The sequence below is a fragment of the Acipenser ruthenus genome, chromosome 29 (assembly GCF_902713425.1).
Source record: "Acipenser ruthenus chromosome 29, fAciRut3.2 maternal haplotype, whole genome shotgun sequence".
Taxonomy (NCBI): domain Eukaryota; kingdom Metazoa; phylum Chordata; class Actinopteri; order Acipenseriformes; family Acipenseridae; genus Acipenser; species Acipenser ruthenus.
Window position 1 is genome coordinate 476,883 of NC_081217.1, and position 286,604 is coordinate 763,486.

Below are 286,604 nucleotides of genomic sequence, written 5' to 3' on the forward strand. Positions count from 1 at the left end.
TGCTGTGCTGAGCTCCATGTGCAGAGACTGGCATTGATTTCTGATTGCAGTTGTGAACCTGGCACACATTGCAGCTGCTGTGCTCAACTCCATGTGCAGAGACTGGCATTGATCAGTGTGCAGCACCTCCAGCAGCAGGAGCTGCAAGAACGACTGCCTTGTCCAGGAACAGGAACCAGTCAGCCTGTTCCCTTCAAAAAATACATGAATATCTCCCGCCACGGCCCATTAAGCCAGACCAAGCAGAGATCTGATTCATCGCTGAAGTCATCAGTGAACAATATGCCTTCAGGACCTGGGGCTCGGGCGAAGGGTTTTTTGATTAAAGCGTCATTTGTTTTTTTGTGTGTGTGTGATGGAACAGAAAGCAGACCTGTTATACATTGCTCAAGGTTTGTCAGGGTAGCACCTCGTAAACCTTAATCAAGCAGTAAAACGTGTTTCAGCTGTCGACAGACTTGTGTTCTTCTGATCGCTGTGTGAATAATCCCAGACATGGCCACAGACTGTTTGCTTTTACTTGTGCTACTGACGATATATATATATATATATATATATATATATATATATATATATATATATATATATATATATATTGTAATAGATATGCATACAAGTTTTTATCATTGATATATTTTAGTTTATTTGCGACAGGGTTGACAATGCAAGTAGATATTCAGTGAGCACGCTGTTTTTTCCCTTCTTTTATTAATGTTCAGGATGTAAGCATGCTTTTTGGATTGCTGATCACTTAAAGGCATTAGCAGTGGCGGAGGTGCACAAGTCGCTCAAGTATGCAGGGTTATTCACTCCACATTATTGCTGTACAGCACACAAATCCACACACTCAGTTAAGAATTCAGTATTTCTTTTTACTGATCTGTATTATTATTATTATTATTATTATTATTATTATTATTATTATTATTATTAAGATTTACTTGTTTAAGATTTACTTCCAAGATTACATTGCATGATAAATGCTCATCTAATATGTAGTTAAACTGCATCGTTGTGTTCATAGTTTCTTTTTATAAATGTCTCATTAGGTACAGTGTTTATTGTAATGTACACAATCTTTGACATTAGTAACAGTAATGTTTTTTTTTTTTCTCACTTAAAAATATAATAATTCCAAATGTTGCCTGTGCATGAATGTCAGCATCACTGCTGTACAGTGCTGTAGTGACACATGCCATTTTCAAATGATTATTGAACTGGTGCTGCTGTGATAGTCTGAAGTGCTGGACTTGAATTCCCGATGGACGTCTTTGTGCTAGTTTTGTGATTTGGGTTTGGGGTGTTTCATTGAGGCAGGTTTGTACAGATTGCACTTTAGAACTGGAGCGAAGAGCCAGACTTCTTTGTGTTGTGAAATCTAATGAAGATTGAATGGAACTAAATGGAAACGACATTTTGAAATGAATGTTACATGCAATAGAAAGTTCACGTGCAGTATAATTACAGCTTTCCATTCACTATGTTTCAGTTGTTGATTTTTTTTGTGGGTGATACCAGTTAAAGTCACTGTTTAAAATATATATCTTTTTTTCTTTCATTTCTTTGATACAATGTTGGTTCTGGTTAACCTTCACTCATGGGCTGCTCTGGGGTCCCGCTGTGAGGGTTCTTGTTTTAAACACTAATGTGTTGGTTCATCAACGCTGAAGCTTGGATCTGTGTGTTCTAAGAACTACCTGGAATACCGCCAGCCAAATCGCATTCTTCAAGTTAAACAGCATGACTTCTGAGCAAAGCAACGACTCTCTCCACATGCGTGTCTTTAATAATATAAACCCAAATGTAATGTTTTACTGTAAAACTATAAGGAACCTTTTTTCAACGTTATAATGTTGCTCCTTATTAATTACAATGTATTTTTTTAAAAGAAAAAAGTATTATAAATAAATAAACATGGTGTGGGTTTTTATGGCGGTTTTTATTTTTTTATTTTTGGTTCTTGTACGGCTGCTACACATTTGAGGGAAAGAAAGAAAGAAAGAAAGAAAGAAAGAAAGAAAGAAAGAAAGAAAGTATACCGTCCCCTGGGTCCACGTCCGGAGAGGTTTCTAATAAATTCTGAGAAGCAACATTAATTACACGTTTTTACTGTTTGCCCTTTTTTTTATAGAATTTTCTTGTTCTCTGTGTTTTGTGGGATTCAGTCCAGCTCATTGTGGTCCAAACAAAAGCCAGAACAGCATGGAAATAAATCAGCAGAAATGAGCAGGGTGCTCACCCCTGTTATCATGAAGGATCCCGAGTGTGCAAAGACAGTTTCTTTCAACACATTGAAGTAAGTGTTGATATGTGTCTAATAGCAAAGTATCTGTGTTATTTATGGATCGTACTCTGTACTGTTTAATGAGATCCAAACAAATGAACTGTTCACAACAATGACGAAACAGCCACGCTGTTCTTCACAATGTAGAGAGTCCACTTACTTTCCATGCAATACCAACTGAATATTACACAACAGCACCATTTTAAACCACAGGCATTATGTTTTTATATATGGTTGGAATGGGATGCCTGCTTGCAATCCATGGTTCACATTACTACCCCACCCCACAAGCAAACACTCAGAGATAAAGAGACACAGAGACAGTACCACAGTAAGTTAATGCCACAACAATAAAACAAATCTATCGTGTCTGCTTTGTCTTGGTCACTATCATACTATTATTTGCTGCAAACTGGGTTCTGAGAAGCCATGAAAAGTTCTAGAAGTACTCAAGCATTCTAAGAATGTTCAGGGGACTCTCTCGGGCTTCTCTCCCTTCTCTCCCTTGCCTGACAGCACTGCCCTGTCCCTTGGTAACAGGAAGCAGCCCCACACTCCCACCTTCTCATTGACTGACAGGGTGGGCAGGAGGCTCCTTGTTCACTCCAGAAAGTCATTTCCTCTAAAGCAGTCCATGCACGATCTCAATGGTGTCTAGAAATCTAGAAACTACATGGCATCATTCCATGAGTTTCAAAGGTGTGGCTCACGCCTGTCAACATTTTCAAATTACGGCTATTTTGACCGAATCAGAATCAATTAAGTTGCAAAAAATGTCACACAGAATTCCGTTTCGGAGGCCAAGAAAAACAGGGACCAATAAAGAGCTCTCCCAGTTGTCATGACTGACGCGCTCCCCTCGTAAGATGCTTTGTGACAGGCAGTAACATATCATGGTTCCTTATGCTGGGACAGGGCTGGCTTCATTTAAACACATGGGTGTAATACTATAATGACCGTATCATACCCTTGAGAAAATCCACCCACAGCCATGTTTGTAGGAATGGCTATTATGACCAAACTCAGTACAGTATTTTCAAAATGTGGCTGCAGAGGCCTGTTTTGAAAGGTAATTGAGGCCAGAAACGTGTTAGTGGTGAACTCACTTTGCACTCTACAGGGAGGAGCTGTGCCTGATACCGCCATCTAGGGATAGCCAAGGAAAGTACATTCTGCACCTTTGTGGATGTGTCCATTGTGTTCTACCATGGGGGGGGGGTTAATCATGAAAATATACACAGCTGCAGGCATTACGGAGTTACAGAACTGGCCTCCATTAGGTTCTATTACTCTTCATATCGGTGCTCAATTATCCGTCATTAACAGATAACATCATGTTTGCCAAGCAAAAAAAATTAAAATAAGAAGCTTTACGATACAGATCTGGACTTCGGAGCCAATTTGGCCGAACATTTACAGACCAAGAAGCAGATTGCGGTTCCAAGTACCCCAAGGTACAAAGTTAGGGTGACTTTCACTTTTGTAATAATTCTCATTATCTTTTGTTGATTTTCGAATGCCTGTTTCTGAGCGAAAGATACGTATGTGCGTCAAATGGTTTGTATCCGCTTGTGTAGGCTTTATGAGGAAGTGGTTCAGGTAATGAGGTCATGGTTCAGTTGATGAGGTAATGGTTCAGGTGATGAGGTGATGGTTCAGGTGATGAGGTCATGGTTCAGGTGATGAGGTGATGGTTCAGGTGATGAGGAAATGGTTCAGGTGATGAGGTAATGGTTCAGGTGATGAGGTAATGGTTCAGGTGATGAGGTGATGGTTCAGGTGATGAGGTCATGGTTCAGGTGATGATGTAATGGTTCTGGTGATGAGGTAATGGTTCAGGTGATGAGGAAATGGTTCAGGTGATGAGGTAATGGTTCAGGTGATGAGGTAATGGTTCAGGTGATGAGGTAATGGTTCAGGTGATGAGGTCATTGTTTAGTTGCTGATTATAGAATTTCACAGGTTTAGTAATTGCACAGGTTTGCTGAATACTAATGACAAGACCTGCTCTCAGCGAATACCTGGTATCATTCAAAACCGTCTGTCAAATCAAATAGCTATTAAGGATGGTTAGCGGCACACTGACTGCATTAAGAACAATTAATGTCATTTCAAAAGCTGCCAAGCACTGTTCCATACATGTGGGATTTACATGTGGGTAAATCTTATCCAGTGCACAGATGGAGGCGCGATACTGTGCCTGACACTCCTCCGCACCAGATCTTAACCACTGTGCACAAGAGCCAGGCTCCATTACCTTTTGCCTGCAATACTTCATTTACACCACAGGGGTCAGTCTTGTACGGACTCCTCTTCCCCTGTGCCACATTTAGAACTTAAACAATTGCAGAGTACAGTGTGCTGAGCTGCCAGGGTGTGTGTGTCTTTCTCTGCATCCCCTCACACCAGTGCTGCTGTGTCCCACTGGCACTGCCGGTCAGGTTGATCTGAAGCAGCAGCAGCAGCAGCCTCTGCAGGGTGTCCTGGCACACTTGAGATGCATTGAGATATTGTAAAGACTGTATAGAAGTGTTGATTCCTTCTGGCACACAATCACTTCAGAAGGCACCAGAATACAGACGTTATCTATAGAGTGAAGACCCACAGGCTTTTTACTTCCATCTTACACTGAGTGTCTCTAATTACTGTCTATTTACATAGTGTCTATTTAGTACATACATGTGGACTTACACAGAATTACAATGTCAGTATGCATAGTTACAATGCACTGAATGTGGACATCTTTTTGCATGATATATGTAAGTACTATATGTAACTGTATCAGAAAAGGGTTAGGGTTAGGGTTAGGGTTTAGGGTTTAGGGTTAGGGTTAGGGTTAGGGTTAGGGTTAGATTGTAACTCTGCATAATAACCTTATGTGTAAGTGCACATGTATTTATGAAGTACTGGCTATGTAAATACACAGCTGTTAGTGACACTCAGTGTAAGATGTTACTGGATTCTTAGTCATGGTAAAAGGTGGAACCTGAGCTAATGTATGACAGTGGGTTTTAAAACACTGGTTATTATCACACATCTAATCTGTGGCAGAGAATAACTGCCCTCTTGTGGTGTCTTTAAATACTGCATCAGTGATTGTTTTAGTTCAGAATAGAGAGGGGTCTATTCGAATTCCAGACCAGCGTGTTCATTGCAGAGCTGCATTGAGCTGGTTCTGTCCCAGATTCATTCAGGGGAAAGATCAGCAGAAGACAGTGCAGAGAATGGTACATCAAACTCATGTGGGACATCAACCACACTATGAATTAAATATGTTTTTTTTCTCTTTCTGTGTCATTGATATTAATATTAGGACTCCCCTATAAAAAGTACTCATAAATATTAAATTAAAAACAGTCATTCATCGCACATCTTTTTAGTTATAAATGCTTCAGAAAATCTATTTTTTGATGCCATCTTTCTCTGGACTGACGCGTTTCTTCTGGCACCTCGCTCATCCTCCAGAGGCTGTGATGAGAAAAGTAGGTTACTGCTTCCTTCTTGGATATCTGTGTGTCTTCTCAAACCCCTCGAGGATACTCTGAGCAGGTCCTGATGCAGACACTACCGTCTTCCTGATTCAAAGTCTTGTTCGGCGACAAATACGAGTTGCAACATTTTTCAAAGGAGCACAAATTGAGTCTGTGATTTGAAAAAGGACAAAAGGAGCAGTGAAAAAAAAAAGCCAATTAATAATACATTACAGAAATATCTGAATCTTGATTTGTATTGTATTGCTAAAAATGCATGAACAGGGAAAAGAAAGCCATATAGATACATTTGTACATACTGTACGGTCAAGGACAGAATAGTCCAACACACCCTCCTCAGTCCCAGTCCAGGAATGGATGTTAGGACTTTTGAAATAAACCATACAGTAGTACTGAGATTTTATTTTCAAGATCGTTGCTGAAAATCAGGATGGCACCTACAAAATTTATAAAAACCAAAAAACAGTTTTGCAACAAATCCAAACGCCTATTAGATTGGGATGCAGGGAGGGACGACAGTGCAGGCACTGAGGCCCATCGTAGGGTCCTTGAATTAATTATCAGAGAAGAAGAAGAAGAAGAAGACAGAGACGGAGACGGAGAAGGAGACGGAGACAGGGCAGGAGCGAGCAGATCTCTGATCCAGCCCAGCTGAATAGATGCTCGTCCATCGAAGCAGTATTGCCTCACAGAGCTGGCAGGCAGTGACACAATGCAGAAAGCATGGGGGGATGTGGGCAGGATTACCCTGTATGGCAGCGTCAAGCTGAATATCTCTTCACTAATCCTCATTACACCTGTCTTCTTCACAAGTCTCAGGCAAGGACACATTCAGCACCATGAGATCATCTTTTTCAAACTCTTGGACTGGGAAAATCAGAATCTATTTTTGCTACTCTCGAGATCTCACTCAGAAGATAAAAGCTATGTGCTTTCCATTTTTAAAAATAGCATTGCCTCAGGCTTGGTTTATAATATGTGTCAATGTGATGGCTGGTCGTTCTTTATTTGGAGACTCAATCGCCACATTGTGCAGGACAGGCACCCGGCTCCATACTCCCTGTGATCAGGCTTGTGTTGGAGTGGTCACAGCGCACACCCGCAGTAAGAATGTAAAACACAATCGTACAGGAATCATTCATTCATTTGCACATGGACACATAGCAATGGAAAATGTTCCGTGTTGTGGAGGGAGAGGTCAGAGTGCACAGGATAAAAGAGGAGTGGAATCAAGCACGAAGGATCAAGCAGGTGTATCTGCACTGGATTCCTGGGCTGCTTCAGTACATGTGCCCAGTGCCACTATCCCTCCCTTAGCTTTTATACAGTCTAATACTGAATTCATTACAGACTCAATACTGCAGCAGTACAGTTGTTCTTATTACTGTTCCCTGCCTAATTGGCTCCAGGTCATAAGGCTGAATTGAAGCAAGATACACACATAATCAACCCATGTAATGGAAGAAGGTTGTGGAAAATAACACATTACACAAGGCAAACGAGTGTGAAGGAAAACAGCCCTGCATGTTGATATCAGACAGTAATGAGGAGCCGATGACCTGAGACTCCTGGCTTCCACACACACACACACGCTGAAGTTTCCATCACTGTGTTTGTGCCACATGACACGGCGTGACACGTGGCCACTTGTGGAACAGGGTGTGCATTAATCATCTCCCAAGGGAATGAGCCTTTTTATTTCCAAAACATAATAAAACATTTCATCCTATTGCAGCTGTCTCGGAGACATCAGACTCGATTCTAAAAGCAGCGGGACACACTTGCATGGCTTGTGCTCCACACAGTCACCTTGTCAACACAATGTGCATCCCAACATGCTTTATAGACTTCAGAACGCTCCGACTCCACTGGGCATGTTAATACAAAGGAAACGGCAATACTGCACTGCAGAAAGGGTTGTTTTAAACGCTGTCCAGCTCAGTGGAAACAGATCGAATACTGCCCAAGCAGAGGTGATACAAATAAACCCTTATTCAGAGAACCGTGCCCGTGCTGCGTGCAACCCTCTTCATGTGCAATCAGCTGTTCAGCAGTGTGCAGACATGTGATGCTTGCATCTGATGATGCTGATGTGGTGCAATGTCAAAACGTTATGGCTTTTTTGCTTCTTGTAATTTCTGCAGAGATCGTGTGAGAATAATTAGATTCCTGTACAAGCACTTTTATTATATGTTCCATGGGGAGGCTTTCAATAAACATTTATCAAGTCTGAGGCGTCTATTAGGAAACTGATGCATAATAACAGAAATGAAAGCCTCCAGACAGAGTCCCGAGATCTCATTTAACTTCACTATGAATGGCACCTCTAAGAGTGGAGACAGACCAGGTCATTAGAATGTAATAATAAATGCCATCTAATTTCAATGTGGTATTAAGAAGCCATCATTCTGCGCTTCCCCTGAGCGCAGCCCACGGACTCACATTCTTCATTGTTAACCCTGCTGCAGTAATTATTACTGTATTGGCATTTCTAAAAGTAATATCTGCTAATGGTGTGCTATAAATATTTCATCATTCATATCGCTAGTCGACATTATTCAAATTGAGACGTGAAACAAAAGAGGTTAGAATACGTTTTAAATCAAGCAGGGCTGCTTGCTTTCGCATGCGCGTTTGTCAGATTCTTTTTTCAAGTTGAACCATGAAAACTGTACTGGTTCCCAATGCATGTATGTGCTGATATAGCCACTTACCTTCCACCTACATCAGTATCTACTATATGCAGCATGAATTACTTGAGGGCTATACATTGCTTAAGCACTAAAGAGTCACACTCTGCTGCATGTCCTGTTTAAATATAGCCTATATTCTCTGTTTTCATGAAATGTTTCCAAGCAGCCGTCCAGGAGCACTAAAACGCATCATTTATATGATAAGCAGTCATATTGGGAGACAGCTCTATAAATCTAGAGCATGCGGAGAAGGATGACCTCCAGGTCAGCTCACACAGATCCTCTCTGCAGTAATCTGAGGCCTTTTCAATCACAGCTGACAGTAAAAATACTTTCTAGCTGTTCCAAGGAATCAGCTGCCATTTGCACCCAGTGGTAATTATTGGCACAAAGATGCATTCCTGCATCAGAGTAATCTGTCCTAAAGTAAACTCGACAGGGGAAAAGACTCCTCTCCCAACATCAAAGCTATAGGGCTTGTTTTAATACTGGAACCCTGTAAGAGGGTAGCTGGACGGTAAAGGCAAGCAGAGGGAATAGCAGAGGAAGGAGACGGGAGATTGCTGCTCTAAAAACTGCTTTAGCAACCAATTAAATGAATCAAAAAGGTTTCAACAAACACAGATTTAAATCAAGACCACACCCAAGCTGTGCAATCACAGTGCAGGACCTCAAGCACAGCCTGCTGGTCTCCAACACTCACTCCTCAGAGCTCAGCTCCTATTATACCATGTGACCAGGTGGAAGTGATCACAGTGCAGGACCTCAAGCACAGCCTGCTGGTCTCCTACACTCACTCCTCAGAGCTCAGCTCCTATTATACCATGTGACCAGGTGGAAGTGATCACAGTGCAGGACCTCAAGCACAGCCTGCTGGTCTCCTACACTCACTCCTCAGAGCTCAGCTCCTATTATACCATGTGACCAGGTGGAAGTGATCACAGTGCAGGACCTCAAGCACAGCCTGCTGGTCTCCTACACTCACTCCTCAGAGCTCAGCTCCTATTATACCATGTGACCAGGTGGAAGTGATCACAGTGCAGGACCTCAAGCACAGCCTGCTGGTCTCCTACACTCACTCCTCAGAGCTCAGCTCCTATTATACCATGTGACCAGGTGGAAGTGATCACAGTGCAGGACCTCAAGCACAGCCTGCTGGTCTCCTACACTCACTCCTCAGAGCTCAGCTCCTATTATACCATGTGACCAGGTGGAAGTGATCACAGTGCAGGACCTCAAGCACAGCCTGCTGGTCTCCTACACTCACTCCTCAGAGCTCAGCTCCTATTATACCATGTGACCAGGTGGAAGTGATCATCAAGCAATCAGTTAGCACCTGGCCACATTCTAAGCATGGTTTAGCAGGGAGGCGATTCTAACCTCAGCCCTGCTGTATTTAGCACATATCTTTTTCAATCAAAAACACACCCTGATCAGAGCGCAGTGCTTGCTGCTGTGAGTACTGGTTTTGTTTTTCACAGTAACATGTAGTCAATATGCTAAATGATCATTCAGTATAACAGAGAGTCTGATTGATCGGCCTTACGAAATGTATCCGCATGCTCATGTCTTGATGTGCCATTACTGTGTATATTGGGTCTCCTGATACTGATATTGAAAAATCCCCCTGCAGGCAATGCAATGTTTAAATGAAGGAATAAGAGACTCACCATTGATCTGGTGATGCTATTCCAGCCAGACCTGGGACTAATTGAAATCTATAGCGTGCTGAAAATTCCACAGGCATGTTTCCTTTGTCATGTCACCTATCACATCATTCATTTCCTAATCTTCTAAAAATACACTGACTTAGTGAGGCACGCTCTTTTCTCAGATTACCACTGACACAGACAAGCGCACGTTCACTGTAATGAGGGCTCATTCATATAGATATGTGTGTATATATATATATTGTGTCTTCATAGGTTTGTCATGTTTAAAACGCATGCGGTAACCCCAGTATTTTAACACCTCCATTCTGGAGGATGAATCTAACCTTTATGATTTATTTTTAGGGGTGATCTTACGGCTCTTAACTTAACAAATGCTGTAATCCTGTCATTGAAACTGGGTCATGTTGGTTTTAAAAGGTGCTTTTAAAGATGGGACTAGATGTCACTGTAAAGGAGATCAGGGTTTTTTGTTTTTTTTAGTATACCTTCTTTCTGTTAGTGTATAAGTTACACTAGGTTATATTATATATTTGCTATGTCTTTAGAGATGTGTTGTGAGCTGCTTTTAACCTGGATGATAAAATGCAATTTAAAGAACGTGTCCTGTGGTGACGACGTCAGCGAGCAATCCTCTATTGAACACAGCTGCGATATTCCCATATATTCAGAGGGAACAGGCCAGGAGGATTAAGAAGGCAGCAGCTGGGCTCAGGATTGGTTTTTTTTAATTGGAAACAATGTTTGCTTTGTGTGCTCGTGTGCCGTGTATGTTATTGTCACGCCGTCTCTGTTTATTTCCCCTCAGTGAACCAGGAAGAAGTTCCCTTGCAATGGATTTTTTTTTAAATCCATTTTCTTTTGCAGGGATTCCCATTACCATTTCAACCCATTCAGATTTTAGATCATACTTGGACAGCATGATAAGAGTTTTTATTGCTGAATATGTTTTAAAATGCAAGGGGTTTAGTATGACATTTGAATACAGAAATGCATTAACTACACACGGCTGTGTACAGCGGGCGCATTACAAAGGGTGGGGTAAGTTCTGTATGTTTCTATAGAAGTTCATTCACAGCAGTGCTATGAAATCTCTAACCCTCCCTCCCCCACCTCCCCCTACCCCCCCAACAGGAATGCCATGCCTGGTGTCAGTGACAACACATCCTACAGTATGTGCTCCTCTATTTAAAGACACTACACTGCCTGAAGGGCTGCAGAGGATTAGGATCGAGCCAGAGAGCGTCTCACACCTCCCAGCGAGCACCCCGATCCAGCAATGAGTTCAGCAGTGCAGGAGAACAGACCCCTCAGCAGGGCCGTAAGGAAGATCAAATGCGCTGCCATGGTGAGCAGCTTAGCCAAAAGCTGGCAAACATGGGCGGGCGAGCATTCGGGAAAGCAGGACTCAATCCCCAAGGGGTGGTTTCCCAGCTCTGTGACAGAAGAAAGAGGAGGAAAAGAGTCTGAGAAAACTGAAGCCAAGCCCTTTGTGGCACCCAGAGCTGAGACAGAGAAGAGTGCAGACCAGAGCGGAGCGAAGATCAGGACGGGCAGCGTCTCTAAAGGCATCAGACCCAAAAAGAGCGACTGCGGGAACGATCTGGTCAGTTTCATTGCAGGAAAAATAAACACCAACCAGATCGTGCCCAGCGAAACGAAACCGTTCCTGGGGAACATGTCGCCCACGCGCAGGAGGTACTGCGGCAGCCAGGCAGTCAGCACGATGAAGACTTGGAGGAAGGAGGAGGAGCAGGGCAAGCTGGGCTCCCGCAGCAGCAGCATAGACACCGAGGACAGCGGGTTGGGAGAGGAGGGGGGGTCCAGTGAAACCGACGATGAGAACAAGAATAAAGACAAGCCTGTAGGGGGAGTAGCAAGGAAAAGCACGAGACCCAAGGTGAGAGAAACCCGAAACATATCGAGAGAATCAAAACAGCCATTCATGGAAAAATAAAAATGAAATGTGGGGCAACTGTAGGAAAAAAAAACAGAGAATGTAAAACAAGCATCATTTTCGATGCAGAGATCTGTATATAAACAGTTCCCATGCCTTGTACTGTACGTCTACTATAGGAGCTAAGTTAGCATTAGGACATGTGTGCGAATGTCACTGTTTATAGTGTAATTAAAAAGGACAAAGTTAAGATATCCAGGAGGGACTGAAACAAGGGCTCAACTCAATGCCTCTCCTCCAATGTTAGTATCTTGGGCTGTGAAACACATACACTATATTAATCTTGGAAATTGAATTGTTTTTTTCAGATTAAGGTATCTACCATGGGAGACCTGAGAAGCAATTGGCAGAAGTGGTCAGAGCAACACAGTGAGCAACAGAAACTGAACCCCTTCAGCGAGGAGTTCAACTACGAGCACGCCATGGCCTGCCGCCTACTGAAGGGGGACCAGGGCTACGGGAGACCCAAGGAGGGGAGCAAGACCGCCGAGAGGGCTCGGAGAGCAGAGAGGCACATCCACAAAGAGATGGAGGAGATGTGCTTCATCATCCGAGACATGGGCGTCAAGTGCAAGGACGAGCGCGTCCGCATCACCTTCGGGGGGCTGTTCGACAGATACGTCAAGATCTCCGATAAAGTGGTGGGGATCCTGCTGAGATGCAGGAAGCACGGCATGGTTCAATTCGAGGGTGAGATGCTGTGGAAGGGGCAGGATGATGATGTCATCATCACCCTACTGGTGTAGAGTTTCTTTTTTTTTTTTGGTTTTGTAATGATGTTTGATTTTGCAATTTGTATTACGCCGATTGCTTGATGGTTGTTATTTTCTTTCAAAATGAAAGAATGGGAGTCTTCTTAAAGAAGGACATGTAGTATTTTGAAATACCGTTTAACTTGATTTTCTCTTTGTGTGTATGCTCCAGTCTGACGATTCATTTGTGATAGTTTGCACATTCATTTATTTGCGCTTCAGATGTTTTTTTAAATAAAAAGCAGGATATATTCTGTATATTAAGATGAGATCATTGTGACATTGTTTTAATCTTGTATGTGTACAATAAACTACTGAAACACATTTCCTTTCATATTGAACTTGAGCAATCCCATTGAGAAAGATGTTTCAAGGTTGTGCTTTTCACACATGTTGTGAGGGGCGGTCGCTCCTTCACAGTTCAGATCTTCAGATGACAGGATCTGCATTTCAGCTTTCGTTGTGTCAGAAGCATGCAGGCCCTTGTGGAACTGCTGAACTGCATTGCGATGCTAAAGCAAAACTATCCCTCAAATAGGCCACAATGTATTAAACATGCTGTGCGGTGTATTTATTTGTGGGACTAATAGCTATTACTAATACCTAGGAAACCCCAAACAGTATTTATGACCAAGGTAATCAAAAGAAACTAACCTGACACACCAGTACATTCTTCATTCTGTAGTGCTTCACCAGCCAATAACGTCCCACAATCCATTTAACAAGAGCACCCCAACAGGCAGGGAGGAGGTACTGCAGTTCTCTGGCGAAAGCTAACCACAGGCATCCAAAACACAGCAAAGAAATGGGAAAATCGATTCATCTTTTTATTATTAACAGTTGTAGTCGTTTACCAACAACATCAAATTGTGCATTATTCAGCTGTCACATCATTTAAAGAACACAATCTACTTGTAATAAATTATTACATCTGTGAGAAAATCTCTCCACTGGAAACTGCGGCATCCAACCAAATGTGTTGAACGCTGCTTACTGAGAGACACACACGTTTCATAGTAGCCATGTTTGATATGTACATACTAGCTTAAAGGAAGCTACAGCAGGGAGTCATGCCTCATCAACGCTTAGTTAAGTGCAACCAGCATCGCTGATTTGAAATCGAGTTTGCTTGCACCATCGCAAGTTTCTATCCGGAGTTTAAACTTGTTTCGTGAAGACCAATCACACTGCACAGTCCTCGGTTATTGGGCTTGTTCTAGGCATTCGTTCTCAGCATTGAGATACAAAAGTGTCCATTTTTTTAGTGATAATCCCCATGGCAGAATTAACATGACACCCTGCTGTCTGATAACAGAGAAAACACATACAGTAAACTAAGACGCAGAGTCAGTGTTTCAAACATTAGAATATCTTGTTCACAGTTGCAAGTGATTACAGTAGTGAAACGTATTATTATTATTATTATTATTATTATTATTATTATTATTATTATTATTATTATTATTATTATTATTATTATTGAACTGGCTGAGTTGTCTCAGTAGTCAGGGTTTACTGAAGTTCTCTGAGCCTGTTGTTTTATTGTATCTTAGGAAAAGGGAATCGCTTTGTCTTTCAATCGGTCCCTTCTACTGTATATCCACGTCTGCCAACAGGATTATTAATTGAAAGATTTAAAAAAAACCCTTTCGTCTGAACCATAAAGTAGCTCCTGAAATAAAATAAAGATACACCAAATAGTTATAAATTTCCAAGATTTACAAAATGTGTTCTTCCACCCACTAAACTATAGGATCATGACCAGCACATTTAAAAAGCACTGATAGGATCACGACCAGCACATTTAAAAAGCACTGAGAGTTCTGGCATGTACGGTACAGTGCTTTGCTTATCTTTGTTCAGAATACTGAAGTACAACCCAGCTAACTTTTATTTGTATCTTTCAATAATCTTATGTAAACAGGGTTCAGTTGCAAAGATCTTGCAGTGGCTAGTAAATCTCAACAGCGTGCATGCTTCCAGGACTTGGAATGTCGTTTTGTTGTTCCTCATCCATTCTAAAACTACTCTGTGTGGTTCTGTATACAGTATTGCAAGGAGAGGGCACTATCATACCAGTAGAAATGCTAAAATAGTAGATTCAGGTCACACTTGTCAGTCTAAGGTTGAGTCTTGAGCCCCTTTCACACTGGTATGCTCTACCCAGGTCAGAACCTACCCGGGTCAGGACCCGGTGTCATGCGGGTCGGGTACGCGATTCACACTGCGTTTGATAAAGCAGGGTTGACCTGGGTGACAGACGCAAGTACACAATGCGTGGATCAATGCCCCGGAAGCAGCTTGATACAGACGCTTCCATCCAAGCTTCTCTGGATTGAACCGTCGGCCCAAATGTTGATTAGAGCAAATGTTTCTTCATCCCTGCTGCAATCTAGCTCATGGTGTGTCTCAAGCAATAAAAATATGGCTAAACAGAATAAACAGAAATGTTCCTTGCGGAAGTGAAACCTTCACGCAGGCGTGGCTGTTTGTTATGTTGTCGGTTTCTGAGCGGCTGTCATGCATTTTGTCTCGCTCAACACCCGGTCAAACCGCGTCGACCCACATCCTGAGGTGGGTCGCTGGGACCAGGGTCAACCCGGGTACGACCCAGGTACGTGGTTTCACACTACGCGGGATTGTGACTCGGGTAGCCAGAGCCCAGGTCAGGACCTGGGTAGGAGTGCCAGTGTGAAAGGGGCTTTAGTGGCACTTCATTAAGACATTTTAACGAAACATTGTGAATTTCATTCAGTCCAAATAGTTTTGTTTTTTTAATTACTGGTACTATTTTTATAATTATTTTTAACATAAGGAAAATATTTCAGATGGCCTTACAACGACAGGTATATATATATATATATATATATATATATATATATATATATATATATTGGAACATTTCTCATCAGACAAGCTTAAAACTGGAATGTGTTTTTTTTTTAATTAGCAGCTCCTATATTACACTGACACCTAGCCCTTCCACATGCAGCCCGCTCCGTTCTAATGTAAGTGTTTGTCAAACACATTCAGAACTGCCAGAAGCCCGGGGTTATCTGGAGGGCACTGGAAATGATGATATAGAAGAAGAACCGCAATGTATTTATACACACACACAATATATATATATTCTATTTATAAATATGTCTCTGTTTAAATGTGCAAAACAACACTGGGTTACTCTAATAGGTAACAGAGCAGGGAAGTGCATCCCTTCTGACCCTAATGTGTATATATATATATATATATATATATATATATATATATATATATATATATATATACTGTATATACACATATATGTTGTCTCTTGAAAAGCTTTGGCACTTTGAAAACGCTACATACAGTTTCTCTAGAACAGTTTTGTTAAGTTAGTTTATTTGTTATTAACACTTTACGGAATGACTGGTAGTCATCTAATTTATAATTCTAAAGTGCTCCTGCCAGAATTTGAAGCCAGCACGTTAGACAAATGCGTCTGTTAAGATAAAACTCGCTCAACCTCTCCAAAAAATAGTGTAAGTGCTGATCGCAGGGTTACACAGTATAATACACATTATAACTTCTGTCTTTCAGAACAAGGAGTCCCAACACAGCGTGCAAACACAGAGTCCAGATCAACTGTAAGTGTGTGTGTGTGTGTGTGTGTGTGTGTGTGTGTGTGTGTGTGCAACCAGAGAGTACAGATCTACTGTGAGTGTGTGTGTGTGTGTGTGTGTGTGTGTGTGTGCAACCAGAGTACAGATCTACTGTAAGTGTGTGTGTGCAACCACAGAGTACATATCTACTGTAAGTGTGTGTGTGCAAACACAGAGTAGAGATCTACTGTAAATGTGTGTGTGTGTGTGTGTGTGTGTGTGTGTGTGTGTGTGTGCAACCACAGAGTACAGATCTACTGTAAGTGTGTGTGTGTGTGTGTGTGTGTGTGTGTGTGCAACCACAGAGTACATATCTACTGTAAGTGTGTGTGTGCAACCACAGAGTACATATCTACTGTAAGTGTGTGTGTGCAAACACAGAGTACATATCTACTGTAAGTGTGTGTGTGCAAACACAGAGTACATATCTACTGTAAGTGTGTGTGTGCAAACACAGAGTACAGATCTACTGTAAGTGTGTGTGTTTTTAAACTATGTGAAACTGTGATCCCTATGCTTTATTATATATATATACTGCATCACTTCTCGTAGTCTTTTCTCAATTCGTGGTTCGCAGTAATGCACATTGGTTTCTCTCCACCTTCTGAAAGTCTCATTCTCACATTCAATCTGATAGTTTTGTTATAGAAACCTTTCTGGTCTGCTGCTCACCGATCACTCTATAAAAGTGAGCGGTTGATGCAGCATTGCCAATGAAATCAGTAATGATACACCCCCACTCCCTCTCACCCCCTTCTCCCACACCCCAAAAACAACTACCTCTGTCATGCACTTCATCTGCTGCTCTCCTCAAACTACAATACAATTTGTCATGCTGTGCACTAGAGCTACAATCATGCATACCTAACGAAGTTCCGCATCTCAAAGCCTGTGTTTCTCATTCCATCCAAGAGTGTAAAGAAGAGAGTCTGGCTCAGTGCAGATGTGCCAGTAATTAAAGCATTCAAGGCTGCAAAGCGCCCCAGTGATAGCCTGTTTGTTTTTAACATTAATTTACCCTAACCCTCAATATCAATGCTAACACACGTTTCATTAGTCCAATAAAAGTAGCCACATGCTTTCTCATCTTTGCTTTCATTGTTAGAATGAACTGCTGTCTGATTCTGCAGCTTCACAGTACACAGTAAGAATGCACTGATAGCGTACCAATCTACAACAGAAAGGCGTTCCTGTGTCCATGGTGCTATGTGTTCAACACTGTGTAAATATCAAGGGTTCTGATGCAAGGAAACACCATGTATTGTTTTCTTCTTGTGATTCTGCCGCTAGAAAAGGTTATGCCTTTTTCTTTTTTTTAATTGTATTCTTCGTGGTCAGTTCAAGAAGTCTCCTCCATTCACTCAGCAGCAGCCACAGCCGCAGGTTAATGACACTTACTGGTAATTTGGCACAGGTATTCCAATGCAGTAAAAGCTGCTGTTGTACAGTGCAAGTCTTCAGGAACTAGCCAGGCTTTACAAGACACCGTATTTCTTGAAAGCTGTTTCAAGCTTTGGATGAAGCACTGCAATAAACATGTGTCTAATATCTTAAACATTGCGGCGCGTTTATAAATATCAATTAAGAAAAAAACACTAGTGACCTTATTTTTCCTATTTAAATACCATACATTTCCTGATATACCTTTCAACTTCTAATAACTCTTCAGCTTCATCCATTAATTAACAAGAATCACCCCTCTTCCAGATATGAACCTTCCCGTTAACAGCATCTGCGCTGTGAGGTAACAGCTCAGATGCTCAGAACTGCAAAGTGAACCTGGAGATTAAAATCACGTGACTCTGGTTACCACGCTGCTGCGGAGAGGCGGTACCAGTTACTTTGTTTTAGAGTCTGGGACCATTAGTCTTTGTCTTCTCTTCACACGCCGAAGGTGGCGTCGTTCCCCATTGCAATGGGGCCCTGGAGAATCTGATCAAGCATGCAGCGTGCTAAGGAACAGGACCTCCAGCACGGAAAGATAGAAACACATATAAAAAGCAGTGTTCTGCTTCTCTTGCGCTGTTATGACCTGTCACAGCAAGGGCTCTCGAGCGAGAGCTGTGAGGAGTGCCGGATTAACGGCGCCATCGTGGGGTCCACCATGGAGGAGGTGGGGAAGAGCTTGTACCAGCCGATGAGCATGCTGGACAAATCCAGCTCCTCCAGCAGCACGCGGGCCACGCCCAGGAAACACTTACGATCCATGCGGCTGTAGTTCCCCCACACGATCACCTGCAGGAAAACAAACAAACAAAGAAGAGAGGGTTAAGAAAAGAGCCCATGATAACCGACTAGATACAGGGCTAACTAAGATGCAGCTCAGAGCGAAATGTGACGCCAATGTCTTTCTCTGACATCTTGTGTTCCCACTGTCCAAGCTTCTCAAAGGGGGTCATATGTTGGCTGTGATACTGATTTACGTGGCTGAGGTTATGGATCGTCTATAACAAGAGTGGGTCCTGTTGGTGTGCTTTGCAGTCTGCTGTAATTACGTGTTTTTTAATATTATTTTTCTCCTGCTTTGCTTTCTTGTAAAATGATGTTTTTTGTATTGCAATGGGACATTTTGTTAAATGCACGAGGGGCTGCTAAAGGATCCAGTCATACCCACCTGCAAGACTTTCCCCTGAGGACTTTCAGAGAAGACCAGGACCTGGTTGTAAATGGGGTCTCGTGATTTGCGAGCACACTTTGTCTTCTTTTTTGCAACACAGATACCGTTTTCAAGAAGGTACACCTTAATATACGCAGCTGAAACCAGAAACAGATACCGTGTTTTAAACACAATGGCACACTTGTTATTGATGAATGACTCCAGGATATGCAGGGAGGGCTCCTCGTCTTGGTTTTGTGTTTTCTTTACCTGGTGATGTTTTGGAGCCCGGTTTGAGGGTCAGACCTCGTGCCTGAATAATCTCCACCTCCAGCTGGCCATTTCTCTCCATCAATCCAATTTCAACGTCCCCTGCAAAACCAGTGGAACACCCGTTACCATTGCTGATACACAATCGAGTCTGTTGTACCACACTGTGTATATGTTGATGTTATGATTTGATAGCATATGGAAATTGGGTAACACTTTACACTGTGTCTCTAATTACTGTGTATTTGCGTAGTAGTTACTTAGTAAATACATGTGTAATTACACATCATTGCAATATTATTGTGCATAGCTACAATGTACTTAATGTGCAAATCTTTGTGCAATCCATGTCTTACCCATTGATGGCGTAGCCAACGTCTGACGTCCAACAAACTGTGCCGGGCCCATTCCATCCAGGAAGTCACTGAACTGAGTGTCGGACGCAAGGCAAACCCCACTGTAATTCAGGCTGACAAACAAGAAAAAGGTCATGTATCTATCTATAGTATTATTCCCAGATAACTAAGAGGAGGAGCAAAGCCGTCCTTGCAAACAGCACAGTTTACACTTTATATATAAGAACCTGTGACACAAAGCTGCACATCATGTATTCATTTCCAACGTGCATTATTGCGCAGTGGAGTCTAAGAAGCTCCAGTCAGAGTAAATGGTGCAGAATCTGAGTGATTTGAGCTTGCTGTTCAATTTCTATCCCAGCATGGACAAAGGGAATGCTTGCAGACTTGACAATAGCACAGCTAATCTAGTCTTCTGGAGCTACAGTTTAGTCTGGCAGCTGCACAAGGAAAGGCATTGAGTTATGTTCACCATTGCCTAGTCTCTAAAGCGGAGGTATAAAAAATAAACCATCAGGATTAACTGATGTCTAATGTCAGCTGTAATACACAGTACCTAGACTCTCTGATCAGTTCTTCTCATTGTAATCAAGATGTATAAGTGAAATGGGTCTCCAGCCGGCTGCTTTGCACTCATTATAATCTCTTTAACTAACATGGCCAGCTTGTAAACAAGCACTTTGCAACCATCGTAAAACATTTCAATGGAACCTATTTAATTTACAACAACAGATTGTAAATTCTGTATATTTCCATTGACCCAATTAGCTACTTGCAATTTAAAAAGTATTTTTTATTCCTAATTTCACATTCAGCATGAATGTAACATTCTCTCTATGTATCTGTCCTCTTTCCTACTGTGTTTGTTCGTTCTTCTGGCTCTTGGCGGAGTTGGGTAAGGTAGATAATTAGTTTCTGTCTGTGTAAAGTTATGACCTCCTTTTTCGAATCTATTTTTAAAGCAGTGCTGGGACGGCCCTAGCCAGCTGCTGTGAGATCAGCAGAACGAGTCTCCTGAGAGCGACAGCACTGCTTCATCTATCTTATGTTCAAGCAGCTCATTCCTTTTCAATCCTTGTTGACTCTGTGATCCGCTGCAGTCATGTCATACACTCTGCAGCCCTTATCTCAAGACACAAATAAACGAGCGCTACCCGGCTCGGAGACCTCGAAGTTCTTGGTATAAAAATCGTGAAGCCTTGCTTTCTGGTGTGGTTGCCATGCATGGCAGATCATTACTGTGCTAGAGTGCTGCAACAGCTTCGCATATTTTGTGTGATCGGGTTCCTCTCTGTCTGAATGCTCAGTGCTATTTCATGCAAGTCCTTTTCACTTAAACCAGCAGGTAACACTTTACATGAAGTGTCTCTAATTAGTGTGTATTTACACAGCAGTTACTTAGTATGTGTACTAACACCTAATTGCAATGGCATTATGCATTGTTACAATGTACTTAATGTGTCAATCTTTTTGCATGATATATGTAAGTACACAACTGTATCAGAAAGGGGTTAGGGTTAGGGGGGCTAGAGCTAGGGCTAGGTTTAGAGTTATGGTTAGATCGTGCAATAAGCACATTGTAGCTGTGTATAATAACATTGTAATTACTCCTATGTAAATACACAGTGATTATAGACACTTGAAGTGTTAAGGCGCAGACTGACTCCTTGCTGTCGGGGGAATTCACTGGTAAGACACTAGCCAGGCTGTGAGAGGTTCTTTCTGTAATTGATTGTTCTCCGCAGGGAAGCCGAATGCAAGACTTACACTCGGTTTATTTCTGCCTCTACTCCTTGTCATGAATCGCTCCCCGGCACATTGTTTATTTAAATGTATTTACAATATGTATCCAGGAAGGAGATCTGCAGCACAGTGCCAAGGGTAGCAGCGTTCCAATGTCAAGAGCAGCAGAGATGTGTGTGTTAATAATGATGTACTGTACTATTCACAGAAGAGTCCTTTGAACCAAATACCACAAAACAAACATCACTATGATATATACAGCAAGTTACCAACGAAAAAAAACCCAAATTATCAAATGTATTTAATCATTTATAGAATGCATCCAAGCACACATTGGAGTATATTTTATATCATAGATGTATGTATTAATAAGTGGTTCAATAAGTCACCCCAGAGGAAAAACCCAGTCGTATTAATAGAGTTGTTTAAATGTAAGGCTAGTCAGATCATAAACCCCGCAATCTTCTCAGAACATTCATTATAAAGACTCCAGTGTTTGTGGGTTTTGGTCTCAGATGAAGTAGTTGTTTTCTTTTCTCTCCGTTACAGGAGCAGATTTATGACAGAGTCGCAGAGAGGCCCAGAAGGATGCTCTAAACGATCTTTCTTAGTGAGTAATTTAACTAAACTCTCTTCCATTGAGCATCCCTGAGAGGCCACGACAGTGAATCTGCCTCAGTGTGTTTGTGCATTTCCAGAGGAGAGAGGACTCTGTCAGTGTGCACTGTGCTCTGTACTGTTACCTACCCTTGACCTTCAAACTCCACACTCTCCTGGAGACCTTTAGGGAGTTCTTGGGCTAGATTCCCATAGCCATTTACTCCAAATACTCCCAGTCTGAAAGAAAAAACACCATTTACAATCTGGAACATGGAACAAACAGTTTTACACTATTAACAAGACCCCGAAATTAAATATCTAGTTTTTTTGGGGTTTGGTTTGGTAATTTTATGAGGCGTGTTTTCACTGTCTGAGAATCTAAAAGATATTTGCACTGCATGCATGTGTGTGCTGAGTGTGCTTTACTACACGTTGTAATGTTTTCACCATTGTTATCTTAGGGCATCATTCCATTTTTGATCTTACACGTAGAACATTTTTTTGTCCATTTTGTATTCTGCAGTCCTTATGACCTGAAGCCACATGTTCTCTGGCTCGTTCGATGTTACTATGATACATTTAACTAATCTTAAATAACACTAAACAATCTTAGCGTGTTTCTGCTCTCTCTCTCTCTCTCTCTCTCTCTCTCTCTCTCTCTCTCTCTCTCTCTCTCTCTCTCTCTCTCTCTCTGTCTCTCTCTTGTCATTTTGCAGAATTCCATCAAATATATTTTCAAGTTTCTTGCACAGTGCCCATCTTTGACTGCATTCAATATTGCTTAACACAGCAGTTTGCAGCTTTTTGCATTAACAACGCGTATTTCTTATTTTAGTTTTTTTTTTTTTTAATTACATTTTTGCACAAATGCATTCTGAGGAAACGTTACGATTTATCACCAACCTGCAGCTCAAAGCACCCCAGACTACAGTCTAGGAAATGTTTAAACCACAGCAGTGCTTGCATGGATAGACATATCGAGGGCAAGTGCAATGGGATTTAGTGTGGCTTTAAATGCACTTCCAGACACAGCTGCTGGCACGACTGGCAGAGGACCATCTAACTAACACCAGAACCGTGCATTGTAGTTTCAAATCTGTTCGATAAAATAGTGTTCTACTGAATACTGGCCCGTTTGTCTTGATCTTCTGAACACAAGAAAGCACAGGCCTGTGCAGCAGAGAGACACAAAACAGCTCCAGCTTGCTCCTCGCTGGCCTGGAATCAAACATGTAATTCTGTACTGAAAGATCGCTACCCTTGGGGGATAAACATGCCTGCTACTGTTTTCAACATGACAGTAACAGCCAAGACTCTTCACAACTGCTGCGAATGGAATTAAGCAGAACCAGAAACTGGCAAGAGCTAACGGGGCCAATTCACCATAAAAATGCATGTGTGTGCGTGCGTGTGTGTATGTGTGAGTGCGTGTGTGTGCGTGCGTGCGTGTGTGCATTTGTGTGCGTGCTTGTGTGTGTGTGCCTGTGTGTGTGTGCATATGTGTGTGTGTGTGCATATGTGTGTGTGTGTGCATGTGTGTGTGTGTGTGTGGGGGTGGGTGTAACTTCAAATTAATCAAACTCTTCTGCTTAATTATTTATCTCCCATAATTAAAACCCTGGATTTTACTCAGGGAAACAACAACGGCTCATTTCGCTCAGGCCCCCGGGGGCAGGTTCATCCGTAATGAGTTACACACAATCTGAAAGAGCAGCAGTGGAGGAATGTGAATGCAGGAACTCTCCACTTTAATTTTTACATCTACTAGAAGGTGCAATCAGCAACCAGACTGAGGGTGATCTCAAGATTCATTGCACTGGATCAGATAATGACATGGCCAGGGGATGCACCTCAGGTTATCTTTGCAGAGCGATGTGCACTACGCAGAACTACAGCAGGTGGCCACTGGGTGTCACTAGGGTAGAAATCTCTCTTGTCCTGCTTGGTGTTTCTCTGTGTGGTAGGGCTCAACACTACCCCTGGTGCTCATCTGTGGCATGACCTCAGACGGATCCTTTGTCCTCTGCCTTAAGCTGTTTAATCATTTTGACCAGAGCCGCTGACGGCATTGCCTGTTTTAAAAGACATGTAAGGTGAGGGCTGCAGCGTGCCAATCACAATCCTGCCCTCATCTCAAAGGTAAGGTTCAGCCTGCTCTATAAATACATCTCTGTGCTGTAATTGATACATGCAGGTAGGCAGTACATCACAACTCTGTCACTGTCTGTTTCTACAAGGTGCTACTCTTGTAACTATCGTATATAGGACAAGGACAGTGTGCAGCTTTCTGCATGTCTCCTCAGCAGCTATTTCAGTCCCAGTATCAAACTGATAGACTGCTTACATCACACTGCTACTGCATCAAATCTGACTGCCACCTCCATCAACTGCAACGAGAGTTCTGTATTGCATGTCAAATTAACCAATGTGCTTACAGTTCCCTTCCATCCTGCAATTTCTGAACAAGAGACCATTTCACAGTGGAGGTTTGACAGGCCGTCACTATTTCCTCTGAGTTCCTCACTCGGCTGTAGGACAAGAACAGCACTAGCAGTGGGGCTCCGTCACGGAGTGGGCACCAATTACTGGCCAGTCTTCAGTGACCAGTTACTAACTGGGATGGTGGGAGGTGTGGGGGGGGGGGGGGGCTAGCAATTCATTATTTTGCATACTTTTCCTTTGATTATATATTTCTAACTGATTGTAATTTCACTGGTAACACGCTGCCCGTATTGAGACTTAAAAATGTATTCTGACGGCCAGCTGTGCAGGAAAATGCTAATAACTTCATAACGCGGCTTATTGTTAACCCTGATTGCTGAGGGGTGAGTGTCATTGCCTGGAGAATATGGACACAGTGGTACATTACTGCTGTTTAACTCCCCTGGCGCAGAACGGCTGCTTTCAACAAGATGACAGCTTCAAGATAACGTGACCTGCGCGAGAAGGAGCGGAATGTCATTTAATCAAATCGTTCTTCACGGTTAAAAACGATTTTTACACATTTGATATTTCACCGGAAAAACAAGCCCCTGTACACAGCACAGGCAAAGGGCTCCTTGCTTTCCGTCTCAGCTCTCCCCTGGGGGTAAGTATGCGTTACCCAGGACTGCAGCTCAAAGCCAGGGGCTCACAGCAGGAGAGGAGTTCTGTAGCCTGGTGTTTACGGCTTCATTAAGCAGCAGTTAATGGAGTAGAAGAACGCAGCGTAAAGGAATATCCACCAAGCACTCCCACCTTTCACTTCCAGAGCTCGGCAACTCTACAAAATCAAACCACGCTGACCCTAACCCAACCCCAACCCTAACCTTGAGCAACCCCAGCCCTAACACCTAACCCTAACCCAACCCCAACCCTAACCTTGAGCAACCCCAGCCCTAACATCTAACCCTAACCCAACCCCAACCCTAACCTTGAGCAACCCCAGCCCTGACACCTAACCCTAACCCAACCCAAATCCCTTTTTATTCTGGGACAGCGATCTCAGTGATACAGTGCTGGAGAGGTATGTCAGGTCATTGTCATACGTACTTTCCCTCAGATCCGTAGCTGTTCATGCTGTCCTCGATGGACTCGTGGCTCGCTTGTCTGACTGTCCGGCTTGGCATCTCCACAGCGAGTCCCGTCTCGGTGCTGCGCTGAATACCCCCTCGGAGCTTCCGACCGTCCGCATCTGAGGAGCAAACAGAATCAGTCCAGAAACATGTAGAAACACACAGTACAGAGTGGGGTGAAGCAGTCTGGAGAGTTGATTTACCTGGATACCTGGCCAGAGAAACAAGGACAGCACAACACTGCCTGTCATGAACTCTGCAAAACCAAATGAATCAAATAAAATCCCGATGACATGTTTTAGTGGGAGCGGACAGCGGTCCAGTCAATTGACAAGCAGTTTGCTAGACTTCGGGACACTCCACACTGTGTTAATGGTTTCACGTGGCAGTCTGACGTGCTATTAACTCCTCTTGAGTTCTGAGTCTCATCCTTCTCCAGTCACGTGGGTCTGCTCTGTGACACGCTGCAGCTTGACTGTGTGAGACTTGCAGCAGACAAGTTTTTAAAAAATGACATGTTTTCACTTGGGGGAAAAAAAACACACACAGGTCTATTTCAAGACATCTGCGTTGATTGAATGTGTTTTTCCAGCTCCCGTTTCCCTTTGAAAATATTCACAGCACTGAATTCCAAGATAAATACAGAGGTGCGGATGTAGGGGTGAAAAGCGTTCCTCACCGGGTAGCTCTGGGAGCAGTCAGTCTCTGAGCTCAAAGCGTTCCTCACCGGGTAGCTCTGGGAGCAGTCAGTCTCTGAGCTCAAAGCATTCCTCCCCGGGTAGCTCTGGTAGCAGTCAGTCTCTGAGCTCAAAGCGTTCCTCCCCGGGTAGCTCTGGGAGCAGTCAGTCTCTGAGCTCAAAGCGTTCCTCCCCGGGTAACTCTGGGAGCAGTCAGTCTCTGAGCTCAAAGCGTTCCTCACCGGGTAGCTCTGGGAGCAGTCAGTCTCTGAGCTCAAAGCGTTCCTCACCGGGTAGCTCTGGGAGCAGTCAGTCTCTGAGCTCAAAGCGTTCCTCCCCGGGTAGCTCTGGGAGCATTCAGTCTCTGAGCTCAAAGCGTTCCTCACCGGGTAGCTCTGGTAGCAGTCAGTCTCTGAGCTCAAAGCGTTCCTCCCCGGGTAGCTCTGGGAGCAGTCAGTCTCTGAGCTCAAAGCGTTCCTCACCGGGTAACTCTGGGAGCAGTCAGTCTCTGAGCTCAAAGCGTTCCTCACCGGGTAGCTCTGGGAGCAGTCAGTCTCTGAGCTCAATCACTAATGCAGTCCCCCTGGAGCTGTGCCCAGCAGCAGCAGCACTGCCACAATACTGCATTCATACCTGAAGAACAACATGGCATTCTTGGGCTACTGTCTTACAGAAATTAAAAAAAAAAAAAAAAAAAAAAACATATTGCACCCCTTTCAATAAATGAACTGAAAGAACAGAAGTACAGCATATTACACGAGCTCTGTTCATTCTCCGTGTAGGAGACCCGACTGGCTGTTCTATCTCATCCAGCAGGGGGAGCTAGAGGCACTGGCTGGAAAGCGTCTTCCTCGGATTCTCACAAGGACCCTGCTGAACTGGACTGTCTCCAAGCCCACCGAGAAGGGGGGGGGGGGGGGGCGAGGACATTTCTCCTGGGCCCAACGCCTCGAAGGGGGCCCTTTTTTTTTTTTAAATATATATATATATATATATAAAATATTTGAAAAAAACTAGCCCTGCACAAGCCCCTTTGCTTTTGCGTTTAGGAGCGACAGACCCAAAGCCTTGCCTTCAAAGCCTTTCTTACCTTCAGCTTGTTTGAGCTCTCACAGACAGCGCAGCGATAACGAGAATCAACGTCTCAAACGAACACAGCAGGTACACTCAGTTAATTACAAAGGACAGCATGTCTGAGAGACGCACGCTAAACTGATCTTCCACGCCGCTGCTACAGAACAGCATCTCAAGTGCAGTCAGCCTCTGCTGAAATCTCCAAATGCCTGTTTGAAGTAAGAAAGACGCATCTGGCATTTTGATTACACAGAAGAGTAAAGGATACTAATCCGATAGAGAGACTCGACACCGCGGTGCCTGGACGGTTAAACAGACGGGGATAGTAGAGTGTTACATTATTAACTATGTAGTAAATGACAAACACATAGATTTCAATAGAAATAAGACAGTGTGTAGTTACCATGCCACCACAAAAGCCTATACCTCCGCTGTGTGTTTTCAAACACACGTTCCCTTTACACGCTCTGCTGGCTTAGAGCCCGTGCTGTCAAAATGGATCTTGACAATTCCGCAGTTTCACATTTTAGCATTTAACGGCGTAGACAGCTAGCCATATCTATGGGATTGTTAATGTAATTGCACGGGTCGCTAGTGGCAGATGGTTTTCTGTTGAATGGTCATTTGCGTGTCTTAATGAGCACATCATTATGAAGCGAGCGCATAGCGGTCGTCACGCTGATATAAGGCGCTAACTGGAAAGGATGAATCGAGCTGCTGTTTTTACCACTGCCTTCATCTGTCACTACTTTTTTTTTGGTTCGGGATGTGAAATTGTTTTGCTTTGCGAAATGTTCTAGGATTAACAGTATTAATCATGTATTCCTGTTCACATTTTGCTTGGAAAAGGAGAAGAGTTTTTTTTTTTTTTTTTTTTTTTTACGATATATTTTTTCCATGATAGCATTTACAGTAAACCGGGAGGTTGAAGTTTACCGCACAGGGGCTGGTTTTACTCAGAACAAAAGCAAGCTTCATGGTTTCAAAGCAGGTTGCAATCAGTGCCTCTCACTGATAGCGTGATTCATCGGAGCACATGATAACCAGCCTGCAGTCAGTGTGCTCTGTACATGTGGTAGTGCCAGCAGCACAGCTATAGAGATTGTAACGCAGCCTGCCTGATACTCAGGCTGTGTTCCCCAGGCTGTGTACTGTACTCTCTCTCTCTCTCTCTCTCTCTCTCTCTCTCTCTCTCTCTCTCTCTCTCTCTCTCTCTCTCTCTCTCTCTCTGGCTCTCTCTCTCACTCTCTCTCTCTCTGGCTCTCTCTCTCTCTCACTCTCTCTGGCTCTCTCTGTCTCTCTCTCTTCAAATATTTACTCAATGTAAATATCTACTGCAACAATGTTCTTGGTATGTTTTGTGCACTGGTATTTCTTTTGTCAATATTTTAGCTTTGGAATTTGCAGTATAAACGTACGGATCTAAAGCTGCTGCCAGCATTTCCGTGTGTTGCTAGTCTGCCTTAAATGGATTTGAAAAGGCATGGTGCTGTATATAGAAACGATTATAGAAAGGTGTCGATACGGCCTGGCCCATAGCTGGCTTGAAAAATGACAACTGAGTGCTGACAATATGCACTGCAGAATGAATCCTGCTAGGGTATAGCCAGGGCAGTGAATCCATTCACTCCCTGAGACCCAATGGGATGCCTCAGCTTAGTTCCCAGCAGAGTGCCCTTCCCTCATGGACATGTGTTTGTTTTTAATTGTCCACATTGTAATGTGATCAGCAGCCTGGATGAAACTGGTTTGCCACTGCTCTGTGCGTCTGTGAGGGGCAAAATAAATCATTTGGGCATTAAACCAAAAAAATGATCTGATCTGTGCGCAGTATGTTACGCAGGAACTCTATTTTAAGACAGTTAGCATGAGATATAGAGAGCCAATAACCAAGCTTTACTCAGCACAATCCAAACGCAATGACTGTGCGGCGACACAGGAAGTAATAACCTTAATATGAATCTGTATTATTGAACCAATTTCACCTGCCAAAGCAAGCCATCTACAGAATGCTACAGATATGAATCTTTCTTTGTCTTTTCTCTCTTTCTCTGGTCAGCATTTGTTCTTGCAAGTGGTGCTGGGGTTAGCATTGCAAAAGGTGCGATTGCTTATAATTACAAAGCCGTGGAAAAGCAGCTATTTTTATTTTTTTCATTTTTCAAGGGTGTTATGCAGCTGTTCACGCCACAGTCTGTGACAGGATATTGGCTTTGTACCTTTGCAGCCAGGGTTTTATAAATAGTGCTTTTCGATTCTGCTCAGCGGCAGAGCGCTGCTTGACAGCGTGGGAGTGCTAACAAGCACAAGCAGTTCTGAGACTTCCACTTCTCATGCGGGAGGTGTTAAAACCTGCAAATGCTTCTGCATGTGGAGGGAGCAGCACGCACTCGTCTCGACCACGATGAGAGACTCAAGGAGATCAGGAACTCGAATCACTCAGAACAAGAGCTCTTATCTGTTTCAGAGAATTTAAGAGAGGCGCTGGGTGTAGTGCTAATAACATGGCAATATGAAATATCAATAGTAATAATATTGATACCAGTCACTTTTCTAAAACCTTTTCGTTAATATTCATTTAGATCTGCATGTCATTTTGGTTCTGCGCCACGTCCATCCTTTCTGTTATGCTGGTGCACTTGAGCAGTCAGAAGTTGCTTTATATAAAATGAAATGGCTGCATTTCTGAACTATGTAGAACTATTACGTTTTGATTAAATCAAGGCAAACAATTCTTTACATACAGTGGTTTAAAAGTAAACGAGTGCTATTTCTCTGGTGCCTGGTTAGTGTCAGAATGGCAGCTTAGCTCCCTCCATTAACATCCATTACTGCTGATCCTGGCTGTACACCTGTTAGTGACCTGGCTTTAAACTGCACAATCTACTCTGAAGCTTACAAAGCATTTGAACAAATAAACAGAACATCTCATGCATTATGTCATTCCAAATAAAGCTTGCTGACTGAATCATAAATCCTGCTTTAAAACAGTCAGTTCACATGTCTTAAATGTAACTGGGCATATGGGTAGCAAGCCCAGCTGTGCTTTATTGAACCTGACTGCAGCCCAGTCAGACATCAGTGGAGATCAATTAGTATCGACTGGCTCTGGTTTCAGAAACTACAGACTCTTCATGTTATTCTGCTGGGAGACTCTAGTGATTTCAGCAGATCAAAATGTTAATATCCCTGTCATAAAACGAATTGTCTGGAACCAGATGTGTCCTGCATCCCGAACAACTGAGCAGAGAGTTTCTAATGTGCAATAACTGCTTATGTGTGTGTGTGTGCGTGTGTGTGTGTGTGCGTGCGTGTGTGTGTGCATGTGTGCGTGCATGTGTGCATGTGTGTGTGCATGTGTGCGTGTGTGTGCGTGCATGTGTGTGTGTGTGTGCGTGCGTGTGTGCATGTGTGTGTGTGTGCATGTGTGTGCGTGTGCGTGTGTGTGTGTGTGCGTGCGTGTGTGTGTGCGTGCATGTGTGTGTGTGCGTGCGTGTGAGTGTGCATGCATGTGTGCGTGTGCGTGTGTGTGTGCATGTGTGTGTGCATGTGTGTGTGTGTGCGTGCGTGTGTGTGCGTGTGTGTGCGTGTGTGCATGTGTGTGTGTGTGCGTGTGTGTGTGCATGCGTGTGTGTGTGTGCGTGCATGTGTGCGTGTGTGTGTGCATGTGTGCGTGTGTGCGTGCGTGTGTTTGGAAAATGTAAGTAAAGTTTTTATATTTCTGTTCGTTTGCAAATACAGTTGACACACTTGAAGACATTAGAACTAAAGATCTGTTTTTAAGTATAAAAACTTTATAAGCTGTCAAAAACAAAAGATGCCTTGACTCTTAAAAAAAAAAGATTGTATTGGAATCATAAATAGCTGTTTACAGTAATTGGAGCTGGCTCAAGGAGACTTTACTGAATCATAGTTTTTCAAAAGCTTACAATTCTTGGTTTGTGGTTTGGTTGTAAAAAATCTATGGTACAGTAAGGAATATATTCTGCCAGTGAACCAATATGAGGACATATGGAAGATGAAAATGCATGATAGCCTCATATGAGGATGTCATTTATTCCCCATATAAAGCAATGGGAGAAATATGAAAAAAATGTCAATGAAAAATATATTTATTGTGTGTCTAAAACTACTTTTTTTTCTATTTTCAATAATGTCATGCATGAAAGTGTTAATGCAAATAAAACTGTTCCAGAGTGAACCGTGCTTAACCAGGTCTGGACGTGTCTGAACTCCAGTGTTTAGACATGCTGTCCCTTTCATATTAAAACTGTTCCAGAGTGAACCGTGCTTAACTGGGTCTGGACGTGTCTGAACTCCAGTGTTTAGACATGCTGTCCCTTTCATATTAAAACTGTTCCAGAGTGAACCGTGCTTAACTAGGTCTGGACGTGTCTGAACTCCAGTGTTTAGACATGCTGTCCCTTTCATATTAAAACTGTTCCAGAGTGAACCGTGCTTAACTAGGTCTGGACGTGTCTGAACTCCAGTGTTTAGACATGCTGTCCCTTTCATACTAAAAGCAGAAACTTTTTTTTCAGCAGCATCTGGGTCATTCTGGCTCACGGGTCCCTGCTTAAAACATTTTTCATTTTCCGTTTTGTCTCTTTGCCCCAAGGGGCAGAGGAATGTGCCAGTTCGCCAACCACCCCATTGATCCATTTCAGAAACGATTCCCTTTCCATTAGAATGAGTGACAAGTAATTACTCCCTTTCTCATAAAGTGAATTGTGAATCCAAATGAATTGCTATTAAAAAATAAAACGCTAATGCAATGCAACATTCTGCTTGGTCAGAGCTGTGCTCAGTTTTCAGTCTTGGCCCCCTTCTTTAAATATTGTTCTTGGTCTATGCTGACCTCACTAAATCCACGACTGTGTCCAAGGTTAAATCCAACCACTGTCTTCCAAGTAACTGCTGTGTTCAGTGAAAGATGGCAGCTGTGCATATGGCTAATGCTTGATACTGTGGACACAGTTCATTCAAATACAAGAATGTGGATAGCACTTTATATCACTGGGCATGAACAGCATGTGTAATACGTGTGTAATGCAGGGCAGCAGTATGGAGTAGTGTTTAGGGCTCTGGACTCTTGACTGGAGGGTCGTGGGTTCAATCCCATGTGGGGGACACTGCTGCTGTACCCTTGAGCAAGGTACTTTACCTAGATTGCTCCAGTAAAAACCCAACTGTATAAATGGGTAATTGTATGTAAAAATAATGTGATATCTTGTAACAATTGTAAGTCGCCCTGGATAAGGGCGTCGGCTAATAATAATAATTATAATAATAATAATAATAATAATAATAATAATAATAATAATAATAATAATAATAATAATAATAATAATAACAACATGTAATACATGTGTAATGCACATGTAATACATGTGTAATAACTGGGTACTTACCAAGCGAATCCTGCTTCTCCACACTAAGTACTGTGTAATTACATGGAAAAGGCCTTGTTAAAGCAGCTTGTTGTAATCTATCTATCGATCGATAGATAGATAGATAGATAGATAGATAGATAGATAGATAGATAGATAGATAGATAGATAGATAGATAGATAGATATGGGCATTAGTTTGTTAAGTTTGTTAAGATTGTTGAGAAATAGAAATCATTCTGAAATATAGTTCTATTGCACTTAATACCCTCAATGTAATATCTAGGAGACAATTGTGTTTCACAAACCTCTGAAACGCATCTAAATACATTTAGAAACATAAATATATCCTGGATTTACCGGCATGTAAAACATGTTCCAGAATATATCCAGAGAAATGATCCCTGTGCATTATCTACGGAAGCAGGGCCAGCAGATGCATAGAAATCATTCTCATCATTCGTAACTGTGCACTGCAGACCCAGTGGATTCGCTTCAAAACCTGGCCATGTTGATGCAAGAGCCATCTTTCAATAAATCCCACTTTCCACTTTCCAACGTTACGCCCTGAAAGCAAAGCCATTCTCCTCGCCACAGCTCTCTGTCTCCTTCCAGCTCCCTGCAATGAGCAGTGCCGGCAGATGCAACGACAACAAAAACCCACCCGGAATTATGAATAGTAATGAAAAGCCCTCGTGTGGTAAATCAGGGCTCACAGTGCTAGCTTATTGTACAATACCTGCCTGATATGTTTTCATGGGTTTGTTCTGGTTAAGAGGGGTGTGCTCCACACAAACTTCATACATTAGCATTTACTATGAAGTTAGATCAATAGGGTTTACAGAATTGCATTGGAATTGCTTGCTATTTATTACAATACAGCTGTGATTTCCAATCAAATAATGATCCCACTTCCATGCATTTCACATGCTGTTTTGTTTTTATAAATGGTTTGTATTAGATTAAGATAAGCTGTTAAGTAGCTGTGTACAGTGATTGCTGCATTGTTCTCGTCCTTCAGTTTCTTATCCTGTGAAGCTGGAGATCGGGAGCAGCTGTGGGTCACCACACTGATCTGCACACTTTCCAAACAAGGCTGCCCAAATATGGCCAGATCTGCTCAGCTGTGGAATGCTGTTAGCCCTGGCAGTACCTGGGACAGGTCACACAAACACTGTGACCAGCACTAGACTGCAAAGGAAGCCGTGCCTCAGGCTGGCCCTGTCACATTTCACCACTGCTTCCCTTCCTTACACCCCAGGCTGTTCTTCATCATTTCCATTCAGGGTTAGTCAGTGGAGGGTCATTGGTGGAGCATTGGCATGGGGTTCTTAAACAGAACATCCAATGTGTTCCAGTGTTCCTTCCATGCCGACATTCTTTACCTGTGTTCTGCTGCACTTGCTACACTGTGAATATTCTGTATGTTATTTCCAATGGCAGGAAGAAAAGGAAACGGTGGCTCCGATGTGTCCTCATCGTGTTGGCTTCCCTGTCAAGCTGCCCCACAGACACTGGTATATACCAGGTGAGTGCTACCAGGATATGTACCAGGCAATAGCTAGCAGAGATCCACCCGTGTTTTCTTTAAAGGGATACCAGCCTTTTTACAAGATATACAATCAGTCAACGTTCAAACAAAGCTCCCCTGCGTCTGTGAAATAAACTCAAAGCCTTATGTAAAGAGAAACCAGATTGTTATTGATGTCAAGCATTAATAGTTTGAACACATCGCTAAACGACTCGACCTACTTACTGCTGAGTTCTTCAAATCATGGTTTCTCAAAGTGTATATATGTTTTCAAACCTGTAAAGCTTTGAAGGTTACAATATAACAAGACCTTACAGAAAGACGTTATCATGAAATATTGCATTCAGCGTAGCGCTCTCTCCACCCCACACACCTGCTTGCAGCAGTTATGAACGAGAGCATCTTTATAGTTTCACAGTATTCAGCATTCTCTATAATAGCACATCACTGTACTGCAACTGTGTTACTTATTAAACGCTGCTCCACACATAATGGGTTTTTACAGTTAAATAAATAACGGCATATCTGCCTCTTCATCTCTGTAATCACTGTAGGTTCAGTTTGTGATTTCACAGCATCTGCCTTTCTGTCAGTGCATAATTGGATTGGATGGGATAAATCCTCTCTCTCTCTAAAAAGCATGAATTGGTTTAGCATCGCAAAGCGCTTGGAACCAAAGAAGCTGCAAAAATCTGAATATCTGTTTTATTTCTCCATCCTCATCAGGTGGTGATCAAATCAGTAAATCTCTGTATTATAAAATCACAAGAAAGGCAAACACGCTGCACTCCGCTCTAATCTAAAAGCAGCGCTGTAGGAGGATATGTTAAATCATTCTGTCTAAATTAAAAGAAGAAAAGTTCAACCCTAAAGTGGATAAACAGGGCAAAGTATCCGACAGAAATTCACTGTGGACTACAAAAAATAAGACCAGACACAGCAAATATGTGATATGCTCCAACTCTGAGCTGCTTATTTTCCATCTTCTAAAGTGAATGATCGGCACACACACACACACGCACACACATTCACAAGTACACACTATCCAGACAGAGGCGCAGTCCTTACCCACGTCGTCCTCGTCGAAGGAGTTCATGCAGGGGAAGTAGATGGCGAGGGCTTCGAAGGACGCCGACAGACTGATCCGGCTCTGGGAGCGCTCCATGTACAAGCCCGGCGTTGGCGCCGGGTTGGGCGCCGGCTTTGCCAATCTAGCCGGCGCATTTTTCACGCGGAGCACGGCACGCGGCGTCTTGGCGGATTTGTACGGTCCCGCCGCAGGAGAAAAAAAAAAACAATCCTTCAAGAGGGAGAGAGATGCCTTCAGCACACCGCAGTGTTATATACTGAATGTAACAACACCAACAAATACAATAATAATTCCACCTTTTGTTTTTCTGTTCAAATCTTTGAGCCACAGCAGTAGTAGTAGATAGAGATACAGAAGGATAAAAGAAAGAGCACCATCAAATGGATTCCTTTAGCCTTCTGCAGGCAGCTGTTTGTTTTGCTGACATGCACAGGTGAAGCGCACACAGGCCAGGGTATTTCCTTCTGTTGCTGTGTAAAGTAAGGTGCTCCTTCCACTCTCTGAGCTGACTCTCGTGAAACACTCTCAGTATCTCCACAGCTTCTGCTTGTTTCTCAGCCCATTCACGAAGGAGACCTGGCTGGGGATGGGAGGGGAGGGGGCTTGCATGAAATCAGAACTGGGATTTTGCAGCCCACCAATCAGAGAGCCCTGCCAGAGGAGGGGTGGCTCTGTGCAAAGAGCCGAGCGAAACGCAGTGCTTTCAAATCTGCTCTCACATCATCCATCTATCTGCTGCAACTCTCTCTATCTCCCTGTAATACTCTACATTCGTATGACAAAATGTGACCGAGACATGAGTGAGGCAGGAGGGGGGAGAGGCAGAGAGAAGATGGAGTCAATGGATTGTAGTTAACTATTTTAGAGACTGCGGGGGAGTTGAAAACTGATTCAGTGATTCATCCATTACTTCTCACACACAAAAGTGTTTCTAATCATAGATGCACAGATATATTGTTTAGGAGCATTTGAGCCAGCAGGATAGGAATGCTGTCAGGATAGGAATGCTTCCAGGATAGGAATACTGTCAGGATAGGAATGCTTCCAGGATAGGAATACTGTCAGGATAGGAATGCTGTCAGGATAGGAATGCTTCCAGGATAGGAATACTGTCAGGATAGGAATGCTGTCAGGATAGGAATGCTGCCAGGATATGAGTTCTGTCACGATAGGAATGCTGTCACGATAGGAATGCTGTCAGGATAGGAATGCTGTCACGATAGGAATGCTGTCAGGATAGGAATGCTGTCACGATAGGAATGCTGTCAGGATATGAATGCTGTCAGGATAGGAATGCTGTCACAATAGGAATGCTGTCAGGATAGGAATACTGTCAGGATAGGAATGCTGTCAGGATAGGAATGCTGTCAGGATAGGAATGCTGTCACGATAGGAATGCTGTCACGATAGGAATGCTGTCAGGATAGGAATGCTGTCACGATAGGAATGCTGTCACAACAGGAATGCTGTCAGGTAACAATAAAGGTGCAAACGAGGGTTTATCGACATGTCTGGTAATAGCCTTTACATATCTTTGTATCAACACATGACTATCTGGGTTATCTATCTGTCTGTAAACTCTATCACATTGTGTTGTGGTTCAATACAAGGCATTGATAAAGCCTTTAGTCAAAAAAATTACCTGTTTCTTTTAATATTTCTACAAACCCACAGACCAAGTATGTAAGAACGATTGTCATCCCGTTCACTGCAGACAATTTGTCTTTATATATCTCTTGGTATAATTAGAAATCAATAAACTATTCAATCAAATCCTTGTTTTTTTGTCTCTGCATTAGGTAAAAGATTATGCATCGTTCTACTGCTGAGATACAGTTTGTTAATTCATTTGTTTTTATTCTTAATGCAATATATTTGAATTTTGCTGGAGATACAGATAAATAAAGCCGCCGGGTCCGTAGAAAGCGGGATTGACAGCTCTTGTTCTGAAAGATAATCGATGCACAGCTTGTTTGTCACGAGACGCAACTCAATCCCTCTCTGTGAAATCACTGGATTTCAACCCCAGCCTGCCCGTCTCACTCCTTTCTGCAGATTGCTGGCTTTTGTTTCAGCTGTGTTGTTCATAGCTAGTTGCTACTGGAAGTCTCCCCTCGTGCAATGAAGAGACAGCCAGGGGCGAGCGAACTGAAGGGCTAGGATGATCAGAGCGCTCCCTCCTGAGTACATATCCTGGGGAGATAGATATTCTGAATACAGAGTACAGAGTTATGTTAGCTGCAGATGGGTGTCATCAATGAAGAAATGAGGTAGAAGTGTCTTAGGTAGAATCTTTTGCTTTTTATCTTCTCCGAATATAATATTGATGTACATCATTACAAAGCAATATCCGGAACACCATCGCTTTCAATAAAGAATCCAGGTAATAATGATGTCTTTTCTTTTTCCGAATGTGGTTTCATGTGGAAGTTCATTCTATATATATAAATATGTGTCTACTGGTGTTAAACTGCTCAGTAGAGCTGTTCTGACACTTTCCATGAAGTGTCTCCAATTACTGTGTCTTTACATAGTCGTTACATAGTAAATACATGTGCACTGACACAACATTACAGTGTTATTATACACAGTTACAATGCAGGCAACGTGTAAATCTTTTTTGCATGATATATGTAAGTATCAGAAAAGGTTTAGGGTTAGGGTTAGGAGTAGGGTTATAGCATGCAAACATATTTACACATTTGTTCATTGTAACTCTGCATAATAGCATTGTGATTGTGGAAGCACACATGTATTTACTAAGTAACTACCATGTAAATACACAGTAAATAGAGACCCGTAATATAAAGTGCTGCTGCTGTTATAAAGCTGTTTCTACAAAAAAAAAAGCAAAAGATGCAGCACAGATATGAAATGCCTTTCGGTTGCTCTGTAGCGGTTGTCATGGCTACCCAGTGAAGCTGCTCTGGGCTCTGCAGTAGCACTGTTTCCATCCTGTGGTATTGCAGGAATGAATGGAAGGAGCATTCTTTACACCTTCAGCTTTCTTGATGAAAAAGCGCATGACTCATGAAGGCAGGGCACTAAATATAGCTCAGGACAGATACACGGTATGCTATATTCTAAATGAAAAACAACATACAGTGAAACTTCACTTCAAACTTGTAGAACCCTTCTCGTTCTCATTTGGATTACGAATTGTGACGCAAATGTCTAGAATGGAGCCCTGATTGGCTGAACAGTATTCCAAGCGGTGCTATTGTTAGACAGCTGGTCTCTGGAGAGAGCTCTTTAGTATGCTGACTCATTAAGGACAAAAATATACACAACAATGTCCGTGTCCACAATGAGCCACCTTACTTTAACCTCGTTGCAAAGCTCTTTTTTTTATACTCTTTTTCATTTTGAATCTCAATATGACACCAAGGCCTTATTGCCTAACAACGCACCTAGCAACACGACACACGCGCAGGTGTAAGCGCCTGAAGATAATTACAGAGTGCCAATAGGACCTTTTTTATCGTCTTGGTTCATATAATAAAAGTATCCGATCAGCTAAAGAATCATGGTGCTTACTGAGCTGGCCCTGACAGTTTGTCATGTCTCAGCTACATTCAAACTATCTGTCTTTATTCAGTCTACCTCCTTGCCAACAGCTCGGTACTGCAATAATGAATGATATCCTTGCTAGGCAGATCTGGCAGCGCATGTGTTGGCTCAGCGAGCTATAAATCACCACAGTCGAGCCACGTAGTTCCCATTCTATTTATACCTCACTGGCACCTGGAACAGCACACTGGGTCCTGAATGTGATGTTTCGTTCAAACAAAGACTTGGTTCACCATAAAGAGAGGGCTTGTGCGGGAATGTTGGCAGGAACTCCTGGAGAGCCACTTACAAAGTCATTGGTTCAGATCATGTTTTGGTGCCAACGTCCTGAAGGCATAAGCTGTTACAGTGCAGGCGCACACACTGTAAGTCCTGCTGTAAACAGAAAAACTAATTGCGTCTCGTGGATTATTATTAGGTAGGGAGGGAGCAGTTTGTTTTTTTGCTTTTAAACAGACATGCATGCCATTGTGAAGCACCTGCATCAGATCTCGCGAAGCACAATGCTGTCTTTGCAGGCAGTGTGCCCTAGTTTTTAAGTTTTCTCTGCAATTCCAAAATGTTGTTTTTTTAATGCAGTAAAGAACTTTGTCTGACTTCATTCATTTTCATTCAGTCTAGCTTTCGTTCAATCTAGCTTTCCAGAGACACGGTACGCAGAGGTAAAGTTCAGTATAGAAGGGTTTTAAATTCAAGGCTTATGGAAAGTTAACGCACGAGGTGAGTAGAGATACTTCATGATGAAGTATTGATAGCTGCCAGTAACTTGGTGTCCCTTTCTTTTGTTTATCCAATTCCTGTGTTTTTTGTTAGATTGCATCAAAGGTTTTTTTTTTTTTTTGCTGTAAGCTAAACTCAGCAGACATCAGCATACATATGTAACATTGTGGCTGACACATGTCAAAGCAAATACATCTCTTTATATTCATACCCCACCGTTACAGCATTTAATTTCCATCCCCGCAGCCCAGAATAAGTCAACACTCTGCCAGGACAAGTACCTTGAAGAAATCACTGGGACCAAAGATGGACTGCCGTCTCTTGAATCAACATAGAAACGAAAATATGTATGTATATACTTAGGCTTATAGGTATATAAGTTATTTGTATGTATAGGTACAGTAGACTCCGCGTATAGGAGCACCTCCTAAGAGCACACTTCACCTAAGAGAACACCTTGTGATGACACAGATGTTTCCCATTGTAAATGCTCTGCCTTAAAGAACAGGAACTTCACATAGAAATACACCTTCTTGGCACCGCTAGCGATTCGTTCACAACGGATACAGCGCTGTAACCCGATAAGTCATCATCATCAAACTTAAATTCAAATGTTAAATTCAATCTTTTCAATTGTGACACATGAGAGTGTCCTGAAGCACACTGATTGGTTTATTCAATCTTTCCAGAGCCGCTGTCATATCATTGCCTCGTCATTTTCCCGTTCTGGTGAGTTGCTTCACCATTCTGTTCCATCATTTTCCCGTTCTGGTGAGTTGCTTCACCATTCTGTTCCATCATTTTCCCGTTCTGGTGAGTTGCTTCACCATTCTGTTCCATCATTTTCCCGTTCTGGTGAGTTGCTTCACCATTCTGTTCCATCATTTTCCCGTTCTGGTGAGTTGCTTCACCATTCTGTTCCATCATTTTCCCGTTCTGGTGAGTTGCTTCACCATTCTGTTCCATCATTTTCCTGTTCTGGTGAGTTGCTTCACCATTCTGTTCCATCATTTTCCCGTTCTGGTGAGTTGCTTCACCATTCTGTTCCATCATTTTCCTGTTCTGGTGAGTTGCTTCACCATTCTGTTCCATCATTTTCCCGTTCTGGTGAGTTGCTTCACCATTCTGTTCCATCATTTTCCCGTTCTGGTGAGTTGCTTCACCATTCTATTCCATCATTTTCCCGTTCTGGTGAGTTGCTTCACCATTCTGTTCCATCATTTTGTGCGTGCCTTGACTATTGCTCCTGTACATGAATTCATAATTAATCTGGAGCCGCTGCTGCATTTTGTAGCTTGTTTAGGGGTGCTGTGTTAATTTACTTTGACAGTTAGTTTATTGTCGTTAGTTTGTCTGGTACTTTGTTATTATAGTTTATTAACACACAGTTGACTTTTGCTTTTCTCTTGTTCTGTTCATGTCATATGTTGATGCACGTGCGTCATGACAAGTAATGCATGTTTATTTATGAATTGATTCATATACATCAAGGTCTTAAAGAACACTTTGGCTTTGAGAACACGCCGCTTGCTTACCGAGGGGTGTTCTGTTAGATTGTTTAATGCCTGACATGGTAAATAAATGTTATTTATTCCTCTGTTTTGTGCACTTTGTCAATGTTGTTTTTTTAAAGTCCTGTATGAAGCACATGTCAAAGCAAGGGAGAGTGGCAGACTAAGCTGTTAGCTTGAATTGGCGCCTATTTAGACATTTTCAGATTAATGGAGCCAAAAGGACAGTGCTTGTACTGTAATGTAATTTCCTCATGTGGTAGAACACATACATGTAATTAAAATTCACATCAAATACAATGTGGCACGAATTATCATGCATACTTTAAACAAATACAGATCACATCATTGTACAGAGTCACACAGAATCACCGGGAGCTGACTTGACAATGGTACATTTACAGAATAATGTGAAATGATGCCAGCCCTCCTGAGCCACATCACTCAGATATTTGAGCGCTCCTTAAAGCCACACAATTTAATAAGTTCAACGAACACAAATTGATTTTCCTTGCGGCAGTCACACTGGCATAAATATGTATGGGTCTCTTAAACATCCTGGATGAGGCCCTTCCACTGGAATATATATATATATATATATATATATATATATATATATATATATATATATACAGAGAGAGAGAGAGAGAGAGAGAGAGAGAGAGAGAGAGAGAGAGAGAGAGAGAGAGAGAGAGTCAGAGTGAGTCAGAGTGAGTCAGGGATTGTTGAACCTAAGAAATCAATATAGTTTGTGATTTTACATCCCTGGCACAGTAAGACAGGCTTGTATCAATCCCAGCATGCCATCTGGTGTGCAATGGTAAATGTGCACACACATGCTGGTAAACTGTTATGAGTTTGTGATGCAGGATGCATGGGATCAGCTCAGATCTCTTACTGCACACATCCTGGTTTACAGGACGACCAGATACTCTCTCATCGCATCATCTCATAGCTGCTTTCTCCCTCACCTGTGAACATGCATTTGTAGAGCGAAGCAACTCTTTTTGTCCTGAACCATATTGCATTAAGAAAGACTCATTATATCTTGAGTGCATTACCGTACATTGATAGTGTTTTTATGTTATACTAGTGCTGTTACTTTCAGTGCGTTCCAATGCAGGGACTATTCACTCCCTGCCAGAAATACAAAATGTTTTTATCCACAGACTGTTTCCAAACCAACTAAGCTCTGTAAGTGATGTGTGCCAGCAGTAACACTTCCACTCAGTCCTGCAAAGCATCACACATTCTGCTGTGTTCTTAAAAGTGATTCGAATGTTATTAAAGATGATTCAAATGGTGTGTTGGCATGCTTGAATTACATACATTATTATTATTATTATTATTATTATTATTATTATTATTATTCTTATTATTATTATTATTATTATTCAAACCACTGAAAAAATATTTCTTAGTGATCCGAAGTACTGTCCTAATGGATAGTTTTGTCATAAACGTTATGATTCTCCTCAGTAAAGCTATCCTGAATCCCAATGCTAGGAGAAGGTCATTTTCATGAGCACTAAGGGGTGAGATAACACCTGTCTTCTGCTGCACGCTCAGCTAAGCAAACTGAGCAAACAACATTGTTCCCCTGCACACTGGGGCTTTAAAACAGATCTCAAAAATACAAGCAATTCTATAAAGCTGCTATTTAAAACCAGCACCGCGATCAAAGACACTTAATACTGCGTGCGTGTGTGTGTGTTTTGCATATGTTGCAGCATGAAAATGTTTTTTTTTTTTTTTTTGAATAGCATGTATTGACTCTTTGCACGCTTAGGATTCAAGCACTGAAAGGGACTAAAATCCATGTTTACAGATACAGTCCTTCCTTTCCTTCCTTCCTCTGACATGACATTTTAAAATGATAAGGGCAGTCATCTTGTAATGGTGCTGTGTGGGATTGTATTTGTGTCTGGCTGTTTCTCTACTGCCAGGATTTGGATTCATGAAGATGCTTTTGAATGTGACATGTCCTCAGTGTTGAAGCCTCTATTGATTCCATATGTAACTATCAGAAAAGGTTTAGGGTTAGGGTTAGGGTTAGGGCTAGGGTTAGGGCTAGGGTTAGGGTTAGGGTTAGGGGTTAGGGGTTAGGGTTAGGGGTTAGGGTTAGGGTTAGGGTTAGGTTTAGGGTTAGGGTTAGGGTTAGGGTTAGGGTTAGGGTTAGGGTTAGGGTTAGGGTTAGGGTTGTCTTCAGTAAGATGGTGTTCCTATTCCTTAGAGCAGAGGTTTGCAAATATTCTCCCCATCTAAAGAATGAGGTAAGGAGAAACAGTTTAGAGTTGAAAAGGAATGTTCTGTAAAAAACCCATGCAGGTCAAACTGTTTGTGACTCAACATGCACACCGGTAGAACACAAACAGGTTGCACGTTAACCCTAGCACTGATAAAGGAGATTCAATACTTCTTGTTCTTATTATGATCTGAGCAAACCAGTTAAACGCAGCTCACCATAATAAAGATATATATATATATAAAGCAGTGAATGCATGAGTGACTCAGACCATGAAGGCACAGTGGGAGCTGTATCTAAATGCAGCTCCTGACAGCCACTGAGCCTCTGTTTCCTATAGCTATTCTGGTGCAGGTTGGTGTTTGCAGTGGGAGTGCGGCTATATTAGTTTCATTGTGTTCTTTCCACCCACTGCAGGAAGATTCAGATCATCTTCTTACCTTGTGTGTGTGTTTTTTATTTTTAGTTCTGCCCTGGAACTCAAAAAGGAAAAGTGTATTTTATCATCTTAATAATGAAACCTAGCAGTATTGTATTTCAGGTTATACCATTTTCACATCACAATGTTTATAGAAAATATAAATATATTATTACCCGAACCCTAACCCTACACAGACTGCTAGGTGAAATACAACCGTACACAAACCAGCACATTTAAATACCAAACCCATACTTTTTTCGGCATGTTCTGAAATGTTTTATCAGAACAAAACATATACAATTTAAATAATAATAAAAAACAAAAACATAAGCAGCGTGTCTTCTGATCACAGGATGGTTTTGTTATTTGGAAAGATCTCATTTCTGGCTCCCTGGAGAGTCTTCATTTAACACACCACCAGGACGTTTCATTTCCTGATGACTGAGGAGCAGCGAGGAAACTGAAATGCAGGTTTACAGGCAGGGCGATGACCTCTGCACCCCCCTTGCTTCAATTACAGGCTCCTGGATGCGAATCTGTGGTTTAAAAATATATTGCTACCCATGCATATCCAAGCGCATTTCTCATTCTTAAAGGAAAAATAATTTCCCCATGTGGCTGCAAGGTTGAACACACACTTACTCTGATTCCAAGCACTTAATGCAGGTGTCACTGTAATGAGGTCTGCCACAAACACACTCTCTAATGCACCTCATTGGGGTGATTGAAGTTAGCTCTTATCTGATTGGTTTCAGATACACAACCCCCCCCCAGGGAAGCATTCTTCTCTCCACCAAGGCATCTTTCTTTGTCATCTGTATAATAGTGTTTAATGAGCTAGGTACATTTGATTTTTATTAGGTAAATAACTTCCTAGCTCTCTCCCTCCTGCTGTTACTGAATCTCATTTAGCACAGTGCTCGTCTCTTATCTGGACTGTGACAGGGTGACTGGTGGTCTGACGTCAGGCAGAAGCAGGAAGGGAAAAATTACTGACACCAGGGAGTATTGCAGGTAAAAGAAAGAATCGTCTGGCTCTCGTTTTTATTTGCAAAACAAAAATAAATAAAATATTTTAACAAAACAAATCCCGAACACAAAATATAAATAAAACACAGGTCAGGCTGGGCAGATTGTCTTCACTGTTCCTATGTCTATTATTCAGATTGTTTCGTTTTCTCTCCTCTCTCGTTCCTCCTCTGAACTCCCACCCCGAGTTGGAGAGCTGCAGGCTTTTTATAACAGGTGACCATCTCCCGATTAGCAACAAATTAAATCACCTAATTAATTCGGGAGATGGCCACCTTCTGCACGAGTTTACAAAAATAACAAACAAAACGGCTATGCAGTCCTAAACACATAATAATTATAAATACAAAACAATAACAAAACCTGCGGCGCTCGCCGTCATAAATATACAAAACATTACTAAATCATAATAAACACAAAACAATAATCTGCACAGGGGCGGAGGGGACTCCGTTCTAAACCAAAAATAAACAAAACAATGTGCAGGGCTGCTCGCCCTGTTACAAGGACAAATAAAGTGTTTCTTCATCAGGACCATTCTACAGTGCGGTGATATCAGGAATGCACTCACTCCACTGCAATGGAACACCAGACAAAAATAAATACATTCAGATTTTTATAATTAAAGTTAGGTAACACTTTGCATTAAGTGTCACTAACTACTGTGTATTTACATAGTAGTGACTTAATAAATACACATGCGCTTGCACATAATTGCAATGTTATCAGGCATAGTTACAATGTTAGTAATGTGTATATGTTTTTTTTTGCAAACCCTAACCCTTTTCTGATATAATTTGCATATATCTTGCAAAACGATATGCACATTAAGTACATTGTAACTATGCATAATAACATTGTAATTATTGTAGTTATTGTATTTTACTATGTAATTTGAGACCCTTTGTAAAGCGTTACCTAGAGTTTTATCCTTATAAACATTTAACACATAGTTTACCATGGTTTGCCATGTTTATTAATATGCTTTACTGTACTTCTCTGGGCTTCACCGTGCTTTCACGATGCTTTGTTACACTTTGCTATGCTTTTACTATGGATAACTTGAATCAGGGTAGTAAGATTTAAGGCTACGGTGCCATCCTTTACATGGTTTTATTCAGATGTAAGCTTGTGGTAGATACCATGTAGTTTTTAGAGCCTCATTTTGAAAGGTTTGAGAAAACCCATGCAACTGCTTTCTAAGCCCGCTCGAGACAAGTTGGCGCTCAGAGACTTGAAGAGCTTCTCTTCTCTCTTTTTTTCTTCTTTAGGCAGTATTTCAAACAAAGACTTAAATGGCTCTTGGAAGAGGTGTGTGGGTTTCCATGTACAGTATGATTCTGTGGAGGCCACGTCATAATGATTCAAACTGAGGAGCAGCACGCAGACTGGAAGGGTCTTGGATTACAGCCTTCTTTTCATTAGAAAGAAACATTTCCATCAAGAAGCCTCTGACGTAAAGAAATGCTGACTTTGCATGAATGATATTTATTAACCTGAGTGTTTTATAGATCAGTGAAGATGTTAGTATTATGCATGATGTGCTGGTACTGACAGCACTATCTCCAGGCATTTCATTGGGCACAGCGTTCCAAAAGAGTGTTTCTGTACAAGAGAAAGGCAATGAGACTCCATCTCCCTTTTAATAATTCAGTGATGATTTAACAGAAGAATGAAACAGCCAGCATGACCTATGGAAATGATCCATTTTAACTGCTGTCTTAGCACTGTCATTAGGTGATCCTGTCCTCAATAATAACAGTGGAGTCATAAAACACATTCACGCAATAAAATCATATTCAGGACTAAGAAAATAACATGAAGAATTGTTAGTATCGAGGAACTGTGCTATTGCATAAATCAAATCAGCTACAAAGCCTATTTATAATACATTATTCATGTCAACCACATATTTAGTGCCGGCAGAAATAGTTGTGCTCTGAATATAAACGTTACGTTTGACGCACACATACAGTATAATTCAGGGTTAAAACTTACCTTTTTAATTCAAACTTGACAGCACTGTTGGTTGGTTTAAAAACTACCCCCCAAAAACGTGCGTGGCATGCCACTGTAGGAACGCAGCCTGGTGATTCACTGCACACGAGCGTACAGAAATAGTGAAGGATAAAAACAGCTGCTGTACATAAAACACTAGGCTGTCTGACACTGACTGTGTCCCAGTTTCCAATGTGATGTGATATTCAAAAGAATTATCCTTAACCAATGCTAAACTACCTGAATTGAATTATTGGAGCTGGAAATTGACATAATACAGGATGCTTTATAGTAAGCGTTTTCAGAAATGTTTTATTTGTTTCTTGTCTGTAAAATAGCCCATGTTTTGTGTTGTTTTATTTCCTATTGATGTTTCTATTTCGTTTATTATTTAGCAGGTTTTCTTTCTAATTCCACTGTTCAAAACCAATGTACAATTTCAGAAAAGTGCAATTAAAAGCGGTGTGCAGTAACAGGGACTCCTAGAAGTGCAATCACACCAGGAACGAAGTGTATTTGTGATGAAATAAGAGGAGCTCTGAGAGGCCCTTCCAGCTGTAGTTGTGATTGATCATTTCCAGAGTGTCGAAGAGCAGCCGTTATGCCAGCACTCTGCATATCTCACATTACTTCACATTAAAAAGCCATGTTAGTAAATGTAGGTTATGTAGGTTGAAGCAGATATCCTCAATTCTCCTTAGTCTTCAATAGTATGTAGTGTTATGATGTGATTGCACATTAATACATCTTTATTTGCCAGTGCACAGCTAGTGTGTATCTGTGTTTTGACGGTATCCATGCTGATTATGAAGCATGACATTCACTTTCCTTTGTGGGCTTGCCTTTCCTGCCCCTTCCATCTCTGCCCACACTGAGTAAGTGGCTGCAGGTAGCTGTGAAAAATGAGCATCTCTCCATGGCTCCCCAGAACAGGGAGCAGGCTAACCTAGAAACAAGCCACACCTTCTGCTGTGGAGACATACTTTAAGAAGATGTGTTACATCACTGCCACCTTCAAACACAGAGTCAGAGGAACGCTGCTAACAAACCTCCACGCCAAGACCCTGCTGTCCCTGCTGTTTCGATTCCAACGAGCCAGACGCATTCCTGGTAAAATCATCCTTCATTTGGAAAATATCCTTTTGTGTTTTGCTGTAAAAACCGGGATTCCTGTTCTATTGCAATCAATGACCACAGGACAGCCAGGATGGTTTCACATTGCAGTGACCGCAGGGCAGCCAGGCTGGTTTCACATTGCAATGACCGCAGGGCAGCCAGGCTGGTTTCACATTGCAGTGACCGCAGGGCAGCCAGGCTGGTTTCACATTGCAGTGACCGCAGGGCAGCCAGGCTGGTTTCACATTGCAATGACCACGGGGCAGCCAGGCTGCTCAAAGATTTGGTCACCTTTAGGGGTTTGATCTTGTTTGTTCTTTCTCTTTTCTTTTCTTTTTCTTTCTGAAGTCTTGATTTCAATCCTGTAAATGGCCCCGTCATCGTAACTGATTACGTAGTAAGGTATTAATATTCCTACCACGAGTTCTGATTATAGTGAGTGCGTCTTTTAGAGTGCCCAGGAGAGATTTATTAGCCGAATTTGAAAGTGTGACATAAGAAATAGCGACAATTACAATCTTTCTTTTGCAAAACATCATTAAAGAACGAATCTTGCAGAAATGGCCTCTTAATTATATTCACTTAGTCACTGGCTGCTCTTTAAGGAGGCCACTTAACAAATTATTACATCTTCTGGGAAAACCATCAACTATGTATATGTCAGGTAAGGTTGTATTACAGCTTCTGCACACAATACAATGTGGATATACAGTAACACTATTTACCCTTCATATTAGCATTATATTGACAGTACACAATGGAGTAGCCGGGTTTTCAATGAGCCGGATCGCTGCGTGCGATAGCCCTTGTTTTGGGTTTGCATGCCCCAGAGGCTCATGATTGTCAGCTTGCAATAGGTTTTAAAGCAGGCGAAGCAAGTCTTGCAGTGAATCCTCTATACATTCAGGGAGTGGGTCAGTTATACAGAAAATCATGTAACCAGACTGCCTACTGGACAGTTAGCATTTTAATTGTATTAGAGTTCTCAGATTGATTATATGAAGTCGATTCTGAGTGTCATCCTATTAGAACTGAGTTGAGTTGACAGGATTATGAACTAGACCGGATTGTACGTGTCCATTGTGTAGATATTGATTGAGGGATCCTGCCTCAGTAGAGCTAGCTTCTTATTTAAGTATCAGTATATAAATAGATATATCATGATTTAATAGCTATAACTTCAATAAACAGGGGCTGTTACACAGTTATTTAAAATATGCAAATATGAAACAAGCAGAGGAAAACCAAACCAAATAAATGGGCACATTGTAACTGCAATGGCCTGATTGCTTCTCTTGTTTGTGCGAGCGTGATCTGTCATACATAATAAAAGAGCAGAGTCTGTATCACTGGAGAAAAACACCCATCAGCTTTGAAACCTTGTATCGTTTCCTCATTTTACACACAAGCCGTAATAATGAACCCATTCCTCAGCAGTCTCGATTACTGGAGCCCGAAAGCAATTTTCATCTCAGTCCTGTTGATGTGCTGAGTCCTAATTAGATTAAAAAGCTGTCGCCGTGATGGACGCAGATTGATCCTGCAAATAAACATTTCATTATTGCATCCTGTGAGCTCCGAAATGTGCAGGTGTAGTGCCATGCATAGGATAACATGCAGTGCGACTCTGAACATATTTTACAATCATATATAACACCACTGGATCATTCAAAATGCATGCTGTGGGGATGATATACCGCATGTAATGCATTCAGGATCTCCAGTAACTCCAGTAAAGGTGGACTCAATCAAATCCTACACTTACACAGTCCACTCAACACTACAATATCATTCCTGAACCCACAGGGCTATTTTTGCTTATGAAGTATGTATATATTTATTAATGCAATAATAGTGAATATTTTATGCCAAAAAAAAAAAAGTTTGAAGGCTTGAGGCATAACTTTTATATAGTAGATGGAAGTTCAGTAAGATCACATCTTTGTTATAGTAAGTAAGAATATGTTATACAGCTGGAATGTGGAGTTTTCTGCAAGGTGCAGAATGAGAAGAATCATTAAAAAATGAGGTAACACTTCAGAATTACAGTTTTATAAAGGAGACAGTTTTTAGCCACTTACTGTACTTTGAGATGTTTAAACATAATTCCGTCTATGGCTATTGCATGGTTATAAACCATCTATATTGCATTATTAACACTCTATAACACAGTTATTAAGCATATATTAAATATTTATAAAACATTTATAAAATATTAATAAGCAGCACCTTAATATAAAGTGTTACCAAAAATGAATCAATCAGAAAACACCCAATACTCCAAACATGTTAAGAATGTGCAGCTAGTGTTGAAATAAAGAGAAACAAGCTGCATATGAAATGCTTAACCTTCAGATCACTTTGATTAATGAGTCATTATCTCGGGTCTCAGAATGAAGCAGATTTCGAACCCCATATGGCTGAATGTCAGATAAAGTAATTATCTTCGAGAAAAACAGCTCTTCTTTCTGGGAAAACAGTGCTGAGAATGTTGCTTTGAAGGTCATTACCATCAGTGATGTGAAATGTTACTCCTCTCATAATAAAAGGCTTGGTTTGTAACAGGCTGTGAGGCACTGGCTCCCCGCCTGGTTGAAAAAGGAACGGCCTTTCAATCCAGTGGTATTTATAGACACACAATATTTCACATATTTCAAGCCACAATATTTCACATTTCAAGCCACGTTGACACACAATACACAGGCAGCGTTATTCAACAGAGGACTTCCATACAACTCATTGCGTTCCCTGTTGTAAAGACAAGGTACCTAACAATAACAACAAAAATGAAAAGAGAGAGAACCACGCGGCAGACATGAGTCACGATGAAAAACAAGGCAGCCTGCTGATGGATGTATTCAGGGAACTGAGACTGTTCTCTGGAAGTCATATCTTTCTGGTAAATTTCTCAAAGCAATACTAATAATGCAAGGCCCTGGCTGTGCTTCATGGAAACACTGCGTAAAACACCTTGGTATTTACAGAGCCTGTTTGCCAACCTGCCTATGATTTTGTGATTTCTCTTTTTTTAAAACAAAAACACGGAAATCATTTTCAGCTGTACCTTTCTTTAGCAGTGTGTGCTAGCATCAAGTGAAATAAAAAATATAACAGCATTAAAATAATATAGCATTAAGCACTATAAAGAATAGAAAAACACTTCAGCTACGTTCTAAAGGAAGTCCTTGTTTCACAGTTTCCTAGATTCCCAGTCACTCTCACGCGTCTGAATCGAGGAGCAGTGTATCCAGCTTGAAACTCTCCATTCACAGAAAGGCGTGTTCTGTTTGTCTTGTGTTCCAATCCCCTCCCTTCCCTGAAGAGTATTCGCTTTTTCAATCAGTGTTTCAGCCTTTTAAAAACATCACAAAACATTGATCCTTTCACATCAGTTAGCCTGCTTGGCTTGTCTCTCTCCCTGGGGATTTCTCTTAAGAGTTTGCGGGTCTCACTGCCTCAAAGAGAAGCCCCCAATTAACATTCAACAGAAGAGATGTGGATATGAAGATGAACGTGAGTTAACATTATTATACACCCAGCTTTACTAACAACACTCTATATAACCTCCAGTATCAGATCAGTGTGTGTGAGCAAATAGTATTCACTATCAGGTTTAATTAGCTATGTGCAATACCAAAAAGCTGCAACACTTTAATGTGCCTCTCATCTGGGCTCTGGAAAATAAGTGGAATCAGTAACGTCACTATCATATGATCTGTAAGATTAGTTTCATTTCATTAGTGTGACTCAGAATATTCTTATTTCCATTCAAGTCTATGAGATTTTCTCAGTTAATAGCTTTCCTCATGATGCATTATCTATTGCACAGCACCATTTTTTATCCCTGAATATTGAATAAGGAATTCTTTAAAAAACGTATTCAGCTAATTTCTGAAAATGAAATAACGTTTATTTTTAGCTATGGGTTTAAGTTCGAAAGTCACTTTCAACGTTAATAACTTGGCAGCTTTCCTCAAACTTTTTAAAGGGCTCTTTGATGGAGAAGATGAACAGCAGTGTGATTTCAGTCACGGTGCGGAAGCTATTAACTCCTTGACGTTTACAGCACCCTGGCTCACCAGTCCTTTCTGAACCCGATCACAGGGTTTAATATATATATATATATATAAATTAACCAATGCATTTACTGAAGAACTTGTCATGTCATATCTCATACCATCTTCCAACGTCTTGAACGAAACCCAAAATTAAATGAGAGTGATTTACAAAATTGCATTATTTAGGGGATGCTGAAAGCTCCTTCCCCCTGATCAGTTAGCTTGGGCTGTGACTGACTGTCAGTGTGATCTGCTCAGAGCTGGACTCTCTCTCAGCTTGGGTTCACTCTGTGATAAGTCGGACTCTCTGTGCTTCTGTCTTTTTATTTGTATTATTATTGTGGGATCAAGGCGTCCCGGCAGATCTAAGCTGAGGTCGAAGCTGGCTCTGTCAGAGGCGGTCACAGTGTTCTACTCCTGTACAATGCTGTAAAACACCTCAATCAAATTTTTAATGCTGCATTTTATGATCAAAACCGTTCATTCAGAACAAAGTTATGGTTCTCAGCGACTGAACCAACGTCAGCCTTAACCAATATCCTGACATAACAAAAGCAGCTTGTAGTTTGGGTGCAGGTGTATGTGTTGAGAGTTTAGATAGTTGTGAAGCTACTGGGACTGTCAGAATGAGATCCGGCCACGTACTGTAAACCCACATTTAAAAAAAAAAAAATTCTGTCTTCTTTTTTTGTTTGTTGTTGTGACATTCTAATCTCACTGCCTTGGAGAAAGTCAACAGCATTAAACACGGATTATCTCCAATCACATGCCAGCGAGTTCACTTATGTGCGATTTATCCTCCATGAAGTGACATTTTCACTGAATTGGGCACGGTTTGGCTGGCGGAGAGGACACTCAAAGACTAAAGCGTTTCAGATTAGTTCTGAGATATTGGCTACACGCTCCCTGTGCTACCTGACTAGCGGAAACATCGAGACATGCATCAGGCTAATGAGGGCTTCCAATGAACTGGCAGAAACAATACAGACACATTGAAATGGGAATCTGTTTAATAGCATGATACTCTAATCGTACCCAACAATGCTCCTGGTGCTTTTCTCCACTGGTTTGCCAGCGGATCGCTGCAGTAATATGAGAATGGCAACTGATTACCTCTGTTCATGCACGTGGTCAGGAAGCATGATGCATTGCTTCCAGCGTTAGTAATACTAATGGGTGTCTGCATTTCAGAGGGGCTCTCGTGCATCGTATATCCTGCGCTTCTTATTCCAGAACCTGCCCCAGAATCCAGCTGGAAATACCCAGTTACTTTCCTGGCTTTATCAGGGGATTGGAGCTGGGTTTCTGAGATTAGATTTCCGTTGACTGTTTTAAGTGTTGTTAATGTCTCAGAGAGCTGTGTATCTGAAATTCATCTACAGCACCGACTTTATTTATTTCAATGTTTGAAGGCTAACTTTGGTGTTTTTATGGGTTTTTTTTTACCACCTACTGCATGCAAAGCAAAAAAAATTATAGTTCTATCAACAGAAAAAGCTGCTGAATGCTTTTTGTCCTCTCCGCTGCAGGTATTAAGCCATTGAACAGCATGCCATTGTGTGTTTGAGAAAATGCTTTGTTTCAGAGCTGTAGAGATGCACAGCGGCGCGGTGACGCTCAGCCACTTGGAAATGTGCAGAACGACCGGCAGCTCCTGTACAGTTCTATCATCTGTTATGAGTGGCATGTCACATGGGTTGCATTGTCCTGTGGTGGAAACCATGTGCTCCACTCAGTAACTAGGCTGCACAATAAAAGGGCAATCAACACTCCACTCTGCTGCTGTGTTTGGGACCAGGGTCAGGATAGTGAGTATTGCTCTAGACAAAATTCTCTTTGTGATAAACTTGTGTACGTGCTGCTCTATAAAATGACCCTGCTGTCATGCAGGTGCTATACCTGGAAATGTTGCTCCTCTGTCTTGTGTATCCTGGTATATCCTGTGTATGTCTCAGTAACATGCTATGGTTATGTGGTTTTGCATCACAAGTATGTGCTGTTTTCTGTGCAATTTCATTGTTTAGCAGTTTCAATTAAATAGCATACAGTAGCAGAGAGTGCAGTACAGTGTCAATCATTAAGAACGAGTTTGTATTAGAAGCATTTACAATAGCACAATTCTGGGCAGGCTTTTTTTTGTTTTTTGTACCATATAAACAGTAGAACAATAATAACCAGCTAGGGTGGACAGGCGGACGGACGGACAGACTAATGGACATGATCAGAGCATAACCCCCCCACCGCCACCCCCCTCATATTTTTTTTAATAAGGACCCTAAAAAAATAATCAAAACTTAAAAGAACAGCCCATGCGGCTGGAGGTGCAGGAACAGGGCACACTGAACTCATTGAAATTCATGGGTGTGTGGAAACGATATTTTCAGACATTCATATTTTATGAACAGAAAATGAGCCACCTGGAGTGTCAACTCTTCAAAAGATATATTTCAGTGCACTATAGAGACACAGTTTGGATGCAGCGGATCAGTGTTGATGTGGTATTGTGGCGTTGCATGTGTGCAGTAAAGGAGAGTTTGACATTGTGAAAGCTGCTAATGATTTCAGCACCCCGCTGTCAGCAGCAGCAGGCGTTTTAGAATTCTCACAGCGGGAGTCATGCAGTACAAAACAGCCTCGTACTGGGAAAGGATGTTTACAGAGACTGGTCACTGTAAGTATAAACATGTGACGTCATTAACAGCGTGCTTGTGCAGTGAATCTGGAGACCATTGTGTGCGTCAAGAGGTTTTAATAGGGCAATAAATAGCGTTCTGTTAGAAGGCATACAATACCAAGCTTCCAGTAACACACTGAAGATCCACGGCTCTCTGGAGCAGCCAAACAAACCCCGTGTCTTTGAGATGAATTGATCTGTATCCCTCCCCAGTTCAGCCATTCATAATTGAGTTCCCTCTTGTTTTTCTATTCATTCCTGGATTTGAATCATACAGCATTGTGATACACCCCAAGCCGTCTATCATTCTCTCAATTTAATAAGCTGCTGTGCTTTGGTAAAGACTGTATTATGCTATACAGTAATGAAGGAGTTAAGCACACTGTTCAGATGGCCAGCATTTCACTGTACAGATCCTCCCTCAAGTGTATAGCTACTCTGTAGACTACGCTTCCTTTCTTATCTTGCGTTTTGGCAGGTTTTCATGTTGCTGATAGCTGTGCGGTCTGGAGGTCTTGGTAATATTTCAGTCTAGACAGTGACAGGGCCAGGAACAATGCTCTCTTGTTAACGCATTCCATTCCAACACGCAGAATTTGTGTAAGAAAATGACTTTCAGGTTCTGTGTGGCGTAGGTTAGCAAGCCCTATACTCATTTCAAATGACTTTCAGGTTCTGTGTGGCGTAGGTTAGCAAGCCCTATACTCAACTGATCTGTGGCTGTGCTTCGTTTCTGTGTCTCTCAGGACACTCATGGAGCTGGGCTGCGTAAGCTCTAGTTCACTCAGTACACGATGCCTTCACAATTAAAGTAGAAAATAAAATAAGGCAGACACCTTCGCTTTCCATATCCTACAAACAAAAATGACTTAAAGATACTGCTTTGGTCCATTTGGTCAAAAAGGGACAATGTGAATTGACTGACACATAAAGATTGCCGTTGTCATTTGCCATTTTGCTGCCCAGTCACAAGCTCTTTAAGTAAGCCCTCATCAACAACAACGATATGTGTGCCACTTCAGAGTCTTCAAGCCCTGGTTTCAGTGCCAGCTGTTTCATTTGATTCAGCAGCGTGTGAAAGGATCAAGTCAGGATGAAGAAATCAATCCCACTTTGACTCCACACAGGCAACAGCAGCAAAGGAGAAGAGTGTCTGCTTTCTGCTGGGTCCAGACTGGAAAATCAATCTTCAGATCGATGTATTTATTTAGAAGGAAGATATTTTCAAACTCGCGGTCTGCCTGTCTTCAGTAAGACTGTGTCTCTGAGTGAGAAGGGCTTCAGTATCGATTGATAAAATCAGCCAGTCTTGTGATAAATACGTTTTTAAACCTCCCGTCTAACCTGACTGTGGGTTTGTTAACAGGGATCACAAGCTCCCAATTGATTTAGCCACTTCACTTAATGTTATCATTTCATCAACATGCAGTGTGCACAATAATCTACACATTCTCCATAAAAAAAACAGCTTAAAGGAACTCAGCTTTGTTGCCTCCATATAACTCTATATGGAGGAAATCAACAGTAGGTGGTTGCTGCCCCTGTGCTATTGTAAGACAAGTACAAATGGATCTAGTAAACAGGCAATAAAGGAAAAAAACAATTGTAGAAAGTGCAGGATATTTTATTAAGTGAAACGTGAATTGAAATGAGATTTATTGAATTTATACTGGATTAATGGATTCATGAAAAGGTAATGGCTTGATAACGATGATCCTGTAAGGATAATGATGAACTTTGTAAACATTTTTGTTTTTCAATGCTGAATGAGTATTTCTCTGATGCTTAGTTCCAACAGAAAATGTACAAAGCCCAATTTGTCAAAGAGGGGTACATATACCATTCATCTTGAAAACCTTGAATTCTCATTCTAATTAATCAAGCTAATTATTTTTCTTTTGTGTAAAACTAGGTTAATTAAAAATTCCCTCATTTTAACTTCAACTTTGCTAATTAATCATATTTTTTTTTTTATCAGGACTGAACTTCTGTACAGTATGACCAGGATATTTAGCATCCTTTTGTGAATGTATAACAATTACAAAGAAAAATGTGACCCTGGCCTGGGGTGTGATGATGCAATGCTGCTCCTGTGAAGATGGGTCCCGCTCCTGCCCCTAGAGGCTGTAGATGCAGGTGCCACCCTGCTCCTTCGCTGTGGTAACGCAGACCGTCCGGGAGGGTAAGACTGTACAGTGTGAAGCGTTCTTATTCACTTGAGAGCATAATGCCAAAGCAGAGAAATCCAGATTTTTTTTCTCAAAGCTTACTTTCCTCCACAGGAATGAGATGTCTTCTCACTAATCTGCTTTGACACTGCTAACTAGACTACTCCCTTACCATTTTATTACGTTTCTCTCTCTGTTTGGCGGCTGCTGCTTTTGCTCCTTCGTGACGAGACAAGAGCGGATCTCAGAGGATCAGCCTGAACACGGCTAATTCATTATCTGCAGAAACACAGACTTGCTTAACTGTTGAAAGCTACCGGCCCTTTAACGTGTGTGTGTGAAAATAACCAGCAGAACAGAACACCGGCCGTCATGTTTTTGAAAATAACCAGCAGAACAGAACACTGGCCGTCATGTTTTTGAAAATAACCAGCAGAACAGAACACCGGCCGTCATGTTTATGAAAATAACCAGCAGAACAGAACACTGGCCGGCATGTTTTTGAAAATAACCAGCAGAACAGAACACTGGCCGGCATGTTTTTGAAAATAACCAGCAGAACAGAACACTGGCCGGCATGTTTTTGAAAATAACCAGCAGAACAGAACACCGGCCGGCATGTTTTTGAAAATAACCAGCAGAACAGAACACTGGCCGGCATGTTTTTGAAAATAACCAGCAGAACAGAACACTGGCCGTCATGTTTTTGAAAATAACCAGCAGAGCAGAACACTGGCCGGCATGTTTATGAAAATAACCAGCAGAACAGAACACTGGCCGGCATGTTTTTGAAAATAACCAGCAGAACAGAACACTGGCCGTCATGTTTTTGAAAATAACCAGCAGAGCAGAACACTGGCCGGCATGTTTATGAAAATAACCAGCAGAACAGAACACTGGCCGGCATGTTTTTGAAAATAACCAGCAGAACAGAACACTGGCCGGCATGTTTTTGAAAATAACCAGCAGAACAGAACACTGGCCGGCATGTTTATGAAAATAACCAGCAGAACAGAACACTGGCCGGCATGTTTTTGAAAATAACCAGCAGAACAGAACACTGGCCGGCATGTTTTTGAAAATAACCAGCAGAACAGAACACTGGCCGGCATGTTTTTGAAAATAACCAGCAGAACAGAACACCGGCCGGCATGTTTTTGAAAATAACCAGCAGAACAGAACACTGGCCGGCATGTTTTTGAAAATAACCAGCAGAACAGAACACTGGCCGTCATGTTTTTGAAAATAACCAGCAGAGCAGAACACTGGCCGGCATGTTTATGAAAATAACCAGCAGAACAGAACACTGGCCGGCATGTTTTTGAAAATAACCAGCAGAACAGAACACTGGCCGGCATGTTTTTGAAAATAACCAGCAGAACAGAACACTGGCCGGCATGTTTTTGAAAATAACCAGCAGAACAGAACACCGGCCGGCATGTTTTTGAAAATAACCAGCAGAACAGAACACTGGCCGGCATGTTTTTGAAAATAACCAGCAGAACAGAACACTGGCCGTCATGTTTTTGAAAATAACCAGCAGAGCAGAACACTGGCCGGCATGTTTATGAAAATAACCAGCAGAACAGAACACTGGCCGGCATGTTTTTGAAAATAACCAGCAGAACAGAACACTGGCCGGCATGTTTTTGAAAATAACCAGCAGAACAGAACACCGGCCGTCATGTTTATGAAAATAACCAGCAGAACAGAACACTGGCCGGCATGTTTTTGAAAATAACCAGCAGAACAGAACACTGGCCGGCATGTTTTTGAAAATAACCAGCAGAACAGAACACCGGCCGTCATGTTTATGAAAATAACCAGCAGAACAGAACACCGGCCGGCATGTTTTTGAAAATAACCAGCAGAACAGAACACCGGCCGTCATGTTTATGAAAATAACCAGCAGAACAGAACACCGGCCGGCATGTTTTTGAAAATAACCAGCAGAACAGAACACTGGCCGTCATGTTTTTGAAAATAACCAGCAGAACAGAACACTGGCCGTCATGTTTTTGAAAATAACCAGCAGAACAGAACACTGGCCGGCATGTTTTTGAAAATAACCAGCAGAGCAGAACACTGGCCGGCATGTTTTTGAAAATAACCAGCAGAGCAGAACACTGGCCGGCATGTTTTTGAAAATAACCAGCAGAACAGAACACTGGCCGGCATGTTTTTGAAAATAACCAGCAGAACAGAACACTGGCCGGCATGTTTTTGAAAATAACCAGCAGAACAGAACACTGGCCGGCATGTTTTTGAAAATAACCAGCAGAACAGAACACTGGCCGTCATGTTTTTGAAAATAACCAGCAGAACAGAACACTGGCCGGCATGTTTTTGAAAATAACCAGCAGAACAGAACACTGGCCGGCATGTTTTTGAAAATAACCAGCAGAGCAGAACACTGGCCGGCATGTTTTTGAAAATAACCAGCAGAGCAGAACACTGGCCGGCATGTTTTTGAAAATAACCAGCAGAACAGAACACTGGCCGGCATGTTTTTGAAAATAACCAGCAGAACAGAACACCGGCCGTCATGTTTTTGAAAATAACCAGCAGAACAGAACACCGGCCGTCATGTTTTTGAAAATAACCAGCAGAGCAGAACACTGGCCGGCATGTTTTTGAAAATAACCAGCAGAACAGAACACTGGCCGTCATGTTTTTGAAAATAACCAGCAGAACAGAACACTGGCCGGCATGTTTTTGAAAATAACCAGCAGAGCAGAACACCGGCCGTCATGTTTTTGAAAATAACCAGCAGAGCAGAACACTGGCCGGCATGTTTTTGAAAATAACCAGCAGAACAGAACACTGGCCGTCATGTTTTTGAAAATAACCAGCAGAACAGAACACTGGCCGGCATGTTTTTGAAAATAACCAGCAGAACAGAACACTGGCCGGCATGTTTTTGAAAATAACCAGCAGAACAGAACACTGGCCGGCATGTTTTTGAAAATAACCAGCAGAGCAGAACACCGGCCGTCATGTTTTTGAAAATAACCAGCAGAGCAGAACACTGGCCGGCATGTTTTTGAAAATAACCAGCAGAACAGAACACTGGCCGTCATGTTTTTGAAAATAACCAGCAGAACAGAACACTGGCCGGCATGTTTTTGAAAATAACCAGCAGAACAGAACACTGGCCGGCATGTTTTTGAAAATAACCAGCAGAACAGAACACTGGCCGTCATGTTTTTGAAAATAACCAGCAGAACAGAACACTGGCCGGCATGTTTTTGAAAATAACCAGCAGAACAGAACACTGGCCGGCATGTTTTTGAAAATAACCAGCAGAACAGAACACTGGCCGTCATGTTTTTGAAAATAACCAGCAGAACAGAACACTGGCCGGCATGTTTTTGAAAATAACCAGCAGAACAGAACACCGGCCGTCATGTTTTTGAAAATAACCAGCAGAACAGAACACTGGCCGGCATGTTTTTGAAAATAACCAGCAGAACAGAACACTGGCCGGCATGTTTTTGAAAATAACCAGCAGAACAGAACACTGGCCGTCATGTTTTTGAAAATAACCAGCAGAACAGAACACTGGCCGTCATGTTTTTGAAAATAACCAGCAGAACAGAACACTGGCCGGCATGTTTTTGAAAATAACCAGCAGAACAGAACACTGGCCGTCATAATTCTGAACGATACAAAGTAGAGCATGTACTTTAAAACCTTTTGAAATCCCTTTGTGTCATTGTAAACATACTCAGGCTACAGTACTTTCTCTTCAGCGACCAAAAGAAGAAAGAAAAATTATTTAAACAGAAATGGAAACATTAAAGGTCATAAGGTCAGCGACTGGTGTCACATGATCACCTGGGAGAAGCGCACAGAGCGATGGAACAGCACGCCTCTTCAATCACTGAAGTCTCATCCTGGCACCTGATTCGTCCTTTCGGAAGGACTGTAAGCCAGCACTGCGCTTTCTCTGCGTTCTGCATTAGCATTAGACACAATTAAAAGTGGTTCAGGGCTGAGCAAGGCAATTACATTAATGCTGATGCATTCCTATGGATATGAAATGACCTGGTTCTCTTTTTCTCTTTTTTGATCGGTAATGTAAGAACAGTGCCCTGCTTCAGTGAAGAGCTTTGAGTGCACATCTTATTGTAACGATGCTGAGGATCGATCCAGCGAGCTGCTGGCGTTGCATGCTGCTGCTGCGTCCTTTGTTTGCTGTAGCAGCAGGGCGTCCCATAGGAATACGTGGCTGTATTTTGAAACGGGTGTAATTCAGCAAAGCTCCATGCATAATTGTATACAGATACCCGCACTAATTGGCTAAATCATTACCATGCCCCAGTTTCTGCTAGAGTCACTATCAAACACACACACACACACACATCTTTTTCTAATATTAGGACTTGTTAGTGTGCTGCACAGTGCCGGGGGGGGGGGTGAAATGAGACGGGGGGGCATTGCCTCGACAATAGCAGCTCTTCCCTCGCTTTCAGCCTGCTTTGCACCCCTCTTTAAAAAGACTGTCAAAATGATGCAAACACTGTTTACTTTGTTTTATTTGACTAGTTCCGGCACTCTGTAGCTACACAGCTGGGATAAAGATCACTATTCCCCTGTATGAAGAGCATTGCTGGGTCTCCAGGTTGAAACACAGCCCTCAGACTCCCGTTCCCTGCCTTGTTGGGGTCCACCCTCCTCATGCATGCACTGGCCTCTTTTGATAACTGATATTTTTGAGCGTGCGACCCCAGAGCCACCTTCCACAATACAATGGATGAAATGTATTTAGCTGCCACAGCTGTGCAATACAGTACAATTCAAATATAAAGGGCCTTCATTTCTCAATGCGCTGTACAGCACTAAACAAACTGGCAGCTAGGAGCAATATATATATATTATGAGACAGTGTTTACACATGAGTCTGTATCAATTATAGGAAGCGTGTTTCAATCCAATTATAATGGAGAGTTTATTCTTTTTGTGAGGGTGAGTGTGTGTGCGTGTTTAGCACATTGGTGTCATAATAACCAGGCACACTGAGGTAGCAGGTTCCCCAAACAGTGCATGTGGGTCCAATTAAGTTCTAATGTTACACTTTTTAATTGAACCCTGTTACTTTATTCCGACTCTCTCCCCCAGTTCCTCCTGTGTAGAAGCCAGATCCTGCAAATGAAGAGGGATGCTCTCGGATCGCTGGGCTTGTGTTGTCACTTCCAATGCATGAACACATGATACATGACCTTGCTTTGCTGAAGCATATTAAAAAAGACTGCAAAAAAAAAAAAAAAAAAAAAGCACAGCTGAACAGCGGCAGGGAAGAAGCGTTGAATGTCCTCTTTCTGTTTGTTCCATTTTGAACGCCTCGTCCTTTCTGTTGAAAACATCCACGTTGTGTATGTTCTCAAGTGTGTGGTTAAATAACCTGTGTATTTAACACAAGTATATAGCAGGCAGGCATGCTTGAATAATACTGATTCAGAAAAGAAAAAAAGATTTGATTAGTGACAGTAATGATGTCGAAGCTCTTAACCTTTCATCGGGGATTTCATTGGTTTCATGTACTGTACACAGCGTCGCATCACCAGAGAGCATAATAGAAGAAATCATTAAAAATGAGAACGTGTTCAGTATACAGGACAACCTGAGACCTTAATCTGCACTAAGATGAAATGAAACGAGGCTCTGTCTGTGTCCTGTGTTTATCGGAGAAACCAAATGTTCTTTTACTTGCTGTTATATAAATGTAGGTCAGCTGGAGTTTAGCTGTTCACAAACCACAATTCACAGCGACTGATTCCTCCAGAGTTTTTAAAAAGACAAACATGTTTTCTGTATTGAATGCTACCTACCGCATATATTATACAGGGCAGCAACACTTGTACACTTTAGTGTACGTTTGCACAGTAGTTTTCCAGTGTATACCAGCTACTGTACTGCTCCACTGTTAAACGTGGCTCTTACTGTACTGGGTGTTACTGTACTGCTCCACTGTTAAACGTGGCTGTACTGCTCCATTGTTAAACGTGGCTGTACTGCTCCATTGTTAAATGTACCAGGTTTAGGCCAGTCTCCACTCATTTGTTTATGACTATTGCAATCAGCTGTAGAGTATTCAGTTATTTTTAATAATCGCTCCGTATTCTCAAAAGGATGTATTTTCTTGGTGGGATGTCAGCGGATTAGTGCGTCGCTATTCCCAATTAAAGAAATCTTACCTGAGGAGACCTTTCTGGCTATTTATCCAGACCTCCTATTCTAATAGAGCTTTAATTGCACATTCACAAGCAAGGTCTGTTTATTGAATCTGTGCTTCTCAGGAACATGGCACGTTGTACCTCTTGAGCACAGCTGTCCTCATAACATACAGAATGCAGCTTATGTAAGCTGCTTATCAAGAAGTTGAGCTGTGCAGAATGAAAATGCAGTTCAGTCAGTGTAACAGGATCGCTCTGCATGCTTGAATCCAATTCTGTTTCATTGTTAGAAGGAATTAGTTACAGTTATTAAAGTGCATGGCTTGGTGGTAATGTTATCCAAAAGATATAAATACTGTATTCACATTCCGTGCACAGCTCTACCACCTGCACAATGTTTCAATTTCAATATCTTGTTTATTTTCTTTCAATGCGTTCTTATGGGTCTCTTCATTTTGTGTGGTTTGCAATGATTACTGCCCTGCAGGACTGTCAGTGTGAAGCAGTGCCAGGTGGTATGAGGTGTTGAAAATGTGCACACACACTAGGCTTGATCAGAGTGCTGTAACATGCAGGAATGTGCAGTATTTAAATGCACACACACACTAGGCTTGATCAGAGTGCTGTAACGTGCAGGAATGTGCAGTATTTAAATGTGCACACACACTAGGCTTGATCAGAGTGCTGTAACATGCAGGAATGTGCAGTATTTGAATGTGCACACACACTAGGCTTGATCAGAGTGCTGTAACGTGCAGGAATGTGCAGTATTTAAATGTGCACACACACTAGGCTTGATCAGAGTGCTGTAACGTGCAGGAATGTGCAGTATTTAAATGTGCACACACACTAGGCTTGATCAGAGTGCTGTAACGTGCAGGAATGTGCAGTATTTAAATGTGCACACACACTAGGCTTGATCAGAGTGCTGTAACGTGCAGGAATGTGCAGTATTTAAATGTGCACACACACTAGGCTTGATCAGAGTGCTGTAACATGCAGGAATGTGCAGTATTTAAATGTGCACACACACTAGGCTTGATCAGAGTGCTGTAACGTGCAGGAATGTGCAGTATTTAAATGCACACACACACTAGGCTTGATCAGAGTGCTGTAACATGCAGGAATGTGCAGTATTTAAATGTGCACACACACTAGGCTTGATCAGAGTGCTGTAACGTGCAGGAATGTGCAGTATTTAAATGCACACACACACTAGGCTTGATCAGAGTGCTGTAACATGCAGGAATGTGCAGTATTTAAATGCGCACACACACTAGGCTTGATCAGAGTGCTGTAACGTGCAGGAATGTGCAGTATTTAAATGTGCACACACACTAGGCTTGATCAGAGTGCTGTAACATGCAGGAATGTGCAGTATTTAAATGTGCACACACACTAGGCTTGATCAGAGTGCTGTGAGATGCAGGAATGTGCAGTATTTAAATGTGCACACACACTAGGCTTGATCAGAGTGCTGTAACGTGCAGGAATGTGCAGTATTTAAATGTGCACACACACTAGGCTTGATCAGAGTGCTGTGAGATGCAGGAATGTGCAGTATTTAAATGTGCACACACACTAGGCTTCATCGGAGTAGTGTAACGTGCTTGAAGATTAACTGGGATCCTCCTCAGATTGACTGGGATTCTCCTCAGATTAACTGGGATCCTCCTCAGATTAACTGGGATCCTCATCAGATTAACTGTATCCTCCTAAAATTGACTGGGATCCTCCTCAGATTAACTGGGATCCTCCTCAGATTAATTAGGAGGCTGTGTGGTCCAGTGGTTAAAGAAAAGGGCTTGTAACGAGGAGGTCCCCGGTTCAAATCCCACCTCAGCCACTGACTCATTGTGTGACCCTGAGCAAGTCACTTAATCTCCTTGTGCTCCGTCTTTCGGGTGAGACGTAATTGTAAGTGACTCTGCAGCTGATCATAGTTCACACACCCTAGTCTCTGTAAGTCGCCTTGGATAAAGGCGTCTTCTAAATAAACAAATAATAATAATAACTGGCATCCTCCTCATATTGACTGGGATCCTCCTCAGACCAGGCTGGTTCAGTGTTTGTCTCTTTACCTCTGACTGATCGCTGCAAACCTGTCATTCGAGAGCCTCGGGTCATGATTCATGGTATTGATTTCTTTCTTTCACTTTCCTCTCCTCAGCACAGTTCAGCTTTCTCTTTCATAAGTGTTGTGACAAGGAGTCACCCAATATAACACAGAGGACTGAGTCAGTTCTTTATTATCACGCTTAATTTATTAGCACTTATTCTTATAAATGCCGTAGCTTTTTATTTTTAATGGTACTCAGAATGATGTTCGATTTATAGCACAGGAAAATATATGAATCTACAGAGGAGAGATATCACAAGCAGTGCTCCGGACTGGAGGAGCAGTCTTTTCTCTTAGGGGGTGAGGGAGGGAGCAGTTCAGTTTCCATGCCTGAAGCCTGCCCTGGACTGCTCTTCTTTGTGGAGTTTACTGTGACTTTGTTTCCACAGTGCAAAGACAGCAAAAGAAAACACAATTAGTCTCTCTGTCTTCCACAGGCAAATCCCCAGTAAATAAATCCTGCAGACAGCCGGGAGCACACGAGAGGAATGAGTGTCACTGCAGTTAATGAGCAATAAGACACCTCTGGTGAAGTGATGTGAACGCTGTGGTGTGAATGTTTATTATCAGGGCTGGTCAGTCACACTGAGGGAACCGGCAGCTCCTCAGGTCTGCTGGGAAGATAAAGTTTCTTTTGATGCTCAAATATAAGTGATACGTTTCTTTTGATGCTCAAATATAAGTGATACGTTTCTTTTGCAGTACATGTGAAAAGTCCTGTCAACCTCAGAGTTTGTCTTGTGGGATTGTATTGAGACAGTGGTGCTTTCAGGTAGTTAAGATAGTTATTGAAGCTTTCCTCCCCCTGGTGGACATATTTCACAACAGCCTGTCGAGTTCAGTGATCATAAATTACTGCTGGAGTATGCATCTCTGTATCATGCTTCAGCCTCAGTTCAGGACAAACAATTTCTAAATGCTAGACACAGCTGCCAAACAGCATTTAACTTCATCACAGTTTCTGTACCAGTTACAAAGAATCTCTTATAACATATGTGTCATGTGTCAACGCGCTGTGTGCACCATTAAAATAAGAGGACCTAAGTGGAGAAGCAGTATTTAAAACCGAAAGCAGCCATTGCTCCCATAAGATTGGGGGACATCAGGATAACAAAATTTATTTTCATATTTTTACATATTTATTATTTTCATGATGATGACGATGACGATGATGATGGTGATGATGGTGATGATGATGATGATGATGATCAGGACACACAGGCACTGGTCTGATACAGTTAAAAGAAGAAAGAGGAATTGCAGGAGCCAGGAAGATTCTCTGGGGATGTCTGTGTGCCTTCGTTCATGCAACCCTGTGCATAAAAGAGTCAGAGGAAAACAAGCTTCTATTGTACAAACTGCTGATGTGCAGCTGCTGTTGAAAAAGCTGAGTCCTGACAACAAGCACAGACAGGTACCTTACTGCAAGGGAGCCAGGATCAGAATCTGGGGGCTTTGCTCTGACCCTTGGGGGGTGAGAGCATTGTGTGTGTGTGTGTGTGCAGTGTGTGTGTGTGTGCAGTGTGTGTGTGTGTGTGTGTGTGTGTGTGTGTACAGTGTGTGTGTGTGCAGTGTGCAGTGTGTGTGCAGTGTGTGTACAGTGTGTGTGCAGTGTGTGCAGTGTGTGTGTGTGTACAGAGTGTGCAGTGTGTGTACAGTGTGTGCAGTGTGTGCAGTGTGTGGGGGGAGGGAGGGGGTTCTGTGTTTGAACTATTTACATGACATTGATGTTTTTCTTCTGTTCTTGAACTCCACCTGGTGGTCTCTATAGAACATTGCAATGGTATGAATTTTCAAGACAAAACAAGTAGAAAAGAGTTCAGTCTGGTTGTGGCAAGAGCTTGAGATTTCCATAGGCAGGCAATGAAAGAAGTATGCGTCAATCTGTGAGGAGAGCCTTCAACACACTGTTATCATTTACCTGGAAAAGCATTTTCATGTCACCCAAATGTTTATACAATTGTATGATGCTTCACAGTGCAGCCCTCATCACTGCCCACCTCACTTCAACTCCTTAACCTTGAACAGGGGTCAGACTCCATGACGACAGTGCAGCCCTCATCACTGCCCACCTCACTTCAACTCCTTAACCTTGAACAGGGGTCAGACTCCATGACGACAGTGCAGCCCTCATCACTGCCCACCTCACTTCAACTCCTTAACCTTGAACAGGGGTCAGGCTCCGTGACAACAGTGCAGCCCTCATCACTGCCCACCTCACTTCAACTCCTTAACCTTGAACAGGGGTCAGACTCCGTGACGACAGTGCAGCCCTCATCACTGCCCACCTCACTTCAACTCCTTAACCTTGAACAGGGGTCAGACTCCGTGACAACAGTGCAGCCCTCATCACTGCCCACCTCACTTCAACTCCTTAACCTTGAACAGGGGTCAGACTCCGTAACGACAGTGCAGCCCTCATCACTGCCCACCTCACTTCAACTCCTTAACCTTGAACAGGGGTCAGACTCCGTAACGACAGTGCAGCCATCATCACTGCCCACCTCACTTCAACTCCTTAACCTTGAACAGGGGTCAGACTCCATGACGACAGTGCAGCCCTCATCACTGCCCACCTCACTTCAACTCAGTGGGCAAGGAGGCTGTGTGGTCCAGTGGTTAGAAAAGGGCTTGTAACCAGGAGGTCCCCGGTTCAAATCCCACCTCAGCCACTGACTCATTGTGTGACCCTGAGCAAGTCACTTAACCTCCTTGTGCTCCGTCTTTCGGGTGAGATGTAATTGTAAGTGACTCTGCAGTTGATGCATAGTTCACACACCCTAGTCTCTGTAAGTCGCCTTGGATAAAGGCGTCTGCTAAATAAACAAATAATATAATATATATAATATAACTCCTTAACCTTGACTAGCAGTGAGGTCCGAGGCATCAGCAGAAATCCTGTGTGAGCTCTGTGTGCGAGAGGGATTTATACCAGCCATTTGGAGCGCATTCAGAATAAATACCCTATATATTATGTGATATATCATACTTTTAAAGCAGTGCAACCATATTTCTAACTCCAGGTATAAGAAGCTGTGCATCTGCCTGTCACCTCAGCACAGTCCCTCACTCATATAAGGCCTACTGTGGTTTTAATAATTTGATTGCATGAAAATGTTGTACAGCATCATCATTATTATTATTATTATTATTATTATTATTATTATTGTTGTTGTTGTTGTTGTTGTTGTTGTTGTTGTTTGGAAGCCAATAAGATTACTGTTTTATCATTTCCAAAAAAATACATCAATAAAAATAAAGTGATTAAACAATGCATGGAAATGTAAACCAGGCTGGAAAAAAAAAACAACATTAAAGGAATTTATAACAGTGTGTACCGAATGGTTTGGCTAATGGATACCCTGCTGATGCTCCTCCTAGTAACAGTAACCATAGTGATAATTTACGTCATGCTTTGGTTGGGTTACCATGGTTCTTGCTGACGAATTAGCCCCTGCAACCTGGCAGGAACATCCCCGTATTGCGGTTACTACAGTTACTGGCGGGGGAGGGGCGGGGTTTAGAGGAAGCGGAAGTGCCGGTGCAAGCGGAAGTGGTACTGCCCTGAAGATCCCGAAGAGCAAGACGGAGGACGGAGAAAGAGACTCCCAACGTCCAGAAATAAAAGCAGAAATAAAAGCGCATTAAATACGTGAGTTCCACTGCGTGTGACCTGCCTCACGACACCTGAACGTGTCGCGGCTGGGGTATTGGGGTTTAACATGAACACAAAGGGCGGTAATACCGTGTCTGAGGGAGGGGAGGGAAGAGGTGTCTATTGTGGTTTGGGCTCGGAGCAAGCACTTAGGCCGTGCAGTGAATATCACAGCCAGGAGCGGTTCCTGAAATTGATTAAACCGGGAGAGCCGGGCGATATTACAAGGAGAAGTCATACTGGTTTGGAATCTGAGCTCCAGGTGTTTCTAACGTGGGTATCTGGAGTGATCGTGCGGCGATTCTGATGACAACTTCGCGTATTAATGTCGGTGACAGCGCTTGAAAGACCGGGCCTATACTGTACAGCATAACGAGCAACAGTAAAAAAACAAATTTTAAAAAAATGCCACCGATGTGTAGCAGTCGGTAGAGTTAGGCACAGTCTAAGCTAGGTGGCGATTGCGGGGAGCCCTTTGGGGGGTTATATTTTAACTAGGGCAATATAGAAAAAAACGGGGCGTAAAAATATTTGAGTGCGGCATTACGAATTAGCATGACCACACAGGACTAAGGAAATTATATACCAGACTCGTCTTGTTTCCGAAATGAACGACGGTCTTTTAGTCGTCATCTCTTATTTTCTCGTAGGGATAATCGTATTATTAACTGCACCCTTTTTTAAATTTACCGATCAATTGTCAAATGTTTTATTTAATTAAAATAATAAAATGTACCAGTGATTCAATCAAATAGAAAATACGACTATTTATATTTGTTATACATTGTGGCGTGGAAAGCCTGATCTGGCGTGGCATTTTGCCTCACAGGATAGTGTACAATCTCTCAATCATGTGTCCACGGAGAAGTACTAACACGCTCATTTCTGCCGTGGCCTAGCTTTAAAATCCTTACTAAATTTGGATACGCTGGTTTTGTTTTTAGTCTGTCAGATTGCAAATGCAGATATCGCAGAACTGTCAAATATATATCTATAAATAAATATCGTTTGTTTAATTAATTATTATTGCTATTATTAATTCAGATTAATGTTAGTTAATATAAGTTTAGCACATTTATTCGAAGTTTACCGTTAATGTATCTGTTCATATCCTGTCCGGGGCATTTTAAAACCCTGCTGTCGTCTCAGCTGGTTTGTAAACCCCACATCGCTGGTAGTTTGACTGATCACACCTCAGATTAGTTGCCATCTTCGCCCATTTGACCGTTGCTACCGCATTACATACCTATGGACACAGTCCCTTGGTAGCTATTACTGTAGCTCCCTAGCATAGCGTGTTTTAAGATCTGCATGCATATCAGACATCAATCTCTTGACTTAAATTAACATAATAATCAGCCCTTCAAAAATATTTAAGACTACATTTTTGGACATTGGTGACAAGGATATATTTTGATATTTCAAATTTGAGTCATGAGTGACATGGACCAAATACCAATAAGACTACAAACTATACAACTAGAAATTAAATTAATAAAAAAGAGGATGCATATTTGAAGCACCATAGCAGATTATTTTCAATAAAAGGTCAGATTGGGAGCATACCAAGAAAGAGCTCATTTTAAAATTACATCGCAGGGTTCTTTTTAAATCTGAAAACTGATTTGGATGGATGGATGATATTGGCAAATTTGAATAATTTAAGTTCAGGGTAGTAAAGATTGATACATGCTATAAATAGAATAATAATGATCTATGCCTTTACATACATGCATGCATGGAGGGTAAAACAAAGAAATACAAGTATAAATAAACCTTATAGAAATGCAGAAACCCTTCGGGGGCCTTTCATTTGGGGGGGGGGGGGGGGGGGGAGCTTTATTCTGTTTAGTGATGTGTGCAATATTTAGAAAAACAATTAAAAAAAAATAAAAATGCAAGCAAAGATACAGCGTAATAGAACATGGTGGAAGGACCTTCTAAATCAGAAGTGTTCTGCCCTGGTGCTGGAGAGCTACAGGGTCTTCTGGGTTTTGTTTCAGCCGAGCTCTGTTACTTAATTGAACCGATTTGCTTAATTAGTCAAGATTAACACGTGTTCTAGTTTTTTAGTCATTGATGACCAGGGTTGGAGGCTCCCTGTTCTTGACACAGGTTGCTAACAGCAGCATCCGTAGCCAAGATAAAGGGTTTGTAAGAGATTGGTTTCTCTGTTCCTTTCAGTTCTGAGATGGATAAGAGTGATCTGGTACAGAAAGCTAAGCTGGCCGAGCAGGCAGAGCGCTATGATGACATGGCTGCTGCCATGAAGGCAGTGACTGAACAGGGGCACGAGCTCTCCAACGAGGAGAGGAACCTGCTGTCCGTCGCCTACAAGAACGTGGTGGGAGCCCGCCGCTCCTCCTGGAGAGTCATCTCCAGCATTGAACAAAAAACCGAGGGCAACGAGAAGAAACAGCAGATGGCCCGCGAGTACCGTGAGAAGATCGAGGCTGAGCTGCAGGATATCTGCAACGATGTGCTGGTGAGCTTGGAGAGAACCGCAGGAACATTGCACAGGATTATAGTGTAACAAGAAAGAGAACTGCAGTATAAAAAGAAAAAGGAAGGAAAGGCGTGGGAGGCGCATTTCAGGTTTTAATATCATCACACGAATGAGACCTCTGCTTTTCTTCTTCCTTTGGGTCATTTTGTTATTTGTATATATTCATTCATTCATTCATTGTTTTTCTCCTGATTTTTAGGGTCTTCTTGACAAGTACCTCATTGCCAATGCTACCCAGGCAGAAAGCAAGGTTTTCTACCTGAAAATGAAAGGGGATTATTACAGATATCTCTCTGAAGTGGCCTCCGGGGATTTGAAGAAGAGTAAGTATATAATGCATGATAACTGCGCTCCCTCGCTATTTCACCATCTATAGAACTAACGAAGGAGCACTGTGTGCTGGGGTGGTGTAATCCCAGCATCAGTTTTAACCTTGTTAAATGACATGGTGTTTGATTGAAGTGAACTAAAAATATCTTGTCATTCAGAGGAGTTCAAGCATGTCTTAGAAGTGGTTTATCCCGTACCACACTATGGTAGATTCTTATAATACAGTAAGCCTATTTTCACATGTTAAATGTTGTAGCTGTTAAAACCTATACTATTACAAGATTGTCATTGTTTTTAAATAGTAAGTGCTTGACGGTCAAGGCCGTTGCAGGGTTTGCTATAAACTTGTCTCCCTACCTTTATCTTATTATTGAAGCCACAGTTGAGAATTCTCAGCAGGCTTACCAGGAGGCCTTCGAGATCAGCAAGAAGGAGATGCAGCCCACACACCCGATCCGACTCGGGCTGGCTCTCAACTTCTCCGTGTTCTACTATGAAATCCTCAACTCTCCTGAGCAGGCCTGCAGCTTGGCAAAGACTGTGAGTACCGTTAGACAGCACATTACAGAAGGCTGTGAACACTTGCCAAAAAAAAAAAAAAAGTCAATGTGAAGTGCCATTGAAGCAGTCATTAGATTTGAATGGCACCCCCTCCTGTCTGTGCCATGCTATTGCAAGTCTTTAACTGCATGCTATGTAGAGCAGTGGAGTGGTAAGGCTGTCTTTCATTTCTGTAAATGTTTTTGTTTTCTAGTTGTGTTGAGGGTGAATGATAACTAAGATCCATTGGTAGTGTTTTTACATTGTGTATGTGTTTGGCAAGTTTACACTAGTGGTTCTTTTTTAGGCTTTTGATGAAGCAATTGCTGAACTGGATACCTTGAATGAGGATTCGTACAAAGACAGCACCCTGATCATGCAGCTACTAAGGGACAACCTCACTGTAAGTATTGTTTGTATCTCTAGGAAGTTGACCAAAGGTTCCAGCAGGTTAACAGCTTGTTTTGCTGATTGCGTTGTTAACAGCTGTAAAGTAATTCCAGCACATCTGTTTATGGGGATGGTAAGAATCGTGTAATGTAAATATCTGTCAGCGTGGGGAAAAGTTCTCCTATATTTACTTGGACAGCTTTAAAGCTGTCTTTATTATTCAGATTGTTACTGTTTAATGGATTCAGATAGATCAGCTCATAAATACAATACATTTTCAGTTCAGATGTCTATCTGTTCTTCATCAGTGCACTGTCCATGCCCTTCACCATTAATCCTATGGAATATTCATTGTGGAAATAACAGGTGGCCTGTTCATTACCCAAGCGACTAGCTATTGAGTTGTAAATAGATCCTGAATTTCTCACTGTGATTCAAATGCACGTTTCTAAATGTAGTTTTGCCCCTCAGTCTGCACACTCAGAACAGCTGTTTTATTTATCCCCTCCTGTCCAAACCATGTATTTAGCACTGCACAATTAAACTGACCTGACCCACTTGAATTTCTAGAACATGTGTTGCACTGTAACTTGTGTAATGTAACCTGGAAACTGTAGAACAAGGAGACCACACCCAGACGTGACACTCCAGACCACCGAGTCTGACCCTCTGACTTTAATCGTAGCACAGTTACATCTGATAGAGTACCCAGTCTGCAAACCACTAGCATATTCATGAAATACTGATATGAATGATGTTGTGTGTTAAACACAAGCCAACACCTATGTGGAGTTCACAGTGTTAAGGCATGTCCTTTTATATTTCTTATCCACTGGTTTCACAGACACTGATTAGCACTGTTGCTAAAGTTACTTTAGGTAAAGTAGTCCTGGATGGTAGTCCGGATCTGTGAAACCAAACGTAAAGTACTTGATAAAAATTCTGTTTGTATTTTTGAGGCGGGTATAATTGACTTGTCTCCAAGTCAAATATTGACCTGCAGCTTTCAACTGCAACTTGACACTCAGTGCTGGCATTTAATGTACATATAGTATGCAAAATAAAATGCAGCCATTGAGTGCATGAATACATTTTACTGCCATGGGTTTGGTAGCTTTGTAACATTTAATCATTTCTTTTTCCGTTCTCTAGCTGTGGACATCAGAAAACCAGGGAGATGAAGGGGATGCTGGCGAAGGAGAGAACTAATGGGTGCCACGCTTCACTGTCTATCCACTCCCACTCTTTATCTTACACACATCCAGCCCATCCTCTGCTCCACCAGGATCTTTCCCCTTCTGTATGACAAGCAGCATGAATTGTACCTGACCTATCAACTGTACCCTTCTCAGATCCCTCACTGGTTACAGGGTGACAACTCCAGTTGTTAGCAGGCTCACATCATCTTTTTGTTTTGTTTGTAAATTACACCAGGTCTTTACGTTGAGGCTTTTTTCTGTTTTAATTTTTTTTTTTTCATTTATTTTCTTTTGGAAGAACCTAGCAAGTTTGGCTTTATAGTGTTCATCAATTATTATTATTATTATTATTTTTTTTTTTTTTTGTTACATCAGTTTTTATAGTGTAAAATGTCGTGGCATTTGCAGGTTTTATTGGAAGGTAATTAAACAGCAGGTTTATTTTCACCAAACACTGTGATGCTTAGTTTTGTATTTTTAGTTTTTATTCTTTTGTCTTTTTTTTCTTTTTTTTTGGTTGTAAATCCCTTCTGGTTTATAAAATGCATGCATGGTTCTGTACTTGGGTAGCAGTACAGAGTACAATTCTGCTGTCGGCGCATACAGAAAGGTTTAAAAGGCTGTATTGTGACACTGAGAAATGTGCAGATTGCTGAGTGCTCATGTTCTCAATTTGATTTGACATGTTTTACAAAACGGGGGACCCCAGGTTTTGTCATTCTGGATGTGACAGTCTATAAAACACCCCATCAAGGCATGAACATCACAAAGAGTAACTTTTTAAAGGCGCTGTGGAGCATGTGCTGAGCGACCTGTCAGGGTACATGGAATTCAATTAAAGCTGCTGTCACCAGTGAAGTAAACAAGCTGCTCTTGTTGTTTTCTTCATTTTTATTTTTACCCTTGATGAGATTATTCGTTGTGGTTTTCAGTGATAGCAATTATGAAAAGTACATTTAAATGATTTAAATAAGTCTTATACAGTAACATTGTGAAGCTGCTTGCGTTTAGTAACAGTATAACCGTTTAACTAATTCCAGCCATGCTTTATTTGAAACACAATGATAAAGGCCTTATCCTGACAGCCTGAACGGACTAAAATGAGTTTGGATTCTTAAAAAGCTGAAAGTTAACCTGATTGCTAGGAAAGTGTCCCCTTTTTTATTTGTATTTTTTATTTTTTTTGTAATTGGATTCCTAGTGCAAGTCGGTTGCTAGACTGGTGTGGTCTCGAACAAAGACTATTTATTTGAATCCTGAACAGGCAAGAAATGGGCAAACCTATTTGACCACTGACTTGAACATGTGTTGAGTTTGGAATAGAAAGTCTTGAAAAACAAGGCAGTGAGCATTTCTTTAGTAATACCGTACCTGTCTGCTCCAAGTAAAGGATTAAAATGGATCTTTAACATCCTGTTGAACTTGAAAAGTTGAAATATTTAGTGTCACAATACCATGCCACCTCCATAACATTCCACTTAGATGTAGAATTCATGTGTCCGTCAGTCTCGTCTGCTGAAGACGATGTTTCATGCACTGAATAAAATCTCCCTTCTAGCTGAACAAATGGCAGTTCATATTCTATGCTTGATAAATGCAGTAGTGAATGTGGGACGGAGCCTGTCTGTATATCTGGTAGCTCTTTTTGCTTTGTTTTTACTGACCAGTATTCTGCCTAAAGTTTGCTTCTGTGACGGTTTTATCGGCTAGCGCGCACGTGGTTGTGAAAATAGTTTAGCTGAAAAAAAAAATTGAAAAACAACTACAAAAAAAAAAAAAATTTCAATACCTGGTTATTGACGTAATACTAGATTTGTGTATGTCTTTTAAAACCGTTCTAGTTTCACCTTACATGTAAATCAGGAAAGTGTAAAAGACAATTCAAAGTGAAATAAAATTTTATCAGTTCAGAATTTTCCTGCTTTCTCTTGTTAAAAAAGAAAATGTTTTAATTGTCGCTGTCACTAACATCTTTTAGAAAGCCAATGTCTTCAGAATATATTTGCTTCACTGATGTGTGTCTTAATTGGAATCAAATGGTGTTCAGACTTTGTCAGGTACATTTAAATGTACTAATAGTGGTGAACACCATCTACTGTGTATTTGCTGTCACAGTTCTTACATATATATGTCAAGTATCTCTTCCCTACAATGTATCTTTTTCAGTTGTAAAAAAATGAAGGAAAAAAAATTCTACAAGCACATTTTGATTCTTCATATTCTGTACAAGAGACTTCACATTTTATACAATGAACTCCTGTTATATCTGCATTAGTCTGATTGATAGAAGCAGCCTGGGTAAAGGTAAGCCTAACTACAGTGCAGACTGCAGAGATCTGGTTGCATCAGTTTTGCAGAATGACAGCTACAAAGGGATGGCTAGGCGAGGTCTTGTGCAACATCAGGATACCACAGCATGGTGTACCACTGTAGCTTGGCATTGCTGTTCTGCAGTATCTGAGTACTTACTGCCACGTGAAACCACACAACAAGCATGGCACAAACATACGGGTTTCTTGATCGTCATGCAACATCACAGGAAAGCACTGGAAATGACTGCTGCCAAGGTGTACCAGGGAAGTCCGAAGAACTTGACGTATAAGTAGGATTCGGTATAGGTCATGTTTTGGTATGGTGCTGCATAGAATGTATTGTGAAGGCCGTTTTTACCTGAGCTCTGTGTCCATTCACTCTGGCAGGGCAATGGTTTACCTGGGTGGTGAAAACGGAACAGTGGAACTTCGAGCTGCTATAAAGTCCCTTGAAGAGCAACACCTATTATCGAATGATATCTGGCCAAAATATATTGTTTGAGTATGAAACACTATTTTAAGATCAGATTTAATATTTCAAACACGTCAGTACCTAAAGATTGTATTAAATGTAACTGAAGGTAGCAAACTGAACCGCACTGAAATGAAGGGGTGATGTTTATAAATACAGTCAGTGGAAATTGCAACAGTTTAATCACATTTCAGAGGTAAAACTCGTTAAGAGAATGGAAATTGTCATGTAAATAAATAAAAAACTAAAACATTCAATTAAATTCAATTCACACCTTTATTTAACCAGGTAAAGACATACAATAGAGTTGATCATTGCAAATATTTTGACTCGATTGTGTCTTAAATCTACACGTTTACGCACATCTTCACGTTAAATTAACACACACACACACATATATATATATTCGTCAAGCCACATCAGCAAATTCTTATAAAACACGAACAGTTAATTAAACGTATTGAAATAGTCCATCTCCATGTATGACCGTACATCGGCACGCATTAATTTAAAATAAAAAGGCGTCCCTTTAAATGATTTGTTGGCTAATGGAACTGTTTATTTTCGAAGCGTGGGAGTGACCGAAGTCGTGAGCGGAAGGTTATAAATTAACGGAGGTAGAGGAGACTTGTTTGGGATTGGAGTGGAAGGGAAATGGCTTAAGTACAGGTAAATAAAATAAAATAAAAATTAAAAAAAATATATAAAAAAAATTAAAAAAGAAACAACTCCTCTTCAAGTGAAGCATACCCGAAGTTTATTCCCCCCTCCCCCGTCCCTAAACCTCATCCATTAGCAGGTAAGTTAAATCACAAGACTGTTTTGTATTGAAATCATGTGTTGTGTTTGTTTATAAGAAATAGTTTTAAATTCTATTCCAGCGTCGACTTTAATAAAATGTTTAACATCTTACGGTAACTTTATTAATATTGCTGTAAATACAAAACCCAGCTTATATAAAAATCAGTTTATCGGTTATTAACAATCACTAGACTAGACTGATTTTAACTTTTTGGTCAAGTTAATTTCTGTAACTTTTTTGTTTTGTTTTAGTTTACAATTATTTATTTCATAAAAACCGGGTCGGTATTGCATACATTATCGTAATTACACAAGTGAAAATGATGCATCTTCATACGCATAGTGTGTCAGTATTATAAAATAAATATATTTTTACGCCTGACTGACGCGAGCGTTTGGGGTGAAAGGCCCTTTCGTGTGATACGGTACAAGGTACACTCGTTTATTATGTTTGTTTGTTTGTTTGTTTGTTTGTTTGTTTGTTTGTTTGTTTGTTTGTTTTAAGAGTGAATTAATGAACTTATATTTCTGTATACCAAAAAAACAAATGCATTTTAATCGGTAACAGGAATGGAAATCTGGCACACGCTTATTCACTACGACCGTAGCGTCGTATCTAGTTCTGCTGTTCACAAGTTGAGCACGTCACGCTAATATTAATAAACCGTGTGCCGGGTGAAATGTACTTGTATGCTGCTGTGTATTCAGGCATAAACTAAGTTAAAACGTTAACATGACGCCTTCTCAGTGTCGACAGCGGCCCTGAATGTGACTGGATCATTGCAGCCGTTTCTTAACGCTGCCCTTGCATTTCCGTTGAGTGTGTTTATTACCAATGTGAGCAGTGTGTAGATACAGATACAGTCAGTGTAGGGTGTGTATTGGGGGTTACATTACGTTTACAAGTACAGTTTTGTGCATTACGGATCACTTGCAGCTTAACAGAAGAATACAACGTTAATTTGACTTGCCACTTTGTGGAAAAAACCAATTCATTTGGCAGGGGGTGAAGCCACACAGCAGCATGTCATCGCTTGAACTGAATCCGCTGTAGCAGTCAGTCCACCAGTGTTTTCCATTTTAACAGATTGCTATGGGCACCATGTGCTTATGACCCGCAGAACAGAACTCTCTCACATCAGTGATTCAACACCTTCCAAGGGTGGCAGTGTTGAAAACGCTTATCCCCACAGCAGAGCTGAAGACTCCAACTCCCTTTTATAATTCCCCCTGTACCAAACATGTACCAAGGCTGATATTCTTCAATCACTGATTAAAACTGATGTTTGTAATGCATTTTACATGGATTTTTCACACCCTATTTCATTGCAGTGGTTTATCAAAGTCTCATATTAGGTTATTTTTTTTTTTTTTTTTTAGGGGATAGGCGGTCAAGCCATATCCTTATAAAATAGTTTCAGATAAATGTAGTATCTAAGCAGTGTCTTAGTTCACTGCTTAAACATTTACAACACTTGTTGTTCAGGTGCGTGTGTGTGAATTCAGGACTGCCCCAGACACTTGATATTTTCACAGGACGTCCACCATGAACAGCAGTGGCCCCGGGTACCCCCTCGCCTCTCTGTACGTTGGAGACCTGCACGCTGATGTCACAGAAGCCATGCTGTACCAGAAGTTCTCTCCAGCTGGACCAATCATGTCGATCCGAGTTTGTCGTGACATCATTACCCGAAGATCCCTGGGATACGCCTACATCAACTTCCAGCAGCCAGCGGATGGCGAGTTCAAAGCTTATTAGTTTTTATAGGAAGAGACTTATTTTTATTACATGTTTTCCATATCCTTGGTGCTGTATATTTAACATAGTGCCTGGGGGTGGAAGGATTAATACAAACACTGTATGGTGGCAGGGGGGAGGGGTGAGGGTTCAAAAGATTACACAGAACAAGTCAATGTTTAGGAATCACTTTGTATTGCATACAAAAAAGCATTTGACACAGGAACTGCCAAATTGAGCTCTGGTGCTAGGGGCTTAGTTTAGACCACATGCTCCTTTAACATGTGGCCAGATTCAGTGTCAGACCCCTGGAGATTAAGAAAGGATGCATGTACAGTATGGCCCAGACCTTGTTTTTAATAATAATCATGTGTATGTTTGTGCTCTCTTCCCCAGCTGAATGCGCTTTGGACACGATGAATTATGAAGTCATTAAAGGCAGGCCGATCCGAATAATGTGGTCGCAGCGTGATCCGGGTCTGCGGAAGTCTGGAGTTGGGAATATATTCATTAAGAATATGGATGAATCCATCGACAACAAGGCTCTGTATGATACATTCTCTGCCTTCGGGAATATCTTGTCCTGCAAGGTAAGGGACCTCCAGAGAAGAGGCATTGTGTGTCGTGTGCGACAGGGTTTACAATGCAGCTCATCTACGATGTAGAACTGTGTTGTGTAGTGGAGCAGGAGGAGGGTTGAGAGCGCTGGATTGAGGTCTCTTCACAAGGTTTTTATTATAACCCCTGTAGGTGGATGATGTGTAGTGATGTGGAGCAGGAGGAGGGTTGAGAGCGCTGGATTGAGGTCTCGTCACAAGGTTTTTATTATAACCCTTGCAGGTGGATGATGTGGAGCAGGAGGAGGGTTGAGAGCACTGGATTGAGGTCTCTTCACAAGGTTTTTATTATAACCCTTGTAAGTGGATGATGTGTAGTGATGTGGAGCAGGAGGAGGGTTGAGAGCGCTGGATTGAGGTCTCGTCACAAGGTTTTTATTATAACCCTTGCAGGTGGATGATGTGGAGCAGGAGGAGGGTTGAGAGCACTGGATTGAGGTCTCTTCACAAGGTTTTTATTATAACCCTTGTAAGTGGATGATGTGTAGTGATGTGGAGCAGGAGGAGGGTTGAGAGCGCTGGATTGAGGTCTCTACACAAGGTTTTTATTATAACCCTTGTAGGTGGATGATGTGTTGTGATGTGGAGCAGGAGGAGGGTTGAGAGCGCTGGATTGAGGTCTCTTCACAAGGTTTTTATTATAACCCCTGTAGGTGGATGATGTGGAGCAGCAGGAGGAGGGTTGAGTGTGCTGCATTGAGGTCTCTTCACAAGGTTTTTATTATAACCCTTGTCGGTGGATGATGTGTAGTGATGTGGAGCAGGAGGAGGGTTGAGAGCGCTGGATTGAGATCTCTTAAAGGTTTTTATTATAACCCTTGTAGGTGGATGATGTGTAGTGATGTGGAGCAGGAGGAGGGTTGAGAGTGCTGGATTGAGGTCTCGTCACAAGGTTTTTATTATAACCCCTGTAGGTGGATGATGTGGAGCAGCAGGAGGAGGGTTGAGCGCTGGATTGAGGTCTCTTTACAAGGTTTTTATTATAACCCTTGTCGGTGGATGATGTGTAGTGATGTGGAGCAGGAGGAGGGTTGAGAGCGCTGGATTGAGATCTCTTAAAGGTTTTTATTATAACCCTTGTAGGTGGATGATGTGTTTTGGGATTCTCCAGGTTGGTAAAGGGTTGCTGTTGTAACTTTCTTTTTGACATATTACGGCTGCCATTTTGTTGTCCATGTGACTTTTTTTGGTTTCCAGATGGTAAATACCAAACACTTTGAGATGCTGGTTCATATTCTTTACACAGCTGTATTCTACGATTCTCCAGGTAAACATTGTGGGTATCGTACAAAAACAATGTAATTTGTGTCAGTAATTTTGCAGAGCTGCCACTCGCTCATGCTCCCAGTGTATGATGTGCATGTTTTAATTTGACATTTCCCCTGTGTCTTTGTGTTTTTGTAGGTAGTGTGTGATGAAAATGGATCGAAAGGGTATGGTTTTGTTCATTTTGAAACGCACGAAGCAGCGAACAGAGCCATTGAAACTATGAATGGAATGCTGCTCAATGATCGTAAAGTGTAGGTATTGGATGAAGCTGCTAATCAAGTTGGGAGACCTCTATCAAATCTGCAGTCGTAAGGATTTAAAATCTATGATCTTGCCTCCCTATTCGAATGATCACTGGCCCCTCTGCGTGGGAGCAGTAACACTAAATCAAGTGTATAATAATAAAAATAATAAAAATAATAAAAATAATAAAAATAATAAAAATAATAAAAAAAATAAAAATAATAAAAATAATAAAAATAATAAAAATAATAAAAATAATAAAAATAATAATAATAATAATAATAAAAATAATAATAATAAATTGGAGGTAAGAAACTGACTTTGAAACATTAGGTTATTGTAGACCAAAGTGGAGTTTAACATTAGTAGAATAAGAAGAGTTGTACAGCTGTATTAAAGGATCTGGAGATTCCCTCCTTGCTTATGAAAGGGTCTGGGGATTCCCTCCTTGCTTACAAAAGGGTCTGGGGATTCCCTCCTTGCTTATTAAAGTTATGAAACAATCGAAGGGCTGAGTATAGGAGTGTTGCACGGTGTCTCATGGATGTTTTGAGAACGGCACCTGGTGATTGCTCATGCATGCATTAGAGGCTACCTTGCCTTTCCACCTTCTAAATCACCTTTTAAAGTATAGGGAAGAATGTGGCTTACCGTGATGCCACTGCTGTACTCCGCCCTTCATGTGAAAGTACTGTAGAGTTGTTTTATATATAAAATGTTTCCAAGTCTTAACATCTTGTCTTTGCACAGCCTAGAGACAGGTAGAGAATTGGTGTCTGGCCTAGTAGACCATGTTTCCTGTTCAATGGGGAAAAATTGTGAAATGACCATACTTAGGTCAGTGGAAAATTAGGGTGTAAACAGGTAATTATATGCAAGTTAAGTTTTCTTGAAAGTAAGGTTAGATTAGTACTTTTTTTTTTTTATATATATATAATGTATGCACATCAGCACTCCATATAAGGCTTTGGGTCTGGGAGTAACTTGCCCTCTAACGCAGAGAGTAAAACGTAACACTACCTTGAAGTCATGTGTAATCTTGATAAATGCTGTACACTCTTTAATGGTATTGGGGTAGGCATTAAAAGAGCCTTCCGTTTGAACTGCAATGTTACTTTGAACTCCTGAACCACCACGCGTGTGTTCTACAAGGACTCTGCAAATTAATTACGTTACTTACATTTTAACATTCATTACACTCAGTGATCATGTTAGAATTTCAATATCAAGCCATACACAAATAGAATAAGGAAATGCATTAAGTTGTAAAACATTTTGTATATTATAGGCATCTTTTGCGGTTGCCTCTGATGGTTCCAGTTGGATTTGTAGCTGGACTGGGGGTTTAAGCTTCAACCTGTGTAGCGTTGAATTTCTTTTTCTTCCTGCGATTGGCTGCAAAGACAACAGAGCTAGCCAGAGATTGGATAATGTGTGTTGGGTTGGTTTTTCTTGTGTACAGTTTCCTAGTAACTGGCGACATTGTATTCTGGGAGACGTAGTTATTAGTGGAAGTTTCAGGGGAGGCAGACAAGCTGCAGCAAAATTGCTATGCGTATTTTTACGCATTCAATTTAAATTTAGTGCTTGTTTCTGAAACATATATATATATATATATATATATATATATATATATATATATATATATATATATATAATATATTTTATGCGTAAAAACAGCAGGTGCTTATCTGGACCGCTGATGCACATGAAACAGAATGGAAAACTAGAATTTGGTTACGTTTTGCAAAATATGACAGTAGTACGTGTTGAGAGATTTGTTGACCCGTTGTTTACAGTACCCCTAGTTTTAATGTCTTCACCGACGTTGATGTGCTTTTTTTAAATTTTATTCCTGCAGTTTCGTGGGTCATTTTAAATCCAGACGGGAGCGGGAGGCTGAATTCGGTGCGAAAGCCATGGAATTCACCAACGTGTACATCAAGAACTTTGGGGAGGACGTGAACGATGAGAAGCTGAGAGAAGTGTTTTCTCAATACGGTGAGATGGGGCTTCTGTTTCGATGCGTAACCACCGCCCCCCCCCCCCCCCCCCCCCCCCGCGTGTATCCTTATTGTGCTGTGTTTTGCAATTGTCTCCAGGAAGGACCTTGAGTGTGAGGGTGATGGTGGATGAGATGGGTCGTTCCAGGGGGTTCGGGTTTGTTAATTATGAGAATCATGAGGAAGCACAGAAGGTAAGGAGCTGTGAAATAGATACAGTGGGGTCATGGTGACAGTTGTAGTTTTGTGCTAATCTGAGTCTAAAACCAGGCACGAGTAAACGTTCCTCATAGATCCTGTTGTAATGCTTTGTCTGCGTCCTGCATGCCTGCACACAGTCTCTGGTTAATACCCCTGCTCCCCTGTTTTAAGGCTGTGGAGGGGATGAATGGAAAGGAATTGAACGGGCGGATCATTTATGTGGGCCGAGCTCAGAAGAGGCTGGAGCGTCAGGGTGAGCTGAAGCGCAAGTTTGATCAGATCAAGCAGGAGAGGATTCATCGATACCAGGTATGGAGGAGGAGTGCACCAGAGAGCCACGTTTCAAACCCCCTGACCCCTTTCTGAGGGACGTGGGATTTACCATCACTCCCTTTCCTAGGGTGTTAACCTCTACGTGAAGAATCTTGATGACGGAATAGATGACGAAAGACTGAGGAAAGAGTTTGCACCCTATGGTACTATCACGAGTGCAAAGGTAAAGGTATCCTATACAGAAATTTGTGTTCTTTGATTGTTTTAAGTGTTAAATACCCAAGCACAGATGCATGTTGATATACTTGTTATACATGTGTGAAATTAATACCTTCATCGTCAAAGGCTTTCAAATGTATAGGAAGCTGTTCAGTTTTTCATGCTGGATGTTCTGCATTCTGCAACGTTGGTAACAAGGAGAGTTTTTTTCAATTTGTTCGTTATGGTAACATTGATGTTTTCCAGTCCTTTTAAAACAGCTGTTTGCAGAATAGTGGCACTGGGTTCCTGAACCAATTTAACCCTCTTAAAACAAGATTCCACAGGAATACCTGTTTCGTAAAGGGTCCCGTATCCCTGAGAGCATGACAAAATGATTTGTGAAAAATCAAGAATTCACGTTGAACACTGCAACACGTTTTATTTTCTGCTCTGCATGGGGGTGGGAGTGGTGAAGACGTGGCACGTTGCGTTACACACACACACACATCTCCTATTCCAAGCTGAGTGATATGCATGTTTGTACGTATCTCCCATGCTGCTTTCATCGTTTCCAGGTGATGACAGACATAGGGCACAGTAAAGGGTTTGGATTCGTCTGCTTTTCCTCTCCCGAGGAGGCGACGAAGGCCGTCACGGAAATGAACGGACGCATCATCAGCGCCAAGCCGCTCTACGTGGCCTTGGCCCAGCGAAAGGAGGAACGGAAAGCAATCCTGACCAACCAGTACATGCAGAGACTGGCCAGCGTCCGAGCAATGCCCGGGCCGGTCGCTGGGTCCTACCAGTCTTCAGGGTACTTCATGTCTGCTGTTCCTCAGGTAACTGAGTGTGGAGAGGGTGCTGCTGCTGCTGTTCCACAGAGTGCTCTGCAGCCGGCTTTTACATGGATTCCACAAATAGTTCCCAAGAGATGCAATGTACTCAAGTTACTCCACTCTGGGAACGTAGCTAAAGAGAACGCGAGGACGACGGCTGGTGCTGTTGTGTTTAGAATAAGTTTACTTGCGTTTACATTAACATCTTATGGTGATTTCTCATTTCCAAAGAGAAGCCACTGTACTGTAGATTATGACCTGGTTTGTAAGTACATCCTACAGTACAGCATTGTGTGTAAAATGTAATAGCTTTCGCTGAAATGTTTTTACTTTTGCCTTTTAAATTGAGTGTAATTTGAGGAAACCTTTTTCATGTTTCCACAGCCCCAGAACAGGACTTTCTACGCTCCGAATACAGTCACTCCACTCAGACCGGCTCCTCGCTGGACCTCGCAGCCTCCCAGACCTCAAGGTGAGCCAGTCATGCTTTTTTAATAGTAGAATTAACTAAACAGAGTTTCTCACGTCCTTGTCCATGGCAGCAATGTAGCATTGTACTCCTTGGTCCAGGTTAACATTCAAAAGTAGATATGTCGTTGGTCTTATCTTTAGTAATTTAGCAAACAAAAAAATCAATATATTCCCTTTTCAACTTCCTCATGCAAGAGATTAAAAATGAAATGAAACAATCCCTGTTTGAATTCTGCATTGCAACACTGCTGGTAGGCTTGTGTGTGTACTATGAAATCAGTTGCTAAACTGGCTACGCCAATTGGTCCACCTGGGCTGATGCAGTTAGTTAGGCAGGTGTAGTGATGCTTCTACTCTGACTGACTCGTCTTCTCCTTCTAAACAGCAGCTTATCAAACAGCTCCTCCATTCTTAAGGTCTGCAGTTCCTAGGCGCCCTTCCACCCCAATCAGCACAATGAGGCAGGCATCCACCCAGGAACCCCGTGTGATGAGCAACATGCAGAGAATGGGTAAGTGAGCTCACACACGCACACGCACGCAGCATCCTTGAGTTCAGTGCAAAGAGGAAAAGGGTACCTGGTTTACTAACCTTTCATCCAATGCTTGCTCAAGTTCTTTAAGGTCACCATTTGGGCTTTATGCACACCAGATGGGTGGAGATGCAGGCGTATTTTGTTTGCTCATGCGTTTTGCATGTGTGTCACGGTCTCCATGTCTGTAAGCTAATATAGGTACCCAGACAGCCGGAGGACGCACTGCAACGCCTGGCCCAATGGTCCGAGGTGTGAACCAGTACAAGTATTCAACTGGAGTCAGGAATGTGCAGCCAGTCTTCGCCATGCCTCAGCCGCTTGCTGTGCAGCAGGTAACTTCTGTTTGCTGTATTGTCAAATCATTTTCTATCAAGTCATGTTTTTGTCTTGTTTTATATTTAAAAAAAAATAAAAATACAAAAATGCTTCACCTAATAAAATATTGAAGGCCAACCACTTACAGGTTAATTGACCTATTGGTTCTGTCTTGAATGTGACACACAAACATGCCCCATATGAATAGGAAAGCCCATCTTGCCAGGAAAGATGGGAGAGGTTTCAGGAGACACAAACACCAAACACTGGCAAGTTCTCCACTCTGTTTGTGTTGAGACCTCGAGTTCTGCTCCTGAGTGAAGCTCTGTTTCATTCCCTTTGTGTTGCAGGTAATGGAGTCAGCTGTTCACATGCGAGGACAGGAGCCCCTCACTGCGTCCATGCTGGCCTCGGCACCCCTGCAGGAGCAGAAGCAGATGCTGGGTATGTCTGTGAGATTAACCTTGTGATTTTGTGAACCTCAGTTTGCCTGAAGCGGGTTCATTCAGAAACGCTGCATCTACCTCTTACTGGTCAGATGCAGATTACTTGTGTCCTCTTTGTCTGATCCTGTTCCTGCTCCAGAGCAGCTGACAATACCAGCAAGCCCTTCTGCTTACATCACTTAGTTGATAAGATAGTTCCTTATAACAATTCAACATGTATGTTGATAGTCTGTGATTCTGAAAATGAGTGCTCAGTAACTCTTGTATTGTAGAGGATGCTCAGTGGAATACAAGCTATCCCAAGGCACAGGACCTGTAATAGTTTTAAATAGTGGCTTTATGCAGTCTGGCTCCAAGACAGACCTCTAAATTGACAGCAAGTTTCTTTTTTCGTAAACTGCTATGCAGTTTATATAAGGGGTCCAGGGACTGGGGGAGGTGGCGGCAGTGTTGTGATGCGGTTTGCCTTGTTTTCAGGGGAGCGCCTCTACCCTCTGATCCATGCAATGCACCCGGCCCTGGCTGGTAAAATCACAGGGATGCTGCTGGAGATCGATAACTCAGAGCTGCTGCACATGCTAGAGTCTCCTGAGTCTCTGCACACCAAGGTAAAGCCTGACCCTGGAAGAGATTGAAACCGCTAGGCTCTGCACACCACTAATTCTAAAAGCTGCTATGTGTGATTGGCTATAGCTTTTGTATGTTTTCTGTTGAGGTGGAGGAGGCAGTGGCTGTACTCCAGGCACACCAGGCTAAAGACATCTCCCCAAAGAAATAATGTGTGCAGTCCAGGTAAATTATAATGCTCTGTTTAAATTGTGTAACAAAGACCAATTGCATAACGCATTGTGAAGTGGTGGGAGAAAATAATTAGTTTTGCTTGATAGAATGCATCATGAGGCTGAGATGACATTTAAATGAGCTTGATGTATTGCATGGATGCAAACAGCTGAGCAAGAGTGTGCCAAAGCTTTGTGCTTTTATATAAGATTTGTTTAAAGTTCATGGCTGGATAACTTGCATGCTGGTTGGTAAACTAGTTGGAGAGCACTTCACTAGAAGATGCATGCATTCTCCCAGCGCAACAAAGAACCAAATAGAGTAGAAAACATGCTATAGATATATGTATTTGATTTGATATGTTTTTGTTTAACTGCAGGAATTTGCTACCTTTTGGGGAAAGATGCTTCACTGAAGAAAAAAGCACAAAAAAATAGTAAAAATAAAAACCTACAAAATTTATGTGAACTAGTCTTGCAAAGCAGTGTTTTTAGTTAACCGCTTGAATTGTTAAAGGCAAATGAAAATGCTGTTTACAAGAGCAGGTGTGTTAAATTTGTGCAAACTGATTTTGTTCCTGCAGAAAAATGTGAGTTGGCAGAACACTATGTCCTGGTTTATGTTTTGTTCTTGTGTGCATAAATAAAAAAATAAATAAACTTGGGTGGTGTCATGTACTTTTCAAATGGGCTGTGTACCTGTTTCTAGTTGCACAAAATCAGTTTCACTGGGTAAAACACTTTGCCTGGCATGCTCTAGGCTGTGAAAACTGACAAGGGCTGCTAGTGTAACCACAGAGTTAAGGAGAGCAATAATCTGTTTCACATGCTGGAGAGCAGAGATCTAACTCCACCATCCCAGCCCCTCGTAGACATTTGCACATGTCAGACTCTGCTTGAGAGGGGCGCAGCGGTGGGGGGTGTTCAGGACAGCACCCAGGTGTGCTCTGCTTGAGGGGCACAGCAGGGTGCAGCGGTGGGGGGTGTTCAGGACGGCACCCAGCTGTGTACACTTCACATAGATGCTGAGCTCCACACTTCCGTTTCAACAGTAGTTTATTGTATACAGAGAGCACAACTTTGAAAAGTAAACATACATTCATAGTTATACCTGAGTCTATGAATAGTGCAATACAGCTTTTTGGATGCAACATTACAGTACTTTGTCAAAATCGGTGTGGATTTAAATGTGTATATGGACCTAGTTACAAATGTTTTGAGTTGAGAGAGTCCCCCATTGACAAAGGACATCCCAAAATATCTTGGCAGATGTGCTTGGGACATTGAGAGTCAGAAAATATGTTCTGTCCAACATATTTTAAGCAAATGCTAGGATGTTTGTTAGCCAGAAAGATGTAAGTTTTAGTTGGGTTTTTACTTATTTTTTTTCTCATCCAACAAAATGGTTGGCTATCCTATTCATCGATGCTACTAAATTGGAGAACAGCACGGTATTTTTCACTGACACAGACATCTCTGGTTTGTATCCCTTCCTTGAGGATTTTCAACACATTCTGATTTATAACACCACCGATTTAGCCAGGCCGTTGAACACAAACCTGAAACGCTGCATCCACACTTTTTATGAATGCAGTAGGAAAGCATTTGAAAGCGCTGTTGCTATGTCTACAAAACCAAGTTGTGTTTTTGTATGCACTTAAATGCAAAAAATGTGACCCAAATGTAAACTTATCAAACATGCAAGCACAGAGTAGCAGTAACTGGAACGACAGAAATATCTAACAATTGCTGAGGCTCTTGAGTAATAAATACAGCTCCACCACATTCTTGACTCATACAAGGTTGCACTATGCAGTACATATTTAAGTATTGGATGACAGCCCTGCCACCAAGTGCTCTAAAATTTAACTACACAGCCGCTAAACGAGAAACAAAAAATCTTATCTAAACCAGTTGTACATGTTGCATGTACCCAGTCACTTGTACAATAAGACACTACTTCTGGATCTTTCGCACATCGTGGAGTAACTTCAGCGCAGTGACGTTCTTGGGCTCGGTCTTCAGCAAAGCATTCAGATCTGCAACGCAAGCTTTGTAATCCTGCAGAAAAGAAGAAACACTCAGGCTTGCATCTTAACAGAGCTCTTCAAACAGTAACTAGAAAAAAATAGGTTAGGGAAGCAGTAATCTGAGAAAAAAAAAATCAATCCCAGCAGCCTGTCAGAATCCTCAGACTGGTTTCACAGACCACGCTGATACTGGGCTACGTAACACTACCTTAGGTAGGATAGTCTTGGATTAGAGCTGTGAAACCAGCCGGCAATGTGTCCCCCTCAGTTTGGTATGTTGCAATGACGGCTTCAATGTGCTGAACAGGTGTGATCAGGTATTTGACGGCTGTGGAGAACCTATACAGAGGGTTTCTACACCAATAGGTTTTATTTATGCAAGACGAATCAAACTTGGAGAGCTGAAAAGCGGAATGAAGCTTCTTACTTTGAGTTCCTTGTGCGCCTGAGCTCTCCGGTACAATGCCTTGACATTTCCAGGGTCCAGCTTCAGGGCTTCTGCGCTGTCTGTTTTTGCTTCCTGGTACTTTTTTAATGACAAATGACAAAGAGCTCTACAATAAGAGAGAAAAAGAAAGTTTTCTTCATTGTTACCATAAAACATAAGCAACTTGAAATCATTGGAGAAAAACATCCCAAATATATTTCATCTGTCATGTGCGTGCATGTGCGTGTGTGTGTGTGCGTGTGTGTGTGTGCGTGCACGTGTGTGCGTGTGCATTGACTCCAGTCTGTGCAGCTTTTACTTTAATGCTATAGACTAGTTTAATTCCAGAAAGATTTACTTTAGATTTACTGTCCCTGCATCACTCCACATTCACCCATTGATGGGAGTTTGTGTGTTTGAAGACTGTCCAGGAAGCGCAGTGTGACTGTGCAGCAGATACACAACCTGAAGCGTGGTTTGCTAGTTTTGCTTTGAAAAGAGCCTTACCGGTTCGTGTACGTCGTCACCTCTTTGGGGTTCAGTTCGATGCTTTCAGTGTATTTTTCCACAGCCGCTTTGTGCTCCCCTTTCTTCACAAACGCATTTCCTTCCTCCTTCAGTGCATGGGCACGCTTTACGGCTTCAGCACTGGGAACTAAGGGCAGTAACATTACGGTCAGTAAAATACCCTTTGGCTCCTTCAACCACTAAGTAACTTTATCTTTCCTCCAACGTTAACATTTTGAAATACTAAAAGCGTGTCTTTTTCTCAGTGTCTTCAGTGTTGAATGGATTGAGAGGGCTGCTTTGTATCATGAATACTGAAGTATTATATTGTGCATTTCATCTGTGATTGTCTCTTGCTGTTTTTGATTCAGTCGGTTTCCAGATCACTGAAACAAAGGCAGCGCTGGTACCCTCTATTCTTTAAAGGAATCATTCACTGCCTTCTCTTACCTCGATCCACTTTCGCTGTGGTGCCATTTTGCTGTGCTGTAGAGATGCGATCACCTTGTGCTTTTGCACCAGCTTCAGCCAATCTCTCTCGATCCGATAGAGATATCGTAGGGATAGGGGGAAGTTTCTCTCGCCAACTTGGACCATCTTGTTCCGTTAAAGCCTGTGTCATTCTGAAGAGCATTCAAATGTACGATTAAAAGCATACTACTTACAAAAGATGGAAGCGAAGAAAACGACTGTGCTTTATAAATACACAGACACACAGTTGTAAGTAAACCGTACATTCCAAACCAAGCGGTAGCTCCAGTCGTTTTTACTGCATGTTTCTTACTGTGTTTTATTTCTTTCCATGCACCTGCTTACAAAATGCTGTGTCTGATGTACGTGTTTTTTGCCACGTACTTTTACATTCCATGACCGAATTAACAGCGCTCTTGGCGTGTTCCGGGATTATAAACTGGGTAAACATCACTGGCTTGGCAGGAATCGATACTCTCGACTCTGGACTTCAACTGGAATGCAATCTCATTGATTCCTGCTCGGTGCACTTTCACCTGCAGTTCATATCGTGCGGGAAGGGGAGGGAACTAATCAAGCTCCAGCCTAATTAGAATACGAGTGTAAAAAACAGAATGCACCGGACAGAGTCTCAAAGTGTGGATGCATGAACGACGAGAGACATTTCAGATAGCCTGCTCCCATCTGTATTGCACTTGCCTGTTTGTGCCATCGTGAGCAGCTTTGATTGTACAGTCTAACTGCAAGACAGTCTTGTAGTCAACATAAGCCAGCCTGTATCTCTCCAGTGCTTCGTAAGCAGCTGCACGTCTCAGTAATGGCTTTACTCCGAAGGGAACCAATTCCAAAGAGCTGCGGCAGAAAGATAAAAAAAAAAAACAAGAGGTGAAGGGTTGAACATATTAGGAGTGTTTCTGGCCCACACTCTGCTAACAGTAACACATATGTAGCCTTGCCAGACCATGGCTACGTTCACCCTAATGTGTGTGAAGCTGTCGTGCTGGTTTTCCAGCTTGCGTGTCTACGTTTGCTAAGCCATTCCACAGCTAACGAAGAATTGAATAAAAAGAAACCAGATCATCCTTAAATCAGTGTGCCCCTGTGCCATCTTTCAATGACTGTGCGATGATCAAGCTGATCTTCAGACATGGTCACAGGAGTTAAAAGCCCTGTTTTGCAAACAGACAGCCCCTACCCAGGAACCCTGTTCTCTGCTGCATGTGGTCAGTCTCATTGAGCAGGACTAGTGGAAACCCCCTCCACTCTGAGCTGCACGGAGCCCTGGATTCTGTATGGATGTGTATACTTACGCAGTACAGTCCTTCACACAGTCAGTGCAGTTACCCTCTTTCAGGAAGCACGCTGCTCGGTTTGAAAGCAGGACACTCAGCTCCTCCGGGCTGTTCGTACCTGGAAAAGATTGAACAAAAACAACTAACTGCACAGGCATGAGGTGAGGTATAGAAAAGGGGCAGCAGGCTGATCCTTGAGGTGCCCCTGTGGAGTGTGACGAGGGAGAGAAGCAGGCTGATCCTTGAGGTGCCCTTGTGGAGTGTGACGAGGGAGAGAAGCAGGCTGATCCTTGAGGTGCCCCTGTGGAGTGTGACGAGGGAGAGAAGCAGGCTGATCCTTGAGGTGCCCCTGTGGAGTGTGACGAGGGAGAGAAGCAGGCTGATCCTTGAGGTGCGCCTGTGGAGTGTGACGAGGGAGAGAAGAAGGCTGATCCTTGAGGTGCCCCTGTGGAGTGTGACGAGGGAGAGAGCATGCACAGCCAGCCAGCTGCATTGCACACAGTCCATACACTGAAGTGAGGAGCAGCTCTGGAATAAATACACACACCCCTCAGTAATGTGTGCTGTAGCGAACATACACAGCAAATGATACTCACACTGCTGAAGAGAATCCACCGACAAGCACCAGGGGGGCTCAACATGTTGAGAAGGTGACATGTTTATATTCATTCATTTAGAGGCGTTATGAAAAGTAACAGCAATGCCAGCAGTTAAACATGCTTCTTTACACTGCAGCCTATGACTGTGTTTACTACATAAAAACATGAACAACACACACAAAGAAGCAGCAATTACACAACAATACAAACTAACACGCAGGAGCAACTGGGCTATTTCAACAGAAGATAGAGGAATTAAAAAGCCATATGGGGTTTTTATATGAAGCGTGTTGCTATTATTATTATTATTATTATTATTATTATTAGGCCAATGGTACTGAAACGTTGTATTCACTGCAGTCAATTTGAGATCTATCTACAGAATACAGGAATGCAACACCCTGACCTCAATACCAGTGCCTGTGGATACAACTTAACACAGGCACAGAGGGGGTAGTATGTGCGCTTTTAGTACAGAGTTCAACCAAAATGCAATGTCAGCCGACACGAACAGAACCGAGCAAGGCGTGAACAAAATAGTCTAGCAAGAGACACCTCGCTGACTCACACAGCAAATACCAAGCCGCGTACCACGCAGGTCTGGAAACTGCTTACATGAACTTCAATTACAATGAAACAGCCATGTAGACAGTCTGTAGAAACCGGACAAACTCACCTGATTTCTGCAGAAGGGTGACGGCCTGTGTGTAAAACGAGGCCGCCTCCCCGTACTGCCCGTTTTTAAAGCACTCGTTCCCGGATTGTTTCAGCACGGGTACTGAAGCCGGCTGACAGCGACGCTTCGCTGGCATCTTCGCAGTTGTTGTGTGGTGCTTAATTAAATAAAAAGAAAAGACTGCCATTTTAATCTTTATTTGAATAAATGAAAGACACCCACGCAGAATCAAATCATTTTAAAAGCAATGCAAACAGAAAACCCGCTTACCCGTGTGTCGTCTTTAATGAAATGATACTGCACTCTCCACGATCAAGTATCGCTGTCTGTTTACCGGTTTTCTGTCTCCGCTGTATTAAAGTGATCCCCGTTTTGCGTTTCCCGTTTTACCACCAGCGGGAGTGTTTAACATTTCTGCCCATGAAAGTTCATTGCAAGATATTTTTGTCTTGTATATTTTTCGCAGTTAATTGCTGGTGTTTCATTCGCATGCCCTCGAGCTCATGGCGTCTGGGGCGGTCTCTGATTTATCTTCTTTTTAATCGTTTTAAGGTTCTGTTTCGGTTCTTAGTTTGCAGGACTCGTGTACTCGTTTCTATTTTAAACGCGCCCCCTCCACTGGCTCTTCTCTGAACTGCGCGCTCCCTGTTTTAATATCCCAGAGCCTCTCTGTGTACGCGCATTTTTGGAAAGTTCTGGAATTAAATGTGCAAGCCCATTTAACACAGAAACAGAATTGTTGATATCAAAAATGGAGGAGTACACGTTAAAAAAGGCTGGCCATTCGGTTGAGTTACAGTGCATTACAATGGTATTGTGCAAGGAAGTGTACATGTGGAAAAATATCATAAGGTGCTTGCTTGCACACACGGTAGATCCATTAATCCTCCATTCACAAGTTCAGCGCGTGGGGCACTGTGTGAGATTCTGTGCATGACATCATGTATTGCAGTACTATTTATGCATAATATAAAGTATTATGCATACAAATTTTATGCACAATATTTTATATTGAAAATTTAAAAAAATAAAAAAAATAAAAATTGAAAAAAATTGAAAAGCAGATAAAATAGCTTTTCATTTTTTTTAATTTAATTTTTTTTTATTTTTTTTTAATTTTTTTTCAGTCAATATGTAAAAAAAATATCCATTTAACCTGCATTATAATGAGCCCGCATTGTGTTTTCCTTTATGACGACTTAATTGTACAGTACTGCGTTGACTTGTCCTTTTCCGGCCACCATACAGATTTGAATAGATTTTGCAGTTGCGCGTTTTACTCGTTTTCTTCAGTGGTTTGGCCCTCTGCGGTGACAGTAGTTTCAGTCTCTCAGTGTGAGCGAGTTCCTGTGAAGGTCGTGTATTCGATACGGTGAGTCAAAACGTTTCCGTTTGACATTGGAATTTGTAACTAATTAAGTGTTTGTTAGAAATAATGCTATCTTTGATACAAAATTAAAAGCACTGTAAATATCAGTTCATATGGAGCGTTTTCTAGAGGGACGGCCTGTGTACTCTGTGTGTCATTTGTGAAGGCCAACCTAAAGCTTCGGATTAAATTAGCGTACGTGTCTGTGTGTCACAACAGTGTATTCAAAATCATAATCGCTCGATTCTTACTGACTTCTAATAGAAATATTAGCAGCATTTTAAAATGGAGCATTACACCACGATTGGTCGGTGGAGTTGCTGCAGTCTTTCCTGTGGTGCGTCGGGGTAACGGCATAGGGAAAGGGCATCTTGTTGTTGTGGTTAAGAACGAAGGGTTGACTTCATCATCTAAACATGCTATCACCGTCTGTCTTTCAAAACAACTTCATGTGAAACCCGATTCAATGATTAGATATCTCTGTTTGAACGCTGTCTGTATTGCGTATGAAAAGCAGGAAGCCAGTATTTTCAGGTGCTCTATAATAACAGTTGAAGTTGTTGTGTGTCTAAATGCATTCACTTGACTTTTCACAGAAACACCTACGTTGTGAGTTTCGACAGCAGGCTGGACCAAGGTCACTTATCTGTTGCAAAATGCACGAACCCTCTCAAAAGAATTTACAATGGCAGTAACGTGCATGTGTAACAAACAGACACACAAACGTATAACAAGGAGGCAGTGGATAATGTAGCAGGTGTATTGGGAAGGGTCGTGTCCATAAATAAAGTGTAGGCGGTTTTGTTTCCTAGATTAGCCGCAATGTCTGCAGGAACACTGGCTAAACCCGCAATGCGCGGTCTACTCGGTAAACGTCTACGATTCCACCTGGCTGTTGCTTTCACGCTGTCTTTGGCTGCAGCAGCAGGATTTAAGGTATGGTAACCCCGTTTTTATACTAGCATAACACATGGAGCCTTGTTTACAAAAGGATACATATATTGGGAGTGGGGGGTGATGGGTCCCTGTGAAATATTTGGGTAAATGACCACACACATCTCAGCCCCCTAAATAGGATCATTATTAAACATATGCAGCTTCACCCCTAGCACCTAAATCTGATCTGTAGAGATCACTTTCATCATAAGATCAGATGCTTCAGGGATTATAAACCATGAACAAAATGGGCATGTTCTTTTGCAACCAGTGTAGATTTTATTAAACTCACGTTTTCTACAGTAGTGTCATTAATTCTTATTTGTGTGCTTCAGTTTTCAGTAACAGAACCCAGGAAACAGGCGTACGCTGAGTTCTACAAGAACTATGATGCCATGAAGGAGTTTGAAGCAATGAGGGAGGCTGGTGTGTTTCAGAGTGTGCGGCCCAAAGGCCAGTAAAGAACCATTTTAAAGTAAGTGATTATTATTATTATTATTATTATTATTATTATTATTATTATTGTGGTGCATGCACACACATCGTTTTCTGTAAGATTATGAAGAGGACCTGGAGAACATTCTGGTAGAATTTCAAGCTTTAAAACAATAAGACAAAGCAACATTAAGAGGTTAATAAATGTGTCGTTTGAAACATTCCCATGTTTAAAATGGCAGTAAACGTGCCTTTTAAGGGTCTCTGCTTGCATTGAAGCCTTGATTAGCAGTCATTACGATTAGCATCCTGATGCAGTCCAGCCACCAGGAACGAATGCCGTCTAATCAGGGTTTCTGTTGCTTGAAAGAACCACGCTTGTGTTTATGAAGACTATGATGAAAATGCGAGGGTGATGTTTTAACACACAGTGGATAAGCTTGAATATGGACAATCAAAGCATGCCTCCTGGGCTGGTGTGTACGCATGTGTTTTGTTTAATGTTCAGTTTCATTTCTTTTTGTGTTTCAGGTGGAGCCCTTTGTTGTTGATTCCTGGTTTAAATTTCCAGCACCTTCACAAAATCCAGTAAGAAAGACATGTGAAGTAGACATGACTTGACCCTGGCCGTGTATTTCAGATGTGCTCTGATAACATGTAATAAACTGTTTCCTCACCGAGTGTCGTGTTTGGGTTTCATTTCACGTGATTTACTTGGAAAGGTACAGAAATGAGCTTGATCGTAGTTTTGTTTCATGCAGTAAACCAATGCATGCTAATCTTACTATTTCATGAAGCCTTTAACATAGCAAGCACTGGCAAAGCAGATAGAATAACAGAACACTTCAGGACTGTCTACAGGTGCACAATGAGATGCTGACACACGGCAAAGTCATGGAATTGGACATTCTGTCTTTCTATGTGAACATTGTTAAATGATGCCACATTTAAATGCCTAAAAGCAGTGGATTTTTCAAGGTTTACAAATGGGTGATTAAATTAGAGTTATATAGCACCTGAATAAACATGCACATATTCACTTACATGTAGAAGGGTTATATATTATTTATATAACACAAATAAATTATTCTGGAAATAAATATTGTCTTGATCAAAATGAAATTGGTATTTTTTTGCCTATGCTATGGTTCACACAACACCCCCTGGATGTTAGGAGATACTAATGTTGATGAAATACTTGTTAATATGTATTAGGGCAGCAGTGTGGAGTAGTGGTTAGGGCTCTGGACTCTGGACCAGAGGGTTGTGGGTTCAATCCCCAGTGGGGGACACTGCTGTTGTACCCTTGAGCAAGGTACTTTACCTAGATTGCTCCAGTAAAAAAAAAAAACAACTGTATATATGGGTAATTGTATGTAAAATAATGTGATATCTGTATAATGTGAAATAATGTATAATGTGATATCATGTGACAATTGTAAGTCGCCCTGGATAAGGGCGTCTGCTAAGAAATTAATAATAATAATAATAATAATAATAATAATATGGGCAGAGTCTGAGGTGAACTGTGCTTTCTAAAAGCATTCATGAGCAGCGCCTTCCTGTTTTCACTGCTCGTCTCAGCTGTCAGCACTGATAGCATTGAGGGAACTCCAGTATCAATGTGGAGGAGAGGGCAGTTCTGTAGGGTTCTACCTTCACAGAAGTAAGAAGGGAAAAGCTGAAGTAAGCAATGCTACAGGTTTAGTACTGAAGCAAAACAAGGGTCGGGCCAATGCATTGCAAAACCTTTAGCGACTGCAGCTCGAGGCTGGTCTGTTTCAGGTGATGCAGTAAATAGGGCTCGTATATATATGCGGGCACTTGCACTGTGCTCCGGTTTCAGGTGATGCAGTAAATAGGGCTCGTATATATATGCGGACACTTGCACTGTGCTCCGAGTCCGGCTCCTTTGTTCTCGGCTCAGTTGCATGTGCGTCCTGCGCTGGAGAGAGCCGCCCGCAGCAGCAGCAGCTGTAGGGTTACTGAGCGCTAGTCGGCCTGCCCGTCACTTTACTTCCTGTTTTCAATTGTCAGGAGGCGGAAGAAACGGAGAAAGAAGAAATACGAGTTGCGAGCGAAAAAAAAAAAAAGCAATCGGAGAAAAAGTGACGCTATCAAGAGACATGGAGATCAAACTGACCTAAGGAAGCGAAGCGGCGTAGCAGTTGCGTGTCCAGCTATCCAGTTAAAAGAATTATACAGCGGAGGAGAGCAGCGGAATTAAGCCGAGGAAACACGCACAGCCCGCTCAGAGAAACTCAAGTTTCAGGTCGACTCGGTTGAGGCTCCACACGAGGAAGCCAGAGCCATGGAGACGGTGCAAATGAGGAACAACCCGCGCAGGTACAACCATTGCAATGTTGTGAACACGTTATACCCAGACAGAGAGGCAGCGTTAAACTAACTGTACAGCGTGCGGTGCAGGAGGATTACACAAATACGAAGCTTAAAAGAGACGGGAGGTGCTGGCCGTGCAGCGACACAAACGAGGAAACTCCTCCTTCGGGGATTGCCACAGTGAATCGTTTCTGTGAAATTATTATCGTTATTATGATCTGATGGGACTGTCCGGGATTTTAATTTTAAATCTCCATCTAGACATAGTTACAGAAATCCCATTAATGTTTTATATATAATACGAACCGACGCTTACGTCTCCAGCACGTTAAGTTTAGCACAAACCAAATACGGAAATTAAGGCACACAGTGATATTTGTTATATTTTATTGGTAGGTAGAGATAACGCATGGCTTCTTCTGTTGCAGGCTGTATGTATGTATGTGTGTGTGTGTGTGTGTGTATTATATATATTTATCCCGCAGTTTTTCAGGACTGCCACCCTTACACACGCATGGATGCTCAGCCGAACAGTTTGGCTTGCATTTGTTCAGGGTCTGTGAGCTCGACACTGTGTTGACAAACCGGAAACGTGTTGCTGCGCTTTGCTGACGCTGCCAGCACAGGGTACCCGAGTGTAACATTCTGCCTTGCTGCCTGCCCCTTCCGAAGAATGAGGGGTTTGCTGTCTTCCCGTGAGAGAGACAGTGGTGCTGCACACCGCGGAACAGAATGAACCCAGGAGGAGGGAGGATAGTTAGCGTGCAGGCAGCAGCTCTGTCCCCTTAGCATTTCGGTTTGGCCTATCCGGAGGGCAGCTCGCAGCTCAGTGTTACTGTCTGCTTCGCTCTGTCTGCGTGTCCTTGCTTGTTTGCATTCTTTAGCAGTGGGCTACAGGTATGTATAGCTGACAGCAAGCAGTTTTTAATTTTTGCCCCAGTACATTTTGAGCGTTGTTTCCTCAGACATGCATTGAAGTTAATGAAGTATAACTAAACACAAAACCCATCTTTCAAAGTATCTGATGAAGTGACTTCACTGTAATCAAAGTAACCTGCCCTTTACCCACATGTCTGTCATCAGACGTGGGCTCCCTGTATGGATCCCTTTAGTAATAGCTTTTGCATAGATTGAAACGCTCTGTGAGTTTTTTTTTTTTTTTTTTCATGTATTATCCTGCATTGGCTTGCATTGTAATTTGTGGCTGCATGTTCTTTTTACCAGTGGCCCCTGATTAAATCATTGCTGTATCTAATCTCTGGCAGTTAGCTGGAGGGTATGAAGGCAGTGAGAGAAGTCCTGCGATGATCGCTTGCTTATCTGCTTCTCACAGTGCTGTGTGGTCACACGTCTTGGGTCACTAACAGGGACTGGCCCCGTGTTATCAAGGGCTTGCAGTTCTCCACGTTGTGTGGGCAGGATAAACAAAGCGCTCCTAACACAATGACCCAGAGCTGCCAGGGACACTGCAGTGAGTGGCAGGGATCCCCTCAAGTCTTCTGAAACATTGGGGTGCTGCAAAAACCCTCTCATTGTGACAATCCTCTGTTTCACAGGCAACTAAAGAAGCTAAGTGAGGACAGCTTAACTAAACAGCCAGAAGAAGTCTTTGACGTTTTGGAAAAGCTGGGAGAAGGGTAAGTTCTGTTTACAGTGCTGAATGAGATCTACTGTTCACCTGTTCTGTTTTAATCCAGGGCTCACTGTTCTGTATTGCTTTCCAACATTGTGCTCAAAAGGACCGGATTAGTGCCTGCTGTGTTAAATTATATATATATATATATATATATATAGGAAATCAAGAGACCGACTGTGAGGGTATAAACTACACCCCATTGAAGTGACACATCTGTGCACTGTGAGGGTATAAACTACACCCCATTGAAGTGACACACCTGTGCACTGTGAGGGTATAAACTACACCCCATTGAAGTGACACACCTGTGCACTGTGAGGGTATAAACTACACCCCATTGAAGTGACACACCTGTGCACTGTGAGGGTATAAACTACACCTCATTGAACTCTTGCATTCCAATGTGAAGATATAGAGCCCATTTCAGTGCTGTTTGAGTTCACTCCCCTGAGAGAGGAGGCGCCGTGTCACAGATGTGTTCACAGTCTCTTCCTGTTACACAACACCATCTTAGTGAGCTGCAAAGTGAAACTGTCCTGCTCAGCGAATAGGCTCTTTCACTGTGGAAGCTTCATCCAGTTTAAACCACTTTACACAGTGTAATCCAGAACAGGTTAAATATCCAGTTGAGAAAAAAAGAAGTGATGTGTGAAGTATAAAAAAGGGAAGTGATCATTGTTGTAGTTTGTGTGTTTGCGAGGTTCTCGTGGGTAAATAACTTGTGTAATGTCATCAATCACTTCTACAGAAAACCCTTTATATGCACTCAAGGGTTGATTTGATTGATACCCTGCAGCTGTCAGTTTTATAACACAGTTTACAGCAGAGGGGAATTGCCTTGGATTGCATTGGTCAGTTATCCATGGCTATCCTGAGAAAACTTTACGAATACGTGGCTTCAATCCCAGGGGATGGTTCCTTCATGAAAATGCTCTAAAAATCCACCAGAGGCTTATACTGCAGGTTGATCAAATCAACCCCATGGTATGTCTTATTACAAGACAGGGATGGAAATAAGACTCCTATTGCTTATCATTTACATTCCACATTTTACTACTAGCCACAGTGTATAGGTAACAAGCTCATCATTAAACACAGTTCAACCCAGGATGGATCAGACTGCTATATAAACAGGCTCTGTCATTGATCTCTCTCTCTTTCTCTCACTCTTTCTCTCCCTCGCTCGCTCTCTCTCCCTCCATCTCCCTCTCTCTCTCCCTTTCTCTCTCCCTTTCTCCCTCTCTCTCTCTCCCCCTCTCTTTCTCTCTCCCCTCTCTCCCTCTCTCCCCCTCTCCCTCTCTCCCCCTCTCCCTCTCTCCCCCTCTCTCCCTCTCTCTCCCCCTCTCTTGCTCGCTCTCTCTCCCCCTCCCTCTCTATCCCTCCCTCTCCCTCTCTCCCTCTTTCTCTCCCCCTCTCCCTCTCTCTCCCTCCCTCTCCCCCTCTCTCTCCCCTCTCCCTCTCTATCCTTCCTTCTCTCTCCCTCTTTCTCTCCCCCTCTCCCTCTCTCTCTCTCCCCCTCTCTCCCTCCCTCTCCCTCTCTATCCCTCCCTCTCCCTCTCTCTCTCCCCCTCTCCCTCTCTTTCTCTCTCGCTCTCTCCCTCTCTCTCTGTCCACACAGTGTTTGTATTGGTGTTTTTTTTCTTCTATCAGTGAATTGCCCCTGCTCTGTATATCGATGGACTGTCTTATCTAATGTGCATTTCCTCTGTTTCTAGGTCCTATGGCTGCGTCTTTAAAGCGAATTACAAAGAAACGGGTGAGATTGTAGCAATCAAGCAGGTTCCCGTGGAGTCAGACCTGCAGGAAATCATTAAGGAAATCTCTATCATGCAGCAGTGTAACAGGTAAGCAGAGCCTCTGAAATCTCTATCGTGCAGCAGTGTAACAGGGAAGCAGAGCCTCTGAAATCTCTATCGTGCAGCGGTGTAACAGGGAAGCAGAGCCTCTGAAATCTCTATCGTGCAGCAGTGTAACAGGGAAGCAGAGCCTCTGAAATCTCTATCGTGCAGCAGTGTAACAGGGAAGCAGAGCCTCTGAAATCTCTATCGTGCAGCAGTGTAACAGGGAAGCAGAGCCTCTGAAATCTCTATCATGCAGCAGTGTAACAGGGAAGCAGAGCCCCTGAAATCTCTATCATTATTATTCTTGTTATTATCATCATTGTGAAGCGGTTCAGCATGTATGGGTTTCATTTGTGCTGCTGTTTTTAATATAATGAAGCTGTCACTCTTCTTGTCCATGTTGCAGTCCTCATGTGGTGCGGTACTATGGAAGCTATTTTAAGAACACAGATTTGTGGATAGTTATGGAGTACTGTGGAGCAGGGTCTGTGTCGGACATAATCCGGCTGAGAAATAAAACGGTGAGTTCCTTTCTCGTGCCTGTGCTTGTGGATTTGTTAACAGCTGTTGTAGTCTGTTATTAAGTGATTTGCAGTGAGTGATACTGCCCTTTATAAGTTTCCATTTGGATGCTCATTGGGTAGTTTTCCTGGGGTTGTACTATGCATTTACCATCGATTTTGTCATGTTGTTAAATTTGCTTTACAGTGCCTCCCTGTGCTTTACCATGCTTTCACTGTGTTGCATTCCACTATGATTTCACTATGATAAAGTTTTATAAGGAAAGCTGAACATTAACATGACAAAGATATTCTTTCTCTCAAGTTAACCGAAGAGGAAATCGCCACAATATTACAGTCGACTCTCAAAGGACTCGAATACCTGCACTTCATGAGAAAAATCCACAGAGATATCAAAGCTGGGAATATCCTGCTGAACACAGAGGGACATGCTAAACTGGCAGATTTTGGTGTAGCAGGTCAGCTAACGGTAGGTACATCAAAGTGATCTCGTGACATGCAGATATATTCTAAGGTGCCTCTGTCCACATTGCTGTTTCAATTGTCAGTCGATTTGTTGGCTGGCACAAAACCTTTTTCCTGAGTGAAAACCTTCTTGTAAAAAGTGTGGCACGTCCGCGCTGTGCTGCGTACTGTGAGTCGGTGACACACTGTCTTTGTTTCCTAGGATACCATGGCTAAACGCAACACTGTGATAGGCACTCCGTTTTGGATGGCCCCTGAAGTCATTCAGGAGATCGGGTACAATTGTGTAGCGGACATCTGGTCCCTGGGAATAACCACCATAGAGATGGCAGAAGGAAAGCCTCCCTACGCAGATATTCATCCAATGAGAGTAAGTTTATTCAGCAGAAAGAAAGAGTTGACGAGGTTTCAGGGTGGCGTTAATCACAAAGATGTTTCTTTAAACGCATGAAAAGGTTTTGTGGCTCTGTCACAGCCGCTGAGCCAGGTTTGTGCAAAACAGCCTGACCGTGCCAGTGCTGGTTCTTAGTAGTTGTGAAACAGCCCGACCGCGCCAGTGCTGGTTCTTAATAGTTGTGAAACAGCCTGACCGCACCAGTGCTGGTTCTTAGTAGTTGTGAAACAGCCCGACCGCACCAGTGCTGGTTCTTAGTAGTTGTGAAACAGCCTGACCGCACCAGTGCTGGTTCTTAGTAGTTGTGAAACAGCCCGACCGCACCAGTGCTGGTTCTTAGTAGTTGTGAAACAGCCCGACCGCACCAGTGCTGGTTCTTAGTAGTTGTGAAACAGCCCGACCGCGCCAGTGCTGGTTCTTAGTAGTTGTGAAACAGCCTGACCGCACCTGTGCTGGTTCTTAGTAGTTGTGAAACAGCCCGACCGCACCTGTGCTGGTTCTTAGTAGTTGTGAAACAGCCCGACCGCACCTGTGCTGGTTCTTAGTAGTTGTGAAACAGCCCGACCGCACCAGTGCTGGTTCTTAGTAGTTGTGAAACAGCCCGACCGCACCAGTGCTGGTTCTTAGTAGTTGTGAAACAGCCCGACCGCACCAGTGCTGGTTCTTAGTAGTTGTGAAACAGCCCGACCGCACCAGTGCTGGTTCTTAGTAGTTGTGAAACAGCCCGACCGCACCAGTGCTGGTTCTTAGTAGTTGTGAAACAGCCCGACCGCACCAGTGCTGGTTCTTAGTAGTTGTGAAACAGCCCGACCGCGCCAGTGCTGGTTCTTAATAGTTGTGAAACAGCCTGACCGCACCAGTGCTGGTTCTTAGTAGTTGTGAAACAGCCCGACCGCACCAGTGCTGGTTCTTAGTAGTTGTGAAACAGCCTGACCGCACCAGTGCTGGTTCTTAGTAGTTGTGAAACAGCCCGACCGCACCAGTGCTGGTTCTTAGTAGTTGTGAAACAGCCCGACCGCACCAGTGCTGGTTCTTAGTAGTTGTGAAACAGCCCGACCGCGCCAGTGCTGGTTCTTAGTAGTTGTGAAACAGCCTGACCGCACCTGTGCTGGTTCTTAGTAGTTGTGAAACAGCCCGACCGCACCTGTGCTGGTTCTTAGTAGTTGTGAAACAGCCCGACCGCACCAGCGCTGGTTCTTAGTAGTTGTGAAACAGCCCGACCGCACCTGTGCTGGTTCTTAGTAGTTGTGAAACAGCCCGACCGCACCAGCGCTGGTTCTTAGTAGTTGTGAAACAGCCCGACCGCACCTGTGCTGGTTCTTAATAGTTGTGAAACAGCCCGACCGCACCAGTGCTGGTTCTTAGTAGTTGTGAAACAGCCCGACCGCACCAGTGCTGGTTCTTAGTAGTTGTGAAACAGCCCGACCGCACCAGTGCTGGTTCTTAGTAGTTGTGAAACAGCCCGACCGCACCAGTGCTGGTTCTTAGTAGTTGTGAAACAGCCCGACCGCACCAGTGCTGGTTCTTAGTAGTTGTGAAACAGCCCGACCGCACCTGTGCTGGTTCTTAGTAGTTGTGAAACAGCCCGACCGCACCTGTGCTGGTTCTTAGTAGTTGTGAAACAGCCCGACCGCACCAGTGCTGGTTCTTAGTAGTTGTGAAACAGCCCGACCGCACCAGCGCTGGTTCTTAGTAGTTGTGAAACAGCCCGACCGCACCAGCGCTGGTTCTTAGTAGTTGTGAAACAGCCCGACCGCACCAGCGCTGGTTCTTAGTAGTTGTGAAACAGCCCGACCGCACCAGCGCTGGTTCTTAGTAGTTGTGAAACAGCCCGACCGCACCAGCGCTGGTTCTTAGTAGTTGTGAAACAGCCCGACCGCACCAGCGCTGGTTCTTAGTAGTTGTGAAACAGCCCAACCGCACCAGCGCTGGTTCTTAGTAGTTGTGATTTCTTTCGCTTCTCCTCCTAGTTGTCACTGGCTAGTCCCTCTCTGATCCAGTGCTTGAACCACATGCAGGGTTCAGCCTTGCTCAGAGGAGCTGCTTCAGAGACGTGGGGTTTTATTGTGCGGGACCCCCACACCCAGCCAGGCTGTCAGCAGGACTGGTTTGTGTCATGAAGAGAGGGGTGGGGTAGGCAGGATCGTTTTATCATTGTGTGTGTGTTTGCAGTTGTTCATGTTCAGTGCTTTGTTTTAACAGGCGATTTTCATGATTCCTACAAACCCTCCTCCTACGTTTAGGAATCCGGAAACGTGGTCTGACAGCATGAATGATTTTGTGAAGCAGTGCCTTGTGAAGAACCCTGAAAACAGAGCAACAGCCACACAGCTGCTCCAGGTCAGACTGAGAATACAATACAATACAATACAATACAATACAATACAATACAATACAATAGAGCTGCTGCAGGTCAGACTGAGAATACAATACAATACAATACAATACAATACACTAGAGCTGCTGCAGGTCAGACTGATATACAAGACAATACAACACAATACAGTCTGTGTTTATATAGCACTCTTCATTAACAGAGTAATTCATTAACAGGTTATATAATGCATTCAAATCCAAGCTCAAGACAGCATTTCAAGAAGCTTCCACAGGCTTTATGTTTCCAGTCACACCAATTTGCTTTGTGTTTCCTCCTAGCACCCCTTTATAAAGAGTGCCAAACCCATCTCGATTCTCCGAGATCTGATCAATGACTCCATAGAGATCAAAATCAAGCAGGACGCTCAGCTCCGGGAGCAGGACCAAGATGATGAAGAGAACTCTGTGAGTCCTGAAATTCTTACTGTATCCAGGAGAGTAGGGCGGCCGTGTTGGAAGACACTGGCTCTGTGAGTCCTGGAATTCTTACTGTATCCAGGAGAGTAGGGCGGCCGTGTTGGAAGACACTGGCTCTGTGAGTCCTGGAATTCTTACTGTATCCAGGAGAGTAGGGCGGCCGTGTTGGAAGACACTGGCTATGTTCACCGTCATCCTTTATTTTACACCGTTTGCAATAGTTCAGGGCACTGTCGTCTTCAAAAGCTAGCTGTGTCCCGACTAACCTCCCAGACAGCGATGCAGTGGGAACCCAGCAAGGGCTGTGACTGAGTGCCTTCTATATCAGAGCAGTGCAGTCTACATTTCCAGGACCCCCTTGTAAATGAGGTACATCTCCCCTCGCAGGATGAAGAGGAGGTGGACTCGGGCACCATGGTGAGGGCGAGCTCGGGGTGCTCAGGGAAGTCGGACACCATGCGAGCGGCCGGCACGCTGAGCGAGGGCTCCAACACCATGATCCAGCACGACGGCACCATGGAGAGCCGCATGGGCACCATGGTGATCAACACTGAAGAGCAGGAGGAGGAGGAGGAGGAGGCGGGCACCATGAAGAGTACGTAGCAGTGCACGCTCGTTTCTTTATTTCTCTTCCTTTCTTTCTCTTTCATTTTTTATATATTTAATCCGTGTGCCATTAAAATAGGACTCCGATTGGGGACGAACTGAACAGTTTAAACGTTGCCCGGGGTAAAGACTGAACGTGTGTGTGTTCCTCAATTCCTTCACCCCATCATTCAGTGTACTGCCTCTATTGCAAACCTTGAAGATATTGCAGTGTATCCACAAGGTGGCCTCAGAGCCACACCTAATTAAATGCTGCTGTTTCTCTGGGAGCCGTGACTCCAGCAGAGGGAGTAAGAGGTTGAGATTTCCTAGAGAGAATTTAACACTAGCAGGACCTGCGCACATCACAGCACACTGATCCTACAGGCTATTGCATTAATAACAGGAACAGTGAGAGCTGGTTTAACACTAGCAGGACCTGCGCACATCACAGCACACTGATCCTACAGGCTATTGCATTAATAACAGGAACAGTGAGAGCTGGTTTAACACTAGCAGGACCTGCGCACATCACAGCACACTGATCCCACAGGCTATTGCATTAATAACAGGAACAGTGAGAGCTGGTTTAACACTAGCAGGACCTGCGCACATCACATCACACTGATCCTACAGGCTATTGCATTAATAACAGGAACAGTGAGAGCTGGTTTAACACTAGCAGGACCTGCGCACATCACAGCACACTGATCCCACAGGCTATTGCATTAATAACAGGAACAGTGAGAGCTGGTTTAACACTAGCAGGACCTGCGCACATCACAGCACACTGATCCCACAGGCTATTGCATTAATAACAGGAACAGTGAGAGCTGGTTTAACACTAGCAGGACCTGCGCACATCACAGCACACTGATCCCACAGGCTATTGCATTAATAACAGGAACAGTGAGAGCTGGTTTAACACTAGCAGGACCTGCGCACATCACAGCACACTGATCCTACAGGCTATTGCATTAATAACAGGAACAGTGAGAGCTGGTTTAACACTAGCAGGACCTGCGCACATCACAGCACACTGATCCCACAGGCTATTGCATTAATAACAGGAACAGTGAGAGCTGGTTTAACACTAGCAGGACCTGCGCACATCACAGCACACTGATCCCACAGGCTATTGCATTAATAACAGGAACAGTGAGAGCTGGTTTAACACTAGCAGGACCTGCGCACATCACAGCACACTGATCCCACAGGCTATTGCATTAATAACAGGAACAGTGAGAGCTGGTTTAACACTAGCAGGACCTGCGCACATCACATCACACTGATCCTACAGGCTATTGCATTAATAACAGGAACAGTGAGAGCTGGTTTAACACTAGCAGGACCTGCGCACATCACAGCACACTGATCCTACAGGCTATTGCATTAATAACAGGAACAGTGAGAGCTGGTTTAACACTAGCAGGACCTGCGCACATCACAGCACACTGATCCCACAGGCTATTGCATTAATAACAGGAACAGTGAGAGCTGGTTTAACACTAGCAGGACCTGCGCACATCACAGCACACTGATCCCACAGGCTATTGCATTAATAACAGGAACAGTGAGAGCTGGTTTAACACTAGCAGGACCTGCGCACATCACAGCACACTGATCCCACAGGCTATTGCATTAATAACAGGAACAGTGAGAGCTGGTTTAACACTAGCAGGACCTGCGCACATCACAGCACACTGATCCCACAGGCTATTGCATTAATAACAGGAACAGTGAGAGCTGGTTTAACACTAGCAGGACCTGCGCACATCACAGCACACTGATCCTACAGGCTATTGCATTAATAACAGGAACAGTGAGAGCTGGTTTAACACTAGCAGGACCTGCGCACATCACAGCACACTGATCCTACAGGCTATTGCATTAATAACAGGAACAGTGAGAGCTGGTTTAACACTAGCAGGACCTGCGCACATCACAGCACACTGATCCCACAGGCTATTGCATTAATAACAGGAACAGTGAGAGCTGGTTTAACACTAGCAGGACCTGCGCACATCACAGCACACTGATCCCACAGGCTATTGCATTAATAACAGGAACAGTGAAAGCTGGTTTAACACTAGCAGGACCTGCGCACATCACAGCACACTGATCCTACAGGCTATTGCATTAATAACAGGAACAGTGAGAGCTGGTTTAACACTAGCAGGACCTGCGCACATCACAGCACACTGATCCTACAGGCTATTGCATTAATAACAGGAACAGTGAGAGCTGGTTTAACACTAGCAGGACCTGCGCACATCACAGCACACTGATCCTACAGGCTATTGCATTAATAACAGGAACAGTGAGAGCTGGTTTAACACTAGCAGGACCTGCGCACATCACAGCACACTGATCCCACAGGCTATTGCATTAATAACAGGAACAGTGAGAGCTGGTTTAACACTAGCAGGACCTGCGCACATCACAGCACACTGATCCCACAGGCTATTGCATTAATAACAGGAACAGTGAGAGCTGGTTTAACACTAGCAGGACCTGCGCACATCACATCACAGCGCACTGATTCAAACCAAGCTGCTTATCAGCTGTTGGCAATATCAAGAAAGAGTGCAAAGTACCGCGACAGAGATCTTAAGAAAGCATAAAACCTTTCTAAAACAAGCTTGTGTCTTTATTAAAGGGATTGTGCTTTTTGTATGCGTCAATCTGAATTGTTTTCATTCCTGCTGCTGTTTTCTACAAAGTGTTCCTGTTTCCTTTAACGCAGGGAGAGACGAGACTATGCAGCCTGTGAAGCCCTCCTTCCTGGAGTACTTTGAGCAGAAGGAGAAGGAGATCCAAGCCAACAGCCACAGCAACAAAAGTGATCGAAGCAACAGCTCTTCAGAGGGCTGGAAAGTACCTCCGGAGGGAGACTTTGAAAATGTAAGTAACTTTATTATATTGAGTGAAACCCCAACACTGCCCACTGAGGTCCTGGGACAAGACAGCTATAATACACTCATGAGTATTTCTACATTATAAAACCACATGCATATTTTATATTGAGAGCAGTCTCAATGAGGCCAGTGCACACAAGGGGAGTGTGCATTTTGCATTTTAAAATATTTCATTCAAATGGAATACTTTTTCAAACAGGAGGTGTGTATACACATATACCAGACTATTCAAATTTAAATGATACATTTCATTTATCATTTACAATTGACTTTAGAATGCAAATAGTGCAGCACAGTCCCAATAGAGAATGATTATTCTTCAAATGTCTGTAGAGTGAAGATAAAAAGCTCCTTTAATGTATTTTCCAGACATGCTGGGTTTGAGTTTAGCATTCATCAGTCTTATCTGTGAAAGTGTGACGCTGGGAATGGAACAGAGCAGCGAGAGACTTCCTTTCACACGTTTGCTGGAGGATCCTTTCAGGGGGCGTGTTCATGAACTTCAGCAATGCTCTACATTGCTTGAAAGAAACCTCATTGTTTCTTAGAAAATGCAGGGGATTCAAACTCAAAATAAATATATAGTAAAATAATTTGATAACAAATAGCTGTTGCATGCAGTGAGAATGTGTAGGACCCAGTGTATTACTTTGAGTCTAGTACTGGCAGGCAGGACTGGATCCTGGGACCCGGGTGAAGAGAACTGGTGGACCTTCTTCTGCACATTAAAGGGCTGCGTCGCGTTCAGATACTGCCCAGTATAACACCTTTCGTTGCGCTTAGCAAAATGTATGCTGTTGCTGCTTCAAGTGTTCGATCAGTGCAAGTCCCTACTGCGTTTCAAAGTAGTTCAGTAATGCCCACGGCTGTTGATTTGCATTTTTCTAGGAGGAATTAGCTGCCAAATGCGACATTAAGTGAGGTTGTGAGGCATCTAAACAGGCCTGCTGTGTTCAGTGCTGTTCTGTGTTGAAGGGCAGGTCATTTACAAGTTGGGATTCAGGTTAATAATGCTGTAACGTAGAGAAAGCGCAGGTCGTTTACAAGTTGGCATTCAGCTGTATTTCTGTTGACGTTTTATTTTCCTTTGCTGAATCAACTAACTTCTGAGTATTTTGCAGAGCAATACATTTTTTTCAGAGTGTTTAGAGGTTTCACATGTAGTTTGAATCAGCTGAGGTTTGTTTGCGTCTGTCATTGCCCCCAAAGTAACAGTAATCCTGCACACCATTGCATTTGTATTTGTGCTTTCCTATGACCTTCTTTCTGTCTGACTTCTAGCATGGATGCATTCATTGAGCGGATCTTCATGTCCGTATCATTTATAAAATACTAGTTTTGATCAATGCATGTTTCACATTATTGAATAATGGCACGCCTGTTAGGAATGAATAAGGATTTGTATTTGGTGTGCTTGTCGTGGTCTTTGATTGAGATTCAGAGGAGCAGGGGCTGGAATGGACTGGCATACTTTATTTATCAGTCTAGTTTTACAGGGCTGGGGTACCTGGGTATCAGTCCAATTTTACAGGGCTGGAGTACCTGGGTATCAGTCCAGTTTTACAGGGCTGGGTTACCTGGGTATCAGTCCAGTTTTACAGGGATGGGTTACCTGGGTATCAGTCCAGTTTTACAGGGCCTGGAGTTCCTGGGTATCAGTCCAGTTTTACAGGGCTGGAGTACCTGGGTATCAGTCCAGTTTTACAGGGCTGGAGTACCTGGGTATCAGTCCAGTTTTACAGGGCTGGGGTACCTGGGTATCAGTTCAGTCTTATAGACTGTATTGGATTGTTGCTGGGGATGACTGCACACTAATTTTGAATGATGTGAACAGTGCTTGTCGTTGCAGACTCAGTGATTATAATGAACTGCTTGTTGTGTGTAAGGACCACAGTGTCAGTGGAGCTGCTCCCCTGTTGAAAAGCCTATTACTCTGGTGCTTGTGATTATTATAAGGCATCTGTCACTGCGTGCCTGAAAACATTCACTGTAGCAATGGGATCGTTTGTCTCGTTCACCACAGAAGCTGCAGCAGCAGCCCTGGATTAATAAAAGAAAAACCGCCAACAGGGAATCGCTGGTGTACGAGAACAGTTTTAGTTGTGTGTAAATTTACAAGTTTCATTTGAGCAGTCGTGCATTATTCATATAGTGTGTGTTTATGATTTTACATAATTGGTTCTTCATGAAGTTACACTGAATATGAATTAAGGATATAACAATAAATATGGAAACCAAACCAACTGAGTGTTCAATTGTAAATCTAAAAAAAACATTCTGTACAGGCAAGTGAGGCCGGTGTCTTCAGGGATGGGAATAAGACTCCCACTGCAGAGCCGTTTGATCCATTCCTGGTTTTACTATGAGTTTACTAAGACACACCTGAGCTTGTTATCCGTACACTGGGTCTAATCAAGCTTGTCTTATTGTCCTGTCGTCTTTGAGCCATGCGTTAGCAGCTTCAAACCCTGTCAGTGAATGTGTTGTGCTTGCAGATGAGAAGCTGGACCGTGGAGGACCTGCAGACCAGGCTGACCTCCCTCGACCCGATGATGGAGCAGGAAATCGAGGAGATCCGGCAGAGGTACCAGGCGAAGAGGCAGCCCATCCTCGACGCCATCGACGCCAAGAAACGCAGGCAGAAGAACTTCTGAGCTGTGTGTTTTGCTTTTGAAGGGGGGGGGAGGAATATGGACCATTCTTACTAGCGAGTTGTAAACAATATGCAAAGCAGTGACTCTGAACTCAATGGTTGCCTTTTGTTTAGTTTTTTGGGGGTTCTACATGTTTGTGCGTGCGTGTCTTTGTATTTTCTGCAAACATTTTTAAACTGCTGTTTCTTACTCCCAGGAGTAATCCCCATACATGTTTCTTTGTTCATGTGTGTTTCATCGATGCAGCTGCTGGTATAGCATGGTAATCCGTGGACGCGTGGACACTCACAACAGAGCTGTGTATATTTCTGATAGGGTGTAGATTTAGTGCACTGGGGTCTGTGCTTGTGTGTTCACAGTGACACATTCAAACTGAGCCTGCCAACTTCGCATCTCCAGTTATTGGCATTATTTTTTAATGTGTTGCAATAGCACCATGCACGTTTGGGGATAGCCAGACACAATGCAAGAAAAGCACACGCTGGGAGATTGTGGCTTGATTAGCACTGAAGCCGTTTCACTTACTTTTCTGCTGTCCTGTCCAGCTTCAAAGGGGTTAAGCGCTCTTTCCTCGGCAGTCGGCACAGGTTTCGACCGGTAGTTTATAAATATATTCTTTATAGGATAATGCTGATCCGCTGGGAGGCTGCTGCAGAGAAATGGATCTCATTTGTGGATACCCAGGTTTCTGAAGTGCTTCTGCCTCGGAGGGTTTTTGAAACGGACAGGGCAATAATTGAATAAGCAACAAAGACTAATGTAGGTGTGGACTGCTGTCTTCTGCCATGCTTACTGGATTGCTAAAACTATCCAAGGGGTTGTTGGGATCACACAGAACAGTAGATCTGGGAACAAAGGACTACTTCTTATTTATTTATTATTATTATTATTATTAAAGGTATCTGAACCTTTTCATACAAGGGATGATGGAGTCAGACCTTGAGCTGGTCTTTGTATCGTGCTGTTTGTATGTGTTGGTTTTTCACCACACTCAGACTCGTTTTCATGAGCTGTAAGTTATTAGGTATTATAGGTTTGTATTTACAGATTACACATTGAGTCTGTCTTTCTCCACTGTCCACTCCATCCTGAATTCTGGACTATGCAACCCGTGTCAAACTGCCTTACACAGCCTTCATTAGGTGTTTCGTGGTGCAGAAGTTTCTGTTTCAGTGGCCTTGACTTCTGTAATTTGTACTCTTTTTATATATCGGGATTCCTCTGTTTTTTCTTTCTGTGATTCAGCTCAGAGTACTGCTTCAGGGTTTTTTATTTTCTATCCAGTTCGAAAGTAGAAACATGTCTTTTTTACATGGCACCTGCTGTGGCTCTGCATGCGACTCTGTTTACTGCTCTGTGATTTGCTGAAACGTGAAGCTAAACTTGCACAATTGTTTGGATTCCTAGCACTGCCAGTCTGCCGTTTGGTCTTGCTAGGAACCCCTAACCGTCTCAAAGTGAAATGTTCTTAATTCGCTCTGATAATTACATCTGTTGACTTGCAAAGCAAACTGAAAAGTGAACCCCTTGCAGTGTTACTGGCATACATTAAGGTGTGCAAGAAGTGCTAGCTGCAAATATTCTGCTTCTTCATCATAGTTGTATGTATATAAAATACAGTGTCCTGAGATTGTATGTGTGTGTGAGCTAGAACTAGGGTCCGGTGCCTTTTCAGAGTGACGATTAAACAGCAGTTCAGTCTGAAACATTATACAATCTAATTTAGTATTTCCCCCAAATCTTTGATAAAACATTGAATTCAACGTTTACGTGAGTGCATTTCGTAAAAACTTCGACACGTGAGAATAAAATAGGGTACAGTTAGAATTGCGACTGAAATACATGTTTTTGTTATTCGCTTGATTGTTAATCATATTTATGGATAAACCTTGTTAATAATAATTACAGATATACCTGAAAGAAGCAATGGAATCATGCACGGCTGGTTAGAAAATCGATGCTGACTTTTATATTTTTATTTTTTTCCAAGGTTAAGGAAAATCTCAAAGCGGTCCATAATGTTTGCTGTGTCCTTGCTGCTGTCTTAAGTTACTGGCGTAAGGTTTCATTATTCTTTTATTAGCTGAAGTGGCTGGGTGCATGCATTTTTAATGCAAACGCATCTGAAAGCAAACCTCTCCCTGGAGATCCTGCCTGTTTCAGTCTCCCTCAGCTCAGGCGTCAGGCTTTGTTGCAGCAGTAGAGTGCGTGTGCACGTGTGCAGTGACGAGGCTTTTGCTTGTCTGGATCTGGTGGTAATAGATACTTCCTAGCCGGTGTGTTTAACTGCAGCTGGCCAGGGCTCTCTTTGGGATTGGCTATCAAAGGCATGAGCAGTGTTTTTTTGGGGGGGGGGGGGTGTGACACGGAGGAAGTCTCTCTTCTACACCGTTACCTCTTCATTCCCTGTATCGTACCTTCAGGGAAAAACACCAGCAGCACAAAAGCACTGAAGATGTTCAGAAAAAAAACATCAATACACTTGTTCTGCTCAAGATACTTTTATTTTTAATTTTACAGGTTGTTTTAATTGTAACTGCTGTATTTGTCATCGAAATGTATATACTTACAGTGTTTAAAATGATGTGTATTTTCTTCTCAAATTATCAATTTTGCATTCTTGCTCGTGGATTGTGTGTTTTTTTTTAAGAATGTATTTTCCTACGGCACTGAATAATAAAATAATAAAAATACACCTGGTGTCATAGTAGAATCTTTGTATAATCCTTTTATACCACTGGTGTGTCTCTGTCTCTCTGTCTTCTCTCTCTCTCTCTCTGTCTCCTCTCTCACTCTGTCTCTCTCTGTCTCCTCTCCTCTCTGTCTCCTCTCTCTCTGTCTCCTCTCCTCTCTCTCTGTCTCCTCTCCTCTCTATCTCCTCTCTCTGTCTCGGATCACCTGATCAATTATTAGAAATGCAGTCTGTAAGAAACATTTCACAGAAGTATGACTGGGCACGTACGTGCACGCGGTGGCTTCCGTTACTAAATAAATTGCATTTGGAAGGGCTTTTCATCATGCTTCCTCTCAAATCAAGCTTGGCCTCCCATTGCTCCCTTTACTGTGGAAGCAAACCCTTCCATTAGCTTATCCGAATGATCCTCAAACGAGTTGTCCAATTCTCACTCACTCGTCGGAATTCTGTGAGCACTATGTGAAGAGAGACGGGTTCAGCTGTATGTATTCACTTCTAATCGCTGCTTTAGGGCTCTGCACTGAGCCATCTCAATGTAACCACAGGAGCCATCGCAGGGACTCCAACGCTTCAATCTGGACCGGCTCTGCAAACTTTAAGCAGTGCTTTTGCTGCTCGTTCTGCAAAGCGTTATGATCACTCACACCCTATACATACAGAACACTGTATCTGTGGATCTTACTACAGATTTTACACGATAATAAAGGGCGCCGGTCCTTCTAGAAACACTGCGTCAATGCAAGCATGCTTTTATTTCTTTCCAGTGCTTTATTTGTGTTCAATCACAAATAAAGTCACTAACACTCCCTGCTAGGCTGTGCTCTCAGCTCACACAGCGGCACCTCCTCTAGCACGATATCCTGGATGCAATGCCAGCTCCTATAAAGAGAACCGAAGTGTGAATCCAATCCTCCAAACCCTCCTGGATATGAGCCGGCTCCTTCGCTGTGCCGATTTCAATTACAGACCAATAAACTGCGTCTGCAGTCATGGCTCCTGTGTGATGTGTCCTGTCAGCAGCTGCCTCCATCCCCTTGCTTGATAATAACATTTTGAATTAGATTTTCATAGGTCATAAAAAAGGAAAGAAAACAGACAACAAATTTACCTTCTTTCAAACAAACGAAGCAACAGCTTTGCCAGCAGTGGATTATAGAAGTATGTGCCAGTAGCTATAGCGTGTGTGCAAAAGCCCTTAAATATTTCAACCAAAATGCAAAATCTGTCCTTCTCAGCAGAACGAAGTGTTAAGCAGCATAAGAGCGGTTAGGATTCAGCGATTTGTAATGTTAGTCAACTTCAGTACACTGCAGATACCTTACTAAGTACTCTTCTAAAACTGTCAAAAGCACGCTGCCTAAAAACTGTCAAAAGCACGCTGCCTAAAAACTGTCAAAAGCATGCTGCCTAAAAACTGTCAAAAGCACGCTGCCTAGCAGTGAGCGAGTGGAGTCGAGTTCAAGATGAATAAAGACCATTCATGAACGGAGCTACAAAGCTGAGCCGCTGCTGCTGCTGCCGCTAGGGGAGGGGGGAGGCAGCCTCTCCCCTGCTCCTCCCCCAGTCGTCCCCCTCCTCCTCCTCCTCCAGTCCCTGGCTCTCCATCTCCATCTCCTCCGCCTCGGACTCGCCCTCCCCCGGCTCCAGCGGCTTCCTGTGTCCGTTCCTCACGGAGGCCTCCAGGGCCTTCTGCTTGCGGTAGAAGTGGGAGAACTTGTTGAAGATGATGGTGATGGGCAACGCCACCACCAGGGTGCCCCCCAGGATACAGCCCGAGGCGGCCAGCTTGCCAGCGACGGTGACTGGCACCACGTCTCCATAGCCTACCGTGGTCATGCTCACCGTGCCCCACCACCAGCATGCCGGGATGGTGTCCAGACCCACCTCCTCTTCATACTCCGCAGTGTATGCCATGCCGGAGAACACCGACACCCCCACTGCCAGGTACAGCAGCAAGCTCCCCACCTCCCGATAGCTGTGCTGTAACAAAACAACACCACCATCATCAGTATACTGACTCACACACACACACACACACAGAGTGACCTGAACTGATGGCACAGTGCCAAAGCAAAGGCAATGTATATATATATATATATGATATATGTACATTTTTTGGCACAAGAGTTAATCCTTCGTTTCCCTAAACACTGTTTAATTTACTGTATAGATCTATAAGGTTTGGCTTTCAATCTAGTTCAAGACACAAATGAAACAAGTTGAGAATCACTTCTTCTCTCCAGGTCCACATCACACAATGGAATAATGTTTTCACGCAGCGGGTGAGCCGGCTGGCTGGTTAGCTCTGTAGGTAGAGCAGAGGACTCTGATTCCCAGGTTAGTGGGTTCAAACCTGTGTTAGGAGCATGTGTTTTCCTTTCATTTTCAAAGACTTTGCCCTTTTTGAGAGACTCAGTTTTACAAAATGGGACAAGGTCTCAGTGGTCTTAAGCATAAAAATAATAATCTAAAGAGGTTGCTGCATGATCTTAAATGCAGTGCTCGACTGGTGCAGTGTGATACGTGCTGAGGTCCTGTCTTGTGTTTAACCTCGTTCCTGCAGATTACTGCACAGATCCCATTCCAGCTGCAGCATTCATAGAGGAGGATGGGCTGCTTTGCTGCCGTGGCTTATGAAAACATGACAAATACACCAGCTGCTTCCTCAGGCTGTCTGACAGCCTGAAACCCAGGTAAGACCTTTCAGCTGCACCATCGGGCTGTGATAGTTTATTATCTCACATAAGCACAGACATCACACCTCCAACTTGTTGTCTCTCCTGATCCTCAGAGACACATCCAGCGATGGCCTTGGCCTGTGCTCACTTCACAGGCTGGGACGCAGTGCACATATTTAATAGCACACAAGCGGAGGTCAGCGTCTCTTAAAAACGTTATTGACTCACAGACTATGTCAAGTTCAAGTAAATGTCAAAGGATGGATTACTCTGCCTGATTGCCGTGCAAACGATTGTCAATGAAGGAAAAATAATTGAACACATGGAGTATTGTATGCACTTCAAAATACAGGTAGATTAATACCTGCCGCTAGGCTTGGCTTGTACTTGCGTTACATTGTTTAATACAGGTAGATTAATACCCTCAGCTAGGCTTGGATTTTATTGTAACAGGTTCTAAAGGATACTGGTCTGTGTTCCTACCCTGTTCTAAATTGTTTAATTGAATCAATTAAACCTCCTTCCAGTCCCTGAAGTAGTTCATTGTATCCTTTTACCTGTTAAAGCTGGAGTGGAACGGAGTGATTGGACACTCCTGCTCTAAACTACTCAATAATGAGCAGGATCTCATATCACGAGTCTCAATTAATCTAGTCCTGTGAGCCTAATGTGTGTTTAACCACATTCAAGTCATTTATGTAAGCTTGGATCTCACTGATAACATAATAATCTGATCTATAACCATGCTGTGCCCATTTCTATGGACAGGTTATCAATAAATGACAGAGAGTTGAGTACTTGTTCCGGAAAGAGTTGTTTTTATCAATTATGGATTGGTTTGCTACGCAGACGTAGGCTGGGAGAAGATAATGATTGTCTACTAGACTAAAAAAAGTTTCTTCTTGACTGAAAAATCAATGTAACTTTAGGACTAGTGAGATCTAATAATAGTCAGAAAGCCTCATACCAGGAGTATCTTGCATGCATCTATTCTGTATACAGCAGGTAGTTTTTTTGTAATTTATTTTCATCTTCTAATGCATTTTTAAGTGCACTGAGACAATGTAACAGCCGCTACCTTATTGCCAATGATTCCACTTTGAGTGGGTGCATGTAATATGATTAAGCCAACAGACCTTAGAGGCATGGAAAGGTTTAATACATACTCCAGCAAAGTTTTTACAGAGAGGCTAAAAAAAAAGAAACACCAAGAACAGTCAACAACCTCGCTCACATTACCTTTAATGTAGCTCCCAGCGACCTCAGTCCAGTGGAGTGCCTCGCCAGCTTTAACACCCTGAATATTCTCATGAGCCGCAACACCTGGACCAGTTTCCCCAGGTTTCCCAGTTTCCCAGACTCGCTCCCCACAGCCAGGTCAAAGAGCAAGGTGAAGTAGATAGGAAGTACGGACACAAGGTCAATCAGGTTCAGCGGATTCAAAAAGAACTTCTTCCTGTTTGGTGCCAGGATCATGCGGGCCAAGACCTCAAAGCTGAACCAGCAGATGCAGAAGTACTCAAGGATCTGAAGAGTGCGGTCATCCAGCGCGGTCCCGTCCTCGTCAAACACCTGGTACTCAGGGAGGCTGTTGATGCACATGGTGGCTATAGAGGTGAGCACCACGCTGATGGAGATGAAGCTAAACAGCTTGCTGGGGATGGAATAGCCGGGGTTCTCCAAAGTCAACCAGAGGCGCTTGCGGACAGTTCCGCAGCGCATGTCCCGGAACAGCAGGATGTCCTTAGTCAGGTCTGAGATCTCGTCGACGGAGGTGTCTATGCTGCTCACGTCGCTCTCCTCGTCCCAGCTCTTGTCCCGGCTCTCCAGCTTGCGGTCCTGGTAGCGGTAGCTGCAGCAGCTGTCCAGGAAGAACTCGTTGATCCCCCAGTACTCGATCTCCTGGCAGAAGGAGAAGATGCACAGGTCCTCCACGATGTGAAGCTTCCCAGTCTGGTAGAAGTGGAGCACATAGGGAAAGAGGCCGGGGTTCCTGTCGAAGTAGAACTCCTTCTCCGTCATGTCGTAGTCATCGCAGATCTGCAGGATGGACTCCTCCGAGTCGCAGGACAGCAGCCGGCCCAGCCTGGTGTCTGGGAACTTCTTGAGGGTGCTGGAACAGAGGTTCCTCTTCAAGCCTCCCACATTGATGTTGAGGAGGTGATCCTCGGAGTGAGGGTCCCACACAGGGAGGGTTTCATTGACCATGGTCACCACATCCAGTGGAGGAGCTCAGTCAGCCTGCAATCGAACAGGACACATCAACAAGACAGGCCACTTCTTACCGTTCTGATGAAGACAAAAGAATCAAGGAACTGATCTGCAGAATGCAAATGATACATGTTGTTACTGCCTTTAACTGTGTAAATGAATTTGCTTTCAGATGGAATTTAACACGTGACAGGACCTCATGAGTCAGTATTTTTTTTTTTTTTGATGGCAATTGAATTTGTAATAAATGCACAGTTAAATTTGCTTGCAACACCTGCGTAATGCACCGTTTAGAGCTAGCAGTACATAGAGATGTCCTGCCATAGACAGGCGGCCATTCCAGGGTAGTTTTAACTGAGCATTAAAAAGAGAATCGCATGAATTAACAATACGTGTCACATTCTGAAAGCTGTATTATTATTATTATTATTATTATTATTATTATTATTATTATTATTATTATTATTATTATTATTATTATTATTATTATTATATAATTGTTAAAGACGTCTTTATTTCCATTTCATTTTTTTTTTTTTTTAATAAGCCATTTCGTAGATATTAATAAACCCCCCTTTCGGTTTTACAGCACTTTTCTATAAGTATTTGTTTAAAAGCCGGTTTTCACCCACTTCCCAGCACTCCGGCAGAAATTCTCCTGCTCGAGGAGAAAAAGTTTCTCAATAATTTAGCAGAGCGAGGGCTCGGAGTCCCGAGTCACTGATCTGGAAAATCACTACACACAAAAAGACACGACACCAGTTGCATGCTAAAAATACTACCGTTAAGAATGCAGCAACAACATGCCATCAACGAAAGGTCAGTATATGGATAATATAGACTACGCTTTGTTTTGTAATTTCTTCTTAAAAGCCACAAGAGATTATTAACCAGTGCAAAATACTACTACTACTACTACTAATAATAATAATAATAATAATGATAATAATAATAATAATAATAATAACAATTACAATTCTGTGTAGACAGCCGCGCCTGTTGATTCCATGCAGCAGTGTAGCTGCGGTATTAGACTGAGCTCTTGAAAAGGGTTCAAGCGTGCCATGCTACACTATTATCATGTACCTGGTTTCACGGCGCTTCAGTAGTAGTTGAATTTATTTAACACCCTGCAGCTCCGTATTCCATTCTTCAGTCAGGCTGGACGCGTAATTGTTAATATGCTGCTCATTCAAAGATGTTATTCTGTATCACAGGGTGAGTATCATTACCCACCTGAACGCGACCTCTTACGGTGTTTCAAAAGGCGCATCCTTTCTCCCCACGTCTATCCCATCTGAAGCTCGGAGGTCTGCCCTGTCAGTGCCAGTGATGATGAATTTAATAAGACTCTTATAAGAATGCGTGGAGTGCGAATTTAATAAAAGTAAGTGGTGAAAAAAAAATAAAGGTTTCGATTTTTTTTTTTTTTTTTTTTGTAGCACTTCAGTTGATTGCTAAGGACTTTCCTCCCAGTTTTGGTGAAAGTATCCTCCAGAAATGATTACGCGCACATCTCTCTCCTTTCATTATACGCTCACTCTGCACTTAATAATAATAATTCTCAGAGTAGCACACTGGATTTACACTGTTACGCATTAGGGACGGTCGCAATTTTCCATTACTCTCAGTTAGGGGACGTGTCGAATTTACTTTTTTTTTGCGCTCAGCTGTTTATCGAAATGTATTTCTGAATGGAAATGCTGTTTATGAAGTTTACCTTTAATGTATCACTGAATTATCTCTTTCACGTGAGCTAAACATATATTGCATATTCCTTAAAGCCCTGCAGTGCCAGTATGAATGCGGAGGATCTCTGTGACCTAATGTCTGAATTATCAAGTTACTGGGTTCAAAAATGATGTATTTCTGCTGCAGTTTATTAAGTTTGTAACAGTCTGTAAATCTGCTGAAGTAATTGATAGTGTAGTAGTAATTGTAATGTCAATATTGTAGCCTAGGTCTCTTGGAGGTATATTCTGAAAAGATTGTGTGAAGAATGTCAGTACCAAGTTTCATTGTAATTAAAGGAGCAGCTCTCAAGATTAAGATATAAACATTAAACAATATATACAATGTAATAATATATAGATGGACTTACATTGACAGCATGCTGAATGCTGTAAGTTCTTAAAGATCCCCACACCGAGACTGATCACAGTACAGGATGGCTCTGAAGATATAACCAAACAGATCAGTGTGGAATAGAGGCTGGGGCATACGAGGATGTACTGTGCATCCCTGGATCACCGAACATGGCAGGAAATGAGTGGGCTGTGTGAGTCTGGAGTGGAATGGGTTTGAAGTCATGATGTAAAGACCGCGGGTTTGAAAGGGTTAGCACAGAGAGCTGCAGCATGGCATGTTCACTCCCGACTTCTTCCCAGATGAGAGAGGAGGTCAGCCATGTGTAATGAAAGTCCTGACGTGGAGGAGGCGAGGAGGAGGGGGGGGTACATATTCTCCAAGTCTCTGCAATGGAGTTCAAACAGTGGCACACACGCACACACACACACACACACAGACACACACTCACTGACACACACAAACACACACACACACAGACATGCACGCACACACACACACACACACACACACACACACACACACACACACACACACACACACACACACACATGGATAAAGAGTTTTCTGTGAGATGAGGCTAGGATAAGCAAGACAGAAATCATCCCCCCCTGAGACAGACCCCACAATCTTATCTCTCAACCCTGTTGGAAATGCACCGGCTGTCTGAAATGAGTTCCGTGCCTTAACAAAAGAAAGCTGTGAAATATTGCCAAGGCCCTCACGAGAATGACGCTGGAGCTCTTTCTCAGACATGCCTCCACACAGGCCCGTTACGAAGGAGCTTTATATAACAGGCTCGTGATGAGGATACTGTGGTGTCCCGTCAGCATCTTCCTTCTTTCTTATTCTGTTGTGGTTCCATTGAGAAAAAGATATTCTGATGTGTACTGAAGAACAGATGGTTCTATTAACGTTGAGTCAACTTTCTTTTTGTCAGCTTGACGGTTTCTTGTAGTTGCTTAAATACATTTCTAATTCAATCAAGATTTGTATTTTTAAATTGAAAAGTGTTATATGCATGTACAAACAGATCAATGAATCAACGAGCAATAAATAAACGGATGCAGAAATGAATTCCAAATTCCTCTTTCTGTCTTCGATCATTTTCAGTTCCTGCTCTAGTTCCTTCTTCTTTTTGATCTTCTTCATAATTCATAAAATGTTCAGTACCCGTTTCAATAAGCCCCACCTGCCTGAAGTCAGAGTGAAATAAATCATTCATCTTTGTTTTTTCTTTTCCGCAGTTTCCTGTCAGAACTGAAGTTCTCAAACTCCATCTTTGTCTTGACTGTGGGATATTGCTTCTAGTCTTCCTGGGGTCTCTTATCTTCCCCAGTCATCCCAGTGAGGCTTGCATCTTCAGACAGCCTTTACATACAGGATACAATCAGATTCTCTTTCGGAATATAAATTTGGACTCCAGATCTTCAAACTGTATCTCTGAGGACGAGGGCAATTTCTTCCAACTCTGTAATCTAATCAAGAGTCACCAGCAGGCATGGAGAAGCGTGTAAGCAATGTGACCTGAGCAAATGGCAACATGAAATCAATTCATTAGGAGTATTGTTTACAGTAGGTTATAGATTTACAGGTAAAGGGTGAATTATATCAAAATGTCACTGTCATAATTCCATTATCAGAATAATTCGATTATCCCCTAGAAATATCTATAAAGTAAATGAAGGAAAGGTAATAAGTGAAATGGATTGACTGTGCCGTCTCTTATTAAAAAAACTTCTCAGAACACCGCCCTCTGCTGCCAGTTCTGTGGAATTGTTCACTTTTTTGAGATCCCTGAAGTCATTTCTGGAGCAATATTAGAAAAAAAACGGAAATATATTGCAAGGAGCATTTCCTTTTGCAAAATAAACTTCTGCTGCAGCTTAGATTCAAGAAGAAAGTAATAATCTGAGTCAACCTCTGCTACCAGTGCATGTCAAACTCAATGTGAAAGAAGCTGACTGTCCAACAAGCATGCTGTCTTATGATGACAGCCTATAGATACTAAAATTAGCGAAGGTTGTTGCTCTTCATCTAGTCATCCACAAATCCATAGCTTCATTAGCAATGAAGATCTGCTGCAGTGTGCATTAGCACAATGCCAGTGCTGGAAGACTCCTCCATTCTGACATGCACCCCAGGTTAAGATCCCTCGACTGGGCCCTTGGAAAAGGGACTATCAACAAGTCTTCAAACAGCAGCCAGACTCATCCCTCCCTCCACTCTGGACCTCCCAATGCATGTCGTCCTTCTGGCACCAGGAAAACCCATAGGGACATTAGGAATTAACCAAAATAAGCCACTGTTCCATTTTTAGATTGTACAGTGTGCACGCACCCCACAATGCATCTTCTAATCTCAAAGCAGTGTGACGTCCGTGACACTAGCAATCAGCCCGGGTTCGAGTCCCACCGCAGCCAGTAAGGAGCTGCACCATGACCTTGGTAGAGTCACGAGGTAACTTTGTTTCCACTGTAGCTCAGCCTGTCCTGCTCAATCGCATACAGACCAACATTTACTTTACAAAAGGACACACTTGCCCTTTTCACCAGTGGAAAATCATCATTTGTGTAAACAGTGAGAATTCAAATGATCCACATTGTATTATTATACCTGACCCTATCATTACAATATACTGTAGTGCTGTATATCCTCTAGATGATTTTTGTTTGTTAAATAATAACTCTAAACCTAATCTTTTTGATGTTCTTCTTGGACATTTGCAATGCAATATTTATAATGTAGAATAGCACTAACACTCATCTATTAAACTGTACAGAATCAGACTCTTTTCTGCACTAACATGTCATGCACTGAATACAACACAAGAGGGCAGTGCATGCTTAGAGAATACTCCCTTCCAATATTCTGCACTGGACACTGCAGGCAATGCATGCTTAGAGAATACTCCCTTCCAATATTCTGCACTGCACACTGCAGGCAAAAAAAAAGGTAAAGATCTGATAGGAATCAATCAACCAATCAATCACTCAATCAACGACTTGTGCATTGTTTTCTAAATGCTTTCCATGTGAATTGTAACTGATGAGCCAGTAACCTTTACTCTCCCATCCCCTGAAGTTTCCATGCCCTCCATTATGATCACAAGGGACTGCTCTTAATGCACAGACTATCAGAAGAGAGGGAGATCTTCAGGCTATCTACAAATCAAATAGGACATTGGCAGAGAGTGTCATTAACCCTAAAAGGATTTCTTTCTGTGCCGTTAAGGTGCAGTATACTGGGCCTGGGGGTCACAGATGTGCTCATGTCACCCCTGGATTATCCAGCCTGCCGAAAAGTAAAATCAGGACCAAAGGGGACTGGTTGAAAATGGTAGCGGCTGTAATTACATTTCTCATGTTTCATTTTACTAATATAGAGAAAGCTCTGATGGATAGCACTGTGAGTGCGTGGGATTTTTAGCTTTTGATGGTATTGATTTGAGCCTGGCAATGGATTATTTCTCTAATTAAACAGATGCTCTAACATCAGACGCCCCGTTTAGCCAGTGACTCACAGCCCCTCCTGAATGACATCCCCAGCATTTCTGAAGCAGCATGCTGGAGCACAGTGTTCATGATTAAACCATTCTAGAACCAGCACTTCTCAAAACTCCAGAGACTGCTGGGTGATACTAATGGGTGCGTCTGCCTGAGACTGTAGGCAGCAGACTGTCACAAAACTTCACAGAGAAGATATCATGCCACTTTGCTTTTTTATCTTTATGCCTCCCATCTTCATACGTTATTGAGCTCACTGCTTCTCTAATTAGTTGGATGTGATTCTTATTCAATGCTCATTTTTTACATCTCATAAAAGCATGTGAAATGCAAACAGTACAAAATGAAGAGATATTACGAACTACCCTGTGCAATAACTTTGTTTTTTCTAAAATTCAGTGAACCAAAAGAAAGTAAAATTCAGTTCTTCATTAGAGGTACCATATGACTCCATGTACACCAAGCCAGGTTGTGACAGTTCTGGCGTTTCAGCTCACATGGCAGTGCATTCGGGTACGTTTTACCTGTCTCAGGTACCTTTCACAGCAGGACTACACTTGCATTGCAATGTGAGTTGAAAAGCCTGAACTGTCCCAGACTGACAGCAGGGCTACCCTGCCACAGCCCTCCAGGGGGAGGACTGAAGTAGTACTCTCTACTCTGTACCACAGAGCTGATGCAGTGTGGAGGTTCCCAGAAGAATGGACAAGCCGCGAGTGTATCTCAGTGTGTCAGCGGAGCTGGGGTGAGGTTGAAGATTAGAGCCCAGTCAGTATGTGTTGTGATATTGTTTTTAATAGTAGCATAGCATCTCAACACTGCCAGTCTAACTGTCTTAATCCTGCTGGCATCACCCCCCTTTAAAAAATACATTACAATACATACACATTGCAAACAGGGCCGTTGGACTGTGTGTCTTCTGATGCTTCTTGCACTCGTTTATTTTAGGGGAATATAGTTATTAAGGGCGAAAGGGAGTATAGCCCCAGCAAGCTGCAGTGCAAATAAAAAAGCAATCTAGAATACAGAGACATTTCTAAAAGTATATGAAGCTGAGAAATCTATGCAGTGATAATGTCACTGATAATACAAATGCACTGTTGCTTATGGCTCCCCTCATGCAGTGCAAGCACCACAGCATCAGCCAGTCAGAGCTGTGCTTTCTGCAGTATGCCCTAGTAAAAGCACAGTGCAATCACCATTCAAACACAGACAGGCAAGGTTTGTCACAGAGAAGTGCAGTATCGAAAACTTGATAATCTGCAAAATGACACTGCATATTTATTACAATGAACTGTTATATGGGGATAAAACATGACAGGATAGTTTCTGTACCCCCAAATCATTATTAGCACAGTTTTTCTTTTCTAGAAGGAAAAATAGACCATTTGCAATGTTGTGAAATTATAAAACAAGAAACAAGGTAAAGGCTACTGACAAGCCACTAAATGAACTGCTGAGTCGAGCTGGCTGTACATCTTTACTGGGTGCAGCTTATATATATATATATATTAGGTGTTTACTATAGGGTGTTTAATATAAAGGTGTGTTATTTTTTTAGTTCGATCACATCCTCATAATAGTCCTCATGTTTAAAAAGCTCACGGTATGTGGTTATGGAATCTTTAGAGAATGCACAGTATGTGGTCCTACCTTTAGCAATGTCGATTTGCAGAACAGGTACCCCTTCAAGTGCTTTCTGAACTTCTCATCTCTGACACCGTAGATTATAGGACTTAGGAATCTTGGTAAAACATAGGCTATCAAATAATTAACAAACAGAATGACCGTGCGCTGTGCAGGAAATAAACCGAGCAAAACAACGTCTAACAATGGCATGACATATGAAAGCATACACATTAAGAACTGGACTCCGTGCAGCAGGATGGTGTTGCGAGCCTTTGCAGCAGATGCCTCGTCCGTGGTGGCTGCCTTCGCTGCAAACAAGACTCTGATGTAAGTGTAAATTAAAATAAGCCCAACACAAGACAAATATACAGAATTCGAAGCTTGTTTTTTATAAACTAGATATGGTGACCTGAAAATATTCAAACTGTAACACAGAAGAGAAGAGTGAAAAAACCCTATTGGTTGCATTGCAAGAAGAATAAACAAATCAGATGCTGGAGGAGCGAGACCTGCAGCCCAGATCACAGCAATGAGAATGTGTGTCCTGCGGACGGTGCAGATCTGAGAGTGACGCAAGGGGTTGCAGATGGCTACGTAACGCTCAATAGCCATCGCTGCGAGATTCAGAGGGGTGTTCATAGTGCTAACCTGAGCCATTAACAACAAAAAACAACAGACTGAGACGTTTATTGAACGGAATATATAACTGACAACATGCAGTGTCACTGCCAGAGTCAGCTGAAGTATATCATTGACCACCATGTGAATGAACAGCATGTAGCGTGGATTCTCATAAAACACTCTGTGTTTGAAGAACGTCATGACCAGAGTCCCGTTCACAGAATTGATGAAAAACCACAGAAACACCACAATGAAGTTTTTAATGAAGGCAGTGTGAAAAGCATCCCGATCTGGGGTGGCTGCAGAATCTGCCCAAGGAGTGATGGCAGTTGGAATATAGGATGAGTTCATGGCTTGTTCTTCGATATCACACAAACCGGAAGCTGAAAAACAGAAATTGAGTGTATTATGTATATGCAAAAACAATACAGATAATAACAGTGCTGTATGAATGAGAACCCAGGCCACATTTCATTGATGTACCATTACTGAACTAAAATACTTAATACTCTCTCTCTCTCTCTATCTATCTATCTATCTATCTATCTATCTATATACACACCCTACAAACTGCTGAACACTCAGTCAAAATATGTATAGCTTTAATGTTAGGAAAAAGACAAAAAATAATTATAACATCACTGGATCAAACATTATTTACGAATATTAAGTAATATTATAGAAACATTTGTAATAAAACTGTTTCCCCATTTTCTAAACCAGCTGGCAATCCCCTCTAAACAGCAGAACCCTGTTCTGCACAAGAATAGCCGCTGGGTTGTATAATATTATACTTGGGTTGGAAGAGTTCCCCTGATCATGGGACTGGTGTGGCAGTGCTGCTTGATCAAAAGCAAACTTCAAAGAGCATTGACCCCTGCAAGGAAGTATTTGGATAATTATTAGAAGGGTTTGTTTTTCTTTCACAAAATACTCCAAAGGGTCAGGGAAACACTTTCCATGAAGTGTCTCTATTGCTGTGTATTTACATAGCAGTTACTTAGTAAATACACGTGTGCTTACACATCATTACAATGTTGTTATGCATTGTTACAATGCACTCAATGTGCATCTCTTTTTGCACGATATATGTAAGTACACAATTGCATCAGAAAATGTTTAGAGTTGGAATTAGGGTTAGAGTTGGTTGGGGTTGGGGTTATGGTTATATTGTGTACAAAGATTTGCACATTAAGTACATTGTAACTATGCATTGTAATTATGTGTATGTACAGATTTCTTTCCTAAGTAACTACTATATAAATCCACAGTCATTAGAGACACTTAGTGTAAAGTGTTACCAGGGTCAGTTTACAGTAATGTTACTATCAGGCTAGGGTAAAATGACATTACATTATATTATATTGCAAACAGACAAGCAGGGTCTACTACGAGCTTTAAGCTGTAATTGAACCCCTTTTTCTTGGACACATGTACTGTTGTGCAATAGGATTTAAAGAAAAGCACTGAAACATATGGACTATCCCTGCAAATTTTCTCCTTGAAGTGGATTGTTTTTTATTTGTTTTTTCTGTCAAAAAGAAAGTTGGAAGAAAATGCTTCCATTTGAAATGACTGCATGGCTCGAATTCAAGAATGTGAAATAACAAAATATCACTCCCCTCCTTGCAGGAAACTTGCATTGGAGAATGTGAAATAACAAAATATCACTCACCTCCTTGCAGGTAACTTGCATTGGAGAATGTGAAATAACAAAATATCACTCCCCTCCTTGCAGGTAACTTGCATTCGAGAATGTGAAATAACAAAATATCACTCACCTTCTTGCAGGTAACTTGCATTGGAGAATGTGAAATAACAAAATATCACTCCCCTCCTTGCAGGTAACTTGCATTCGAGAATGTGAAATAACAAAATATCACTCCCCTCCTTGCAGGTAACTTGCATTCGAGAATGTGAAATAACAAAATATCACTCCCCTCCTTGCAGGTAACTTGCATTCGAGAATGTGAAATAACAAAGTGTCACTCACCTCCTTTCTTGCTTCACTTCGCTGTTCTGAAAACTACAGCTTTTAAATGCTGCAATGATCCCTTTTAGGACTGTGTGTGCAGATATATATATATCTATATATCAGTGTAATCAGTGCTGAGGGATCGCTATCATTCTCAATAGGGAATCTCAGGGGATTAACAATATGGCATCTCATTACACTGGTAAGCGCATGACATCAGTGGCCTGAAAACTTTTTTCTGTTTTTACACAAAGTTTCTGAAAGAGTTTGCATTGAGTTTTGCAGATTTACTTTTTAGAAAACAGTTGTTTGAAAATGCAGTATTTCAAACTGCGCTGAATGTAAGGTGAGCCACAGCAGCGTGCTTATCAGTATTTCAGATGCCTTGCTTGGATAATATTGAGGCTTTAATTAATATCTGTCTTACAATGAATACAATTAGCAAGACACTTACCTGACACAGTGTGTGTGTGTGTATATACACGCAGAGTCATTTAAATTTGAAAACCTCAAGAGCAAGGGCGTCTACATCAGTGTTGCGCAAAGTTTTTAAATGCTGCCCCCTTTTCAGCATACATTTTGTCGTCCCACCCCCCACCCCCCCCCCACCCCCACCCCCATATTAAAACGTTAGACTTTAACTTTATATTTTAACAGGTGTTTTTTCATGTAAATCGCATATTTTTTTCCTTAACCACAAAAAGTCCAGATTTAGCTAAATATATACGTGTATCACAAATTCAACATTTATAATCAGTCTAGGGTTTCTAACAAATAAATCAGTGAATTTCAATATGTTGTTTACACTTGGCAAGTCAACATTTAGCTAACATTTCTAACAAATAAATCCGTGATCGTCAAGGGCTCATTTGAAAGGTAAGAACTTGGCCTAATTAGCTGTCATTTATATATTTATTTAAAATGTTCTATCCTTTGAAACAACAAAATAATATATATATTTTTTTACAGAACTGCCCCTTTAGTCATAGTCGCACCCCTCTTAGTGACTCTCCACTCCCCCCGGGGGGGGGGGGAACGCCCTCCAGTTTGCACACCACTGGTCTAGATGACATGGTCAGCGGCTCACACACACCCACACTACTGACACTAGTGGTATGGTCCCACCCTGGAACAATACAGATAACGTGAATGCGCAGGACCAGATGAAACAAAAGTGTGCCATTCTCAGCTGACCAGGTCGCTACAATATATTGAACTTACTTTCATGAAGAGATGTTATTTACACCCCTATTAAATACACATAAAAAAAGAACTGGGTGAGATGCAAATGTATAAATATATATATACATTAAAAAAATATACATATCGTTTTTTTTTATTGTACCCAATTGTATTGTGCATTACTTGTAACCATATTGAAAAAAAGAAAAAAAAACATTCATTCAGATTACATTTTTTATTTTAATTAAAAATTAGGAAATGGAAAAATGAAAAGTAAACAAAAATGACTTTGTTGGTTGTCAAATGCAAGTAAAATATCACAACAAAATATCTATGAACAAATAGTATGCTAACACCTTATTGTGCAGTGTCGTGTACTTCACGGTCCCCGTTTCAAAAGTGAAGGAAGATGTTCATGTTCAAGGAGGTCTGAAACGACACCAAGCGTGCGACTAACCTCTCGGAACAATAACTGAACTGCGACTGTTTGTCTCTGAAACCTTCGATTTGCTTTTCCACTTCAGTGAACACATGTAGGAACTATAGCTCTTATACACTGCCAACAGTTACATACTGTACAAGAAGATGTTAAAAACTCTTATTTAAAAAGCATTGTCATCCTGATTATTATAGTTACACTTCGCTGTTCAGAACATATTGTCTCTCTGGAAGGGGATCACATCATAGTGTATTTAGAAATCTCCCATAATTAAGTTGCATTAGATAACTTTTTCATCAGTGTTTTGTTGTTGCTATAAACCTGTAACAAAAGAGCACGACACTTGCTGACACATCTGCTAAGGGTACAGTATTATTCTTTAAAAATGAAACAACAGAGAAGGGAATTCATTACCATTTTGTGGTGAATGTGAAATATCAGTAAGCCTAATCTTTATAGCTGATGGTTACAATTTCTTTGCTTGGTTTAACTTTTGCTGATGAACACAACTGGTACCCTGTGAAATGCTTTCTAAAATTCTCATCCCTCATCCCATAGATCACAGGACTTAAAGTTCTTGGTAAGATGTATACTAAGAAGAATCTAACATAGTGAAGGTCCAGGAGCCAACTGGAAGGCAACATCCAGAAGATATACTCAGTGAAGGGAGCTATGAATGTAAGCATGCTCAACATTAGCTGGATTCCATGGAGCAGGATGGTGTTCCGAGCCTTCTTAGCTGAAGACTTTTCAGACATGCTGGCTGACCTTGCTGCATAAACGATTCGGAGATATGTAAACACAATGACTAGCCAGACAACAGTGAAATATAATGTCTTGATGTATATTCTCTTATATACCTGAGCGGGACTCCTGAAGAAATTCTCCCGAATGCAGTAAACGGACGTCTTGAAGAAGCTCAGTGGCTCCACAGCGAAGACAATGAAGAGATCGCTCGTTCCGGGGATGAGCCCTATGAACCAGATCACAGCGATAGCCATGTACGTCCTGCGGAGGGTACAGATCTGAGCGTGCCGCAAGGGGTTACAGATTACAACGTAGCGCTCAAGAGCCATAACAGCTAGATTCAAAGGGGTGTTCAGGGTTGTGGTGACAGCAAGTATCAAGAAAAAATAACATATCGGGACCCCCATAAAAGGTGCAATCTCAAGCCAAATGTGCAAAACCAATGCAACACTCATCTCGAATATATCATTAAACACCATGTGAATGAACAAGACGTAGCGCGGGTTCTCATAAAACATGGGGTGTTTAAAGTAGGTGAAAACCAGCATGCCGTTGATGTAATTGGTTACGAGGTACATGAATATGCTGCAGGACATTTTAGTGATAGAATTTGTTTGCAAAAGGGTTTTCGTGAGGAAGAATTCTTCATCTTGTGTTAGGGTGTGATGAGTCAGAGAATCAGTCGTGTTCATGTTGCGTGCTTTTTTCTGATCAAAAGAAAAAAGAAAAAAAGGATTTTTAAAAAAGCACACCTTGAACCCTGCCCTGCAGAGTTGACGAGCACAAGAGCACGAGAGGAATTAGCAGTCAATTAGCAGTGCATTTCAATTAGGAGTGCATTTCAATTAGCAGTGCATTTCAATTAGCAGTGCATTTCAATTAGCAGTGCATTTCAATTAGCAGTGCATTTCTCTTTCTACCTAGTTTAAGAATCACTGAACTACTTTAAATGGTCAGATTGAAAGCCAACCCAAAATGATATAAAAGACGGTAGCACTTTACATGAAGTGCCTTGGATTACTGTGTATTTATATAGTAGTTACTGAGCAAATACAGGTGTGCTTACACATCATTACAATGTCATTATGCATAGTTATAATGTACTTAATGTGTAAATCGTTTTGCATGATATAACCCTAACTCTAACCCTAACCCTAACCCTAACCCTAACCCTAACCCTAACCCTAACCCCTAACCCTAACCCTAACTCTAACCCGAACTCTAACCCTAACCCTAACCCTAACCCTAACTCTTTACTGATACAATTATGTACTTGCATATGTTGTGCAAAAAGATGTCCACATTAAGTACATTGTAACTATGCATACTACATTGTAACTATGCATACTAACATTGTGTACGTACTAAGTAACTACTATGCAAATACACTGTGATTAGAGGCTCTTAATGTAAAGTGTAACCTGAAAGACATACCCGATGTTAGCAGGAGACTTGAACATGAGATGCCTGTGGAAAGAAAAAGAGTTTAAATATACATTTCATATTTTGATGAAGCCTTTTAAATGGTTTGAAAAACTTGCAGTGTTGCAGTCCATCAAAATATTGCTTTGAAACCACACACTGCAATGCAGAAATCAAAGCACACACTGCAATGCACAATCCAGAGTTTGTAAAAGTTTCATGCCTCTCTAGCATTTCCAGTAACCCTGACTCCTTGCTGTGTGTAATACAGAAGTAACTTGCCTCAGTGAAAGCTCTCACTGGTACAGGTTGCTCTGGGAGTGGAAGGGACATTGGGTTTATATAGAATTCCAGTCTGTTTTTAGTCATGATGTCATCGTGCATTACGTGCTGCTGGGCCTCAGGGAGACGAGGGAGTCTGGACGAAGCGCGCTCGGTGGGGTGGAGAGGATTGAGAGACCTCATTAATGGGCCAGTGATGAAGTTCATTGAAGTGTCACACGGAGCATGTGAAATGCGCTCTTCTTACCAAAGCATGTTTTTTTTTGTTCTCTGTGATACTGTAAGAGAAGCACCCTGTCTAACTTGATAGTCGCTTGTCTTACTTTGATTTCTGGCATTTCTTTTTTTTAAGCCATAAAATGGACTGCATCTGTTCAGTTTATGAAGATATTTCGTAGGGTGACCCAGCGTGCTGGTTTTACTGGGACAGTCCCCTTTACTCATCAACCATCCCGATGTCCCGACGTTTCCCCCAAAACTTTTAAAAAGTCCCAGTTTGCAACGGGACCATACAGCACGCCTTACATGACTGAGGTAAACAATCATCAATCATATTAAAGCATGGTTTGGGAGTGCTAGTTTTCATATCGGTTACTGTACTAAATTAAAAGAGTGCACGATGAGGGGAACAATAGCTGTACGTATGGTTATAACACAGAGTTAAACGTGGTCGTGACTTGCAAAGGGACAGTGCCGTGGTTGTGCAGCAGTGTGGCGGAGTGTCCCGCCCCTATTTATTATTATTTGTATTATTGTTTGCGGCGCGGATAACAGCGCCGCGTATTTCTTCTTATTTATAATTTAAAAACCCGTGAGGATGCGTGGCTGATCAGCTACTGATTATTTAACTAGCTGACAGTCACGCATCCTTACCAAACGCGTGCAGACTGTGGCCGAGGGGTAATAAAATAATTAACAGCTAGTTAACCCCTCGGTATAAGAACCTGCAGCTGTCCGTGCTGCAGGGTGGGGTGTACAGAGAGGAGGTACGGGGAGATAGAGAGGAGACAGAATTTAAAATAACAATTGCTAAAACGTGCTGGATTAGCCAGCACGACATACTTGTTTGTCTGTCTGGTTTGTTTGGCCCTCGTGCCTTTTTGTTCAGTATTTTGTTATTGTTTAAATCTTTTGTTTTGTTTATTTATTTATTAAACACGCTGAGCGCCGTAGCGTTCAGCTTCACCCGCCCATCCACTGTTTTGGTTTCTGTACTTCCTGTTGCAGGGAACCAAAACTGGATGGGCGGGTGAAGCTGAACGCTACGGCACTCAGCGTGTTTAATAAATAAATAAACAAAACAAAAGATTTAAACAATAACAAAACACTGAACAAAAAAGGCACAAGAGCCAAACAAACCAGACAGACAGACAAGTAAGTGACGTGCTGGCTAATCCAGCACGTTTTAGCAATTGTTATTTTTGTCTCCTCTCTATCTCCCCGTACCTCCTCTCTGACAAGAAGTGTAGCGGAAGGGTTACTGTGTGTTCAGTGTCTGTTTGCAAAGAGCATTGTGCTCTAACAATCAGCTGAAAACCAAAGATTTTTTATACGTTATATAAAAAATCTAATGATCGCATAACTTATACGTTATGCGATCATGAGATGTGTTAACTGAGGTATTACAATCAAATATCCTGTACCTCATGTTTGTGTGTGTGTGTGTGTGTGTGTGTGACTGTGTGTGTGTGTGTGTATGTGTGACTGTGTGTGTGTGTGTGTGTGTGTGTGTGTGCGTGTGTATGTGTGACTGTGTCTGTGTGCGTGAGTGTGTGTGTGTGTGTGTGTGTGTGTGAGACTGTGTGTGTATGTGTGTGTGTGTGTGTGTGTGTGTGTGTGTGTGTGTGTGTGAGACTGTGTGTTTTGAGACTGGCAGCAATCTTATTTCAGGCACAGTGGAACAGCCCGCTTGCCCATGTTGCTTCTCAGCTATCAGAGTTCCCCACTGCTCCCTGTTCCTGGGGCTCTCGTTCCTTCCTTTGAACCAATTCAGAACACGTCGCTGGTCCCCAGTGCCGCGTCGCTCTCTGCACCGTCTATGAACTTTTCTTTAACTTTTTGTTTTTGTGTATCACATCCCTGACTATAAGAGCAAGTAAACATAGAGCAGTGACATTTTGAAGTCTCTGCAGACCTGCACGTGGTGCGGCGCCGGAGGCATCATTATAGATCAGAATCATGTGTACCTCATCAGACCCGATGGGATCCACAAAGAGAAGGCAGTGATGGCAATCAGCAGCCATTAGCTACGCCAGTGAGAAACAAACAGCACTGAAGAAGACAGGCTGTGTGCACTAATGAGAGCTGAGCAGAGCTGCTGCAGGAGACCTCACTGCCCACTGGCTGTGTGCACTAATGAGAGCTGAGCAGAGCTGCTGCAGGAGACCTCACTGCCCACTGGCTGTGTGCACTAATGAGAACTGAGCAGAGCTGCTGCTGGAGACCTCACTGCCCACTGGCTGTGTGCACTAATGAGAGCTGAGCAGAGCTGCTGCAGGAGACCTCACTGCCCGCTGGCTGTGTGCACTAATGAGAGCTGAGCAGAGCTGCTGCTGGAGACCTCACTGCCCACTGGCTGTGTGCACTAATGAGAGCTGAGCAGAGCTGCTGCAGGAGACCTCACTGCCCACTGGCTGTGTGCACTAATGAGAACTGAGCAGAGCTGCTGCTGGAGACCTCACTGCCCGCTGGCTGTGTGCACTAATGAGAGCTGAGCAGAGCTGCTGCAGGAGACCTCACTGCCCGCTGGCTGTGTGTACTAATGAGAACTGAGCAGAGCTGCTGCAGGAGACCTCACTGCCCGCTGGCTGTGTGCACTAATGAGAGCTGAGCAGAGCTGCTGCAGGAGACCTCACTGCCCACTGGCTGTGTGCACTAATGAGAGCTGAGCAGAGCTGTTGCAGGAGACCTCACTGCCCACTGGCTGTGTGCACTATTGAGAACTGAGCAGAGCTGCTGCTGGAGACCTCACTGCCCGCTGGCTGTGTGCACTAATGAGAGCTGAGCAGAGCTGCTGCAGGAGACCTCACTGCCCGCTGGCTGTGTGCACTAATGAGAACTGAGCAGAGCTGCTGCTGGAGACCTCACTGCCCGCTGGCTGTGTGCACTAATGAGAGCTGAGCAGAGCTGCTGCAGGAGACCTCACTGCCCGCTGGCTGTGTGCACTAATGAGAGCTGAGCAGAGCTGCTGCAGGAGACCTCACTGCCCACTGGCTGTGTGCACTAATGAGAGCTGAGCAGAGCTGCTGCAGGAGACCTCACTGCCCGCTGGCTGTGTGCACTAATGAGAGCTGAGCAGAGCTGCTGCAGGAGACCTCACTGCCCACTGGCTGTGTGCACTAATGAGAACTGAGCAGAGCTGCTGCAGGAGACCTCACTGCCCACTGGCTGTGTGCACTAATGAGAACTGAGCAGAGCTGCTGCAGGAGACCTCACTGCCTACTGGCTGTGTGCACTAATGAGAACTGAGCAGAGCTGCTGCAGGAGACCTCACTGCCCACTGGCTGTGTGCACTAATGAGAGCTGAGCAGAGCTGCTGCAGGAGACCTCACTGCCCGCTGGCTGACACTGACACCTGGCCTTTTATTTGTGGTGCATTTCCAGCGCTCAGCATTGCAGAGAAATACTCACCTGTGAATAATTTTTCATTTAATTTTGTAAAACTCATTGTACAACATTGATTCATTTGTTAGGTCAAACTGGGGAATGCGATCCACACCATGCTGGGAAGGGGGTGTCCTTTGAAGTATGCAAGTGCTTTCTAAATCCACATACAGGGAGTGCAAGGCTGTAAGGCTGGGGCTAGGATTAATGTTAGGGTTAAAGTTAGGGTTAGATTTAAGGTTAATGTTAGGATTGGAGCGGCATTGAAGAACAGGCTAATGTTTTAGTAATGTATGAATTTGTTTCAGGGGAGAATGCATCAAAGATTTAGATTTAACATGACACACACACACACACACACATACACACATACACACACACACACACACACACACATATACAAACAACACACAGATACACACACACACACACACACATACACACATACACACACACACACACACACACACATATACAAACAACACACAGATACACACACACACACACACACACAGAGACACACACACACACATACACAAACACTAAACACACACACACACACACACATACACAGACACATATACAAACAACACACAGATACACACACACACACACATACACAAACACTAAACACACACACACACACACAGATACACACACACACACACACAGACACACACACACACATACACACACACACACACAGATACACAGATACACACACACACACACACACATATATTGGTTTCAAATAAAAACAGCACAAAAACACCAGAGCAAACAGGGTGGACTTTAAAATAATCTTCAACAGAAATGTAAATTCAAATTTAATATCAGCTGGAACAGCAAACATCAAGAAAGTGTGAAAGTGTTCTTTACATATTTGCACCTGTAACTGTCCTGGTTCCCCCGTCCCGTGTATTTGAACCTGGCTGTGTGTAGAGCATGAGTATTGTATGAGAAACGATTCTGAGATCTCGACAGGTGTGGCTCACTGCTGTCAATCGGGCTGATTTTCCATTCCAAGTGTGACAGGTGAAGAAACAGCTGCGTGGGTTTGTGATGATCGCTGCTTATCTTAGACTCTGTGGAGAGCAGCGATCCACACAAACCCCAGCAGCTGTTTCTTCACTCGTTACACTCTGAATGGTAAATTAACCCAATAAACCCCAGCGACCCTGGCCTGCAGAGAGCTCCATCCGATAATCGAATAATTATTATTATTATTATTTTTATTTCTTAGCAGACGCCCTTATCCAGGGCGACTTACAATTGTTACAAGATATCCCATTATACATTATTTCACATTATACAGATATCACATTATTTTACATACAATTACCCATTTATACAGTTGGGTTTTTACTGGAGCAATCTAGGTAAAGTACCTTGCTCAAGGGTACAACAGCAGTGTCCCCCACTGGGGATTGAACCCACAACCCTCCGGTCAAGAGTCCAGAGCCCTAACCACCACTCCACACTGCTGAATAATCCTTCAAGCAGGACTACTGTGTAAGTAACAAACATTACATTCATGAAGGAGAAGCCTGCACTGAACCATGCATATCACATGGTCATAATATGCATGGAATCCTAGCTATCACTTTTTTTTTTATTCTATATCACAAGCTGCATTGTTTTAGTTTTTTGTTGTGTAGTTATGCAAGTTGCATATATGTTCTAAATTCTGAACACATACATTTACTTTTTCAGAACCATACTGTTAAACTGGAACATCCTCATATTATCTTTCCAGAAGTGTAATCGGTCTAACTCGTTGGAGTTTACACACAAAGTAACCTTTAAGGTATTTTCGAAGCTTGTCATCTCTGACACCATAGACTACTGGACTCAGGAATCTAGGTAGAATATATATTACCAAATAATAAGCATATCGGATTTCTAAAACATGTTTTGGGAAAACACCAACCAGAGCCACCTCTAATACAGGCCTGACGTACGTCAGCATGCACATTAACAGCTGGACTCCGTGCAGCAGGATGGTGTTGCGAGCCTTTGCAGCAGAAGATCTGTCAGTGGTGGCTGCCCTTGCTGCAAACATGATCCTCAAATAAGTGTAAATTATAGTGAGAGAAACAAAAGAGAAGTACAAGATATCAAATGCCTGTCTTTTATAATATACTGCAGGTGCCCTAAACATATTACTATGAATACAGAAAATAGATGAGTGGAAAAAATCTACAGGTTCTATTGCTAAAGTAATAAACAGGTCTGTTATTGCAGGGACAGCACCTGCAACCCAGATCACAGCAATGAGAATGTGTGTCCTGCGGACGGTGCAGATCTGAGAGTGACGCAAGGGGTTGCAGATGGCTACGTAACGCTCAATAGCCATCGCTGCGAGACTCAGAGGGGTGTTCATATTGGTAAAGTAAGCAAGGAAAATAAGACTGAAGCAGACAAACACACTGATTCTGAAGAAAACATAACTCACAACAAATAAAGTCATTGCAACAGTCAGCTGAACAGCATCATTGATGACCATGTGGATGAACAGAATGTATCGCGGATCCTCGTAAAATACTTGATTTTTGAAGAACGTGAGGACCAGAGCCCCATTGATGTAACTGAGACACAGCCAGACAAACACAGTGATGATATTTTTAGCGAGGGCTGTGCTGAAAATGTCTCTGACTTGAATGGTTGCTGCATCTCCTCTGAAGGTCGTGTCAAACATTCCTTCAGTAGAGTTCATTTCCTTGGGATTGGTCTTCAGAAGAATAGAGACCTAGGAAGGGAAAATCATTTGATAAGCAGAGTTGTGTAGAAAAGACCATCAGTATCATCAATACTCCTATAATCAATACTACTGAGTAGATGAAGCCTTGTCCTAGAACACGTGTCCTGCTGGTGTCCATGCTGATCACTGGCTCTTTTATAAAAGCAGCAACAGATACCATTTTAAACAGGTACTTACTTATTTATGAAAAGGAATTCAGTGCGCACACACAGAAAAATAAAATTATATATATATATCTATATATATATATATCTATATATACTGTATATACTGAGTGCATGTAGTATCAAAGAACCACCAACCTCTTTCCAGTGAAACTGCATTGGTAATGTTAAGGAGGAAGAATCCAGGATATATATATGTTTGCAATGAGCCCCAATTGATTGTGATGTCATCGTTGAGAGGATGTGCCAAGGGGCTGATGCCCGCGGCTCAGGTAGCGGTTCGTGGCTGTGACATCGTGCAGCGCGCTTCACTGCAAGTCTCCAGAGCGCTAGGGCAGGGGCAGCTTGTACAGCACCCTCCAGACAGGGGATACACTTAGTGGAGCAGGTCCTTCAGCTCATTCAAATACAGATTGCATACAGCTGTTTCTTTTCTGCTGTGTGGAGAGCCACCTCTGTCACTCTTCCCACTGACAGCAGTCTGCCAGGCGGCTCCACCCACTCCTCTTGTGGCACTGAAGGGAAGACCAGCACTGTGGGGAGCAGGAGCTCGTGCTCTGGGGCCGAGCGCTCTGGCAGAACCCTGCCCAGGAACTGGGGGAGAGCTGCACTGAGGGAGGCCTGTAGGTCACTCAGGACCTTCTCCAGGAATCAGACTGACCTGAGATTAAGTGCTGGGGACAACTCCCTGCTGGCTTGCCATATAAAATGAATACAATCAATCAACTGAGCAAGCTTGCTAAAACCTGCTCTCCAAACCACGGAAGACAGATATACAGAACTGAAATGCCCTCATTTAAAAAGGGGGTTCAAAAACACTGTGTGCATTGGGACTGATCTAGTGATCTGTAAAATACTCCAGGCGTTGAGCAAGTTCTTATACAAACAGTCCAGCCCAGTGTCACTGAGCTGATCAGGGGATATTACAAACAGGTGTCAGTGGAGACCCTGTCCCCCTGCCCTGTGCACTGCCTGTCCAGTCAGGTTCTCCCTGAGCTGGTGCAGCAGGGGCTCCATAGAGAGGGAGTAGAGACTCTCTGAGAGAGCAGCTCTGCCGTATCCCCCTCTGCACAGGGCAAGGGCACTCAGGCCATTATTCACCTTCAGGAGACTAAACACAATGTAAAGGAGGCTTGCATGAGAAATAAAAACAGGGCCCAAACCAACTGCCTTAAAAAGGTATTAAAAACGCTGACAAAAAAAAACTTGTAACAAGATTTTAAATAAACAGAAAAGTAAGAGGGGGGAGAGAGAGGGAGAGAGAGGGAGAGAGTGTGGGAGAAGGAGAGAGAGAGAGAGAGAGAGGCAGAGAGAGAGAGAGAAGGAGAGGGCGAGAGAGAGAGGGAGGGAGAGAGAGGGAGGGAGGGAGAAGGAGAGGGAGAGAGAGAGAGGGAGGGAGAGGGAGAGGGAGAGAGAGAGAGGGAGGGAGAGGGAGAGGGAGAGGGAGAGGGAGAGGGAGAGAGAGAGAAAGAAAAAAACAAAAACGTAGTAAAGCGGTGGATAGCTGTGCTTGGGCACTGTTTTGACGTTTTGTTTAACCGTTCTGTATTGACCATGTTTTGTTTTGTTTGTGAATAAAAGGGATAGTTTTATGTTTTCTACTTTCCTGTGCTTTTGCTAGAAATATTGTTAGCACAGTATTTACTGAAATGCTGTATAGGAGTGTGTTTGCACCTCGATGCTCTTTAATCGAGTGTGCTGAAACACGAAGAAATGATTCACAGGCAGAAGCCACAGTTCTTCAAAATGCACTCTTTATTTGTGATGATTTTTCTTTTTTGTGACCCACAAGAATTTAGCACACACACACACACACACAAACACACACACACAAACACACACACACACACACACACACACAAACACACACACACACACACACACACACACACATGCACACACACAAACACACACACACACACAAACACACACACAAACACACACACACACACACACACACACAGATACACAAACACACACACACACACAGATACACAAGGACACACACACACACACACACAGATACACAAAGACATACACACACAGACAGACACACGCACACACACACACACGCATTGTATGAGAAACGATTTTGAGATCACGACAGGTGTGGCTCACTGCTGTCGATTGGGCTGATTTCCCATTCCAAGTGTGACAGGTGAAGAAACAGCTGGGTGGGTTTGTGATGATCGCTGCTTATCTTAGACTCTGTGGAGACCAGCGATCCACACAAACCCCAGCAGCTGTTTCTTCACTCGTTTCACTCTGAATGGTAAATTAACCCAATAAACCCCAGCGACCCTGGCCTGCAGAGAGCTCCATCCGATAATCGAATAATCCTTCAAGCAGGACTACTGTGTAAGTAACAAACATTACATTCATGAAGGAGAAGCCTGCACTGAACCATGCATATCACATGGTCATAATATGCATGGAATCCTAGCTATCACTTTTTTTTTTATTCTATATCACAAGCTGCATTGTTTTTGTTTTTTGTTGTGTAGTTATGCAAGTTGCATATATGTTCTAAATTCTGAACACATACATTTACTTTTTCAGAACCATACTGTTAAACTGGAACATCCTCATATTATCTTTCCAGAAGTGTAATCGGTCTAACTCGTTGGAGTTTACACACAAAGTAACCTTTAAGGTATTTTCGAAGCTTGTCATCTCTGACACCATAGACTACTGGACTCAGGAATCTAGGTAGAATATATATTACCAAATAATAAGCATATCGGATTTCTAAAACATGTTTTGGGAAAGCACCAACCAGAGCTACCTCTAATACAGGCCTGACGTACGTCAGCATGCACATTAACAGCTGGACTCCGTGCAGCAGGATGGTGTTGCGAGCCTTTGCAGCAGAAGATCTGTCAGTGGTGGCTGCCCTTGCTGCAAACATGATCCTCAAATAAGTGTAAATTATAGTGAGAGAAACAAAAGAGAAGTACAAGATATCAAATGCCTGACCTTTATAATATACTGCAGGTGCCCTAAACATATTACTATGAATACAGAAAATAGATGAGTGGAAAAAATCTACAGGTTCTGTGGCTAAAGTAATAAACAGGTCTGTTATTGCAGGGACAGCACCAGCAACCCAGATCACAGCAATGAGAATGTGTGTCCTGCGGACGGTGCAGATCTGAGAGTGACGCAAGGGGTTGCAGATGGCTATGTAACGCTCAATAGCCATCACTGCGAGATTCAAAGGAGTGTTCATAGTGGCAAAGTAAGCAACGAAAATAAGACTGAAGCAGACAAACACACTGATTCTGAAGAAAACATAACTCACAACAAATAAAGTCATTGCAACAGTCAGCTGAACAGCATCATTGATGACCATGTGGATGAACAGAATGTATCGCGGATCCTCGTAAAATACTTGGTTTTTGAAGAACGTGAGGACCAGAGCCCCGTTGATGTAACTGAGACACAGCCAGACAAACACAACGATGATATTTTTAGCGAGGGCTGTGCTGAAAATGTCTCTAACTTGAATGGTTGCTGCATCTCCTCTGAAGGTCGTGTCAAACATTCCTTCAGTAGAGTTCATTTCCTTGGGATTGGTCTTCAGAAGAATAGAGACCTAGGAAGGGAAAATCATTTGATAAGCAGAGTTGTGTAGAAAAGACCATCAGTATCATCAATACTCCTATAATCAATACTACTGAGTAGATGAAGCCTTGTCCTAGAACACGTGTCCTGCTGGTGTCCATGCTGATCACTGGCTCTTTTATAAAAGCAGCAACAGATACCATTTTAAACAGATACTTACTTATTTATGAAAAGGAATTCAGTGCGCACACACAGAAAAATAAAATTATATATATATATATCTATATATATATATATCTATATATACTGTATATACTGAGTGCATGTAGTATCAAAGAACCACCAACCTCTTTCCAGTGAAACTGCATTGGTAATGTTAAGGAGGAAGAATCCAGGATATATATATGTTTGCAATGAGCCCCAATTGATTGTGATGTCATCGTTGAGAGGATGTGCCAAGGGGCTGATGCCCGCGGCTCAGGTAGCGGTTCGTGGCTGTGACATCGTGCAGCGCGCTTCACTGCAAGTCTCCAGAGCGCTAGGGCAGGGGCAGCTTGTACAGCACCCTCCAGACAGGGGATACACTTAGTGGAGCAGGTCCTTCAGCTCATTCAAATACAGATTGCATACAGCTGTTTCTTTTCTGCTGTGTGGAGAGCCACCTCTGTCACTCTTCCCACTGACAGCAGTCTGCCAGGCGGCTCCACCCACTCCTCTTGTGGCACTGAAGGGAAGACCAGCACTGTGGGGAGCAGGAGCTCGTGCTCTGGGGCCGAGCGCTCTGGCAGAACCCTGCCCAGGAACTGGGGGAGAGCTGCACTGAGGGAGGCCTGTAGGTCACTCAGGACCTTCTCCAGGAATCAGACTGACCTGAGATTAAGTGCTGGGGACAACTCCCTGCTGGCTTGCCATATAAAATGAATACAATCAATCAACTGAGCAAGCTTGCTAAAACCTGCTCTCCAAACCACGGAAGACAGATATACAGAACTGAAATGCCCTCATTTAAAAAGGGGGTTCAAAAACACTGTGTGCATTGGGACTGATCTAGTGATCTGTAAAATACTCCAGGCGTTGAGCAAGTTCTTATACAAACAGTCCAGCCCAGTGTCACTGAGCTGATCAGGGGATATTACAAACAGGTGTCAGTGGAGACCCTGTCCCCCTGCCCTGTGCACTGCCTGTCCAGTCAGGTTCTCCCTGAGCTGGTGCAGCAGGGGCTCCATAGAGAGGGAGTAGAGACTCTCTGAGAGAGCAGCTCTGCCGTATCCCCCTCTGCACAGGGCAAGGGCACTCAGGCCATTATTCACCTTCAGGAGACTAAACACAATGTAAAGGAGGCTTGCATGAGAAATAAAAACAGGGCCCAAACCAACTGCCTTAAAAAGGTATTAAAAACGCTGACAAAAAAAAACTTGTAACAAGATTTTAAATAAACAGAAAAGTAAGAGGGGGGAGAGAGAGGGAGAGAGAGGGAGAGAGTGTGGGAGAAGGAGAGAGAGAGAGAGAGAGAGGCAGAGAGAGAGAGAGAAGGAGAGGGAGAGAGAGAGAGGGAGGGAGAGAGAGGGAGGGAGGGAGAAGGAGAGGGAGAGAGAGAGAGGGAGGGAGAGGGAGAGGGAGAGAGAGAGAGGGAGGGAGAGGGAGAGGGAGAGGGAGAGGGAGAGGGAGAGAGAGAGAAAGAAAAAAACAAAAACGTAGTAAAGCGGTGGATAGCTGTGCTTGGGCACTGTTTTGACGTTTTGTTTAACCGTTCTGTATTGACCATGTTTTGTTTTGTTTGTGAATAAAAGGGATAGTTTTATGTTTTCTACTTTCCTGTGCTTTTGCTAGAAATATTGTTAGCACAGTATTTACTGAAATGCTGTATAGGAGTGTGTTTGCACCTCGATGCTCTTTAATCGAGTGTGCTGAAACACGAAGAAATGATTCACAGGCAGAAGCCACAGTTCTTCAAAATGCACTCTTTATTTGTGATGATTTGTGATTCCTAAGCAAAGGAATAATTGAAACCTCCTGAAAAGTTTGCTTTGCTTTTAAATGAACATGTTCTGTTACTTTATGCCACCCGGCCTAAAACACAACTGAGATTTCAAACCTTTTACTTCCTCATTGACAGCATTCTCTTGATATGTTGTAAGATTTTGAAATACGATCATTTACAGAAACAATTGTTTAAAATGCATGAATCCTTTCATATATACACACATGCACGCTCACATATTATATTTTTAAATGGAAATATTATTTGGTAACACCTGCCCTTTGCACACAAAGTACTGTTTCAAGTACTTCCTAAAGTTCTGGTCCCTGACACCATAGACGATTGGGCTGAGAAATCTTGGCAAAATATATACTAATAAATAGATAATATAGAAGATATTGACATAGTGGCTTGGGAAAATAAACACCAGGGCTGACTGTAGTGGCTGAATCCCGTACGACAGCAAGCACATTAGCAGTTGGAGTCCATGCAGCAGGATGGTGTTGCGAGCCTTTGCAGCATCATTGTTAGCTGCCTTTGCTACAAACATGATCTTTAAATAAGTATAGATTACAGTGAGACAAACAAAGGAAAAATATATACCATCGAAAGCATGTCTTTTATAAGACAGGAAGGGAGCTCTAAAAACTGTATCACGCAGGCAGAACACAGATGAGTGGAAAAAACCTACAGGTTCTATTGCTAATGTAATAAACAGGTCTGTTATTGCAGGGACAGCACCTGCAACCGAGATCACAGCAATGAGAATGTGTGTCCTGCGGACGGTGCAGATCTGAGAGTGACGCAAGGGGTTGCAGATAGCTACGTAACGCTCAATAGCCATCGCTGCGAGACTCAGAGGGGTGTTCATAGTGGTAAAGACAGCAATTAATATAAAAAAGCTGCAGAAGGCGACATTAATTCTGAAGAAAACATAACTCACAACAAATAAAGTCAATGCAACAGTCAGCTGAACAGCATCATTGATGACCATGTGGATGAACAGAATGTATCGCGGATCCTCGTAAAATACTTGGTTTTTGAAGAACGTGAGGACCAGAGCCCCGTTGATGTAACTGAGACACAGCCAGACAAACACAACGATGATATTTTTAGCGAGGGCTGTGCTGAAAGTGTCTCTGACTTGAATGGTTGCTGCATCTCCTCTGAAGGTTGTGTCAAACGGTCCTGTAGTAGAGTTCATTTCTTGGGATTGGGCTTCAGGAGAAGAAAGGAAACCTGGACAGGGAAAATAATTTCATAAATAGTGTTGAAAAGACAATAAAGTTATCATCAATACCACTATAGTCAACCTTGGGACCTCCAAAGGGGTTTGCATGACAAGTATTATTTTACCTTAACTGTGTGCAGTGTTGAATGGATTTTGGTGAAATATTTAACACCCACCCGCTCAGCAAACACCCACCCACTCTGCAAACACCCACCCGCTCTGCAAACACCCACCCGCTCAGAAAACACCCACCCGCTCAGCAAACACCCACCCACTCTGCAAACACCCACTCACTCTGCAAACACCCACTTGCTCTGCAAACACCCACCCGCTCTGCAAACACCCACCTGCTCTGCAAACACCCACCCGCTCAGCAAACACCCACCCGCTCTGCAAACACCCACCCGCTCTGCAAACACCCACCCGCTCTGCAAACACCCACCCGCTCTGCAAACACCCACCCGCTCAGCAAACACCCACCCGCTCAGCAAACACCCACCCACTCTGCAAACACCCACTCGCTCTGCAAACACCCACTTGCTCTGCAAACACCCACCCGCTCTGCAAACACCCACCTGCTCTGCAAACACCCACTCGCTCTGCAAACACCCACCCGCTCTGCAAACACCCACCCTCTCTGCAAACACCCACTTGCTGGCTATTGCTCTGAGCAGAAACATTGTGAGGGCAGCTGCTGCTGGGCTTTGCCATGTCAGAAAAACACCCTTCTGGATTTGTCTTTTTTTCTTGGTGATCTGATATTTTAAAGACATATGTTTAGACGTGTGCTTTCAAATATCCACTGAATCTTACAGACTAGATTGTGTGTGCTGGAGTTACAGTCACAGAAATCTCTTGGAAGTACTCAAAGCTACTTACTCAAAATCTTCAGAAAGAAAGATCTTCAAATTAAAGAACGAAAAAAAGATAGAAAGAAGGAAAGAAAGAAACACCAATTACAGTTCTACAGAATGAGAAAAAGTGTTTTGTTGTAAAACTGTGCCAGCGCCGGTAGAGAGGAGCAAAAGTGAATTTCGTCATTTTAATTTTACATGATATAATTGTGCTGCGTATATATATATATATATATATATATATATATATATATATATGAAGACCAAAACATCATGAAATAAATACATTTTTTTAACATTTAAACATTTTGTGTACATTCATTTTTGTAGTTATACCTCCTTTCAAACCTACATGGCTCAACACAGAATGCCTTTTTTTTTTTGTTTTGGAAAAGAACCATTTTGAATACAGTTTCAAATTTAGATTTCTTTTCATCAAAAAGGTATTTTACGTTAACCCATTTAAATAAAACACGATAAATGAAACATAAAAAATAATTTATAATATCCAGCTTTCCAGGTTTACATCTCATTGACAAACAAACAACTCCAAACTGCAACAGAACAAGTGTCTCCGAGTGTGAGTGTTTGAGCTGGAGCGCATGTGCCTGTCCATGGCAGTGGAAGATCGCTTACCTCTATCCAGCACAAATCTCAAGTCTGAGGGAAGAATCCCAGCTTATAAATCTTTTCAATAGACCTAAATGTTTACGGCTGTCATGCTTGCTTTCAGGCTTATTATCAAGAGGTTTACAAATGAAGTCAACAAGACGCACTGGGAGTTACAATAAGAGCTCTTATTAAACATTAATGTCGACATATTTAACAGGGCTTGATTAAAAAGCGTTTCACTTTAGGAATGATGTTTAGCAATCTTATTAAAAGGCCATTCAAATACAATAAATTGGATCTCTTATGACTTAACATGTTACCATATTTCAGAAGTCATCAAGGGCCAAAAAATACATTTTAAAAAATGAATAACAAACTCATAATTTCCTCTGCTCTATAACCTACTGTAATAATGCACCCAGTAGGCTCCCAGTCCAATCAGAAAGGAGTCAGTAACGTACAGGTAGATGCTTATGTGCCAGCACACCTGAGATACACAAGACTGTGGCTTTTCAAATGACATCACTCACTCCACTTCTCACACAGCAGATGCTTTGGGTAAAACAAGCCCTCTACCGACCTCTGACCTCGGTACTCCTCCCTGGCTGCACTGGTTAGATCTCACTGGCTGATTCCCGTTGCTTGACTATCTCATTTCATTTGCCCAGTAACACTCTCCAGGCTGGGCTGCTGCTTGTGGTGCTGGGGGTGGCATCCACAAGGCAGGGTAGGGAGCTAAGCTTACACTCCAGTCAGTGATCAGGTTGCCTGGTTTTACGTTCCGGGCCCCCAGAATGCCCAATTAGCACTTCTATTAACCGACTAGCTAGCTGCATTACCAGAAAGCATTTCCAGCTTGTTTATCTGCATTGATCAGTGTTGGCTAAACCACAACCCCAGTGCATCCACTTCAACACGAGAGCACCACGCTGCCACCTAGAGGCGTGCCATGGTGAGCATTATTGCTTGGCCCACACCACCATATTACAGCACTCAATAGAAAACAGCACACTAAATGTCTTAGAAGCTGCACTTACAGGTTTCAGTCTTTACTGCGGTATTTTTGTGTGTTTTTAAAACACAAAAGTCATCGTATTTATCTTGCTATTAATTGTATTATTACTTGTACTGTGATACTTGAAATGTATTTGCTTACGATTGTAAGTCGCCCTGGATAAGGGCGTCTGCTAAGAAATAAATAATAATAATAAATAATAATAATAATTTTTTTATACTCTGCATTTACCATAGCTTACCCTGGTTTATTAATATGCTTTGCCAAACCTCGCTATTCTTTCCAATGCTTCTCTATGCTTTACCACGCTTTCACTGTGCTTTATTACGTTTTGCTATGCTTTAACTCTGGTAAACTTTTATAAGACGATAAAGACCAATTGGTTCACACTGTAGCAAGGAATGTCTTCCCATTAGACTGGTTCAGGAAAGACCTCCAGCCTGATTGCCTTCAGCCCTAGGCATACATATTTCTGTGTTTTATTCCTATTCTTTAAGTGACGGATTGGAGCCTTTTTCTTGTCCTGTTGATCTCTCCTCTGAACAAGAGTCCTGTAGTTATAGAAGTTAGGGGGTGTGGAGTTACATATGTACACATCAGTTATCAGCTTATATAGAGGTCGCTGTTTCTATTAAATGCAATACATTATGAGGCGTCATGTGGAATGTAGTTGTTAGCACAGATAGCTCTGCTTGGGTGCTGTTTTTGTTTTGCATTGGTTTGTATCTGCTGCTCCTGCTGCTATAGGGCAGCAGTGTGGAGTAGTGGTTAGGGCTCTGGACTCTTGACCGGAGGGTTGTGGGTTCAATCCCTGGTGGGTGACACTGCTGCTGTACCCTTGAGCAAGGTACTTTACCTAGATTGCTCCAGTAAAAACCCAACTGTATAAATGGGGAATTGTATGTAAAAATAATGTGATATCTTGTAACAATTGTAAGTCGCCCTGGATAAGGGCGTCTGCTAAGAAATAAATAATAATAATAATAATAATAGCCAGCTTCGACTGCCCCACCACATTTAGTTACCTTTTGTTTGCTTATTTTAAGCTCAATTTGTTATTTATTTTTTTATGACACTTTGGGCTGGGTTTTGAATGATTCAATTATAGAACAGATATAGAAAGAGGTTCAGACCACTTCCAAGCCTCTGCATTGCGTGTCTAAGTTGTTATGAGACATCACTGGTTATTATTGGTTGTGTGTTTCCTTTGTGAAAGAAATGTGCTAATGATGATTTGGGGTGAATAGCTTTGAGAATCCAGCCCTTTCTTTATATAGTATACCATTAAATGAAGCTAACATTTTGCCTCATCAGTGCACAGTGTCTAGATCACACTGTGCAAATAAATGATCCCCACAGTTGTAAGTTATTGTGATGTGTTTATTGATGTGAAACATTGCACTTTGAGGAAGGAGCTCTTGTGAGATGAGTTTAACCAAAGGGAAGTAGGAGGCTGGGGTTGCAGGAGGCAGGCGTTACAGCAATCACACAAACCCAATTCAAGCACATCCCAGAGCTTGCAAACTTCAGTCTGCAAGTGTCTGGTGACAGAGCATTCCAAATCAACACCACACTCAATGCAGGAGACTCTCAACTGAAATAAACCGCAGACCTTGAATTTGCAGGGTTGTCCTGAGTCTGCAGCAACAAAGTAAGATAACACACGATTATTCCACATTTCAATTTGGAAATCCACTGCTTGCAGGTAAATGTTACTTCTGAAGTCAATGCAAACGGTACATTGGCGCCCACAGCACGTGGTGCTTCATTCAAAGGCAATTACTGCTGAGGGTAATCTTCTAACCTTCTAGAAACCAGTTTTAAAGGGGGTTTGTGAACTGAAAACTCTACTTAGTTCATCAAAATGCACTTAAAAACACACAGTCCTTAACAAAACATGAGTTGAAACGGTCCTTAAAGTCTGTATGTACAATGCAGACGGGAAGACCCTGAAGACACTCCTGTGCAAAGGAGCTAACTATGGATTTCATAAACGTTGAATACACTCCCCCTGCTCCAGACTATTCTATGCATGAACCTGAGCTCTTTGTAATACAAATACTATAAAGAGATACTCTACTCAAAGTGTTTGACTTACAGAGCCAGTGCGAATGGGTGCGGAATTACCTGTCAACCGGCTGGACTTTTTGAGGTTTACATACAAAGTACCTTTTCAAGTATTTTCTAAACTTCTTGTCCCTGAGACCATAGATTATTGGACTCAGGAATCTTGGTAAAATGTAAACCACCAAATAAGTAACGTATCGACTATCGGAAATACGTCCTTGGAAAATATACAATAGAGCCAATTCTATGTGAGGTGTTACATACGTCAGCATGCACATTAACAGCTGGACTCCGTGCAGCAGGATGGTGTTGCGAGCCTTCGCAGCAGAAGATCTGTCAGTGGTGGCTGCCCTTGCTGCAAACATGATCCTCAAATAAGTGTAAATTATAGTGAGAGAAACAAAAGAGAAGTACAAGATATCAAATGCCTGACCTTTATAATATAATAAAGGTGACCTAAACATATTTCTATGAATACAGAAAATAGATGAGTGAAAAAAACTTAAAGATTCGGTTGCAAAAAAAACTACCCAGTCGAATAACAAAGGAGCGAGACCTGCAACCCAGATCAGAGCAATGAGAATGCATGTCCTGCGGACGGTGCAGATCTGAGAGTGACGCAAGGGGTTGCAGATGGCTACGTAACGCTCAATAGCCATCGCTGCAAGATTCAGAGGAGTGTTCATAGTTGCAAACAGAGCAAGCAATATCAGAACGCTGCAGAAGGAGACATTGATTTTGAAGAAAACATAACTTACAATGTATAAAGTCACTGTAACAGTCAGCTGAACAGCATCATTGATTACCATGTGAATAAACAGAATGTAGCGGGGCTCCTCGGAAAATATGGGGTTTCTGAAGAATGTGAGGACTACAGTGGCATTGATGTAACTGAGACACAGCCAGACAAACACAACAATGATATTCTTTGCCAGGGCTGTGTTAAATGAGTCCCTGGTTGGGTTATTTAACACGAAGGCTGTTTCAGGTGGAATTACAGTAGAGTTCATGTCTTGAGTCTTCGGAAGCCGGGAAAACTGAAAACGAGAAACAATTTGATTAATACAATTGTCCTAAAGTAGAACTGTGAAAAGCATAATCACTCTATCATAATGCTTCATTAAAGCACCCAGCCAGTAGAAAACAGGAACAACATGTATCTCGAGGAAAAAGCAATGCAAAAAAAGATCTTGAGATTATCTTGCATATCAGTGTGCTTTAAACAGGGCTAGATCAATCTGAATAGGGGGCATTGGGGACAGCCCAACCGAATTATAATAATTTTCTGTCTATTTCTTGCATCTATCAATAGCACCTGGATTTATATAAATATATAAATAGTCCCTTTCAATTGCCAAACAGCTTTTAGAAACCTTATAAGTGTTGAACGATGGAAAGACTTTGGTGGAATAATACCTACACATTCATCAAACATTTTGGTGTCTATTACTACGCAATAGCTGGTTATTGCTGTACATCTTAACAATTAGAAAAGACCCGCGATCTACAGAAAAACAAACGTGAAGATATTAATCAGTTAAATAAATATGGAAAGATCCCTTACCTCTGTCCTGGTCAATTGCGTTGCTGATGTTCTGGGAGGAAATAAATGAGGCTTATAAATATATTGATGTAACCTTCATTGATTGTGACGTCATCTTGCTCTGCCAGAATGATTTGCCTCTAACTGGTCTTTAGGGATTGGTAAAATGTCACACAAAGTCTCCTAAGGGTTCGCTTATTTTGAGGTCTCATTAAACCTTTTCAGGATTTATAATATATAACACACATCTGGAATTTATAGATGTGTGCTTATTTGGTTCTGTGTGCATATCTTAACCAGCCAGCTATTCAAGAAGTCCTGATTGCATGCCCACAGTGTGCTGTGCTTGGTTCTGTGTGCATATCTTAACCAGCCAGCTATTCAAGAAATCCTGCTTGCATGCTCACAGTGTGCTGTGCTTGGTTCTGTGTGCATACCTTAACCAGCCAGCTATTCAAGAAGTCCTGCTTGCATGCTCACAGTGTGCTGTGCTTGTTCAGGTGAGTTGGAACAGAGGAGTTAGTGATGTGAAAAGCTTATTAACTTATCAACAGACCTCAGTGAAATAAACACAGCACACTGCGAGTCATACTACATACTACTCTGTTCTCTCAAAGTCTTGGCAACTTCTTGAGCTCCATTATATTTTAGAAGATTGGATGTTTCAAAAACAGGGACTCAGACAGGGCAATCATACCTGCACAGAACAGACTCAGACAGGACAATCATACCTGAACAGAACAGAGACTCAGACAGGACAATCATACCTGCACAGAACAGAGACTCAGACAGGACAATCATACCTGCACAGAACAGAGACAGACAGGACAATCATACCTGCACAGAACAGAGACTCAGACAGGACAATCATACCTGCACAGGGAACTGTTACAGCATCCAGGCCCAGTTTTAAAACATTTGATCAAATCTAACCTGTAACCGTGACAGTCTGGGAGTGCAAGATTAAATATCTGTTATTGCATACTATATACAATGAGTGATTGACATCTATTAATACTCATTATAACATCTAAAGTTGTGCCCCCATGTTGCAATGCTATTTTTTTTTTTTTTTTTTAATTGAGCCAAACAGTTCACTCCCGAAGCATGTGCTACTGATACCAAATAAAACATTTCAGCTGTGAATTAATTTAATGAAAAGTATTGCTGTGTAGTAACCCCTGTGGACAGTGCTTGCTTGGTTGATGCAGTCTAGTATACTGACAAATGGGATGGCATTTTAAAGATGGCAAACCAGGACGGTAGGAAGCATTTTGAAAATGATAAGGCCATACCTCGTGAGTCAAACGCGATATATAGCCACGAAGCTAATAAAAGTGTGCCGGTCAGTACTGGGTTTCTTCTGTTAGAATGGCGATTTTATATAACAAATGACTCACAAAGAAATAAGGAGATTTATTGTTGCGAATTGTTATTTTGAAAACACTTCAAAATTGCGTTTATTATTTATTATCTATTTAATATTTTTATTATTTAATTTTTTATTCTCCTTTATTAACTGAACGCGATCGTCTCCCACTACAGTGTGTTTTGTGTTCCTTTTTGGAACTGTTTTGTTACATTATTTTTACGTTTAAGTTTTCGTACATTTTGTTTCACTTTAATTCTGTTCTCACTTCCATAGTTATCTAGTGAGAGTGACATTTCTATTCTGTTATAAAACCGGAATGCTGAAAAGCACACATGCAATAGCGTTTTTTAGAATATTCGCCAAGCGCTGTAAATGTCAATAAGGAAAGTGATATAAATAAGAAGAAATCACACAAGTCAGAACAACAACCTTTATTTTATATAGCGCCTTTCAAGAGGAAGCATCACAAAGCGCTGCACATCAGATTGCTTTCATACCAAATAAAATATCACTAAAACTATTTAAATAGGAACTCTTTGAACTCAGCCCTATTTCCTCCTGTTTGTCACTGTTTTCATTTCTGTAACTACACAAGTAGTTACACATATTATTATTTGTTTATTTAGCAGGCACCTTTATCCAAGGCAACTTACAGAGACTAGGGTGTGTGAATTATGCATCAGCTGCAGAGTCACTGACAATTATGTCTCACCTGAAAGACGGAGCACAAGGAGGTTAAGTGACTTGCTCAGGCTGAGGTGGGATTTGAACCAGGGACCTCTTGGTTATAAGCCCTTTTCTTTAACCACTGGACCACGCAACCTCCTATATCCATAGCCTGCTTCTGTCAAACAGTGTGTCCGTGCAATTTATTTGAAATGCTGTCTAGTTTAATTAATGAAATCCTTTTTATTATGGTATATAACAAAGATGCTATGTTTTTTAAAATAACTGATTAAATCGTGTTAAAAGGAAAGAGGGCATAGCTTTTCATATCTCTATAACTGTTCCCTTGATTCTCATTGGCAGTGGACAGTCTGTGATGTATTTACACACTGCAAGCTTTAAGTGTTCAGAGATTTGCTTGGAGAGCAGCAGAGGGAGCTGTGTTGGTTTGATGGGTGCATGACATGGATTTGTAAGAGAGGTATTGATAAGGAACAGCAACGGCATTTGTGGATTCTGTATGGAACTGCATGACCACATGGCATATTGGAACACTGAATTGGAAAACCCCCCACTTGAGGAGAAACATCTGGGGAACAGTGTGCCCTCACTGTGTGTTTGAGTGTGTCACGTCTTGGTTTATGGACAGTAATCCATTTATTATAATGGAAATGAGGCGTGAACGGGGAAATGAGTGACCAGAAGCACTTTTGTGAGCAATTTGATAAACTTTCAGACAATCCGCACATCATATTTACTTTATTGCAGCAACTTTATTATTCCAGATGAAACAAACACCCTTACAAAATCATGTAATTGTTCCAGTTTTAATAATAAAAAAAAGAAGGATCTACAATCGAATGTGCAGTAGAACATTCTTCTCATACAGAGTTATCTCAAGGTACAGATAATTAACAATAACAAATGAAACAGGTTCCTGTATTTCCAATGCTGCGTGTAGAATACCCCATGCATCCAGCTTCCTTAGTCTAGAGCTGAAAACAGTGAATTAAGATGTGACCTACCAATACGCATCTTATTCTCTTTCTTTAATTGTCAGTCCCACAATTACTGCAATCATTGTTCTGCGTCTCAATTTGCTGATGATATTGCTAATAAATAAAAGCATTGTTTCAGTTTGGGAGGTATGGAGCTTATCATGATGTCTGGTGATTGTTATTGGGGTGAAGCTGTCCATCTTTGATGGTCTTGCATAAAAAGTGTCTTTTCAGGTACTTTCTAAACATTTGATCTCTGACACCATAGGTCATGGGACTCAGGAACCTGGGCAGTACCTGAACTACCAAGTAAATAAAGTATCGTATTTCTAATGACTTCCCTGGAAAGATATATAAGAGACTGTATTCCAGAGTAGGTCCGATGTACGTTAGCATGCACAGTAACAGCTGGACCCCGTGCAGCAGGATGGTGTTGCGAGCCTTTGCAGCAGAAGTCGCGTCCGTGGTGGCTGCCTTCGCTGTAAACAGGATTCTGAAATAAGTGTACGTTAAAGTAAGCCAAACAAAAGCTAAGTAGACAGCATGTAAAATGCTTCTCTTCTGAACTAGATCAGGTGACCTGAAAACGTAATCGCGAGCGCAGAAAACAGATGAGTGGAAGAAGCTTAATGGCGCTGTTGCCAAAAGGATAAACACATCTGGCAATATGGAAACGGCACCTGCAACCCAGATCACAGCAATGAGAATGTGTGTCCTGCGGACCGTGCAGATCTGAGAGTGACGCAAGGGGTTGCAGATGGCTACGTAACGCTCAATAGCCATCGCTGCGAGACTCAGAGGAGTGTTCATACTGGCAAAGATGGCAACGGACAATAGAAAACAACAGAAGGAGGCATTGATTTTAAATAATATGTAACTCACTACAAATAATGTCACTGCAACAGTTAACTGAATAATATCATTGATTACCATGTGAATGAACAGGATGTATCGTGATGCCTCGTGAAACATTCGATTCTTAAAGAATGTGAAGACCAGAGTCCCGTTGATGTAGTTGATGAAAATGCACAGAAAAACAATAATGACATTTTTTGCGACGGCTGTGTCAAAAGTATCTCTGGTTTGAGCTGAGGCTCCGCTGCTGTTCAAGGTAGTGTCAGATGGGTCCTCAGTAGAGTTCATGTCTCGTGACTGCTCTTCAGAACACTCTGCCTGCAGGAGCAAAGAAATCAAAATCATTAAACTAGTTACTAGGAACTAGTGTTGTGCAAAATCAACCGTGCTTAAACATCACAAACTGTAAGCGCCTGGAATATTTACAGCTGCTTTAACAAAACACCTGCACATTTCTCCTGTGCTGTCTGTGTGACTTGTCCTGCTTCTTTCCACAATGATTTCCTCTAAACCAGTCACAGCTCTGCTGACCAGCCTGGGAAGGGTTAAAGCCTTTACATAGACGATTACTCTGCACTCGTTATCTTTGCTGAGGTCCTTTCACGTATGTGTTTTTACTTACGGTAGCTCAATTTGTTAAACAGCAAAAAAGATCACTTACCTCTTTTCAGGTTTCTTGCTTGGTTTCTTCCCTGTCTTCAAAGTTATATAGTCTCGTCTGCATCCAGGGAGCACTTATATATAGAATCCTAAGGCCCATGAGATCTTGTATTGGGTTTTCACTGTACAATATAGCTTTAAACATGTGAGTGTGTTGCTATTCCCATCCAGATAATAACATATATTGCTGATAATCCACATGTTTGAGGCTCATGGTAGACTAGAGGTAAATATAGTTTAAGACTTTGTGTGAAGAGCCTGTGTGATGCTGGAATATGTGTGTGTGTGGTGCGGGACTTTTGATGCATCTATCCGATTCAGGCTGGTGTTTTAAACCCTTATCTACTTCTCACTATTTTCATACTACTTTTGACATCACAGGGCCATATTCCAGCCTGGGACGGATCCCAACATGTGTATTAACATAACTGCTCTCAATCTTTTAGCTTTTTGCATATTTTGCAAAACCACTGCCCCTCACCTCTACACCCCTCCCTGCAATGTGAAGCACACATACTGGTGCATTGCTTCAAAACCACTGCCCCTCACCTCTACACCCCTCCTTGCAATGTGAAGCACACATACTGGTGCATTGCTTCAAAACCACTGCCCCTCACCTCTACACCCCTCCCTGCAATGTGAAGCACACATACTGGTGCATTGCTTCAAAACCACTCCCCCTCACCTCTACACCCCTCCCTGCAATGTGAAGCACACATACTGGTGCATTGCTTCAAAACCACTCCCCCTCACCTCTACACACTTCCCTGCAATGTGAAGCACACATACTGGTGCATTGCTTCAAAACAACTGCCCCTCACCTCTACACCCCTCCCTGCAATGTGAAGCACACATACTGGTGCATTGCTTCAAAACCACTGCCCCTCACCTCTACACCCCTCCCTGCAATGTGAAGCACACATACTGGTGCATTGCTTCAAAACCACTGCCCCTCACCTCTACACCCCTCCTTGCAATGTGAAGCACACATACAGGTGCATTGCCTCCTGCAGTACTGGCCTTTCCTGGAACTTGCTCTCTCCTGGCTCTCTCTTTGTACCCAGTGGCTGCATTGTGCAGGCGGTTGTTTTTACCAGCCTTTGATCTGATGAAGTTCACAGATGCACTGGGTGCCCTTTAACCCTTCCCACTGATATGTCACTGAAGTCAGAGGCCACAGTAACATAAACTACAAGATCTCTCTGTACAGTTAGGTTAAGGTGTAAACAGGGTGGATGTCCCTGACATCTCTGCTCCAGCTGTGGAGATCTCTCCGCCTAACCCTGCCATGTTGTCACTTAGCCACACCGTACAGCTCAATAAATAAGTAAACCAACATTAGTTTACAAGTTATTATCTATGTAGGTTTACTGCGTGTGTAACTTTTTACCCTTTTTATTTTCTAAGTTTTGCAATGCCGAATGTGGAAAACAGGTGGATACGAGAGACAATCTACCCAGCAGTTTGTTACTTTTTTTCTTAAAGTTATGAAGTTTTAGTCCAGGTTATTGCACCACTCTCTGTCTCTAATATCAGAGCAATCTTGGGCAAGTTGCTCAACAAAGGCTTTGGGATTCTCTGACATTTTGAACCCTCCGCAGAGGCTCTTCAGTAATGCACCAAAGACATCATTAATCAGAACATGCTCTCGTCTCCCTTCAGTCCTCATTAGATTGCAATGACAAAAGGTCAGGAATGACATCCAACCATCATAACATGTGTTTGGGAAAGAACAACTGGCAGTAGTGGGGCTGGTGAGGTATTCTTGTGGGCAACAGAATAAAGTTCACCTCGTTGAAGAACGAGCCCCGAGGGGAGGGGGGGAGGGAGGGGGGGCAGATGTTATCAATACTAGCCTGCATGCCTTTTACTGTTTACCGTTTGATTGCTCTTTTGCAGGTAAAAGCTGGGCTGCAGTATAATAGGTTTAAAAGTGACATTTTAAAACGGGCAGTTAATCAAAGGCTGGTCACAGAAAAATACATTCTGTACATCACTGCATCTTTCAATGCCACGTTTCAGTGTTTTTTGAAATATTTAGAAGATTAAGGAGCACTGTCCTATGGATTTAATAATACAAACTGCACACATGTAATCAGTCTCCTGTGTGTACCCTTTATAAAGTGATTAGGGCAGACTGCAGGCCTGTGTGTACCTTTTATAAAAAGATTAGGGTAGACTGCAGGCCTGTGTGTACCCTTTATAAAGTGATTAGGGCAGAATGCAGGCCTGTGTGTACCCTTTATAAAGTGATTAGGGCAGACTGCAGGCCTGTGTGTACCCTTTATAAAGTGATTAGAGCAGACTGCAGGCCTGTGCGTACCCTTTATAAAGTGATTAGAGCAGACTGCAGGCCTGTGTGTACCCTTTATAAAGTGATTAGGGCAGAATGCAGGCCTGTGTGTACCCTTTATAAAGTGATTAGGACAGACTGCAGGCCTGTGTGTACCCTTTATAAAGTGATTAGGGCAGACTGCAGGCCTGTGCGTACCCTTTATAAAGTGATTAGAGCAGACTGCAGGCCTGTGTGTACCCTTTATAAAGTGATTAGGACAGACTGCAGGCCTGTGTGTACCCTTTATAAAGTGATTAGAGCAGACTGCAGGCCTGTGTGTACCCTTTATAAAGTGATTAGGGCAGACTGCAGGCCTGTGTGTACCCTTTATAAAGTGAGTAGGGCAGACTGCAGATATAGACAGTGATATAGACAGATAGACAGTGATATAGACAGTAATAGAGACAGTGATATAGACAGTGATAGAGACAGATAGACAGTGATATAGACAGTGATAGAGACAGTGATATAGACAGCCCAGGACTGTGCTGTAACTAACCCAGCAGTGTCTGTCAGCAGGTACTCCTGAAAATGGTGCCATCTGCTGTTTGGATGTGAAAGTGATTCAATTCATTCAATCGTACAGAGCCGAGTTTAATGAAGCGATGTAAGAACAGTGCTGTATGTGCATCAGTGCAATACCAGAAGGGTACAGGTGCAATGCAGCACACAGAGGAAAGAGGGGCTCGCTGTCATGTTGTGAGTCAAACACTAATATTTCATGTCATGAGTGCCACATCTCTGAACAGCCTAATCCCAATTTGGTCATTGTGATTAATTGGTGAAGAATAATATTGCCACATATTAAATCCCAGAATTAACAAAAGAAGTGGAAAAGCATTTGTTTATTTAGTGCCAGAATACAGAAATGTTTAAAAATGGTCATTAAGCAATTTACAGCAAGTACATTTAACAGGGGCTTCAATCTGATTCCAAAGAATACATTCACAACAGACCACTCAGACACAGGCAATACAAAGTAAGGCACGCATGTGTTTATAGAAACAAAGTGATACTACAAGAAACTTAGTAAACCTCTTTGACAAGACAGTAAAGGGTTTGAAACAGCTTCTCCTCTGCTTTAGAGCTGTATTTCAATGAGCAGAATCTAGGATCTTGTTAAGACAACTTCAGAAATGCATGGACATTGAGCCTGGAGCACTGGAATGAGTCTCGGAGCAGGAATGGGCTGGTTTTCACTTCAAACAGGTAACCTGTTTCTGTAAAAACACCGATGTGCTGCCATAGATTCCAAACAAGACTGCCCTGATAATGTAAGCCCTTTACACTGTGTCTGGCATGAAGAAGAATACAAGCTGGTTTTAATCATACTTAATATTATCAGTTTAACTGGCTGAACAGCCAGTGTTGTCCTGGTAGTAATGTAAGTATATATATATATATATATATATATATATATATATAAACGCGTGTTTTCCACCTCTAATATATATTAGCGTGACACTGGAACAACATTTCACTTTGTTCCTTTCAGCATCCGTTTTGTCTGCTGCTTCACTCGCAGTTCATTGGGGACTGGGCGCTGTGCTGTATAGGTGAGGCTGCCCTGTACAGTGCATGCACAGTACTGTAATGTGAAGGAACACTCCGGTGCTCCGTAGAGCTGACAGGTTCACATGCTCTAATCTACTGCGGATGCTCTAGGCTTGTGTTGAAGCTTCAAATCTGACTTGTGGGGGCCTGAATGAAATCCAATTCCATGCCGCCCCCATGGCTGGAGTTAATAACGGCTATAGCATATGCCATGTTTTCTGATTTAATAAAGACTGGGGTCTGCTGGATTGATTCAAATATCTGAAAATCTAAATAACGTCAACTGTTTTTTTTTTTTTAATTTTTTTTTTTAATCATTCAAACAAGGGCCATGCCTGGCATATTAAAACAGGCTTTGCAAAAAACAAAACAACAGACATAAAGAGTGACGCAGGCACGCTGTTAAGGGCTCTGGATAGCGGTGGCATTTAGATCTGTTGCTGTTTACATCAGCTGGGGTGTTTAGCTTTCACTGCGGTCAATTATCCTGTGGTAATTGCGCTGCCTTGGGTATTACTGCCTAATTGGTACACAAGGAAAAGGTGTCGTGGGGCATTGCACACCTGCTCCTCTGTTCCAGGGGGTTGAACTGACGACAGGATAGTGTCAGGTGCCTGCTTCTTTACAGCACTGGCTTCAGGACTGCAGTCCTCAGTGATGAGGGGGGGTGGGGGGGGGGGGGGGCAGCTGCAGTCTCCTACAGTGCCCGACTGCTCTGGGCCCTCCTTCCTCCTTCCCTAGCTGCTAGGGTCTAGCATAGCTTGAGACACACGACCATAACATGCGGGGCATGACAGACCTCCTGCATGTTACACAACAGAACCTGATGGCATCTTTACTACATGTATAGTTTAAAGATCCGAGATAAAACATCAGATAAAAAGGAGAGGAAGAGGCGATGGAAGAGTAAACCAGCGACCTCTGTCTTTACAGTCAACACGATTTGATTTGCAAATGGGAAGGGAAAAAAAAATCTGAAAACACAAGTACTTAATATCTGTTTCCAATAATGTTTTACGGGACAGCTGATCCCCTCAGGTAAATACTGGTTGTATCGATTAGGAGAGTTCAAATGATGCTCAGAAGATCGTTGTTTGTTTTATTTGTATAGAAAGACAATAAATTACAATTTGGTTTTAAATAAGACAAAAGACTTGCAACAACATTACAACCGAAAAGACAAGGAGCTGCTTGATATCTAACTAACCTTTGTGGTGTTGCTGCTAATCAAACACTGCCAAAGTGAGTTCTGCATATACGTCTTTACATGTGAATAGGCGTTGTGTCACCAAAGCCATCTGGGTCCCCATGTAACACAGTGGGATATTCTTCATTCTTCTCAATGCATTTTTTTTTGTTATACAAGGAAAATGTATTTTACAAGTAGAACCCCCAAAGCCCCAAACACACACAGCTACGTGACTTGAGCACCCTAAAATGTCAAGGGATTTATTCTTCATTTCTTCGAGACAAGCTGGTTTTCCAATTCTTCCAGTCTGGCTGTCATCTGAGCAAGTGTTTGGGGTTAAGGAACTCACAGAGAAAACATGCATTATACATGAAGCATTACTCTTAATTCTGCATTGAAGGGTTGTTTCGGGTGCTTAGAGAACATTCACCAAGTATTTAGTATCAAGAACATTCCCTGTAAAAAAATTATAGGTGAGTGAAAGAGCACTAGAGGAGTGCTGACCGGGGTTTCAACCCTCTTATTAGCACGACTAGTATTTTCACTGACACCTCTTTTCTTCTGTTTAAAGAGCTGCTGTTTCGCTGTTTGTATTTTCTTTGCTTGTACAGTCTTTGGTTAGTTTTGGTTCTCAGTAATCTAGCAGGCAGCCCCTTTTAAACAGCCACTTACCTGTTTTGCACAGACAGTGTGAAGTACAGTAAAGGGTTATAGTTTCTGTCTCGGTTCAGTGTGGAAAGGATATGTCTTTGAGAGAGCTTCTCTAAAGCAGACGTGGTTCTTTCCTGGAACTCCAACAGGCTCTCACAGGCACACGGGTCTTTCACCTCGATTTCCCCGAGACTCTCCTCTGCAACAGCAAGGTGCATTTCAGGTACAAACCTTAAAGATCCACTATCATCATTTCCCACGCTTACCTGTGTGTAACAGGGCAGAGGCTGGGGGAGAACCAGCGACCTTGCACACCGCAAGCGAGCATCTTAACCACAATGCAAAAGAGCCGGGCTCGTCTGCATTCGTGGTTTAGAGCTTTAAACCTCCTCTCACCTCACCGACAGGACAGGACAGAACCCGTAACGGCAGAGCACCCCACCACACTGCCCGTCACATGAGTTTACACTTTGCTATGCTTTTAGCATTATTTAACCTTTTATAAGGGGCAGTATATAAAAAGGTAAAGTTTCTGGTGCACCTCCTCCCCACTTACAAGCAGAAAAAATGATGAATTGAGCTTTTTCTATGACAGGATAGTCAAGGTTTCAGTGTAGAATCTTAAAAGTGGCCAGTGGGTTGTTCTATCATGTCATAGTTCTTGTATGCTATAACAGCTTGCCGAGCGCCCTGACCTGCACAGGTGTTAAGTTTCAGGTTTTCTGCGATCTGGTTGATGGCTGTGAAGTCTGCTGTGTAGTAGAAATGTTTGTCTGCGGGTTCGGAGGCGATCTCCCGAAGCTCTGCCTCGACCGCTTTCCCAACGCCCACAGCATACATGGTGATGCCTGTGCAAACGAACACAAGCTGTTACTGATTTATTTTACCAGGAGAGCACTAACTCATTCAAAAACCTGCTAATTATAAACACACACACAGCACTGCAGTATAAACAATGTCACAGCTCATCCGTGAGGCTGGGGCTGATCTAGCAATCTTTTCACTGATTACATTTTTAATATAGGGTAAAAAAAAAAAAAAATTAAAAGAATTAGAAATATATATATTGTTGGATTAATTTTGGATTAGCTGGAAAACAAAAGTATAAATTACAAAAAATAAATCTAAAAAAACCCAGAGGCACCCCCTCAAATGACCTATAAATGAATGGAGAGAAAGAACCCCTCTTCTGCACAGTAGAATGAGTGCTATTTATTTCAGAAGTAATTTCTAAGTTCTGCTACACTGTAAGAACGAATACGAACATCGTATTCAGTCTTTCACTATTATAGTAACCCTTTGCGTTTCATTTGAATAAACAAACAGAAGAAGCTCGGACCTGCATCTTTGGCCCGTTTGGCCCACTCGGAGATGTTGTCCTGGGAGCGCCCGTCAGTGAAGACCAGGCCCACTCTGGGGATGTTTCTGGTGAGGGGTCTAGCCCCTTCAGCCTCCGAGAAGCTGTTCTCCACCATGTGCTTCAGGGCCAGCCCCGTCATGGTGCCCTTCTCCATGTACTGCACACCCAGGACGGCTGCCTTGATGTCCTCAGCGCTCTGGTACTGGCTGAGGGGGAACTCTGTGCGCACGCGGCTTGAGTACTGCACCAGCCCCACCCGGGTCCCACTGGCCGACACGTCCAGGGAGTCCACAACCTGGTTCACAAACTGCTTGACCAGCTCGAAGTTCTGCGGCCGCACGCTTTTGGAGCCGTCGATAATGAGGACTAAATCGATGTTAGCGGATCTGCAGGCTGGGACCAAAGAGACATTGAAAGCCAGTTTACCAGCAAGCCGTATTTCAATGCACCTCACAATGCGCACGCACACACACACACACACTAAAACCAACAAACAACGCCCGCTTCGTTTCACTGAAAAGACTTACTGCTGCAGGTCTTGCCATCCTCCTGCAGTGGCTGTCCCTCCGGGCAGACGCAGTGGTAGGAACCAGGGCTGCTGACACACTTGAACTCACAGCCATGGTCTACTGAGTTGCAAAGGTCATCGGCTGCAATTGAGAATTTTATTACTTACAGGGCACTGGTATTCATACACCTTTATACTGTAGATTTGTGCCATGAAGCCTTTACTTACAACAGAACAAGGTGACTGTAGAAGGCAGGCATGGCAATCGCTATTATTATTATTATTTATTTCTTAGCAGACGGCCTTATCCAGGGCAACTTACAATTGCAAGATATCACATTATTTTTACATACAATTACCCATTTATACAGTTGGGTTTTTACTGGAGCAATCTAGGTAAAGTACCTTGCTCAAGGGTACAGCAGCACCCACCGGGGATTGAACCCACAACCCTCCAGTCAAGAGTCCAGAGCCCTAACCACTACTCCACACTGCTGCTCTGCAGTATATACTCCAGCCCTGAACTGGTGCACTTCTTCTGTGTTGGAGGTTTGTATTTCAGTGTCAACCAGTGGCCTGGAGCTGTGCTGAGGCCACAGAAACTCATCTGGCACACAGCCTGGCATCTACAACTATCTGAGAGCAATTAACCTTGCTTAACACTGAACAGGGTTCTTTTACCATTATACTCTCCATTAGTGTTAGAGAGCTGGTGAAAAGACAGCTGTCACTACACTGCAGTTACCACACAGAATGCTGTACTGTGTCACAGTATGACCCTCATTCCAGCGGAATCACCGTGTAAGAACATTGCGATTTCCATTTTGAGTAGGAGTGTATTCAGTGTACAGCAGCAGTTCTTTCGTTGCTTAGCAGAAGTGATTATTTTTAAGTCTGAACTGTGGTTTACAGAAGAGTGTTCTGCCAGTGGGGATACAGTTTAAAGGCAGCGTATTAAAGGTTTTAGCTTACTTTCTGTACGTCCAAATATTAAGACAAGCGCCCTGTCATTTACACGTAACCACTTCCATCTGTCTCCAGGTAATAATGTGGATTCCAGATGAATCGATGGTACAGTTTGCCACAGATTCATTGGAAAATTATCAGACTAGAATCTGCATCTATGTAGGACAAGCTACTGAGTTGTCACACAGTTGTGCCCAAATGTTTTGCATCACTTTTTAGAATTAACTAATGTTGCTTCAGAAAGTCGAATGAAATATACTTTGTAGTTTCTTTGATTACATGATGTTAAATAAAAGATCTGAATTATGTTCATATAGTTTTTTATTATGTCTCCATTATGTCTCCATCCTAAAATTCTAGGTCATGCAAAACTTTTGTGAATAGCTGTAGATAGGAACCAGTTACCAAGTACTGTATCTGGGACCACCTAGACAGCAGGGGGCACCACTGACACAATCTAAACCTACTGCTGTACTTACAATGCACTGTCGCCACTCTGTAAACACTGCTGCACCCAGCACGGCTCTGTGCAGGTTAGTGGCAGCATGCATTGGTTAGGACCATGGGTTTTGAGAATGCCGTTCTGCAGCATCAGAAAGAGAGGCTGAGGGATCCACTGGAGGAATCAGAAAGTTAAAGGAGAATGTAAGGAATGTTTCGGCCTGTCTCTGCTACTCCCTCTAGTGGAAGCTATGTGAACAGGGGTCTGGAGTTCACTAGAAAGGGGTATACTCTTTCTGAATTTCAACTTACACTGGCAGGTTTTCCCATCATCCTGAAGTGTGTGTCCTTCATTACAGCGACAAAAGTAGCCGCTTAGGACACTGACACACTCGTGCTGACAGCTGTGGTTCCCAAACGAACAGTAGTCAATCACTGAAGGGAAAAAGAATGTGATGTTCACAAAACGAGCCATGGCTGTTTAATAAGAAGATCATGTAAGTGTATAGAGCCATATACTGAATGAATGAATGAATGAATGCATGTTATCAATGATTAACACACTGATACACAGAGAAGACAATCTATACCACTGACTCGTGGCAGATGGCAGTGCTACAAAGCACTCTGTATTTAACTATAAACCACAGGCACTTTTAACAAGGACTCTGTTATGGCAGGACACCGCATGGGGAGGTACATTCTTAACCCTTACATACATAACCCCGTTCCCAGGGTGACCCCAGGCGCCTCATTACAGAATGTCTGAAATGATTCAAATAAGTGAAACTCCATCCTGACATGAGGTGTGCTTTATTGCAATATGTGTGACGTTACTCCCTAGTGTTGTTATTAATATTGCTGTTAATATTTCTGTGAACAGCAGGATGAAACAGTACAATTAAATAGCATGGGGTTTTGCATCATCAATTCAGGAGTGGTTGCATTTTCGACATGCGTTGCATCATCCTGTGCAAACTATGATGCAATGCGATGCAATCCACACGGAAAGGATCTCCAGAGGCAGAAGCGAGGCACTTCCATATGGAAAGGGCTGCTCAGAGGTCGCTTACAACGGCACGGATCTGTGGCTTCATTTGCTAGGTGGCATTCTCTTCTGCAAGCTTCTAGACAGATTCACACTTAAACTGCAGCTCACTGTGATCTCAGTATCAGAATGTTCTCTCTTAGCACACATGTTATTGCAATCCTGTGCACACTTTGATGACGTTTCTGTTTATCCCTTAGGGTCCTCGGGGTCCCAGGCTATGCTGATGTATCGTAACAAGAAAAGCTCATGCATTTAAGAACTGAAGCAGGCATAAAGATAAGAGATCTGCACAAGGGTTGAACACCTGCTGAAGGCTAACTTTAAACGCGCATTGCAATGTCTTAGATACAAATCTGAAGGACCGTTTAAACTGCAGCACCCAGATCAGGCAGCGGTATTTAAATTGCAGTGTACAGCAGGCATGAGTGCACAGAACAGCTCAACAGCACTGTGACCAGACTGACTTGTGCATGTCTTCAGGTCCTGGTTGAGGTAATAGCTGGCTCTGCAGCGGCAGGAGTATGAACCAGGGGAGCTCACGCAAATGTGTTCACAGTCGTGCTGTCCTTCTGCGCAGAGGTCAATAGCTGTAATAGAGCAAGAGAGATTTCACATACAAAGTGCTGCAAAATCAGAGCCTCGTGCCTCCCCTTATATCCCCTGCACCCACTTCATAACAATGAGTGCAGCTTGCACAGTTGCATGTGGGATAAGGTTGTGCTCCATAAATAATATGTGGTGGACAGGGCCAGAATAAAGATTCAATTCAGCACACAGGACCTTCACTCATCACTTATCTGTATGTAACCAACACATTGATGCAAAGCGTATTCCTTTTGCCATTGCACTGGCGGCACACAACAGAAACAGACATTGAGCTTCGTTATCTTTATTTCTAGTCCCTTTTCTCTTGTCCTCATTGCACATTCGGGGATGCTTGCCCCACTGAAGCCTGGTGTTTTGCAAGGTACCCTGTGAGCAGGCTTGAGCTTTCTAAGTAGCATAACTTACCTGAGCATGTTTTGCCATCCTCGTTGAGTTTATATCCAGGGTTGCATTCACAGTGATACGATCCAGGAGTGCTCACACAGACATGCTCACAGCCGTGAGGCATCTCACTGCAGAGATCCAGACCTAGTGAATGGAAATGATCATTCAAATGACTTATTACTTCAGCACCACGAGTCCTGAAACACACGCCCACATGCAAACAGATCAGATGAAACAGAATACATGTTTCAAAACATCCTTAAGTGGAAGAGAACCAAATATAATCATTGAAAATAGAGGCGCAGCACCACAACACAAAACGTAGCTCAAATTTCCATTCTTTACTATTTAGAAATGTATACATTTGATCTTATTTTCATTGATTGAATTTTGGATGTTTGGGAAACTGATCTGGGATGTAGCACCCACTAATGGAAATAAGTGTATTACAAAACAGTGTGTGTGTGCGATGACAGCTCCGTGATCCGGACTTGTCTCTAAATATAATTCACGACAGGAGACAGACCATGCTGTTTTACCATATCTTCGACGGGATCGTCCCTATTGTGCTGTTGGTTATTTAGTTTCAGCGCCAGACCGTCCCTACTCCAACAATAACAAGGCTTTGTAAACCTTGTCTTCCTCTCGATTCCTCTGAGCCCCTCTCTGTACACAGAGCCTGACTCCCCCTTTGATGTTTGCAGCTTACCACAGAGCTTGTCTTGGAACTGCTTTCCGAACTGCTGGATGAGATCAAAGGACTCAACCAGGAAGACGTGCTCCTCGAGGGGCGGGGAGGCCATGGCCCTCAGTGAGTTCATGTCGGCCCTCTGCACTCCCACCGCATAGATCTCGATGCCCCTCTCCCGTGCCTGAGCCGCCACCTCAGCCACGCGGTCCTGCGGCCGGCCGTCTGTCACGATCACCGCCACCTTGGGTAAGTTCCTGCGGGCGCCCTCCTGCTCGCTGAAAGCCACGTTCATGGCATACTGGATGGCGAGGCCCGTCATGGTGCCCTGGGCCAGCGGGATGATCTTGTTGATGGCTTTCACCATGTCAGCTTTCTTGCTGAAGCTCTTGAGTGAGAAGATGTTCTGGAGCTGGCTGGAGTACTGGAACACCCCGACCTGCGTGGTGTTGGGGCCCACATCCAGAGCGTGGATGATATCGATCATGAACTTCCTCATTGTCTCAAACTCAAAGGGCCTCACGCTCCTGGAGCTGTCAATGATGAAGACCAGGTCCAGAGGGCCCGTCTTACACTTGTGATCTGCGGAGAGAACGGGACGCACAAAAAAGCTGTTACCTAATCCAGTGAGAAAAAAGCTATAAAATGCACTTCCACACACAGAACTAGTTTTGATTTCAATGTATATTTTATATCAGGTAGATGTTAGTTTATGAATGATAACTAGATCTTAATCTACATCACACCTGACACAGCACAGAATTGATTGCAAGTAATTTGCTATGCTTTACCATGGGTCCTTGCAGCCCTGAAGGATAAAAACCCCGACAACCTGAGCATTCAATATTGTCCCAAAGCAGGCCTCCAGTAGAGAACCATGGAGCTGAGCTTCCAGAGCTCTTTCTATTTGACGTGAATGACTGTGTTTTATCTTACCCGGTCTTCCTCGTCTGGCATCCAGGCTCACCATTAGGATGAACAAGAACGTTGCACAAAAAAACAGCAGCTTCATCCTGAAACCTTGGATTGGAGAGTCGTCGGGACGTTCTGGGACTTACTGCAGAGGAAACAAAACTCCATGTGATGCGCATGCCTGGCACATTCTTTCAGGGCTTTTCTTTCTATAAATCTTGCTCCAAACAAATAGCTCAAAATCACTGAGCTTCTTTGGGCACATCATGTGATTGCAAACTGGCAGTGGAGTGAGAAAGTCAGATTCATTCAGGAAGAAAGGAGACGCACTCACACTTTGGAGCTTTTGGAATATTATTTAACCCAGACCTCAAATAAAAAGATAATTGAAATGTTCCTAATGTGGGCCAGTCAAGCAGGGAAATAGATTGGAAGCCCTTAGGGGCTACGCCTACAGCCCGCTGCTCTTTTCACACCCATTAAATGAACTGTCGCTGGATATTTTTGTGATAGAAACTATTAATGTCAGGGATGCAGATCCGATTCTCAGTTTCCGTCTTGCGCTCGGCTAGGTTTCATAAATAAATAAACAAATAAATAAATATGTATCTGGACGTTTGAGATTAAACTATACAAAGTCAAGCATTCAGAATGGCTTCAGTGTTGGAGGTCAGCTAGGTTTATTATCCTCAGAAAAGTTTCCATTAGTAATGCAGCACAGTGAAAGCATGGCAAAGCACAGGGAAGCATTGTAAAGAACTGTGAGGTATACTGAAGCATATCAATCAACATGACAAACCAGGGCAAACTATGGTGAATGCATAGTATAATCATGGGAAATGCATGGAAAACCTGCAAAAACACTGTGCAAAAACACTGTGCTAAAATACTGTGCAAAAACACTGTGCTAAAACACTGTGCTAAAACACTGTGCAAAAACACTGTGCTAAAAAACTGTGCAAAAACCTGTGCAAAAACACTGTGCTAAAACACTGTGCTAAAACACTGTGCAAAAACACTGTGCTAAAACACTGTGCAAAAACACTGTGCTAAAATACTGTGCTAAAACACTGTGCTAAAATACGTGCTAAAACACTGTGCTAAAATACTGTGCTAAAGTTTATTCGACATCTAAACATTAGCGGTTCTCTCCTTTTCGAGTAATGCAAGGGAAGAATCAATTCTGCCCCACCTCGTATAACTGGTCTATATCTGTGCAGTGTGAAAACTACAGTGTTTTGAATATAGTTTCATTTTCCTGTGGTTCACAGCATTACAAAGTCGATGTGTTTCATGCTGCCGAGTCTCTGTGCCGCCACAGACACAGACATGTCTATTGTATCGAATTAAAAGCTATGTAAACCAACCATTGCTAATGTAGTCATATAAAACAGCCAGTGTGTGTGCTAGTCACCGCAAGATTAGTCAGGTTTAGTGGTGGTAGGAAAGAGATCTGCTGATTGGGGTGCAAATAATGGTTTCACTCAGCTTTCTGGAAACCCTGTGCATAATTCGATCCCTGTTTTGAGATTTTCACACTGAAACTAAAAACTTGCCCTGATTTTCAAAAGTACAAAGAGACTCCTTGTCCCCCTAGCCTTCACATACAGTCAGCCCTTCCGACCCCCAGCAGAAACCTGAGGTTTCGAAAGTACTGGCCACTCCCCTTGCTTAGGCTGGCATGGCAAAGATTAAACACTGGAATAAAGAAACTGTGCTAAAAGTAAAAGCAGATACAGGAATGCAGCAATAACTGCATTTGTATTACCTCTATTAAGCATTGATTTGAATATATATGTTATTCTTCATCTAACAAGTCTACAGTTAAACCTGAGTCAGTTTTGCACATTTGGAAGAGTAGAGGAAGAGACCCATTAGAACATGGCTTGACTCACTTCTGCACATTTTGGCACATCATAATATAAACAGTATTTGTGTAACTGGGTATCGTAAATCCACGATGTTAATGCGCAATGAGATTTGATGCTAGCTTTACAATACAAGCGAAACTTGAATAGCTGGCCGATGACTTTCAGCTCAATGTGTTTTAAAAGGCTTTAAAAACACATTCGATAATGAACAATGGTAAAGTTGGGTTTGAGACAGGAGTCCTCCTAAAACATGACAGGTTTATCGAATCAAAGACCTTTTGGTTTTGTTTTGTCCTCTGCATTTTCTGTTTGAATTTCTGGACCCTACTCTTTCAATTCTTCTCTCTATCTCTCCTGCAGTGTTTGTTTATGGGGGAGGTGTGAGAATCGTGCACCTGTACAGCAGGTGGAGATCAGAAAGACAAACAAAACGGGCTTCTGAGATAGAGCGAGAGGGAGAGAGAGAGAGAGAACGAGAGGGATAGAGAGAGAGGGACCTTGGATATGCACTCAACCCATCCTGACACAGGGACAAAAGGCTACTTGAACGGGCAGTGCTCAAAACACAGCTGAACCAATCCATCGTGTTGAGGAGTGAGATGCTCTGAGAAGGTGACAGCACTCCCCTGCCTCACAGAAAGCTCAGTTAAAAGGCTAGCTGTCCTAGGAAGGTGACCGTGCATCACAGGAGCTATGGAGCACGGCATGTATGTGACGAGTCAGCAGAGCACGGAGCTGCAGGACGAGCAGAGCAATGGGAAGAACAGTAAGTCGCAGTGCAATGTCTTTCCGTGCAGCGCTGGAGAACACTGGCCATGGGGAGATGTTCAAAAGTGGGTTTGGGGGGTTTGGGGTGAGAATAAAAGGTCATTGTCTTCTAGGCAGCAAAGCAACTCCAGGGTGCCATTATTATTTTTATAAAATGTTAAATAAATCTATCGGGGTTTCAGAACTAGGGATAAACAATTGAGAAGGTTGATTTAAGGATTCTGAAGTCTGAAGCCCACCTATGTTGTTTCTTACTGCAGTAAAACATCGCTGGTGTGTTATCATCTGGCTCATCAGTTCTCATCTAGTCCGTAGTAGCTGGTGGATCTCAGATCCTAAAGGACCCCAGTGATTCTGGATCAATAGCATGACTTGGTAATCCTTTCCACACCCTGACTAGCAGCGTCTCCTACCCTCTGTGCTAAGTCTGCCTCCAGTTCAATTCTGACTGTGTCCTCTGGCCCTGTTTTAAAGTTTTAGAAGCCTCCCTTTCACTGCAGTCTTTATTTCTATGTTCACAGTTTAATTACAACCTTTTAAAGAGCGTTCATGAATGTTAGAGGGTTTTTTGAAACAGGAAGAAAATACCTCGCTTTAGTGAATCAAAACTGGATTTAAATATGTTTGAACTAGTTTTGTGAGTGGATGATTAGTAGCCACGTCTAAACTGTTTCAATCATTTTTTTTATCAGCATTTGTTAATATAAATATAAAATATGAGTTGCCAGAAATCCGTCGGAGAGAGTTTCTCAGAGGGGATTTTTCTGGTTGTAAACTTTTAAATGCAAAGCGAGAAGCAGGCAGGCACGATGATGAAAGCTTCTCTCTCACAGCAGCAGTGCCCACTGTGAATCCCTCCCACTGCGGGACACACTGGCTTCCAGTTTACTGCTCTAACATTTTACACGCCATCAAAGAACAAACTGTGCTGACGCCAACTTCACTCAAACCAAAACAGCCCTTAAAACCTGAGCTTGTAAATGCGTGGTTTGCAACTGCAAAAAATGCAAACATACCAGATCTAGCTGTGCTTTCCAAACAGGTTGCTGCTGAAATGCTAGTTTGCGCACAAGTACTGTACGCCTATGTACAGTAAAGCTGGATTTCTCTAATGTGATCCCTTTCTAGTTAGCACATGACCAAGCATACCCAGTCCTTCACTGAGGGTCATGCAACACCTTCTGTGTGCACTTGAGGGGGTTGGAAGTGTACCGGTATTTAACGCTCCACTGACAATCTACGCTCTTTGACAGCGGCGCGCGATTATCTCATGTGATTTCCCACTTGGCACAGTCTCGGGTGCCGCAACTTTACCAGTCGCTTAACAATGCAATGACACTGTAATTGACATGGTCAGTTTGCTCCACAGCCAGACGTTACTGAATAACTGCAAGTTGTGTGCGTGTTCAAAGCATCCGCAGCTGTGGTCTGTGCTGGGACTTCGATACGGGATATTGTAAATGTATTCAATAAAATATCCAAGGACAGAAGAAAACAGAAGTGCAATGTTCAAAGGACAGGCAATAAAATGTTTTAATAGGCTAAAATACGTACATGTACCAGTAACAAATACTCAGAAATAATAATATAGCATTGTCACTAACTTTTTGTGTCGCCCCCAAAGTTGAAGCCCCACCGGACAGAACCGAAGACTACCCACCCGTGCTTCCCCTCTCCGGTTCTCTCACTCACCTGGGTCAAGTGGATCAGTCGGACAGTCGCTTCCGAATCCCGGATGAGCAGCTGAGCTCGTGCTGGTACAGGTATCTCTGAAGCGGCGTGCACGCACTTTAACTTCTTCAGAAGTACACAATGCTATGAAGCGTTATCCAAACCAGAGACATCCAAAGAATGGTTTGTGTTAGTCCAGTTTACTCCGGTATTATGAATGACTGATTGTTAAAATACACTGGCAATACAGAATCGTGAACTGTGAAGAAAGCCGAAGCAAATACGTGGAATTGTATCTGCAGGTTTGGTATCTCTTTAGCGTGCTCTGGTCCCGCACTGAATGAAGCGCAGGTATTTAATCTGGGGAAGGGGGTTCGAATTAAACCACTCCCCTTTGAAACGGGACAAACCGGGGGGAACGTTTAGGAAACGGGGGAGGGGGGGCTGAAACTTCAAAAACAAAAACGAGTGTTTTCTTGGAATAGGACAGGAAACGATTTTAAACACGTGTAGTGCAAGTATAGCTGTGTATTTATTTTTAAAAAGTTGGAAAACAAATCTATGCATTTTATAAATATGTATCATTTTGTTTTCCTAAATTGATTATCTACGATTTGTGTTTTGCTTTCTTTCACTACCATAAAAACGCAACATATGTGTAGCTACTGAGCGACTTAATAAAAATTATTATTATTATTATTATTATTATTATTATTATTATTATTATTATTATTATTATAATTATTATTATTAATAATAATAATAATAATAATAATAATAATAATAATAATAATAATAATAATAATAATTGCAGATGTTTTTCAGAAGAGAATGTGCTCTGTGTCGTTTTTAAAAAGTGCAATGGTGTTGCAGGCTATTAATTGACAGAAAGCTGTAAAACAGTCTTGTCTTATTACTGCATATCAGCATTGTAAAATACCAGGCTAGTCAGCGCTGGCGGTTTAACACGTGCACACCCTGACCGGCTTACCCGTTCCAGCTCAAGGCTTGTCCGAGCTGAACTGTTTTAGGTGCCCCGTCCCTGCACATTTTTCTACACCCCGTGTGAGAGATACCGAGGTAAATATAGCTACAGTCCCAATGACCCTGACAGCCTGCACCAGAACAGCATGGCAGTGACACATAACTCCAGGTCATGCACAGCGAAGGTCCATGTGAAATCATGCTCTGTTCGATCTCTCATTCTATCAGAGAATTATATACACTATATACACACACGCTGGCTAACTTCTTCAGGGCGTCCAAACAACAGCTTGTCAGACCGCTCTCCCCATCACGAGGCAGCGAGTAGTGGAAGGGGGCGTTCTTTTCTTTCTTTCTTTCTTTCTTTCTTTCTTTCTTTCTTTCTTTCTTTCTTTCTTTCTTTCTTTCTTTCTCTTTCTTTCTGTCTTTTCTTTTTTCTGTTACACGGTGGAATGAAGTGTTGTAATTACAATTGAAGGCATGTCTCGTCCTTTCGTGTTTACAACAGGTCCCGTGTACATTTGTACTTAGGTCTTATCATTTAGGATGTGCATAGCAATCGCTGTGCAGATCGAGGAGCAGAAGAGGTCTCTGACAGTGTTGCTGCCGCTGCGTGTTCAGCCCTTTCACTTTGTCTTTGTAATAGAACTTATGCAAATACCATATATTGGATTATTGATTGTATTATATTACTTTTTAAGTGCTTTTTTTGCATGTTGGTGATATACAGTATATATATAAGAACAAACTTATATCATTTTATATGAAGTGCAGTTCTACCAGTGCATCAAAAGTTCTGTTTAAGGTGAAAGTTTTGGGGTTTTTTGTCCATTGCTATCAGTGTACATGTCAAACAGGGGGTCTTCTCTGTGGGTGGTCTGCAGCTTATGGGTTATGCTCACAAACTATTGGATTGCCTGGCCTGGCATTCTGCCTGGATGCGCATTTCACAGGAAAGCAAATAGCTTGTGTGGCCTTAAATCCATAGCATGACAAATGTTGGTTTAAAGTTATGTGCAATACAGGGCTTGCTCTGCATAAACAATTCAAATACTTGCTTATTCGTATTTTATTGTAAAAAGAGAAAATTACAATTTTATTGTAATGACAGTGGTTTGAAAAATAATCCTTATATAGTCTACAGACAGCGGTGAGGCAGTTTGCATTGGGAACCTGGCTAACTGGATAAGCTTACCTACAGGTAACCATCCCGTTCCTTATATAGACACTGACTTGAAAACACTGAACGTGATGCAGCTTCACACGCAGTCAACCCTGCAGTCGTTTCTCTGGGGTAAGCAGTGCCCACAGTGAAGCGTTTCTGCTACCCGTGCTCTTCTGATTCCTGCAGTGTAGGGACGCCCTCATTCAGTGATTCAGTGATGTTTCTAATTGTGCAGGTCAATCCCTGTTCAGCCCGTATTGACCCGGGATTCCCTTCGGCAGTATCTGCAGGTCCGGCCAGACCAGACCGTGCTCATCCTGCATGCCAAGGTGGCTCAGAAATCATATGGCAGCGAAAAAAGGTATTGTATAGGCGAGCATGCGTTACCTGCTGGAGAAAACAGAACAAAGAAATGTGCACCGCAAGAGACTGTCTTAACCACGATGCAAAAGAGCCGGGCTCGTCTGCATTCGTGGTTACAGAGCTTTTAACCTCCTCTCACCTCACCGACAGGGGACAGAATCCGTAAGGGCAGAGCATCCCACAACACTGCCCCATTGCACAGGCATGGTATAATCATAGTTTGTCTGTTTGTTGTACAGTGCTGTATGTGTGTTCTGTATTGTATTAATGAGATGTGAAGACATTACAAGCTGGTTTCCTGCTCCCCGCAGGTTCTTCTGTCCGCCTCCATGCGTTTATCTCAGCGGGCCGGGATGGAAGCTGAAGCAAGAGGAGCTCAAAGGTAGCGGTGTTTTACACTGAGAGGCACGCAGCTTATATTCATGCAAGATGTCTATGGGATTACAGAATGACAAAGCAACCAAGAATGGGATTGAAACTCTCCGTGCTGTCCTTTGATTCTGTTTTCTCAAATTACGTTTCTGTTTAATATTTGATTGCGTTTCTGTTTTATATTTGATTGCGTTTCTGTTTGATTCGCTAGTGCAGTGCACTACTCAGAATGCATGAACTCCAAACGTTAACACCTGCAAGTGAGCTTCATAGGGACTAGATCTGCAATGTGATCTAGATCTGCAATCTAGATCTGCTATATAATGACATTTCATGAATGGTTCAGGACTTGATATCTCTCTACTCCGCTTGTGTTTGATATCTCTCTACTCTGCTTGTGTTTGATATCTCTTTACTCCTCTTGTTTCCAGCCAGTGGCTTGGGTGACTCTGCTTGCAAGCTGTGTGGCTACATGGGTCTGGACACAGCAGGCAGCAGCCAGATGGAAACATTGAAAATGAACTTTGAAGAGCAACCGGACTCAAAGGCAGGAGTTAAAAACAAAACGATAACAGACTGCAGAGCTTATCAGAACTCTTAGCCAGATCTGACCTTAACCCTAACCCTAAACCTAGCCCTAGCCCTAACCCTAAACCTAAACCTAACCATAGCCCTAGCCCTAACCCTAACCCTAACCCTAACCCTAACCCTAACCCTAACCCTAACCCTAACCCTAATCCTGGGTAAAGTAAATCAGTCGGTACACAATTTAGAAACATTCATCTACGAATACTTGTCAAGGTGTCAAATGAGACGTATATGTTGTCTAATAATGTAGTCATATGAAGTGAACTGCACATAAAATGGGCGCCTGTTAACATGAAATCAATCCGTTCTCTTTGCAGAGATTTGGTTGTGCAAAGACCCTGTATATCTCCGACACGGACAAAAGGAAACATTTCCGTCTGGTTTTAAAGCTCTTCTTCAGCAACGGCCAAGAAATCGGGTCCTTTTACAGCAAATTGATTAAAGTGATTTCCAAACCTTCCCAGAAAAAGCAATCCATGAAGAATGCAGACTGTAAGTATACATTCAGTTTAATAAACATAGCATTGTAACCCTTAACCCTTAACCCTTAACCCTAACCCTTAACCCTAACCGTTACTCTTGCTCTAACACTATCTCTGATCCTAACCATCCCAGATGATACCTAGGCAATTGCTACACTTAGTTTTTTATTTTGCATTTGTATTTAATCCTTTACTAAAATTGACAAAAAGAAGGTGCGTTTCTAAATATCCAGTAATGTCTGAGAACGTAATCTCTTCACTTCAAGGGAAGCCATGCTGTATGACAGCGTATTGGTTCAAGTTCAGCCATTCGTGTTCTGAACATAAACGAATCAAGCCGACCCTTTTACGTGATCTTCCACGCCAACGACCAGATGTGCAACGATGATGCAAAAATCACTCCACTACAACACACATTACCTACTGTATCGAGAGTTTTATTTCCACAAAAGAAGAAACAGAACTGTTTATAACACCATGCACCTTGCAAAACTGCACATCTGAAATGCTGTAATTTGGAAGTAGAACTGTATTACATAATTAAAGTGGAGCTCAACACTCTCCATAACTGAGGGCTCAATTAAACAGCCACTAACCAAGGTGAAGGGGGACTGTTTTGACCAGCTCCTCTCACACTAGCCAAAGTAAACCCTCCCAGATGCCAGGTTCCAGGTGCAGTGCGGACTTGGACTAGCACTCGTCCCCTCTGTCAGGACAAAGACTCGCAGCTCTGTTTGCGCTGGTTCTGTAGCACACAGACTCGAAACACAGGAAGCATTGATAAGACCAGCCCGACTAACTGAACTGTAATCTGCAGGCTTGTCTGTCAGGAGCTCTGTTCAGCGCTTTAAACAGAGTCTGTTTTGTTTCAGTGTGCATTTCTTCAGGATCAAAGGTTTCCCTCTTCAATCGGCTGCGTTCCCAGACCGTCAGCACCAGGTATCTGTCAGTGGAAGGAGAGGCCTTTGTAGCGAGTGCCAGACAGTGGGCAGCATTCACCATGTACCTTGGTATGATTCATCCGAAACGAATCCAACTCATCCAGTAATCCTGACCTTTCCTGATTGCTCTGCTGATAAAGCCTTTCTTCTTCTTCTTCTTCTTCTTCTTCTTCTTCTTCTTCTTCTTCTTCTTCTTCTTCTTCTTCTTTGCATTATTATTATTAGTATTAAATAACTTTTTGGAAAAACAAAAGCAAAAAACTCAACATGGGTTCAATTATATTTTGTGAACCATACACAAATAAGAAATGAGGATTCGTTTTCTCTTCCCTCTTGCTCCAGTGGATGACCAGGGCTCTGCCCGGGGAGATTACCCGATCCGGGATGGGTATATTTGCTATGGATGTGCAGTGAGACTGGTATGCACCAGCACTGGTGTGGCTCTGCCCACTATGGTAAGCACAGGAGTGAGTTATTTCTAATAAGGTCGAGTGTGTGTTGTTGCAAGTAAAACAGGTGCATGATGGCTGTCTACCAAAGTGATGTCTAAACCCCTGTACTAAACACGCACACTGGGGCAAGGTTTTAGTAGACCCCTTGTCTCAGCAATCTCATACCAGAGAGAGCACAAGCTAAACATCTTAGTGGTTTTTCACAGGTATTATTGCACAGTCAGCTTCTGCACGATTCTGTCACTTAACCCTCTCTGGCTTTGTGAAAAAACGCTTTGCAGTGGCAGTCTCAGGAGAGTGCTAATGGGCCTCTGGCTTTGGCAGACAGTTCTACCACTTGTATATTAACTTTTAATGCAGTTTGGGGTAAAAACCAGGGCTGCCTTGGAAGAAATGGATGTGGTTCATGGCTGGGACTATTGTTCACTTTTGCTAAGCCAGATGGGGTTAGCGCTAAAGGCTGGGGTTAGGGGTTTAGAGTTAGGGCTAGGATTAGGGTTAATGTACACATTAAGTACATTGTAACTATACATAATAACATTGTAATGCTGTGTAAGTTCACACGTATCTACTAAGTAATCAGGATGTAAATACACAGTAATTAGAGACACTTTGTGTGAAGTGTCACCCTAACTGCTAATAGGTGTGCTATCAGGGTTTAGTAGATCTCACTGAAATCACAGCCAGTGTCTGGAGCATGGTAACACCAGCAGATTAAACAGAGCAGCCCCTTGTGAACAAACGTTCAAAATAAAAGGTCCCAGCGACTGCTGTGTTTTTGCTTCGTTGACACAAGCTGCAGTGCTGACAGCTTTGCTAGGATTCTGGAACAAGAACAAATACTGATGCCCTGACCCGCTGACATTCTAGAACCCCCCTCTCTGTGGTTTCATCCCAGTGTTTGTTTATAGTGATGTCAGCACCTTAAGACTAGCTTCACAGAGTGGGGTATAGACGGCTTCAGCTGGTGTTAATGTTATGTCTAGGATGAGACAGGACTGCAGCCGGAAGCTGTGATGTGCATCATGAAACGCAAGCACACCGCTCCACATACACTGTATCTCTTGTGCACCCCACCCACGCTTCTGTATGTTATGTAAGAGCACCATAGAAAGTGCTGAAACAGGAGGATATGCTGCAGCTCTCTGCCAGCCCCAGTGTGGGTTTCCACAACAGTAATGGTGTGCGTGCTGATATTAATAATCACTGCAAGCTGCAGATAGAGATCTGGGGGCTGGCGTGGAATCTACAGTATCAGATGGGAACTCACAGGCATTCTGGAATCCAAAGGATAATCAGAATGGTTCTAATTTCATATTGCTAACCTGCCCTATTACTCATGTCACTCATGCCAGTAATGATACTGTGTGTCTGCAATTAGTAGATTACCTTCTATTTCCAGTTTTCGTGCAGCATAACTGAATAGCACGAAAGTGATGAGGAGCAGGTTTTGAAGTACACTGATGAAGGCATTCGCCGGTTTGTTTCAAGTTATGGATAAATCATCCTACATTGTAACAGGAAGCACATTATTCTATACACACGTGTGTCCTGGTAATGGGGATGTGGTGTCTCCGCAGGTAATCCGCAAGGTGAATAAACAGTACGCCAGTCTGGACGTGGATGAGCCCGTGTCCCAGCTCCATAAGTGTGCGTTCCAGTTCAAGGACAGCAACAGGATGTACTTGTGTCTGTCCAATGAGAAGATCATACAGTTTCAGGTATCGCTCTTCCAGTGCTTGTGATTGTTTTTGTAATTGGGTCTATTCATTTGATCTGTTCGGTAGCACTTATGTAAATGCTGCCACTATTTTAATCTTTAAAAGCAGGGGGGTTGTGAACAGCAGCCTCTCTAACAGTGAGTGTCAGTCTCTTATGTAAAACGCCAGGTTTGAGTCTATCTTTTAATATTTAAACAGCGGTGGTATTTAGATCTGCCCGTGCTTGGAGAGTTTTCATGGGACGGTGGACCTGAAATAGAAGTAGATTTAAAAGGTGCTCGTGCTTCCATGTCGTTTTCCATCAGAGGAAACAGGAGCACAAAGAGGCCATGTGAATCGACGTCTGAGCTGGGATGTGAACCCAGGATCTTCAGGCTTTAAGTTCGTAGCTCTAACCACCAGACCAGACCTCCTCCACCGCGCTATTGAAGTTCAGCTAAACAAAATGAAGTGTAAAGAAGAGTTAAAAATGTCCACTGACTACCTTAAAAACAAAGACATCCCGATATAGGCAGTGTGCTTTCACATGTAGGATTCTGCACTAGAATCTGCTGACTTCCTTCCATTCAACACAAACTACATGGGCAAGTGGGGTCTGGCAAAGAGAGCGCGAATCCTCAAAAAGGCCTGAGTCTAGACAGAGGAAGCAGCCAGGGTCCTGGTTCTAACCAAGGAATGAATGGTTTGGATCATGCAGATATAGTTTTTAACCATCGCTGCTTGATGGACCTGGAGGTTTTCTGTAAATGGAATTGAATAATCATTAAGATACAGCCCTCTAATTTAAACAAGGGGCTTCCGCAGCATCACCCAGCTAAGCGTGGTTCTGGTCCTTGCAGGCATCTCCTTGCCCAAAGGAGCCCAGTAAAGAGTTGCTCAGTGATGGCTCCTGTTGGACTATCATTGGAACAGAGACAGTGGAGTACACCTTCAGTGAGAGCCTGACGTGCAGCCAGAGAGCTGTGACCCCCTTCCCTGTCATTGGGAGCCTTGAGGTGAGAAATATATACAGAGAATATTGCAGGACTCCACTGGGTCACTGTTGGATGATGCTGGTCTCATACCTGCCCCAACATATTTCAGACATAATAATAATATATTCACATTAATAAATCATGCATTATATATACAGTATATATATATATATATATATATATATATATATATATATATATATATATATATACACACACACACACTTGTAAAGTAGTAGATGTCTCAATGTAGTTAATGACTGACGGTTGTTCAGAAAATGTATCATTTATATGATTTATCTCCAGTTTGTTTTGCATTGCATTGTAGACTGGCTCTCTTTATTAAACAACTCAGCCTTTTCTCGCGCAAAGACTGGCAGGTTGTTTCTGTGTTTATGAAAAGAATGTAAACGTGGCAGCTTTAGCGCTAATAAAAGACGATTGGGTATTATATCATTGTAAACCCAGCGGTCTGGTGGGTCTGGTTTATTGATTGACTAGGATTTACAAAGTAGCATAGACGTGTGTGTGTGTGTGTGTGGTTGCCATTTCCTTTGTTGTGAAGCAAACCAATTTCTTTTTCTTGAGACGTTCATGCCAGAAGCGACAATGCAATTAGAATGATACATCTACACAGAGAATACTAGAAGAATATTACTTTCTTATATCCAGCTAATTAAAGACTAAACAAACGCCCTGGCTAATGCACCTTCACCAGTGCAGATACACACTTGTTGGTTGTCATGGCTGACACCAAAGCAAATCAGTGCACGATGGTCTGCTAAACGAGCTGCAGAGACTTCCTCGCGTGGCTTTTTGCCGTCGCCAGTTAACACTGATTTTGCTGTGAGATCTCGCCTGTTTAATAGCTGCCCCCTTTTTCCAATGCTGAAGCTCAACGGCGGTGGAGACGTGGCCATGCTGGAGGTGCACGGTGAAAACTTCAGCCCAATTCTAAAGATCTGGTTTGGAGATGTAGAAGCAGAGACCATGTACAGGTAAGAATGGACATCCTACAGAACTGATTTAAATAAATATATATAATGCACCCTTTCAATACAGAACCGATCTGCCGTTTCGGGGGGTTATCTGTCAGACACCTCAATACTGCTCTGCAGTGTTGAAAGAATTTAATGCTAATATGGCTGTTGGAATTAACTGGATAATTCATAAGCCTTTAGCCTTATGAGTTTTTCACTTATTATTATTTTACAAAGTAAAACCATATGCTGCTGTGTGTAGGGCATGATTAGCATTGCCCTGTTTAGCATTAACCCTGACTAGCATGACCCTGGTTAGCATTAATCTTGGACTTGGTATAATCTAGGTAAAGTAATCCAGGACTAGAGCCAATCAGGGTCTGTGAACCTGGGGGGCAGCAGTGTGGAGTAGTGGTTAGGGCTCTGGACTCTTGACCGGAGGGTTGTGGGTTCAATCCCCAGTGGGGGACACTGCTGTTGTACCCTTGAGCAAGGTACTTTACCTAGATTGCTCCAGTAAAAACCCAACTGTATAAATGGGTAATTGTATGTAAAATAATGTGATATCTGTATAATGTGAAATAATGTATAATGTGATATCTTGTAACAATTGTAAGTCGCCCTGGATAAGGGCGTCTGCTAAGAAATAAATAATAATAATAATAATAACCTAACCGGATCATTAAAATAATGACATGATATATGTAGATATCTTCTTCTTCTTCTTCTTCTTCTTCTTCTTCTTCTTCTTCTTCCTCTTTTATTTTCATTTTCTCATACGCAGGAGTCCCAAGTCCCTGATATGCGTGGTGCCCGATATCTCTGTGTTCAGCAGGGAGTGGAGGTGGCTGAGACATTCCGTTACTGTCCCTGTGTCTCTGATCCGAAGTGATGGGCTCATCTACTCCAGCGCCTTCTCCTTCACCTACACACCCGAGCAGAGCGTCCTCCCTCGGCAGAGAGTGACCCCGGAGCTGCCCCCGGACTCGGACACCCTGCTGGACAGCATTCACCAGGAGTTCACACGGACCAACTTCCACCTGTTCATGCAGAGCTAGCACCGACAGGAGTGAATGCAAATACGAAAAAAGCAAAAAATAGAGGCTGAAATGATCACGCAGTCGTCTGTGCAACTGTACCTGATTGAAATGAAATGATCACGCTATCGTCTGTGCAGCTGTACCTGATTGAAATGAAATGATCACGCAGTCGTCTGTGCAGCTGTACCTGATTGAAATGAAATGATCACGCTATCGTCTGTGCAGCTGTACCTGATTGAAATGAAATGATCACGCAGTCGTCTGTGCAGCTGTACCTGATTGAAATGAAATGATCACGCTATCGTCTGTGCAGCTGTACCTGATTGAAATTAAATGATCAGGCTATCGTCTGTGCAGCTGTACCTGATTGAAATGAAATGATCACGCAGTCGTCTGTGCAGCTGTACCTGATTGAAATGAAATGATCACGCTATCGTCTGTGCAGCTGTACCTGATTGAAATGAAATGATCACGCAGTCGTCTGTGCAGCTGTACCTGATTGAAATTAAATGATCACGCAGTCGTCTGTGCAGCTGTACTTGATTGAAATGAAATGATCACGCTATCGTCTGTGCAGCTGTACCTGATTGAAATGAAATGATCACGCAGTCGTCTGTGCAGCTGTACCTGATTGAAATTAAATGATCACGCAGTCGTCTGTGCAGCTGTATCAGCCTGAAAAACATCCAAATAAAAGTTGTTCCATCACACCCAGCAGTAGAAACAGATGAGATCATATTTGTATTCATTCTTTCACTCGCAGGCTGTAAATGGGAACTCCTAAAACAGAATTAGGATCTGCAGGGCTGAGGTTCAGAGGTCGATTATCTGAAGTAATGGAGGTGTGTCTAATGATTGAGAATACCAAGTCCAGCGAGCTCAGAAACAGAAGCACCGCGACGTAGACCTTTTATTATGATTTTTTTTTGAGTTGCCAGCTTATCTCCCTTGTATTTACAGTATCCGCAGAGCAGGTTTTACCTAGGGTCACCAGATCTTCAAAGCTCAAAGCCGCAACACATTGTGAACTCATTGTCTAATTAAACCTGTTAAATATAGGCTGTTTAATGGCTTTTTAAAAAGCCATCCTCACACCCTCAGTATTATCTTTTTTTTTTCAAGCAGCTAGCTAATTTCATTACACTCCCAAGGTGTATAATTTGTGGCTAATTAGTTCAACTTGCCATATTGTGTTATATATGTATAATAATAATAATAATAATAATAATAATAATAATAATGAATTCTGTTCATCGTCATTAAAAATACATTTGCGTTTTGGTATTTCTTTCTTTTTTTACTCACTGGTGGGTTCGGATATTTATTGACGTTATTACTGAGGTTTATAAACACGCCATCCACCCCCCTCCCGTCCACAAGCATTTCCACTGACATTTTCTAACATGCTGTCCTTGTTCTTGGATGTTGGATCACTTGCGGTTTGTTAACGAAGTCTGAAATGTTGTGTAAGTCATCTGGAGCTTATTTAACACAATGCTGAAAAACATTTTTGTTGGATAAAAATGTTGGTAGTAAAGAGAGCGGATGAGGGTGAGGATGATTATAGACTCATGAGGAGTCTTCCTGGAACGCCTTCCCCTGTAGACTCGATATTTAACTCCTCGCTTGTCACACTGCTGCCATATTTACTTCATCGCAGACGTTTGTTATATTTATAAATGAGTTATAGTTTCAAGGGCATAACATTCAAATGTAATAATCTAATTTCACAAAACTTTAAAATACTCCAGATTAAATTAGAGGTATTATAAAAAAAAAAAACACTACATAAATACAAGTTAAATATGTAATTGTTACTACATCTAATTGTAATATAAACATTTAGCTAGCACTGCCCCGTGTATCTGGGATTGTCTCACAGAGACCAGCACTGAAATGTTAACAACACAAGCCAATGCACTTCCAATTTGCTCTGGAGAGAAACTGTAAAGTAAGAACTAAATCCGAAAAAACTGGAAATAATTCAGCCTAGCTGGCAATAGCTGATATTTGGAATAAAAATATTTGAGAAAGAGTCATTTAGTAAGTGGAGTTGAAATTCCTCAGAAGAAGCCAATTAGAAGTCGCAGAGTTATGTAGAACAGGCGCTGGAGACTTCATCACCTGCCTGAAACCATCTGAACCTGTTTAGAGACGTGATGGGATCAATGTGAGCTGCTACATTGTGTCCACTTACCCGTGCCTCTCAGTGCAATCCAGCATTAGGGATTTCTATTCAAACTGAAGGAGCTTGAAGAGTATTTTGGGTTCTTTTTTATTTCAATTGGTGTTTGATCATACTGGTGGAAACCTTTTAGTAGTGATGTTCATTAGCGGAAGCTAAATGTGTTGTAATTCTAAGTGCTTATTTAGTGACTGATTGTTCATTTAGCACATGCAGAATGAGAGCACTGTACTTTATAAGATCGACACACAACCATTCACAAAGGATTGCAGCCAGCCCATATGGATTCACAAGACTCACCCAGGCCTGATCCAAGGGGAATGCAAAGCAAACACACACTCTCTTGTTTTACCGTACTCAAGATCATTTCTATCAACGAGTCCTTCTTTGTTCGGTTTTAGTTTTTTGTTCACTCATCAGAGCCACTGCTTTGCTATAGAAATTGCTACAGACATACAGTAATCATTGCTGCCACCATCAGAGGTCTCTGTTTGTCTGTCTGACAGATAGCAACATCATTTAACAGGATTAGCATTTCCAGAGTTCTTCACTTTGCAGTATTATCTTGCTAATGATCTGGACAGGGATGGGGCTGTGAAGGGAGTGCAGTGGTTTTCTCAAGAGACAGGATGGGGCGCTGGGGTAAGCCCAAGCCTGTTAGAGAAGAATGGCAGCTCTACATGTTGTGAAGGACAGCGTAATGGAGTCCAGGTTTAAACAGACAGGAGTGGCCTTGTTTGGTTTGGCCGGGGACTGCAATGACCTCTGACTGCCCTGCATGTCTCTGCCTTTCATTTCCACTCAATGGGTTACTTTATCAGTTACAGGGAAAGAGGGAGAACAGACCATTACCTATTCTATCACTTAAGAGTCTGCAATGATCACAGAAATCAGGTTCCTCACAGCCAGCCGCAGTACTGCATCCAGTTAAAGTGGCACAAAATTATTGATGGATAATTGCTGGATCGATTTTAAGAAGTCGGTCTCCTAATATAGAGCTGGCTAAAGGATTGATCTGCCGTTTAAGAATACACTTTGAGGTATTAGCATGTACAGTAGAACTTGTCAAAGAGTCAGTGATCCTTAATGATCCCCAGAGTATTCCAGAGCATGGAGCCTGATCAAAAACAACTTGTTCTTTTGCATGAGGTTTATCACGGGGTCTCTTATCCTGATCAAACTCAGTCACTGTATATGGGGGTGCAAGTCTGCTGCTCTGCTCTTCTCTGTGGCTATCTGTCACACTGCAAAGTCAGGTACATGAGGAACACAATCCCTGACCTGCAAGGGGATATTAAGATAAGGTTGTGAAAACTTTACTGTAACTTGTTCCAAACCCCTGTCTCTAAGCCATCCCAGATTCTCAATCCCTCACACACACAGACAGACGTACTGTATGCAGAAGACCACAGTAGGATAGGATAGTGCGTTTGCCACAGAGAATTCCAGACATCTGCTTCTTATTTTTATTTTATTTGTATAAGTTTCCCGTTATATAAAATAAACATATGGCCAATGTTCCTGGCACTGCAGAGCTTCTTTGTCTGTGGACTGCATTGAAAGACTTCATTGATACTCACAAGATATTCGGGAAGTGGAAGGTCTGAGTTAATATTTCAAGTTTAAACACTAATAATTTCTGCCCCCTAGGCCTGGTCCGAAATGGAACCTCGTGTCTGGCTCCACGCTGTGTGGGGACAGTAATTTGCAGCGGGCTCACCCATGACCTTTGTCAACACTTCTTCTCCCAGAAGACCAATCCTGAAGCCGGGCTCCCAAACATCAGCTGAGGGTATAAAGGTTCCTCTGTCCTGCCTGGCAGTCAGTATCAAGCCCACTTTATTCTAGAATCTCATCACCCTCGGATCAAACCAAAAATGTGTTCTTTTATTTTTTAATAGTGAAACGGAGAAAGGTTCCTAAATACAGCACTCGGTTTACAAAGGTATCAGTTTAAAACGACACCATTGCCTAATTGCCTAAACAAATTTATTTTAGAATTATAAGGAAATATTGAAAATGCGTGTGCTGTTGCTTTAGTAAATGTCTAGCTTGGAGGATTTCCAAGAGCCTGTAGATCTGAAAGCAACAAGTTGCCTGAATTATAACAAAAAAAAGTGTTTTGCTATGAAACTAATTTACAAAAAGATATTTCTTTGTCTAATGCTGCATGTCATTTCAAACTGGAAATGCAATATTTATTGAGAATCGATAGCTGACACCATTATATATTCATATTTGTTTTATTATTACATGCCTAAGCAAAAAAGATAAAATCCTGTTGACAGCTGACGTTGCTATTTGACTCAGAGGACAATGCTTATGAGACTCACATCTAACCTCTGTACAAGTCGGCAAGTCACTTTGTATCTGGGAGGGGAAGGGCTCACACTTGCAGGGAGTGTGGAGTGAGTTTTAGATGCTTTTTTGTACACGTTCACTGTGCTTTACTATACTGGACCATGGTTAACCATGGTGTACTATAGTAAACATTTCTTAGAAACATCTATTATGGTATATCATGGTATTCTCATGGTCCAGTATATTAAAGAACAGTGAAAGCATTATAAATTCAGCATGGTAAAGTTTCATAAGGGTGTCATTCTGCAGAATCATTGCAGTGACTGCGGTTCCAAACCGGTGACATCGGAATGTAAAATCATAGCAAGGCTCCAGGCTAACGGGGTGTACGTTAAGCTCAGCTAAAGAGACTCTCGCTCAGCTTGCTTACACACAATTAAAAAAGCACGATTATTATTACATCTGTGTTTCTGTATCAGCGGCGTTGTTTTGTTAGGCATTTTCAATTTAGAGTTCAGAATTTAGTTTCAACCCTAATTTGTAACGCGTGCAGTACCGTGCCAATACATTCTAGTAGCTTTGAATAACACCATGTGTAGTATTCACACACTGAAGCTTTCCTAACATAATAATGACATGCATTCCTAGCTTAGCCCTCCACTCAGCAGGGTGATAAGTGCCTGTGCTTTCAGTAAGCCCCCTTTGAATGTCAGTTGAGGTCCCCCCTCCTCCTCTCCTCGCTCACACACTCACAGAGTGCTTATAGCAGAAAGCCCACAGTGCAGTACAGGGACTACAAGGAGGCACCTGTATGAAGGGTAAGGAATGCCACGTGCTTTGCAGTGTAGATTTCACCATTCCTGTTCCAATAGCCTCGTAGTACTACTGGTTTTTGTTCCTTCAACCATTTCTATCTGCAAACAGGATTAGAGATGTTAAACAGCATTGGCACAGAGCATGCTTTCAATATTTCTTTTTACACCCCACACGCAAAAAAGAAACAGCGTTCTTGTTTTCATGCTGTGCTTTTTAAACGCTATCAGCGATATCAATATGAATCTGCAGTTTATTTATTTAATGATAATAATGACATGAAGGTATGTTTCTAATGCCATGCACAACGGACAGACACACTGGAGTCTGATTTTTCTTCCCAGTACATTACTAAGGATGACAGTCAGTGTCTACCGAGCTTCCTAATCTGCTTTCTTAGTGTTGCTTTTGAAGCATATTTCTATTTTCTTTCCCAGACTGAACTGGGTTCCACTCAAGGTCAAACGGTTTTGTTTGCTTTGACAGAGTCACAGTTTTATTCAAGTTAATTACAGAAATTCTTTGAAATCAAACAGATGCTCTAATGGCAGTCTGCTGTTTTGCTCGAATGTATTGTTCTTTTCACAGGACATGGGAAATGCTAGAGGAAAAGAAAAAGCTAGCAACATATCTAGGGGCACATGTAATGGAAATAAAGCCAATGAGAGAGCAGACATGGACTTGACGGCATTGGTTTGCACTATTTTAAAATGTTAAATGTTTTTACAATTGGAATTGCTGTGTAGCCGAGGCAGGACTGTGGACGCTGCACAGGTACAGTACTCTACTGTTAGTGATCAGCTCCGGCACAATATCCAAGCCTCTCTGTGTTTCTAGAACACAGTGATATTAATAAAGAGAACCCTGTAATGACAGTTAAGAGTGTACAAATGATTCCCACTATTGAACACGGTTTGCATGTAGTAATATTTTTTTGTGCTGGGTTGTTGGCTCGGGGTGTTCTTTCTGTTTTCCTCAAACAACTTTTCCGCCCACCATTGTTTAGATTCACTGAATAGACACCTTTGTTGCAAACACATAGACAGACACAAAACAAAAAGAAAAACTTTCCTTGTCTGTATCGGCTTAATCAGCTAAGACTGAATGGGAAACAAGATGCTGCAAATTCAAAACCTTTCATGCACCAAACAGATTGTGAAGACTGCGTTCCGACCCATTGCTGCTTTATAATGTCCCTATAATTAGAACAGACTTTCCAATTCACCCTCTGAAGGACCATGTAGATGTGAAAAGGTGAAGAATGGAAACGTGTGTGTGTTTTGAATGTATTGGACTGAGAATACTGAGACATGCAACCTCAAAGTCTCTTAAACCAAAGCCACGTTGATTGAAATAATTAAAAAATATTTAAACAGATACCGTTCCCATGTTCCTTCCATCAACGGCATAATGTCAATTCAGATGGGGGTTCTTCTGAAATGCAGTCTGCATGCGGGGCGCAGAATCATTGAGTGCTGCAGCAGAAACAGGTACCTGCCAGTGGGACAGACGTGTACAGAGCAGTGCTTGAGCAAGCAAGCATGTGCAGGACAGAAGAAAGAGCACAGGAGCATGGGACTGAAAATAATACACAGAGACAAGATGTGCTTTAAAAGGGAAAACAAAGCGGGAGTCACGGAAACCGTGGAAACGCCTGCAGGAAGATGAAACAAGACCAGAGGTTCGAGTTAAAGAAAGAGCAGCCAGAGCTCTCTCTGCACGTCACTGTTCTTAGCATTCTCCAAATGGGCTGGTTCATTGTGGCCCTGTTTCACTCTGTTCTGACGATGGCTCTGGAGTCTCCAGGGCTGGGTGCCTCTATAACGATTAATATATCTGTGAACCCTGCAAGGCTGCTGATGAATTGCTTCCTCAGTTGTTGCACTAACCTGCAGCAATTTCACACTGAGGAGACATTTCACTTGCTGTGCTGTCTTAAAGTTTTACCTCAGGGTGCACCTTTCAGCCTGCAGCCAATCTGTTTACCACAGCCGTAAGAAAGCAGATATAAGGAGGTTATTTTCATTGTGAAGCTTCGTGGAAAGATTCCGGGCTGTAGACAGGCACTGTAACGTCTGAAGTGAGTTAAATAAAATAATTACAAATCTACTGGGAAAACACAGAGAGAAAACGTAAACATAATGTGTAGCCAGTAATCCCTCAGAAAAGCTCAGAGGGACAGGGATCAGGGTTAGGGTTCAGGGTTCAGGGTTCAGGGTTCAGGGTTCAGGGTTAGGGCTCAGGGTTCAGGGTTCAGGGTTCAGCACAGGAGCTGCAGCCTGCCCAGCACAGCAATGGAATCATACCTTCATTACAATGTAAGGAGAGGTTAAGATAACTGGCCTGGGGATTAACTAGTGACACTGAGTTTGCTTTTTAGGGATGATTCAGCATCAACAACATGGCTAAGCAACACGAGAAACATCTCCTTTTCCAAATGCTTCCTCTGCTCCTGGTTTCTGTAAAGCACTTCAAGTATTGGTTAGAGACCCTTTGAAGATTTGAAAGACTTAAATCAAGTGTCGTCCCGCCCCCCCACCCCCCCGCCCCAATTCACCTCTGTTCTGGCCTAAATAAATTCAGTGCATCCTGGGATAACTCTTCCGTTATACAAGTAGGTAAAACCGCTAAGAAACGTAGAAGAAAAGTGAAGTAGTCTCCATGCTTGAGTCTCTTTGAATTGTGGATGTAGTAGGGCAGCAGGATGTTTGTCCCGTGACTCGTTTGTTGTTTTTACTTAAGATCCAATCAGATTAAGAATGCTTTCACAGGCTTCGAAAAAAGAACATATTGTACCAGCTTTGCCAAATAAAACACAGATTGCTTCTACGACAAGCCATTTAGTGATTTAAAAAATAATAAATACAATAAATACAATTAAGCTGGTGTAGAACAGTAAATACTGAGTCAATAAATGTCAAAAAATAAATAAAAAGGTGTATTTTAAGCCCAGTCTGGTTGCTTGCAGTTTATCTTGGTCGATATCCCAGCTCTGAGATTATGTGGCTGCCCTGGTGAGATCTTTAGAGAAATCTAATAAAATGTGGAAATGACATCTGGTCTAGCAAACTGTGCTCATTAGACAGCAGTATTCAGGAAATGAAAAGCCATAAAAAACACTAATATAGAACCCCGGATATCTAATAACACAGGATCCCTATACACTTCATATGAAGTGTCTCTAATTGCTGTGTATTTACATAGCAGTTACTTAGTAAATACACATGTACTCATAATTACAATGTTATGCATTGTTACAATGTACATCTTTTTGCACGCTATAATCCTAACCCTAACAGTTTTCTGATACAATTCTGTACTTACATATATTGTGCAAAAAGATTTACACATTAAGTACTTTGTAACTACGCATACTAACATTGTAATTCTGTGTAAGATATTTCTTGGCTTTATTACATTGTAATTACAATTTGCAATCAGGCTTAATTGGGGTTGAGTTAGCTTGATTAAAGAGTGACACTCTAAATATATATATTAAAGTTAAAACAAATGGTCATTATTGAAAGCAACAGGCAATGACCCAGTCTTTTAACAAACACTGGGTAAACACATAAAAGTCTTTGGTGAATGCCAGGGCTGTTAAATCCATGACAAGGCTCTTATACTGCTATTGGTGTTGCAGGGTTTTCTTCGGGGATGAGTTAGCATTGAATCCACCAGTTCTTTTCTAATATTATTTGTACTGCAAACGAATATCTGTGGATTGGCTGACTTGAGCTTGGATGATGAGTCACTCTTTTGTAAACCTCAAATATGTACAAAAATGAATAACTCTATCATAATCTCTGTACTGTGTGCCCTGGGATACTGCATAGAAACATGAAGGAATGGGCATCTGAGGTCGAAGCAAGAAAGACTTTCACACGTGATTGGAATCGACATTTCCCATGGTATTCCTACATCAGACAAAAACATAGGAGAAATAAAAGTGGGCTCTTTTCCAGGAAGCCCAGGCTCTCTAAGCAGGCTCTGTTCAAACTGCATGTGTGCGTGATCCACTTTAGGAAGAGGCGTGGTCAGTGTCACCCTGAAGGCTATTCTTCAAACTGTACCCAGACACTTCAATACCCATAGCTCTAAATATTACAGCAGAACTTCCCAGTATAGCCCTGCAGTCTACCCAACTTGTATTGTAATATCTATTTAAACAGGAACACGCAAGGGCTTGGGGAAAATAAATTATATTGTACCCACCAATTATCCAAAACAGGATTAAACACGCTGGTGCTTATTTTCTTTATGCAATGCAAGCTTGCAACTCACACATACTGTCGTATTGTTTTTGTGAAAGATTGTGACTAACTTGCTTAGGAACGGAATTCAAACACAATTGCAGATTGTCTCGAGTAAGCTTTGTCCACAAATTTGCAGAATCAGCATTCAGAAACCCCCCTTCTAGTCTATCTAGCCTCACACCAAAAGAGAAGTTGCTTATTAAATGGCACAGAAAGAGCTTTGTTGGTAGGGTATGTACAGCGTAGCTTCCAAATACACCCGAGCCCCCTTGAGCCCACTCTCGGATAGGAATGAGGCGTTTCAACCTTGGCTTGGAGCTGCACTGACGCTCATTAAATCACATTCATTGTGACGCAAACAATGGCTGGCACTACAATGAGGTTAGAGTGTATTTCACTTGACATATCGGGTTCACTGAAACAAGCACTGCGGTCAGGCCCAGCGGAATAGGGATTAGAAGCTTAAAAAGACTATTCTGTGCTAAAAAGAAGCGAATTGCAGAAATAAAAAAAAATACATTCAAAAACACAAGACGCTGTTCTTGAGAACATTCAAACTGCAACAGAGAGCTGGTTTCCAGAGCTCGTCTCTAGTGGAGGCAGGGGGCGTTTGTGAATGTATATTGGGGTGATCAAGTATGGGGCTCTGGGGTGCTTGGAGAACCAAACCCAAACATAGGCTCCAAGGAAACAGTCTTCTCTGTATCACTGTAACTGCGTGTTCTAAACATGTTCAGGTACAGTACGTGTGTTGAGACAGACTAGCTGAGACAGACTAGCCGACTATCTACTGTATCTCTGAGACAGACACACTTCAGACAGACACACCTGAGACAGACACACCTGAGATAGACTAGCCGACTATCTACTGTATCTCTGAGACAGACACACTTGAGACAGACTAGCCGACTATCTACTGTATCTCTGAGACAGACACACCTGAGACAGACTAGCCGACTATCTACTGTATCTCTGAGACAGACACACTTCAGACAGACACACCTGAGACAGACACACCTGAGACAGACTAGCCGACTATCTACTGTATTTCTGAGAGACACACTTGAGACAGACTAGCCGACTATCTACTGTATCTCTGAGACAGACACACTTCAGACAGACACACCTGAGACAGACACACCTGAGACAGACTAGCCGACTATTTACTGTATCTCTGAGAGACACACTTGAGACAGACTAGCCGACTATCTACTGTATCTCTGAGACAGACACACTTCAGACAGACACACCTGAGACAGACACACCTGAGACAGACTAGCCGACTATCTACTGTATCTCTGAGACAGACACACCTGAGACAGACTAGCCGACTATCTACTGTATCTCTGAGAGACACACCTGAGACAGACTAGCCGACTATCGACTGTATCTCTGGCAAGCCAGGTCCCTTAAAACCTTTTGCAAACCACCAGCTGACTTGAAGCGTGACACTCTTGTCAATTTTTCTTCCCACAAGATTATGAAGTTTATTTTGCTTTGCTCAGACTTTACAACTGAGCTTTTAAGCTATGGTTTTGTTTTAATGCATAATTACATTTATACAGTATATTAAGAAATAATAATAATAATAATAATAATAATAATAATAATAATAATAATAATAATAATAAATGTATGGTTATTGATGTACCGTACATTATTAAGGCTCAAAATGAGCCGAAGCTGAACAGGTCATTAAATGTATCTGGAGTGGAGCCAGTTGCAATACATAGATAACAAGTGACAGGTGTTCAAGAGGCTGTCCCAGGAGAGTCCGCTGGTAATGAAATAAAGTGGATAAACAGGGACTAATTAGATTGAGGCGTGCTCCCTCTGAGCAAAGAGGCAACCTTTTTATTAGTGGTATTAATAATTACACAAGCTTACTCCCCAAGGACGGGTCTCAGCTGACTGTCTCAGGAATCCCTGTGGCTCTGCTGGGCCAGGCTTTTCATACTGACCCGGGTAAAAGAATCAGAGTGGCTCAGAGCTGCATGTGTGGGTCACTATTCATCTGATTACCCAGAGAAGCCAAGCCGGTGCTCCACAGCAGCTTTATTCACACACATGTTGTACCCTGTGCTGTGCAGGATTTCCACACATGACTCATGAAGATGTGACGGTTTACTGTAATTCATGAGTGAATTATAAAAGCAGTACACAGCAGTGATGTGTGTGTGTGCATTGCTTCAGGGTGTGCACTGACCCAAAGCCTGGAATGCAAGCCATATGGAACTGCGACTACTTGCAGCAGTGGGAGGTTATGAATACATCTTCAAGCTGCGCTGCAGCTCAGGGTGGAAATCAGGGTCCCCTTTCTATCCAGACTGAAAACGGGGTACCCTCTGCATCCAGACTGAAAACGGGGTACCCTCTGCATCCAGATTGTATGTTTATTATACTGGTAATATTTCACAAAAGATATGATAGAGAAGTCGTTTTTGAGGAAAATGAATGTACTGCTAAAGCGGGGAATACAAATAAACCATTGAGTACAGAACTGATGCATTCTTTCTTGAGTTAGACATAATGAATTTGACTCAAGGTACAGATTTCGGGTTTGTATACCCCTATTCATGAGAAAATACTATATATTTGATTAAACTAAGAGGCAGGATTCACCCGAAGCATATAGCGTCCTCGTTTTCCTCTGGTGGACAGTGCTATTCAATCAAGCTTTAAGGTTTAACATAATAAGGTAAACTTGCCAAATACTTCAACATTTGATAAGCAATTTTGATTTACAGAGAACGTCTGGATAAATTGACTCAATGTCTGGGTGTTTTCTGAGGCTGTGAAAAAGCTCTCCTCTGAATCATAAAACCCACACAAAGTCTTTCATTGCCTGGCCAGGGTTTTAGCTTCAGAAATGAAAAGAAAAAGACTGAAATGCTAACAGGAATGCTGCCAGCCCACTCCACTGCAGACTGTAGAGCAGCGTTACGAGGAAGAGAATTCCACAAGGACAGTAAGTGAACGCTGTAAAGAAAAGAGCACCGCTATGTTCTGTCAATACCACCTGGAGGAAGGGAGAAGGGGGCTCTTCAAGTTACCAGAAAGAGCTGGAGCAATGAAAAGGGTCTTTTCAAAAGCAGCGAGCCCCCTGCTGTGCAAGCTCTGAGCGTTTCTACACCTCAAGACCCCAAAGCTAAGTAACCCCTACACCTCACTTCTAGGAAACATGTATTTCAATAAATATGGTCTTCTTTTTTAAGACCTAAGTACCCTTAATACCAAGCACCACTGCCTTTCCCCTATACAGTAAAAGATTACTGTGGTATTTTTGCACAGTAGGTTTACAGTTTTTCCCCCATGCTGTTCCCATGGCTACTCTATGCATTTCCCATAGTTTACCCTGCTTTGCCATCCTTCACTATTATTCTTCACAATGCTTTCCTGTGCTTTACCATGCTTCCACTATGCTTTATTGCACTTTGCAATGCGTTTACTAGGGGACACTGTTATAAGGGTCATGCTGTTTTTATTTGTGATGATAATATATAAATAAGGCACCGCATTACATTTCAGAGGAATGTCAACTGTTGTGTTGTAACTAAAAGCTCAGTCAAATGACTGTGGAAATACAAATTATAAATAAATAAATGAGGGAATGAGAACAATGAACATAAGTGAGCTTCTTAGAAAATAATACAGTGAGTTTCACAACTCAGCTACTGTGAGTATGCATGAGAATGGAAGCCAGAGTGAACAGGGCTTCCCTTGTGGGTAGATCTATCACCATAGGGTTTGCATGACTGCAGCCCGTTTCCATAGACAGTGGGGTCCACAGTTCATTTTCTGTGCAATTAGAGTCTCCTTATTTCACAAATGCGCTGATCATGTTTGCCTGGCTAGACTTGCTATCCTATGCCCCAAGTGTTCTTTTTTCATATTGAATATATTCTGCACAGAGAAGTTAAGCTTTATCTTAATAATAATACTTTTCCTGCCAAACTAGCAGTGGATTAATAAAACAAAAAAGAGACAGCCGCTGCTTTTATTAAACAAAGTCTGAGAACTCAGTGCAGTGCAGAAGAGCAGGAGAGGAATATTGAATATTACACAAAGCTCTTTTTCAATCATTACATTTTGTTTTGAATAGATAAGAGTTTTCAGTAAATCATTCATCCGCTGTGTTTCCATCAGTTTAGAAAAAAACAGAGATCCCTGGGGAAGAAAAACGAGACAAACTGTGCATCAGTAAAGACGAGTCTCTGGAAGCTGAGATAAACTATAATGAAAAGTCGATGTGTGTTCATCAAATTCATTACAGTCTTTGACGGGTGTGGAGCTACATTAAATTGTGGCTCCTTGCCACTACAAACTGATAGGATCCCTTAAAACAAGTCATTCATTCAGTCAGGGGGGGGGAAATAAAAATAAACTCCCAGATTCATCCTGCTGATGCTGGCTGTCTAGTAGACCTGTCAGCATAACTCACAGAGCTCCATGCAGACAGGACTGATTGTTATAAACGATCCGGAGCTCTACAATCCTAACGCCTGTTTGATTAAACAGCAGTCCGACTGCAACACCAACTAAATGTATTCTAAAGATTTGTGTGTTGAGCTTCGCAAGGCCAAACAGACTCGTCTTTTATTTATAGTCATGTATTGAACTCCTCGAGGATACAAATGATTGGGAGTATAAATAAACAAACAGTGAACAGCAAAAAAAATAAATAAATAATCACCTTTAGCACTTTACATTGTGTCTCTAATTACTGTGTATTTACTTAGTAGTTACATAGTAAATACATGTGTTCTTACACATCACTGCAATGTTATTGTGCATAGTTACAATGTACTTGATGTGAAAATCTTTTTTGCATGCTATATGTAAGTACAGAATTGTATCAGAAAAGGGCAATCATATTGTTAGGGTAAAACCCCTGCCTTTTCGGGGCAGCAGTATGGAGTAGTGGTTAGGGCTCTGGACTCTTGACCGGAGGGTTGTGGGTTCAATCCCTGGTGGGTGACACTGCTGCTGTACCCTTGAGCAAGGTACTTTACCTAGATTGCTCCAGTCAAAACCCAACTGTATAAATGGGTAATTGTGTGTAAAAAAGAATGTAATTGTATGTAAAAATAATGTGATATCTTGTAACAATTGTAAGTCGCCCTGGATAAGGGCGTCTGCTAAGAAATAAATAATAATAATTTAATGACTTTATGTTCCTTTCATTCAAACGAATGACCTGTTTTGTTGGAAGTAGGTACTCAAAATGAAGCAGGAATGGCTGTGTGTGACGGCCTCTCAACACTGAAACAACAAATACTGAAGAGTTTCATAGCTGGGCTTTCACCCTAGATGACCCAACCCAGCGTAAAGCAAAGTGGAGACAAACATGTTCTGCTTCCCTGGAAAGACCCGTCCACTCGGAACCCTTTCATATCTACCACCTGATCTGTAAGGCTCAGTTAGGCACTGTACTCACCGTGCGGGGTCTACATGTGATCTACACCAGAACAACCCACAATGAGATGTGAAACCCACTTCTTATTTTGGAGGCTTTGCTGTCAGTACCTTTTTAATCTCTTTTGCTGAAAGAGCCTGCCCTGCTCTTCCAGTCTGGACCTCATTGCTATTGGATACATTGGGGGGTTTCATTGAAGCCGCAGCCCTCGCTATGGTTCATAACCTGTCAACGTTGTTTTCATTAACTAGTGGTGCGTCACAAGCACCTCTTTCTTCAGGAGCTTCGTGGAAAACACACACACATTACACGAAAGCACTCCTGAACCAAGCACTGTTCCAGTGTCCTGTATCAATCCATCACCTAGGTGCTCCAACAAGATCAATAGTCCAGCCCCACAGCCTCCCTTTCAATAGAAATATATCCTCTTTTAAACAAACTCCCGGCACGAGCAAAATACTGTAATTGTCCTCATGAATGCTCGCAGTGTATAAAGCGCTGAGCCGTTTCCATAAGTGGAGTAGTGACCCATTCTACAGGAGAGTTTATTTTCACACACATTTCCATTCCACGAGGCTCATGTTGAGTTTTCACTGCCCCTGGAATGTTGACAATGTCACAAGGGTTCAAGATTCCGTGCTACAAAGAGTCTTGAAACTCTGCAGAGCCAAAAAGAGCTCGGTTTGCAACAAATATAAAAAAAGAAAAGATTTCGAAAACAATAATTATACATGCATTATAGACTGGCTCTCGTGGACCCCCTTGACTAAGACGGCATTTGGCGTCATTATTAAAACCAAGCTATCCTTGTATCCTTTATAAAGGTCGGTGGATCCCACTGCAGAAACAGACATACATATACAAATAAGTACATCTGTATAATAACTGGAATGAATCCCATGACCACACTGACACTAATACCTCCATTTACTCAGAGTGCTTTTATTGGACAGGAGCCGAGAGTCCAGCAGGGACATTTTGGACTGGTACCAACAATAGAAACAAACAGGTTTTTAGTTGAATTTTTTTTTAATGTACATTTTTAAATATCTCTGCTTTTAAACCCTGGAGAGTGACTTCCTGAAAGGAAGTAGGAGATCTCAGCTAAAATACTGAGGGTCATCCATGAACGCTGTGTGATGTACTAGCATCAGGGACCCAGTTTAGAAACTGACTGAGCAACACGCACCAGTGTGGCAGAAAACAAGAAACAAGCGTTTAAATCACTTCAAACACACACACACACGCAGACACACACACACACACACACACACATATATATATATATATATATATATATATATTTGCATGTACATAAAAGGTTAAATGGTTCTGAAATAATAACATCTGTTTTAAAGGTATTCTCCATGTGCGCCTGTGCTGTGTTTGCCTTGCCACCATGGGGCACCTCATATCAACAGCACCCTGAATAAAGCCCAGCTCAACCTGCAGCCCGAGGAGAAAATCTAAAGCTACAAAAGCATCCACAGCAGCCTTTTTCACTTTTCTGCAAACCAGCATTTCTAGATCTGACCTTAGTCTTTTTTTAGGTGCATTTTTAATTTGCAAATTATTCTCCTCTTCTGGAGAACTGCTGGATCTGAGCATCTAACCCCAGTCCTGGCCTCCATCCGTTGTCTGCCAGTGCGGTTCAGGGTCGATTTTAAGATTTAACTTACAGGACACTTAATGATTTGGCTCCTAAATATCTTACAGAGCTCCTACATGTTTCTTCCCCCTCTCGTGCCTTGCGATCAGCTTATCTAAATCTTCTCATGGTTCCTAAAGCTAGGCTGCGGTCGACGGGTGACCAGGCTTTCTCTTGCTATGCCCCGCGCCTGTGGAACTCCCTGCCACTCATTGTAAGGGAGGCCCCTTCTCCTGATGTTTTTAAATCTGAAGACATACTTTTATACTAAAGCTTTTTAAATTATTATTTTTTTTCTTAATTGTATTGGTGTTGATTTTATTTTGCTTTGCTGGGTTTTTGTATTGTTACTGTTGTGCAGCGCCTTGAGATCTCTTGAAAGGCGCTTTATAAATTCAAAAAATTATTATTTTATATACATATATATATATATATATATATATATATATATATATATATATATATATATATATATATATATATATATATTTCTGGCAGGGAATATAAAGTGTGGTTTGAATTTAATAGAACAGTAATTGTAATGTATAAATCGAGTTTAAGAGAAGAAGCCCTGTATTCATAGCCAGTGTACTGTGGGCTGTACGGTAGCTTGCTTTGGATATGTTATATTGTACATTATGAGCCCTGAACAGAGAGGGTTTCTATCAGACACAGGGGCTCTGTGTGCTTCCAGTTTGATAGCATATCGAGGGTAAAGTCTTATCCCTCTGAGACCTGGCTGCAAAATCACTTTAGCGAGGGATATAGAGTGCATTATTCATCTTATACACTAGTCAATGTCCGTCTGTTTTCATTAAGTTCTTTCCTGATTTCTGTTTAATACCAGCGAATCTTAATTCAGGAATTGAAATAGTCATGCTTCGCTTCAGTTCATGGCTCTCTCTTGCTGAAGTGCAATGCAATGAATATGAAGATCAGATGGGAAAAGATTTATCTTTACATTCTGGCAATCAAAAAAACCTGGAATGTGTGAAAGTGCTATGGAATAGGAGTCTTGTTTCCACCCCAGGTGCAGTGAATACAGAGATGCTCCTAATAGACAGGGCTGTTACAGTGTGCTCTCAGCTCCTCGCCTCAATCTCATCTCCCCGCTATCATCACCGTCACCTAGAAAGACTCAAAGACCGTGATGACATCACAGCGTGCCAGAGTGTCGATGTGCTTCTAACACACTGCACTCTGGGAAATGACAGCTTTTAATATGCTTCTTTATTCCGTTCCATTATTCGCTTCTGCTAGGTTTGATTAAGCCCCTAAAATCCCCGCTGTCCTGCACCAGCTCTGTCAATCTGGATTAATGTCTGTGTGCCGAGGAGGAGGAATTTGTTCTGAAGGATCAACACAGATCCACTGTCCAGGGAACTTCTTCACAGCAAATATCACAAAGTGCTGAATAAATATATCACTTCCTTTACATCTTTCCAAATACTCTCCTTTATCCCAAACATTGAAATACTGTTGAACCTTTCAATCTGAAGAAGTGGGATTCATCTGGTAAACTGTATAGCTGTGCACCTTGATTGAATGACCATACAGTATGAAAGCAGCTTTTAGTCTGTGCTTCATGATGCTTTCTTTTTGTATTACTGCTCTGGGTGCATGCTCCTCTGTTTCTGGTGTACATTGCACAGTGAAGACATGCATATAGACATGCCTGCAAGTCATTTGTAATATTTTACACAAGTCTAATCTATGCATTCCCATGGATTTTTATAAATAAAGGTAGTCTTGTGGTTAAAAGGTGCTGCGATACTGGGAATGTGCTGCAAAGTGCTTACAAGGGCCCCTATAGAAGAGAAGAGTGCAGAACAGACATGACGCTCCTGGAACTATCACTTGTGTGTCATGTTTGTAATGCTAGGGTGTGACATTGAACAAAGGGCTGAAGCAGCTTCCACATCCCTCTCATTTACAACAAACAAGACAGGGGGATGCAGATACTTTGGGTTTCCTTGGGTTTCTTTTCAGGAAAGCGCATTCATCTTTTCAAACATAAAAGTCCTGTATTAGCTAAATGTGCACTGAAGAGTATTTTTAAAGACATTTCCAAGATCATGCAATGTTCTAATGTTCATTCCAAAATGTATGTGTGTGTATAGATAGATAGATAGATAGATAGATAGATAGATAGATAGACAGACAGACAGACAGACAGACAGACAGACAGACAGACAGACGAACAGACAGACAGACAGACAGACAGACAGACAGACAGACAGACAGACAGATAGATAGATAGATAGACAGACAGACAGACAGACTATCACTTGTGTGTCATGTTTGTAACAGACAGACAGACAGACAGGGAGGCAGGCAGGCAGACTGACAGACATAGACAGATAGATAGATAGATAGATAGATAGATAGATAGATAGATAGATAGATATGTGTGTATCTTGTTTAAACAAGCATGTCAGTTGAATTACAACCCAAGAGAAGCCTTTTCTAAAGAGAAGCTCAGCAATGCCAACCCCATGTTTACAGAACAGCTGGCCTTCCGACTGGCAGGAAACAGGCACCTGCTCAGGGCTGCGCCTGTAAAAGCAAAGAGATATTTGCTCAGCTCCCCAGGCAAACACTGAGAATACCTGCAGTGAGAGCCTGCACAGGTTCAGCGATTTAGTCTCCGTTTCATTCTGCTGAACGAAGTGCTTTCTGACATGGCAGGATAGTGTTTGATCCCTGCCTTCTACTGTACCTCATCTGAATCACTCTGACTTTAACCTCTGAAAATGAGAGGCACATTGTAATCTGCTTGTCACCAGAGGAATGTACAGGGACCTATGGGACAGCATGGCACACCTGCCATGTATAGCACACACTTTGTAACATCAATGCTCTATCCCTGACATGTTTTCTATAAAGCCGCTATATAAAAGCTGCACCTCCCTGTTTCAGTCACAGTCGGTGAGCCGTCAGTAGGTGACAGAAGGAGCTCACTTGGCAGGTGTTTCTGTAGCCTTAACAAATATACAAGGATGACTCTGGACTTTGCATAGATTTAAGCGTCCTCAACTTACCAGGAATTGGAGGAGCAGGAACCAAAGAAGGTTCTCACTACAGCCTGCAGACATTCTTTCAGTGTAAAAAGAGGCCAGTTAATGAAAACAGAGGTTTACATACAAGGTATGAGCGCCATCTATAGGAGAAGGAAAGAAACTTCAGCTAGCGCACAAACACGTGTGTGTATTCCCCCGTCCCCTTCCCTTTAAAAAAACTGCCAATCACAGCCACCTAATATATGCAAGTTTGTGCTTTTCATGACAATTGCATGACAACTACAAGTGCACATGCTTGTATTCATGGAAGTTAATAATAATAATAATAATAATAATAATAATAATAATAATAATAATAATAATATGCAATTAATTGCAGTTAGACAAGCAGACAAATTAATACCGTATACAGAAGAGCAGTGCCATCTGGCGACAGGGGGTTGAACCTCAGCACACAGAGGCTTGGCAAAGCTGGGTTATTGGGTTCCACGAGTATTAGTTCTGTTTGACTTGTAATAATGCATTTCACATGATTTACTTTATTTTACTTTATTTCAAATACTCTGGTCTAGTTCGTTATTAGACTCTATTCAAGGAAATGTAGCACAGAAAGCCACGACCTCAAAGTTTCGGGTTCCCTCGGTGCTCTGCCTTCGGATAAAAGCGGTGACGAATCCTCCCTAATCATGTGATAAGGATCAAACAGTTTCATTGACATCAGCGGTGGGGGTGCGTGCATGTGAATGACATCAGCAGTTTGTGCGTCGCTGCAAGTGTTTGTTTGCGTGTAAACAAGCTGAGGTCGGAATAGAAAAGTCTAGAAGTGCGGCTAAAAAAAAACAATACACATTTTATTATTTAAATATCCGCAGATATTTGTTTAGCAGGTGGCAGTCCTGCGAAATGATAAGCGAGTTAACGATAAGGGAGTAAGCGCTGGGCTGTTTGAAGGGCGCTCTGTAGAAAGAGTACGAGGGTATTCCCGTTTGGTTTCGGTTCGTTTCGGCCACGCTAGACCAGGCAGCGCTGTTGGAAACTCCCTGGATGTGTACGGGCCTAGTTCAACAGGGACCACAGCCCCAGCCGTGAGTCCGCGCTCTTCCAGTATTTCACTCTTATTTGTTTTATAATCTGTGTTGAATACGCGGCATATATATATATATATATATATATATATATATATATATATATAATGGTAGCACATATTACTCGTTTTTCTGTCTAGCGTTTCTGTTGTTGATTCTAATGTTGTGACCTAGTACTAGTCTAAAATAAGTGCCATTCGTTTCTCTGTTTATTTTTTTATTATTATTTCGGGACAAAGGTCGGTAACAACTATAAATGGCCATTTTAATATTTTTATTTAACACTTTTATGATTAGTCTTTAGAGAAATTAGCGGTAAAAACTCGAGATAAATCAGTAACTTGTGTGTGGCAAATTTGAGTTGCGATATATATATATATATATACACACACACACACATATATACATATATAAATGTGTGTGTGTGTGTGGTGTTTATGTACAGTACGTGTTGAATAGGAGATGGGTGGGGCAGTGTCTGTCATCTGATGAACTGGACCTGACGAATGTAATGGTTTGAATTGCTCTGGTAACTTTTTCAGCTGTTACCAAGCTGGCAGGAGCACGACGTTTTTGAAAATGGAATCTGAAGTGAAGGACGGAGAGGAGGAGAGTCTGCAGACTGCCTTCAAGAAGTTGAGAGTGGACGCTGAAGGGTTTGTAGAATGTTTCTCCATCACCTGTGGTCTCGGTCTCATCAGCCACAAATACAGGGAACCCCCTGCCCGCAATTGAGTCCACTTCAGCTGGAATGATCTCGATTTTATTTGCACAGATGTACCTATTGCAAGTTTTAAATAAACAGTAAAGCTCTAACAGAATTGATTGGATTATTAGTTCTTCAGCATAGTATAAGCATTACATTAAGGTGTATACTGGCACAAAAAAAGTGTTTAGGAGATTAACTTGGGGGGCGGGGGGCTCAGCGTGTGTATGAGGAGAAAAGTCTTTGGAGAGGATGAAAACCACACAGAAGAAAATTTAAGCAACACCATGCAAGTAACAGGTAGTTTTCCACCATCTCTCTGTTACAAGATTGGCACATACTGCATGCAGGTATTCTTCCCTGGCACATATTGCATGCAGGTATACTTCCCTGGTTTGAATAAAGCATGAATTCAAGCTGAGGGTTTGCGTTCTGTTTGTGTTTCCAGGTCTACCGCAGCAGTTAGAGTCTGTGAGTCAGCAAGTCAGAGAACATCAGCTCGGGCGAATGCAGAAGGAGCCAAACCGAAGGCGGTGTGTTCAAAAGAGAACTGGCACGGGTACGAGTACTGCTTTATTGTTATCTTTCACAGTTGTATTGATTGGAAACCAAACTGTACACATTTGAGTAATTTGTGTTTGTTTTAATACGCAAGTTAAGGGAGTCATTTTTGTAACCATTCCATAACACTGCAAGTAAATACGTCTGCGGGTTCTTGGAACATACTTTGCCATCCAAATGTGTTGGTAAATGTGTATCTGAAATATAATATGAGTAAAACATGTTAATCCTTGACTCGGTCTACGTGTTCATTTTTCTACTTGTTTTTAATTAATTAATTAGTCATTTAGCAGACGCTTTTTATTATTTATTTATTTAGCAGATGCTTTTATCCAAGGTGACTTAGAGACTAGGGTGTGTGAACCATGCATCGCAACTGCTGCTGCAGAGTCACTTAAAATAAGACCTCGGTTTTATGTCTCGTCTTAAACACTTCATTGAGGAACTTTAATACCTACAGTAATGTCGACAGTATAGATTTAAACGTAGTAAGAGGGAGGTTTTTGCATGTTCATGGGACAGATCAAAAGACAAGGCTAACTTTAAATCTTAGCGAAGTTACTAGCCTATTGCTACGTACAGTAAGATTTTGGTGTTTTGTTTCTAAGTGTATTTGTAAACGTCTTATTCATGAAACATTGGCAAAGCACCTGCTCGGTAGTTTCATGAAAAATAAAGTTATTGCACTCCCCCCAAGTTGATTTTAATGCAGTTATGTGTATAATAAACGGCAGAGTTTCAACTGAAGACTTTGACAAAATGAGGCATTGCACAGTTTCAGCACTGTTTGTTTTTTTTGCTCTTTTCACAATAGATGTGCAAGGAAGACATCAAGGGGAGCTGTTCGAAGCCAGCGCAGACGACGCTCAAAATCTCCCATCCTTCACCCTCCGAAATTCACCTACTGCAGTTCCAAAATGTCCCCACCTACCTGCCAGCTCAAACACAAAAGCCAGCCTGACCCTAACCAAGGATGCGTTTCCCTCAGAGCTCCTGCTAAAAAGGAGCTTTTATCTACAGGGAAATCCTCCCCAGTATTCGGTGCCACCGCTTACACACCGTACAATCTTCAGCCTGGGGGAGCTGCGGCTCCTGGAGAAATTGTCAAATCCACATCCACCTCCTCCGAAGACGATGAAGACGAAGGAACTCCGAAACAATCCACGCCGGGGAGCAGCCACCAGAAGGTCCGCTCTGAAAGTAAGCTCACTTCTAACTCCCCGTCTGACTTCCAGTCTCTGTCCAAGCTCAGCGAGGACAAGGACTGCTCCTGTCCCCAGAAAGAGTGCCAGTGCAAAAACTGGCAAGGCGTGGAGGTGTACTCCTTCACCGGCCTTCGAGACGTCATTTCTGAATGCGAGAGAAACATGGCAGCAGAGAGCGTTTCTCATAGTCCATCGCAAAGGAGAACTCGGAGCAGTACTGCAACGTCAGGGTCCCCGCGCTCCTGTTCAGAGCAAGCCAGGGCCTACGTGGACGACATAACAATTGAGGACCTTTCAGGTTATATGGAATACTACCTGTATATCCCTAAGAAAATGTCGCACATGGCAGAAATGATGTACACTTAGAATGGGGCTGGTTTGTGTGTGGGTTTTTTTTTTGTTTTTTTAATGGTTAAGCATGATAGTGTAAAAACAAGGCAACTAGAAGTTTACCTTTGTCATGCTGTTCTGATCAAGCTGCTTGTAATAAGCACTTCTCTCTTTTTTGTATCCTGTATTCTCAATCCCAGATGACACACAGAGTGACAAGATAGGTTTCAGTGAATCTAAGTTTTTTATTGATCCATTGTTGCAATGATAGTTTACATGATAAAGTTGCCAAAGTCCTCCCAGAGTATTACAGATATGATTTTTTTTTTATTCCTGTATTTAAAGCCAACATCAGAACGATGTTCCTGATGCCAAGGACATAGGGTTTCTGTGTGGGAGCTTCAATTTCACTGTGTTGATAATACATTGTTGACGTTGCATCTGCATAATATAACACTCATCGTTCTGACATGATAGCTTTTTTTTTGGGGGGGGGGGGTATGTGTTTAAATAGTGATTTTCATAGCCTCAGCATTATGAGATCCTGTTTAGAATATTTTTTATAATGTGTTTTGTTTGTTTGTTTGTTTGTTTTTTACATCAGATTCATGAGATTGTGTGGGCTTAGGCAAAAAAAAAAAAAAACTAAAAAAAAATACACAGTACATGTGCATTGTTTAATCAGATTTTTATTTACACCCAGATTGATTTGGTAATGCTGTTTTTTTACCTAGTCTGTCAATAGGTAAATATTATTTAATGCTGTGTCAACACAATTGTCTTAACAATTAGCATGTTGTGTTTTTTGGTTTTTTTTTTTTTCAATGAACTGTTGAAGTTGTCCAATCTGCTGAACTAATTGCCTTTCGGGAAATACCTTGACTTTTTTGTTGTCGTTGTTGCAATTCCATTAAATCTGTAATTTAAATCAATCGCTAACGGCTATGGATCCTTGCATACCAACAAAACAAATATACTCTGCAAATGAACAAGCAAGTGAAGTTGTTTTTTGTTTTTTTTCTAATTTAAAAGGTTTTAACCTGCCAGTCAGCTTTGCTCACATTTTGTTTTCTAGGTGAAGGAGTGAGTCTGGAGTATTAAAGCACAGGAGTCCCTGATAGGGCCAGACATCAGCTCCTTCAGAAGCACTTCTCTTCTAAGTCTTTAATTAAAAGTGGACTTCTTTCTTTAAACATGTGTTTCAGAGGCTGTGACTCTTCGTGCGGGATCTATTAAGGAGTATATTCACTTGCAGTCTGTTTTTTAACCAGATCCTACATCTTGAACTCTGTGGAAAGCGTTCTGTTCTTGTCGAAGCGCTGCTGTTTCTGCTGCTAACCTCTCATTTGATATGTCAGTTTATTTTCAACGCTATGTAAACTACTTACTAAAACCTAACGCTCTTTGATATGGAACAACTTGCCAACTGTGTTCCTCCCACCAGTCATTAATCAAAGTTATGTCAGATCTCATATCTTCCCTGTTAAGAAGGAAACTGACTGATGCAGTGTTCGTGTTAGGAACCTCTCAAACTAGACCGAGACCTAAACATTTTGTAAACTTTGATCTCTGATTGTCTTGTTTTTAAATGAGTCATTTCATTGAACGTAATTACACCTTTTATTGATGTGTTATCAGTAAACAGGCCCGGCCAGGGGGAAGGTATAGTCCTCATGAAAGTGCATTGCTGTAGTATTTCCTAGAAATTCAGTACCAGCACAGTATCAATTCTAGACACTGGGCTGTATAGGGCTTCTTGGAGAATTGGTCATTTTGTCAGTTGGTGTGAAAGGAAGTCGGTATTCTGAAAGGGAACTGTACCAGGAAACCATGGCTTTACTTGCTAGCAGAAAATAGAAGATTCAAATAGGGCTAAACAGCTTTACTGCTGAACATTGCTGCTTTTTCTCATCCTTGGTTCTTCGTTTTTTAAATATTAATTCAAGACAAAACAACACTACAGATAAACTGCTGCCTTGTGACTGCAGCAGCGTCATCTACAGCTTTCTCTTTGAAGTTTTTGCATATTCCAAATGGAAGTATGAAATCCAAGTAAAGTACTACTGGTGCTAGTGCTCTGGTAAGAGAGAGGAAACTTGATGGAAAAGCCTTGGGTTGCCTCACCCAATTCAGGTATATTTTTTTAAATGAGCAGTCAAATTTGAGCCTTTTCCATACCGGCAAGGTCCATCCCACTGACTACCGGGGTTTCTGCAGTTATTATTAGGAAAGTCCCTTAATGGTTATTTCCCAGTCAGAATGTGTTTTGGCATCTGTTCAGAGCAATGATAAACTGTCTGCATTAATTGATGCAATTCTAATGAATTCCATCCATCAGGGATTGACAGTTTCTGCAAACCTTATAAAATAGCTGCAAGCCATCTGCCTCTTAATGAGGGGGAGGGGGTTGTTTTTGAATTAGGATAGACACTTCAGAGGCATCTTCACAAACCAGGACCCAAGAAAGTTAGGCGCTTGTTAAAGGTTTTCACTTCATTGTGCGATAGGTGAGAACAAACTAAAAGCACTCCAAGATATGAAGTATACCTGGAGTTGTTTCTTACTGGTTTTTAATGAAATATAAAAAATAAAATAAAAAACTTGATCCCCATGAGACCTTTATTTAGCAGCCTGGAATTAATTTATTTACACTGTATAGATGCTAAACGATGCATTCGTTTATTTATTTACACTGTATAGATGCTAAATGATACATTTGTTTATTTATTTACACTGTATAGATGCTAAATGATGCATTTGTTTATTTACACTGTATAGATGCTAAACGATGCATTATCACACAAGCTAGCCGAATTAGTTAGCATAGCATTTACTGTCTGTACAGAATTGAACAAAGTGCAACGTGCAGATCCTAGAGAGCGGTCTTTTAAGCAAGTGCCTTAAACAGAAGGGCGAGAACAAGTGTGGAGATGCCACCACCTGGGAGCAGTGTCTGTGGTGTGCAGGCAGAGCATGAACTGTATTCACAATGTCTATTCTCCTCTGTTGATTTTGATGGGTGTTATCCACCCAACACTTTCAAGTTGCACAAGATAATAGAAGGGGCGCTCACTCGTAAGGGCTGCAGAAACAGCTGCACGAACGCCAGACCACCCACTCAAGTGACGCAACAGATTGGGGGGGGGGCTTTTGCTTCCAGAGCTTTTTTGGGGATGTGCCTGTTTGACATTCCTGCCCTTGATGTATCACCTTCTGGAAAAAAAGTGTGAATACGGGCAAATGCTCCTCGGAGACTCGTGTGTTTGTTCTGCACTCCTTGTCAAGCAGTGGGATCAGTGTGAAAGGCCCCCACTTCATAAAGGATGCCCTGGCTGTGTTGAGAACTCTGCTGCTCGCAGAGCAGTCGCTGCACAAGGCTGGATTTAAAGTGTGGTTGTATTATAACGCAGTATTGATGGCTTAGAATTTTAAAAAAACAAACTGCTTCTGATAACATTCATAAGCTTACAAATGCTCATTTTCTAAGGAAAGCTGATGCAGAAGATGAATGAATATATCAGATAGGGTTATCTCTGTTGCAATGCCTCCCGTTGGCATATTGCATGTTTGGCTGAGTATGTGCTTGCGTCGTTTGATTTTTGATGAGATCAAGATGTTTGTTGCTGCACTCCAGCCTTTTAGACTTTAATGCTGATGCTACTTTCTCATTATTGATGCAAGCCTCTCTATGCATGAGTGGTTCACAGTATAGGCTATTGCACATGAGGCATTTTTATGAAGTGCTGTTGGTGCCGTTTATTGAAAGGTCTGCACAGTTTTCTCCTTTGATATAGGAGCAGCATTTCAAAATGGATCACCGCTCTCTTGTTTACATTGTGAACTAGCCACTGCAGTTAAAAGACACTGCCCAGAAACCTGTTTGTTGTTTTTGTGCTTCTGACACAAGGCTTGTAATGCTATATAACTGCCACAGGGTGGAGCTAGTGGTTTTCCCAGATTCCACGACACGCACTTCTGTCTGTGCAAAGCAGATTCTTTTAACTACCCTGAGCTTTGCACAGGCCATTCTATTCTACAGGAGCATGTGACTGCCTGATAGCAATGAAAATAATGAGTGTGTCGTGTTCCATACCTTCTCTAGAGCGTGACATCATCAGCTCCTTTGGCGTGGGAAGATTCTGGTTGTTCCGAAGCTCTGTAATGTCTGGAAATAAACAGGTTTGTGTTTACAGTATAAGGACGCTTTCACTCGCCGTACGAAACACTGAGCCCTTTTATTATTTTGACCTTTGTTTAACAAGGTAGGGTTCAGATCAAGTTTCTCATTGTTACAATACCTGCCTTCATGCATTCCTTCATAATGCTTCCGTATATACACAATACCAACTGAAGCAGATTTCAAATGCACTCAGCTTTTCTTTCTAATAGTCACTGTAGTTGCTGTTTTTTTGGTTGTAGACAGGACAAAGCCAGGTTCTCAAAGAGACTGCTTGACTATTGAGTGTGGTCTTCTTTGTATTAGTGCTGCACTGTTGAGATGTGCCTGTGCTGGCCCTGCCTGCGGACACAAAGTGAATAAACTAAAGTGTGATTTTGTTATCCAGTGTTCAGCACTAACATGGGTAGCCTGATTGACAATTGATTGCTCTTCCTTGGCTTCTCCCTCTATTGCAGGCCTATGTGAGCTGGGCTATTTCCACTTCTCTGCAGCAGCTTGTAAAGAAAGCCTTGTCTTATTGTCTCCTCCTCCACCCAGCTTGAAAAGTACTGGCTCTGAAAGCAAAAAGATCAAGTTGGTACAAGTCATCATACCTGCGGGCATGTCTTTCGCTTTATTTACCAGAATCCGCAGCGCCCTTTCTTCTGGAAGCGCATACGTAATCTTGGCTTTTTCACAAACCCTGGCAGCCGTTGATGATAAGCTGAGTGTATTCATACATCAATCTTAAATAACGAGGCATAATACCGAGCTGTTGATTTATGTGTTTCTTTCAACTCGGCAGCAGAAAAGTTCCGCTCTTAAGAAGCTGGGCTCTGTGCCTGCAGATTATTGAGGGAACTTCCAGGGAGCTGCTTTGCCAGTTTTGTTGTCGTCTTTGTCTATTTTAAAGGCAATCGTGTCTCATTTATGTCAGTCTGATAATTGTTTAAAGATTTAAACAGTTGAAGACTCCCCAACCCCCCCGCCCCAGACACACATAAAACAAAACATATTTTTTGCCACTGAGCCTTTCAGTTCGTGAATGGTTTCCTGGCCTACTTTTATCACAATGACACGAATACAATAACTGTCCCAAATACTTCCCTAGCCTGTCTGATACACTTCAGAGCGTACCTGGGGAATGCCTCGGTGTGCCACAATAAACATGGAGTGCAGAAGAGGGAGGGTTTAAAGCCCACAACACAATATAGCTGCTGCCCTTTTGGTATTGCTGGCGTTTTATTAGAAGTGCAAACAGGCCACTTGCCGTACTGAAACATGTATGCAGCTATAACTATTCCATGCTGTTGTTTGCTGCACTTTTCATGCAAAGTGACTGCAGAGGTGGAACGTGAACATGAAGCAGCTTGATCACACTTCTTTAGCGTCTCCGCTTCGTTGACTGTGATGCAAAGATGATAAGCGACTGAACCCCTGTCCCAGTTCCAGTAGCTGTAACACTAGAGGGTAGATGTGAGTGAAACAATGCCATGTTCACTTAACATCATTTCATTTGTTACCTCCGCTGAATAAAATGGATTGTTATGGATAGCCTCTTGGAAGAATCCAGGAGTGCTTCGCTGGGGACAAAAAAAACACATTTTGTTCAGTTTTTTAAATTTAATTGAATCAAGTTCGGGGCTGGAAATATGACACCCGTTGCACAGCAGTTTGATCCATTCCTGGTTTTACTATGAGTCTGATAAAACACACCTGAGCTTGTGACTAAAAGCTAAACCTAGAAAGGATGACACAGCACTGCTATGCAATAGTAGTCTTATTTCCATCCCGAAAATTAATAAGGTCATTTTCTCTTCTAGCTTCAGAAGAAATGAGGTGCCGTAATAAAGCCTCGACTTTGCCACCCGCGTGTCATGAGTCCATCGCCACTCGTGTGATAAAACCTCTCCTGAAATGCTGAACCCCAGTGTGTCTCCCCCTCATCTCAAGCCCCTCCACTTGAATACAGCCTCACAAGCCACAACCATTGTTATCTTCCTTTAAAAAATAAAGACGGAATTCTCAAACGTTCTTTACATGTGTCTTCTGTTACTTAGAATGCCTAATGGAACTAAATTGCGCTGCTTGTAAACAACTGCTTTGTTGGGACCCAAGAGCAGGTAGTTTTCCATGACATCACGCTCTGTGCACTTAATTCACTGGTGTGAACAGCAGTTGGCAAATGATCCCCTTCTATGCTTGTGGCTGTTTGCATGTTTGTTTGGGGTTTTTGCAGTTGTAAAAGCTTGCAAAACCCTTGTTGCTCATAGAAAACAAGAGTGCTAGTATATTCATTGAGAAAACTATCAAATTATCATGAGTAACTTAAAATGAGAAAACTAAAACAAAACAAAGTGCCTCCCCCCTCTCCCCCCACCCACTATGAAAACATATTTAAACACATGTAAGGAACAACTCCACAATCTGGATAGTTAGCTGTGATTGCATACAGCCCAGGGAGTGCTGGACTGAAGTCAGGCCAAGTACTGCCACAGTCTGCAAATAACGGTTTCATTAAAGGGATGCGTTTCGTGGAAATAGATCTGCATCAAGGGTTGGGTTTACTCAAGCACATTTGCTGCTTTTTTATGAAAAGTTAAAAAGAACCCTTTTTTTTTTAAGATTATCTCGAGCCAACAAGCTGTGTGTATTTTCTTTCAGAATAAATAACAGTGCTAATGTCACATTGGATTGGATGGCTTTACCCCTACAGTTTGTAAAGGAATAAGTGCTGGATTATGTATTGATTTGCTGCTGTAGATTGAGCAGCCTACCATGACGCTCCACTCCAGTGTAACAGGTCACTGATGTGGAGAGGAAGTCGGGGAGGTGAAGGGTGAAGGGGAGCTGCATCCTGGAGTCAAACCTGCTGCTGTTTAAATGGATTAGAATGAGAGGTAAGGAAGGGCTTGGGAGCCAGGTAATGAACCGGCTGAAATGAAAGACTATTTCCTCTGCCTCCTTTCCTCATCTTTTTTTTTTTGGGAAGAGTCCAGATTCTTATTGCAAACGACGTCATCTGAAGCATTACAGCCGATTAGCAATCCACAGGAGAGCGACCGGCCCCTTCGTTAGCCTTTTCATGACCTCTCCTGTCTGATCCATGATGCAGAAGATGTGATGGTGCAGTGCAGGCATCCTCCTCTCTGTACCTGACTCCAGGGAAGGGGACACGTCTTGGAAACAGAATATATTAGACGACTATTTATAAAGCTCCATGCAAATGTCAGCCAAACACTGGCCCTGTATTTTGTATGAAGCCTGTTTCCTGTTCTCACCTGCTTGTCCATCAGTGTAATATCGTGCCTCCAGCCCTCCATTCACCGAGTGCCTATAATAGCTATCAATGCATTCTCATTGCATTCTCTGGGGCTCGCTGCAGCTATCCGGTTCCAAGCGGATTGCACTAACGGCAAAGCTGCATTCATAACCCGAGTCTGTAATACTAGCCCTTTGTAAAGAAAAGCAGCACAAGAGAAAGCACAGGCACAGCTGACAGGTGGCCCTCGTCACTTTAAATGTGATTATTATTATTATTATTTGTTTATTTAGCAGACGCCTTTATCCAAGGCGGTTTACAGAGACTAGGGTGTGTGAACTATGCATCAGCTGCAGAGTCACTTACAATTACGTCTCACCCGAAAGAAGGAGCACAAGGAGGTTAAGTGACTTTCTTAGGGTCACACAATGAGTCAGTGGCTGAGGTGGGATTTGAACCAGGGACCTCCTGGTTACAAGCCCTTTTCTTTAACCACTGGACCACGCAGCCTCCTGATTGCAGCTTAGCTGGGGACTGAAGCCCCAAGCCTGGCTTTGAAACGTGAAGCGAGAGGACTCTTAATGTGTAGGTACAGGGGTGACATCAGAAGGGGTTAGTAAGGGTGGTTCACTCAATCACAAAACAGAGACCAGGGCAATTTCACAATTTTCTGTGCCGCAATTCAATCAAACTACCACACACGGGTTTACATTACCAGCACACCTCTGCAGTGGAAATGAATGTGATGTAAATTGAATTGAAGGGCTCATCCCCTTCAGTCACTGTGTGTGTCATTGTACCATGTTAAGTTTCCTATCTATGTATCTATTTTTTTTAATGCATATATGTTTCAAAGTTGTGGCAGGCAACTTCTCGAACTCCGTGGAGTTCACACAGACTGTTTTCAAACGTCCCTCTACAACATGTTGGATCCACAGAGCCTGTCCTCTGTAACTCAATCAGTTTTTTATTTGAATTTGCTTTGACTGGAATGGGTGTGCTTGTGTGTGTGGAGGGGGGGGGAGGCAGATAACTTTAGTACGCTACTAAAAGGAAGCCAACCACCCCCTCCCCCCACAAAACAAAATCAGGCCAGTATTTGTTTAAGCTCTGTCAGGTTTAGCTAGTTTTATCTTGCTCACTGAGGTCAAAGTACCGCTCTCAAAGAGCAGGATGTTCCAGCCTGGCTGATGTCAATAATAACTAAAGAGATACACAGAAGAGCTAATATCTTCAAACAGACGCTTGATTCTCATTAATAATTGTATAGCTCACGGGCTCGTCTGCTGCACCACTGACTGTGAGCAGATGTGTCTGGACGTGTGTGTGTGTGTGTGTGTGTGTGTGTGTGATCCGCGTGGATCTGCAGATGTGCGGGTGTCTTTGTGTGGGTTTGGCCAGGCATAGTTATACAGAGCTTGTTTAAAATTACAAGTGCAGGCATGGGGCACGTTTGCATGCAGAGACTGGTTCTTCTCACTTTTATATATGCTGATATTTATTATGGCTCTGGTAGTTTTTCGTCTGCTAAATTCATGCTCCTTTTGTATTGCATTCAGCACAATTGGGTGCCCAGGGTGCAGTTCTGTCCCCGGGGTGGGGGGGTGGGGGGAGGGGGTTGCCTGGGGAGGTGGGAAAACTCAGCAGAATAAATCAAGTCCTGCAGTCAAACGGACTGAATAGGAGGAATGCCAAGCAGAGTGAGAAAGCATCCCCCTCTCCCCCTCCCTGCCCCCACTGAGACTTGGAATGCATTCCAGTTCTACTTCAGTGTCTTGAAAATGATAGTCGCCATAACAACCTGACCCTACGTCAGGCAACCTGGCTGCAGTTCATGCTCGAGCTGACAGGTGGCAGCACTAGCATCGGCCGTGCAGAGGTCAGCACCTAATACTGGCTGAGAGCTTTACCTCTGAATGTATAAAACATGAGCTGTCAAAACCCTTGCAAACGTTGCTTCTGCCCACTTATAAAGATGACAAAACATCATGTTGAACGAAATGCTGTCAGTAATTGCAAACAGCTGATGTGCTGCAGACTGTCGTTGACAGCTGTTGTGTCGGGCGTACTCCTTCTAAAAGCTGAAGGTGGTCAAACGTGCAACAAGCACGGCAAAGTCTAGTAAATCATAGTAAAAGCACGGTGTATCACTGGGGACAGTGCTAGAGAGTTGGAGAAGTCAAACTAAATCAGTACAAGCATTGTGTTCTTGATCGTCTCTGTGTCCCTTGTGCATTTCTTCTTTCAAACAGGGCAACGCTGGCATTAATGTTTATGTCATTGCCTATGCAGTTGCTCAGTGCTGGTGTGCTGGTGTGTATCCACCGCTGCCCTCTGTCTTTAGGACACTATTGTAAAGGACACCTTTGATCTCTGTAGTCCATGTCCCTGTTGTATGCATGCAGTTCCTCCTCTGGAGGAGTCCCTGCCTGAAGAGCTTTAAAAACATCTCTGCTCCATTTATGAGCCGTGGAAACATGCTGCTTTAAATAGCCCACATTAGACCAAATGGCTTCCATTCTGCTATTAATGGATGTGAGTTTGGAACACGCTACTTTAAATAGCCCACATTAGACCAAATGGCTTCCAATCTGCTATTAATGGATGTGAGTTTGGATTGCTATCAGTGTCGCTCTGTTGTCTTGATGTCTAAGGGGGGACTAGTCAATTCTATTATAAGCTTAGGAAATATTTACAATCGCTTCCTGATTTGGAAAATGCACGTCTCTGGGGACGTCTCTTAACTACAGGTGTGTTATTAACAGGTCGCTTGCTCGCTGCTCATATCTCTTCCAGCACTAAGAGTACAGTTAAAGTATTGAACAAGGTGTGGAAACACCCTCGCAACGCCTCAATAAGGTCATTTTGTGCAGTATGGGATGTTTCATGAACTTTCTGTAAATTCAACACAGAAATGGCTGGCATTGTGAAGTATGGGATATTTCATGAACTTTCTATTTGTTCTGAACGTGACTCGTCACAATGGGTGAATGGTAGAGCGGCTCTCAGGAATTTGTACTCCCCAAGGGGAAGATTAAGGCAACCAGCTGCCACCAAGTGACAGGTGTGACCATCCCATTACAAAGCTTTGGGAAGGGAAAAGGCACCTTAGTGATGTAATATACAGGGATTGTTCCAAGTTTATAATAGGCTCATACGGGCCAACGTTTACCCTGAAAGAAAAGATTGAACCCAAAACAATTGAGTTTCAAAATTGAATGTAGAAAAATGTCTCTGAAGTCGCCCACAATGAGTCTTTAATACTGTGCCATCAATGCCAAACAGGAAGGAATACCTGCGATACCAGACACCCGTGTGCTGCCAGTAAACAGTGTGTTCATCATCACAGTGTTTCTATATAAAGCAGCACTAGCAGGGTCTCAGTGAATTAACCCAAGCCTTTGTACAGCTCTCATAGGAATATCACAGACAGAGAGAGAGAGAGACATGCTGTTTCTCATCTTTAACTTTACTTCCACTATTTGGAATTCTTGTGGTACTTTATTCAAGTGCCCAACGTTTATCTCTGAAAAAAAAATTTAAAAATAAAAGCATAACACTTTTCCGTTTGCTCAGCTGTTTCTCTTTGAGAGATTTTAATCAGGAGCCGTCCATATCAGGAATGTGTGAGGCAGGAAGTCTTCAGATTACTGGCTTAACTCTGGGCATGAAGAGGGAGCTGAATTGAGAGTCATCATGAGGGAATCAGGAAAGCCACAAAAGAGAACGGATCCCACTGCAGCGACACAGCGTCCCAACCGCATTCCGAGATTCTGTCATCTCCCTTAAATGGACAAGACCAGGGGAAAGGTTAAGCATGGACAAAGAGAACATGTAGCATTGTGTTTTCCTTGGTTTGCTCTCCTGTCATTTATTACCTGCTGATGTGAATAAAAAACAACACCTGTGCTTGCATACCAGATTAACTGCTGGCTCTCCCGTCCTGCTGTGATGTTGATATTTCTTAGCAGTGTTACAAAGGTATTGCAAATGGTAAAGTTCTGTGTGTGCTGGTGTTCACTGCAGAGCACATTGCTGTAGAGGATCATAGCTTCTGCTTTACGTTTCCACATCAGACCCGCGTCCCTGACAGCGCTGGCCTCTTGAAACGATGCAGTACTCTGAGCCTCCAACCTGCGACAGCAGAGTGGCAGACTGTTCATTCTCGTCTCTGACAGTCTGGCCCTGAACCAGCGTGAAGGGAGTGTGTCCACTGGCAGTGCAGTGATCTGAGAAATCCACTCTGGTCATGTGAGCTGCTGAGAAACTGCCTGGCCCTCAGGTTAAAATGAACAAAATATGTATCATAGTTTGGCTAAGCTCTGAAACAATGTGTGGAATGTTTATTTTAATAAAAATTCCAGTTAAAAAAAAATCAAAAGGATTTGAAGGAAAGTAGATTGGCTGAATTTCTGGAGGCTTTCTGGTTGCTTCAGTGTCATTGCAGCGGCAGGATGTGCATTGGAATTGTGTTTATCATGCAAACACTGGAATGGCTTTGTTCTTTAGGCAGCTGAAGAACGTTTGGTTATCCAATCAAGTTATGAACAGCCACATGTTGTTTGTTTAATTTTTTTTTTTTAAATGAAGGTCCTGGGGTTACAAAAGTAATACTGTCTTTCTAAGTAGAAATACTTTGATTTGTTTTTCATAACAGCCTTTTCCAAAAAGTTGCTCGTATGAGAGTGTATTCAGAATGAAACTGAAGCTTGATCCCAAGGTAACTCAGAGAGGCCTTTTGAAACTTGACTGTTTGACAGTATTGAATAGAACCAGATTGAATCGGTTTCTGGGCAGAAGCATTTAACAGAAACATAAAGATGAAAGGGCTTCATTGAAAGAATGTGCACGAGGAACAGGTTTAAAAATGCTTGACATAGAAGTCATTACTGAAGTGTACACAAGCCTCTCTGCTCTCTATAGCAACACTATACCGCAAGCTGCAAAGTGATTTCAAATCCTTAGCAGCTAACAGCTGTGCCTATTTATATTGGAGGACGTGGAACAGAGCAGTACAATGCAAGACGCTCTGGTATTGCCATGTATAGGGGGATTCATAAATAACATGTCATAGGGGGAGAAAAGCAGGATTTCTTTTAAGGTACGCAGGTAGAGAGACATGGCTCTCAGGAACACATACAGTACAGTGCTGATGAGCTGGTACTGCAGCAGTGCTCAATCACACCTCAACAATATCCCATGGAGCTGTGAAGTTGCAACGTTTGCAAATGGAGGGAGTACTAATTTGTGTTTGCTCACACTGTGTGTGCAAGACTGGTAGAAAAAGAGTGCTTGGTTTGATCTCCGTTGTAGTTTCTGATGCAGTAATGTTCAGCAGCACTAGCTTGTTCCTGCGTTGTGTAGGCAGAAGCCAAGGTAATCCACCCCTCCCTGTCTCAATGTTGGTCTCTGAATTCCTCCAGTGCTTCCCTCCAGGGTCCACTTTGATACTTCCACCCTTGTATTAAATACAGTTCTGTCATGCATGAATCTGTGCTAGCTCTAGGCATGTTAATCGTGTTTCCCGGGGGACTGTTAGCTCAGTTTCAGTAAGGAATATCGGTTCCCTGTTCAGCGCGCTGATCTCTTGAGATGATTATTCACGCACATCAAAGCCTCCCCTGTTAGCCAGCTGAACTTCATTTTAGAAACCCGACCTGTTATAGAGCTCTACAGTCTGCTCAAGTTCAGTTTGTGTGACTTGCTTATTTCAGATGTTAAAAAAATGAGGTAATATAAGTATACTTTATATTTATTTATTATTATTTTTTATTTCTTAGCAGACGCCCTTATCCAGGGCGACTTACAATTGTTACAAGATATCACATTATTTTTTACAGACAATTACATTATTTTTTTACACATTATTTTTACATACAATTCCCCATTCCCCATAGTTAAAGTACCTTGCTCAAGGGTACAGCAACAGTGTCCCCCACCCTGGGATTGAACCCAAGACCCTCCAGTCAAGAGTCCAGAACCCTAACCACTACTCCACACTAAGTAGTGGTTCAGGGAGGGAACACGGAGCCACTGTGTGGCTTGGAAGTTGGTTTCAGGAGACTAGGTTTCAGGCCACTGATACAGCAACATTGCCTCAAACTTGGTCTCCTGAAACCAGGTTTCAAGCCACTGCTTCTGAAAAAAGCTGCTTCATGTTTCCTCAGCTTAGGTGAAGGTGACCGACAGAGACGTTATTTGCAGATTTCTTGCAGAAACGCATGTGTGACAGCAAAAGAAACGACAACGCACAGAAGAAAACCACGGGGCTCAAACCACATTCTCACTTCTATTCAAACACTGCTGTTAATACAGAACACAAAAAGAAGGAACTAGAAAGAAGAAGACAAGTTCAACAACAGCAGGATTATATTCAGCTGCTGCCGAGCGTCATAATGCTTATTCATAAAAGCAGAACCAGCGAAGTCTGTACATAGTTAGTATTGTTACGTCAATGAGTTTCTGAGGATATGAGAATGCTTTTGTGGAATAGGGCAGTTAATTAAACCACACACTTCCACATTCTCCACAACACTCCTCGCTGCCTCACACAGCAGGGCAGCTGCTGGGGTCCTGTGTGATTTTTCGAGGTGGGGAGAGAATATTTACTCTTCTGTACAGAATTGGTGGAGTTGTGCAGTACGTAACCCAAGCCTAACTCTCACAGGCTTTGATGGAGTTACACACACCAGTGTGAAGAGTTCAGCGTTCTCGTTTTTGTAACCGGCTCAGCAGGTTGCTGTCTCGCCGCTGGGTCACAGGGGTCACGTGTTGGGCTTGCCGTGTGTAGTTAGACGAGCGATATCCTTGCTGTATGCACTGACAAGGTGGTGTGTCATTTGGATGGGTGCTGGGGGCTGGTTATTGGAGGGCCAGTCTGTCTGATTGCACACCCAATCCCCAATCAGGCTTTTCTTTTTTTTTGTTTCTACAAATTGAGGCAGGATTTCCCGATTCAAAGGACAGACTTATTTATTCCACTGAATCTATAAAAGCTGCAGCAGAAATAGCACAACTTGTTGAGAGTTTAATATTAAGTGAAGCTGCAGCTCAGTCCCCAGAGGAAAGATTAGGATGGAATATCTGTTGTCTGTCTGTCGGTCTGTCTCTTTGTCTATCTGTCTGTCTGTCTGTCTGTCCGTGTCCGTGTCCGTGTCTGTGTCTGTCTCTCTGTCTCTGTCTGTCTGTCTGTCTGTCTGCCTGCCTGTCTGTTCACTTGGAGGTGATTATCAGAAATGTCAGGCTGGGTTTGTGTAAAACCTTTTTTTTCATCAATGTTAATAATTCAGTTGATGAAAGTTTCCCATTATTAGCTGTGTTTTTTTTTCTGTCCATTTCTGATCTGATCCCCATCCATCTCCGAGTGCAGAGTTGACAAGACTCAACATTGCTTTACAACCTGCCCCAGAGCCCAAGGTACTGAGACAACAACAGTGATCACCCGGAACTTTAAAACACCTCGATGAAGACAAACGCAACAATATTTATTCAAAACATGATTTGAATGCACAGAATTGTAAACACAATGGACAATGGGAGACAGTGTGGAGGTGGAGAAGGGGGGCTGGGGGTGCAGAAGTTGCTGAAGCTCTGTTGACTGACTGGAATTCTGGTAAATATCCTGAGGGAAGCAGGGCTGGGAAAGTGACGTAGGGCTGGAGCCCTCTCTCCTACAAAGCTATGCTTTAATAAGCAGCATGTATTGTCTGAGCAACTGCAGCACATCCATTATGAAATTAAAAAAAGAAAAAAAAGTGATTTGGTGATGCTGTCTTTGCAATTCATTACCTGAAGTTCTGTGCATATTAACTGGTATTTAAAATCTGAACAGCCACTCGTTTGTCTGTTTAATATCCAAAGAGGTCACAAAGAAGAAGAGACGTGCTTTGTTTGGTTTGTAAACGCAACACCTCACTGCAACTCGACACCCTGGAACTGAACACCCAGCCACCAGCTCCAGCACAGAGTATAACATTACCACATTGCTTTCTTAGACTTCGTGATAAATGAGCCCGATTGTTAGCTGATAAAGAGGCTCCAGTCCCAGTAAGATGATCTGTAACGACTTCCTTTTTCAACAAAAGATTTACCACCAGCGTATTGTTAGAAATGTAACATTTCAGAAAATGTTCTGTTCATCCATTCTCTGAGAACTGACAAGAATTTTTTTTTTTTTTTTGTCAAATGCAGTAACTGTATGTAAGTAGTTCTGTAAATAGACACCACCAATACAGTTTATTTAAAGAGAAGTCAGTCAGTAAATAAATAATGTGGCGGTTGAATTCATTTCTTCCTTGATTACTTCCAGTTGGTGTGCACTGATAACCAGATACATATCAGAGCTGTAATCAGGCCAAGAGCTATTTCCCTGCTTTAATTAGCTCAGCTCCCTTTCCATGGCTTTGTGTAGTGGAACATTTCCTTTGTGATGCGTTCTCTTCACTTCAATAGTCCCTGCAGGTATACCTGTGTGGGCCAGCTCTCTCTGCCATGCTGGTGTGCAGCAGTTAGATGTGCACTCAGCATCAATAGTCTCTTCAGGTATACCTGTGTGGGCCAGCTCTCTCTGCATGCTGGTGTGCAGCAGTTAGATGTGCACTCAGCATCAATAGTCCCTGGAGGTATACCTGTGTGGGCCAGCTCTCTCTGCCATGCTGGTGTGCAGCAGTTAGATGTGCACTCAGCATACCTTGTGCCACTCTGCTTTACTGGCACTGCAATGGGGAGGAGAGGGCTGCTTTATAATGCTGTTCCTTCAGAGGAATGGAACATGTCATTGAGAAAGACTAAACGTTTGTCCTTGAACTTTTCAACTTTCTTTTAGTATGTCTAAATCCAGCACTGTTGGATGTTTAATAGTCATGGAATATAAATACATTACCATTGAAGTCAATTAAATCATTTTAAATGATTTTAAAAGAAGAAGAATTATCTATCTTGCAGTACCCGAAGGCCAGTTTGAAAAGGAATGTCTTACAGTCTGGAGCAGACTGCCCATCCGCATTTCAGGAAATGCCTTCCATTCCAGTCTAATTCACGCCCCTTCCATGGAAGCCTGGGACTTCCTGTGCCTGTGCAGCCTGTTGAAGCTTCACCCCATCGAGGAGGCCCGCCGCACGCTCCTGCTTGGGACACTGGACCGTTTGTCTTCCAGTGTGCCTGCCCAGGGCATTTCCCTTCACCCCTGCCCTAGCCTCAAGATACTCCCTAGTGGATTGGAGAGGAGCAGGCTCCTGATCATGCTCATGTTGGGTTGGGATGGGAATGTTGATTCATTTCATTTCAGCTGCAATATATATATATATATAAGATGAACACTTTGGAGTTAGCATTAGGATTGGTCCTTTGCTCTTCCCCACTCTTTGGTGTCAAGTTGCAAGTCATTTGTATTTTCTTAAATCAATCGAAATGTCCCATGCAACTGAACCTGTGCAAAAACCGAAATATAAAAGACAAAATACAAGCTGCCTCAGCTAAGAGTGCTCTTGACCAGCAACACTGCATTAATGTGACCAAAGTGAGACAGAAATGCTAGCATCAGCATCACAGCTCTGCAAGCCAGCACACTCCCACCTCAAGACTGACACAGTGTTTTGTGAATGACTAAATGCATTTCACTTGGACCTGAATTCCAGATTCTAACCCAGGAGGTAAAACGCAGGATGGTCTTGAGCATCAGCCCGCTGCATCTCCTTGTCAAAGAGATCCCACCCCTCTTCCCCCGATTCCCCGTGTCTGTCTCTTCTTCTCTTGTTTGTCAATTACCAGTAATTACTCTCTGGCCCCAAACAGTGAAACAAGCCTGACATGCTCTGAAGTTTCAACGTTGCAGGTGATTGTGCTTATTCACACGCCGCTGCTAATTGCTTCACATCATCCTGAGCGTAGTGAGGTGTGAAGACAGCTCCTTCAGCTACAGAAAGGGAGGCTCCTGCAGTCCGGCCGCATTCTCAAAGGGAAGCAAAACATGTGCAGCTATGAATGGAGACGAGCATGCTTCAAAGAGAAAGGGGTTTGTCATTCAGAGACCAGGTGAGGCTAATCCAATGCACTGCACCGGCTGTTTACAGGAAGGGAAGACTCTTCCGTGATGCTTGGCCAAGCTTTACCATGATTTAACTGGGCTTTAGTACTATTTTAGGTTTTTTTTACTCTGGTAAACTCCAGTACCTATATCCACAATAAAAGTATTACTTCTCCAAACAATGCGTTATCTTAAAAGAAGAAGTAGAAGAGGATTGCTGGAACGAGTGTTTGCTGTGTTACTCAGCAGCTGGCAATGAAAACTGAATACTGCTTGCCTACCATAATCCACTTCATTAAGAGCTTGATATCACTCTGCGTTTCTGGGAGCTCACTTCCTTGTACGTCTGATATGAGCCAGCTCTGTATTTATTTTAATATCATGAGGTTGTTCTGTGCTCTGCTTATCAATTGGGTGTGGCTGGTATGTTTTTAAGTCTTGGCCCAAGTTAATTCATTTGGTGCATGGATGGTGTTTCCTAATTGCAAAGGGCAGAGTGTGTGATTACCTGCAACGTGTGCAGATTCTGTGAGTCAGGACTGATATAGAACTTGTACTGGAGTCCAGGGGTTGGGTTCATGACATACAGTATTTCCACAGTTTATACTTTATATAACTTTTCAGACTGTCAGCCCAGCTGCAGCCTGAGCTACCCCACCTTGCATTGCCATGCTGTTGAACTAAAGCAATAGCCCTGTATAAATGGTTATGGTATTTACAAAATCGCAGGAGCTACGCTCCATTAAGGAGCAGCCCACGTCATAGAAAGGTCGCAGTGCTAGGCAGGTAGACAGATGCCCACCCTGCTGACTCCAGAAGCACATGCTGTCTGTTTATGGCAGGAAATTCTTGCAACACGGTTCAGAGCAGTTCTCTGAAAACCAGTGTGGTATTTACAGCTGCATGTGAAAGTAGCTGTAATCAAGGAAAAATGTAAGTCTCCGTCCAAAACACATTGTTACGAAGCTGAAGAGGAGAGTCAGACAGTAGTGCACTTATTGAGGGAAAGGGATGGGGTTCTATAGTGGTTTCTCTTGTCAACAGAAATAAATGATCTCTTCCACAGCTTAGGAATGTATTGATTTGACAAAGAAAACATGTTTTGTATGTTTGGTGCTTTGTAACTGTGGGAGACGAGAGATGAGACAGAGTCTGTTTTGTGGTCTGATTCGAGCAGTGCCATTTGTGTTTGGATAACCACGCTGTAATCGCACTGTAGTTACACAGAACAGGTAACAGCAAGTTTTATTGCAAAATAAAGTCTGCTGTAATTCCATCGTGGTTACATGTGTTGGTTGTGTGTTTATAATTATAATCACACATGCAATTACACTTCGAGACACACTTAATAAATCGATACAGAGTTTAGGTTTAACCATATAAGAAAACAAACATCCTGTGTAAAAACACTGGTCGAGGATCTGTACTGTGCGTCTGCCCACCAGTACACCACACTGATTTCTCTTCTTCAAAGAAAGTACAATGCTCTTCGTATTAGAGATGAATAATTGCTTTTAATTGCGATGTCTTTGAGAACGGTGCCTAACGAGAGTGGTTTGAACATGCATCTGATGGAGTGGCGCCAACAGGATCATTAACAGGAACATGGCAGATTTCACTTTCAAGAGAGGTGCATAAAAACATTACGTAAGACATCTAATGCAGGGGTATCAGCGCATGGGATGTTTACAGATCAGTGTTTTTAGCTGAAGCTCTGTGTGTCTGCTGTTTGATTCCCCCCCTCCCCCCATTATATATACACTGCTCTCCAGGAGGTGTGGGGATAGCAAGGAGAGGCTTCAAGCGCAGAGGATTCATATTGAAAATGGCTGAATGCTGCAGGAGCAAACTGCTGCCAAACTATATTGCTAAGAAGCCCTAATCGATCGGTGTTGGTGCCGAGGCTGCTGCATTGGCTGAAGAGATGCACTTGCAGGTGTGCTACACACCCAGGGCTGGCTGTAACCCTGCAGGGGATGACCATAATGAACCTGTTACATTCACATAGGAGCACGACACACTCGCTCTGCTGGGAAGGGGACGCTTTTCTCAGAGTGAGGTTTATGCTCACCCCTTTCTGTGAAAAGCGGCATGTGTCTGTGCTTGAATTCCTGTCACTAAACAGCCGAGGAGGGTTGTGAAGCGAGTTCTGATTGGCTGAGAAGGACGAGATGTTTCATGTGGTCTTTGGGTTCTTGTAAATGATTCTTATCATGAGGTGAGCGAGCGCTGCTATATTGTTTTAAAAGAGAAAGGAAGTGAAGATGACCCTGTCTGCTCTTGAGTGAGGTGGGGAGTAGGGGATCAAGCAGTGGAAACACGTGCAGTACAATCTTTAACATGCACTGTGTTCATGTTGCTTATCTAAAAGACAGCAGCTCCAGCACAGCCTGTTAGTGGATTAAATGTGCGGGCTACGCGATGCTGCATGTAGGGTTTAGCCTTCTAGCACAGCAGCTCAAAAGTCATGTCCATACAGCTGCCCTTGATCAGACTACTGCATAGGAAATGTGACGGCATTGCCAGCGGTCAGAAAAATAGATCGGATTTAAAAGGAACAGCATTTGGTTTGTTGTAATTATTGTAACCCTTTAAGTTACAAAGGGACACATGTGTCCCACAAAAATACAATGGTGCTAACTTTCTTATTTTTGGTGAGGTGCACGAAACAGTGTTTAAAATGTACTGACAGGCTGGATCTGGTCGTCCAAATTGTCAGCTTCCTCCCCGTGATACTTGAGTCACACTCAGAAGAAAAGAAAAAAGAATTCCTTGTGTGCCTGAAAGGGTTCAAGAATTTTAAAGCATTTAAAAAGAAAATATTTCTAATGTATGTACTGTGTGTGTGTGTGTGTGTGTGTATATATATATATATATATATATATATATATATATATATATATATATATATATATATATATATATATATATATGCAATAATTATTTTAGTTCAGTCTTAGGAACAGTGTGTAACATAATATGTAGTTTGAGATACACATTTTAAAGCGTATTTATATGCCAAGATTATAAAAATAACAAGATCCGTCTCCTTGCAGAATCCTGATTATTAAAACCTTTGCATTCTGTTATAATTGTACATTACATAAAAAAAACTAAAACAAACTGAGACAGCTCTTTATTCTTCCTGGCAGGTGAAATGCACAGAGGTGCAGCTTGCTGTGACGCATTGTTTTTTGGCTCTGATAATGAATTGTTTAATTCAAGTTATCGTGCTTTCTTTGTGCCTTCCCTTGTGAAGGGTAACCAGGGTAGTTTTCAAATGCTTTTCCTGTGGTCATACCATGCATTTCCTGTAGTTTACCACGGTTTGCTGTGCTTTTTAATATGATTTACCACAGCTCTACAGGCTTTACAATGTGTACCTATGCCTTGCAATGCTTTCAGTGTGCTCTACTACACTTAGCTATTTATCTTGCTATGTGAAACTTTTCGAAGGGTTGTTTCCTGTTCCTGACCCCCTGTTTAATATAAGCCAGTGCAAACTCTGGGTGTTCTGCACACATGTTGCTTTCCTCCTCTGTTAGGTCATTCAATCTGTGGCTGCTGCCCTGAGGGGGGTCTCTGTTAATGAGTTCAAGCTCACCCTCAGCACAGGCTTCCTGGATAAACAGTATGGTGTAATAAAGGAATAGGAAAATAAATAAATAAACCCAAACAGCGTAATCGTGTGATCACTTCTCCAGATGACACGCTGGTGAATCACCATAACAAGCCCTTTGGTCTTGGACAGAGAAAGACACTAATTAATAGGAGCGTAATTGCAATCCTTCCGCCTCATATTATTGGTGATACTTAACGATAAGCGTGTTCTCCGAAGGAGGTAGAATTTTAACCATGATGATCTCAAACCAGGACCTGACAAACTGGGTTAACCGTGCCCGCTCATTCCAGATCAAACTGCATCCAATTGTTTATGTGCAGCCTGCAGCCGTGCAGCCTCACTGCACACAGGGATACACAGTGCGGTACGCAGAATATACACAGTGCGGTACACAGAATATACACAGTGCGGTACACAGAATATACACAGTGCGGTACACAGAATATACACAGTGCGGTACACAGAATATACACAGTGCGGCACACAGAATATACACAGTGCGGTACACAGAATATACACAGTGCGGTACACAGAATATACACAGTGCGGCACACAGAATATACACAGTGCAGTACACAGAATATACACAGTGCAGTACACAGAATATACACAGTGCGGTACGCAGAATATACACAGTGCGGTACGCAGAATATACACAGTGCAGTACACAGAATATACACAGTGCGGTACACAGAATATACACAGTGCGGTACACAGAATATACACAGTGCGGTACACAGAATATACACAGTGCGGCACACAGAATATACACAGTGCGGTACACAGAATATACACAGTGCGGTACACAGAATATACACAGTGCGGCACACAGAATATACACAGTGCAGTACACAGAATATACACAGTGTGGTACACAGAATATACACAGTGCGGTACACAGAATATACACAGTGCAGCACTCTGGTTGAAGGGGAAGGTATATCAATCTGGACAGCTCATCCTCAACAGTAACGTTTTACATACGCGTACAGTATACAAAGCTGGCTTCTAATGTATTAGAACTATTCGTTTCAGTATAACCCCTCATAGGTGGATACGTACTGATAGATGAATATCTCCCCTCCACTGTGCTGGAAGGGCTACTTTATTTAAGGTCAAGCCATGCTGACCAAGCCCACTGTACTGTAGTATTAAAAGTGTCTGGGTGGCTGTGCTCTCGTCTCGTGTTTATTGCTGAAATTGCCTTGGCAGCCTATGCCAGGAGGTATGACAGAGATCTGGTCTCAGCGCAGTCAGCTGCAATGGTTGCATTTGTGGAGTCTCTGCCTGCTCTGCTGGAGCCAGTGAAGGTCCTGATCTGATCTTGTGTTCCCCTCCACTAGCAGCACGCAGAGGACTTGTTGACACAGCGCTGAGCCCTGATTGAACGCGGGGGTGAACTTGGAAAAAGCTCACCCGTGGTGGTAGTTATAAATAAACAAGATCGCTTTGGCTGCAGGTACTTGCTGTTGCTACCCACCGTGTTTGTACAGGCTCCACAGTAAATATAAACTCCAGCTATCCAGCTAAACAAACATCACCTGTGTGCTGATGGCGTGTAACATGATAGCGCTGCCGGCCAATCGGGTCGCAGCTCTGGAAGCCTCCCGCTCCATGCTGGGGCTCGTTTGTGTTCAAGCTTCCCCCAGAGCATATAGGACTCGTTCACTAGAGCAGCACTCAGGAACCTGGCATGCACTGCTATTCATCCATCAGAGATAGCCTATCATTAAAGCTCTCCTTGAGAAACAGCAATATCTGAGCATACTGTGATGAATAACACGGGATAGTTTAACGTTTTAGTGTAAGGCTGTGTAATAAACAATCATACATCTGCCCCTGTGCAGGCTCTTCCATGCCGTGGGTTTGGTGCATGTTTTATTAAAGGTCAGTTCCACCGTATTTCGTAATAAACAAAAAGGTATATCATATACCCAGCGACATGCATGGCAAACCCCTCAGGACAGGTATGGAAAAGATGTGCTAAACATAAAGCAGGGTTGATGTGTAACAGAAGCATAGTAAACTGTGCAAGCGCTGTGCAAATTCACCTTGCAGACTTCATAAGAGCAATGCTGTCGCTCATGCTCCCTCCCGTTCAGTACTGCACTTCCCCACGCTGTGTGCTGCATCCACTCCAGCCGCTTCGATTCTGCTTTCTTGTTTTGCTATTAAACTTAATGTAAACCCATTTTAGTCCTGAACCAGTAATTTAAACCTATTACGCAATGTCCATTTAACCTCTGACTTTGCATGGCTTCCCATTGCGCAATGTTTGTCCTTCATTGCTAAATCTGATTTTTTTTTCTTGAAAACTGTTGAAATCGAGGGGTTTACAGTATGTGACAAACCCATTTAAACAGTGACTCAGTAACTGTATGTCACTCACACGCCTCTATTACTGACACTGTAAATGATTGCAGTAATACCAGGAAACTAGACTGCTCTGACGTGGTAAATACAATAAGAGTTTGACTCTAAATGATTATATGGTTCATACTGTGGGCTGTTCCACAAGAGTCCACAAGAGTCCCAGAGATGGCTAACTGGATCCAAGTCAAAGTGCGTGATAAAACTTGGGTCAGAAGCACATTTTCTGCTCGTGTGGATTCCTGATTCAATCCTGTTGACAGTCTGATCTGGGGAGATTTTAAGCAGAGATCATGTGAGATTATTTATTACCTAACTACCAGGAAACAGGAAATTGTGGCAATCCAGAAGATTCTGTGTAAGCTGTCTCCTGGAATAAGGCTTCCTAAAGAAAATATTTAAGTGTAAACATTTCTGAGTAAAATGACACACACACACACACACACTCATGCACACACACACACACACACACACACACACACACACACACACACACACACACACACACACTCATGCACACACACACACACACACACACACACACACACTCATGCACACACACACACACACACACACACACACACACACTCATGCACACACACACACACACACACACACACACTCATGCACACACACACACACACACACACACACACACACACACACACACACACACACACAGAACTACAGTGATAACTCTATTGCCAGCTGCTTCTCTTCATGCTCAGTGTTAGTCCCAAGGCATTGCATTGTAATACACCCCCCACCCCTGTGTCTGTACATAATTCACTTGCTCAATAGATCTATTTTCAATAAATAAATGACTGGCTGTTATTTGATTGAAAGTGATTGTTTTCATGAGCTCAGCCTCCACCCATTCCCTATCCCCCATGACTCTCACGATAACAATGCACTGATTGTAACTGCACCCAGGAGAAGAGATAACTGAGCAGAGATAACATTCATTTGGACAAGATGTGCAGTTACTGCTCTGAGTAATAAGTGAGTCAAAACAGCAGCTGCAGGGTCTGCATGTAGCATTAACAGAGGTTACTGTGAAGAAGAGTTCAGGCTCCCACGTGCATGGGGAAGTGAAAGGGAAGCACACACACAAGCAGGCAGCAGGACAGCCATCACAGCGCAGCACTGGCTTCAGAGCCAGGCACCTGCTTCAGACTGGAATAATTGAGAGCCGACAACCGTAGTGTGGTTGGGAGCTGTCAGATTTCTAAGCCTGGTTTCGAAGCTCAGCCAACATGGAGCTCTCCCTGCACTCATACAGAGACTCCGACAGAGACTCCGACAGAGACTCAGATAGAGACTCTCCCTGCACTCATACAGAGACTCAGACAGAGACTCTCCCTGCACTCATACAGAGACTCATACAGAGACTCTCCCTGCACTCATACAGAGACTCCGACAGAGACTCCGACAGAGACTCAGACAGAGACTCTCCCTGCACTCATACAGAGACTCAGACAGAGACTCTCCCTGCACTCATACAGAGACTCAGACTGAGACTCTCCCTGCACTCATACAGAGACTCATACAGAGACTCTCCCTGCACTCATACAGAGACTCATACAGAGACTCAGACAGAGACTCAGACAGAGACTCAGACAGAGACTCTCCCTGCACTCATACAGAGACTCCGACAGAGACTCAGACAGAGACTCTCCCTGCACTCATACAGAGACTCAGACAGAGACTCTCCCTGCACTCATACAGAGACTCAGACAGAGACTCATACAGAGACTCTCCCTGCGGCCTGCAGTGGCAGTTCAGTGGGTGTTTAACGCTGAACTCCGGTGTTTACATCAGTCTCGTTTGCCGTGTGGAAATCCCCACAGCATACACCCAGGTGTTCACAGCCAAGACATTTGAAATCTGTGTTATTAAGGAACTAGGTTTATCGAACCTTCTCGGAATACACAGCAGGTATGCTTTTTATGTTTTTATTTCCTTCATGTAAAACAAGGTTTATCACCTGGTCAGCTGGGGAAGTTCAGGTTTTTTTCAAACTCACATCACAAAGCACTCAGTGATGACAACCTTTTTTTTTTTTTAATCGGATAATAAAAACATCAAGCATTTAGTTAACCAGAACAGACCCAGCTTAAGCAAAAGAAATCAGCAGGTTTAGGTCAAGGTACGACCACAGATGAGGTGAAATCTGCGGCCTTCAGCTAACCCTGCAAGAACACAGACACCAGGCTGACCCCAGCATTCCAGAATAGGAACCCTGGAACAAACACTAGAACATCCAGACCTGAAATGCCTTCAGAGTGAGATGTGTTTGCGTTCGTTACGATTATGAAATGTACTTTAGATACATCAGCACATGGAGAACATACTGCATCATGAATAAACCTTCAACCCTTGTGATGGTAGCCTCTGCCCTCTGGTTTAATGTGTAACGCATGAACTGTCGTCTGCAAAGACATTCAACTGCAGTGTTGTAGGGGCAATGCAGGTCTGCAAAACAACAACAAAGGAGCATTTGAATGTTCTCTGCACTATCCGACACCCTCTCCCATCCCGTTGAGGCCAGTCTCCTTGTCACAGTCCATTCCCCGCCCTGCGTCCCAGGTTCTAGATTCCTGAGTGAGGACATGTGCACTGCCCCCCCTCCCCCAGGTCTAGATTCCTGAGTGAGGACATGTGCACTGCCTCCCCCCCTCCACCAGGTCTAGATTCCTGAGCGAGGACATGTGCACTGCCCCCCCCCCCAGGTCTAGATTCCTGAGCGAGGACATGTGCACTGCCCCCCCTCCCCCAGGTCTAGATTCCTGAGCGAGGACATGTGCACTGCCCACCCTCCCCCGAGGTCTATGTTCCTGAGCGAGGACATGTGCACTGCCTCCCCCCCTCCCCCAGGTCTAGATTCCTGAGCGAGGACAAACTGAACGAACACTGCAGCATTCCACACGAGTCACTTATTAACAGCAGATCGACGCTCATGTCAGCAGTAGCAGCAACAGCAGCTAGTGTTCAGATCGCGTGATCCATTTACACAGCAAGCAAGCCTGGCTGTACAGAGCTTATGAACACACATGCTGTACTGGGCTTGTCTTCCCCTGAAAACCTGTCCTCACGCCAGCATTAGCTTCCATCTTGGTGTATCCAGAGACTTTTTACAGGACGCAGATTTCCTTGGTGAGGTCCCTGATGTTGCAGCAGTGCACTTGGGTAATGAGCGAGGGAGCGCTCTGGGAGAACGGCTGTGGATTAGTGGTGTTCTCCAGGTTATTTGTGGGGAGGGAAAGGAGGATTTCGTGGTACATTTCCTCAACACAGGAAAAGGAGGTGGTCAGTTGTTTCAGTCATTGTGGAACCCTGGAGCGGGTATCAAATATATACATCTCTCTATATATCCATTCAATATTTCAGCTTTAACTGTATCACTATAGAGCCGGGAACTATTTATTTTAAATAAACTTTGCTGAAGGGAAAGTGTATTGAAAAATATAAATTGGTTTTATTAGTATAAAATGGAACCCAGTTAGACAGTTTCCCCCCTATTGCATGTAGATTCAGAATTCAATGGAACAAGAAAAACAGAAACTGGGAGCCCAGATGTCTCAGTTCCAATAAGAATCGGCTTAATATACCCTCAATGCACGTGACCCATTCTTAAAAAAAAAAAAAAAAAACCACACACACACGCCACAAACAGAAGTGGAGTAAACAGATCTTTAATAAAACATCAGAAATCAAATATGATTACAGTATGTACAGAAGAGAAAAAAAAAAACAATCAAAAAAAAAAACAGAGGGCAAGACAACACATCTCCATCAGAGAGTGGACAGGACGGGACGCCAGTATTTACATGCACATGTATCCCAACACAAACATTACGGTACCTTCTGTACCAAAATATATAGCTTTAAATCGACAGGTATGTGACTGGAAAAACCATTTAGCTTCATGATTCGGTCTAAAGGGATTAAGGCCCCTTTTCTTTTGTTCTTTTTAAATGGTTTAAATTGTGCAGCATGCATCAGGGATACACTGGCTGCAGTTAGCAGGGTTAGTTTATGGGAGAGAAAACAAAAGAAACAGTTTCCTCTCCTGTATTGTGCTTGTAAGTAGAGAAGGACAGCTCAGTCTTTCAGTAATAAGGTTAGCAAGACCAACGAGGCTGCCTGTTAGATAAAATAACCAACACAGATTTAAACTGAGAAATATTCACTTGCCCATTTTTGGGGCGACAACCTGTTGAAAACGACCAGCTTAAAAATAAAAAAAAAAAAAGTTTGAAGCTGTTAACATGTATGATTCTCTCTCATAAAACGGCCACAGCCAATATGAACAAATATTTCTAAAAAGACACCAATAAATAATAGCTGGTCTAAAAATCCCTGCCAAAAAAAATATATATATCTGTTGAAAGCACTCATCTCAGAGTTACTTTATAGTACCAGAATATGTACCAGGATATCAGAAACACGCTACATTTCAACAACCAGATTGAACGGCTGCTGATAAGCGCGGTTAGTTTAACAAGGAGTCAGTAACATGCGGGCAGGCTTTCTGAGGTTAACCCTTGACCTCCCAAAACAATATTGCAAGACCCTGCACTCCTGAATGAATGCGAGGTGCGCGTTTGAGTCACATCACTACAGAGTAGTGTTTCATGTCCGGTTTGAAACAGCAGCAGGTTTGCCATGCACATGGCACACGGGTCATTTTTAAAAGCAAAAATTAAATACAAAATAATAATAAAGCCCTGAAGTTATATTTTCTTTCCTTCTACAAAATATACTGCTTACAGTAACGGTTAAAATGAAATAAACTTTTACAATATAAAAACTGTTATAAAACTATTTCTGAACATTTGAAAAAGAGAGTATATAAAATTTAACACATGTACAACAACTTAGAGAGGGGGTGTAAAGCAATACTCCCCCCACTGAAAAACAAAAAAAGGCAATACAATAATTTTGAATAGTTAAATTAATAGAAAACAATATTTATTTTGGAAATTTCTACAAACCTAAAAACAGCACAGCATTTCTATTCAAATACAGAAGCAGACGAGCACTCCCAGGGTACACTCCACAAGAGACTGTAGTCAACCCAGGGAGGCTTACAACAAACTCAATTCAAAGCAGCTGTGAAATATGCAGCCAAAACATTTGCAACATTGACATTAAAAAAAGAATTTGGCTTTCGTTAACGTGAAGCATTTGGTATACGGTGTCTGTTGAGACCCTGCTCCGAGTCGCCTCGAGGAATGAAGGTCCGTTTCCTTCAAGAAACAAACACTAGTAGCACTGTCCAACAGCACCAGAGCTGGGTCTTTGATTTGGTCTAACACCAGGGCTAACTCCCGACAATTTCATAGTTCTTTTGCATCATATTAGTGTCAAAATAAAGTTGCTGTAAAAAACAAAACACAAAACAAAAAGGGCCTAAAAACGACTGATCTAAGACTTGGTGCATTAAACCTCACCTCTGGGCATTCTTTAAAAACATGTTCTTTATCCAATACTTTTACACGCCCCCTAACCCCACCCCGACCCTCGAGTGGCTGCAGTAGCAACAGCCCCAACAACAACACCCTTCTTCAGGTCACTTCTGTTTCACAATTCTACTGAAGCTTGTGGGTTCTCTTTTGTTGTAGTTCTTGTTTGATCTCCTGCAATCTATTTGAATTGTTCTAAGCATGACCAAGTCTGAAGTTTGTTGCTTTAGGCATACACGTAGCAGAGAAAGTCTTTCCCGCGCGCTGGAGGCCCCGCTGGTATGAAGTCCATACCGGGCTCTATGCGTAGATCTCGGCTGTGGGGGCTTTCGTGTAGATGGGCTTCTTGGCGAGCTCGTAGCTCCCTTCATCCTTCTTCTTCATGCGGTAGATGAGGAGGAGGACGAGGAGGACGGCGAAGACCAGGCCAACGGCACCCCCAGCGATCAGAGCTGCAAAAGGAGACAAAAGGGAAACGCTTACATTTCCTGAGCAACACCAACAGAAACACGATTCAAATGGCAGGCGTTTCAAGTATCGGGGCCAGATCCATTTGGGTAACTTTGTCTGGATCCTAAACACAATCCCATGCATTTGTTACAGTATGTATGCATGAATTGGATTTGTTACAGTGCATATAACACTGCTTGCCCATAGCTGTTTGCCATTTCAGGAGCCACCTTACATTTTTTTTTTTTTTTTTTTTATAAATAAAGATGCTGCATTGAAAGAAAGGACAGCAATTACCTGCTAAGACCTCTGTTCTTTGAAACATGCTCTCGTTTGAAGTGCTTGCCATGAGCACGTTGGTGTCAACGTCATCCCTGGGCGCCTTGCTCCTCACCCCCACCTCGTTCTGGGACACCAGCTCCTTCTCATCCACCTCGTTCTTCTTGCCGACAGTCCTCTCGTCTTCAGGGATTCTGTTGCTGTTAAGGTCCGGCTGCTCAAAAGAACACACAAAGAAAGTGTTGACACAGGCCTGCATACATACAATAAAAACACAAGGACCATTTAAGAGCCATGATCTTTTAAAAAAGGTTCTCTTCAACATGCTTTAGTTCACTCATGAACTCACCTGAGACTTTGAAACCACGTCATTGTAGTCTTTGGGATTCTCAATTACAACTTCCTCTTCCTCCTCCTCCTCATCATCATCTACAGAAAAAAAAAAAAAAAAAAAAAAGTTAGGAGATGAGCTTCACAAACTCTCCTTAATTGCATTCTTCGGCATACCGATGTAAACGGCGATTTGAATCAGAGTTTTGCACATAGAAATAGATGAAGAAAAGTATTACACATTCAGACACACGTCGTTCTAAGGGAGCGAGTGAGGTTTACCTTCATCGCCGGAACCAGAGACCTCGTAGTCCTCGTCGTCTTCGTCATCCTCATCATCGTAAGTGTCGAGCTCATCCTTGTTCATGAAGCCGAAGTCAGAGCTGTTGGGAAAGTCGCCAGAGGAGACATCGACGTCTTCACCTGATTTCTGATCAGAAGGGACCCATGTTTCTGTCTCCCTCACCTGCTGATCAGAAACAAAACAGAAAAGAAAAAATAGAGAAGTTTAGAGATCTTTCCGATGTCACAAAGTGTATCATGTCACCCTCTCAAACACAAAGAGGTAGAATAGCATTATCCATTGCAGCGATTGCGTGCGAATTGCATTTGCATTAGCATTAGTAAATGCAGGGCGACTATTCAAGAGCAAGCTATTCTTGTCCCTGTGAGAGTTACCACGCTGGGCTGTGTTAACAAGCTTCTCAAATCCTCAGGAGCCAGTTAACGTCATGCTTTCTAGTCCGAAAAGGAAGGAGAGGTCACTGCGGGTCAGGCAGGGACAGGAAGTAAATCAGGGTAACCTTTAACTCTCACATCTGTTACACAGGAATCATGGGCTCAGGAAACAGGAAATGGAACGGCGATGCTGTCCAGGCCAGGCAGTAATGACGGTGTCATGTGAGCAGAAGGAATGCTAGTATGTGCTATTGGAGGGGAAGACTTCCTAATGCACACAAGATGTGGGAAGGGGCAGGTTTGTGGTTGATGTATGAAAGTATTTGGGGAAAAGAATAAATCTAGGATCTAGAAAATCAGAAAAGATATGGGATACAGGATTCAAAAAACACTCAATATACTGGTTTTTCAAATCTTGTAACAACTCTACAGCACATGTACACCCCCCACACACCACTTTCTCTAGTAAGAATACAGGTTGTTAGCTTAGCAGTTCTCAGCCCCCGCTTCCCCCAGTCAGCGTTGCATTAATGCCAGATTAGTCAGTGCTGTGTTTCTTCACTGTCGGGAGAGACGAAAACCTTGAAAGTGATATTTCCTTCCACATATTTGTCGTGTTCATCTCAGGACAGGCAGAGGGTAAATACAACTCCCTGTACACTGAACCTCCTCCTCAAACAGAATGAAGTTATGAGTGGGGATAGAGCCCCGTCTCTCCCCTGATCACATTACCATGCTCAGCGTGTTTGCAGCTTCAAGATTGGCATTATCAGCAAGCTTGTGAACAAGGAGATTAAACCAGAGACAAAGATACGTTGTTCACAACAAAGAGAATTCCAAAAGGTACACTTGAGCAGAAACTGTTTGGTTCCAGGTATTCGTTCACAGTGCGTAATTCGATAGGATCACCGGATTGTTTAGGTGGAGATTGCTTATAGAGACAAGTCAACTGTACTCTTGAATGGCCCCTGGCTTGGGTTTTGGAAGTATCTGCTCCCTCTCCACTTACAATGAGCAAGCGCTCATTACACTACAATCAACCAACCCAACACGAATGACTGAGACGACACAACAGCAGTTAGCACACTTCTCTCTGCCATTTGCTTTACAATCACATCCCCGCTTGGTTTGCAACCTGCTTGCATCGAGTTCAATGGTTTCACTGTCCTTTATTGAAAGATGAAGTGTGTGGGTTAATTTACTGCTCTGCTGTTCTGAGTGGAGTGCCCAGCCCAGCTTCAAACAACTTGGCTTTTTTTTTTTTTTTTTATATACACCAAATGTAATGCAAGAATAGTGATAAATAAATAAACAAATAAAGACCAAAGCTACGCCACCCATCTTCCATGTGAAGACATCCAGTAGCTGGCTGCAGACGACACACCAAATGGAGGAATGCAAAAACAGGCTAGAGTCAACGGTTCTCAAACCCCTCCTGGTTTTGTTTCTTTGTAAATCCCTTGTTTAAAACCCTGGTTTCACTCTATTCGCTGCCTGAGTCTCCTGGTTTACACGCACGTGCCCATCTGCTTTACTCACTGCTTGCTCCATTCGTAAACACCTCCCTAGGCAAGCAGCATGACTCACAGATCCTTTGTGACTCACCAACATTCGAAACTCAGAGGGTGTCTGCTTAAACAAAGACACAGAGCTGGAGACGGGGTCTGTTAATCTTTCACAAGTGTGAAAGCCAGAATGAGTAAGATCATTAGAAATAGGACTCTGATAACTCCCCTTTGTCCCAATCACACACAATGCATAAAACAGAGCTGCCCTTTGCATGTTTTCCCCAGATACATCCTTATCAACCCTTTCTACAGGGAAACAAACTTGTGGGTAGAGCACTTATCTGAGCCACAACTAAAAGCAAAACAAAGATAAATCAACAGACTCCCATCATTAGAGCGCATGGAAGGAGTCTTGCATTTTTAATGAAGATTACTGGCCCTTAATTGCGCACCTAAGACAATGACAGAGGGTTTTAACAATCTTGTGAAAAGGAAGTGCTCCTTCAGTCTGAAACAGAAGGGTTATTGTAAATTGCCAACTAAGCAGGCGTCAAATTCAGTGCTCAAGAGTTTTTTAAAAAGACACACATTCCTGCTTGCAGTAACTTTAATGAAAGTGCTTTCAAATTATTTCGCAAGTGGAACTAAACTCTGTTTCACTGTATCATGTTGCTGGTCCCTTGCTGGAAGAGCACACACTTGTTCCTGGCTGGCTTTTCCATTTCACAGACACACCATGTTTCAGGCCCGACTCCCCGCACATCTGGGAACTTCCCTGAAATATCTACTTATTCTGATAGAATCTCCCCAGTGCCTCCGAGACGGAACACATCTGGAGGCCCTTCCTGCTTTGCTACGTCAGAATCAGGGAAGGGAACATCCTGTTATACAGGTTGAGACTGGTTAAAAAAAAAAAAGAGGCTCATTAAAATCAATTCACTTCATCCAATTTACTGGAGGACATTCAAAACGTGCACGCATACACATGCCAAGTTTTTTGGGGATGTACACAAATTTCAAATGATTTGAAAAAAAAAAAAAAAATTCAGGACATTTCAGACAAAAGCCTTTTGCCCGACACGTCCCATGAGAAGTAATTTAGCACCGCAGTTATACCTCCTTTCAAAAGACATACCTATATACATTTACTTGAATGGTCTGGACATATATACATACATTTGACTTGCTCTTGCGTTTCTGTTTTGTGGTCTATCCTTGGGAAAGCCTGAGCACAGGCTGCATGGAGAGACAGGCTTTAGATCACTCGGCCCCCCTCAGACCCGCTGATTGCCTGTGGAACAGTGCAGGGTGAATCTGAGCAGACTGCACTCCTCCCCTGAGCTCACAGCATACAGGCATTCAGGACCATTGTTACACAGTCTACCTCATGTTTAGGAACTTTGAAAAAACGAATTGGAGATTTTCACTATTTCATTGTTTTGAAGTTTTAAAAAGCTTTGCATGAACGCTATTGAGGTTGAGAAGTTGCCCGGCCAGAATGTTGAAGAAAAAAAAAAAAAAAAAAAAAGGGGAGATATATATCTATAAATGCACACATTATAAAAACAGAAACTTGACATGGTACATTTATACATACATTAGTCACTGAAGGCGATAGCTTTTTAAATTGGGGATTTTCTAAGAGAAAGACACCTCAGCTCTTTTGCCCTTACTCTGCAATACTGTATATCTTGCGTGGGAGTCGCTTCACACAAGCGACCTGAAACATGACATCCTGCCTACATCTATTCCTCCTCCAGCGACGGCTGTGGTTTATCTTGTAAAGTCCGCGACCGAGGGGATTTACATGAAAGAGAATTCACTCGCCTGCCCTGTACTTCCCCGTCCCCCGTTTCCTCTATTCTTATTAATTCAGCTACAGCGTACCAAGCCATTTCACTCTTTCTGATAACCCATTCGATTCTAATGACATTGCAAAGAAAGAAACAGACACACGTTTGCAGCGCAGGAGTGTAAGCGCGACGCAGCCCTGCTGTAACAGAAGTACTGCTCTGTTACTGTCAAGCTGGACGGCACATGCTTTTTGTTCAGGGGGGCCACCCGGGGCGCACTCTTCCACCATTGTAAGCCTTTTGAGATGTAAATAACCCCCCAACCATCAGGTGAAAGTCTTTGTTTAACGTCAAGAAGCAGGAATAGCAATTGGGATTTAAATGCAAAGTACATTTGGGGAAGCTGTTAAAAGACATCCTCAAAAAAAACATGGAAGGGTAAGACTTTAGGAACTGGACACACTGGAACACGCAAACTTCAAGAGGGTCCTATTCAATGAACACGAATCAAGGAGCTTGTTTATAGGACACACACACACACACACACACACACACACACACACACACACACAGTGGTGTGTTCACTTCCACAGAGCCTGAACCTTCATCTCTCTGGGGCTGGCTCTGTCTGCTGTAACATCACAATGCATGTGTGCGGCCCTCCTCTCCAGCACAAATGTTTAGCATGCCCCCCTCTACAGTACCAGGCAATACCACTTCCAGTCATGATCCATTAATCCCAAACTGCGGTCTTAACACAAAATAAAATTAACACAGCTGCTAAAAAGCATGTGGTTTCTGTGCACCAGCCCCAACAAACAAGTCTTACAAAACACCAGAGGGATACCGTCCCAACATGCAAATCCGTCCCATCTGCCTTGTAGATTCAAACATCTGCTATCTGGAGGATAATGACCCTGGACTCTCATCCCATCACTTATAGTATTTACAGCACTAGTAGAAGCACCCGACTCATTTTACTGAAGGGAATAAAAACGGTTTACTGCATTATTCGAGATTAATAAATGGTTAAGCATTTAAATCTTTGCCAAGTAGAAAAGATGTGTAGCAACCACCACAAACCCTGCATTCCAGGCTGATATACAGATTATAAAAAAACCCATTTAGTTATATACTCTATTTCCAGGAATCGAGACGAATGCAGAGAACAGGTTTGTTTGCTCCACAACATGTAATAAAAGTTCTCCAAATGCCGTTCAAGCAGCCACAGCACAATTGCCCAGCCGAGCTGTTCTGTACTCGGGAAGCACATTGCTGTCCTTCCTGGACAAACTTAATTACATCAGCTGCTCCCTCCCCTGCTGGCACTGGAACCAATTGGATTTAGCACACATATTGTATCTTCAGTGGATAAACGGTTCACCTCTGCAATAAAACGCAGCCTCTGGTTTTCAGACTCTCTGCATGGGATCATCGCAACCTCTTTGAGTTGCCTGGCCGTCGCAGGGTTATTTACAGGCCAGTCTTCATAGCAGCTCCTCTCTTTGTTTCACTTGTTCTAGCCTTTTCACAGAGGAGGGCCTTTGATTTAGTTCCAAAGAGGTTTTAAAATAAAGTTGCGATGTTTGAAACTGCAAGGTCGAAGCTATGTAGGTCTGATTGGAGAGGTTGGCAAGTATTCATTAAAAATAAAAAAAAACCTACAAGATAAAAGCAAGTAGCACAAGAAACTTGGGGAAAACTTTGGCGAGACGTCTGAACAACAAATGAATACCTTCCTATAATTATTACAATATGTTTGTCAAAATATGTCAAGCCCTTGGACTATTTGCTTTACCTAGAAAGATTATCTCTCCTCTCTTGTGGAGATCTGACTTCATACTGTGGAGATGAGCTGCAGCTTAGAACACAAATACAAGAGGAATGCCTTGAACCCCCTGCAAGGCATGGTACCCCCCCAGCCGTAGCGCCCCAATCCTGTTGCATAGCAACAACGGTCTGCTTACTCTGGACCTCAAGCAGCAGCAGGGGACAGCAACAGGAACCTACATTCAAACACATTAAGATATACATTCTTTCAATGCTCGGGTCAGAAAGAAACACTGAAGTGTGGAGATGAAAGGGTCCTGGAGGAGAACTCAGGGTTGAAGGCATCCAGCAACAACTGAAGGTGTTTATTTCAGGGGAATCTGTGGAGCATGCTGTGGGGTAGGGACCTGCTTTCCTGGGGGCATCTGACCCAGAACACTGGCTTCAGTATCCCCTTCCTTGGGCTTGGTTCTCTCCATTGGCTACGCCTGGGTGGCTGATGAATACAAGTCCAAGGACTGGGCAGTAATACAACTCCAGGATCCTCTGAAACAGAGCTTTCATTTTCTAGGCTTTGAAACAGTCAAAATGTTCATCTTGGGACGTATTTAACTTTCTTTAGTTCTTCTAAATGCAGCACTAAGGCGCGTTCAAGAATCACAGACCACTTTCTGGACTAGAAAGTCTTCACTCCAAATCATTATTTCGCACAAGTTTCTGAAGTAGAAAGAAGTCAAACAGTTTCATTCAGAGGCTGGTAAAGAGTCACAGGTTGCTTCTTGTCCCCTCGCAGTGTTTAAGACGTGATTAAACTTTGTGTTGTTCATAATTCAAGGTTATGTGCTGCAGTGCGTCTCTCCCCAGAATGGGCTGTACTACAACATTCCTGGCTTTTTTCTTGTGTTCTGAAAATAGAAACTTTCTAGAACAAAACCTCCCAAGGCAAATCCTCTTCATGGGAAAACAAAATCAAAGCATAAAAAAAGATCAGGCGATATTTGAACACCAAGCCTCCCTCAGAAAAGGCACTAGGTCCTACATTAAAATAAGCGAGGGCAAGTACAGTCCTGGTCCCCATTCATGTACGGTATGACCACAGTTTATTCTGTTTGTTTCTGGGTGAATTGCCTTCAACTTTTCTAATCGCTATTAAGACACCATCACCTCCCACTTCAAAAATAAGCCCCCAATGCTAGCATTCCTGCTGTAAATGGGATTTTATAGCCCAGTGGACAGCAATGCTGCAACCTTTATTACACCCTGGTGAAAAGTATTTATCATGTTCTCCCTGCAGCCTTTCACTGGCATTGAACTCTGCCCAGCAAGCAGAACACGCACACACGCACGCACACACACACTCATCGACTGCAAAGGATTTCAAGCATCAATCTCAAGGCCTGCATTCCACTGGGGCATGTGAAATAGCACAGCGCCTACCGAGAGCAACGGGCAACATCTTGAAGGTCAAAGAGGGAGTGAAAAGAAGGGGGCTTTCCCCATTATGACTTGACATTAAAAACACACCTAGAACGATTTGAGACAAGCACAGGAGAGGAAAACTTAAAAAAGTGAAGGAGGAGGAGGAGGAGCAGGAGAGCCGATCGGATGATGATCGGGTGGAGCAGTCTTGCATTGCTGATGTTTAAGACACAGCTAGCTGGGGTTTGGGGGGGTTACTGCAAGGGGGCGAACACAAAAAGTCAGACTGATTATTCAAATGTTTGAGAGACCGTTCCTGTATACAAGAAAGGCAAATCGACCACCTCATTGATGAAAATAAATCAAATGGAGAGGGGGAAAAAAAGAAAGAAAGAAAGAAACTCGGACCATTTACATCCGTTCGAGTGTGAGAAATCCCTAAAGGGGTCCGGTAGAGGTCTGCAAAGGTCACATTCCACAGGAATGTGATTTAGAAAGAAATCCAAGGGGAAGAAAATGGAAGGAGAAAAGTCTCTCTGCATGGTTCTGAGGGATACCACAGACTACTCCCGGCAAAACATTTTCTTGAAATTTCAGTGAATCCAAACCCCAAAGCTGCTTTTTATGTGACAACCCCTTTCCAGAAGAAATAACAGTTGAAGAAAACCCTGAAACAACTTCAGTGGACTACTGTCTCCTAGAATGTGTTCACAGTCCAGTAAATAAATGACTGTGTATTCTTCAGATGTAAAAGTCTGTGTTCTCAGTCCTTATGGGGCTGCTATGTGTATTACTGAATGTATCCTCAGCTCCCACAGCACAGGGACGATCTCCAGAGTGCTAAATCCATTCTGAAACCAGGCCAGGCCTCGATAAGCCCGTCACATTCAATAGCAGATTAGGCTCTGAACCCCATCTGACAGCACACCTATCCCAAGGGCATAATGAAAGCTGCAGCTTCATTGCTTTCGTCCCCGGGCAGAGCCAGCCACAAGCCATCAGGTTCCACTCCCAAACATTCCTAAATAACAACCACGTCCCAACTGTCACACGCTCACGTCTCTCTCCGATCTGTTCGCAGTGCTGTTCTCAGACGCAATATAACCTGTGGGTCAGTCTGTTTAATGGCACTAGCACCATATGACAAAATTATGAGAATGTAATTCAATTGCCTTCACTAAGAAGAAAATACCCCGACCCCCTCCTCATCTTCTGTTGACTTTCAAATGTAATCCAAAAATGCTATTTCACAATAGTACAGAGAGTCCAAAAGGGAAAATGGGATTATCAGAAATGTCTCCGTTTCTCAGAACAGAAACACACACACACAAACAAACAAACAAACAATACAACCAGGTATAATTAAAATCACCCAACATGTTAAAAAGGAAAAGTCGGGATTTCCAAATATGGTAACCACTGCCTCACATTACATCACAAACGCGTCACAGCCTAAAGAATGCATATTAATTACATGATCCTTCTCTCAATGTACCCCCAACCCGCAAAAAACACACACTTTATAATGTACCCCCAACCCGCAAAAAACACACACTTTATAATGTACCCCCAACCCGCAAAAAACACACACTTTATAATGTACCCCTTGTTCATATATTTAAAGATGTTAGACCGGTTTCTAATAATCAAAAAGCTACATTTTCAGGGTACGCTTCCGATCATGAATGTAAAATGCTAGTCTCTCTCCCTCCCTATTTTTCCCCCTCAGTATGGGGATGAATCTTCGTATGCATTATTATATAACACTCAGCTTAATTAAATAGCGTTAATGTTTCAGTATGGAGTCAATAGTTCACCCTCAGTGTCTATACGCATTCCACACACAGTGAAGAGACGGAATCACAAGTTACAAACAATGTAACAAACTTCCCAAAACAGCAACAAACAGGAGCACACATGTAGCAAACCTCAAAGCCAGCGGTGTGCAGTTGTGTGTGGAAGGTTTTAGGTGTTCACAGTGCAGTATTAACGTCATGTTTCGTTGTGCGGTTATCCTCTTTATTGCTGCTGGGACAGTCAGCATGTTTGTGTAACTATGCTGCTCCCTCGGTCTGAATATCTCGATCAAAACTATTAAACTAGTGGGAATTAAATTTTAAAAAAAGACAGACAATCTAAAATAAAATCGCAAACACATGCTACACAAATGTTTAGATACACATTTCAGTGTCAGAGTATTTCAGTTTGTCGTATACAACTTGAAACTAGCCTGTTTTCTCCTGTTACAAACTGTTGCGATTTTCACTTTAACCAAGAGGACCACCTTTGAGAAGCCAAAACAAAGCACAGCTTGAGGCGAATTCACTGTAGTTAATGATCAAATATATATATACATATATACATACATACTGTACTTACCGATTCAGTGTAAACCGATGCCAGGAAAAATAAGACGAGAAGTGCGCAGAGTTTTTGCATTTTCCAAAAATGTTATGTAATCAGCAACAAACAAAAAAAAATTCCTTTGCCTTCTTTTTAAACAAACACAAATAAACTATAATGTTAAAGGTCGCCAGATGCGTGTTTGTCTACACTGTGGTTTATTTCAGAGTTATTGTTGTTGTTGTTTTTTTCTTAGTTCTTCTAGTTTAACTTGTGAGATATTCCTCGAGTCTTCGTGGCTGGCTTGCTTGCTGTGTTTCTTCCTTGATCATTCATGCACAGTTTAAAAGCACACGAGACCTCTTTGAGTTTTATACACTCCCTCCTCCTCTGAAACGGACCAATCAGCGCACGCTCAAAACTGGAAACGCCCACTTTCTCAACGCGGTGTTTCTGTTTCAAGTTCCAGTGCTCATTTTCCATACGACACGAAGTAACTATCTCGATTAAAAAAAAAAAAACACAAACGTTTCTTTTACAAGACGCCGGTTTTAAATTTCGAGGTTTCTTTAAACATTGATGTAGGGTTTTTGATGTTGTGTAGTCTGTACCATCAGCTTCATATTGATAAAAAATATATAATATAAAGCACTGATCAATTATAAAAACTGACAATAGCAAATTTGTATAGTTTATATTTGAACATAATCAATGCGTATGGTGTTTGATCTCCCTTGTTAATTACATTTCCATGTTGAATATGTTTGTTTTGATCAAAGAGGAAGTTCACTATAATAATACATCGAGCAGCTTCGTGCTTTCAAATTTTCTCTTTTGCTTTCCGTTTTGTGTCTAGCACAAAAAAAGCCGAACAGCCGCAGTTTTTCCCCGGTTGTAAATATTTACATCCGTGTAAAAAAAGTTTTCGTGCCCGAGGGAAAACAACAGTTACATTTTTTTTTTCGAGGAAAAACCATAATGACGTGACCTTCCGGAAAGTGTTCTGTGCAAGTCGAGTCTCGAAAGGAGAGTGGAAAGGATGATGCGGAACAAAAGCTTCCTCCCAGCATTAATAAAAACCGAACTGTTGCCTCACACTTTCTATACGTTTAATATTAGAGAAACAGTCGTGTTTCACTTGTAATCGGTCTATCTAACTTCACTGTATTGAGCTCTTACGGCTTTAACAGTGTACTAGGCTGCTGGTCAAACAGAAATAAACTATTATATGTTTACAATACTGTTATTAATAATATGTTGTGTTTTGTCTTGTGGTTTTATTATTTTTTTTAATAATGAATTAAATGATATGACGAAGAAAAACAGAAATAAACAATTTCAACAGATTTATTTCAATGAATTTCAGTGTTTGAGAGCGATGCTCCGGGTAACACACACGCACACACACACGTACACACACAGGCACACTCACAGACACGTCACATCATTTTTCCTGATTCAGGGAAAGCACTCTTAGGCTGGCAGACTGACTCACTCTCTGGCTCACTGCAGTCAGGGTGTTCATGATAACACATGGCATTTTGAGGTGGCTGGGAGGCAGTTTATTTATTTATTTTTACTGTGGGACAGCCCCACTTAGATCACATATGGAAATGATTAATCCTCATGATCTCTCAAGGTCTGTAAAGTTCATGTTCACTGTGTTCCAGCCGCTGGGATGCTGAATCCCACAACACACAGTTGTATTGTTCATTCATTTCCTCTCACTTTGCACCCGGGTTCGAATCTCGCTCGGGTCACAGCAGTGCAGTGAGTTTGGTGCTCCCTGATGAAACTGGTCCACATCACAAAACAAACAGCATTCAGCTGAAGTCAGTGTTGTGCAATATTTGATCTCCCAGAGCTGCAGGATGTTGCAATGAAGACGTCAGTTATGAGCTGTACATCCCTCTGGCCTTGTCGTCTGTCTGCTTGTTTTTCACAGGCGGTGAAGTGGGTGTGACACTGTATAATTGTATCACATTTGACAATAGTAGATGTATATCAAAAACCTCCAATCCACTGCCCTGAACAATGGCTGTCAAGATTAAATAGTATGGCTGAGATCGATCAAGTGTAAGCTAATCAACAGCCTCAGTCAAGTGAGGAGGATCAAATGGGTCTGGTATCAAAGGATGAGGCTCTCCAAGCAGCAAGCAGCCATTAGCCTGTGGATTGTGTGCAAATGTAGTGTGAAGTGTGGGACAGAGCATCAAACACCGTCCAAAGAGACAGGGAGTGACCCGTCAGACATGATCACATCCTCAGCCATGGGAGAAAGCAATCAGCTCTGTGATGTTCTCAAGAGCACACGTTTAACATTGAATAACGCAACCGAAGGACGGTACCTCCTTCAGCACAAGGACTTCACTTACAGTGGCACTGAAGTGTCTGGACTGCCCCCTAGCCCAGTGAGAAGAGTGCTGCCTGCTGACTTTGTGATCTGGTATAGCCACTGTGCAGCATTACAGAGTGTGACACGTTTCTACACATGGTACGCTAACTCCACAACAGAGGCACAGAGCCTACCCTCACCAGGCACCCCTGTTACTCACAACAGCACTCCAACAAAGTGCCTGGGGAGTTCTGGAAACACAGTGACTCTTTAAAAAAAGTACAAAGAGGAAGAGGAAAGAGGAAGGTGTTTTTATTTTTTAAATCTAGGCGAGGAATTTCCATGCCGATGACGTGACCGTGTCTGAATAGAAGGTCTGGGACTTTATAGAGGTAACTTCCTGATTTTGTTTAACTGTTCATCTGTACCATGCTCTCCAGGGCGCTAACTCAAAACCAGCTTGATCTGCACCTCGACAGACTGCGAGATTTCGATTTAATAACCTGCCCCAGTGACTCGTTGAGGGCTGGGTAAATCAAACGACAAAGCAAGTCTCACAATCCAGATCTGTTTGTCAAAGAGCAGTCCCTGGAGCAGAGAGAGCTAATCTAATTGGTGACAATAGCGGTTTAATAATATTGCTTAGACTCGTCTTTAAGGATTTCTCGAACAGCATGGCATCAGATTCTCCCCGGGGCTTTCCTCCGCTCCTGCATGAAGTGTGTGGTATTCCAGGTGTGTGTGTCAGGTAGAAGTGGTTTGGAATGGTCTTGCCACACATTAAGGTCATTCATTTCGCAGTTACATTTTCCTTTGGTTTCGGATTCCCGTTTCTAATAAGCAGTGGCATGAAACCCACACATTGCTGGCACTCCCTCCAGCATCACCCTTCCCAAGAAAACAGAACTAGTAACCGCACCCCTGTGATGATTATTGGAAAAGCAATGTGCTTATTGTTAAAAATATTTTTAGCAGGGATGGGAATTTAAGAAAAAAAAAAGGATTACTGTCACTGAAGCCTTCAAAAAGTTGAGTGCAGTATTCTATGGCAAATGCATGCACAAGTCTGTAAAGCACAGGAAAACATGGCAAATCACAAGACCAGGGTTAAAGCTGATCTCATCTGAAGAGCACGCTTGATGTAGTTTATAGAAACCGACTTTAATAGCTTAGCAAAGCTGCAGAATACAATTTCAGCTTTGCCTTTCTTATTTAAAAATAAATAAATAACGGCTGCACTATATTCCAAATTAAGTTGAATTTTATTCGACTGTTTGTTGAAAAGTGCAAATTACTGCAGTTGATGTTACATTTCTACAAAAACTGCAAATTTGCAGAAATGGGGCAGTCGGTTCCAGAAATGGGGCTAATTTCCAAAAAACGAGGCTTCGATTCTAACATCGTCTTCTTGTTGCTTGTCTCTCTGTGTGTCACATGACAGCGTGTTTGAAGCCATGGATGACTGTATAATCAATACAACAAGCATTTATACAGCACCTTTCCTGTCAAGTGTTAGCAAACGGAGGGTCCAGCCGAAGATATTCTGTTTATTATTATCAACAGAGAATCCTTGGCACAGCTCCAGCGTTGTGTAATAAACACATTGAATTAATACAGCGAGCCAACCCAAAAGAAAACAAAACTGCTCATTCTAAGAAAAAAGAGACAAAAGACAAAGATCAAGCAGACATTTCACATTTCAGTTCTGGACCCAAGGCATGTGAATCAGCATGGGGCGTGGAGCCCTGTGCGTGTGCCTGGAGAACATTGCATTCCCTGGGTAACCAGCATCCAAACCCATGACCCGCGCTTACATTGGTAGCATAGCAGAACTTTACGTCTTCACTGATCACAGGACACTTTCTGAACTGTTTGTACCGCACACTGTTTCATCATGCTTGGAACTGTGTGACAGCGACGGAGGCAGGAATGTGTGTTTCCAGCACCCTCTCATTCACCCGAGTCTCTGTGATGATGTGGTGGTTTGAGCATAAGGTTTGGCCAGGCAGCTGTGTGAACCCATGTGGAACTGACATGTGCTCCTCACATGAGATACAGGGTGCAGGTACTCAGTGTGTGCTGTATGGAGAGCGCTGTGCAATGAGATACAGGGTGCAGGTACTCAGTGTGTGCTGTATGGAGAGCTCTGTGCAATGAGATACGGGGTGCAGGTACTCAGTGTGTGCTGTATGGAGAGCGCTGTGTAATGAGATACAGGGTGCAGGTACTCAGTGTGTGCTGTATGGAGAGCGCTGTGCAATGAGATACAGGGTGCAGGTACTCAGTGTGTGCTGTATGGAGAGCGCTGTGCAATGAGATACGGGGTGCAGGTACTCAGTGTGTGCTGTATGGAGAGCGCTGTGCAATGAGATACGGGGTGCAGGTACTCAGTGTGTGCTGTATGGAGAGCGCTGTGCAATGAGATACAGGGTGCAGGTACTCAGTGTGTGCTGTATGGAGAGCGCTGTGCAATGAGATACAGGGTGCAGGTACTCAGTGTGTGCTGTATGGAGAGCGCTGTGCAATGAGATACGGGGTGCAGGTACTCAGTGTGTGCTGTATGGAGAGCGCTGTGCAATGAGATACAGGGTGCAGGTACTCAGTGTGTGCTGTATGGAGAGCGCTGTGCAATGAGATACAGGGTGCAGGTACTCAGTGTGTGCTGTATGGACAGCGCTGTGCAATATGGGGTGCAGGTACTCAGTAGGAGGACTTGTAAAGCTTTACCCTGCTTTATACTGCATTGCACTTTTCAGTTAAACCACTCTTATTTCTGCCCGTGTTTGTATTAGTTCATGTCAGGCTTTTTTCCAGTTATATGTCACATACTGTAGACTGTTTCTCCGCATTGATAAATAAATCCGAGCGTGACATATTCCCACCTGCTGTTTGAAGTCCAGGGGTCGGGTACAGACTCCTCTTCAATTACACATGCACTAAACTCAGCAGACACAGCCTGTGCAATGGAAAGAAAAGGAGATGTATAAATAGCCCTTGATAAACAGGGTTACATTGTCAATAGCACACAGCCATCCTGGAAATTCCCACCACTCTCAACCAGAGAGCCGGGACAGTGACATCTAGTGGTTATACAGAGAAAAACAACTTGATTTTCCAAACTTGGTGAAGTGGACTTTGAGTAAATATGCACTCAATATAATCCATTTCATAGGTATAAATCCACTATGTTTTTATATTTCAACTTCATAAGCTGTTTCAGAGTAGTATATTCTTTAACTGTAAATGCTTGTAGATGTACTGTAATACACACACACACACACACACACACACACACACACACTCACACACACACACACACTGACACACACACACAGCCCACACCCCCTTTTTGTAGCCCCTGCTCTAATCAAATTAAAATCTAATGCTCACAATAAGATTTACATGAAGTCGAGACACACTTTGAACGGTAAACATTTTTACAGAAAGGTAATGTGTATCGATCCCCAGGTGTGACCAGTGTTAAACAAACATGCCAGGCACAGCTTACACCTGTCAGTATAGAGGCTGAACCCTGCCTTTAGTGTGTGTGTGTGTGTGCGTGTGCGTGTGTGTGTGTGTGTGTGTGTGTGTGTGTGTGTCGCTATGCAGCTGCCTTGTCCCAGGTGTGGACTGCAGGCTATTTGAAGGCAGGATCTGGCTGCTCATGTGCATACCTGGGTGATTTTGAAAGGCATGGCTGCAGTTTCGCACGGTTATACCATGTGTTTACCATGCCTTGCTGTGGTTAGCATGATGTTTTCAACATGCTTCTATTCTTACTGTGGTTTGCATTGTGTGCATGTGCTTTACAGTGAGTCTGTTGTGTTTGTCAGCACTTTGCTGTGCCACTTTCATAATGATGTTACAATAAGCAAACGCTAGTAAAATAACACTGAGCAGGGGAATGCAGGAGCACCCTTCTGTTTTTGATAATACATTAACATTAGAAACTGGGGCAGACATTGCACTGCAGCAAAACCACAGTGAATCTGCTTGGGTGGCTCCCTTTAATCGTGGCACGATATGGCTGAAAGAGAGTGTCTGTGAGACATGAACATGCAGATGTGCAGCAAGCATGCCTTTAGGAATCAGTACACAGAGAGAGATCCCCGTCTTCCATCAGCAATGTGCGCTAAGCATGAGAGATAACAGTTCTGAAGAGCGCTGGAAACCATATTTACCATGACGGGCTCTGCTTTCTGGTGCTTATAAAATGATTTGATTTCACTAGCTGTGTTTCAACCTGAAGCACAGTTTGTTGACTGGTCGGCACGAACTGTTCTGGGATCGTCCTCACTTTGAGTAGATTGCGTCGTCGTTTACACAGATTATAACTGGTATATTCCTCATTGGAGCACTGAACAGCAAGCTGGCAGTCTGATAATCACTTCGAGGTTAGGCTTACGTTTAAAGAATTCTTCATTTCGCCAAACAAAACATGAACAGCTCCCTCTGGTGGTAAAGGCTTAATAAAGCGCTCCATTTTATCGCACTTCCTGCTTTTGCAACAGTAATACGTAGGCTGGACTTTCCAAGACCTTACCTTATCAGAAGACATTGCAGTTCGTTAGCATTGCCAAAGGCGGCTTTATCAATAGTGACATAACCCACCACCGCCTCAGCCCCCCCAGCCCAAGACTGTTTGCCTCTTTATCATTTCTAGAAGCCAGACAGATACACTTCTACACGCTTCTATTGCCGTAGTCAACTGCATAACACTGCATAACTGAGCTGAGATTGGAAGATTCCCTGTTAGAACAGGACGCGCTGAACTGACCATTTCCTCCACCAGGTGGCGACAAACCCCCAGGAATGAACAGAGCAAAGCCGTTGCTGACAGTGTTTATTTTACTCAAATACAATAAACAAAGAAAAAAAAAATACTGACGGTCAGTATTGTCCCACTGTGTTGAAATCAACCCATTTCAGAGTAGAAAGTCCTATTAGGAATCACAGTGTAGTGTTTTATTTGTAGTTCTACACTGAAAGATACGGTAAATGCATAGCATGAGTATAGCATGGGAAACTGAAACCCGACTGTGAGAATGTACCGCGGTAAACTTTTAAAAGCTACTTCACCAGGTTGAATTGGCTGGAGGTTCACCAGCTTCCTCCTCTATTTTTCTTTAGATTCGCATTGTATATGAGGTTACAGCGCCCCCGTGTCTTCCCTCCTTGCTTCGTCTGGTTTGAAATCTGTTCGGGGTTCATGGCGATTTGGAGTACACGTCTCTTTAAGAATCAACCCCGGAGTGCGTTTGTAAAACGCTTCTTCTCCAGCACGCCATCCTTCACCTGACTGGCTAACCTTCAATCCTCTGCTCGTTATTTTCATTGATTTCACTGAATCCAATAAAAGCGGGCCTGTCAGTTCAGCTGCAGCGATGTCAGGTAACAAGTACTTAACGGCCTCAACCCAGCAAGCCACAGTCCATAAATCCAGCCGTGCCGGTAAGGGTGCCTCCAGTGGGAATACGTCATCACTTCATTAGGCTTCATCAGTCGTTTTGGATGTTCTTTGAATGTTTACCTGACCAGAACTGCACCTTGCGATCGTGTACCTCTTTAATAGAATGTCTCTGGGTAGCTCATAAATACAGCCAGGGCAGTCCTGGTTGTACACTTGCAGAGGGCTGGAGGGTACCTGCAGGTTATTAGTTTCAATAGTAAATGAAAGCGAAGCCCGGGGGAGCACTGGAGCAAGCCTCTAAAAACATGCAGGCACACGCACCAGCAAACACTTCTCAGGGAATTCACGGGCCGCACATGTTTCTTGTTAAAAGTTTATAACCCTGTTGCCACTCGGCAGCACGGGGTTTCTGTTTCTTGTTTCTTTAAAGGCTACTTCGCCTGTAAGGAGTATGTATTTCTATTAAAAAAAAAAATACAAAAATAAAGAAAGAAATTAAATCGATCCTCTCCTGCATATAGTCATAGTATTCCAATGTGTGTTTGTTTGTGTTTGTTTGTTTGTTTGTGTTTGTTTGTGTTTGTTTGTGTGTGTTTGTTTGTGTGTGTTTGTTTGTGTGTGTTTGTTTGTGTGTGTTTGTGTTTGTGTGTTTCTGTTTGTTTGTGTGTGTTTATTTGTGTGTTTCTTTGTTTCTGTTTGTTTGTGTGTGTTTGTTTGTGTTTATTTGTGTGTGTTTGTTTGTGTGTTTCTGTTTGTGTGTTTCTGTTTGTTTGCGTGTCTCTTTGTTGGCTTGTTTCTTTGTTGGCTTCATGCACAAGCCTTGGTATGGTCTCACAGTGGTGTGAGATACTACAAGCTGACAGCCCATTGCACTGACGTACGGCATCATATCAGGACCTGTGTGCAGCCCTATTGGAATAGCTAGGTGCTGGAGGTATTCCTTTCCATCAGCCTTCACAGTGAGTGTCCTCATTGTATCTGAGATATCACCAAGCCATTTAGTATTCCTTCATTGTATTACCCTACCCCCTGGTCCTCAAAGCTGTGCCCACCAGAGTGTGTCCACGCTGGCAGCTGACCTAGTCTGTGACACTGCAACACTAACTCAAGTGATCCACAAAGGGAGCTTCAAACAGTCAGCACCCGTGGAGCTCCGGTGGGCTGCAGTCACTGATGCCAACGTCTTGAACCCCGCTATGATAGCATGGTTCAGGGGGAGTCACAGCCCCAGTGCTAGCTCTCTTTCTTCAGGTTAACACCTCCCCACCTCCCACTTCTCTACCTCTGCAGCAGCCCCATGGCTTATATATGTGGGGGTCTCCGATCGCCTTCAAATATCTATTAGGCAATCGTCTCACTAAGCGCAGCGGGCAACAGGTCAAATATTGCATCAATGCTCTGCTGTCATTTCTAAGTCTTCCATTGTCCATGTTATTCACAGATCTCCTGTTCTAGTAGATGTTGTTGTGTTTGTCTTGAACTCCTGCAGTGATTACCGTGTCGTTTCTCCTGTGCAAGCGCAAGCCAGCCCCAGACTCAGTGTGAACTCAGGATGACTGTTGTGAAAAATACAGTCAGTGGGAAAACGGATCAGACAAACCAGTAACACAAGAGGATGCCCAGAATGACTGGAGGTCCCCCCACAGCGCACCATTAAAGGTAATTAGCACGTCCAGAAGGAGGTACTCTTGACAGGCGTTTACGTTAGCGAGGGGCGTGTTTGTGGTGCTTTCTTCACACTTTGGTATTTTCCGATTCTCAGACCTTTGAAAGAACCACTGTCTCTTTAAATCCACGAAACCCAATCCCAAAGAAAAATAAGCGCTGCCCCAGGAATATATTAATCTGGTAGTGATATAAAGAAAGCAACCGGAGCTGGTAATTGCGTTGGTATTTGTTCAGCTGCATGGAGCCTCTGCGTGTAGTTAGCAGTGTCACAGCTCAGCTCCTGTTTTCTGTCAGGATTGACAGCTCCGTGTACGAGCCATGCATTAATGATAGGGCCGAGCTGCTCTGACATTAGTTTTTAAATTACCAGTGTAACGTTTGTTCACTGCAGGCTCCCCTTTTTTGTTTGAAAGAGAATCCAAAATATTTGATTAAAATTAAAACTTCACAGATCTCAGAGGAAAAACAATGACATCATTTTTTTTCGCAAAACTCCAAAGTGGTGCATGGATATAATTCTCATTAGTAATTGAATCTGCCCTGCCTTCTTCCTCCCCGCCAGCTCATGCTGTAGCCATTAGAGTCAAAACAGGCAGCTTTTTACATCCTTCAAATATTTGACTTGTATACAACATTGCTTACCAGCTTGGGTTATCAAATCTATCTATCTATCTATCTATCTAGCTAGCTAGCTAGCTAGCTAGCTATCGACCCATATGAACAAGCGACCACGCACACCTCAAGCGAGCATCTTAACCACTACACAAAAAGGCTGGTTTGCATGAGCAGGTACAAAGCTTTTAACCTCCTCTCACCAGCAGGGGTCAGTGCGTCACACCACACTGTCCGCTACACTGGCCACCCCCTTGCACTTTGGAGTGAGCAGACCTCACAGAGTCTGGTCTGTGTCTACCAGCCTGCCATTCACAATGCATGCAGGGGGGGAGCATCATCTCAAACTGGGACAACTTGTTTTACCTTGCTGCTGCTGGTTCATGATCCTGAGCAAGCAGGGAGAAAGAAGGGAAAGAAAAAATGAAAGGGGGATGGATTAGCAGTACCTTGAAACATTGGTGTGCTAGTAATTATTAGTACGTCTTCAGTTTCATTCATGTGTTTCACTAATGAGGTCGCTCTCAAATGGATTTTTGTCCGGCTGCACCAGTTCTCAGCACATTTGGTTTATTTTCTCGTCTTAAATCTAATGGTTAATACCTGTACGTTTCCAGAATAATATTGTGCCTGGCAAAGCTCTATAGAAAATATATCCCTTGCTAAAATAAACCCAAACACAGGCCGTTCACTCAGTAATTTCAAGGTTATGTGTTCAGAACTGAGCCAACGCAAGGCTAGCTCTGCTGCTACCTGCAGCCCCTGCAAGCTCCTGCACCCCAAGACCAGAAGCTCACCCCAGGGATTACTTGCAGGATGACGCTGCTCATTGGAAACAGTGAAGGTCTGCGTGATTCAGGACCCCAGAATTATTTACACAGCCCGAGAAAAGCGACGATTGCATTTTATAAATTAAAGTCAATATTATTTTGTGTTCCGATCTGCGGTTTTGCCTCAAGTTGAGGATATGGTCATTCAGAAGGAGATGGAAAAAAACAGGTGAAATCCGACAGAACATTAAGCGATATTCATAGCAGAAAAATGATATTTCCATCAACGAATGGGCCATGGCTGCACAGGAACCCACAAGCACGTAAAACACACACCGGGAATCTGAGGGCGGCAGGCGAGAGAGCGGCTCGCAGGATGCTGGGTTTTGCTTTTTTTTAATGTTTTAAAATAAGACTGTTGCTATAAATGAAACCAAAGGACAGGACTCGAATCCTGGATCAGGTTAAAAAGCCCATCCTGATTGTGAGCGGAATGCAAACCCAGTCTGAAACTGGATCCAGAGCACATGGCTTTTTACAGGTGGAGACAGTCAATGTGTGTCCAGACACGCTTACTGGATAAATCAAAGCAAAGGGACGCAGGCTGAAGCGACGAGATCACACGTACATAACGTGGTAAATGCAATGCTTTACCATTCCTTTAGCTCCTGTGCTCATCAGTGTGTTTCTGGCCCACTCTGCACATTTTAAAAGCTTAAACTGTGTGGTTTCCGAGCTTGCCAGACGTGCACACATACATAAATACATCTATGTATAGACACGAGCAATCGAGGGAGTCTGTGCCAGGTTATACATGCGCCGTGCCTAAACAAAGAAACATGAAACAAAATGCACTTTTTACTCGTGAAACGTGACACCAGATCATGCTAAACCACAGCAAGTGCTCTAATTAAATTCAGGGACAATAAAATATATATACCATTACCGTTATATATGAAACTGCAAAGTTTGAAAAGGGATTATAAGGAAGATCAAGACCAGTAAAAGCTGCTTTCTCTTGCCATTTCAAAGTCCTGATTGAATCTTTTGCATTTGATGTGTTGTGATTAGCTTGCTGACTATCAAACCTGTTTAGCTGTCTCTCATGAGCACTGTGAATATCACAAGCGCTTGTAGCCACACATTTAGAACCCTTTATCTACAGGTCTGCCTCAAGCAACAGTCTCGGGGTGCAGTACAGATTGGATACTTTGGTAACAGTCTCGGGGTGCAGTACAGATTGGATACTTTGGTAACAGTCTCGGGGTGCAGTACAGATTGGATACTTTGGTAACAGTCTCGGGGTGCAGTACAGATTGGATACTTTGGTAACAGTCTCGGGGTGCAGTACAGATTGGATACTTTGGTAACAGTCTCGGGGTGCAGTACAGATTGGATACTTTGGTAACAGTCTCGGGGTGCGGTACAGATTGGATACTTTGGTAACAGTCTCGGGGTGCGGTACAGATTGGATACTTTGGTAACAGTCTCGGGGTGCGGTACAGATTGGATACTTTGGTAACAGTCTCGGGGTGCAGTACAGATTGGCAGCAGTGTGGAGTAGCGGTTAGGGCTCTGGACTCTTGACCGGAGGGTCGTGGGTTCAATCCAAGGTGGGGGACACTGCTGCTGTACCCTTGAGCAAGGTACTTTACCTAGATTGCTCCAGTAAAAACCCAACTGTATAAATGGGTAACTGTATGTAAAAATAATGTGATATCTTGTAACAGTTGTAAGTTGCCCTGGATAAGGGTGTCTGCTAAGAAATAAATAATAATAATAATTGCATACTTTGTCGGCGACGGAATACTTCTGGGGCCTGTGTAATAAAGCACAGAGAGGTATGAGAAAGCATGCTAAAAATACATGACAAACCATGGTAAACTATGGTAAAGGGTGAGTCAACACATTACAGAAAGCATAAGATACAGTAATAATTAGAGGTCAATGAGCCCAACTTCAAGAAGAACAGTTATTCAGAAAGGAACCTGTAGGGGTCGCTGGTGCACAGATGAAGACGTGCCTCAGTAATGAACAGTTACACACTCTTTATTTCTGTGTCAGTGTTGAACAACAACAAAGAAAGCTGTGCCGCAGATATTTATTCATTTGCTTCATGAAAAGGAAAAATGTGTTCAAGGCTTCCTGCGGGTCTGTTTTAATGGATGTTGTTAATATGTGTGACATGCTTGATAAATGTTACTGATAAACTTATTGAAACACTACCTTTAAATGAACAGCACCATTCCAATATTCATGACTGTGTTAACGGTTCAGTCAATCTAGCATTGGTCTCTGAATCTGGGAAAGGGTGTGACATTAGTGCACAACACATTTCAATTCATCAGGTTTAATTCACCTTCTTCAACATTACATGACAAGGGGAGTCGCTTTACTATTCACCTTGAAAGGGATTCCAAATCCTGCCATCCTGTCGAAACACCACACAGTACAGTTTGGATAAAATAAAACATCACAAAGGCTCCCATTGACAATTTAGCAACAGCATCTTGGAGTCGAGACGCTTGATTCGCTTGAGGTCAAACTCAGAGCGGCAGCGACACTTGCTAAAACGGACTTATTTACTAAAAAAGCAGGATCTTAAAACTGTGACCGAAGCACAATAGTTCAAACCAGAGGAGAGCTGCAATAAAGTGTGAATCCCATGGTTTACCTTGACCGTCTCAATGCGGTCCTGTGACAGACACGTCTCAGCTTTCCACTGCCTAAGTGATTCAGAAGCCTCCGAATGCTCACCGTTTATAATCTAATACCTTTACTTGCTGCAGGCACTCAAGAGGCATTTTCCATAACATCTCATTAAATGGCTCCATGCTTTCTTTCTGGAGTAACTTGGCCAAACAGCCGAACCTGAGTGTTCCTGACAAGAAGACATTCTCTGAACAATGTTCCAACATGGCAATGTTCAAAGTAAAAAAATAAAGGAAGGTTTCTGCTTGTGCCAGTACCGTATGGAGTAAACAGCAAGCTGGAACAGATTCCCGTTTGGGTTGTGCCGCTCCACAAGAGCAGAACACAATCTGCCGTGCTCACCTCACACACTTTCCACTGGAGTGTTTCTCCAGTGGTACGCAGTGGGTATTCATCGCTGCATGTGGGCAGACACCACACTCCCAACGCTCTGCCTGCTCCGGGGATTCCAGTACCCTCTGCATGTCTTCCCCAGGACTGTGTACAGGCATACACCAGGGGAATTGGGTTTACGAAGAGCCAAAATACTTGATAACCACTAAACATGACAAGAGCAGGAGGCATGATAATAGAGCATGACTGCCTGAGCTTTCCAATATTAAATATCCAAACAATGGCAAGGCAGCATTTGAAATGAAATATGTTGCTCGTTCAATTGCCAGTTAGAGATTTCCAAAATCCAATTGAGGGCGCCAGGAATGATTAATGGCATGCATTCAAATTGCATTTTCTTTTCGGACAAAAGAGTTACTGAAATGTAATACATATGTACAGTTTCAGGTTTTTTTTTATTATTATTTTTTTTTTTTTTTTGGAAAAGCATTCGCTGTGGAATATGTTTTAGATTTCTGCCTAATGATCTGTGGTGATAAAAACAAACGAGAAGGGTTTAGTATAACACTTTCTTCAGAGGACTAGTTTCATTCAGAAGAAGGATCTCTCCCACGTTCAAAAAATATGATACCTGGCATTCGATTCCTGCTGTCTTCTGAAGGTGTGGAGCTGGAAAGGTGTGTTATAAGACAGGGCTATTGGTTGTCTGCTTTTTGTATCACTGAATCTATACCCACTGCAGTGCCATTGTGCAGCTAACTAACATGTATCTCTTGTGCCAAGCAAATAGGTGATTGGGATTGTTCCAGCTACCCCTCACTCCAGCCTAACCCTAACCCCTCACTCCAAAGCACAATGTCCTGGCAAAGATGTCCTGCCAGCAAAGCTAGCATTGAGATCCCACAGGATGTTTCACACCTTCAGTTGTGAAGGTGGAGTCCCGTTTCTGGTGCTCTGCACTGCAGTGACAAACCGGGGTTTCCCTTTAGAAACGTTTTGGGAACTGGTGGCTCATTACGTAAGTACAGCTCTCGCTCTCTCTCTTTCTTTTCTCTCTCTTGCTCCCTCCCTCTCTCTCTCCCTCTCTTTTTGCTGTCACTCTCTCTTTTCACTCTCTCTCTCTTTTCTCTCTCTCGCTCCCTCTCTCTCTTTTTGCTCTCGCTCTCTCTCTTTTCTCTCTCTCTTTTCTCTCCCTCCCTCCCTCCCTCTCTCTCTCTCTCTCTCTCTCAATAACCTGCACTTCATCCATGTATCTGATGCACCAGTCCCCAGACAGAGTCTGTGGTATTGGAGGTGCAATCCACTGAGATGAGCTGCACAACCAAGCTCCCTCCGACAGATGTCAAGCATAACAGGCACAGCCCAGCAGACACTTCAGAAGAGATCTCATTAAATGAGCATCCCACTCACGAATTACCCTCTCAAGGGAGCTGTTTAAGGTTTGCTGGACAGGACGGGCATTGCATTGCAAAGCCAAGATCGGAAACTAGAGAAAGGGTTTATAGCAACAAAAATCAAACAGAAAACAGGGGAGAATAACACAAAAAATATTTAAACCATGCACAGGATAAGATGTAATTATTTAAAAACAAAAAAAATAGCTGTGGAGAAATGGACTTTATGCAATATAATATTTCCTCTCTAGAATGGGTCTGGTATTTGCTACAGTAGCACACTCCTGGTTGAACTGCAATGCTTTGGCAGAGACCACCACCTCAGACCAGTCAACACTCACTGGTTTGGATCGGGGGCCCACACAAGGAATTTACAAAGCCCATGCAATGATTACATTAAGGCTTAAGGCTGAAAGAAATGACAGTAAACCTCAAAACAGTCACCTAGCTTTACAGGGGGCTGCAGGAAACCTGGTGAAATCTGCCAGTTTTTTTAACAGTAATTTCTGGCAGATGTAATGAGTTCATTCTGTTATATTTATGACAAGAGTGAGAGTAGGAGACTTAATAGCACTGTAAATCCATGCACTGGGGGGTTACCTCTGGGAACTTAACCAAACAGAGATAATGAGCTCTCCCAGCCTAGCCCGTCATAACCATGGGCAATTCTAAATGCCACTGAGCTGTCAGCAGCACATGTCACGGATCCTGCATGGTGGCAACAGATAGCGCACATGCATGTTTCTAATTGTCGCTTATATAGTATGCCACTTCTCAAAACGCCTGTCTGCTCACAGTGTAAGTGTCTGACGGATGTGTGCGTCTGTGTGTTTGTAATCATAGAGGATGGGTCCAAGGCAGTGGTCTGATCCAGTCCAGGTTTTTGCTCCAAACATGTTCTAAGGTAGTTAATTGAAGCTGCTAAGAGGCAATGAACTAATTTAGGACCTGGTTGGAATAAAGACCAGGACTGGAATAGATCTCTAGGGCCAGAGTTGAGCACCACTGGTCCAAGGCATTCGCATCTGGGTTGCTGGCAGGTCAGAAGCCATCTAGAGCCCAAGCTGCAATCGAGGACAAACCTGGCCACCATTTGAAATCCTGATACAAAGCACATAGCAGTTCTAAAGAGAATCTTTGGGCTTGCTCAGGAACCCAATTTCATTTGGGTGCTATGAAGACCCATTCTTACACACACGTATCCCTGAAGGGTCCAAATAGAACGATTATGGTCCAGTAATAAGTGCAATGTTGTTCATTTATGTCCAGATTGTTAATATGCTTCTCATTGATTTGAAACGTGCTTCACTTTAATAATATAGTGAATGGTATATTGCGTCTGATATATTATGCAGACTATAGTAGGCTATGCAGTGCATCACTTCACACCGCGAAGGTTAAAAAAACGCAAACCGAGCGCTTTTAAGAGACACACTGATTTATTACAATGCGATTAAGACACTGAAAGACTTCTAGTCTAAACTTTGCCATTGAATGTATTAAGATTATTTTATTTTTAAATAAGATAGCGCTATTGCGTATTTAATAGTTATAGATGACAATGCGATCAAACAAAATAATAATAATAATAATAATAATAATAATAATAATAATAATAATAATAATAATAATAATAATAATAGCCTCATTGCATCAGTAAACATGCTTGTGGTATCTGGGACGGGTTTCTTCTGTTCAGTATCCATCATTTAAAGGAGCTGTAAAAGGCACGTGTGAAACTTTTATTTTTTAAATCAATCAAGTAATAAGTCAAGCAAAGCGGCTTCTTTAAATGACGTAATTCAAGGAATTGGTCCTTGTGACTTGTTTCCTATGGTGCATGACTCACAACAGTGGAAAGTAAAGAAGATTTTAAAAGAAATATATTGCACTTAAATGAGTTTGGACAGCATGACATCAGAGAGTAATTAAAGTGTTTTTTGTTGGAATTCAATTTCCAATTCCTGAGTTCAGGTTTGTAAGGATTTCTGAGCACCTGCAGCGTTCTGTGTGTGAAGTATTTTCACTGGAATTGATTCAAAACTTTTTGCAAAAAAAAAAAAAAAAAAAAAAAAAGCTTTTTTTTTTTTTTTTTTTTTACACAGAGGCAGCATTACGCCATTCTTCCCTCTTGGAAAACTGGGATTTAAAGAAGTCTCCTTCAAGATACGACGCAGAATTGCAGGAGAAAAAGGAAAGTCAAGTTTCTCTTTTCAATGCACAAAAAAAAACGGTTCGGCATTGATCTCTTTACTGGGAAACGGAGGACTGAACAAGTGACACGCGTTTCACTATGGGACTGGATTGTGGAGCTGAGAACAACGATTTGGAAAGTTTGATAGTCCAAAGAAAACTTCATTCGGGTTTGAAGTTGTGGTTTTGCAAACTTGTTGATGTTTTTTTATTCCAAACGGCAACAACCTCTGGAGATTGTTCTCTTGGTCAGAGTCAAAGGAAGCTCAGAGGATGAAAATATTGAAACGTCTCCCTCTTTTACTCGGGTGCTGGACTCTGCTCTATCTGGGTCTAGCCCCAGTGGTAGTGAGCCACACTGGGACGGCGCACAGCAGCCCTGACGGCAGACAAGAGGCGAGCAGAAGCGCGAGGAAAGAAGGCACCCTGCAGTCTAGAGCAAGGGGTCCCGCGACGCCTGTGGTTGGGGGCCATGGCATGGGGAACCGGTCACCGTCAAACGGGGCTAAGATCACTCAAATTAGAACGGGAGCCCCTTTGATTCGGGGCGAGACAGACAAGACAGCCGCCCTGGTCGTGTCATCTCCAGGTGGGCACAGTGTAAGCGGGACCGGGCGCGCCGGAGGGGCGATAGACCTGGGAAGGAAAGAAGCCGCGCGTTCTTGGGTGCCTGGAGCGGCGGCCAGGACGGGGAGCGCCTCAGTAAGAACGGCAGCCCCACACGTTGGCACCCAAGAAGCCAGGATACCTTCCCTGGGCAGCAGGGTCGGGGAGGCGGCTAAAACCGAGACCGAGGCTTCAAGATCTGGGGGGCAGAAAACTGTTAGCCGAAAGGCAGTTGCCCCGCTTGCGCAAAGGAAGTCCAAAGATACTACTGGACAGGCTAAAATCGTCAAGGACGCCTCCAAGCACCCGCTAGTTACACCTCACGACTACATGCTTTCACTGTATAGGACTCTGTCTGCAGCAGAGACAACGGGGACCAACAGCAGTGCGCTGCACGAGGCTGGACTGGCGAACACCATCACCAGTTTCGTGGACAAAGGACAAGGTAGGGTACTCGCGCCTTCTCTTGTGCGCTTGTGTGCACCGTATAGTGTGCGTTATTATTATTATTATTATTATTATTATTATTATTATTATTATTATTATTATTATTATTATTAGTATAGTTTTGTTTTACAGGTGTACAATGCTCTGCACATTCATTTTCATGAATGCTTTAACAGTGATCCTACCGCTTGTATATGAGATAATGAAGCATCATGCACCTCAATGCTTTACTCTATAGACGTAACAGGCAGTTGTTGGTTTCGTAATGTTTTTTATTTATTTATTTTTATCTTTTGGAATTAGAAAGCGTCATCATATTTCGGTTTGTATTGACCCTGGCAGAATAACGCGGTGTGGTAAAACGAAGCTCGATTCGGAGCTCTTGGATAAAATAAACATAAGTCATTACTAGTAACATCGTAACGAGACTTTACAATGAGATGTTTATCTGTATGTAAATTTATGACATTTTACAAAAATAAATCAATACATAATAATAAAAACATTTTAAAGCATACCAAAAGTTAATTAATTAAATGTAAATCTCATGGAACAGATTGTAGTGTTTATTTTAAATATTGTACAGTTGCTTTACACTATACACACAGACGCACAACCGTTACCATAATAAAGAATACAGAGTATTATACAAACTAAAATGTGTCTATAATCTGTTGCGTGCGGCTTATGTTTAATTGCTGTACGTTTATGATTAAATGTTTCTGCAACTGTTACCGGCTTGACAAAATTGAATTTAAAACGTTTCAGAAGATGTTTCTTTTTTTTTTTTTTTTTGGTCTTTTATGTGTGACCGAGCAAGTCTGCTCCTGAAACTGAGTGTAGCCAGACTTTTTTTTTTGCACAATCTTTGCCTATACAAGGTCAAAACTATACAGAAGCTATGAAAAAAAAAGGCCATCAAGATGCTCGGATATATTGTGAAAAGAGTTGAATTTAAATCAAGGGAAGTAATGTTAAAACTTTACAATGCATTAGTAAGACTATCTAGAATACTGTGTTCAGTTCTGGTCACCTCGCTACAAAAGGATATTGCTGCTCTAGAAAGAGTGCAAAGAAGAGCGACCAGAATTATCCCGGGTTTAAAAGGCATGTCCTATACAGACAGGCTAAAATAATTTAATCTATTCAGTCTTGAACAAAGAATACGATGCGGCAATCTGATTCAAGCATTCAAAATCCTAAAAGGTATTGACAATGTCGACCCAGGGGACTTTTTCGACCTGAAAAAAGAAACAAGGACCAGGGGTCACAAATGGAGATTAGATAATAGATAATAGATTCAGAACAGAAAATAGGAGGCGCTTTTTTACACAGAGAATTGTGGGGGTCTGTAACCAACTCCCCAGTAATGTTGTTGAAGCTGACACCCTGGGATCCTTCAAGAAGCTGCTTGATGAGATTTTGGGATCAATAAGCTACTAACAAACAAACGAATAAGACGGGCAGAATGGGGCCTCCTCTCGTTTGTAAACTAAACTTATGTTCTTAACTCAGCTGGAAAATTCAAGCCTGCTAGAAATGTATTGTATTGTATACTATTTAATTTTAGGATTCACACTTTATCTATCAGTCCACTGACCTACATGTATTTCTTGAAACTCTGAATCTGATGATTTTAGCAAACAGGGTCTATAATGACAGCAAAAGAGATGAAACATGCCCTCTAATGGATTAGCTAGATTGTACAATGACTTGCAAATGCGTCAACGAGGATATTAATGTTCTAACGCTCGATCCAAGATTTCTTATTATTTATAATCACACATGCTAAGAGAGTTCAGAGCTTGCAAGCCCACAGATTCTTTTGCAGCTGGCCAGTGTTTGTATTCTTGTCATTTTATTGCAGTTATTTTCTCCTGCCAAGCGTATAGCTCTGCTCTGAGATTGCTGGCTCTGGCTGGAGGTCCATAGATGTCTATTCATTTCCTCTACATGCCCCCTTTAACGCGAGTGCAGCAGGAATCAGGAGTAACTCCAATCTAACTAAAACGTCTTCATCTGGAATGGCAGGTTGGGGCCAGAATAAAGAAGCATGATCGCTAATGTTGAATGCCATTTTCAGATTGTAAACTTGTGCGTGATGTACATGATGCACACATTGCTGCCCAGGTCCAGAGCCATACACAGCATGGCTCCTTGCTGCCCAGATCCAGAGCCATACACAGCCTTCCTCATTGCTGCCCAGGTCCAGAGCCATACACAGCCTCCCTCATTGCTGCCCAGGTCCAGAGCCATACACAGCCTCCCTCATTGCTGCCCAGGTCCAGAGCCATACACAGCCTCCCTCATTGCTGCCCAGGTCCAGAGCCATACACAGCCTGCCCAATGTTCAGTATCATTCAGCAGCCTGGGGGTGCTATCATTTAGTGACCGCTTTCACAAAAGTGATATAGAGCTTTCAAATGAAATAAACATCTGAAACGTATTATTACATGGTTCTGTCTGGTTCAGTGTATTTATTACATTGTTCTGTCTGGCTCAGTGTATTTATTACATGGTTCTGTCTGGCTCAGTGTATTTATTACATGGTTCTGTCTGGCTCAGTGTATTTATTACATTGTTCTGTCTGGTTCAGTGTATTTATTACATTGTTCTGTCTGCTTCAGTCTATTTATTACATTGTTCTGTCTGCTTCAGTGTATTTATTTCATTGTTCTGTCTGGCTCAGTGTATTTATTACATGGTTCTGTCCGGCTCAATGTATTTCACCAGCAAGTTTGAAAAAAAGCGAATGACAAATAATATTTAGGATTAACATTCATCCAGTCAGTGAATGTCATATTCAGAAAACATGGACACATTGCAAATGAAACCAAATAATGATCTTGTCATAATTTAAAATAAAATCCAATTACTAATAAATAGTTAAGAATTAGTTAACAATTTATTTGTTTGCTTATTTGTTGCTAATATTTTCTTTCAGATAAAATTATAATTATCACCTAATTAAAGGACACAGCTACAATATGGGACACCTAAGATGACCCAACAAATACAATTAAAAACAAATGACGAACATGCAGCTTAAACGAGTCGAAAACAAAAACGTTTTTATAAGCATTTCTAAGCAATAAACAGTGTACATATTGCTTGATACACAGCCTCATGTTTTCTTGTATTTATGTTCTCTGTCACAGATGAGCACGTGCCTCCTGTCAGGAAACAGAAGTACTTGTTTGACATCAGCGCTCTGGAGAAGGACGGCTTGCTCGGGGCTGAGCTTCGCATCCTTCGGAAGAGGCCGTCGGATCCCAGGAAGACTCGTTCCGCCGGGAGCCTTTACACCCTCCGGTTATCCTCCTGTCAGGCCAGCAGCCAGGCCTCGGTGCTCCTCGACTCCCGCATGATTGACGTTCTCGACGCGCCCCAGTGGGAAGTGTTTGACATCTGGAAGCTCTTCAAGAACTTCAAGAACGCGGCGCAGTTGTGTTTCGAGCTGGAGGCTTCAGAAAGGGGGCGACCCGAGAACCTGAGAGTCCTGGGATTCAACAGGATCGGCCGCCAGGCCAAGGAGAAGGCCTTCTTTCTGGTCTTCGGTAGGACCAAGAAACGAGACCTGTTCTTCAATGAGATCAAGGCCAGGTCCGGCCAGGACGACAAAACTGTGTACGAGTACTTATTTAACCAGAGAAGGAAGAGAAGAGCCCCTCTCTCCTCTCGCCAGGGGAAAAGGCAGATGAAGAACCCCAAGCCCAGGTGCACCAAGAAGCCCCTTCACGTGAACTTTAAGGACATGGGCTGGGATGACTGGATTATTGCCCCACTGGAGTATGAAGCTCATCACTGCGAGGGGGTTTGTGATTTCCCACTCCGATCACACTTAGAACCTACAAACCACGCCATCATCCAGACGCTAATGAACTCTATGGACCCCGACTCCACCCCTCCCACCTGCTGTGTCCCCACCAGACTGAGTCCCATCAGTATTCTGTACATAGACTCTGCGAACAATGTGGTGTACAAGCAATATGAAGACATGGTGGTGGAGTCGTGTGGGTGTAGGTAGCAATACTTCTTGTGCTGCTGTATGGTTACTGACTGGCTGAATGGATGGATTTGTATGAAGAATAGTTTGCCTAGTTGTCTTCTTCTTCAGGGCATTGAAACGTGCTTACTGGAAACCAGAACGCTTCCTATGAAAGACGTAGCAAATGGGTTCACTATTTTGTTGCACTTTCTTGGCCAATCATGAAATGTAACTGGAATATGTTGTCTGCATTGTAGCTTTCAGCCACCCTTCTGAAATGTGTAGTATTATTGTAGGAGTCCCAGGTACTTCAATGATATAAACCCTGGCTATTATGTTTATCAGTATTACTGAATCAAAACGACAATCTCTAGTTTAGACTGACTTTACCAGTCTTCATATAAAGCACTCCATGCATGCGTTGCTGTTTAAGCACAGATGATTGTCCTGCAGTGGCGTTGGCAGATCTGCGATGCTGGGAGAGGGGCAGGCGCTGCAGTCTGCAATTCTTTAAGCACAGATGATTGTCCTGCAGTGGCGTTGGCAGATCTGCGATGCTGGGAGAGGGGCAGGCGCTGCAGTCTGCAATTCTTTAAGCACAGATGATTGTCCTGCAGTGGCGTTGGCAGATCTGCGATGCTGGGAGAGGGGCAGGCGCTGCAGTCTGCAATTCTTTAAGCACAGATGATTGTCCTGCAGTGGCGTTGGCAGCTCTGCGATGCTGGGAGAGGGGCAGGCGCTGCAGTCTGCAATTCTTTAAGCACAGATGATTGTCCTGCAGTGGCGTTGGCAGATCTGCGTTGCTGGGAGAGGGGCAGGCGCTGCAGTCTGCAATTCTTTAAGCACAGATGATTGTCCTGCAGTGGTGTTGGCAGATCCGCGTTGCTGTGAGGGGGTCAGGAGCTGCAGTCTGCAATTCTTTAAGCACAGATGATTGTCCTGCAGTGGCGTTGGCAGATCTGCGTTGCTGTGAGGGGGTCAGGAGCTGCAGTCTGCAATTCTTTAAGCACAGATGATTGTCCTGCAGTGGCGTTGGCAGATCCGCGTTGCTGTGAGGGGGTCAGGAGCTGCAGTCTGCAATTCTTTAAGCACAGATGATTGTCCTGCAGTGGCGTTGGCAGATCTGCGATGCTGGGAGAGGGGCAGGTGCTGCAGTCTGCAATGTCACAATAAACCACGAATGTAACAACTTCTTACCCCCGTTTGTAATAGCACCCATGTAATTGTTGGATGCGTCCTCTAATCGAATCCCTGTGCATGAGAAGCACAGACTTCTGGCTGAGAATCCAGTGGCTTCTAAAGGCACCAGAAGACTGGTGTGGTTTGAAATGGAGCAGCCCATCCACTGCTATCCATAGGGCTTCCTCGGGTACAAACGTGGAAGTTGATACATATCTGTGGTTGAATTGTTACGTCACGCATATCCATTGTATGTCAGTGAGAAAGATAACCATTGCCACATTGTTACGTGGAAACACAGTAAATATCAGTATTCTAGAACATTGTTAATACAGTATATATTTATATATATTAGAAGGTGTAAACTTCGGAATTCAGTGTCTATGTATTTATACTTGTTGGAATTAAAGGAATCGATATTTTAATGCTGGATCAAATGTAGACCGTCATTTAATGGATGAGCCACCATGACCAGGTATCCGTATTAAACTAAAAACATGATTCAAAGTGTAGTGTAATGTCACCTTTTCATATCCGCTGAATACTAGCCTTTGCTCTAAGAGCCATTCTATATTATCCCACAGCAAAAAGGTATCTGATTAAAAATAAAACTACGTTATGGTTACAGGTCCCTAATACTGCATCAAAGTATGAAGATAAATACTTTGAAAGACACAGTATTTTTAATATCAAAATATGTTGTTTTCTTTTCAATCTGTTTAAGTACTGATCACATGCATGATATGCTCTGTTGTGCCACAAGACTCCAGAACTTCAGCTCCTGCAATTGAGCTGTGGGGCTTTTTGAAGGAAACGTTCTTAACTCTTTTGCTGTTCTACAAGTGCATATAAAAACCATCTAAAAACGGAAATGAGGTTCCTGCCCCAAGCCTGTAATAATTTAGTTACTGTGGCTGAGGAGGACTCACGAATTCACGATCAGGAGAAACATACTTCCTTCTATTAAGTATTTTGGTTGCCTTCCAAGTTGTATTCTCCGCAGTGAGAAAAAATGACGTCCAATCACACTGCTGCCGGACTTTGTGATCTCCGGGCTTCAGCAGCCGGTTCACCCACGAGACAGAGGGTTGATCAGAGGTGCGACAAATGCATGGTTCACCAGCTGTAAAATGACACGGCTGTTCTTAAAACTCTTTCCGTCTCTGGAACTGCAAACTGCGGTATTGAGCTCCCCACTGAAGTGATTGAAAAGGCCTGCCACAGCTGAACACAGTAGCCCCAGTGTTGTGGAGAGGACTGAAAACGACTCTGAAGGGATGAAACTCACTACCCAAACAGGCTTGGGTCATTTTCCAATAAAAAGGGAGCTGGTTTCACAGTTTTGTGTCGTTCAGAACTCTTGCGCTGACTACAGTTGAGCGATGACTTGATGTTTTTTGTTGTTTTTTTTTAAATTTGTTTTGGTTTAATTTGCAGTCAGCACAGTTTGTTCTCCAGAGAGACGTTTTAATTTTTTTTTTTACCAGTTTTCAGTTTTTCATCATTAAAACCATTTTTGTTGCTGAGCTAGATACTAAAACCTATTTACTCTTTTCAGAAATATACGGGGCGCAAATGACAATTACTGCACGTCCTGTATTTATTTATGTATTTACAGTAAAGGTTACGATATTTACAATTTGGAAGCATCATAATGCATTTTTTTAAAGCGCAAATAGAAGCATGTCATTGTAAAAGTACTTTTTATAGAAGCAATTTATTTTAAGACTATAACTAAATGAATTATTCTACACTGATACACTTATATTCTTCCAGGTCACTGAGTGCATTGATATCTTTCATCATACATTACACAAAGACTACAGCTATGGCCAAAAGTTTTGCATCACCCTATAGAATGACCTAAGTTTGCTTCATAAAGTCGAATGAAACCTGCTGCATAATGCGACGTTAACATATTGAATGACATTCTGCTTTGTAGTTTTCCATATACTTAACAGAAAAACTGATGACATTTCAAAACCTAACATGAAATACTGTACTCTACTATTATGGCTTCCGGTAGACCTTTGCGATATCACTGTGTACTTTCTTTGATTACATGATGTTAAAAAAAGAAAATCTAAATTAAGTTCATATATATATATATATTTTAATTATGTCTTAATCCTAAAATTCTAGGTGATGCTAAACATTTGACCAGAGCTGTACATTGCGAATGGGATAAATTGAACCGTTTATGCTGCACTGGTATTTCAGCATGTACGCTCCTAATGGAAAACTTATAACATCCTTAAATGGATTCCGCTCTCTGGACTGTCTCCCCGTGTTTAACAGAGAAGCAGAAAGTGAGCTCTTTACAGGATTGAGTTTCACTGTCACTGCTGCCCGCCCTGGGCTGTGTGGTGTCAATCTGAATCAACTGTCTCGAGACAGAGGTATTAAACCCAGGTCTCGTGTTGCACAATATAACCAGAAACATATGAAAGAATTCATTCAAATGAGCTTTCCTAGTAACTTCATTTGCTGCTACTTTAATTGCAACTTTGTAGTTCCCTGTCAGTTTCACAATCGATTCCATTCACTCGATCAGGGCTCCGAAACGTCTCAAACTTCTTTCTGGGGGACCTCTTTTTAAAGACGGACCCCCAACTGAAAAGTGAGGGAAGGGCAAATCAAGAAAAGCTGTAACGGAAGGAAACTCAATGCTTTATGTCTGTAAGTATCACCAGCCTGTTTCTCAAAGCTGAAACTCAATGCTTTATGTCTGTAAGTATCACCAGCCTGTTTCTCAGAAGTTTCCAGAATCTCGTGCGGAATCTTGGGTCAGCTTTTGCAGACCCCCCATGGAGTCACGGGTTCTACTGCCTTGACTGATGACCCCGCCCCCCAGCAAATCGATAGGAGAGGAACACTGTGTTCACCTTACAACCCCTCCTTGCTCTATAAGCATTCACAGTGTTAGTCGTGGGCAAGCTGAGAAAGAAAGTTATAAAGGAATGCTGGAGCTGAAGTGTGAAGCTGCTTCAGTGTTTCACTGGAAATAACCTCACGCTCCTAACAGCAGTGTTCATGTAAATGCATTGCGCACTCCTCCTCCCCTGTGGAACCACTCTTTGCTTGACACTCTTTTTGTTGGAGAGAGTCCAGCGAAGAGCAACCAGACAAATCCCAGGGCTTAAAAGGGGCGGACAAAGTGAACCCTGAGAAGAACCCAGGACCAGAGGACACAGCTGGAAATGAAGGAGAGCTAGACTGAGGGCGGGAGACACATCTTCACACAGAGAGTGGTGGGGGGATGGAATGGGTTACCTAGCCATGTTGTTGAAGGAGACTCTTCTTCATATAGAGAGTGGTGAGGGGATGGAATGGGTTACCTAGTCATGTTGCTGAAGGAGACTCTTCTTCACACACAGAGTGGTGAGGGGATGGAATGGGTTACCTAGTCATGTTGTTGAAGGAGACTCTTCTTCACACAGAGAGTGGGGAGGGGATGGAATGGGTTACCTAGTCATGTTGTTGAAGGAGACTCTTCTTCACAGAGAGTGGTGAGGGGATGGAATGGGTTACCTAGTCATGTTGCTGAAGGAGACTCTTCTTCACACAGAGAGTGGTGAGGGGATGGAATGGGTTACCTAGTCATGTTGTTTGAGACTCTTCTTCACACAGAGAGTGGTGAGGGGATGGAATGGGTTACCTTGTCATGTTGTTGAAGGAGACTCTTCTTCACACAGAGGGTGGTGAGGGGATGGAATGGGTTACCTAGTCATGTTGTTTGAGACTCTTCTTCACACAGAGAGTGGGGAGGGGATGGAATGGGTTACCTAGTCATGTTGTTGAAGGAGACTCTTCTTCACACAGAGAGTGGTGAGGGGATGGAATGGGTTACATAGTCATGTTGTTGAAGGAGACTCTTCTTCACACAGAGAGGGGTGAGGGGATGGAATGGGTTACCTAGTCATGTTGCTGAAGGAGACTCTTCTTCACACAGAGAGTGGTGAGGGGATGGAATGGGTTACCTAGTCATGTTGCTGAAGGAGACTCTTCTTCACACAGAGAGTGGTGAGGGGATGGAATGGGTTACCTTGTCATGTTGTTGAAGGAGACTCTTCTTCACACAGAGAGTGGGGAGGGGATGGAATGGGTTACCTAGTCATGTTGTTGAAGGAGACTCTTCTTCACAGAGAGTGGTGAGGGGATGGAATGGGTTACCTAGTCATGTTGCTGAAGGAGACTCTTCTTCACACAGAGAGTGGTGAGGGGATGGAATGGGTTACCTAGTCATGTTGTTTGAGACTCTTCTTCACACAGAGAGTGGTGAGGGGATGGAATGGGTTACCTTGTCATGTTGTTGAAGGAGACTCTTCTTCACACAGAGAGTGGGGAGGGGATGGAATGGGTTACCTAGTCATGTTGCTGAAGGAGACTCTTCTTCACACAGAGAGTGGTGAGGGGATGGAATGGGTTACCTTGTCATGTTGTTGAAGGAGACTCTTCTTCACACAGAGAGTGGGGAGGGGATGGAATGGGTTACCTAGTCATGTTGTTGAAGGAGACTCTTCTTCACACAGAGAGTGGTGAGGGGATGGAATGGGTTACCTAGTCATGTTGTTGAAGGAGACTCTTCTTCACACACAGAGTGGTGAGGGGATGGAATGGGTTACCTTGTCATGTTGTTGAAGGAGACTCTTCTTCACACAGAGAGTGGGGGAGGGATGGAATGGGTTACCTAGCCACGTTAATGCTGAATCATGTGGATGCTTTAAGATGCGAGTTGACAACGTTTTGAGATCAATCAGCTACTAGGACCCAGATGAGCACTGATGGGTCGAATGGCCTCCTTGCGTTTCTGTATTTTCTCATGTTTCTTATGCTCTAGGAATACTATAGATTTATACAGTATTGAAGCATCCAGGCCTGGGAATCAACACGACGAGGCAACCCAATGCACCGCCCAGATCTGAACACATGACATGCGGGTATATAAACACTGTACATACTTATAGGATACATCACTGGACGTTAAATCAGTGCTCTGCCAGTGACTGATATCCTGACCTTCCCACAGCTTAACATTCCTGCTGTTTCATTCTTCTTATTATTATTGTTATTATCATCAGATCTGGCGTTGTTCCCTGGCTGTTGTTAAACATTTTGTAAATGGAGTCTAGAATTTCCCAGACAGATGTTGCAGGGAAATTCACACGTACCATGGTGATGTTGCCAAGGTAATGTTGAACGAATCCGTTGAAACGCAGTCAAAGTTCAGCAATAACCATGTTGGACAAGAGCCTACATCACACTTCTAACAGATTCTTTAAAAAAAAAAAAAAGGCAGATATTATCAGCTTTTAACAGCAGCCTCATGCAAGTTCCCCACATGGTAACACTGTGGCTGTTTCCCTGTCTGGGTCATGGCGGCTTCTTTGGGTATGGGTGATGTTCGTGCTTATAGATTGGGCCGATGGTCCTGGATCTCAAGGGGAGAAGGAAGCCACCGCCCTTTGAAAGAGGAACCGACTGATCTGATGAGGCCAGGCCAGCAGGGGGGACCGTGACGAAGCCACGCACTGCCCCCCCCGTCGAGGGGACGGCCTGCAAACAGTGGAGGTTGATTGGGGAGCTGAAGTCGCAGCTGAGATTGTATCAGCAACAGCCAGGTGAGTTTCCTTGAGGTATGAATAAGTTAGGGGGGCGAGGTAAGCCCCCATGATCCCCCCTCTGAATCCCAGTCCTGATTTATAAGTTAGGGAGGAGATGCAAGCCCCCATGATCCCCCCTCTGAATCCCAGTCCTGGTTTATAAGTTAGGGAGGAGATGCAAGCCCCCATGACCACCCCCTCTGAATCCCAGTCCTGGTTTATAAGTTAGGGGGGCCAGGTAAGCCCCCACGATCCCCCCTCTGAATCCCAGTCCTGGTTTATAAGCAGTTGATTGTATTATTATTAAACATGATGCTTACATTGTGTGTTACCAGGCTTTCACAATGCTTCCTGCACTTTTCTGTGTTTTCAGCATGGTACTGGAAACCGCAGTAAACCTTTATAGTGGAAACTAAGCTGAGATTTATAGCTGTACAGGCTTCTTGTGTTAAGGGATTAACAGTGTCTTGTTTTTCCTCAGTTCAGTTTAAATACATGTGTTGCTTTGGCAAGGCAACGTTTCTGTGCATTCACTGCATGCGTGGTGTAGCTCATGCCTGTGTGTGCGGAGCGGGAGCATTATTTACTGTGCATTCACTGCATGTGTGGTGTAACTGATGCCTTGGATCATTTACCTACTAAAAGTTTAGAGGGGGCAGCAAATCTGTTTTTCCATCTGTATTGGGCCAGGTCTGCCACTGTAGAGGACATGCCAAGTACTTGTCTTGCCATCTTTCTGGATTTCTTTTCTTCTTTTTTTTTTTTGCAAATGTGGAGAACAGCTGCAGAATTTATAACCCTGACACTAATGTCTGAATTGTGGTTATCCTTGCTGAATCATTGGGATGCTTTAAGACCCTACTTGATCAAGTTTAGGGATCAATTAGCTACTAGGAAGCGATGGAGGTGCATCAATGGGGCAATCGACTCACTCTCCTCCCTAAATATTCCTAAAGGTTTTTATGTATCAATTTTGTTTACCCTGCAGCATAACTTAATGCTGAGATGTAACAGCTTCTTTATCAGCTTGTCCTGTTCTAACAGACACTACTCATGGAGGGCTTCAGTCTTCAAATCCCAGCCCAAAGCAATGTCATTTTTAGCCACGTACAACCGTACACGAAAGAACTTCAGAGAAGCATCATTATTTTAATTGAAGGGCATTGTCAGCAATTCCTGTAAGACTGAGGCTGAGCTGCCCTGCATGGCGTGCTGTTTAACATCAGCATGCTTACAGATCCTTGACTAGGTGCTGCCGGTCCCTTCACACAGAGTCACGTTCCTGTCCCCAGCTCCTGCAGCAGTGCCATTGCAGGCGTTTCTTTTCAGCAGGCTGGAGCTGTTCCTGGGGGGCTCCTGGCTGGCTACCAGCTCTCAGATGAACGACACCAGAGCTCGGATTGGGATTTAAATATAATACAGGTATGTTTTGCTAAATTTTATTGAATTTGGCTGAGGCATGAAACTTAAGCCGAATGGGTAAACATGAAGTGATGCCATTTTAAACAATGCTGCCCGTTAGCAGCTGAGTAACTGCCTGAACTCCATGTACACAATTAGGTCATTTCCTGTGTAAAGTATGCATGTGTACTGTATAACCTATGGTGGCATGGGGGCAGGGGTGTTTCGATGAGAGATTTGCTTTAACTAGAAAACACAGTTGGTCGAACAAGCGGATCAAAGATGTTCAAATTGCCTTTCTTCTTTCTTTTTTTTCGATACATACAGGACATGTTCCAATTTAAACAAATAACATTAGTTACAGTTAAAACTAGCTCTCTATAGAACCATGTTTGAATAGCTGGCACATAATACATTTAACTGGGGTAATGCAATTTTAAAAGTGAGACAAAAATACAGAGTTCCTCAATCCAGTTAAATAAAGAGTCCCGCTTTTCACCTTTTTGGAGTTTATTACTTGTTAATAACAATCTGACTAACATGTTAAATAATGATGCGTGTTTTTGTTCCAGCTAAAACAGTTTAGGAAACATCAGACCCCTTGAGTGGATTAGCTATCCAAGGTCTGTCCTATCAGTAAAACAGGGAAACAGGGATACATTTGTTTATAAGCAAGATGTTCTGCAGCAATGTTTAGCAAATTAGATGAGGTTTTATTTTATTCTAACTTTTTTAGAGGTTTAGAAACAAGTTAATACACATGAACTAAACAATAACACAAAATGAACAGCATCTGTTCACATGTTAGTAAGCTACCTGATACCAGTTAATAAACAGAAAGTTTCCCATTAAAACAAAGCAGGACTGAATAAACTTTGTTAGTCTTAGTAACCCACGCAGGGATGTTTAGCAAATGGTGGATACTTTCTGAAACACACGGATAAAGATATTAGCATTAAGACTGAATAAAAATAAAGAAATAGAAATCTCGATGTTGTTTTAATAGACCTTACAGGGGCCACTGCTTCAAACGTACACTTACACATCTGTCAAAATACATGTAATAAGTTCTATGGTGAGCATAGCCATTCATGAACAGAATTCAGATTTTTAGCACTTCCATAAATACATCCTGGGATTGTTCAGTTGAGCTCTCCAGCCACCGCATCCCTCTCCACCCCTAACACACACACAGCTGTGATTTCAAAACAGGATGGAATTCGCTGGCCTGGGTTTATCTTGCAGGGTCTCACTTACAGAACCCCTCGCAGGGTGGAAAACCTGTCCACCATGGTGGTCTATTTCTGGGAACTGCCAAACTGAAGTTTGTTCTTCCAATGTAGAAAGACTGAATTGTAGTGTGTGGGGCAAATCAGAACACGATGATTCACAAATCAGAACACAATGATTGACAAATCAGAACACGATGATTCACAAATCAGAACACAATGATTCACAAATCAGAGCACGATGATTCACAACACCGCTCAGTTTCCAGTGGGGCCGTGCTGACAGTAAACTGCGCTTGTATAATACTTGAATGCAGGACTGTCCAGAAGATAGCTCTTGAGCCGTGCCTAGCTCACCAAGCTCCACAGCGTGGCTCTTTTGATTAAGAAGCAGAGTGTCGCATTCAGGGATCTTAGTGGGTTTGATGAGAATACAAGGGCGATTGGTTGTCTTTGCAAGTCTCAATAAGTGCATTTCAGGCACATGCCTTTGTCAGTGTGCTAACCCTAAATGAATATTGTTTTGTGGGTTCCGATAAATGACCCATAAAGGCAACATTTCCAGTAAGCAGCAGGCATGGAATTGATTGATCTCTATTGGAATTCAACAGGACATAGTTGGCTGCATTCTCAAAGTTATTTACTCCAGAGCGTCAGTTGCATTGTTTTTGTCAAAGGGGGAAAAAACACAATTTGCAATTCTAAAACAAGTAAGAAACCATTGAAGACTGCTCACAAACCCAGCATCAGATATCTGAGTTGTTTATTTCCGGTTTCGTAACTTTACTGGCTGTGCTATTACTTTTTGAAAATATCATTCTAATGACAAGTAAATAGCTTAGAGAACGTAATATGTAATTACTTTCGAATTCTTATTATTGATTCCTATTCTTTTTTTTCTGGTACAGTATAATTAAGGGAATTCTACAAATGGTCAGAAAACCAAAGTGTTTCCTTTTTCTTTGCCGTTGGAAGAGCGCGTCTTCTTGCGTGCGGGGTTAAGGTCAGTGAGAGAGTCAGGCCAGCTGGAGCTGCAGAACTCCTTGAGAAACGCAGACGACTGAAGGATCTCAGTTCAGAGTCAGGCAGGATGGAGACACCCTTGTGTTTAGGCTTCGCGTGATCATGAATTCAGCCTGACCATCATTTCCAGCTGGCCAGATCTGGCTAAGGAGGTCAAGATATGTGACCTTGGCACGACATGAAACGCAAACAAGTATGGAGGAAAAGGTCTGTAAATACAGTAGCTGGAAAGCAGCTGAAAACAGCAGCTGAAATATGTCCCGGGAGCTGCTGAACCAGTAAGATCGGGGGGGTCGCGGGAGCTGCTGAGTCAGTAAGATCGGGGGGGGGGTCGCGGGAGCTGCTGAGCCAGTAAGATCGGAGGGGGTGGGGGGGGGGGGGGGGAAGGTGCAGTAAATTGCATGTGTGTAACAAATGCTAGTCCCGCTAGTATGAATCTGCAAACCAGAGTTTGTCCTCCACTTCACCCTCTTTGTCCTGGATAACTCTTCGGTAGCTGCTAGATTAGATGCGGTTCATTTACACTTCAGTTTCCCATTAGAAAACTTTACCAGAGTAGGGCATGTTACAAGCACAGCACAGCTGCAGTAAAGCATAGTGTAAGCATGTCAACAGACAACGTGGGAAACCTCAGATGAGTATGGGACATGCGCACTGCAGCTGCAAATTTACTGTGCAACTATTACCATGGTCAGCATGAGCTTTCCCAGTGGAAGGGTGTTTCCACTGTCTTTCCCTGCCTGCACTGCATCCTGAGGCATGGATTAAGATGATCTGGCTTCTGAATGCTACCATGTTGACACTACCTGAGCTGGGAGGGAAGAGGGCTAGTGAAGTAAATTAGAGCCTGAGCGACTGCTTCACACCACACATACTTTTTATTAAAGCCATGGGAATTAAGGGCGTCCAAATATTAGGACTTGGCAAGGGGAAGTGTTATTCTTTAGATGATTTTCAGAGCATAGTCTTTCTTGCTTGGAGTTACAGGCTGGCTTGGGGAACGCACATTTTTATTGGGTCCCCTGGGATGCCTGTTCGAAACCCCTATTGGTATAAACAAGCTGAAAAGTCACGCTCGCTGGAGCGCAGATCCATTAAACTTGTGAAAGAACACAGGGGCCGAGGATGCAAACTCAAGGACTGGCACCAAGTCCAAACTCATTTACAACTTTAAATACAGAATGAGAAGTGACAACGCGCTCTTTTACAGAGAGAAAAGATTAAGAAAAATATCAAAGTAGAAATACAAACAAAAAAGACTTTTTTTTTCTTCCTCTAAGAGGCCGCCAAAAAACTCTGAATCTGATAAATGCATCAAACCTGAACCTGATCGACCTGAACAATCCCTCTCTCTCTCTCTCTCTCTCTCTCTCTCTCTCTCTCTCTCTCTCTCTCTCTCTCTCTCTCTCTCTCTCTCCCCTCACTGGAGGATACTCGCACCATGACTGGATAAACAGAATCCCCCAACCTGCTGTTTTTCTACAACCACTTATGCCCTTATGAGCCTCTTACTTCCCTGCTACTGCCTGGGAAAGGTGCTGCTGGTGAGACTATAAAGCTCCATTCTTTTCCCCAGCCCTAGAAGTTATTTTTAATAATGTTAGCTTTGATAATACTCTCCTGCTGGCTGGATGCCAACACAGCGCTGAGCATACCCTCATTGGATTAGTAAAGAGTGGACTTTGTTTCTCTGTTAGCATGCTCCTGCACTTAGGAAGCATGCTCTTTCTTGCAAGGCTCTTAGAAAGCGTTTCTGTGCTACACCGTGGTAGTGAAGCACAGGTCAGCCACTGTCGGATCTTGACGTTCCAGACCACGCTGCTGTATCCTTGGTTGGTTTTCGTGGCAATAACAGTATTGTTTTTCTCTTCTTTATCGGGGGAGTTGTTTTCCTCTCCCTCCGCGGGTTAGAAAATAAAACATTTTTTTTAAAATAATGTGGTTAATTATGACCTATTTAAAACTAACAGGAGTACTTTGTTGAAGGAGAGGCAGTTAAACAGACAGTTTGACGTTGCCAAAGGCCTTTAACGAAACGAGGACTGACAGTCTGGTGATTAAAGGGAAATGTTTACAGTTAAAAACAAAATCTCAATACAAGTGTTACAAATACGGCTTTGATGAAAACCAGAGTGCATTTAGATACATGCCAATACACTGGCATGGATTCCGTTTTGGAGGGAGGCTGAACATTAAACACGGAGCCAAATATGACCTTCTGCAAATATGAACCAGCAGCTGGATGCCTTCTACCTGCTCCTAGAGAACAGAGGGGGACAGGAGCTGCACTCCTCAGCAGAACAATACACATCCAAAAATAAAACAGAAATAAAACACAGGGTCCCTATCTTCACTGACACGCAACAGCAGTGACACCCTCCAAGGTTACACTCCGGTTTGGGCTTTACTGCCACTACAATGGCGACGGTGCTGTTGCTTCAATGAAAAGTGAAAAATGGAATGATGAGGAAATGCCCACAACCCTTAACAATGCCAGTCTCTCATCTTCTTTCCACTGCAATGTTACAGTCCATGAGTGTCTGTGCCGGATGGACTGAGCTGGAATAGCATGGTGAACCTCATCAACCTTGCCATGCCTTGTAATGTCAACAGGAGCCAGCTGACACGGCTGCCCATGGTAGATTAGCTCAGTTTCATATTACCATAAAAGCATTCAATACAGTGGATCTCATTCACCCGCAAGTGAGATTTAACCTCTAAGAGACAGGCCGGCATTGACAGCCGCATGCTTACAGAATTATAATTCTCAACGCTTTAGAATGTGTTTGCATGGCTTGGGTAACATGCGACTTGCCAAGACTGACCCTGACACCAAACAGCTCTTTGTTTACAATGACGTGATTGCAGGAGTCATCAAACTTCCTCTGCCTGCCACAGATTGACATGAAGATATTACACACGTGTATCTTCAGCTCTAGATGTGTGTCGTGAGAGCTGGTGAAGAGGCTGGAAGCAATGGGCTGCTCTGTAACCAGGAGAAGACAAGACCAGCTCTCTTGATAAGAAAGGGAGGCCAGTGTGGTTAAACCCTCAGAGATCAGGGGTGTGCTGAGGAGGCTCCTCGGAATGGGACAGAAAGAGTTTCAATGCAACGTGTTGCACTTTGAGAGGCACAGCACCTACACAGGGTTTCAATGGCAAGGACTGCTTGAATTGGGTGCTTGGTTATTAAATCTGCAAACTGACCGTTTTCTAAAAACGAGCCTCATAGTCAAGATGTTGTGTTTTGTTTTGTCTGTTGTAGCTTTGACTGTAATTTTGTAATTGTGTAATTGCCTTATCATTCATCACTGTCAGCAAGCAGCTTCGGAGCTCAAAACAAACAATCCGATTATTATTCCAATCATGTATTTATCTCAGAGATTGTAATGTTATTTATTACTGGATATACTGTGACATCATTTACTTTCACGCTCCAGTGAGGTGTCAGAACCCTATCCATTCTTTGGAACAACACCGCTGGCGAGTATTGCTTCAATCCATCTCAAGAACTAGCAAATGAGGAAGAGCTGCAGGCTCTGTGACTTCGCTGCCCATCCAACTGGCCGAGCCTCCACACTGGAGCTGGGAATATTAAAGCAATCCATCTTGTGTCATCCATGCTGTGCCACGCTCCCCATGCCCTTTCCATGACCTGTGTGAAGATGTATTATCGGAAGTGGTCCAAATATATTCAGGAGACTTTTATACAGCCAAAACCATTTCCTTCTTTTGTCAGGCAACCTTAATAGTGATATTTAATGCCTTTTATAGTCTGAAAGAATTCGACCTGGGAGTAGCAACTGCAGCTGCCTCAACTGACCATGTGTCCTTTTGGATGAAGTGATAAAAACACGAAACGATACAAACACATAAGATATCACCTAGATGGCAATTAGCATTTCAAGTACTAGTACTCCCAATTGTGTGGGTTTGAACCCAAGTCCCCTGGGGTAGTCTTTGTTACCAGACTCCCTGAATGAAGCCAGGTTAACGTGTCTTACCAGCTTACTGTTCCTGCATCTGGCATTTCAAGCACTCTGCTTAACTGTGAGGTGGTTACAAAGCTCTAGCTGAGTGTCGTGCCTGCCACGCATCTCACACGGGACGGGCTGCGGGTTTGGATCTGTACACTGGGCCAGGGCTTCGAATCTGAAAACGTACTCTAATATTTAAACTGACAGACACGAGTTAAAAAAATAAATAAAAAAAAATCTATAGATTTGACAGTTTTTCCAGTCTGTGTGCAGTATACAGTTTGAGTGATCTTGTGATGATATATCTCAATGTGTCTGATTTGGAAAGAGAACATTACACTGAGCCTGCTATCGGGGAGTACTTAGTATCACTGCATGCCTGCCCCTTCACTGTTCCTCTGGTTATTGCTCTTATAAAAGCTCACAAATTTGCTCTCTTTACCGTAATTGATTTCCGCCACCCCTGTGGGCGCGGGTCAGGATTTGTTTTGCGCCACGACGGAGGCCCCGAGGCTGAGCCTGTTAGCACTTTGCCTGTTTCCTTGGCCATTTATCATCTTCCAATGGAAGCACGCTACGGGAGGGAGGGCAAAGGAGTGAAATGAATAAAGAAAGAATAAGAATGAACTTCATGCTTTATTACCGTACATCTGCGCACTTGTGAAAGCAGTAAGAAACTGTACCACAGAAAGGCTTGCACCACACCCAGTGTGGGTGGGCTATGCTTTGTACATCACTTACACGCTCTCGTTGTCTTTTTAGTGTCAGATTTTAATGCTATTAGATCTTAACGCAGGCCCTGATGTTTGGCATGCAGCACAGCAAAGGGTCACAATGGGATGCCATCTCACTTCCAAGCCAATACCCACTGCACGAGGCACCAAGCCCGCTGCTCTGTGCACACTCTGCCGCCGGGGAGAGGGACAGTGTCCCCTGAACAAGCGCACATGTGTAACCACGCACAGCGCAACATGGCACTGCGATTTCAGAGGCAGTGGAGGTCTGGAGCAGAGCCAGGGCTACATGCTGGGCTTCTCAACTCTGCAAATAAAATACAGATGGTGACCAGTACAATAAAACTGCAGCCGCCAGAGTCACACACAAACACACACACACACACACTGACACACACACACACTGACACACGCACACACACTGACACGAACACACACACACACACACACACACACAAAGACTGCAGGAGCTGGGCAACATCATTGATACTTTTGTTTCACTTTGAAGGAGTCGGAGTCACCTAATTGTTAGAGCACTGAAGCGTTTGAAAATGGCCCCCCATATCAGATAGGGGCGTGAAGACTGTCTTTACTCCTGGAGTAACGACTGCATTCATCTCATTGTTCTGTTATAGGTTGCTGATTGGAATCAATTTGGCTTATTAAGTTCATTCACAGGTCATTCCCCTTTTTTCAGGGAAACTACCACAGCATGCATTGCAAACAAACTCCCCCTCTAAGTGAATTAGAAAGAATGTACCTAACGCAGGGAAACTGGTGACATGTACTGACAGCGCCCCTAATGAGTACACCTTCTTCATAGGGTTGCTACTGCTAACTAGATGAAAACATAGCAATTGAATACATACTTTAAAGTGGTTTCAGATACAAAACAAACACATTTGAAATATGAATATATCATTTTAATGAAAACCACGCTGAGCAAAGTGCAGAGGCATGGGATCACTAAGCATGCTGTGGTTATAAAACCCTGTTTATTATTAAAAATCAAAATAAACTCGTTTGGCCTCCTCTTGTGACACACATGAATAATAATTGGATTCCACGGTGCTTGCTCCTTGGCACCAGGACGGCGCTGACTTGTTTGTTGTGATGTATTATGCGTTGGTATTGAATGCGTGTCAGAAGGAAGCTTGCTCGTTGCTTCGCTATTAAATCATTGCTTTGTCACACGCTGGCTGGGATTTATATTAATTACACTGATCTGGAAGACGGCTTTCACTCTTTCTGATTCATATCAAGATGATCTAACAGCATCAGCTCCTCAAAAACATGGTCACCATTCACCGCATTTACACACACTTTAAATTCTGTAAGGCATTGCACATTCTGAGTATACGCC

The 286,604-nt window shown here is 42.6% G+C and overlaps 21 protein-coding genes and 1 long non-coding RNA gene across 29 annotated transcripts in view; 10 read left to right on the forward strand and 12 right to left on the reverse strand.

The window, feature by feature from the left end:
• LOC117433653 (angiopoietin-1-like) overlaps positions 1-2,088 on the forward strand; it is a 35,506-nt gene extending 33,418 nt beyond the window's left edge. For both annotated transcript variants that reach the window (XM_034905979.2, XM_059004029.1), the window contains exon 9: positions 1-2,088. This exon is cut by the window's left edge and continues 267 nt beyond it. The gene's annotated coding sequence lies outside the window, so the exon portion shown is untranslated.
• A 9,256-nt stretch (positions 2,089-11,344) lies between these two features.
• On the forward strand, positions 11,345-13,165 carry LOC117426338 (actin-binding Rho-activating protein-like). The gene is made up of 2 exons (XM_034043814.3): positions 11,345-12,038; positions 12,404-13,165. The coding sequence occupies exons 1-2, from the start codon at positions 11,418-11,420 to the stop codon at positions 12,839-12,841; spliced, it is 1,059 nt and encodes a 352-aa protein (XP_033899705.3). The 5' UTR covers positions 11,345-11,417; the 3' UTR covers positions 12,842-13,165.
• A 495-nt stretch (positions 13,166-13,660) lies between these two features.
• LOC117417498 (regulating synaptic membrane exocytosis protein 4-like) lies at positions 13,661-35,933 on the reverse strand. The gene is made up of 7 exons (XM_059004218.1): positions 35,344-35,933; positions 25,582-25,723; positions 22,198-22,287; positions 19,708-19,820; positions 19,352-19,453; positions 19,100-19,239; positions 13,661-18,720 (listed from the first exon to the last, which is right to left on the reverse strand). Exons 1-7 carry the CDS (start codon positions 35,438-35,440, stop codon positions 18,511-18,513), a joined length of 894 nt encoding a protein of 297 aa, XP_058860201.1. The 5' UTR covers positions 35,441-35,933; the 3' UTR covers positions 13,661-18,510.
• Positions 35,934-37,526: 1,593 nt separating this feature from the next.
• On the forward strand, positions 37,527-47,701 carry LOC131702142 (uncharacterized). The gene is made up of 3 exons (XR_009309306.1): positions 37,527-37,748; positions 39,902-40,002; positions 46,133-47,701. It is a non-coding gene; the product is annotated as an uncharacterized LOC131702142 (long non-coding RNA).
• Positions 47,702-68,669: 20,968 nt separating this feature from the next.
• LOC117431919 (14-3-3 protein beta/alpha-1) lies at positions 68,670-75,703 on the forward strand. Of its 2 annotated transcripts, none has more exons than XM_034053185.3 (6): positions 68,670-68,822; positions 71,010-71,310; positions 71,531-71,654; positions 72,035-72,201; positions 72,509-72,604; positions 73,744-75,703. In XM_034053185.3, exons 2-6 carry the CDS (start codon positions 71,017-71,019, stop codon positions 73,798-73,800), a joined length of 738 nt encoding a protein of 245 aa, XP_033909076.1. In that variant the 5' UTR covers positions 68,670-68,822; positions 71,010-71,016; the 3' UTR covers positions 73,801-75,703. The 2 variants fall into 2 exon arrangements, with proteins under 2 accessions (XP_033909076.1, XP_033909086.1); XM_034053195.3 differs by having other exon boundaries at positions 72,038-72,201.
• A 1,461-nt stretch (positions 75,704-77,164) lies between these two features.
• LOC117428217 (embryonic polyadenylate-binding protein A-like) lies at positions 77,165-88,123 on the forward strand. 4 transcript variants are annotated; one of them, XM_059003787.1, is made up of 16 exons: positions 77,165-77,243; positions 78,912-79,114; positions 79,510-79,703; positions 81,135-81,250; positions 83,104-83,243; positions 83,345-83,439; positions 83,618-83,755; positions 83,847-83,942; positions 84,496-84,759; positions 85,141-85,228; positions 85,613-85,738; positions 85,952-86,094; positions 86,428-86,521; positions 87,001-87,131; positions 87,239-87,315; positions 87,683-88,123. In XM_059003787.1, the coding sequence occupies exons 2-15, from the start codon at positions 78,922-78,924 to the stop codon at positions 87,299-87,301; spliced, it is 1,881 nt and encodes a 626-aa protein (XP_058859770.1). In that variant the 5' UTR covers positions 77,165-77,243; positions 78,912-78,921; the 3' UTR covers positions 87,302-87,315; positions 87,683-88,123. The 4 variants fall into 4 exon arrangements, with proteins under 4 accessions (XP_058859770.1, XP_058859771.1, XP_034761178.1 ...); XM_059003788.1 differs by having other exon boundaries at positions 77,186-77,373; positions 85,961-86,094; XM_034905287.2 differs by having other exon boundaries at positions 77,187-77,373.
• Positions 88,124-88,340: 217 nt separating this feature from the next.
• Positions 88,341-93,921, reverse strand: LOC117428060 (mitochondrial import receptor subunit TOM34-like). The gene is made up of 8 exons (XM_034046610.3): positions 93,575-93,921; positions 93,305-93,461; positions 92,048-92,147; positions 91,437-91,589; positions 90,717-90,889; positions 90,267-90,414; positions 89,760-89,886; positions 88,341-89,363 (listed from the first exon to the last, which is right to left on the reverse strand). The coding sequence occupies exons 2-8, from the start codon at positions 93,438-93,440 to the stop codon at positions 89,259-89,261; spliced, it is 942 nt and encodes a 313-aa protein (XP_033902501.3). The 5' UTR covers positions 93,441-93,461; positions 93,575-93,921; the 3' UTR covers positions 88,341-89,258.
• Positions 93,922-94,534: 613 nt separating this feature from the next.
• On the forward strand, positions 94,535-96,725 carry LOC117429818 (cytochrome c oxidase subunit 6C-1-like). Its single transcript, XM_034049667.3, has 4 exons — positions 94,535-94,676; positions 95,486-95,609; positions 95,945-96,084; positions 96,576-96,725. The coding sequence occupies exons 2-3, from the start codon at positions 95,496-95,498 to the stop codon at positions 96,068-96,070; spliced, it is 240 nt and encodes a 79-aa protein (XP_033905558.1). The 5' UTR covers positions 94,535-94,676; positions 95,486-95,495; the 3' UTR covers positions 96,071-96,084; positions 96,576-96,725.
• A 1,112-nt stretch (positions 96,726-97,837) lies between these two features.
• LOC117432045 (serine/threonine-protein kinase 4-like) lies at positions 97,838-114,886 on the forward strand. The gene is made up of 11 exons (XM_059003481.1): positions 97,838-98,390; positions 99,941-100,021; positions 101,736-101,864; positions 102,268-102,382; positions 102,687-102,851; positions 103,050-103,217; positions 105,444-105,581; positions 105,897-106,022; positions 106,422-106,629; positions 109,366-109,523; positions 112,033-114,886. Exons 1-11 carry the CDS (start codon positions 98,356-98,358, stop codon positions 112,189-112,191), a joined length of 1,482 nt encoding a protein of 493 aa, XP_058859464.1. The 5' UTR covers positions 97,838-98,355; the 3' UTR covers positions 112,192-114,886.
• On the reverse strand, positions 114,541-121,292 carry LOC117425597 (potassium voltage-gated channel subfamily S member 1-like). Of its 2 annotated transcripts, none has more exons than XM_059003482.1 (3): positions 121,012-121,292; positions 118,804-119,805; positions 114,541-116,866 (listed from the first exon to the last, which is right to left on the reverse strand). In XM_059003482.1, the coding sequence occupies exons 2-3, from the start codon at positions 119,770-119,772 to the stop codon at positions 116,408-116,410; spliced, it is 1,428 nt and encodes a 475-aa protein (XP_058859465.1). In that variant the 5' UTR covers positions 119,773-119,805; positions 121,012-121,292; the 3' UTR covers positions 114,541-116,407. The 2 variants fall into 2 exon arrangements, with proteins under 2 accessions (XP_058859465.1, XP_033898548.3); XM_034042657.3 differs by having other exon boundaries at positions 120,862-121,292.
• A 5,688-nt stretch (positions 121,293-126,980) lies between these two features.
• Positions 126,981-132,145, reverse strand: LOC117425603 (odorant receptor 131-2-like). The gene is made up of 2 exons (XM_059003427.1): positions 132,073-132,145; positions 126,981-127,999 (listed from the first exon to the last, which is right to left on the reverse strand). Exon 2 carries the CDS (start codon positions 127,965-127,967, stop codon positions 126,981-126,983), a length of 987 nt encoding a protein of 328 aa, XP_058859410.1. The 5' UTR covers positions 127,968-127,999; positions 132,073-132,145.
• Positions 131,428-132,737, reverse strand: LOC117425610 (odorant receptor 131-2-like). The gene has a single exon (XM_034042683.2). It carries the CDS (start codon positions 132,649-132,651, stop codon positions 131,659-131,661), a length of 993 nt encoding a protein of 330 aa, XP_033898574.2. The 5' UTR covers positions 132,652-132,737; the 3' UTR covers positions 131,428-131,658.
• A 6,273-nt stretch (positions 132,738-139,010) lies between these two features.
• Positions 139,011-139,964, reverse strand: LOC117964520 (odorant receptor 131-2-like). The gene is made up of 2 exons (XM_059003428.1): positions 139,583-139,964; positions 139,011-139,519 (listed from the first exon to the last, which is right to left on the reverse strand). Exons 1-2 carry the CDS (start codon positions 139,962-139,964, stop codon positions 139,011-139,013), a joined length of 891 nt encoding a protein of 296 aa, XP_058859411.1.
• Positions 139,965-140,593: 629 nt separating this feature from the next.
• On the reverse strand, positions 140,594-143,735 carry LOC117425638 (odorant receptor 131-2-like). The gene is made up of 3 exons (XM_059003429.1): positions 143,351-143,735; positions 142,812-143,272; positions 140,594-140,830 (listed from the first exon to the last, which is right to left on the reverse strand). The coding sequence occupies exons 1-3, from the start codon at positions 143,733-143,735 to the stop codon at positions 140,594-140,596; spliced, it is 1,083 nt and encodes a 360-aa protein (XP_058859412.1).
• A 631-nt stretch (positions 143,736-144,366) lies between these two features.
• Positions 144,367-146,948, reverse strand: LOC117425647 (odorant receptor 131-2-like). The gene is made up of 4 exons (XM_059003430.1): positions 146,541-146,948; positions 146,015-146,477; positions 144,925-145,030; positions 144,367-144,603 (listed from the first exon to the last, which is right to left on the reverse strand). The coding sequence occupies exons 1-4, from the start codon at positions 146,938-146,940 to the stop codon at positions 144,367-144,369; spliced, it is 1,206 nt and encodes a 401-aa protein (XP_058859413.1). The 5' UTR covers positions 146,941-146,948.
• A 3,924-nt stretch (positions 146,949-150,872) lies between these two features.
• Positions 150,873-152,548, reverse strand: LOC117964522 (odorant receptor 131-2-like). The gene has a single exon (XM_034908335.2). It carries the CDS (start codon positions 152,523-152,525, stop codon positions 151,572-151,574), a length of 954 nt encoding a protein of 317 aa, XP_034764226.2. The 5' UTR covers positions 152,526-152,548; the 3' UTR covers positions 150,873-151,571.
• Positions 152,549-156,253: 3,705 nt separating this feature from the next.
• LOC117422441 (odorant receptor 131-2-like) lies at positions 156,254-157,237 on the reverse strand. The gene is made up of 2 exons (XM_059003431.1): positions 156,838-157,237; positions 156,254-156,774 (listed from the first exon to the last, which is right to left on the reverse strand). The coding sequence occupies exons 1-2, from the start codon at positions 157,235-157,237 to the stop codon at positions 156,254-156,256; spliced, it is 921 nt and encodes a 306-aa protein (XP_058859414.1).
• Positions 157,238-160,771: 3,534 nt separating this feature from the next.
• LOC117428160 (matrilin-4-like) lies at positions 160,772-174,915 on the reverse strand. The gene is made up of 11 exons (XM_059004026.1): positions 174,586-174,915; positions 170,279-170,399; positions 169,364-169,924; positions 168,676-168,798; positions 168,129-168,251; positions 166,926-167,048; positions 165,226-165,348; positions 164,678-165,091; positions 164,034-164,186; positions 163,442-163,537; positions 160,772-163,022 (listed from the first exon to the last, which is right to left on the reverse strand). The coding sequence occupies exons 2-11, from the start codon at positions 170,352-170,354 to the stop codon at positions 162,955-162,957; spliced, it is 1,860 nt and encodes a 619-aa protein (XP_058860009.1). The 5' UTR covers positions 170,355-170,399; positions 174,586-174,915; the 3' UTR covers positions 160,772-162,954.
• Positions 174,916-176,943: 2,028 nt separating this feature from the next.
• LOC131702023 (recombining binding protein suppressor of hairless-like protein) lies at positions 176,944-185,805 on the forward strand (the record flags this gene model as incomplete). The annotated part of the gene is made up of 10 exons (XM_059003432.1): positions 176,944-177,074; positions 177,388-177,458; positions 177,880-177,995; positions 178,354-178,528; positions 179,391-179,528; positions 179,802-179,914; positions 181,492-181,632; positions 182,472-182,627; positions 183,501-183,604; positions 184,371-185,805. Coding segments are annotated over 10 exons (1,419 nt in total), but the record flags the coding sequence as incomplete, so codon positions are not given.
• An 18,992-nt stretch (positions 185,806-204,797) lies between these two features.
• Positions 204,798-209,084, forward strand: LOC117417260 (oxidative stress-responsive serine-rich protein 1-like). Its single transcript, XM_034029254.3, has 4 exons — positions 204,798-205,350; positions 205,893-206,006; positions 206,505-206,615; positions 207,432-209,084. The coding sequence occupies exons 1-4, from the start codon at positions 205,310-205,312 to the stop codon at positions 208,186-208,188; spliced, it is 1,023 nt and encodes a 340-aa protein (XP_033885145.3). The 5' UTR covers positions 204,798-205,309; the 3' UTR covers positions 208,189-209,084.
• Positions 209,085-235,268: 26,184 nt separating this feature from the next.
• LOC117431993 (syndecan-4-like) lies at positions 235,269-247,990 on the reverse strand. 2 transcript variants are annotated; one of them, XM_034053368.3, is made up of 5 exons: positions 247,664-247,990; positions 238,399-238,582; positions 238,136-238,215; positions 237,805-238,000; positions 235,269-237,509 (listed from the first exon to the last, which is right to left on the reverse strand). In XM_034053368.3, the coding sequence occupies exons 1-5, from the start codon at positions 247,721-247,723 to the stop codon at positions 237,358-237,360; spliced, it is 672 nt and encodes a 223-aa protein (XP_033909259.3). In that variant the 5' UTR covers positions 247,724-247,990; the 3' UTR covers positions 235,269-237,357. The 2 variants fall into 2 exon arrangements, with proteins under 2 accessions (XP_033909259.3, XP_033909252.3); XM_034053361.3 differs by having other exon boundaries at positions 238,399-238,585.
• A 16,984-nt stretch (positions 247,991-264,974) lies between these two features.
• Positions 264,975-272,839, forward strand: LOC117424672 (growth/differentiation factor 5-like). Its single transcript, XM_059004292.1, has 2 exons — positions 264,975-266,105; positions 269,266-272,839. The coding sequence occupies exons 1-2, from the start codon at positions 265,328-265,330 to the stop codon at positions 270,132-270,134; spliced, it is 1,647 nt and encodes a 548-aa protein (XP_058860275.1). The 5' UTR covers positions 264,975-265,327; the 3' UTR covers positions 270,135-272,839.
• Positions 272,840-286,604: the final 13,765 nt, after the last annotated feature.

Coding starts and splice junctions, on each gene's coding strand:
- LOC117426338 (XM_034043814.3), top strand. CDS start 11,418: ATGAGTTCAGCAGTGCAGGAGAACAGACCCCTCAGCAGGGCCGTAAGG. Junction 12,039..12,403: donor GGAAAAGCACGAGACCCAAG/GTGAGAGAAACC, acceptor TGTTTTTTTCAG/ATTAAGGTATCTACCATGGG.
- LOC117417498 (XM_059004218.1), bottom strand. CDS start 35,440: ATGGAGCGCTCCCAGAGCCGGATCAGTCTGTCGGCGTCCTTCGAAGCC. Junction 25,724..35,343: donor CTTCGACGAGGACGACGTGG/GTAAGGACTGCG, acceptor TTTGCTCCTCAG/ATGCGGACGGTCGGAAGCTC. Junction 19,240..19,351: donor GGGCTCCAAAACATCACCAG/GTAAAGAAAACA, acceptor TTCTGGTTTCAG/CTGCGTATATTAAGGTGTAC.
- LOC117431919 (XM_034053185.3), top strand. CDS start 71,017: ATGGATAAGAGTGATCTGGTACAGAAAGCTAAGCTGGCCGAGCAGGCA. Junction 71,655..72,034: donor CTCCGGGGATTTGAAGAAGA/GTAAGTATATAA, acceptor ATCTTATTATTG/AAGCCACAGTTGAGAATTCT. Junction 72,202..72,508: donor CCTGCAGCTTGGCAAAGACT/GTGAGTACCGTT, acceptor GTTCTTTTTTAG/GCTTTTGATGAAGCAATTGC.
- LOC117428217 (XM_059003787.1), top strand. CDS start 78,922: ATGAACAGCAGTGGCCCCGGGTACCCCCTCGCCTCTCTGTACGTTGGA. Junction 79,704..81,134: donor GGAATATCTTGTCCTGCAAG/GTAAGGGACCTC, acceptor GTGTTTTTGTAG/GTAGTGTGTGATGAAAATGG. Junction 83,943..84,495: donor GTACTATCACGAGTGCAAAG/GTAAAGGTATCC, acceptor CATCGTTTCCAG/GTGATGACAGACATAGGGCA.
- LOC117428060 (XM_034046610.3), bottom strand. CDS start 93,440: ATGCCAGCGAAGCGTCGCTGTCAGCCGGCTTCAGTACCCGTGCTGAAA. Junction 91,590..92,047: donor TGTGTGAAGGACTGTACTGC/GTAAGTATACAC, acceptor TTTCTGCCGCAG/CTCTTTGGAATTGGTTCCCT. Junction 90,415..90,716: donor CACAGCGAAAGTGGATCGAG/GTAAGAGAAGGC, acceptor TACTGCCCTTAG/TTCCCAGTGCTGAAGCCGTA.
- LOC117429818 (XM_034049667.3), top strand. CDS start 95,496: ATGTCTGCAGGAACACTGGCTAAACCCGCAATGCGCGGTCTACTCGGT. Junction 95,610..95,944: donor CTGCAGCAGCAGGATTTAAG/GTATGGTAACCC, acceptor TGTGTGCTTCAG/TTTTCAGTAACAGAACCCAG.
- LOC117432045 (XM_059003481.1), top strand. CDS start 98,356: ATGGAGACGGTGCAAATGAGGAACAACCCGCGCAG. Junction 101,865..102,267: donor ATCATGCAGCAGTGTAACAG/GTAAGCAGAGCC, acceptor TCCATGTTGCAG/TCCTCATGTGGTGCGGTACT. Junction 102,383..102,686: donor TCCGGCTGAGAAATAAAACG/GTGAGTTCCTTT, acceptor CTTTCTCTCAAG/TTAACCGAAGAGGAAATCGC.
- LOC117425597 (XM_059003482.1), bottom strand. CDS start 119,772: ATGGTCAATGAAACCCTCCCTGTGTGGGACCCTCACTCCGAGGATCAC. Junction 116,867..118,803: donor CGCTGGGAGCTACATTAAAG/GTAATGTGAGCG, acceptor GTTTTGTTACAG/CACAGCTATCGGGAGGTGGG.
- LOC117425603 (XM_059003427.1), bottom strand. CDS start 127,967: ATGAACTCATCCTATATTCCAACTGCCATCACTCCTTGGGCAGATTCT.
- LOC117425610 (XM_034042683.2), bottom strand. CDS start 132,651: ATGAACACGACTGATTCTCTGACTCATCACACCCTAACACAAGATGAA.
- LOC117964520 (XM_059003428.1), bottom strand. CDS start 139,964: ATGTTTGACACGACCTTCAGAGGAGATGCAGCAACCATTCAAGTCAGA. Junction 139,520..139,582: donor AGCCATCTGCAACCCCTTGC/GTCACTCTCAGA, acceptor TCTGGGTTGCAG/GTGCTGTCCCTGCAATAACA.
- LOC117425638 (XM_059003429.1), bottom strand. CDS start 143,735: ATGTTTGACACGACCTTCAGAGGAGATGCAGCAACCATTCAAGTTAGA. Junction 143,273..143,350: donor CATCTGCAACCCCTTGCGTC/ACTCTCAGATCT, acceptor TCCCTGCAATAA/CAGACCTGTTTATTACTTTA. Junction 140,831..142,811: donor TTGTGTGTAAACTCCAACGA/GTTAGACCGATT, acceptor TTCCTGGAGAAG/GTCCTGAGTGACCTACAGGC.
- LOC117425647 (XM_059003430.1), bottom strand. CDS start 146,940: ATGAACTCTACTACAGGACCGTTTGACACAACCTTCAGAGGAGATGCA. Junction 145,031..146,014: donor CAGTACTTTGTGTGCAAAGG/GCAGGTGTTACC, acceptor TGCCCTGTGCAG/AGGGGGATACGGCAGAGCTG. Junction 144,604..144,924: donor CTGGACAGGCAGTGCACAGG/GCAGGGGGACAG, acceptor TTCCTGGAGAAG/GTCCTGAGTGACCTACAGGC.
- LOC117964522 (XM_034908335.2), bottom strand. CDS start 152,525: ATGAACTCTACTGTAATTCCACCTGAAACAGCCTTCGTGTTAAATAAC.
- LOC117422441 (XM_059003431.1), bottom strand. CDS start 157,237: ATGAACTCTACTGAGGACCCATCTGACACTACCTTGAACAGCAGCGGA. Junction 156,775..156,837: donor AGCCATCTGCAACCCCTTGC/GTCACTCTCAGA, acceptor TCTGGGTTGCAG/GTGCCGTTTCCATATTGCCA.
- LOC117428160 (XM_059004026.1), bottom strand. CDS start 170,354: ATGAAGCTGCTGTTTTTTTGTGCAACGTTCTTGTTCATCCTAATGGTG. Junction 169,925..170,278: donor TGCCAGACGAGGAAGACCGG/GTAAGATAAAAC, acceptor TTCTCTCCGCAG/ATCACAAGTGTAAGACGGGC. Junction 165,349..166,925: donor TGATGGGAAAACCTGCCAGT/GTAAGTTGAAAT, acceptor TCTCAATTGCAG/CCGATGACCTTTGCAACTCA.
- LOC117417260 (XM_034029254.3), top strand. CDS start 205,310: ATGTGTACGGGCCTAGTTCAACAGGGACCACAGCCCCAGCC. Junction 205,351..205,892: donor CAGGGACCACAGCCCCAGCC/GTGAGTCCGCGC, acceptor TAACTTTTTCAG/CTGTTACCAAGCTGGCAGGA. Junction 206,616..207,431: donor TCAAAAGAGAACTGGCACGG/GTACGAGTACTG, acceptor TTTTCACAATAG/ATGTGCAAGGAAGACATCAA.
- LOC117431993 (XM_034053361.3), bottom strand. CDS start 247,723: ATGCAAAAACTCTGCGCACTTCTCGTCTTATTTTTCCTGGCATCGGTT. Junction 238,586..247,663: donor CATCGGTTTACACTGAATCG/GTAAGTACAGTA, acceptor GTTTCTGATCAG/CAGGTGAGGGAGACAGAAAC. Junction 238,001..238,135: donor ACGTGGTTTCAAAGTCTCAG/GTGAGTTCATGA, acceptor TCTTTTGAGCAG/CCGGACCTTAACAGCAACAG.
- LOC117424672 (XM_059004292.1), top strand. CDS start 265,328: ATGAAAATATTGAAACGTCTCCCTCTTTTACTCGGGTGCTGGACTCTG. Junction 266,106..269,265: donor TTTCGTGGACAAAGGACAAG/GTAGGGTACTCG, acceptor TCTCTGTCACAG/ATGAGCACGTGCCTCCTGTC.